This window comes from Falco biarmicus, chromosome 10, assembly GCF_023638135.1.
Source record: "Falco biarmicus isolate bFalBia1 chromosome 10, bFalBia1.pri, whole genome shotgun sequence".
Taxonomy (NCBI): domain Eukaryota; kingdom Metazoa; phylum Chordata; class Aves; order Falconiformes; family Falconidae; genus Falco; species Falco biarmicus.
In genome coordinates, this window is record NC_079297.1 from 26,760,244 (window position 1) to 27,048,601 (window position 288,358).

Below are 288,358 nucleotides of genomic sequence, written 5' to 3' on the forward strand. Positions count from 1 at the left end.
TACAATTTTCAAGTTTTCTAGTGCTCTAAAAATACCTTAAAAGACAACTATCATCCGAAATGCATTGGGGAATATTGAGAACACATGTGCGAATGCCTTCTAGCTTAGATCCCAAAGGCAACTAGGCTGAAGAAATATCTCATTTCCACTAGCTGTGCTCAGGTCTAGGTGCAGAGCCCCATGATCTTTGTGAGGATCTGTTCAGCCTTGGCAAAACTGATGCAGTATCTGAGCCTGTCAGGGGACTCAATTAAAGAACCTGTACAGGAGGCTTTAAAAAGCCCAGCCAAGCAGGCTATCTAGGAAGGCAATTGTGACTGTGGAAATATAAGCTTCCCAGAAGTTCTGTCAGGGATGAGTAAGACTTTCATTGAACTACACTACTATGAACACGCCTGTATCACTGATTTCATTATGATTACAAGAAATTCCCAGAATATCAGAACCATGTTTAGGAATTGTTAGGGGTGGATTTACATGACAGTCGCATTAAAAAACAAATCAAAAAAAAAAAACCCAACAACAACCAAACCCAACAAATCTACAAACCTCTGTACAGTGTTATCTTCCTGTCATGCTAAAATATGAGATATGTATCTTTCACGGTTTCTTACAAATGCTCTATAATATATAGTTATTCTGGACTGAAAGAAATATATTCATGTTAGGAGGGTGAAAAACAGTTTAGCTCTATGTGTTATGGGCATACAAGCAATATAAGTTCAAAAAATAATGAATTTGTCAATTTTTGCCCCCAAAGAAATGAATCGAAACCCAGGAATGTTATTTATAGTTACATTTTTTTTGTATTATGATTGCTAAGTATGTCTATATAAATATATATATATTTTTTTTTTATCGGGAGGTTTAGATTGAATATTAGGAAAAAATTCTTCACTGAAAGGGTGGTCAGGCATTGCAACAGGCTACCCAGGGAGCCGTGCTTAGTGACATGATGGACTTGGCAGTGCTGGGTTAATGGTTGGACTTAATGATGTTAAAGGTCTTTTCCAACCTAAATGATTCTATGATTCTGTGACTGTTGTTAGCATAAGAGTGACTGATATGGTACTTAATCAGTTGTCTAAGAATTAATGGATATAAATAATTATCATATCTAAGCTCCACCCACTTAACTTCTTCACTTTTTCTGTGCCTTCATACAGCCTGGGCTGTGATATATATCAGAAAGGATGATTTAATCAGCTAAAACCCACTAGTACTGCCTGCCTTTTGTTGTATTTGTCTCAAGAATTTTGGTACTTATTTCCATGAGTGACTGTGGAAATGCTACACATAATCTAAAGGTCTTTGTTAACTTGAAGTCAATATTGCAAGTAATTTTTAGCAACACTGAATAATGTGGTGGTGGTGTTTTGTTTTTTTTTTTTTAAAAAAAAGGATATTTTACTAACAGCAGGAACTTTGTTGTGTACATAGAGAAAAGGTATCAGTATAAAATCATTATTTTTGGTCAGTTGTGATCTACACTTGATTTTCATGTTGACACATGAATGATGCAGAAATCATATTGACTTAAGGGGATTGATCAAATATGGTTATTACATGATTTTTTTGTTCTGGACAGGAGAAGGTGGGACACAGGGTAGTTCAGGAATTCCATTCCACTTCACTGTTCCTGTGATTTAATTAAAAAACACACAGGCATATATTTCATAAAGGTGCTGGATTCTAGGCTTTTCGAGGGTGGGGTTAGAGTAGTGTACATATTTCTGTGTCCAGAATTTCTTTTGATAATTCTTTTGATTCATCTAGAATCAAATGAATTTCTATCAGTTTATAGAACTGAGGTTTGGAGGCTGTCAGACTTCATTGTCTGCTCAGGCAAAAAATGTGACCTGAGAAACTGGTACTAAGCCCCCTGCCCCCAACCAACTAATTTGTTGGTAAATTGCCAGCCATTGTTGTGCGTGCAGTTACTAATGCATTAAATCTCAAAGGAAGTGACATTCTCTTCCAGTACACCAAGTGAACCTCTTCAGGAAGATCTATAAAGAACAAGGCACCCGCTTGCTGTTTCCAAAGACTTCCCCTAAAACTGTCTCTGTCTCTAATATCTCTGTTCTTAAAATGAAGATAACCTTGCAAAATACTTTCCAAAGTTGAGTCTGCAAACTAAAATGCGAGCACAATAAGGAACACCAAAATCCAGGAGCTCAGTAGAGACGTTGGTTTATGGCACGCCCTGGTATTCCTCTCCCACACTAACTTCTGTTTATTCTGTAGGCTATAAAATAACTTTTTCACCTACTGATCACCCTCCTCCTCTCTTACTGACACCACCTTTCTTCGTTCCCTTTAACATTCTCTTTACTTCATCGGTACCAATTACCTTTCTTCACAGAGATAGTCTAATGAACATGTAGCTAACTAAACTCGGAAGAATTGTTTTGAACATACATTTAGTTCTTTCAGATGTACAGAAGTGCTGGTGTCTTTGAAAGTTGTCCATTATTTTTTCAGCTATACCAGCTGGTCTGGAAAAAGATATTTCCTCCGCCCGCAAACACTGTTATTGCATTACCAACTTGCAATTTTAACCTCGTAAACTGATGACAATTAAAATAAGATGACATGTCCACAGAACTCGCAATGAGGTACAGTGTTAGCATAGTACCCTTGCCTATTTGATCTTCCATCTGTTTGCCAAGCAAGAAACACTAACTTTTAACATGTGATTTTTTTTTTCCATGTGTTGAATATACAAATATGAAATTTTTTCATATATTCATATTTTTTACTCATTTGCTGTCAGATAGTTTAGGTTCTTTTCTAAATTGCAGCCACAGAACTTTCTTTGATATGAAAAAGAAATGGGTCTGTAAATCTTTGAAAGATTTCCCAAAGCTCCTTTGATATTTGAACTGGAAATCTGAGATTTAAGAAACTTTGTTGGAACATTTGGGGTTTTTCCTGATATCCCCAACTGCAGAATCTCTCTGCAGAGATTCTGTGAATAGCAATTATCTGTTCTTCATCTGTGCTCCTAGTGACCCACATGTGTATCTAGCAATACTTGGCATAACTGAATTGCACAAATACACTGAAAGAGAACTTGATAAAAATCTTTGAGTGCCCAAAACCTGCTTTGGATCCATGTTGTAATGCTTGCAAAGCTTTAACCGTTGCATGCAGTAAGAATACATAGGTATTAGCTATTCTTAGGTTATGTTTTTTATCTGTAGATCTCAGTGCTTTACAAAGATATTCTGCTACCCTGTCTGATAAGGAACCGAGCTACAGAGAGACATCATGAGCTCAGATTCAGCCCAGCTGTTCAGTGGCAGAATGAATTCTGAAATGCAAGTCTCTTAGTCCTGTACTCTAAACTTGGCCGTGCTCTCTCCTTGGTAGTGTGTTGCCAATGTCCAATGAACACACACCCCCTTAGAATTCATTGTACTTCCAAATATTTAATTTCCATTGGGTTGAAGATATAAGTAGCTGATTTAGATTTCCAGAGACAATGGGTCTTGTAATGGAAGCGTCAACAGTCTGTAAACTAGAGAAGAGCTGCAGTTGATAGTCTGTGGTTCAAGTAAACCTGCCATATAATATATGTATTTTTTCATGAAATATATGATATATGAAAATAAGATTAATAGGTCTAACATGTTATAGTAAATATTTTTTTTTAAAGGAAGAAGGGCTACTGAATCCAACAGGAGAGCATAGACAAAAGAAATTCGTAACACATAGCAGGAGGTGGTTGGAAAAAGCTTGCTTTGGGAGATGATTCTATTCTGTGAACATCAGTGTGTTTGAGTTATGCGTTGGGGAGTTCACTGGTGGCATCACCTTATATTTATGTTTTCCTCTGCCTTGATTTCATGGTCAGCACCAGAAATGCTAAAGAATTTTTCATCACCCACTTATCTGTTTGGTTGGGGCTTTTTGTTGTTGTTTTTGGGTTGGGGTGGTGGTGTGGGAATTCGTCTTTCAGGATGATGTAATTTCTGGCTTTGGATCTCTTGTGTTGATTGGATGTGTTACATCACAGGAGCATTTTCTTTCAATGTTTATGATTTTATTGCTACTGTTATCTGGGCAACTATTTATGTAATTCAATCCTTTTCTTACCAATGTTGATTGAAGTTTTAATTACTATATTGCTATAAAAATGCTTTTTTAAAAGAGGATGGAATGATTGAATAAATAATAGGTGTTTTTAAAGCTTGGTGAATGTTTTTATAAATGACTTGTCCAGATATAAACAATTTCTTTTACTTCAGAAGTTGCCTTTTGTGTTCTTCCTGGAAAAATGTCCAGCCTGGGAACCGGTAAAAAAAGGAGTTCTGCATGCAAAATTGATTTTGTATTAATGTTTGCCCTGAATTTTTATCCTGGCCATTCTTGAAAGCTCCTTACAACTTTCAGAGTTCAGCTACTGAAAACACAGGAGCTTTATCACATGTCTTAGAGGAATAAAAATGCAGGGTGAGCAAGTCGAAGCAACAGCCGATCTACAGGTGTTAAACAATTAAAGAACTAAGATAAGCTGATAAGAAAATGCTGAATAGCTAACTCTAAATAGCGAAGATGCTGAAAAGATGAATTCAGTTTGGTTATTGTTCATTAATATTTTAGCCATATTTGGTCAAGTTAGAGGCAGGTCAAGGCAGATGCAAGAGAGTCAGCAAATGTAGAATCGGTGAGAGGTGACTGAATAAATTACCAAGATGCTGAAATGTGGGTTGGGATCAAGGTTTTAAATTAAGACAAACCCTTGAAAAGAGATTGTTTTGTGAGTTTGGAAGGAGCATAGAAGAACTTGTGCAGGTTTTTTTTGGGGGGGGTTGGTGTTTGTGGTTTGGGTTTTTGTTTTTGTTTCTTTGGGGGGGGGGCAGTGTGTTGGGGGCATGTGGGCTTTTAGTTTTGGTTTGTTTTTGGTTTTTTTTTTTAGAGCTAAACTTTTACTCTGTGATAAAAGGTTACAGCCACGGTGACCATGGGCACAGTGGCGGTGGGACAACAGCAAGGCAAAGTGGTGGGTACTGGGGTAAGGTGCAACTAGTGGGGCTGGCACAAGCACTAGAGGGGAGCACCAGGGAACATGTCCCCTCCTCCCCTGCCATGGAAATTTGGAAGTTCTTGAAGGCAGGGGCTGGTGAGGGAGACAGTCAGGTGTAACTGGAGGAGATGTGACCTAGAAATTGCTGGTGCTCCCAGTTTGCAGCAGTGATTTTCCTTACGGGTAAATGAAGCCTCATGCTGGGCTTGATGAAACTGGTTCTGTTTAATCTACTCTTGGGAGTTTTCAGGGATTCCCAAGATAGCTCTTGAATCATGTGGGATAAAGGGAGAGCTTTTTTAAGAACATATTTACTCTCCAGTATTGGAAGGAATCCTGAGTTTAAATATTTCAAGAAGCTTGGGTCTTTCCTTAGCAAACCTCCTCCCCAAAATAGAGCGAGCGTGGAAGATGAGTTTCTGTCAACATTTGATCCTGAAAGATCCATTCAAGAGCAGCCTAAGTTTAAAACCTGTTCTGCCTGTGTTACCCAGGGTGCTGGCAATACTCTTCTACATTTTTTTTTTTCTTTTTGTAGCCTCTGTGCTGTTCTACACATACATCTTGTCCCATGATTTTCCAGCTTCAGTTTTTGCCTCAGTTAAGCCCCCAAGGAACCTTAACAGAGCTTCTCTCTCTCCCTCTGTTTCTCTCAGCATTGCAGTGTTTCTTTCATAATATGTATGATGATAGTCTCATCATGTCAAGAACCAAATATTTCTATGGTTCTTGAAATGTATTGGAAATGAAAACTTTCTGTACTGTCAGTGCAAAAATATGCTGAAGACATGCATGACTGAACAGGCAAATGTAATTGAGCTACTTGGAAGTTTAATATTGGAGATGCATTGTATTGACTGACAGTAGTATGAATGGTGAACAGACCTCTGCAAACATCTACTGTCATTACTCTTCACTACTTCCTAAGAGAAAGGAAGTTGAGAACAGTGCTACAGAACCATAAAAAATCATCTTAAAGTGTCTCGCAAGCTCTTTCCTTTGTCTAATAGGACAGCAATTATCTCCAGATCTTTTTCTAAACAGGCTTCAAAGACAGCATGGACCAATCTGTGTTTGAAAAGCCTTATTCTTACTGTAGGTAGAGGGGAATTATTGTTGCAATGGAATTATTCCGTTCAAATAGATAGAGAAAGTTTCTATTTTGTTTAAGAAAACCTGACTGTGACTACGGGAGGGTGGGTGGGAAAGGAGATAGATATGCAAAATTGACTAATAGCTGGATCTATAGTAAGACAAAGGTCTAAAAATGGGATAGATATATTTGAAAGTGCAACTCTCAAATTCTCTGTTTACCCTCCCAGTCACCAAAGGTTTTATTGCAGATTGTTTTGCAATGTTATTTGCTAGGCATCTGAGGGCACTCTGCCTTTGCCTGAACAGCAGTGTCCTCTGTCTTGGCAGTGAAGAACAACTAAATATTTAGCTTATGAGGAAAAGATCTTTTGGGACTTTCCTCAATCTTTTAATTGGTAGTGGTATCCAGAAGGTATTTAATGTAAACTTCCAATGTTAGGTGATCACCTGAACCTTGAAGAGCTATTGATCTCAATACAATTAATGTCTCCCTCTGAAGAAAGGGCACCCTAGATCTCTGTCTCCAGCAAACGCATTGTAATTGATAGATCACCCTCCCTTCCCTTTCTCTCTGCTTATTCTTTGTGCTTCAGCTCAACTTTAGAAGCCCAATGTTTCCAGGAGGGACTGAGGGTGCCTCCAGAAGACATAGAGCTTCCTGGTTAGAAGCTTCCTGAGAAGTGAGGGATGAGGATTTGAATACTTGCAAACCAAGCAAGGAATTGAAACCAACATCTCTCTGACATCCTAAACAAATACTTCAATTGCAAGCTCTTGTGTAAAAGGGTAGGCGTCATTCTTGCCAGTCATCTTTTGAAAGAGATGTATTCCCCTGTTACTGCATTTATATAATACATTAAAAATGGATTTAAGCTTCCAGCTCCTGTGTTTGGGAAGGTGAATCCTATAGCCCAATAAAGTTATCAAGCACCTGATGACCATGAGATTCTGGGCACGGCACCTTGATGTTTCTTATTGGCTAGTTTTGTTGGCCTCTGCTCTGTGAGCAGACTCTTCTAAGGGGTCTAATAATCTTGTAAATCAGATTAGACGCGTACTTGAGGCACCGATTTACTATGTGGGCTGGGACCTTAAAATCAGGTGTTGCATAGCCAAACATTGCATTGCACATGTCACCTTATAGATAATTCCCAAGACTTCAAATAGCTTCATAGAAGCAGAAGGAAAGAAAAATTTTAAAATGCCACCTACAATATCTTCCAGTGAGCATGAGGATATTCTGCAGTACTTAATGCAGTCTTCTAAACTGCCATTTTAAAATGAGCTCCTTATCGGAAAAGCGAAAAGAAATCTTGTGGAATTCTTTTGTTTGTTAGGAAAGCCCACTTGGGGTGGGGGGGAGTGGGAGGGAAGAGATTTTCCTCCAGCCATTACAGCTCCATCAAATGCAATATTACACCAGTAATGATTGTTATGCCTAATAGTCATGGACAGCAACTTTATTCATCCCAGAAAGTACACAAAGAAACGCAGCACTGCAGTCCTTAAGATACGAAGCTTTCTCTGTTAAATTTGCCATGGATGGTTGGATTCATCAGTCTGCATGAGTCTTTGACTGATAGATCATGCTTGATGCTTTAGGCAAACACACACTAATTAGTAGAACAAATAGAAAACCCTGAGGATGCCCATGCTTAATGACATTGTCCATATTCTAAACTGTCTCTACAACAAATTATTCATTTCACGGCTGTAGGCAGTGCAAGTTAATTTATCTGTATCAGTGCTAAGTTGAAGCATTCACTTTTAACAAGGCACACTGTATTATACCTTTTTAGGAAACTTTCCAACACTTCAGCTTTTAAACAAAAAAGAAACTGGAAGTAAGAGGCCAGGCTAATTCAAGGATAAAAAAGCAAGAGGTATAGAATCTATTATAAGTTTAAAGAGTCAATAGATGCTGATGAATTGGTTAACTTTTAATTAGTTTGGTACCAACCAAAAAATTGTGAAGATGACTTAAAATTAAATCCTTGGAGGAGCATTGAGTTAGAACCCAGAACTCTGGCTCAGAACAAAGAAAGGTTGTGCAGAAGTGCATGTGCGATTCCTGCTATGAATGCTGCAGTCAGGTAATTGCTTTTCAATCAATCTCAGCAAAAGAAATTAGAAGTCAGATATGGAGAAAGAGGCAAATTCACAGCCACCTTATACCAGTATGGTTATAGTTGTCACTTTCAGCTGAGTATTGGTTTGCTTCACTGATATATTTGACTTCAGAACCTTGATAAAGTGAACCTTATTTTCATAAAATGAATGAGGTGAACATAGTGAGTGGTCAAACGATACCCAAGAGTCTATGATGTAGCTGAACTTAGTTTTAAGTAAGCTGAACTCAGAATTAAGTAGTCATTTAATGAACATGGGTCTTCGGAAGCATGAAAGTAAATATCCAAGCCAATTCAAAGCTTCAGTAGCAAAAGCAGACAATATTATTGCCTGCATGCTGGCAGGTTGGAGGTGAGCGATGTGGATTGAGTGGAGGCAGATGACCCGGCAGATTACACTGGAAAGCTAAGGATTGCTCTTTCTGCCACGTTCAGCAGGAGAGGAATAAAAAAAAGCAACTTGTGTTGGAAAGACCATTTATACTCGCATAGCTGAACGCTTTTCTCAGCAGTGGAAGTCTCTACAGTCAGGCACGCTCTCCAGGTGGTCTGGCAGAAGCAGCATAGATGGTACCACGGCCACTGTTGCAGGTGCCTGAGCAGGCATGTACTTAAGGATTGGATGCTACTGTTCAGTGTGGTTATAAAAGCTTTGACTGCAACCTCTTCACAAGCATATGGATGGACACTGTCAATAACTCCATGTCTGCAAAAAACCTCATCCACCTGTTAATGCTATCTTTACTGAACGTATATTTTGAGGATGTGATGGTTTACATTCTTTACAAACATGTAACAGACCAAAATATAGACAAGTTTACAGTAGCAAAGCTCTTGGCAAGGAAGGCAAGGAACATTCCAGAAAGTAAAACGTTCAGCATCCTCACAGAGACCTTGAAGAAACACCTTTATTTGGCACACAACACTGCTAAATGACTTCCAAAGCTAAGTTTGGAACCCAAAAATTTGCAAATCTGATACTAGCAAATGCCTAGGTAGGTAACAGAAGAGTTTCAAGGCACTGGTTGTTTCCCATATTTCCTTGGAAGCTGTGCTTAAATGCAGTTGTATTCATCAATCTACTATTCTTGCTCCAGAAAAAATGGTTGGAAAGGATTTGTGCCGTCTTGCACACTTGGCATCTTGAAAGTGTTCAGGTCCTGATCGAGGACATACCTTTCCAACTTTTCCCTCCACTTACAAAGCAGTGGAGGGAGAGAGAGAAGAGCAGCATTTAGGGATCAAAACTGGAGTTAGGGAGCTTGTGGGTCTGGGTTCACTTTTTTCTCCCACTGCTGTAAACTTCTTTTGTGGATTTAGACAAGACATTTAGTGTTATTGTGCCTTAGCGTGCTTTATAGAACTGTGAAATAACTAGACCTGTGCTCTCCTTGCTTTCTCCTGTTTGTATCTGCTCGGAATTTTCCAAGTGTGGGAGCAGACCTCCTGTGTTCGCTCAGGTGAACTGTGCTCTCAGCTGTCGTGTGTGCAGGGTGTGCTCGCATGTGCGCGTACGTAGCCTCCATCGCTGAGACGCACAGTTGCAGGCTGATGTAGAAATGAATCTCCTGTTTCCAGCACATCCACCTCTCCGCATCTCTCTCTGTGGTACCCAAGAAGCTGCAGCCGATGCTCCTTGCTTGTCAAGTGTGCGGAGAGCAAGAGGTTGTCTTGGTCAGTTTGTGCTGATTTAGTTAATATTGTTTATTATGCGTGCTGGTTTGAAGAAAGATGGGGGGTGGGGTGGGGGTGGCGCGGCAAATTCTTTGCGCCCTGTTATCCCTACAGTAACTATAGACTTCGGCAGGAATGCGGGTGATTAATTTCAGGTCTGCGGGCTCAGCCCGAGCGGCAGCAGCCCTCCCCGCCGCTGCGCTGGATGGCTGGGAGACAGCCGCGTCCCCCCTGCTCCGCTCCGCCAAACCCTGCGAATTCAGCTCGGCTAAGTAAACACCGCCGAGCCGCTAATCACCCGCTCTGAAACAAAACAGCACTTCACTTCGGGAGCTGGGCAAGACCAGACTTCCCTCCCTCCCTCCTCCCCTCCCTCCTCTCCCGCCCCCTCCCTGCGTTTCCCCTCCCTCTCCCCGGCAGCCGCCGAGCCGGTCCCTCCGACCCGGCAGCCTCATGCTGGGGGCCGCCGCCGGCCGGGGCTGACCGAGGCCGCCCGCCCGCGCTGCCCGCCCCTGCCCGGCCCGGCCCCGCTCCGCTCCGCTCGCCGCCGGGCACCGCCGCCGCCCCGACCATAAAAAGTTGTGCGGAGCGCCGAGGATGGGAGCGCATCTGCAGCCGCTGGCCCTGCGGCTTCTGGCGTTGACTTTCCCCTTGGTGGCGAAGGGTTTTTCTGACGAAACCTTGGAGAAAGCCGCGAAATCCGAGGGATATTGCAGCCGGATCCTGCGAGCCCAAGGCACCAGGAGGGAAGGGTACAATGAATTTAGTCTCAGGGTGGAGGGCGATCCAGAATTTTACAAGCCTGGAAACAGTTACCGGGGTAAGTTGGCCATCCTAACGCATCCCATGCTAACGATAATGGTCAGGACAAGTGTCTCTGAAACTGGAACGTGTCTCTGCCTGTCATCTCCTGTATCCCTTTTGGCGTGTGTGTGTGTGTGTGACTGCGTGGGTTAAGGCAGGGTAATATACTCCCACGCATTACTTTATTGGGGATGCTTTCATGACAAGTGAGAGGGAGTTGGATTTCACAGTATCACTTTACTCCCAAACACTAACTCGGTATTAAGAGGAATTTCCTTTCTTTTATGATGCCTCTCTACCAGCTCGGCACTAGCACAAGATCACAAGTTGATGTGATACAAAACACACTCTACCCCCGTTCACCTACTTCTATAGGATTTCTTCCTATCCCTTTAAATATAACAGAGTGAATAGGAGATGCTTTAACATTCAGCAGGAAGGAGAGGAAACTCGCAGCTAATTGTTCTTGCCCTGAAATATGAATGCTAATATAATGAGTTAGCATATGGGCAAACAGTGATGCAGCACGCTGCCAACTTCCCACATTTTCCACTTACGTTTATCCCACCCCCCCTATTTTTTTCTGGGGAAATGAACAGATGGTTCAAGCAGGAAAGAGGCAGAGGTGGTGCTGGTGACCACTATAAATAAGAGATGGAGGCATTTGCTCTTCGCTGAGCATTTCACATACAACCCTTGAAATTAACTTCCAAAGCTCATTTCAGTGTATTTTTCTAATTAATAGACAAAGACAGTTTTTGGTCACTTTTCCTGCCTCACCTTATAATGCCTTTGAAAACAAATCTTCTTGGAGTATATTGTTGACTTTGTATTTTAAAAGCACTTGAAAACAATTTAGACCTTTTTGGGTACCGTAACTAATGTACTTTATAGACATCACTTTGGGAAACAAATTTTGAGTTCCTTCTGAGTGTTTCTTCTGACCTTCCTTAGATTCAGTGTAAAGAGCAATGTTTTCCCATTGTATGAACATAGGAATCTTGGTATAGATAGGGAGCAAAAAGTGTTCACATAGCATAGTCATGTTCTCTTAAAAGTTGAAAAAATACATCTACAGCAGTGATTAACCAGCTTTGAGCACCAGCCTGTAACTTTGCGTGATTTTTGATTATTTTTTTTCCCCAATAATTGATTTATTTCAATGTGATATGAGGAAAATGTTTCCCACAAATTGCTTAACTGTTCCAGACATTAGGATTAGTACCTTGAGTCTGAAAGCTTTCATGTTGCATGTCAGTTTGATGCGTCTACTAAGCAGGATAAAGATAAGTGCTACGATCTTTGAGAGGGACAAATGTGAGTGTTCTTAAAGTGTTGGAATTTACTTCTGTTAAAGCATTATTGGATGCTTCAGTCACCTGTCAAAGAAGTTTCTCTTGCATGGAAATGTAGAGGGAAAGAAACTCCCAGGTGAATTAGCAGAACTAATTTTCTGCAGATATTAGGTCTCGGCATTAGGAATTCTATTAATAAAATCAAATTAGTATATTGTAACTTCTTGGAAGTGAGAAAATTACAGCTAACAGTGAAAAGTTAAAAGGTAGACCAAAATATGTGCCCAGGTTTTTGGTACTTAAGACTGAAGTATTCAGGTGGCATGTAAGCTTGTCTAGATAGTCCCTTAAGGACGCGTCCTGAATGGTTGGAAGAACATAAGCAAATGTTGCTGTAGCATATACATTATCTATGGCAATAGTTAAAAATAACAGCATTACAGAAAGTTTCAAGAGCTCATTTTTAAGGGAACTTCTGCAGTACAACTGGAACTTTATTACTGTTTTATACAAAGGCTAGAAAATCCAACTAATGATAAATAAATGCATGATTATGACAGGTCTGTAGGGGTTTTTGTCTGTAAATTACTAGATGTAGAACACCACAGAAGATCTGCACAACCTCCATTGCATTGGAGCCAAATGTGCCTGTTTCCATGGCCCCTGCTTGATTTAATGCAATCTGGATCCTTGGCACATTCCCTGCTGGGCTCCTGGAATAAGCTAGTATTTATGCCATGTGGATAACACAGGAATTAACTGTCCATACAAATGCTGTACTCTACCAAATCGATGGTATAGGGGCATCCATTTATGTTTGTGACTCTTGATCATTGGTTGATGTGATGGCCACATAAGACCCTCAAGCTGCAATGCCTGGAGGAAACATTGCAGCACTCTAACCTTGTGGGAATTGGAAGACCACAGTTCACAGCTGCCCCTTGTGTTTGGGAAAATTTTTATGGCTTTCCTGAAGTTACCTTTGTATCAGACAGGGATCTGTTTGCCCTAAGGGCAAATCCTGGGTGAATTTGTGTGTATGGAAGCCTTGGTTTTCCACCTCTCTGGAGCTGTGATAGAGGAGAATGGCCCTGAGCACCAAATAATGTGTTTGAATTGACCTCCTCCAGTCTGCAAACACTGTCAGCAGTAAGGAAGGATGCATTTTCCTGTCTTAGACAATTAAAAATGAGGTAGCAGCAGGGCTGAGGAGCCATCCTCCTTTCCTCCCTCATGTCTAACAAAGCAACTATGGTTATGGGCTTTGTGGTGCCCCAGGGGCAGGTGACATGACTGATTTCTAGTATCTTATTTGTGAGCTCCGATCCTGTAGCCTGCAAGTGGCCTTTATCTGCCTGGTTGTTCAGGCTGCGGTATTGTCGCCTCTCCTGTTACGGAGCAGGCAGCCAAATGCATGTGGGGCAGCTCTTCCCGTAGCACCAGGTCTGTAGGCACACCATCCTGGGGTTGAGGTCCTCTCCTACCTGCTGGTTAACTTAGACCTTGATGTAGTTGCTCTTGCTTCCACTGAAGGTCAAAGTTCCCATTGCATTCAAAGGGCACAAATGAGCCTTACGTTTAGGTGGTGTTATGGGGTAATGATCCTTGAAAGTACTCAGCCTAGCTTTATTGATCTTTACAGTTAGATTAATGATTGTATTAACGAGGTAAGTTTCATCCTATTAAAAATATAAATGGAATTGCTTTAAAAAAGCAATAGTATGTCCATTTCACGTGCTAATGGACACAGTTGCCTCCATAACATCATGACATTGTTATTCTCATGAAGAAAATGAAGATTTGATTAGTATAGTCCATAGATTAACCTTCTGTGTGGATGCTTTTTCCATTTTTAATGGAACTTCTACTTGTAGGTCTGTTTACATTCTCAGTTTTCAAGGAAAAGCTCATTTAATATTACACACTCCATTGCATTGGTTTGGGGACTTGTTCTCTAAGGAATGTTGAATCTTTTGCTTTCCATTTCTTTCTTTCCCCCAACATGCAAACACTCTTTTCTATACTTCAGAAACCAACCCTCATTCTGTAAGTATTTTAGGGATTCTTATGCTTCACACTTTATGGAAAAAAGTAGATATTAAAAGTGTATTTGTTGGTACTTGTGCAGTGTACAACACAGGATGTGCTGTAGTGTAGGATGAGGAAAGTCAGATTTCCTGCCTGAAACCAAAGAAGCAATTGCTTTGATCACCCCACCTTTAGCTGGGTATACTGGGGAAGGAGGAGTGTGCTGGTGGTGTGTGCCAAAGTGCGACTTGTGAGGTAATCACAGATTTGCTGGAGGGGATGGAAACAGGCAAAAGTGACTGTTGATACATAATCTTCCTTTTAAAGTAAAATCCCTAACTTTGAGGCTTGCACTGAGACGTAAGTGATCTTTACAAGAAATTCATATTGTTCAGTGAGCATTAATTAATGTGAAGGCATTGTGCGCGATACTCAGCTGTTCTTTAAAAAGGCAGAGTTTTAACACAAGGAAGAGAACTCTCAACTCTTATTACGCAATGAGGAGCTGCTCTCTTGTGAAAACCAGATGTAGTCCCACAGCTTCCCAGTGCTGCCCGTGCAATGCTGACACACATCAGCCCAGAGCCAGTGACTGCAGAACCATTGCCATCACAGGGCTGTGCATTTAGGAGTGCTTCAAATAAAGCCTGGCACTGCAGTGTTACCGTAGCACACGGGATAGTTCAGGGAACTGACAGACAGCTTTTCGGCTCAGGTATTTGTTCTGGCCTAGCTCAGGGGTGACCAAACACGCATTCCTCTTGGTATCCTTGAGCTGAGGTTGCATGGGCACAGAAATCCCCCAAGCATGGTCTGCTCCTGTGGGTCATCACCCTCCCGGCCCCTCACTTGTATCGGGGTGTCCCTGCCACGGGCACAAGTGCTCCTGGGGCTGCACAGTGCAGCTGCTCAGAGACTGGACCCAGCTGAACTATCCGGTTGGGATTTTTTTTGTTTGTTTTGTTTTACTTTTCAGCTGGATGTGTTCCCTTGTTCAATTGAGTGCACAGCTGTGTGGATACGGCTGCTCTAGGAGCAGTGCAGGGTGGGGGAGGCCAGGATCACTCCTGTTGGAGGAAGCATGGATTTATGCTGGGTTAGAATGACTCTGCAACCACAGCATGAGTATTGCTAACCCCAGGCATTCAAAAACTATGAGTCAGGCTTTGGAATTACCATCCTCTTTATTTTTTCTTTTTCACCACCCCCCCACCCCCACCCCCCCTTCTCTGATGACTTTTTTAGCATTTCAGATGTTCTCTATTTTATAGGTAGGTGTTTGTTTATAAGTTTGAAAACTGTTTTCATCTGTAAATTTGTAGGAAAACGATGAAAACTGTTGAGTCAATTCACAGCTGAATTCTCCATTTGCTTGTATAAGTATATCTGGTGTAACCTTTTGCTCAGTGATTCAGAGTTTTGAATTAAGTACAATATATGGAAAAATTTGTTGCATGCAAAAACTTTATGGCAGTTAGTTTCTAAGAATCAGCGTTCATATAATGTGTTCACCCTGGTTGAGTCCAGCAGCATGCTGTTCTAAATTACTGCAACTGAGAGGTTGGCTATGGATTTTCATTTAGATAGAGCTGCAAGAGCTTGCAAAATTGGACTAATAATCCGAATTATTGGGCAGATAATGAGTTAATGAATTGGAACAATACTTAAAACTGTAACCAGAAATTTTAACCTTATTATGCTACTCCTCAGTTCCTGTATATAAAATGTGAACATTTTTCTCCCTCAAAATTATAAAGTTTAGCTTCACAGTAAAGTTCCATGGAATGAAGAGCATGGGAAATCTTAAAACTTGGGGGACTTGCTATTATGCCAACCCCTGCTCTAGATTTGCACCGGTGTTTGCAGGTATCTAGGTCTAAACATGGAACTTCCAATTTTAAAGTTTTTGTGTATCTCTCCCATCCTCTTTTTTCACGTACAGTCATAAAAGTTATGTATTTGCACAAACACCACAGGTTTTAGACCCAAATATGGCTGCATAATGCTAGAAGTCTTCAAATATCTTATTTTGTGGTTTTCCACTACTGAATTTCTAGATCAAAGGCCTCTCCCTATGTTCCAAATTAACTCTGGGCATATTTTGAAATCCGTATCTTTTAAGGGCCATCTGTAATTTTTAGTAATGTGATGCAACCCTTCATGGCCTGTATGGGTAAGATGGAGTCTCTTGTGAACACTCTCCATGAAGCAGCATTGATAGGTGCAGTTTGCTCAGGAAAACTCTGCGTGGTCTTCAGTTTTTATTGTGCCAGTCAGGGTTTGAGAGTGTGACAATGGTGTATTACAAGCAGTGCTGACTGCATTATGCCTAAAGTAAAAGCTACTTAACAGTATTATGCTTAAAGTAAAAGCTACTTAACAGTTTTCTGTCTCTTTTTCAATAAAAATTATTTTTCCTTTAATTAAATTTACCTCTATTACAGAAAAGGATTCCTATAAGGTGTTGAAAAGGGTTCAGCTATTTTAAACCTCCCTCAAAAGTCATGTCTCAAAGCTCTGCATCATTCCATCTTTCTGATAGTGTTCGAAAGAGCCATAGCTGGTGGAAATCAAGTGTTGCTGGGTGGTGCTTAGCTACTGATGATGGTAAATAGAAAAATCATACAAAAGTATTTTGCGCTTGCAGAAAATGAGGGATGTGATCTTGATACTGAGCATGGTAAAATCAGGTTATTCTGCAATACGTTATTTGTTCTTTGCTGGTGGATCCAACGATGCCTTCCTGGTCAGGGCTGGTGGGTGACGAAGGGTGTTTTGCTGATGTCTAGGATGCTTTGACGATCAGAGCTGGCAGCACAATCTTTAGAGGTCACCTTTAGCCATGAATTTAACTTTGTGTCCTGTTCTGCCTGAGGTTGAGGGAGAAGAAGGATAGTTTCAGAGCGATGGTCTCCACCAGCTGGAGTACTACATTGAGTGTAGCGGAGCTGAGGCAGGCAATATGGTCATCTTGCTTTATTGTTAAAGAAACCTTCCATGTACTAAAATGCCTAGATTTCTGTCTATGCTCAGAGCAGAACAAAAGCTGAACCCAAACACGTGTCCCCAACCCCAAAGCATCACCAAAATAATCCTGCTGTGGATCTGTGCAGATTAGCAATCTCCTTTAAAAACAAACAAAAGCAACCCAAAAGATATGCCAAAAAATTGTGTGTGTGTGTGTGTGTGGAGGAGCTGAGCTGAGATATTTCACATCACATCATGCCAGTGTTTTCCAGTTTATGCAGAAACTTGGACTGAACAGTTCTGGTGTTCCGGCTGGCTCTGCTGTATGTTGTTAGTGCTCTGGTTTTTGTTAATACCAACTTAAAACACACACCTTTCAAGTTGAACTGTAAAATGATAAGCAAGTGGCTGATTTCACAATTAATATTATGTTTTCATTATTTCTCTTTTCATTATATCTTAGTGACGCTTTCTGCTGCCACTCCTGCTTACTTTCGAGGGTTCACATTGATCGCTCTCAAGGAAGGAAAAGAAGGTGACAAAGAAGAAGACCATGCAGGAACTTTTCAGGTGAGAGAGCCTTCCCTGACCTGTACCTCTAGGAGTATTTCTTAATCTATGCTTGGCTCAATGGGACATTTTATATGCACACATAATGCAGACTATGCTTAAGTGTAAGCATTGTGGATGCTGACATGAGAACAACATAGCATATTTTGTATTCCATGCAACCTCTTCAAGAGGTCGAGGCTTTTGTACCTTGACTTCAGCTTGTTTTCACGTGTTCATAAAGTTAAACATGAGCATCAATTACTTGGACTAGAGCCTAGGACACCTGAATTTGTTATTCAAAGTGAATATAAAAATAGTTTTTTTCACATTTTGCTTTTTTTATTTCTTTACCTAGATAGTTTTGTCCATTCAGATGTAGATTATGACTCTGGAAAGTGTTTGCCACAGCTGCAACGACTGTTTTATCAGTCATAAATTACATTCTGCTCTTTTATTGATGCTTAGTAGTACTTTGCTTAACAAACACATTCAGTGGGCTGAAATGTTTATCGTTACTTAAAGGATCAGAATCCAGAATGGTGATTCACAAAATCATATTTCCAGCTATTTGAAGATCACATTGCAGAAAAGGAGTTCTGGAAGTTGAGAATACACATCAGATTTATGAAAGTAGGTAGAAATTACGTAGGTCTGTTGTTCGTTGATTCTCAAATGAGGTATTGTTTGCTCTTTGACTTTGCAAACTTAGAAATATTGTTGAATCATACAGATTATAATTTACAGGATGGGTAATAATATTGATGCTAATTTTAATAATGATTTAGAGATGATTTCACTTGCTTCAGAACAGCATTTATATATTTTTTTCAAGGGAAATACTCAAAAGTTCTTGTTTTGGTCATCTACAAGGAGACGGAAACAAACGTAATCCTACCATCTTTTCCTGAAGCATCTTCTGTTCTTTGTATATAGCAAGCGTGATGCACAAACTCAATACCTATTTGCCCTGTTTTCCTACGTAGTTTGCCTAGAGGCCTCTTTCTGCATTTCACACATTTTGTAAGAAAACTTTTCACGTTATTTGTAAGAATAAGTGACTTATTTGATGTTGGAGTGACTCATGTCTTCCTTAAAATGAAATGATTTTCTAATGTTTTTTGAAAGAAATCTGTTTAATATGGACAGTTGTGGTGGTGTGTTTTTTTTTTTTAAGAATAAGCTAGCATCAGCTACTGTTAAGAAGTAGAAATGATGGTGCTTCATCTATTTTAAAATAAACTTGTCAGCATTCATTTCTGTATCTCAGTAGTTAATGTCACTATAGCTGTGGGTAATGGGAAGGAAGTCTGAGTTTTGCCGTTATGGCCAGGTATATGTCTAACTGAGAATGCAGTGAGCTCACTAAGCTTTACTGAGGTAGAGAGGAAGTTTGAAGTCAGCAGAGTGGGGTGCAAATGGAAACTATATAGATAAAAAAAAAACAAACCAATGGATCTCAGTGGAAGGAAGATTGATTAATTAGCTTTATTGTATGGATTGCAGTCTGAAATCTGTACTCTAATTGTCAGATTAAAGTTTCAAATTTTATGCATAGCTAAATTTGTATTTCTGTGGCACAAACAGTACTCATTGTGCTCATCCCTCATTAGCACAATTAAAGTTCATTCAGATAGTGCTTGCCATTTCTGCCTGTGTTGATATAGATTTAAGATTCTTATTTAAGTATCCAGCAAATGCTTACAATGAGAAATATTGATGTCTCTTGTATCATGGCTAGGCACTAGTAACTAGAGAGGGGAAAAAGATGGTTAGTTCAAGGGTTTGCACTGTTTTATTATTATAATGTGAACATCCTAATGGTGTCTAAACAGCTGTGCAGAGTAAGAAAAAACTTGCGTGTACAACAACTTGCATGCCACTCATAGTTACGTATTGCCTGTGCTCAGATGGAGTTTATGTTATTCAATGAATTACCTAGTGGAACAGAACTCAGTGACAATTCCTTAATAGTGGCAAGACACTAAAATGCTACTTCTGGACTACTAGCATAAGCCTTTGCTTCCATAAGGAGACATATATACTGTTAAATAACAGTCAAAACAAAGCATGTGAATGCACTGTATGAAGCAAAGTGCTTCATGTAATGCAAGACTTTGCAGTACAGCCAGGATAGAAAGAAATGAAAGTTGATCAAATAAGACATATGCTTTCCCTCCATGCCTCAGAGATTGTAAAACATCATATTTTCAAGCCTGTGAGTGCCACTTTCAAATCGTGTAGTATGGGTTGCAATGTCTTTCATGGGGAAAACCTGAATCCACACTGCAATCGGGTCAAGATCCAATTGGGGCTGTGGCTTCTGTTTTTCACAGCTACCAAGCCTGATCAACAGGTGTAATGCCTCAAAGTACTGTAGAGGGGCATGTGCTAGGGCAGCAAGGTGTTAAATGAGGACTAACATCTTGGTGACTGATACGAAATAGTACGCTCAGGCTGGAAAAACATAGTTTTCAGCAGGTTGAGTGCTGCACCCCATTGCAAGGGATGAATGTGCAGTAAGCAGCTGCCGTTGAGTTTGCCCTGCAGGGGCTTTGCTCTGCCTTTTACAACCTCCTCATGGCTCATTTACTCTTGTCTGACTCTGCAAGTCAGCAGGTACGGTCAATCTTCATTAATCATTAAGTTTCAGGGTCTTGATCCTATAAATAGTACAGCTGTTAAAATTCTTGGTTGGACAGGTATTTTTTCTGTACTTTTTTTAGTTAACTTTATGCTTGCTATGGAGTAAGAGACCTTCAGAGAAGTGTCATTTGGACTCCACCATTCTAAACCAGTTTTCTCAGAGGGAAACAGAGACTTTTAAATCTGATTTTACTGTTTGTCTATTTAATGCAGCCAAACTTTTTTTCTTCGTCCTTGTAACACACCCAGGGCACAATTTGGCTTTACAATAAAGAAATCACACTGTCTCCCACAAACATGCAAGCATATGTTAAATAGCTAAATTAAATGTGGTTGGGGAATTAAAGATGCCAAATTCAGTCATAGAAGTTTGGGGATATAATAATAGGTCTCTTACGTATGCCAGTGGTAATTGAACAACTCAGGGGTGCAGTGCAGCACTGAAAGCTTCAGATATCATGTCCCACTGGCCTCTTTACACAAGCCATTCCCAGCCGCTGTGCAGACTGCTGATCCTTCTCTTTTGTAACGTTTAGTAAAAGTCTGCAAATTGTTTGAAGGCAAATCATACTCAAGGGCAACAATCAAGCACTGATTGACTATAGACCAGTGTCTGTACAGGCCATTTTAATCAACATAGGTATGCAATGTAATAGACTTAGTCTGGTAAATAATGTGGAATAATCGAAATTTAGTGCTGAACCTCATCTATCTTCCTTGTTCTCTGAGGAAGAAAAAAATTTTCCAAGAAAATTTTTGGTGAATGTTTTCTGAATCTGTTCTGAAGATACATACAACAATAACAAAAAAATAATCTAAGTGGCCTGTTGAAACACTTCAATAGATTATATTTTATAGAAAAATTAAGTAAAACTTCACAGATCTCTTTTGTCTAAACTGAGTCTTCATAAATAGTGGTTAAATTGTTCTCTTACCAGATTATATTCCAAAAGTAGGAATTCTCGTGATTTATTATGAGACATTTATTCTGAAGTTTCCCTTATTCTCTTTCCAATTCCACACACTCTCTGTTCCTTATTGAAATTTTCATATTTTCATTGTAGGCTGTATTATTTTAATTTTGCATTTCTGCAGCTAAATTGACTGTAGTCTTATTTACATTCCCCAGAATTGTATACAGTAGTCAGTCAGGACCCTCAGCATAAAATCATATAGAATTTGGATACAGTAATCCTTTGGAGTATCATAATTGTTTCCCTTGTCTTCATGCAGAAATCCTCTAAGCGTATGCAGCTTTTCTTTATTGTAGAAGCATCTCAGTATTTTACAAGAACTCTACAATAAACTCCTAAATCTTTTCCTGCAAATGTTGCTGCCTACATTGTGATTTCTCATTTTCTCTCTCTGCGTTTTATTCTTTCTAAGTGTAGAGCTTTGTTCAGTTCATCAAGAAAGTTCTGAACTACAATCCTATCCTTAAAAGTGCTCAGCACTCCTCCAAAAGTAAGTGTTCTTTGTGGACTTTGTAAAATACATGCTTGACAACTAAACAGCCAATATAAAATATTGTGTGCGAATGTGACCTGCTTTTCTAATCTTATACAGCGATAAACTGAGTCATAAAGTCTCAAAATTGGACTTTCTCTGTATTGTTTTGGTGTGATCAGCTGTCAGATTATGTCTGCTACCTTTGTGATAGTTTAGTGTTAAATGTATTCATTGTAGTAGTGATCTTGGAGGTGTACTTTTGACATTCTTTGCTCTAGTATGAATCAAAAAATCCTTAGTTTAGGTCACTGAATGTAACGACCCACCAGTGCAAAACCAAAGTAGGAACATAAGTAGGCAAGAATGAAGGTTTCATTAAAACTATGGCATTTATAAAAGCTAGGGATGTGTGCTGAATTTAAGGAAAATTGAAATAAGTAACTAGCTAAGTAAGGTAAGCGGTCCTTTTATTCTAAGTCCTCCTTCTCTAGGTTTACTCTGAAACAGTAGCCCCAAACACTGGCTTTGTTTTTGAAGACATGCTGACTGGTGACCAGTTCTTTTGATGTTTAGGTGACTGATGTGCTTAGCAAAGCTTTTAGATTAAAAGGTATTTTTACAAGCTCTTCGAAAAGCAGTTCCTTAGTTGCTGTATTCCAGCATTTTTTAAGAATCCTACATGTTCTTAAGCAATTGATATACTGTATTTTGAAAGAAGCAGCCTCTAAAAGGCTATTAGCCATGTCTTGTGACTTATTAGTTCTTATATTTATAAGCAAAGTTCATTTATGTTTTCTTTTTTAAAAATTGACTGCAATTCTTTATTAAGCTTTTTATATTAAAAAATTAAGCTATGCTTATGTAATCTTGATGTTGCACTCAACTGGTATGTTTTCTTTTAACCTTGTATCCCAATATAAGCACATCAAACTACCTAGTAAACAGCTTATTCTGAGATGTATGAAACGGTGTAGTTTTAACAAGTGTTCAGAACTATCAAGTATTTTGTGCATGCTTGCATGCTTTACATTCCCTTTCCCAGCATCTTATCACTGAAACTGGGTCTGTCATCTCACTACTTATAAGCATGTGGAAATAATGCATTTTTACTCTGATTTGATGTGAAATGTTCAATTACCGATGGTCCGTGAGTCAGAGGGAATGAATGTCCAGATCATCATGAAACCACATAGTTTAGGTTTTTCAGTCAAGCTTCCTCACACTAGTGAATGAAAACAATGTTTCTATCTAATTAAACTTACAAATTTTAAAAATTCTTCAGGGTTTTCATAAAGGAGGGCTGGGTCATTACAAAGTAGGAAACAATCTAGTGACATATGATGTGAGGGGAAAAAAATGAAGAATGGATACTAACTACTTGTGTCTTTAAACCTAGTAATTATGTGGCTATGACATTATATACCTACTTCACATTTATCAAAATGAAAAGAATTCAAATCTGTCTATGTTGGTTTCAAAGAGAGACAGATGCTGTACACCCCAAATCGGGGAAAATGCAGTTGCATCCAAACCCCGAAGTGAAAATTCTTTCTCTGAAGTATTGACCAGCAGTTGTATCATCAGGAGATAAATCAATGTTAAATAGCTGTACGCAGTCATTAACTTCATAATCCAAAGAAATAATTACAGAACTCTGTTAAATATGAAAGAACTGGAATATGCCAGCTATATGATTTGGAGACCAAGAGGGTAGAGATATTTCTCAGACTGTAAAATTTAAGTCTCCTGGCCTCTTGCATTTGCAAGAGTATGACTGAATTTTCTTTCTGTAAGAATCATTGCATATATTATTCTAGACAGCAAAAAGTAAAATTTTGTAATGGTTAAAACAAACTCTAGTTCACCTTTCCTGTAGGGTGGAATTGGTTGTACTTGTTGAAAATGTTCACACGTTTTTCTAGAACTCTGTGACTTCCATTATGATGATGCTCTGGGATTAAATATGAGCTTTAAAAAAAGGGAAAAGGTATCTGCCACAACCAGTTCTAGCATTGATTGCAAAATGTGACCAGATTGAATGAGATTAAATACAAAATCGCCAGTATAGTGCAGAAACCTTGACCTGAAGCACTTATTGGCAAGGTTTTGGTTAAAAATTGTCTCAGGAGGTAGTTATGTCTTGCTTCAGACAGTGAAAGATAGTAATGCAAAAGAAGAGTGATGAGCACCAGGAACTCACAGATGAGAAACAGCTCTGTGATAGTGATTATTTACTTCTGGTGAGGCTATAAAAAAGGAAACAAAACCCTGACCATATAAGGTTTTTTGCATCCTTCCTTAATGTTTATTTTGTTTGTTCTGGTTTGGACTTTTGTTATGAATGAGGCAAAAAAAAAAAGAGTATTTTAATATTGCCCACTTTTTGCACATACTAAATATTGGCTTGTTATAGCTTGGGAACTCTCTCAAGCCATTGTATGCATAGTTGCTCTGTCTTTTAGAATTGATTATTGAAATCATAAAATCACACAGCCAAAACCAGAAAATACGGGAAATTTCTGAATATTGCTTTGTTGTGTATTTTATTAAAGTGCATCTTTGAAGTACTAGCTAATACACATTTATGAAAAGGAAATAAATATGAAATTGTACTGGCTTGCAATGTAACAGTTAACTACTGAAGGAAAATGGGTTTCAGTTTCTTAGCCTAGGCTCTTGCTGCTTTTGACAGCTTGCTTATCTCAGCTCTGCAAGTTTTCATGTAGCTTCCTGGTTTATTGTGTAATAGGGAAAGAGCTATGAGGCTTTCTGTGAAAGCCCTCTGAGATTTATGTGGCCCTGAATCCTCCATCATGAACACTGGGAGGATGAGACTCAACAGGTACAAGCTGAAACAGAGCAGGGTAAGACTATATATAAGGAATTTTTTTCTATGAGGACAGTCTGGCAGTGGCAGAGATTGCCCAGAGAAGACTACGCAGTCTCCACTTTCGGAGGTTTTGAAGATGCCTGGATACAAATCTTTGTGTTTCTAGTAATGTGTTTTGATCATTAGTTATGAATAGATGCCAACACATACAATACTTCCCAGTCTGTAGTACATACACAGTCCACAACGGTTATGCTCAGTCTGTGGGGTGAGACATGTACAAACGTTCTTTTACATGGACGTTTGAATCAATATGAACAAGTTTATAACCATTGATTTCATATTGATAAAACTTGCCTATATATACCTTCCTGATAAATATTCATATCCTGAGCACTCAGACCAGAGACCTCTTTCCCCCAGCCCCCCCTTTGATAGACCATAATCACGGTTATGGAAGATGAAGATTGATTGTGCAACCCTGACTCCCTCTCAGCCAGCTTAATTTGAAATATGCTGGAGTGTCTTTTGTAAGTATTTTCTTGCTACATCACTACTATCACTTCTAAAACTTTAAATTCTTATTTTATTTTATTTATTTGGCTTTAGTTTACCTTCTGCTTTTTTTTTTTTCCCTTTGCTTTTTTCCTGTCTCTCTGCTTGGCTATGGGAAAGATTATCTAACCATGTTGTTTGTAGTCCTCTTTCTTTGTTTAATCTAATCTTGTTTTCTTCTGCTTGGTTTTTTTTTTTTTTTTTTCTTTTTTTTTTTCCTGAGGTCTTGGGGAAATGGACTTTCTGGAGAATTACTTCAAATGATTATTGTGTCACAGTAAGTGCTTATGCTTTCAGGAAAGGGTTAAGCCTAAACCTACATTTCATTTGTTGATGCTTCAAGTTCTTTTTTTTGTTAAAAAAAACAAATGCAAAACAAACAAAAAACCCCCAAACAATCAACCAATCAAACAACCCCCCCTAAAAACCCCCAAACCAAAACCAGGAAGCATGCCTCTTGAGATATGTTAGCTAAAACTCCAGGCTCCTTTCCAGATCCAAGGCTTATTAGAGTCAGATTATCTCAAGTTTAACTTCTGCCCTGCCTTGCAGTCTGCCAGTGCGTGCAGCCTACCTATGCAGTGCCTGACTACATCATGGTTAAGATATCAGAACTGCTTAATTAAATCTGTTAAAAAAGAATATCTACTGGTTTATTCTGTTCCTTAGATTAGCACTAAACTGCAAGACACTCTGATTCTAAGAGGCTTCTGAAGAGGCTCATCAGAATTTTTTTTCCTAAAATTTGGCACTGACACTTAACAGATCAGCTTTGCTCTGTGGGAAGAAGTAGAGAAATGAAGTGACGCTGGAAGCACTGTCCTTTTTTGCCTTGGAGATTCCAGTCTGCTCTTCAGACACAGCAGTGCTGGGAGTCCCCTTCTGGGCATTTTGGGACTTGGGACCATTTGACGCCTTACAAGGGTTCTCTGTTCAGGTCTTGCTTCCAGACTTGAGGCTGGATTTGCATTTGCAATTATTTCATTCAGAGCTAAAGTCAGATTCTGGAAGTGCAGATCCCACAAACTCTCTTTTATCAATCAGGCGAAGCTGCATATTGTTCCCCTGGGCAGTATTTAAGAAGACACATGTATCTCAGTGACTCCAAAGGAATATGTTTCAAATACCCCTTTTCTCCAGCCCAAGTAATCTACCCAACTCATTGTTATTCCAGTGTCAGATAGTTTTTCTTCAGATGTCGACTCACCTGGGTGGTGTGAAATTTAGCAAAGACATTTAACCCTCGGGCAACAGCCAGCTGCTTTACAGTTACCATAGGGTAACTGTCATGGGTTATAACTCTAGATGTATGTAGGCCCCAGGTTCATTGAAATATCTGTTCAGCATCTCTTTCTTCATTCATAACGTTGCCATTGGCTTTCCTTTCTAGATTTCCCTTTTGGTCTCATTATTTACTAGCTTCGTCTAAGGCACAAGGCACTCACCAGTTTGTCTAGATTCTTTGTGTGTCTACTGAGAAAGATCAGCACTCTCACCTCATTAACTCCTATTATCCTTTAATACTCCAAGAATTACCTCTGATGTAACTATTTACCATTCTGCAGAATCAGAAAACCTTCAGTGTGTCAGTTCCAATCAACAGGACATTAGCAAGTGTCTGTACTTTGCACTTCCCCTTTATATTGAGTTACAAAGCTTTTACCAGCTATCACTGCCTGCGATCCTAACTACAACAGCCATGGGTCTGCACCACCACGCTACTCCCACAACAACACAGGGCTTTAAAAGGGAGGGTTGTCCTGGGGAAACAGGCTTATTCTGCCACTTCTTTCCAAATGAGCACTGCCAGCTGCTAGGCTGCAACGGCTAGCCTGTAGAAGTGCAGAACTATGTTTGTACTTGAGTCTTTTCTCATAATGTGCTTTCTTTTCCCTTCATATTATTTGGGGAGGTGTGGGTAAAGGTGAGGATGAAGTCTGAGGCTCAACTTGACAGTTTCTCCAGCCTATATGAACTTTTCTACTACTTAAGAAAATCTTGCTGTCAATCCTCTGGACTTTTGAGGAATGTACACATATGCCAAGTAGAAAGTGTCCCAATTAAATTTAAATAGTTGTCTTTGGTTCTTTTTTCCTCCTCCTCCAGTATCTTCAGAGAGGTTCTGTTGATTTCAAAATGGCATGGATCTTTTAAATTCAGTTTACCTACTTGACTCATTCATGAATAGCTGTTGTAGGGAAAATCCTTCATCCAGGTTTTATGGTCAAGTAAGGCAAGTCCTCATCACAACTCATTGCTGAATTAATTGCTGCCAGGTTAAATGTACTGTTTGCTATGCCAGTTGTCTTGAGAACTACTTTCTGAATTCAGAAGGCAATTCTGCATTACCAAAGTGACAATATATTTAGTTTTCATTATTCTAGACCTCATGCATACCCTTCTCAGACCTAAATGCAGTCCACCCTGACAGTACTCCTCCTTTACAACTGTTCCCTTTCTAGTGATGGTAGAGACCTCTCGGTGTTTGTTAAGGGATACTATTTCAACTTCCATTGCTGTCCTGAACAGTTGTAATTGATTATTCTCTTTGCTGTGATAGCCCTTTCTCATGACCTAACAACCCAGGATCATTAGTCATCTGATCACAGTGTATTTATTCTACACCAGAATGATGCAAGACGTGTTCAGGGAAATGATGATCTTTTTATTCTGGTGTGTTCAACATTTGCTTTGTGGTGCTTTATCCTAATACACCTTCTTAGGTGTTCTTAGTCATTTAACTTCATGCAGTCATGAATAAAAATCCATAGTGATGTCTTCAGAATGATACATAAGGACTCATATAACTGAAAAATACACTGTCTCATCTTAAACACATCAGATGTTTTGCTCCAATGCTAGGTAGTGTTTACTCAAGAGACTTCGTAGACATGTTTTGGATTAGGATGTTTGATTTTCTTTAGTCTGTTTTCTCTGAAAACTGCAAGGTAAGGCTAGGCTGTAGCTTTAAGAACTCTTCTTTCGCTTATCTGGTTGAGACTTTTTGGAGTCCCAGGCCAAAAAGCTATATAATGTTGCTTTTCCTCTCACACCTGCTTTTGCAGAACTCCAAGAACTTGTTTCATTCAGCACGATGCTGGATTGCTTCAGTGTAAAGTGACCTTGTCCAACCCTGGTTTGTGAAGTCTGGGGTTATAAAATCACTAGCTGAAAGTACTTGTATAGAAGAATCTCTTCATACATAGGGACCAAATTCAGTCATCAGAATTTCTCCTGGTGTGTCACCCCACATCCTGATTTTTCTCCGGTTGCTTGCTATCCACCTTAGCCTCTACTGAACGATCACCTGAATGCTATCGATTTCTATCAACATAAAGCCCTGACAGAGACTGCTCATCTGCTACATAACTGTAATTTTTTACTGAGGCACTGCCCCAATGAAAAGTCTCACCAGTGAGACTTGCATTCAGTCCCCTCTGTTCTCCTGTGACCTTCCTGTTAACCACTTAGACTGATCCCAGTCTGCCCCCTGCATCTCAGGCTGTGTGGATTTCCTGGCTGTGGTCATCACTGCTATGAGTAATGCTTTTATGGATGATTTCTCATCTGAGAAATTATTCTTTGACAGAATTGCTCTGGTACATGTGCGGGACTGTCATCTTAATTGGCAGACAAAGCCAGGAGATCAGGTTATCTCTGCCTTCCCCTTTCCCTGACTTGCTTCTTTAGTTCTGAGACCTTCCTTAAAATAAGGACAGCCCTTGCTTTCTATGTTGGCTGAGCCAGGTCCTTTCCTCAACCTCTCATTTTTATAGGGAGACACTAGGCGACAGCCATAAATAGGTATGGTGTCACCACAGCCCACTTCTGAGTCAGGTTACTTCTCAGTAATGGATGTTTCTATCCTAGATGGCATCAGGACAGTGACTGACTTATAGGAGCTTGAATTACTAATCGAGCACTACAGATTCAAGGATATATCTAGAAATAATACACCACTTGCCGGTATAGATATGCAGTTTTGTTTTCTGAAGTGATTCTTGACTCCTGCCTCAAGTAGTTGTGCATGTAGAAGGACCTATTGCGGGGAATCACCCACAGTGGAAATCTACATATCAACAATCACTGAAAGGGGTCAGAAAAGTTACTTGTCAGTAATTACATTTCTCAGAGGTGGGTTGCCTATTTTTTTAAACTATTTGTCTCCAACCATCCCCCCTTCTGCTCTGTCTCCCTTTTCAGTTGCTGTGAGAAAAACTGAAAATCATGTGTTACACTTTGCTTTTCTCATGGCTGTGTAAGGGGCAGGTTACGAATGTACCCTACGCATACTGTGAAAACAGAATTTTCTGGCTTAGGTACTTCTGATTTCGATTGATATAGGCAAGTGAGGATATAATGAATACCTATATAGGCATGACATTTCAAGAAGCTATTGTACTGGTAACCCAATGAACCTTCGATACAGAAGAGTTTTATTTTACTACATAAATTCTCAAGCAATATTTGCTGGACAAGATTTTGTATTTTTAATGCATAGTTACTTTTGATTATTAAAACAGTAGCATATTAAATTAATTTTCACATGAAAATAAATCAAGAATAACAAAGAAATTCCTGATCCAGTTGCACAAAAGCTAGCATTTGGCTCCTGCGAATGCTTTTCATGGTACTCTGTAATTAGAAAGGGAAATTCCCTGCTGGTATAGAGCTACCATTTTGTTTCCTGTTCCCTGCATTGTCACTGTGGGTAGGGTCATTATGCAATTGCTGGCAAGCTCATCCTACCAGACTGCTTACTAATTTGTAGGCTGTAGGTGTAAATTGAAAAGCCTTCATCCTGCTTCTGTTTACTTCACAAATTGAACTGGGCTCCAATTATTCTCATCTATGTGAATCGAGGCACTGTTGTTGCTCTTGCCTCTTTTTTTTTTTTTTTTTTTTTTTCTCCTTGCGGGTGGTCATAGCTCACTTGGACCTGCATTTCTTTTCAAAAGAAACATTTAAAAGAATGAATATGTAAGAAGTAGTTTACTGTTCTATAATGATTATATATCTCAATACAGTCAGTAGTGTAGTAGACGTTCCTTAGGGCTTTACCAGTGTTTATTCATGATTTGCCAGACATATATCTCCTAGAACTTATTTAATCTTTTTTTTTTTAATTCCAACTGCATGAGTAAAGCTGACTCTGCTTTTATGGGATGCTTAATTATACCTGATGTTGCTCATTTTAGGCTGTTTGTCACAAACTTATTTTAGCTAACCTGCTTTTTAAAGAGGAGAAAAACGGAGGAGGAGGGGACGTAACGTAGCTAACATGCTGAGAATGGAGAAGTACTTTATACTACAATATCTCTTTAGCAATAGGTCATTTTGATAGGAAATTTAGCTACTTGTTTTATACTGTTAATAGAAGACTGCTTTCTGGGAGCTTCAGGGAGGTATTTCAAATGGTACCTAAGACAGTGGTTTGCCTCTTACTGGTGGCCCTTCTGCTCTTGTCTCTCTGTACATGATAGTGTGGGAATCACAGATGTAGGAATAAAGCAAGAACCTGCAACTAGTAAATTATTCTCTACACTAATCCTATCTGTTAAGAAAATGTGCCCACACATTGTGATAAGCCCCAGTATTATTAAGATAGTCATAAATGTTTTCTGTATTTGCTGCATGCATAAGAGCAGTGGATTTTTTGGCTATGTCAAGTTTCTTGGCTTTCTTTGAGATTCTTTCAGTAACCTAGTTTTATTATCCGTAACGGTTATACAGACTACTTATATGAATTAGAATTGGGTTATGATATATTTAGGCAGTGGGCTTATATAATAGCCTTGGCTTCAGTGGGTTCCAAACAATAATTTGGAAGTTTTTCTTAAGAGGTTGTGTAAGATTTTTCTAAAGGATGAAAAAGACCTATATGCTCCCTAATCGACACTCTGTATATCTTTGTATATCTGTATTTCTTTGAATTCATCTGGTCCTCATCAGCTCATCTGATTACAGTAGCTGCAAAATGTATATAACCCACATAGTAAACAACCAGCTTTGCATGTGGTGCAGATGTTACGCAACTGCCGGCTTCCACAGAAAGAACATGGCGTACACCACAAAGTGTTCTTAGGTTACTGAACCCGTTTGCCTCTTAACTGCTGACTATGAAAGAGATTTGGCCTTTCTCTTTGGGAGTAACAAATCTGATATGTTTTGGAAGGCTGGTCTTGGGATATGGCCATTTCTGTTTGGTTTTTTACATCCATACATTTCATAAGAAAAGTTTATGCCTGAGCCAAAGAAACCAGAATGACATAAATATGGGAAGGAGCGTTACAAGATTAAAAATCTGGTAAACATATAAAAGCAGGATAAAGTGTTGAATTCACTGCTGTTAAGATAGTTGACTCTTGTATACATACCTCTTGTACGAATTCAGAGAAACCATGACTAAATTATTTTTCCAATTAAATTTACTGAATCTTGTCCTAATAATTTTCTGTTGTCAGTGCTACCAGATATGCATTTACATTTATAGATAAAATACAGGTTTCAAACGTGCTCTTATATTGCCTTTCTGCTGAAGATTCTGATGTTTTTACATAAATTAAGTTCCATAAATAGTTTTGTAGAATGTGTGTTTAGTATATCCACTTTACAGAAGAATAAATGTTGAAGCAACTTACTCGAGATTACGTATCACACTAGAGCCATGATTAAACTTCAGGAGTTTTGCTCTTCACGTGCAATGTTTGCCTCCCAGGTCAGGAATGTTTAAATAGTCATCTGTCATCTTACGTGTAAATACTGTCCATGTGTAGAATAACAAATGTTCGTAAAATGTATAACATTCCAAATGTAAGTGTAAAATATAACATGGAGATTTAAAAATATGGGAACACAGTCTAGTTCTGTCTGTATTGTGGGCTCCCTAAAAACAATTCCAGTAACGGTAGCTGTTGTGCTGGCATGTATCAGAAAGATAAGAGAGTCCTTCCTTGTACAGGATTAAAATGACCAAAACCCCTCCAAATACTCTCTTAGCACTCTAGGCTTAATCACTTAAACCACTAAATGGCTTTGGATCCATACTATGCTTTAGTTCTTCCTGTTGCTGGCAGAAAAAATAGAAACAGCAGCATTAACATGTATTTTGGATTAGTAAACTGGGTGGTGTAATGGCTGCTGAGCTCTGTGTAATATTGGAAGTATTGTGTATTTTATAAAAAAGTTAAAATAATCCCAGAAGTAATAAGCATCTCATCGATTAAATAAGATTCCTGGCCTTTAACTTTAATACTTCTCTAATTACATGGTTCATGTTCTGGAGATAAGTTGTCATTTATCAAGTGTTTGTATCTCCTGAAAATTAGTTTTTCCTTTATGTGGTTGAATTTCTGACCATCAGAAGTTGTCTGTCTTTTGGGGGTTTTATTGAGCCATTTTTTTTTCATGCTTTGGTAAAGTTGTTTTACAGTTTCATACCTCATAGTATTGTTTTCTTAAGTACTTGTGCAAAATTTGTAAAATTAGTCTGCAAGAGATATAAAAGCACTGAAAAATAACTGATCTGGAGTGCTGAGCTTGAGCTTTATACAGCTTTTGATTGAAATTTATTGAGAATAATTCAGAATAGCATTGAAACTACCAAATGTAAGTCTCTGAATAAACACTGGTGTGACTGGTTGTCCATAACTACTGAGATAATTTCCTGTATCACCAAAATTCAGCTTTAGAAGTGAAAGACGGCATGAGACCTCTCACAAGTTAGAGGTGACCTGCTGGGCAATATTTAGTTTCTGCAGTGAAAATCTATCTTATTTCTAGTGCTTCCATACTCCTGTTCTGCAAATGGTTACATAGACAGGTTAGACTATTTGTGTCACTTCTGTTGAAATTACATGATTTTGGGTATATTGTGTTGTCAGATAAAAGCTTTCGAAGTGGTGTACTTCAGATTCTCACACAGGAGTCTAGAAGAAAGGGACAGCTGTTTATTCCTATATACCAACACCTCATCGGTTTGAGAAGAAGGTATTGTCTAGACTTGGATTTGGTGCTGCACTTAATTTTTTCATTATACTTAATTTTTATGGGACCCTCTCCCAAATATGTATGAAGTCACATGACTGAAAGAAGCTTTGTTCAAGGTTGGAAAAACTACCCATAACAGATTAAGTGTAGTAAACAAAGATGCGGAAGTGCAAAGAAACATTGTGCAATATATATATATATAAAATGAGAAACAGAAATTCATTGTCTGCATACTTTGTAAAATCTTGTAACAGCCTAGGTTGGAAGTGACCTTGAAAGATCATCTGGTCCAGTGTTTTGTGGGAATGGGAGCTTGGATAAGATCATCTAGCACCTTGTCCAACCCCATCTTGAAAACTTCCAGTGATGGGGACTCTACCATATCCTTGGGGAGGTTGTTCCACTGATGGGTTGTTCTCAGTGTAATTTTTTTTTTCTTTTATCAAGATGAAACCCTTCCCAGTACAGTTTTGTAGCCATTGCCTCTAGTCTTCACCGTGAGGCTCCTTGTGAAGACAGAGCTTCTGTGCTATCTGTAGCTGCTCTTTAAGTAGTGGAATACTGTGGTGAGGTATTCCCTGCACCTTCTCTTCTCCAGGGGGAAGAGTTCTCCAGCCCTTTGATCATCTTTGTGGCCTTCCTTTGGACCTTCTCTCGTCTGTCTGCTTTGTTCTTCAAGTAGGGAGCAAAATCAGATACATTATTCCAGGAGTGGCCTGAGAAACCCCGAGTGGAGTGGTGGGATCGTGTCTCTGTCAGTAATGCCCCTGCAGATGCAGTCCAGATCCAGTTAGTCTCTGCTGCTGCAGTGGTGCCCTGCTGCCTCATGTTCAGCTTGTCCACCAGGACCCCCAGGTCCCTTTCAGCAGGACTGCTCCCCAACCACACAGGTCTTGGGCTGTGCTGGGCTCTCTGGTTATGTCATCCCAGGTGCAGGATGCACTTGGCTTTGTTAATCTTCATACAGTCCTTGCTTGTCCACTATTCCAGCCTGGCCAGGTCTCTAAGGCAGGGGTCCTCAAACTTTTTAAACAGGGGGCTGGCGTGTGGATCAAGTGGTAGGCAGTCATCTGCGGCTGCTTGGTTTACCTCCCAACCCCCGGCGGGGGGGTGTGTCTGTAAATACTGGGGGCCGGACTGAGGACCCTGGGGGGCTGTATCTGGCCCGTGGGCCGTAGTTTGAGGACCCCTGCTCTAAGGTGTCTCTCCCCATGGATGGGTCTGCCTCACTGCCCAGTTTAACGTTACTAGCAGATTGGTGTGGATGCTTTCAATCCCGTCATCCAGATAATTTATAAAGGTACTGAACAGTGCATAGCTCAGTATTGATACTTGTCACTGTGTATGTTCCATACGACGTGAGTCTCAAATAATTTTGTCTGCCACTAAGAAAAAAACTGTAGAAGTGTATATTATAAAACTTGTTGGAACATCATTTTGCAATTTAACAACTCCTAATGCAAAACCTGTGAAAGTGTCTTGTTTGTCTTCATTTTCTTGTTCAAAGTCTCCAGGGAAGTATCAAAGGACCTGAGCCTGATGTCTCCCCTTAGCTAGAAGCTCTCATCATTGACATCTATTAAAATACAGCTAGGGTTGTAAAGTGAAAGTAAAGCAGGTGTAAGCCCATGTGCTATGTTCCCACCTCACGACTAGAATCACCCATGTAAATTAAGCCCTTCAGCAGGGTCATAAATAGCATATGTCATGCATAAGATGAGCACGAGAGCGCTGTGGTTCTCGTGTGCCCGTGCCTATCTGCTTCCAGTTGCGGTATGCTGCCGTTTAAACTCTCTCTAGTCCCTGTTCTTCCATGTCCATTTCCATGGAAGTATCTGAATCTCTCTTTGAAAAGCATGAAGGAGAGCATGTACAGGTGGGGTTTAGCTACTTGGGGCCTCCTTTTTGTCAGTATTTTCAGGTGGCTCTTGGAAGTGCAGTAGAAGGGCATCATCTCCTTTAGTCCGTGGAAAACTGGTTGCCAAAGGGAAAGCGAACACTGTTTGCTTCATGCGTAACACCTTTGCTGCTGCCTTTTGCCTCGTAATTATTGCATCTCTTCATATTTGAAAGACCAAGATAATGTGGGAGCTGAATGGAAACTAAGGTTTCAGGATTTCACAGACTCACGTGTAATACCTGCTATTTATAGTAATTGGTATTTATCTTGTGACTATCTGACTATCGGTAGCACACGAACAATAGTACAGTGAGTGTATTGAAGAGATGTTTTGATCAGCAGCAGGCAGTGTAGGGAGTTTTGTCTGCTTTGTAATTAATGTTACTGTTTTCTTCTGTTGCTACTATATGAAAGGCATACCCAAACAATACAGGAATATTTATTGACCCCAATTAGGGCTAGTAGTAAAAAGGACTACACAGAAGGGTCTTTTAAACAATGCAAAAAAAAAAAAAAAATTAAACTGGTTGAAATGAGAAATTTTCCCTGTCAAAATATGCTACAGTGCTAACTAGTTAAACAAATCACTTGGAAATTTTCGGTAGAAAGGTCATCAGCACTTTATATGCAGATAAAACTGAAGTATACTGTTCTTTTTATTACACTATATACAACAGAAAATGTATTGAAGCAGCAGTTGAGATGGTGACAAATCAAAACATTTAATTTCAGAATGGATTGTTTTGAATACACTTAAAGTTCTCCAAATATTTTTAAATTATTATTTCAATAAAATGGCATATTTCCAGAGGAAAAAAATATTTTGACAAAATTGTATTTTGAAACTGGAAATAGTGTAAATAACATTTTTCCTACTACTTGTAGTTAGTGGTAGGAGTTCTAAAGCCTAAATTTCAGTGTAGCAAGAAATACTACCAAATCAATTAGAAACTTAGTTTATTTTAAGATGTACCTTTGGAACAATAGAACGTCTAGGGTTGTTTTTTTGGGTTTGTTTTTCTTTTAATCTATTGCATTTGAAGTGGGTTTGCTAAGGCCATGAAGGAAAATGTTGGCAATAAAGCCAGCATAAATGTAGTTTTTGCTTGTTTAATTCACATTATAATTTATTCCGTTCTTCACATTCTTGCTTCCATAGATATTTGCCTGTTTTGCAGTGATAGAATATTACAAAAAGGTTGTTGATGCTACAGATCTGCAATTTTAAATTTTCCTTGCTTATGTGTCAAATTGATTTGGAAATGAATTTTCTGGTTTCTTAATGAATATCACAAAAAGCTGGGTTTTTTTCCTCAAAGAAAATTTACTTACCTCCCTCTTGGTCTATGACTACACATATTGAATTTCTATTTGCTATAATGAAATTTCAAATGAAACAGCTTTATAGTCTTGAAATACATATTCATTGGGATTAAATCCCTTTGAGGTTGAGATAAATTTGTGTTGTTTCTAAAGGTATTGTGTTGTCACATGTATGTATGGTAAGATGGGAGTACAAATTTTTAATTGGCAAGTCTATTTACACGCATAAAGTTGACACACATGAAGAAAGCTTATATTTCAAAACAAAACGTGCCAAACCATCAGGAGATTAAAACTTGATCTAGTGCGCATATATATATATATAATATATATATGGTTTCTCACGCATGCCTTCTTCACCTTGGTCTTAATGTGGTTTTGTCCTTCAGAAATTGGATGTCCCCTATGCAATTTTTCTTGGAAATGTACTTAGAATGTACAAATAATTTCAGAAGCAGATTTATCAAATTCAGTGCCTTTAATAATTTGGTTTGAAAAAATGTTGCATGCCAAGTACTCAACAAAATTCATGGTCCGTGCAGTAATACAGAACTAAGAGAACATTTTATTCAATACGTTGCTTGAAGCAAAATGTAATCAGTGTATCCACCAAAGATTGAAGAACCACTTCATGTGGCTCATGTCGTGGCTGGAGTAGTATTTTAGGCCCTGATGCAACAGCACAGTTAGAGCTTTTTATGTTTTACAAATGTTTTTGTAGCTTTAAAAATTAAATAAATAGTGATGTTTACCTTGGAAGATACCACTTCTTTTGTTAGCTTTATTCCTCTAATCATAATAGTGTAAAACTTCTTCAATCTCATGCATAGAAGGAAGCCTTCTCATTGAGGCATACTTAAGACTGCCACACCAGGCTTGGTGAGGGAGAGCTGCATTGAACAAACCACATCTTTACCACTGTACCTGCCTTGGAGTTAATACAAAAGCAAGATACTGCTATGTGTGTGTATAATTTCGTTTTTTAAACCTGGCAAAGTTTGTTAGTCCTTATAGTTTAATCTGTGTGCAAGTATAAATTGATGGAGTTCCATCTCAGTTTACAGCTCATTTTTTTGAGTACTTCAATTGACGGAGCTATGAAGAATTTTTTTTTATAAGCTTTTACCAAAATTCATTGTTATTCTGTTTTTTCAGAACCCCTTTCTGCATGTTTATTTCCTTTAAGAAGGTCGGACAACTCTCCAGCAAACATCTTCTACCATAATGAAATATATTGCTATGTTCGAGAGAATATAGAACTTCTCTGGAAAAAAGCAAAACAAAACACAAACAACCCTTGTACTTTTCTTTCCTGATACTCATGTCATTGTTTTGTTCCCAAAATAAACATTTTGTTCAAGGCAGTGTTCAGAAAAAGTGTCCAAACCATGCTTTAATATAGATGTAGTTTTAATAGTTGGCATGGTGAGGTTTTTGTTTAGTCACACCACTTAACCCACTTGGACTTCAGTCAGTGTTCGAAGAGAGCCTACCAAAGTCTTGAAAAGAAATCTGAAGTTTGCCTACAAGACTCTTCTTTTTGACAGACTATGGCTTTGCTATTGACTGACCACAGCGTGTCTTTCTGAAGCAGAATCCTCTCACACTGGAAGCGAGAAAGTGTAACACTTTTTGATTTCCTTGAAACTCTCAGCAAGCAGGTTTAATTTGCCAGAAGGGTACTCTAGGTAATATGAAATTAGGCTTTATAGAAAACCTGGGCACAGAGGCAGGCAGAGGAATTGCTCATGAATAGACTATATTATCTATGATGCCCTCTAAGTAAGGAAAGAATTTGAGAATCTGTGCATGAGTAGTTCATCAGCATATCAAAAGTAAGAGGAGCCGTAACCTGGATTATTATCTCTTGACTCTGCCTAACATGCAGGCACACACTCAGACACACACAAAGCACTTGGTGGCTTTATAATCACTTACAACTACTGTCAGTGCTGACAAAACCTTCCTGACTTTCTGCAGCTCTTCTGTACGAACAGTATCCCTGATCCGACAGCTGGTGCAAATTGTTAAGAAAAAGATTTGAGAGCTCTTTTAAGGAGGTAAATGCCACCTTAATTTTATCTACATAAAGCCTGTAGTTCCAGATCACCAGTATTTTTGCTCTAAATGTGGTTTTAGCAGTGGATTAATTCTCTCTGAAATATATTATGTTCTGTTCACAGTCATCTGAAGACTACGGGAATTTGTGTGGAATCTGCTTGAACTAGGTTGGGTTGTATATTTTGGCACTGAGATACTCACGAAGAACGTGAATAGCACATGTGCCAGAGCTGTTGATGCTTCAAAGCTCCAACACCAAGCAGGACAATAATGCTATTAAAAAGATGTATTTTCTGTAATCCTTAAATCCCTTCTTAATTTGAATGAGGAGCTCCAAGTGAGGTAGCTATTCTTGGCAGTATATTCATAATGCTGAATAGTGTAATATTTTTTGAAACGAAGGATAAACGAAAAGCCTGAACAAACTAAGCAACTGAGAAATGCTGATCGAGTAAAATGTGCAGACTCACATTTTACTAAGTATTTCAAATTACTTTCGTCAGTTCTGGTGTACTTAATTGCAGAACAGGCATTTCCTTTGTACTTTACCTTCAAATGTTACGTTGTATTGTAGAAAAGTGTTGCATCTATATTATCATTGATTACATTAGTATGGAAGGCCCATCTAGGTTGAAGCCCATGTTGCACTTTGTACTCCACAAAGTCGTTGTCAGAAGAGGTGGCCCTATGGCTGACAGCGCTCTGACAAATTCAAGGGAAAGGCTGAGGAGGAAGGCAGGCTGGAACTGTCACTGCAGGGAGAACCTGGGACATGGAAAGCTGCCTTCAGTAGAAGAGCTATATACGTCATTTGACCAGTCGCTATAAAATTTCTTCCTTACCTGATGTTTTATGTGTGTCAACTCAAATTTAACGTTCCTTTTCCTTTGATCGCCTGGTCTTGCAACTGTGTTCTTATCCGGGATGTTGTTCCCGAAATAGAAATGGTAGATCCTGAGTTTTAAATTGAATTGACAGTGAACCTGGAGTTCCTTGCCACAGAAATGTAAATGAGAAGTTCACCTGTGAGCAGAAGATAAGGTCTAGGTCTTCTGTGCTAGTCTACGGCATATATTTCTCTGGCATTCACATTAGTTGTGCATTGTTTATTACAGTGCTAAAGATATTGGCAATATATAGTTGTGGCAACTGTACGTGAAGGATCATAATCTTATTGAAAGATAATCATGTAATCAATTTCAAAGGGAAGAGCTACACCTCAGTCACTTCACTGAAATGAAGTAATTAGTAGGTAACGACTCTCACTCAGTCCACGTTGTCTGTTCTGATATGAAGATCAGATTTTCTTGACTGTTCTTAGTTAAGCTTTCTAGAACAGATGGTAAGAATGGTAGATTTGGGACCAGATCGTGCTTTCTCTCTCAAGTATTGTTACATTATGAACAATAGTGAGAATGTCAGGGTTTTGTTTATTTACATATCTCAACTGTTTGAGTGCTTAAAGCTTATTTTTTTTGGTGAACAGAAGTTCTGGACCACTGAATTTAAAATACATTATTGGCTGGACTTGAGTGGTGACTAGAGGTCCTTACTAATGAAATATCTATTAGCCACACTAAAGGTACAAGCTTTCAAGCATTTATAGATGGTATTTTTGTGCAAAAGCATCGGCAGGAGCTCAGGCAGGTGAATGGTTGGTTCAGAAACTAAGGAAGATCGCAGTACTAAAATGAAAAGTTTCATAGAGTTTTGAAAAATTATTAAGAATGTGCTGACAAGATATTAATTTGCATATAGCAAAAATGTAAATGTTGACTTTTAGCTGAAGAAATGTGCTCACAGCAATATATAGGCCTTCAGCTTTCCACAAGGATGTCCATAAACGTACATCTAATTTATCCTGGATTCAGTCCTGCAAGGTACTGAGCACTCTGCCTCTGAGTTGTTAATGAGCTTAAGTTGCATGATTAGCATAAGACCTGGATGTTGTTTTAGGTTCATATTTATAAATTTGTTTTGTGCTGAGACAGGATGAATTAGAATGAATTCTTTACCATATGGATTTGAATAATGTGAAGGAGGTGGGAAAAAATTTTTTTTATGCATTGTTAGTTTGGTGGTTTATGTGCATGTGCCTCTGCATGCGTGAGTGGCCCACCATGTCAACCAGGGATTAATCTTTTATTCACTAAAAATTGCCTGGATTTTCAGTGCTGCCAGATGCAGCACCATGTGCGTATATATATATATGCATGTATATATATATGTATCTGTGTATGTATATATGTAAAAGCTGCAGTAACAGGGCCAAAGTGCCCATGCTGACTTAAACATCAATTCTGGATAGTGACATGCTATACAATATTATTGATCAGCCCTATTGAAGGTGACACACAAGGCCACGTTTGGGGAGGAAGCTGGGAAGTCTCTTTGTCCCCTTTCAAGTGAGTTCATTTGTTTGTGAGAGTCAGAAATAAATGCAGTAGGAGTTTTGTTACTTGTTTTTAACTGAACATTTAAAAAAGTTCAAAGTTAGCACTCGGAACGTATGATCTCAGCCATGGGCTAGCAAACCAATGCTAGATGGGGTTCTCAATATTTTGGGGAAACTTTTCAGTCTCATGTCTCTCCTAGAAAGAAACACCAGTATATTGATCCTTTTAATGGAATATATCAGTTTTCACTATATTTTATTTGGAAAACTTTCCATTCAGACATAATTTCCAGTTAGAAGAAGAGGTCCATCACAAGTGACAAAAGGCTTTCAGTCTGGGTGGAGGGAAGGTTCAAGTGTCTGAGTCATTAGAACAGAGATTGCACTAGGGAGTTCTGCAGCCCTAAAGAGGGCTTCTCCATGCAGCAACGGTCTATTTCAGGACAGAGTTCTCACAGTCTCTTCCTCTGGGATCCCTCTGCTTTGTAAAACTAGTAAAACACTTCGCTAGGCCAGCAAGGAAGAGGCTGGCATTGCAACTTGGAAAGTCATCAAAATAAACAGAGCAGAGATCGGAACACGCATCAGTGCTTTCATTACCTGACTGTCAAACTAGTTTTTCCCCTTAATTCACCGAGCTGTGATGCAGAATGGATCAGAAAAGAGACTGGCTGAAGGTTACTCGTTTTGTAAAAGCTCACACTTGACAGTGAACTGCCTGATTCAGAATGGATACATGACTGTCTTCCATATCAGAAGTAGTCTTCAGTGGTGATCTCAGAGCATGCTCTACTAGGATCTCTCTCAGCTTTTGCAGGATAAATAACTAAATAAGGCTTGTCTTCTAATCTCAATGTGCAGCTAAATGAAAATACAAACATTTTTTGCTAAGCAAGGTTCTATCTTGTAGCAGTATTTAAATTTCCATTTTAAATTAATCTTGCTACAGTCCCCTGATAATGTTGAAAAAGCACTCCTGTGTAAAAGATGCAACTGTCAAGCTGGAGCTCTGCCAGGTTGGTTTTTGTTCTGCTTCCTGGATTCTGTGGGCAATGCACCCAGCTGGGAGATCTTTGACCGAATTTGGCTGTTCTTTTTTACAAAAGTGAGACAAAAGGTTGGTACACAGCGGGCCATCCCAACTTTATGGCTTCTATGGATTTCCCGAACTTGAATTTCTAATTGATTCTCTAAGCCACTTTTCCATCTAATTTGAGTTACTGGCATGTCACAGAGCAGGCTAAAGATCTGTCATCTCATACTTAATCTCCTCGTAAGCAACTCTTGTTTATGAAGTTAAGAGACCAATTTAAGGTGTAACAAACTGCTAAAGATAATAAGTACGTTTTTATAGAGGATTTAATATATTGTTTTGAAAAGGGAGCTGAGGAACAGATTACGCTATAGTGATTTGAGAGAGGTTGGTCAGCGTTAAGTCATGCCTTCCAATCAAGCCTTGTATCCACGCTGCCTTATTTTCTTCCACTTTCTTTTATGACACTGTGAAAACATTGCTTTGCCTTTCAACCTTTCAATACCTTTTATCTATCTAGAAAATCAGATTAAAATGGGCTCTGAAATACTAGCTAATTGCATTATATATAACTAAATAAAATGATAGCAAATATATTTAGGAGATATGGCAACAGTGGTTTTTGGTGTTTTTCTCTTTCCAAAGAAATTTATATACTATAATCTTAAATGGAAGGGTACTAACTGTGGTGACTGCATAAGAAATATACAAAATCCTTCAGCTTTTACTGCTTTCAAGGACTGTTACCTAAAAATCCTTGATTGTGAGGTTGATTTTTATATAACACTTCCTTTGGCAAGCAACATTTCTCCCAGGCTGAAAGTGCTTGAGACACCACTTATCAAAAGTTATTTTTTTCCTGTGAAAATTTCTTATCAGATTGAAATAGCAGTTATTTTTTGCCAAATAAATAATGTTCATACTGAAAAAGTTTGACAACATAAAACTGAGTATAAAATAATGCCTCTGCAGAAGTATTACACAACAAATCCTGCACATATCTTTGTTGAAGTTGATTGTGGTTATAGTCTTATCTGAATGGACTATGGCAGTTTTGTAATTTTGGAAGAACCATTTGCACTCTGATTTTGCATTTACAAGGAGGAGAGAAACAAGAAATCCATGAAAGCTAGTGAGAAGCCTAAGTGGTTGTGCTCTGTTTTTTAAATTTTTTGTTGTTGTTGGATTTGATTTGCTACAGGTGCTATTTTGGGTTGGCCTTGGCTCAGGTGAAGGGAACTGCAGCTAGAGAACTGCTCTGATTAATGCTGCCTATTCCTGGGGGGCCAGTAAAGCATGGCCACAGCATAGCCTTGCTGGGTGTCACCATCATCCTCACTGGTAATTATTCTGTTTTAGGGCTGCAGTAGGACAGTTTTGCTTCCTAATTCTTGGAACGGAGTTTTGAAAGTGATGTTTCTTCATTTTCATCTGACTAAGTGTTCATAAAATCTACCCCTTTTTCACATTTTTTTCATGCTTCCAAATATAAAGTATATTTAGACCGTAAGTGACTCCTGATTTCATTGAAAAGCACGTTCAGTCTTTTAGGTACTTCCTGAATATAATGAAAAAAAAACCCACCCCGAAACCACAAGTTAATGTGCTTGAACTGTTCAGCATGGAGTCTGCCCTCAGTAAATTTACTCTAGACTTAGGTCTAACTTGATTAAATTATATATCAAGGTGAGCCAAATGTCCTGTTTCTTTGAAACATAAGTTTTTGATTTTGCCCAGGATCCTCATACATCATTTCACATGTAAAAGGAGTTGTGTAGACTAAGCACAAGGTAGGAAGAATAAAGCTATTTGTCATGCGAGGCACAGAGTGACTCATTGCTTTTGTACAAAAACGTCACAAGAAGTTCCTTTACACAATTTACTTGTGCTGATGTGCCTGATCCTGCGACTCATTTGTTTGCTGTAATGCTTATGCCGGGGTGCGCTCTTGGGCAAGAGTTAGCTGGTGTATTTTGGATCACTGTGTGCCAAGGTGTGTAAAGCAACTTTGGTCTTCAGAATAATTTCTGATGAGGCTTGTTGGATAGTATTGGGTGTGTTAAGAAGCTAGAAACTTAGAAGAGGTTTCATAAGGTGATGCTATTTTCCTGATGGAACTTAATATTTACTTAACAGCCTTTTAAACTTGAAATGAGGATTTTTCTTAGCCAAAATAGCTACTTTTTAAAGAAAGTTATAGATATAACCCAGTGAGATCCATAGTGATGAGAACAGTGAGCTTTCAGTGCCTAATATAGTTTATCTGTTTGAGATTGTAAAAGTGTTATTTTATCTGGGAAAAGCTGGATTATCTGGCAAAAATACTAGTTGTATAGTCTGGTAAAGTAGCTTGAATTAATTTACCCAACTGTTTTCATGGAAATATTAATGTTACAGTCCACAAGAAAAAATCATGGGAAACGAAGATTAAACTTTGGACCTCGTAGTCCACTCTTAGTGACTACTTAGATGAAAACTCTATCAATTCACAACAATCGATGTTCATTCATCTCTCGGACAGCTTTTACTTAATTGCACATTTTCACTGTACAAGCATAACCCTGCGTAAGCCTTAATAATTCAACATTTTACAACATTGTTAACTATGGTTCAAACTCAAGAAAAATATACAATATAACATTTTAAATTTATAACAATAACTTAACAGCATTTAATCTGTATCTGTCAATATACAACTTTTCATATATACTGAATTAAGTATAGAAGAAATTGCAGTTTTAAGCTTTCCGTAGACAGTCTCCTAGGCAGAAAAGGCTGTTTAGTGTAAAAAGCTCCCAGTCTAGTGCTTTATCTTTAATGCCCTTCAGGTTCTCTTCACGTTGAACTACTTTCTTTCTGCTTTTGTTTGAATTGCACCTTAGAATAGACCCTGCTGTCTGTCCTACAACAGGTGTAATGTAGCTCTTAGGTCTGTTTAGCATGAAGATCAATATGAAGTACAGTATGACTGTAAGATTCTTGCTAGCAAAAATTTTTGGGACACTGTAATGCATAAGATTCTCATACAAGACTCTCTCAGTAGCTTTTTTTCCTTTTGATCATCCAACACAGCCTTTTTTGCAAGGAACACACTTTGCAAATTGTTTGTTTTAAAGAAGGAAAAGATAGTTGGACAGAATTCAAATACTTTTCTTAGAACATCTCATGCACAAATCAATTGTTTAGGGGTTTGGTGTCGTGTCCCGTGTCGTTCCCCCCCCCCCCCCCCCTTTTTTGGAAGGTGATTTAGAAATCCTTCATTGTTTTCCTCTTCTTTTGCTAATATACATTGAAGACTTGATCTGACTGTCTGGTATTACACCTTGTAGAATTGGAAGGGTCCTTTACCTGCCCCCACCCCATGATTCCAACTACCTCGTGCATGGGATGTAAAACAAGCAGGTAGATGGATGCACAGAGAGGCAGGTAGGTGGTGAGGCATGTAACTTGTGCTGATATTGCTTTCACAGAATTTACCATCATGTTATCTGATGCATTTAATCTTTAATTCATAAAATCTGTGATCAGGTAATAATTCAAGAAGTAAACTTGTTTTCCAGTTGCAACATTGTAGGACATCTATGTAAAGTTTGTGCTAGAAGTTACCAGAACATAGTGATAATCTACAAGTGCATTTTAGCAATGCCTTTGTTGAATAGATATGCTCACTTTTCTCCAGTGCTCCAAGGTATGGCTCGTTATCAGACAACTTCAGTCTTCTGGTGTGGTGTTAAAGATGACAAATCTTACTGAGAGCCCAGCAGTGCTTGGTGGTACTACACAGCTTTGAATCATAGTCTGCATCAGATTGGTTGCTGACACTGCAACCAATTCTTCTGATTCTAAGCCCAGACTCTGAAGGAACTACTGTGTCCTTTAGTCAAACAAATTGGTTACATGAAGCATATCTTTGAGGTAGTTTTTGTTTTTAAACTGACTTTGTACATCATTAGTTTTTCATTCCATATAATAAATAATCTGTTCTAGAATAATTCCTAAAGGCCAAGTATTATTGCCATTATGCAGACTCAATTTTTATAATGGAAAGTTTCCTCAAGGAGAAGATAGTTTTGCAACATTCTGGAAGTCAGACTCCATGTTACCTCTTCCAGAGAAGAAAACTGCCCACAAAATTGCTTATCTTGTGAACTTTGTGTGGGGTTTTTGTTTCATTGTTTTTTAAACTCAGTTGTTCCAGTAGAACACAGCTGTTTCAGTGGGTGGAAAGTGATAAATGACCCCATGGAAGGGGAAGTGGTGCTGAAGAACCTAGCCAGTGGTTTAAACTAAGGAAGTAGACACCAGGCAGTAGAGGATTTATGTAACTTCATCTCCTTTTGTACTTGATCCTTTCTTTGTGTTGTGTAGCATTTTTACTTTTTTTTTTTTTCCTTAAATATGTATACGAAATTAACAACAGACAGGACAATTGCCTGGTTTCCTTTATTTGACTACGTGTGTAGAAATCAGAAACAGACAGGAAGCTCTGTCACTCGGCATGAAATGTTCCAGTTCTGAGAAAAGAAAACCACTTGTTCATGTGTTTAACAACTAAGCAGTTATCCAGTCCTACTTTTCAGGAACAGACAAAAATCATCCTCAATCTCATCAGTGTCTGGAATATGCAAAGAATGCACAACTGAGCCTGGAGGTGGTAAATTCTCCCTTGTAATGTCCCTACTTCCATGTTTCTAGATTTACCCAAGTTCAGATGAGTTCTACTTTCTGTGATACTCATTCAAATCTGGGTTAACTCTTGAGTCTTGTTCAGGATTTACACTAGTTCCCCTGAAGGAATAAATTAGTCCAATAATATTACAATCATAATGGGAAAAAAACCCTAAAATAACCACAAAACCCACACAGAAACTAAACAGAACGTTAAGAATTAATGCCATTGCATTTGTGAATTCGAAAGAATTAGCCACATAGAGATCCCCTCTCTGAGATCTCAGATTCTTTGGCCAAGTGCTTATTTTAATTTTTAGGATTTTTGTCCAACATGTTGTTAATTTACTGGCCTATTCCTGAAAGTGTAAGGCTTCCCATTACAGATAACCTGGGGTTTAGAAGCTATAATTTTACAAATGCTACATTTTAATCCGTGTTTCTTTTTCTTGCCAATTATTTCCTTCATGCCTATGTGGTCTGACTTGATTCCAGAAGAAAATTCAGGATTATATTATTTTTAGAGATTATGTATTTGCGTGCATGCGCACGCCCCCCCCCCCCCCCCAGTTGGCCAGAGTACATTTGCTTTCTCCAGTGTTATGTGTGAGTGCAATAATATCGTCCAGCACTCTAAAATACCATGGAATACTATTGTATATGTAGTGAATCCATTCTGCATTGCCCATAAGAACTTTTTATAAAGACTCAAACCCCCATAGATATGGAAGAAAACCCATCTTTCCAACAAATATATTTGAGATGGGTTTATATTTATCTGAAGTCCTAGAATCTGGATAACTCCTCTGAATTTTATAAAATATCTTATAATAACTTTTTATTTAATCCTCTCAGATCAGTGGGCATTTGAGCTTTTCCAAGTAGTTTAGATGTTCTTTATTCTGTCAGCATTGGGAGTCTTTATTAAGAAAGCTTCTGTCTAATTTTTCTTCAAAGGAACTCTCTTTGAAGGACCTTATTCTTTTATGGTCAGGTTTTCCCAGGAGATACTTACTGCGTAAGTCTTCTTGCTTTGATGGTTAGTGATGCAGGAAATCATGATGTAGCCTTGAGGTTCAACCACTTCCTGTTCTTCCAGGACTATGTTCTAAAACACAACCAGAACTTTAAAATTATTTCATTAGAGACATCTGCGTATCTTGAGAACATTCATAACTTGCTAGGTTGCAGAAATTGTGTAGGCTATTTTGCAGTTTTCATCTGGGAAGAGAATATGGAACTAGTGAAACTTGTACAGTCATTTGCATTATTTCAATTTTTCTGGAAAAGCTGTCTTTTTTTAAGAACTTTCAGATGACGTTCTGAGGGCCCTTGTAATGGGAATTATCATGCTTTGATATAACGTACAATAACATTTTATTTTGTATGAGATAGTATTTTTTTTTCACTCAAAAACTTCCACCAGAATTAGGTTTTGATTGAAAATGAATTACTGAGAGATACGGATAAAAGGTCAATCAATATGGTCCTGAATATTGGGACAAGTAAACAGGTTTTTATCTTTACTTTACTGTTGCAGGAATAAGGCAGAAAGAATAAATACAGTTGATAGCCAAGATGGAATTGTAGACTAGGGATTTCTTGATTCAAATTAAATATATTATACTGCATCAAGTGAAAGGAGAAACTGTGGAGTGTGAGCTTAAGCCTACAGTAGATCCCATGCTTCCCATTAATAAAAATCTAGTGAAGTAGCAGCCGTACATATTGTGTTTAGTTACACAGATTCTACAAAGCATTAAAAAAGTTGAAAAATATTAATGGGTTTAGATTAACCTTTACCCTATTGCCCTGCTAAATATAGTTTCCCAGCACTCCTCTGGGCCAGTGTCCCTTTATTTTGCCATGGAAAACCAGAAATGTTTGTTGGCTCATCTAAAAATATTTGGGAATGCTGGCAGTATCACTGGGTGAGACAACACGTATGTCTGCTCACTAAAGTAGATCTGGTCAAACTTTAGATATTGCCACTTTTTCAGAATGTAAAATAGGGTGGGGTTTTTGTCAAAGTACTTGTTTAAAGTTCCATTTACTGCCAGAAGATTATTTTCTTAAATTGTAATCTGGTAAAACTGTGTGAGTTATTAGTACCAGAATTCTGAAAAATCTCCTTCAGAGTTGGGTCTTGTTATAAATTGATAAATACAACTTCTTTCTCAAAATGGTAAGGTTTGTAATTCATTGGCTAAATATGGACCCAATGTAGTGTGAATTGTGGCTTCATTGAATAAAAGCAGACCACTGAATAATTTTGAAGAGAAATGTAGCAATATCATAGCATTGCCTGTTTCCAAATAAAATTTGGCAGCTTCTCATGAATTTTTTTTTTTTTGAGATCTGATAAACAGAAGGTTTAAAGTATGATCCATGAAGTACATATGTAGTGAGAAAGCTATTTGGTCACAGACACTTTTGAGTAAAATCCTTAGAACACCACAGGTACCAAAGCAGCCTATCTCATTTCGTATTGACATAAACCACTTAAACCCTTCTGTTAAATATCAATCAATCAGAAAAGCAAAAATGTGTGCAGATTGGACTAAATAATGGTCTCTGAATTATAGATTATTATGATTCACGTACTACCTCTTTTGACCTGGACATTCTTTTGATACCCTAAGAGTAGTACTGTTTAAAGAAAGGTTATCTTAAAAAGCTAACAAAAAAGTAAACAGACTGACTCCCCTTTTTCTTTAACATGTTCCATCTTCCTAACCAGTTCAAATAATATATTAAAAAGTAGAATTAAGCATCTTTTATTATTTTCAGTTCATTAATATTTATAGGAAGTTCCAGTAATCAGGATCTACCAAAAAGGTTATTTGCAGACATGCTCAGAAAAGACAAACTTCTGTTCACCTAGAACTGAATTATTCTTCTGTCTTTGTTTTGTGGGCTTGATGCTTTCATTTCAGTGAGTGATCTGCATGTTACAAATACGTTTACAAAAGTAATGCTGAGCTAAGCAGAGAATATTCTAAGTAATCCCAGTGAAGGAAAACATGAGCTGACAAAACATATTTGAGAGGTATTGGCTATGTCTGTCCTTATATTGCTACATTCTTCTTTTTATGCTTCCTTAGATCATAGATGAGGAAGAAACACAGTTCATGAGTAATTGTCCTGTTGCTGTTACCGAGAGCACGCCTAGAAGAAGGACACGCATTCAAGTGTTTTGGACGGCTCCTCCTACTGGTACAGGCTGTGTAATTCTGAAGTAAGTATTTTAAGGTATATTAAACTAACCATTAAAGTTCAGTTACTAATAAATCTAGTATTTATTAGATTAGGAACTATTGGAGTTCTTAAATGCTTTTTTCTCCTTTGACACGCTTGACCAAGGATAGTTCTACTTGAACAGTTACATGTTGGGGACTTGAAAGACCAGATTTTCAAAAGTTACCCCAAGCCTTCGGTAACTGTTGGCTTGGTAACCCTAATTGGACTTGGTAGGCTATCAGGCATTTATTTCACTTAAGCATATAAAAATACTGAATCTTTAAGATCGAAATTGCATCCATCTGGTTGAGATTCAAGTAAAAAACATGCTCTTAGTTGAGGTGAATACTAAGAATGTTCTGTAGAGTCAGGATTTTCTAAATGGAGATTCATCAGTAAAACCAGATATATTTTTTTAGGGGTGAGTGCTTTCATTTTAGAGCTGGTGATCCTTTACTGATGTTGTCCTATTATTTCTACAATCTGTTTCTAAAGCGTGCGTATTCATGCTTTTTAAGCAATAGACAAAGGTACCATTATGTAGGTGCACTTCACTTTAGGGCCACTTATTTGACTGTAGAAACTTTAGGTCACTTCTTGCTATGAAGAGTATCAGAGGGAAATGCCAGAGAACCAGAAGAGTCCTGTCTCTTAAGATTTTGCTTGTCATATTTAATAGGACAGATTAGTGAAACATGCATGGACAAGTCTGATGTCTTTGCTTGCTTTGAATCTGTCTGGGATAAGCTTTTGCAATTGCTAAGATGTGCCCTGCAGTAGACCAAAGAATTTCAAAGAATCTTATCAGTACTGAGGATGCCTTTAGAGGCACAAACCACTTCTAGACTTTTAAGGAGATGCTTGTGTAAAGGTTGTGCTGAAGTTCAGACAAATGTGTTATTAAAATTGCAACTGATTTCTGAAATCAGTTAGGCTACAAATGTAGCCTATGTACTATGTAGAAATGTAGTTAGGCTACAAAATCGCTACCAGCAAAACTGGTCCATGGCTGCTCTCCTCTCACTCTGTGGTTCGCTTTCTTCTTTTGCCGATTGCCACAAAAGGTAACGACCCTTTTCTTCCAGGTCTGTGAGGCTGACCTACCCCAGCCCTGACACTGGCTGAGGAACAGTCTCAAGTCTTTGGCAGTGAGCTTCTGCTGCTGCCTCTCAGTATCAGCGAAATAATTTTGTTTAAATTATGTGTTTTAATATGTACGGAAGCAGTTCAACAATACACTTGCAGTCTTAAGCTCAGGAGAGACAAGTGTACATTGGACTGCAGGAAAACTGTGAAACCTGCTGCTTCCTGGATGGTGAGACACATTGTGTGTTGAAGTTTGAGAGTTCCTTGAGCAATCAAGAAGATTTTTTCTGGTGTTGCTGGGCTCTGTTTATCAGTAAAGCTATTTACTTTTCTCCTCTGGACTGCCTCCCTCTTAGCTGTGTTGCAAATACTACTTAAGGCACTTACTGTGTATATAGATACAGTATACAGTATAATAATAATAATGTGATGATGTTTTGCACACGCTTTTAAAGACACAAGGTTTAAACTTTAATCCAATAATGGTATGCAACAATAGAAGTTGATGGATTTTTTTTTTCCTCATTACTGTCTTAAGCAGAATTGCCATCACCCCCAAAAATGAAACAATATTTTTCTCACTGCAACTTAAACATCTGTGGCTGAAGTTGATTCAGGGGCCTGCCTGGGTCTTGTCAGCAAAGGAATGTAGTAAAGTACCACCAAATGCAGGAACCTTGATAAATGTTTCTTCTCCCTCCTCTCAGCTGATCAAGTCACGCTGGATGTTCAACACACTCTTATTTTTACACTGTGAATACTCACATTATTGCAGAAAACTCAAGAGAGTCTCTAAAAATTAAGACAGAACTGCAGTTCTTATGTTAATATGGACAAAAGTATGGAATTGTTGCTGTCTTAAAGAATGTGAAGAATAAATCAGTGGCATAAAACCTTCTCGGACTGCCGGATGACAACAAAACAATGAAGTGTCCATATAGAGTTTAGCTGACTGGCAGCAGTTCCCATAATCTGTTTGGGCAGCTAAAAGAACATCTTAGAAACTGAAGTTCATAGGGAAAAGAAAAAATTTTGGGGGTATGACCATCTATTTACACTGCATTGTGGGTATTCTAGGTGTGTATGTGCTGGTGAAAGTGAAAGTTGTAAGGTACTTTCCAGTAAAAATTATGTGAAAAATACAAACTTGCCTCTCAATGGCTGCTTTATTGACCCCAGAGGGTAACTGGTCCGCTCCCCAGGACAGTTCAAAAAAAGAATGAAACAGTGACCCTCATTAGGAATTGCTGATGCCAGAAATTAACATCATAATGTGGTGTTTGTGCTGCAGTGCAGCCCTCAATGGCAGCATACGTGGCAATCACTGGTGTGGTTCTGGCAGGAACAACATTTACATTTTTTCTTTTGTATGTAAAGCTTTGACCACATCTAAATTAATAGTTTACAGTCAGCATCCTTTATAAACCTCCCTTATGGTCAGCTCCCATAGAATAGCATAGAAATGTTGGATGCAATCTTTAAGTGTTATGTCATTTGTGAAAGCTGTAATGATATGATAAAAACAGAAGTCTAAAAGCAGTTATTATTTTAAATATTTAAGTCCAAAGTCATGGAAAAATTCTGAAACCTTGAACTTTGGAGGAAACAAAAGCCTTCTGTATTTTTCTTTTTTTTCTGTGTGTAATAGTGTGCAAATAGTTTTTTATTATCAGTATGTATCTATTTCAATCCTTGGAGACTGTCTGGTCATTTTCTTTCAGAATTTCCAAAACAGAATGGCAGTATTTTGGAGCTTGTTCTGAATCATAAGGATATACTTAATCCTTTTCATTATGTTCTTGTCTACTGACTTCAATATACAGAAAAGTTAAATGTAGTCGCAAGTTAAACATAGCTGATCTGTAAAATCTTGTTATTGTTTTAGTGCCAAATATTTGGGTTATTTTTAAACTTATAATTGTATAATTAAGTATAGAGGCTTCCAGGAAGTTTTTCCTGGACTAATGGTGAGGGGTTTTGGACATTTATTTTTTCCATGGTTTGTGAAGTCTGATACCTTTTGATATAAACACCTGATTGCACACATTTGGCTAGGAGTCTTCTCAGTGCTTTCTAGGAATAGTTCATGTGATTGATTTGGTTTTGATAAGCATAAACTGACACAGAGAAATGGTAATCTGTAGCTCTAGGGTTCAGTAAGGGATGCTAAGTAAGTCTTTTGGCATCAGCACACATGTGTAATGCTGGCTTCTTCTGTGACCGCAAAATTCAAAGTTTAGGAGAACAAATGTGAATTCAACTTATCATTCCTACTTTGCTTTCTAAAACATCTTTCTGTGTGAAAGTTTAGAATTGGGGAAGGAAAAAAAAAAAAGAGGGAAATGGATTAACATACGATGTTGCACTGTAATTGCTTAGTCGAGAATAATTCATCCATTCTCTTCATTCCCACTAAGTGATGACAGTGAAATAGCCTAAAGGTTCAGATCCTTCCAGACTCTTTATTGAAACTGCCAGCGTACAGAATGCGCTTCAGGAATGCAAGCAATTGCTGAGGCTCTGTTTGTCCAAACATTTAAGCCTATGCCCCAGTCTCACTGAAGACATAAGACGGAATACTGCTTAGATGGTACCCGCTGCTTGGGAGACCCTCAATCTTTACGCCCTCTTCCTATTTGCCTGATGTCTGCTAGGAACACTGTATAGCTAAATCCAATTATAGGAAGGTACACAGACTCCAGCGTTACCAGCTGTTAAAATGATTTCTGCAGAGGGATTAAATGGAGAAACAGCGTATCACTTTGGGGATGGCCCCAGATACTGCAAGACAATTTTAAGCACCTTGATTTTTAGAATGACCTAATGGAAATAGAATGCATTGTCAGCTGTGAGATAGCCCAGTCAGCCTCACCACAGCGTTAGGTGCTTGACTAGAAAGTTTTGCTGTGTGGAACAAAGTTATTATAACAACATAAATCAACAGAATGCACTCGGATCTTAGCAACCAGGATTCGCTTGGCTGCCTCAGCATCTGTGCTAGCTTCAGAAGCTCCCCAGATACCAGCATGAGCAGGGAAGTGCTTACAATAATATTTTTCCTGTTTGTATGGTTAGAAATACCTATTTAGACCATTCCGAGCTTTCATGCTGTGCACAGTCTACTTGTTTCTGTGTTCACAATGCAACATTTAGTCTTTCTATCCCTGTATATTTTCCCTTATTTCTTGTGATTGATTGGATGCCAAGGTGCTATGTGGAAATATGGGAGAAGCAGGTCATTTCCTTCATCTCCTGATAAAAGTTTCTGTTCTAAAACTTATTTACTAGATTTTTGGGATTTTCAGAATGTATTGGCTCTCTAGTATCTCTAAAACCTACTGTTAAAACGTTCTTGAGATATTTATAATTATTTTTGCTATGTGCAATTTCTATAAAAATAATCATATAGACAATTGAGCAGTGGCAGAGCCTAGTGGCATTTATATAATCACATGGAAGTAAAGAAATTTTCTGTAAAAAAAAAAAAAGGCTAAAAGAGATTTATCTAGTTCAACAAGGACAGTCTTAAATATGGATTTGAATTCCTGATTTGCACCATTGATAGAGAAAAGATAATAAAAGTTTATCAAAAGTTTCTTGGCAGTGATGGAGAATCACCTCTTTTAGGCTGCTTTTAGCCCCAGATTTCCAGGTTCAACTGGTTAGTTGTGTTCTTCAACATAGTGTCTCTGTTCAGTGTGCTACTGAGCAGGCAGGTAAAGGTTTGATGTGTGATGGAAAATACAGAACAAATAGTTTTCTGCAAACACTTTTAGAATTCTGTAATATAAAACAAGAGTGAAGAAAATTTTGAAAATTGTCTTAGCTTGTCACATTAAAATTTCATGGTAGGGAGAATCTTGTTAATATCCAAGTTGATTAAATCTGTCAGCTGGTGTAGATTTCATGAAGAAGCAAGTATTGCTAGATGGTAATTATCTTTTCCTCCTTTGGCATTTGGTGTTTTTTGCTGAGCCTGAGATTAGTTGTTACTGTAGTAAATGATGGCCACATACAGACAAGTTATATTCAATTTACCATTTAGAAAAGAAGCCACAGTTCTCTGGTTGGCTCATGGAATAATCGGCTTCTCAGGCAATGGACGTGACTTGTATGGGAAATGTAACAAAAGTTCTTGCTGCCAAGTTATTTATTTCTGCTATACATCTAATCCTTAAACAACCACCAAATTAAAGTCTGGTATCTGTAAACAGTGTTTATTACTACTTGCAGAAATTCACTGTACTCGTCATGATGTCTCTGCTGATTGTTTCTGAAAATGTTTTCTGAGCCATCTCCAGGGAAATATTTTATAATTCCAGGAAAAGTGTGAAACTTACTGTTTCTCTTCATATTTAATTATCTTCATGATTGTAATTACAATGGGCTTTGTTCGTATGTAGTCAGAAGGTAGAGGAATTTTAAAGAATTTGTGGTCTTCCAAATAAAAAACTATGATATATTTAGTATATCAGGTATCTATTGGCAAAATCTTTTAGGTAGTTGTATTATTGTAGCAAGGCTATCACACCTATGAGGAAAACTTCATTTCTAGTACATGCGTCTACACCTTGGATACAATAGTTTCCAGCCTCCATGCAGATACTGGAAGTACTCTTGCTCTTCAGCCTTCAGCGCTCTGAGAGCGACTGAACTCCAGCTAGAGCTTTTTGAACACGTGCTGTTTGATTCCATGTAACTTCAAGCATTATATTTATTCAAGTCACTTGGCATCTCACTCAGAGTAAACACTACACTGAAATGTGATGTTGGAAAAACTAAAAGAGGAACCAAATGTCACAAAAATCCATGAGTTCCTAACTACATTTACATACTGAAACTGTCTTGATACACAGCCAGATCTCTTCTCTCTACATTCAAACTCACGATGAGATCCAGCCAGGCAGTCCTTAGGCCAGAAACAGAGCACAAGGCGTTTGGAAAACAAAACCCCAAAACCCACAAAACACAAGGGCAGCTCCATGGTGTGTAAATTAATACATGACCAACTCAGTAACACTGTCTCAAGAAAAGTGTTTCTGACCATTTCAAATTTGGCATTTCTGATAATGAAATGTGTTTCAGAATTAATGTTTCTTACTAAAAGTGTTGATGTTATGATTCTCTATCACAAAGACAAGTTGCACAAATTTACTCCCACCAGAAAGAAGTTCCAGTTGTTAACGAGCTACAGAGTGGGCCTGCGTCTGTAGCTTCCACGCACACAAAGGAGTCTGACTGTGCTGCTTCTGAAATTATTGCCAGTCATATAAAAGGAACATCTGATAGATGATCACAGAGTTGAACTTAAAAGAAAAAAAAGGTGTATCTTAGTTACCACTGAGGTATTTGTGTGTTACTTTTCAGGCTTGTCCCAGATTTCTTGTCAGTATCGATGAGGTGGCAGAAGGAGGAGTGGGGCAAGTTTGTACGTTATTCAGGTTGCTAGGCTAAGGTGATTAAGCAGTATAAGTACATTCTTTGCTTCTTTCTCATACTCTCACTGCCAAAACATTTTCTTTTCTTTTTTAGGCTGTAATTACCCAATATGTGCATTTTTCCTTGATTTTCTGGGATAATTACCTGAGTAATATGTAGCTCAAGTCTTTTTCTATATGCTTAATTGGTTGTTTCTTTAAATGCTTTACATGGGATGTATTCTTTAAATGCATCCTATTTGTTAAAAAACATGAAATATGATGACTTTACATGCTCCTTTAGGACTCCTGAATACTCGTGCGTTCTTGAAAAAGAGATTTGTGGATTTGTGCTTATTGCAAAATACCGCTATTTTGAAGCAGATGAGCTACTAGTACATAGTGGAAGATCTATGAGGAGTTCACTGTAAAATTGTTCCTCTAAATATTCAAAGTTAAAAAACAAACACCCCCCCACTCCCCGCTTGTTTGAATTGGATATAAGCTTGTTATTCAGTCTTTTCCATTTCTCCTTTCAGTCTTGTGCAATTGTCCAGCTACTTACATCAACAACTTTACCTGGCTTTTATTAGAATACTAATACATGGTCAGAGCACAGTTATAAAGCATTTACTGAAAGATTTCCATTATGGCTAAATATAACGGCCAAGGAAAAATAGAGAACAATCTACCTTCCTTGCCTAGCAAGAGCTCTCAGTAACAATATGCTGTTTATGGAACAATAGAACATAACTGTTCTCATATTATAAATAGCTATTTTCATTTTCTTAGTAGTATTAATGTCTTCTGCATGCAGAGAAATGATCAAAATTCCTATACAAATAACTTAAAAATAAAAAAATCCTTGTCTTCCAGTTAACTACCGCATGACAAGAGCAGTAGCTTCTGAACTTCATTTTTGATAGAGATAATAGCAGTATAGCTTAATATTTCTTTGTACGCAGCTTAAAATATTTTTTGTAGACGCTTTATGCATTTCTACACAATTAAGATAGCAATCTAAGATATCTCTAGAAATCCTAACATTCCTTAGAACAAATACAACCCTTCATGTATAGAAAATGTAGTAATTTTCCATATACAGTTCTTTCAACCTGCTTTAATTTTCCCCCATTCTTCACTTTTAGGATTTGGTGTGACAGCATTGTGCAGAGCTTTAAATGGCTAGGGACATAGATTGGAAGTGAGTAGATTTGGGTTCATTCTTGTCTTTCATACTGGGTTATCATATACAGCTCAACTCATTTCTCAGTGCCTCTGTTCTCTCAAAAGCAACTAGAGGCCTGTGACTCTTCATAAAACACTGCAAGATAGAAAAGATTGTGTTAGCATTGCACTATTCTAATTCCTTAAAGACAATGTCAATGTTTTCTTTGTCCAGCTATTTTAAAATCATTTCTTACAAAATAAAAGGACAAAAAAATAAACTTTGCAATGTAACCAACAGTCCTATATTTAATTTTTAGGCTAAAAATCTACAGTTTACTTGTATTAAGAAGGAAAAACATCGTTCTGCATTTCTATACAGCTTCTATATTTATAGCAGTTCTAATATTAGATTGCAAAAATTGACATTTGCATTTTAATATATATAGTAGCAGCCCCCTGGATCTACTGATGAAACACATCTACATCTAAACCAAAAATCCATTTCACTTTCTTTTTCTCACAGATTTAATATTGTTCCTTTAACTTCACAGTGGAAGCACATGGATTTGGAGTGTTGTAAATGGATTTTCTTGTAATTTTGTGTTCTTCTAAATAATCTTTTTTACAGCACAATTAATATAGTAATCCTATAAAATCTAGCTAGATTCATTCATATGCTGTTTTGTTTGCAAAGATGTCATGTTGCAAAGCAGCTTAATCATTTTGCTACTGAGAGATGGGTCTGTTCCTTAAGGAGTGCAAAGCAATGGAAACACAATGAAAAAAAGAAAAGAGTAAGGAGAGGATGATGGTCTTTCCTCTAGTGATAGGAGGAATCTAGTTATGGCTTTATTATGAAGGATATTTTTCACTGTTTCACACTGTACCTTGAAAATGCCTACGATAATTTAATATTTGAAAAAATCAGTATTATGGCACATTTTGTGATAAATGCAAGTAACGTGCAGTTACTTTCATTGGTCCATATGGTTGGTTTTTTTGCACAAATAGTTGCATTTTTGTAAAACAAGTTGTTCTACAAAAGTAAAAATAAAAAAAAGTATCTTTATGTGCAACGTGGTAGGAATGCAGGCATTAAAAAAGTACAGCACACTCCTAAGACACTGATAAAAGTTCTTTTTTTGTTCATCATTGAATTTTCTCCACATTTTCTTGGGAAAAACTGCAACTAAGAATAATAATTAAAGTGAACAGCTGACAGAAGCTCAAACACAGAATTTACCAGAAGTCAACTGTATTCTCATTTGGTACTTAGCAAAAATATATGGAATATTTAAAGCTTTCAGATTTATTTCTTACCAATTATACATGCTGATTTTCTTTAGCATAGAGAAGCTATTGCAAATGATGTTAGAAGGGACTCTGGTGAAATACTGAAGTCTTTTACTGTCTGACAGCAGTATGACAATAGGATGAACTATGGTTGAGTTTCCCCTGTACGCCTCGATTCTTCTTAAAGGTGGAGCCTTGGCAGTCCCAGTAAGGAAGTGGTGCCGGTACTAACCTGTCGTTGCTACTGGTCTGCTAAAATGATTCCTCTGATGCCCTTTATTCTCAGGTGCTGCAACCCTCTTTTCAACCTGTGCCTTCCTCCAGTCTTCTTTTCTCTAGGCTATTCAACCCCAGCTTCTTCCATCTTTTTCTCCTTCTAGATATCTCATTGTTCTCATTTGGTCTTCTCTGAACTATATCCTTGAATTGTGGCACCCCAAACTGGGCATTGTAATCCTGCAGTAACACAACTCCCCATGGTCTTAGACAAAGCACTTCCACTGAAGTGTTTGCTGTTTTTCATAAAATAACATTTATTTGTGTCCAACTTCTGATCCACTAGACTTCCTTCATCCTGCCTATCAAAAACTTCTCTTCTTGGCTTTTCCCTTTCTGTCTTTGTGCAAGTAATTACTCTTATCTAAAACTAGAACTTTGTGTTTAACGTTATTTATTTACAGCTTGATACTCTCTGCAGTCAGTAACTTGTTCTCTATTACATTGTTCAAGTTATTAATGAAAATATTGATGCATTCATAACCACACAGAACTTGAAACTCTTTAGTGAGTTCCAGCTGAGTTCTAAACATATAAAAAAGCAAATTGATTTAAATAGATGAACTTTGCTGTCTAAAAAATCCTGCCATCTAATCATGATGTAAGTAACATGTATGCATTTAAAGTAGAATTTAAACTAGTTTGAAAAACTATGCTAGTTTGATATATCTGTGTATTTAGAAATCTAAAAAATGTATGAAAAATATCAAGAAAATTTTTTTGTTAGGTAGTATTTTATATTGACAAAATCTGTATTGGAGAAGGATAAATCCTCAAAGAGTGATTACATCTATTTACATATCCTGGAGAGAAAATGCAGAAGGATTTAAGATGTCTAAGGAGGAAAGTTCTCTGAAGTATCTTGCACTGAAATCTGATTTTGTCTGAATTTTGCTCCCAGTAAGTGGGGGAAATAAAACAGTAAAAATATGTATTTCTGACTAAGTCTCTGGTAGGGTCTGTATTTTCATAAATTTCAAGTAGTGTGATGAAAAAAAACCACCTCTATAATTTTCTTGTTGTTTGCTGTTTGTAAATGAAAATCATTGTTAATTTCGGAGCCTGACAGCTGTAGAACATTTGCCAATAGGCAGCAGCTGTCAGTAGCACTCCAGTTTATTTTGCAAACAGATGTTTAATTTGACTTCAATGCCATTGTCAATTTTTGAGGGGAAACACAGAGAGGAAAGGAATAGAAATAATCATGATAGTCATAATTTGATTTCCTTTCAAAACATAAAGAGGAGTCACTATTAATGACATCAAAAGTGTTTTCATTTTTTATTACTGAATGTTTTAAATCAGTTTTTTTTTTTTTTATAACGGCATGTACTGAAATTAAGCTTTCTCAATGCATGGTAACTCATGTTAAGGAAGTGTCAGGAACTGAAGGCATTATTTTAATGTAGTATGCTACATTTTATAATACACATTTATTTACGAATCAAAATGTAATACTCTTTGTACAGTTTACAGATAGAGTTTTTTGTCTCTGTATTAAAGCCATGGTACCAGTGAGCCCACGGTCATAAAAAAAACATAATGTTGTTTACTGGAGTATAATAGTATTCTCATTTCACATCAACGGAAGTGAAGGGCAAATTTGGTCCAGTAATGATGAAATGAGATAATGAAAAAGCTAAGTAACATAATGTAGTTCACTTTTAATTTTAAAAATTTAATTTTAAAAACCAATGATTTTATCCAGTATGTGCCCAGTGACTGGAGGCTTTAATAAAACGTGCTGTTATAATATCTTGGCAAGATCCTCCGTTATTCAGAATGTCTAGAGAACCAGATGAGAGTTGAAATTAGCAGTGTATGGTCTTAGTCCTATAAAACTTTGGCAGTTCTTACATGTTACAAGGTCTAATTTAAATTAGTCATAAAGGTGGCACATCCTACTGGTCATTTACTCCTTTGCAGTACAATCTGTTCAGGTATTTCAAGATGGTGTTTCTATGAGGCTATGTAAGCAAACCTGCAGTTAAATTTAAGAAGCTATCCTGGCTATGCCTTTTGTATGAAATTTTCTATGAAAGCAAAATTTTTCTAGCATGCTGAGTTTAGTATTTGCTGAAACGTCTGCATGTCCACAAAAAACCTAGAACGGCTCTACACAGCACAGTTTACAGTTAAAAGTTCAAGTGCAGCTATATTTCACTACGAAAGGCAAATGGCTGAATTAACAAAGTGTCTGATTCTGCCATCTTTACTTATATTGAACAGTATTTAAATTCTCATGTGGATTGAAATATATTAACTGGAGTCTGAATGATACATTATATCAATAAAGGTCTCAGAACCTGAACATGGTATTTATCTTGATTCTTTTTTTTTTTTCAGTTGAAGTACCACAAAATCAAATCTGATCTGTTTCCTTAAAGGAGCAGCTCCATGTGTTGTTACAATTCTTTAGAAATTATGAAAGAAAAAACCCCAAAAACCTAGAAAAGGAATTGTTCTTTATGTAAACTGTTGAATTGATTCTTGTCTTTCTACTTACCTGTTTGGCACTTGTTTGAAGGGATTTTTAAAAGGATTGAAATATTAGATTCAACCAATAATTGAGCAGGCCATTCCTTTCTTTTCCTTGCAGTAATTAGATACCCACTTTTTCTATCTTTTCTATGTCGTTAGACATGCATTAGGTACCTTTGCTATATGAACAGCAGTAGTCTGAATGCTTTTTGCTCCACTTTCCTGAAGAGATGGATTTGTTGCTCAGTCAGTTCACTGCTTCAGCAGAATGTGGTTTAAAGCCTTGCAATGCGTCAGAAAGCACACTTGATTTCTTTAACGGTTTCTGAGGTTTCATTTGCTGCAGAAAGGAGAGGCTTGTAGGGGCCTGTGTCTAGAGAAGGAATCGGCTCTGTTCGTTAGGATAATGAGATTGATGCTCGCTCACTGCACAGACTGTATGTAGCCTGGTGATAACCTTAATATGTACCAACAACTCATTTAAGTTCTACAGATTACCTATCATGTTTCTTCCCATAGATTTCTCTGGAAACGGCATATATGGTTGTTCTGTACGTAGAAAAAAGGGTGTGCTCTCTCGTGATACAATTACCTTGCAGTTGTTCGCTGAGGTAGATATGAGACAAGGAACTTGTATCCAAAAATAGAAAAAAGTTCCACACTGCAGAGAGGATGCCATGTATTGAGGTACCACCATTTCATGAAGGTTCATAAAGAAATTGTCTAGTTCGCCAGAGTTAATTTAGATAACAAATATTAATGAACAAGCATTTATCTAATTTCTCTGAATAAATTGTGGGCAAAACTTTGTTTTCAATTCAGTGAAGAATCACAAATAGCTTGCCAGTTTTATAGTAGTAGTAGTCTGTATTTCTGCCACACACAGTTCTACTCACAAAGTACTAAATACGTTCTGGCAAGTAAATGAAATAAACTCATAAAGAGGCGGCAAATTTCAGAGATAATCAGATGTGTGTTTTCTTCATTTTCTTTATCAGTAAGCCACTTGGCTCAGCAAGAATTAAGTTTTAAGTGCTGTCCTTATAATTTTCTAGTTTTCTAGTGGCTACTCGTGCATCAGAAGAAATTCAGGCTCTGATTCTTTTCTGATTATGTGAAACTGAAGTTGGTAATTGATTTCAGTAGGTCAGTCCTCAGTAGACTGTCATCTCACAGTCAACAGCAGCATAAGATTGCAAGGCACATCTAGATTTTCAAAATACCCTCAACATCATTGCATCTGATAATTGTATGTTTTTGATTTTCAAAGCATGTATTTTTTGTCTCATTTTCTGTGTAAATGTTTGGTGGGGGCAAACGACTGCCTTCTATAAAAGGCAAAGTCAGGTAGGTATACCTTTATAATTTTGTCTTAAAATCAGGAGATTTTTCCTTGTTGCTTCAGTTTTGAACCTAAACCAACTATTGGAAAAGTTTAAATTGCGCTGCTTGGGTGCCAATCTCAAAATCATAATCGATTCACCTATTTCCTATACACATATCGGAAGGAGCACCCCTGCTTGTCTCTACAGTGTCTGATCCCTTGCTCTGTTTCCTCCTGTATCTCTAATCGCACTTGGTGTATGTCAGTTTACCTACTTTAAAACATCTTCCCCTCAGAGTTTCTAATGAAGTATCTAATTAACTGCACTTTTTGTTCCAAATAAAACTGGTAGGGCTGGATTCCAGTTCCTAGTCTATGCCTGCTTCTCAAAGCTGCTAATAAGGAAGGGTAATTTATCATCTTAATCCTTTCCATTACTACTTACTACTGTTCACAATGTGCCTTTAAGAGTTCTATTCATGTGCTCTGCTTGCCCTGATGAGTGAGGGAGATACAGACTGTGTAGCTTTTGCTTAATCCCTGGTCCTTTAAGCATAGTTGTAATCACATCCTCCGTGAAATGATGACCTTTGTCTGGGCCAACAAGACTGCAGGAGCCCCACAGAGACAAAAGGCTTTTTGTGATAAGACATGAGGAAACGGCCTCAAGTTATGCCAGGGGAGGTTTAGGTTGGATATTGGGGAAAATGCCTTCACCAAAAGGGTTGTCAAGCACTGGCACAGGCTGCTCAGGGAAGCGCTTGAGTCACCATCCCTGGAGGTGTTTAAAAGACATGTGGTTGTGGCGCTTTAGGGACATGGTTTAGTGGTGGACTTGGCAGTGTTACGTTAATTGTTGGACTCGGTGATCTTAAAGGTCTTCTCCAACCTAAACGATTCTATGATACTGATGGGGTTTTTTTTCCCTCTCCTTGTTGCTGGATGTTGTTTTATAGAAAAGGCTTCAAACCACCTTGAGGAGGAATCGGTCACTTCCAAGTAGTTTCATTACCCCAGACTGTTCTGGAGAGCTAATGTATATAGTCTATATGAAATCACATCCACAGTCTGACAACTCACTGCTGCAGCACGGATATGACTAGACTTTTTCTTGCCCTTCCTATGCATCTCTTGGACAATTTTTTGTCCGTTTCCTAACACCTGTTTCTGTACCTTTCAACATGGCTATTTCCCTAACCCTAGGAGTGTTTTTCTTTCATGTAGCGAGCTTAGCGATTATTCTTTCTCCATTTACTTTCTTAACCCTTTTGTTTCTGCTGTGCCCTAGTAACAGCCATTACTGTTTACTTATATGTCGCAGGGCTGCTGCTGCTTCTTTAGCTGCTGAATCTCCCTTACCATCCCTTTCAGCTTCCTAATCCTTATCCCTTTGAGCCTTTAGATGCCTAATTCACAACTGATCCCTATGGCCATTCCCATGCTTATAAATCTCTTCTGCACCAACCCTTATTCAAAAATATATGTCACCCAGTCTTCACCTTCTCCTAACCTAGTCAAACCTCCAATATTTTATTCCCTTCACAGAATAATCTGAATCAGGTAAAATCACAACCTACCTAGCCTTTTGTTGTCTTTAAACTTAAAGAATTACTGTAGTCTGTTTGCGGGGCTGAGCTGCTTAGAGCGCTCCTGGTACATTACCCTGTCCGGGGTCAAGGCATGCATGCCCTGGGCACCGTTTCCATCTGTACGCTTTGAAATTTCACCAGTGAGCCAAAGGTGATTTGTGCTGTAACTTTGTCCTGAAATCATTCAAAATCTTCCTCAATCCCATGTGTAGGTGTTATTTGCGAATGACCGGGCACTGACATTCTGCTCCCATATTGATTAGGGCACAATAATAGAGAACAGGTTACTGAAAGTTTCTGAGGCTTACCTGTGGTTCGTTAATATTAATGTCCAGAGAGCAATAGAAGTATTGGAACTAGTGCTTCTTGTCAGCGATGCTGGCGGAGTATACTTTAGGAGTCATCTTACTTGCATCACGATAGGGGCAGTACCTGTGAATATTTCACTTGTGTTGTCCGAGCAGCTGCTAAGCATTCCCAGACATAGACTGAAGGGCACAGCTCTGGTATAGGTGTTTTTATCTATTGGTAGGTTACTGGGGCTGGCTTGGTTTTTTATCTGTTGTAGCAAAACTTCTACCAGTGCTACTGGTGTGGCAACTAATCTGACACAAGAAGGTTGTACGAATTTGGCATTTCTAGGGATGAAGCAGGAAGAGCAAAACCCCTGCTGTACAGATTCCCTGCTACGGCATTCTCTAAAATATCTGTGTACCAAAGCTTTGCAACAATATTTGTACAAATTCTTACTGCAACTAATTTTTGCAACCAGAACAATTCTATGAACTGTAGGCGCTACCATAACACTGTCTTCAGCCACAAACTTGTTGCCGCAGATACAGAACAAAGAGTAAGAGGAGAAGCTTGGTGAAAACCTCTCTAATGATGTAGATTTCATGGTTTAATTTGATCATTCTTTTATAATTATGTGTTGCATGAGCAGAGTGGTGTTTCAGCTATTTCTCAAATGCAATTTGAATGTACCTTCTTCCCATGATCTGTTCCTTCAGAATGAGGGAAGTAGAAAAGATACAATCCCAACCCTTTTATCTTTACTGGTCCTTTCTTTTCTTTCGTTTCTCTGCACGTGTGTCTTTCAGTGTAAACAACCAGTATCTCCTGGCATTAGCTGTCAGTAGGCTGCCATCTCAGCTGCCAGCGAAAGCTCTTAGAAAAGCCCAAGTAGAATAGGTTCAGTTGTTATAGGTGTTAATTCTTGAAAGCTGAAACGTGTGTCTTGGCTGCACTACAGAAATGGCAGATCTCTTCTTCTGATGCTTCCAGTTCCGGTGGATTTGTGGTATCAGACTTAACCTCAAATACTAAAGGTTCTGCATCAAAATTAACCTTCCCTAAGCAGGTACGTTCATAATATTAAGGTCTCTTTTAAGAAGTAGTATTAAGCATTTTAATATCAAGTTAGCTAAGTTTCAGTGAATGTTAATTTGTTTTGTTAATTGTGGTGATTTAACCTTCAGGCTTCTGTCAACTCAAGTGAGGTGAAGATTTTTTGGGGTTTGAAAACATCAAATACATTATTCCAGTTTGGTTTCCTGCTACTGAATACCCAGTAATTAGTATTTTACCAGTGGGTAGACCTGGTTAGGATGTTGCTCTTGACATACAATTTTTGTCTGTACAAGCAATAATTTACTCATTAAAACGTGACATCAGTATATTGCTAGTTGACACCTCTTCCAAAACAGTAGTTGAAGAATGACAGCTCTGATATATTTTTTTTTTAATCTACGAATTCTCTTCCTTTGTTCCCAAATCCTCTAAGACTATTAACAATTTAGAACAATTTTTCCAAAGTTTTGGGGAATATTTTCAAACTTCATTGACTGGACACTCTTGCTGATATTTAACTTTTACTTTTTTTCCTTTTTTAATACAATATACAAAAAATGTTTGTTGGTTGTGGTTGGTTTGTTGGTTTTTTTTTTCCAATCCCCTCTACCTGGAGTAGGGGAAGGTGGCTCAAGAGGGGAAGGTTACGTGCGTAGGATATAAAGATTAAAATAGGTGTTGTAAAAGGGCAAATATGTTGTGGGTTTTTTTTTACTGTGTCATGGATGTCTGCACTTTCTGTGTAATAATGGCAAAACCAAGAGAGTTCAAGTAGTGGCAGCAAGGAGTTTGGGAACTAGTGAAGAGTAGCATGTGTGGAGGGTCTGAAACATGGCCTTTGCCTGTGTGTTTTGTTTTTTGCACATCCTGGCATAGCAGGTTATGCAGACTCAGAATGAAAATGGGGGCATGGTTGCGTCTTTCTTTTCTTGTTTCTCTTAACACCTGGAGGAATCAAGTCTTTGAGTTCCCTGTGCCAGTGGGCGAGTGTAACGCAAGTTGCATAGGTCTTCTAAGTCTTCTTTTTATTTTTTCATTTTTATTTTAGGATTTCTTAGTTAATACGCAAATGATTTGTATCAGTTCTTATTGCAAGTTAGCTCAGTGAATACAGCTATCGGGTAATATGACATTGGGCTCACTAGCTTGATAAAAACTGTACTTCCACCTTTGCTAGATTGTCTCCATCTACTGTACAAAACCAGTACTTAGAACAACAAAATAAATATGTCCTCCAACCATCTAGTCCTATACCATCTTTTTAGACTTTTTTTACAGTATAACTTACAATGTATAATTTTGAAACTCAAGGAGATGGTACTTGCTACAAAAAATGGTGGCTAGCAAAATACCAGGTGAAGACACACCCCATGAATAGCAGTGGGCTTTCAGCAATGGGACATTTTCTCAGGAGTCCTAGAAAACGATTTCTTTCATCTTTTTATCTTTTGGTAGCTTTTTTTTTTTTGGGGTGGTGGTGGTGGTTTACTTTTATTTTTGGGGGGTTGTAGTCTGTGGGGTTTTTTTTTTCTCCCCTGAATAATGGGTGTAGTGTACATGTCAGAAACTATTTTGTCAGTATGAGTTTTTATCCTGAAGATTTTAGATTTAATATTTATGTGTTGTGGTTATTCAAGCAAAGAACAGAGAGATTTTCTGAGGACAAACACAAGATAGCAGCATATATAATTGTGTTTTCCCTTAGAGCTTTTTGTTGTATTATATATGATGGCCAAATCAGTCCTGAAGTCAGTGAGCTTCCATGTATGCGTGTGATGGTAGACCTGAGTGTGATATGAAGGATAATCAAAAGGATTTTCCTGTGGGCTTTCTCTCGATTATATTTTCTGACAGTATGGATGAAATGTTGAAAAACTAAACTAAAGCAGGATATTCTGGTGTATATCTATGCACTGAATACTTTAGAAGTGTGCAGTTTTTATTGTTTTCCTTCTGACTAACCTATTAGAGAAAAGGCACTTGTCCTGTGCAGAGATGTAAATGATGAAGTATGGCAACGTTGATAAACTTCATATCAATATTACTGTGTTTTGTTCAATGTCAGATATAAAGTCTGGTTGGTTTGCTCAAACAGTGTTAACAACATACTTTAAAACAAATGAATGAACAAAACCAACCAAAAGACAACAAAAAAATGCACCATCTGTGTTAGCTCCTAAGGCATCAAGAAATAAATGATTTCATGCAAGTTTTTAATAGTACTGACCGTTTTCAGTGATGGCTGATGACAGAATTAGATTCTGGTGTAGACAGAGTTTGCTCTTTGTTGAGACTGAGCATATTCTACTAGTTGAAAATTATTTTGAAGAAGGTAGTTGTCAAATACCCTACCAGTGTAAAAATTGCTGGGCATCGAATGGCTAAGGGGTTGTATATGCTTTCAGAAGAATTTTAATTGATTTTTAATAAGAGTCTCCTAAATATTAGAGAGAGAAGTAAATGTTGGTAAGCTTCTGGGAGTCTGCACATTTCCTGACCTTGTAAGTACTTGACAGAAACATAGGGTTGTTTTTTTTTTAAGGCAACACAGAAGAAAAAAAAAAGAGAACATCCTAAATGATGTGTTAGAATTACAAAATCCACTAGCATCAACAAAACTACAGAAGATATAAATAAGTGGTTTTCACCTCACTTTCTAGTGCTAAGGTAAATGATATTTTTAGAATTTTTTTCTCTCCAAAAGACAAAAAAATAAAAAAAAAAAGCAAAGAAACAACATCCTATTAAGTATATTTGTTCTCAGTACCTTTCTGGGTGGGGCAGGGGGGGAGCAATGTAAAATAATGGAGTTAATTCAGTAAGGCATGGAATAAGTACAGAAAATAATTTTGTTGGCTGGAAGGACAGGGCAAGTTTAACTCACAAATAATATAGAGCGGAAAAGGTTTCTTATCTGCAGTCCAGTAGTTTATGATTATTTCTCAATTTCCAGGGGAAACTTAGGGTATCCTCACTAGCTCTGGCAAGATCTGTTTTATTAAAATGTAACTAATATTGTACTTAATGGTTTTGATGTAAGCTTAAAAAATGTCATAGGAACAATTCTTATAGATCCTCTTCCTTACTACTTTTGTCACATCATTACACCCACAGAAGCAATTTAAAATAAGAGTATTTCTGTTGATGCTATGATTTGACAAAAAGAGTCAGGAAGATGAGCTAAAGCTGTTTCTATGGAAGAAAGAAAAAAACCCAACCAACCAACTCTGTTTCTGGTATGACTTGGAGCATTCCCAAGGCTACTCTGGATTTTTATGTTTTATGACATTTCCTGTTCGTTAATTTCACAAATGCAGTTTATGTGACTTTGGTAGAGCTCTTCACAGCAGGATGGTACAATCATTGTGCTGGAGAGGGACCTCCTCATTCCAGGGAAGTCTTTCAGGGCAGGTCTCGCTCCCATTATGCTTAGATGTGGTCTGACCAAACCGAGACAGGACAGAGACTCTGAGCTGCTTGTATCTGACATGCAACATTCTGAAGTAGCATTGCCCAAACAAATACTACAAGAACTACTAGATAGTCCTTGATTTTGTTGAGAACTACAAACAAAAATAATAAATAATGCTGTTAGGAGTTGTGTGTGTGTGGTTTGTTGTTTGTTTGGGTTTTTTTAGGTGTATATATGATGTAACATACAGTTTTGCTCCTTAGTTTGGTGATGGAAAAGCTTTAACACAAACCCAGAAGCATCACTTCGAAGAAAATGGGAAACGAGGAGATTTTTTGAGTTGTATTAATTTCCTTTTTCTTTTTTATTCCATGGTATGCTAATAGTCAAAGAGAGAAACAAGTCAATTAAAGATCCACTGATGTGTTAAAATGTAGGAGAAAGCAATCAGATCTCCCCTTCCCATTAAGTTTAGATAGCACTGGATGTTGAGAGTAGTGGGAAAGATTTATGCTGACTAAGAAAGCGTAACCTTGTGTAAATTCTTAAAAGCTTTCTTATCTTTCTGTGAAAGTTAGCCATTCCATTTTTAAGCTGTTTGTATAAGCCTCAAAACCAAAGAAAAGAATCTTTAGTTCAAATCAGAACTTCTACAGAGGAATAAAAATTATGTCCAAAAAATAAATAATAAGGGAGCAAAAGTCAGTGGTAAAACCTTGGCAAATATATTGATCAGGTGCTTTGGTCTGTGTTCAATCTAGAAGCTGATTATTAATAAAATTAATTTCTTTAAATTAATTTAATACTTTGTCTGAATATCTGTAAAGTTGTGTGCCTGCTTTCAGTATTTATGCAGCCATCTAATATATCAATCCTGTTCGACTTGGAATCAGTAACAAAACTCTCATTTAGATTATTGGCTCCATATATAATTTCAAACACAGCTGAAGAGAGAATGACTCAGAGATCTGTGCAGCTTTTGTTGTTAGAAAAGGAACTGTTCCCTTGACATTTTACACTGATGAGCTAACTGCAGCAAAAAGAATAATGTAAGTACACTTCAGGTTTCAGGCTTTCTACATTTTGTTTCTAAAATAACTGCTTCTTAAATAAATACTCACAATATCTTTGTTATCTGCAGATTTGGGAGCTCCTTTATAAACCAGCAGATTTCTTGTTTGTTTGGATTTTCTAAATTTTGTTTGGTTTTGAGTAAGCTTTGGAAAACCTGTTCTTTAAAATTATATTGAAAGCACAGGATCATAGAATAATTTAGGTCGGAAGGGACCTCTGAAAGTAATTTTGTCCACCTGCGTGCTTGGAAAGGGGTGTTGTTACAACAGGTAGATTGAGTAGGTTGCTGAGGCATGGATTTGGTCAAGTTTTGGGTATCTCTGGGGTGGAGATTGCACAAACTGTCTAGGCAGCCTGTTCAAGTGTCTGATTACTTCAACCATCCTCATGGTGGGAAAGATTTTCCTTGTATCTGCACAGCATTTCTTGTGTCCCCACTTGGCTGTTGCCCTGCATCCTACCACCATGCACTTCTGAGAAATACCTGCCTCTACTTTTTCTGTATCTTTCTGATAGGTAGTTGAAAACAACAAGCAGTAAGATACTTTGCATTTTCTTCCTTAGCCTGAGCAAACCTAGTTTTCTCAGCCTCTCCTCAGACATCAGGGGCTCCATTCCTCTGCTTATCTTGGTGGCCCTTCACTGGTCTCCTTCTAGTAATGCAATGTCTGTCTTTAACTGGGCAGCCCCAAACTGGCTGTAATACTCCAGATGTGGTCTCACAAGTACCAAATAGAGGAGAAGAAACCACGTTCCTTGATCAAATTGCTACACTTTTGCTGAAACCAGTGGCTGCCATGGTAGCAATGACATGCTGCTGGCTCATGGTCAGCTTGTCCACCAGGACCTTCAAGATGTCTTCTGCAGAGCTGCTCTCTGGCTAGCAGGTGCCCGTTACGGTACTGCTGTAACTGCATTATTCCATCCTATGTGTGCAAGATTTTGCCTTTGACTTCTCATGGGGTTTATGCCAACCCATTTCTCAAGTCTATCAGGAATCTCCCTGTGTAAATAGTAGCCTTACCCTCCAACATGTCAACTGTTTCTCCAGTTTAGTATCATCTGCAAACTTATTGAGGTTTCATTCCACCCCCTCATCCAGGACATCAATGAAGATGCTGTTAGCCTTAGTATGAATCCTGGAATACAGCTGCTGGTATCTGGCCAGCATATAAGAAATTAAAGCATCTTGATGCTATGTGAGTTGTGACAATGCATATACATTTCAGCTCCGTTTGCTGTTACTTTGCATTTTATTAACCATACTACATGATTGTTTTCCAATTTTATGGTACAGTGTTTGAAAAAACGTGATTGATGGTGTATCAAGAATTGTACATATCTCATTGAGTCTGTGTGAAAGTATTGGTTCTCAGTTGCAGCATAGCATCCAAAAGGTCTTTAAATTTGTCTTTGGTTTTCAAAGCAAAGCTGGTAAAAACTATGGTAGCATACCGCTGTCACAGGGTGGGCATTGGGCTCTCATTCTTGCTAGTAATTGTTTTGTTTGTGTGGTTTGGTTTATCTTTCCTACTTGTTTCTTGTTAGAAACCCTAAAAAGGATTTCTCTGAAAGCTTCCATTCTGCTTCTCACATACTTGGTCAGTCTCTTCTGGCACCATTTAAATTGTCCCATGACAGTTCTCATATTAATAAAAGACAGATTTAACTAACTCTGGGTTTCATTCACTTTCTATTATTTGCTACAAGCTTTTATTTATCCCTACTGTGAACACTCCCTTATTAAGATAAGGCCTGGGAGTTCCCCTTCCTCAAATACTGGCAGATAATGCCCTTGCTTTTTGTAAAAGTCAGTCTTGCTCTTCTCTGTTTCATGCTTTTTTTTCCGACAGCTTTGGTTGTATTGTCCTTTTCCACATTTTTCTTTAGAAGATGCCACCCCTATTATGAACGAGAGTGAGCTGTGGCTTCTGCAACCTTTCGAGTTTGATCTGGCTTTAAGAGGTTTACAAAACCCAGTTATTCTCCTGGGTGCTTTATAATGTGAAACGAAGGATTCCCTCCTCTCCTACTCTGACCTTCTGTCTTGGCAAAGAAAGTGCAGTAAAATTCTATCTTACTTTTGATAACTTTTGATAATTTTATGGTATGGGACATTGTCAAGGAAAGGTTTACATGACTACAACACCACTTCTAAGCATACAGTCATTTTTCTTCTCACTTCAACTGGGATGAGTGAGGAGTAATTCTAGAGACATCAAGTTATTTGACTGTAAAGTTAAGACAAGAATCTGGTCCTTGTTATTTAGAGTTTTAAATACAAGTAGTGGTACAAAATGTTGCTAGAATAATGTGCTCTCTTACTAGTAAACAAAGAAAAATGCCAACTCCCAAAGCATGTTCTCCTCAGAAAACTCTGTTCAAAGAATGTCTTTGGATTTAACAAAAATCTGTTTTCTTAAAGAAGATTAATGTTTACATGTGATTAAATTTTAATAGTTAAAAAACAGTCAAAGCAGCTAGTTAAATTTATTTAGGATTGGAAGGGGTCACCTGAGCCACTTGAACATATTTTCCATAGTAGTTGTTTTTGTTTTTGGTTTTTTTTTTTTACATTTACTACATGGTGGTTATGATAGTAATCTGCAAGAAGAAGTTGGGCTTGGTGTTTTGCTAACTTGAAGATTTTTGATGCAAAATTCAATTTATGATTTCTCAAGTGGGAGGCTAAAAATCAGCCAAATTTCAGGTGTACAATTCCAGCTGTAAAAAATGAAATTGCACAGTAATTGTTTTTTCCCAGATTGTTTCAGATTTGACCTCCCTGCCTCTGCCCAAACTGAGGCTTATAAACTTACATTTTGTTTGAACGATAAGCCTTAATAAAATATTCTAGATTTAATTAATTTAGGAGTGGCTTGTCTTTAGGAACCTTTAAATTTCTTTTGAAGACTTTAGCTTATGCTAGTTCTTTTTCTAACTTCTGCTTTACCTGATATTTTCGCTGGATTGCTGTTGTATATTGGAAGTATTTACCTCTTCAGAATGCTAGGTAGTTTCCTACAAACCTTTGCTTGCTTTAGCTGTGCTGGTTTTCTGAAACTGGATAAAATTTCAGTATTTGAGTATAAGATTTGATTTGAATATTCAGTTGACTGTCATGCATTTCAAGTGCACAGATCCTTACTATATAACTATGATCACTTCTGTAAAATTAATAATTTTCCCAGTTTCTGTAAAACATGATTAAATTCAAATGCAAGTTGAAATAAAAATACCCTGTCTGTAGTCCTAGTTTGTGTATACATATTGTCAGAAGAGGGAAATATGCAGTCTTAGCAGTCCAGTTCTGTCCTTTTGCTACTTTATCAAATATTTTCTTCTTCTTTTAAAGAATAATTATATTTAACTTTTTTTTTCTTCTCTCTATAGAGCCAGTATTGTGCAGAAGCGCATAATTTATTTTCAAGATGAGGGTTCTCTCACCAAAAAAATCTGTGAACAAGGTAAGGTAAAGTAAAACGTCTTTCTGATCTCCTTGTCATGTTCTAAACATTTAAATCATTACATCAAACTAAAATTTTGAGGCTTTGGAACAGTTTCATCCAGGTTCAAATTTGGTGTCTTCCATTCAATTATGTTGTTTCTTACCATATATACTGTTCCTCATACAATCTTCCTGGCCTTTCCTTACAAGCGATACTTGCAAATTTTACCTGGTCTTTGTGTGAAACCCATTTGTCTCCAGGGCATTTGGTCTGTTGAATCCCGGACTATTTCATCCCTTCCTAAACTGAAGCATTGCAGGTGGTTACGTGCCCCACCAGAGAATTTGTATGCTTTGGATGTCCAGAAATCTCAAGCCTATTGTGTTTTGAGATCAACTGAGGTTTCATCCATAACAGATAACCAGAAAGAAACCCATTTTGAATCTGAAGATGACTGAAATAGTGCCTTCTTATTTTAAAATGTAGTTTTAAATCATTACATTGACTTACAAGTATGGTCCAGGTATTTCAGGGCTTTAGTTTAATCTAGTGTAGTCTAACTTAAAATTAAACAAAACAAGAAAGTTTAACTTAAATTTATTTACTGGAATATTATGGCAACTTTGCTGTCACCTGTTGATTTTCAGTAAATTGAGAAACTGTTTTCAATGGGTACTTTGCTGCTTTTTCAGACTCAGCCTCAGAAGGTGTGACTGACAAACCAATTTTAGATTGTTGTGCCTGTGGAACTGCCAAGTACAGGCTCACTTTTTATGGAAACTGGTCAGAAAAAACACATCCCAAAGATTTTCCACGTGAGTATCACTCTTTTACTATTGTTGTACCATATAGGGACTGAGTAGAGGGCTGGAGCTTGTTTTATGACACAACATTACTTAAAGCTCAGCAGTGTGAATTATGACATATATGGAATACTGGTAATGTTCAGCATTGAAAATCCATGGATCTTTCTGTGAATGTTATGCATTACAAAGAAATTCTGTTGATTTGCCTGACATTTTGAACTGAGATGTGTATGAGATCACATTTTCAATTTCTTTGTGGTGAGAAAGGTTGCTTTTTTGTTGTTGTTGAAAGACTGGTTTATAATTTACAGCTAGGAAACGAAACTTTAAGAAAAAGACCACAAAGGATGGGCAACACACTTAGATTTTGGTTTTACAACAAATACAATCTAGCCAGTATGTTTTCCTTCAAAGTCTTTTGAAAGACTCCAGTCAGTTGCAAAGCCTTGAATCTTGCTGCCTGAGAACATTCATTAGGTACATAGACCTTAGAATATTCTGTCGTCTTTGTTTGTTGAATACACTGATAAAATACATATTCTGAGCTTTGCCTGTCTGGTTTTTTTAAAGTTTCTGAACTACAAGATCAGTATTCTTGTTGCAATAACCCAAGTAACTGTAAAAACCTAGTTATAAAAACGCGTGTTATGCATTTGTTCTTTCCTTCTTTACTCCACAGTCTGTGGCAATAAAGTCCAGGAAGTGATTTCATAATGTGAGTCACATTTACTGGTCTTTAAACTTCGTTATGTGGCTGATGTTTATTATATAGACTTTATATGTTGGGGTTTTTTATTATTGCTGTTGTCAGAGTGTCAGCATATCATCTAACGCAAATGTAGTTTGTATGTCAATCAGCTCATAGTTTTAAGAGCATAAGAAATATTGCTATGTTGAGTCTCTTATACATTTTAAGTTGAATGCAGCATAATACATGGGAGATAAAATAAACAAATCCAATTGCAGGAAGGCTCTTTTAGGCGATTGGATGATTTATATATCTGCTGAGGGTGACACTTTGTATGCATTATTTGTATGGATTCAGCTGATGGTTAGAAATAGGGCATGACAAAATGATTGAAAACTATGAAATTACTGTGACTTAATGATGTAGTATTGGGGATAAATGTCCTTTTCTTTCAAATCCATGTCAGTGAACATGAAGAGTATGTGTGCATGTTCTGTAGTTGCTGTAGTTCGCCATGATAGTAGACTCTGTAGACTGCTACCTCTCCCCAGTTACAAAGTGGTGAATTATATTGATTTTTTAATTAAAAAAACTTGAAAAGTGAAAAGATAACCACATAATTACTACTAGCAAGACTATGCCCAGTAATAACAGCTGATAAGATTTTACACTGAAATTTCTGAAAGTTGAGAAAAAGATCTCATCCAGGTATAGTGATGTTAAAAATGAAAACTAGTCGTTAACATTACTCTTTAAAATGTTGCACTTGTGCAGTAATTATGTTAAAATAAAATGTTGTTCATGAGGGACTGTGGTAAATCACTAATTATTTGCCAAACCATCACATAAAAAATTCTTCTGTGTTCTTACACCATTAGCATGGCTGAAGTAGAAAGATCATAGAACTTACATTTTGCATCTTTTTTTTCCACTTATTTTTTGATATGCTTTAAAAAATCTTAAATTATATGTACTCTGTTGCTTAGCTTTTACCCAAAAACTGCTTTTGCCAAAGTGTTTTCTTTTGCTATTACATACAAATGCTTCTGGAAGGTATAGTGCAAAACTTTTAATTCTGGGAAACTATTTTGAGCTTTTCACAGATTCTGTGAATTAGGAATAATTTTATATTTACTATACCAATGCAATTAAAATACCTCTGTTCTGTTAAATTTACGTGTATTGTCTGTTTAGGAGTTACCACATGTGCCTGCTCTCTGTAAAGCATTGCTTTACAGCAAAACCCCGGAGCACAATCTTGTTCCGAGTGTGCCAGCCATAGAGTGAATGGAGACAGGTGTACCACAGCTGTAGAAAGGGTTCAAAAACTAATTATTAAAACAATTTTGCTTTCGTGGATCTCAGACTGACTTAAAAAAAAAATAAATAAACTGACTTGCAAGCTAGGTTTAAAATAAGTATGTTTTTCAGGTAATTTTTGCAAGTTATCACAACTCCTGATTATAGGATTACTGGAAGCTGAGTATTTAATTTGTTATTAAATCTGGCTCAAGGGGAACTATTAAATTTCCTATCACATTTTGCCAGTCAGAAAGATTTGTATTGACCTGTGCCATGTGGCTTAAAAGCATTTTTTCTCTCTGGGTATCACCTTTATATGATAACAGAAATATGCATGTCCTCCATCATGATTTGATATGGCACATCTGTGAAACGTGTCAGAAGATACATTCTCATGTTCTGATGACACCTTGGTCTTTATGCAAAAACATACATATGAGAAACTACTCGTACAAAAAGGAATAGAAATAACACCACTGGAAAGCTGTCAGTAGTCAGTTTGCTGTCTTAAGAAATGGATAGTGACATTGGACTGGTGATGCAAAATAGCCCTGGCCTTGTACTGCTCAGATTATTTCACGCAGGGAAGTTTCTTTGAGGTTTAGAGGAAAAGGCTTAAGAATTATTGAGTTGTCTCTTCATTCTCATAAGAAATGGGAGGTTCAAGGTGAGGAGTGAAACATGCAAGCGCTGCACAGTTTTTATAAAAAGTTTGGAGTAGATGTGGTGTACTTTGAACATCTCCTTTGGGCAAGTAGGTCGGCCAGATGTTTTCTCCACAGAGCCAGTATCTTCAGGGAGAGCTGTTGGGTGGAAGGGACTGGGGTCTGGTTGGAAAGGCATCAGATGTTCTTGTGCTGTTCAGGACAGGGAGGGAGAAAAGCTCTGCAGCACAGGGAGCAATTCATTATCATTTTGCCAAAGACAGTGTGGTTCTTGTCTGTAGTGATACCTTTTTCTTTTGTAGGGACTTTGTGGAATGTTCTCTTTCAGTAACTTTAAGTGTCACTGTGTTTTTAGGGAAAGCTGCTGCCTATGACTTGAGATAGTGAGACCCATGTACTAGGGAAAAAGAATGGGCAAAACTGGTGGTCTCATCACTGCAGCTGGATGACAGCATCTCTCTGTGGTTTCACAAGGTGCCAGTGTATATTTAAGGAACAATTACTAGATCTTAGATCAAGAAGCCATTTACTGACCCTGTAGTCTGTTCAGATATTACCTAGTGGGGAGGGGAGGTTTAGTTTTGGTTTTTTTCTCCATTTGGGGCTCAATTACTCATTAGTTTTAATAGATTCTGAAAACATAAAGCCTACTACAATTCAGATCCCAGTAAGTGTATTTTGGTCCAAGTGTAGCACTAAGGAAACTATGGAGGCTCTGTTTGCTGTGTTGCTAGGTCACTTCCCTCATCTATTTATTCTGCTCACTACATTTTTCTAGCTTTTTTCCCCCACCATTGTGTTCATTTTTTATTTCTAATCTATTTTCTATTCTTCTGTGCTTAGGTTTCTGCATCTGACTTTATCTATTCAGTCTCTGCACTGTCTCTTTCAATTCCATTGTCCAGCCTTTCACTTCTTAAATTTGCATTCCTTTTATTTACTTCATTATTCATTTTTCATTCATTTATTCGTTTTCAGGTGTTTTTAATGCTACTCTCTAACTTTTGCATTGCAAAGACAAAGTTAAATATTGTCTCCTTCATCTCCTATAGTCTTTGCACTGTTGCCAGACTTCTGCTTATGTAAACAGTTAATTTTCTCGTCCTTTTTCTTTAAGCCCGTATCTTTGCTGAGTGTCATTTGATACTTAAATGAATTCATTTTTATTTCCAGTACTGTGGGACTTCTGTGACTACTTATTTCTGCTTGATTCTCTTTTCAATTCCATCAGACTTCTCTAACGTTTTTTCTTTAAACTTTTGCATATTTTTCTTTGTCTATTCAACAAGACGAGAAACCAGAACAGGAAATTTTGTGCCTAGCTCTACAACTTGTACCCTGTAAGAAATTTGAGCAAGTAAATTCAGTGAATATAGAAGTGCCAAAATTCACTTCTTCACTCCCTAAATTAAAGGGTACCTCTACTAATTTTTGGGGTGAGGATGGGGGAAGGAGACAATGTATGTTTGTAATTTAAGTATGCAGAAGCAGAAAAAGCAGCTATATCAGTGTGAATAAGAGCAGTTCTTTACTGTATTTCAAAAATGTCCTGGAGGAAGTGCTGGATGCCATTTGCCCACAGAAAGCAAATGCTTCAGCACTGTTTCAGCGGGAAGCTGCTGGAGGAGGTTTCTGTCCTTTATAGCCCTGTGTCTGATTATGTTTTTGAACAAAGCTATAAATGAAAATCTGTAACATTTGATGATAGTGTAATCACGCTTCTATCTACCTTTTGCTGGTAATTTGTTGTCACCACTCAAACTAGTGGTGACAAAAAACAAAAAATCCTAGTGGTCTGTTAGAAGCCAGTGTCTCTCAGTAAGAAAACAACTTGCTGTTAAATCTTTGAGTGACTGCTGAAGTCTCCCCTTGCAGTTTTCAGCCTCAAAAATATCTTACATAGAAGCCTAAAATTAAGGAATTCTTGAACTTGCTGAAGAAGTGAAGTCTTTGGTGAAGAAAAGTGTACTAAGTCTATCTGTTTGGAGGGGCTGCTTGATTAGGTGGAGTACAGTCTTTTCCACCATTTCTGCCTGTGTTGTTATATCCAATAATTACTGACACTTTATGCTATATTTCCATAGTTCACTGGCTGGTTTATTACCCTAAAGATACAGTGTATTGATGTAGTGAGAACTGACAGTGTGCAACACATGCAAAAGCTTGGTACTGATGAAGAACTGGGTGCTTCAAACCTCTCACTTCAATAAAAAAACAGGAATTTTGCTTTAAGACTGTCTTGATGGTTGATTTTTTTTTTTTTATTTTTTCCCCTCCCCCGAAAGGACGCACGAACCACTGGTCTGCGATCATTGGTAGTTCTCACTCAAAGAACTACATCCTTTGGGAGTATGGAGGATATGCTAGTGAAGGTGTCAAACAAGTCGCAGAGTTGGGGTCCCCAGTAAAGATGGAAGAAGAAATTCGACAGCAAGTAGGTGTAATTTAGTGCATACTTTAAAAAATGAATACTACCTTGGCCTGTGAATGATTTGTCATTGACAATGTCTGTGAATGTCATTATGCTGGCTAAGTTTCAGTTCAGCAGATTAGGAGGTCTGTCTGTCTTTTTAGACTCATTCTTGCTGTGGCAAAAGTTTTTATCTGTGAAAGGACAAGTAAGTTGCAGTATTCTGAATTTAGAAAATCTATGAGTCATGCAACACATAAATTGGAGGTAGAAAAGTAAAATTCATCTTTCTGGTTTAATCATGAAGATGTTTAGAGTTTGTTCAAGGAATACCTTGAAGACGGCAAGCGGTATGCATTATTTCTTTTTGAAATGGTGATTTTTAGTTTATAGTATATTGTAGTTTATTTTGGGTTTTTTTCTGGTAAGCACCTTAATTGCAGTTTTCTGAAGATTCATTCAGGTCAGAAATGCTCTTACAGGAGAGTGAGGTGATTTTTGTTGCTTTATACAACTGGACTAATACAATTTGATGAATTAGGATTATGGTTTAAGGGTAAAATAGCCTTTACAGTATATCCTCTTAGAGGGGATTGATTCAGCCAAACAGAAATCGATCTTTCAAACAGTTTATAGATTATTTTCATTTTGTTACATCAAGTAACAAGCAACCAAATAAAATATACCAGTACACAGTGATGGTGATTATTATTAGGAGGACTACCTCCATGAAATTTAAGGACTTGGCTGGAAACTGAGCTCAGTTATAAAACTGAAAGAATGTAAATATTATTATATATAATATTTATACGTGGTTTTATGTAGACATGTGTGTGGGTAAGTACATATATGATATATAGTTAGGATTGTTCCACATGGGAGAGAAGGCAGAAATTGCCCCTAACAGCTTATCAACTTGTGCAGGCGTGACAGGAGCAGAAGGGGAACAGCATTCAGTAAGAACAGTTAAAGGCAGAAAAGTTAGATCTGGTTTACTGAAGCTTCTGGCTGCCTAAGCTTTCCTGGCTTTCCCCCCAAATTAACAAAGTGATACAAGTGAGCAGGATGCCTAGTTGGAGGCAGGATAATCAGGGACTCTTGCAGCAGGGACATGCTGAAAGGGAGAGCAAAATGGGAGCCAAAGGGCTTGTTTGTGCATTTCATGTGTCTGCTTTGCTATTCCAACCTTTAGTGTGCTGTGAGAGGTGTGAATTGATGTTTTATTGATATGCAATATTTTTAATATGTTCCTGGGACACTTTCTGCTTCTGCCAAATGTACTGAGAATTAAAGATTTCAAAACAGCTAGAATTTTATAGAGGTATATGTATTTTAGTCATTCAATGCCCATTCTTTTTATAAGGTACAAATTTTAACCAAACAATCATATTAAATATTGTAAAAATGGAAAATAGTACTTTACACTTCAGTAATGAACAAAAATGTATATAGAAGTAATGAATATATATCATTAAGATGCATTTTGCAGAAAATCTAGCGTGCATTGCCTCTTGATGAATCCGATCTTGCTTTGCATGTTATACTTACATATAAACTGTTGTCTTTCCTTATTAATCATTATTTATGTATCACAACCATGCTTTCCTTAATAATCTGTTTTTCAGATAAGATAATTTATTCCTTAATTTTGAACACATGTACGAAACCCTATGTACCTATAATAATTTTTGGTACATTTGTGTGTGTGGATCTTTCGTGTATTTGATATTTCTGAAGAAGTAGTCAGGAAAACTAAAAGAAGTATTTAAGATCATATTATTGAATAATAATTTTCAGTTTTGGTAGCTGCTGTGTGTTAAAGAAACAGTATTTTGAGGTGTCTTATCTAAGTCAGATTATACACACAGTTATAGACAGAGATACAAAAAAGATTCAATTATATTTATATAGACAATGTAGAACAGCCTCAGACTGCTTTGCCAGCAAGGAAACTTGTATAGCAAAAGGCTTTACATACTAAAATTAATTTGCTATTTTGTGATGTTTAAGTGTATATAATCACAGTACAAGAACAGCTGGTGTGTTTGACAAGGGACTCCCAAACCCAAGAAAAATAAAATAAGAACAACTTTTTGTTGAAACGGAGGGAAGGCACAGTCACTCAATATGAGTGATCAGCAGACTTCCCTCCGTCGCAACAAATTATAATTTAATATATGAAAGTGATACGTAAGAAATATGAAAGGGAAAACCAATTTGAATGTGAGGGGTGATGTGATGATGGGTACGTTACTCTCTTTATCCGATAATAAACTTTGGAGTACCCGGAAGTAGAAACTAGGCCTTCATCCTAGTTAACTTGGCTTTGCGTCTTTACAGAGAAGTGGCTGGATTTTATCCTAGCAATACTACATAAACCCAGGTGGATTAAAATTATAGCAGAGTATTCCATATAACACATGTAATTTATCATTTTCATTACTTGGGAAGTCAAGATTTTCTCATGGTAGGTCCACATGAAGTAAAGAAGATGAGCTTCATTGGTATCTTTGCATTAAAAGAGATAATTTTTTTTCAGTGTCTTCATAAATAGTTTACAAATAAGGGCTTTGTGCATCTGAATTGTGACTATACAAAGATTAGATCTGCTCCAGAAGCAGCAGGGGTATGGGGAGAGTATGGGATGAAGCACAAGCAGAGCTGCAGTTGTGAAAGTTCGTACCAAGCCTTGGTGGAAGAGGCTGTGAATTTGATGGCAATATGGAAACAAATGAAAATCATGAGTCTTTCTGCTTTCCAAAGCCTGGGTTCTTTGTCATTGTGTGCCACGTATTTTCAAAAGGACATGTATTGATATGCTGGGTTCAGATCAGAAGTGATTGTGACTTTTGAAGTACATAAAATAGCTAACTGGCTACAATTTCAGGGGCTGCTGAAATCACACAAGATACCAATGAATGCCGCAGTTAATTTCAGCATCAGGCCTGTCTGATTGTGTCACGCCTGCAATAACTCCCCTGATACTCCGCCTCCGTCTAATCCAAGCAATGAGCTAGTGTTATAACTGTGTATTACCTGGGACAATGCAGCATATCAGCAAACACTATAACATATTTATCAAGTTTATTTGATTTATTTGATGTTTTTAAGATGCACTAATGTTTTTGAGAGATACTGAGGTAAAGTTCTACAACCAAGGCAGCAGAGCTAGTAATGCCAGGAGCTAATTTGCCAACGTTTCATTCAGGCACTTTTTAATTGCACTTTCTCCCTTGCAATATCCCTGCCTGCCTTGAAATTTGGTAGCATTGTTTCCTTCCCCACGCTTCTCAATCTGCCTCAGGTAGATAGATCTGTGCCTTTTCCATTTCTTACTCTACCTTTATTTCCCCTACCTGTTGTCCTCCCAGCCTTCTCATGTGGGGTGGTGGGAGGATGCAGTTGATTAAAATCACTCTCCCTAGCTGCTTTTGAGGTTTTTGAAAACACAGGAAAGGTAATTCCTGTGCTTAATAGCTGGTGCGTGGACCCAGACCTCTGTGGGCAGTATGGGGCTGGGGCCGTGGCCCTCGCCAGCAGTGTGCTCACCGTGGGTAACGCACTTCTCACAGGGCCAGACTTGGATTCTGAAATCTGGGGCGTCCACTGTGTTTTGTAGGCAGTTTCTTAGGTGAATACCTAGGCACACATTTGTGTAACCAGCATCTGTGTCATTGACGTTATCTAAAGTTTTATTACAAAAAAAAAATCTATCTAATGATTTTTAGGAATTATTACTACAAATCTACCATGCTTGTATGAAACAAAGAAAAGGAGGCTTTCCTTAAACAGAGCTTTTTTAGAAGTGCCCTAACAATTATGTATTAACTAAAGATTCTCAAGCATGAACATTTCTGCTGCCCATTTGACAGACTGCTGAATCATCATCAGCTTTTCTTCTTGACTGAGCACCTTCGAATGCTCTGATTTGTGTTGTTACTGTAAAGAGCCTCCGTGATATTTTTGCGTGGATGGTCCTGGGTACTGTAAACGTGCTATGTAGTTTGTTTATCTGGAAGAACTTAAAGGAACTAATCAGCCTTTTTGTTAAACTTTTCCTGGCAGCCTGGAAAGAAAGCCACAGCACATAAGTGTTTTACTAAAACAATCTGTCAAGTGGCTGATGTGTACAATAGGATAATTCATGCGTTGTACATCAGGGTTTATAAATGAACGAACAAAGAATGGAAAAGGAATTATGTGAGCAAAAGAATGCTCACTGACCTCACATATCTGAATATATTCACACTCCCACTTTGTTTTAGGAAAGTCTGATTTCTGCAGAACCTGTTACTTGATAAACTGCTTGGTCAGAAACAAATACAGAATTTGAAAGGGGGTTTCTGCATCCCTATTATGACTGCTCCATTTAAACGAACAAACAAACAAGATGGTTAAGACATGAATCAAAAAGAATGAAGTGTAATGTTAAATGTCATATTGATGTCATGATGTCATAAATTGTCAATATTTTTGTCTAGGCAGATGAAACAAGATTAAAATAAAGACGTAGTCATTCTTCTTCAATTTAAATGTCTTGCACCTTAAGAGAACTCATTTTGGTTTACCTAATTATTTTAGGATAAATACTAAGTCATTTTGTCACTGTTTTTTTAAAACCAAGATAAGTAATATTCTTTGCCTTGCTGCTGTCTCCAAGAAATTCAGTTTGTAGTCTGCTTGTTCCCTGTGGACATGTAGATGACGTTCTTACAGGTTTGGTTTCATGCTCTCTGAAATGTCAGTAAGTGGGATGACTTTTTTCTGTTGTTTTCAGTGGCCTCAGATTAGAGCTGACTATCTAGACCTTTCAGAAGAGCAAGTTCTGCTTTCCAGTAAAACGCTTGTAAATTTTTTGACACATGGTAATTTAAGTTAGGTGTATTAATTAAAGGTGAAACCAGAAATATCTGATAGTTTCTACAGAGTGAAATATGTAATTGTTATGACTCTATCCAAACACATTCACGTGTAAAAAAAAAAAACCAAACCAAAAAACCAAAGGGGGGGATTAAAAATTAATTTCATTGTTGGATTGATCCTGATTTTTTTTTTTTTCTGAGAAATGTAATTTCAGTTAAATAGTTACCATTTTATTACCTGTTTTGTAATGCAGCACTATGTTCTTCTGTAGAAAAATAGGGTCATTAGATTTTTCTGACTGAAGCTGAAGACTGAATTACAAAGAGGAATCTGCAGTATATTGATTAGTTTTTGTTACAGTGCTAGGGAAATTATTATTGTGTTTGTGGAAACAGGCTCAAAATTTTGCTTTTTGAATTATCTGTTACTGTGTACTTATAGAAGTACACAACTCTGAACACTTGCGTTTCAGAGACCGTGATACTCCTAACAATGTTTGAGAATAAGGCTACTTGGCACTTGAAAGCTGTGATTGCTCTGAAGTAGTTTGTGCTTATTTAAAGTAGCTAAGAAATCAGTGAAAACACGATGGCTTGGCCTTTGTTGCAGGGGGAGATTAAAACATATACAGGATCTTAGATTGTTTTGCCACATATTACTATTGATATTTCTGCTAATGTTGCTCGTGGGAACTAGGAGGAGCTGGCCAACCTTTGCTTAACCAAACCTTCAGTGACTGGCATCAGCGTTCCCACAGATCTCCTTCCTCCTCAGTCCCCAGGATATGAGTTCCCATCCAGTTTTCAGAAGCAACAGCATGTCTCTTGGAAAAGACAGGAATGCTTGGGAAATATTAGTGTGGCTGTAAAGCGTAATATGGGCAGCACAGTCACTATTCTAACAAATAGTCTAATAGCTTTTTAGGTTTCTGTGCAAAGCCTATAGAAATTTTCAGTAGGTTTTGGATGCGGTCTAACAGTGAAACAGTAAACCACTGTCCCAGCATGCTTTCCACTTCAGTTACAACAGTTACAGCCTGACTGCGTGTTTTTAATGTGGTATTTAATCTAATTCTGGACAGACCAAGCTGCTTGTTTGTAAATTCATATTTAAACTTTTGTTGGCTGCTTAGACTCTGTTGTTCTGTGCCTACACCTCTACTGTGAATTATGGTACTTTTTATGCCTTTTGAAAATATTAAGTCGTAGATTTTCTGTCCTTTCCTTTTGGAAGGTATACCTTAGATAATAATTTAAACTCTCTAGCATTTTGGTAATTAGGAGGTTTGAAATGCCTGTTTACTGTGCTAAATTTCATAAAGTATTTCTGGCAGCAAGAAGGTTTTGTTGATTTATGTCATAAAGGGGGGCTTTATCTAACAGTAAATAACTCGTACAACAGAGTTCAGGACAAATCTTCTAGGATGGCTTCCATCTTTTAATAAACTTCTGTTGTAAACTGTAATTAGGATGATTCACAGTTTGTGTTGCTTTCTCTAAAAACCAAACAAACCCTGTTAATCCCAATTTCATTCTTTTTTAGTACTTGATGATAATAAAGATATGCTTCTTTAATAAGAAAAAAAGCTGATTGTGAATGCTGTGCCAGTTTGCTCTTTGCAGCCATATGATTAATTGCTGTGAGCATGATACCAATGTAGGCCAAAATACAACAGTCATTTTGAAAAGACACGTTTAAAAGGTGACTTTTTTCCTGACAACAACTGAAAAAAAATATATAAAAAAACCATTTAATTTTCTTTTATATCTCACTAGTGACTTATAAGACAGATACTTAGAGGCCACTTCTTTTTAAAAGGAAAGCTAGAAAAAGAAAACCAACTTTTTTCTGACATAGCAGTAAATAAATTGTGTTTCTATGTCTCTTTATTCTTTTGAAGAAAGTGGGGAAGACCCCAGATTTGAATTTCTTCCCTCTTAAGTTTTATTCTGTAGGTTTATATAAACAAGACAGTCACTGTACATTCCCATCAGTAAGCTAGTATTTGGTTTCAGTAGTTACTGTAGTCTCTAACTGAAGTTACATTGCAAAAGTTTTAATTTATTGTGCAACTGTTAAGCAATCATGTTTTAGCTTTAAAAAAATTACTAAATTTTTAAAAAAATTACTACATATTTTGAATATTCATTCTGAGATACCAAAAAGAAAAGAATCATTCAGCTATGGAGGTAAAAAAAAAAAATAATAATTTTTAGTAAAAGCTTCATTTCCATTTCAGTCATGAAAACTATTGTTTTGTTGGTTCTAATGGTCCCCATAAGTACTGGAAAATACATATAATTTGGGCTAATCCTGAACAGAACGAAGTACCTTCTATGAGTCTAAAGCCATTGAAGTTAATCACCCTTTTACAAGATTAAACTCTGACAATTAAATATGAAATGGTGTATTATTTCATGGGCCCAAACCTGAAAGTTTCAACACACTTTAATAGTTCATGCAGTCAGCCAATAAAAATGAACCAGAAAATTTGTGCTTATCTGAGTACTCTGAAAAACATCATTGTGCTGTGGATAAGCTCTTACTCATTAGAGCACAGTGCTTACGCCAGAGTTACTCGAAGTGTGGTTCTTCTATTTGGAAGATTGTGGGAGCTGGCAGATATTGGACATATTTTGTGCAAAATGCCCATTTTATGACTGTGGTAATCTCCCTGGATTAGAACACCAGGCAAAATAGTGTTTTGAAATTTTATTTAGCCTTAGGTCAAAACTTCAGCAAGATAGTGGCTTGGTTAACAGGGTTTTGTCAAATGGCTTTTTACCAGGTTTCATAACAAGACCAGAAAATGCTGTAATATTACTGGAAACTCACTCTGATGGTAGAGCTGTAAATCTTAGGGAAACGTTCTGGTTACCATTGCTAGTTTGTATTTCTGGTACATCTTTCATCCAGCAGTATTGGTGATGTGCAGCGCTAGGCCAGGTGCCTTATTGTCACAGAGAAATGAAGGTCCTTTCTGCTGTTAAAAGATTGTGAAAATCAGAGCGAGAATTTTTGCACTCATGATCTACAAACTGTTAAACCACTGTAGTTTTGTTCCATGGTGAGTGGGTATTCCCCTTGCAAAAACAGCCTTTGTGACTTGACGTGACTGGTCGTGCCACCAGGAAGAGGGCAGGTGTGTGCACTGCTGCAGTTTCAAAAATTCTGTCTCAGTATGCAAGGGTGTGTGTTGCATTACAGGACATGTCTTCATCTACTTAGAATCAGAAAATGCTTTTGGCAATTGTTCAGCACTGAACAGACTCCTGTTGGGACATCATTTTCTTACAAACTAACCTCACGTTGATTGGTGGCATGCTGCACATAGGTGTACCGTGCAAATGGAGCATCAAAGGGACTTCTCTCTCCCTCCCTGTGCTGACACCTGGCCTGTGCTCTGTCTGCGGACCCATTTCCTGCCTGCTCAGAAGTGTGGAATTTCCTGCCAGTTAAAGTGGCCTCCAGTCCAACATTTCCATTCTAAAAGACAAATAATTTTAATAAGCGATATTCTGTCAATGGCAGGGACACTGGTGCCCTCCTCAGCACTCCCAGAGGTCAGTGGAGGCAGAAGTTACTGATAATATCCTGTCTTCCCTCATTGCTTGTCAGCTGAGGACTGCTGATTGCTCTGGTAATAAACAAGTAGAGGTGATATTTAAAAATAAAAATTTATTTCTTTGCTTTTAACAGCAGTTACTATTTGATAATAAATAAGGCAGCTTAATTTTTAAAATCCAGGTTGTGAGCTCTCATCTTGCTTAATGAATTCCAGAGGTTTCACACCTCTAACTTGTATGGGAGTCTTTGAAATTTTTCCCGCTGAATAATTAGTTATTGATGTGAAACAATTTGCATAACCAAACAGTGATTTTAGGATTTAACAGTTAGTTCAACAGTTTGTTTCCCTTTCATTTACCTCAATTTGCCTTGCTGCTTATTTTCTTGCAGTTATCACAGAACTCCATTTCTAATATAAAACAGGATGAAATACAATCTTTCAGTAAAATCGAATACTCTTTAAGACGAATAAAAAAAATCTTCAAACAAGGTAGAATCCTTTTTGAAGCAGACCCATTCAAGAAAAACAATTAAGTTTAACTCAGACTGTTCTTTTTCTTTTGAATTTTGATGCTAAACGTTGCAGAAATGGAGCCAACAAAAGTTCTTACCCTTTTTAAATGTCTGTAATAGCTGACAGACCCATCAAAGCTTATAAAGATTTTCTCTGTCTCTGATAACTGCCTGGATTGCAGTAAACCGGTGCTAGAGGAGGGAGGTCGTTGCCTCTGCTTCTGGTAGCTTCATTTCATTTGGACAGTATGCAATAATTTTAGCTCTTCAGTACACAGACATAAAAGTCACTAGGAAATGGCATCTGTTCAAGACAGTATGATTGGATTGCTAGACATTATTTGCTAATTTTAAAGTCTTTTAAAATATCTTGCCTTTTCATTTCCTGCAGTTAGATTTTATCATGCTGTTCAGCTGTCACAAAAGTATTACTATCCTGTAGCAGATTCATCCATTGGAAAGATGTGATGAAATTACTTTCAAATTATTTTCTTTCAGTCTACCACTGTAGTGTTTTTAAAACACGAGCGTTTCAGGCCCACTGATTCTTCTTGTGCTGCTAATACTGAGGGACGAACTCCACCCGGTAGAATTTCAGCACTCCTGATGCCAGACATGAGTTGGAGAAATCAGTCTTATTACTTGCAGCTACTCTGGCGTGGAATGGCAGCGCTAGATCCAAACAGGCCACAACAAATGCATTTGAGAAGCGACTCTAAGGCACTCAGGAACTCTTACAGCAACCCAAGGAGAATGTTAAGTAAGACAAACTGTAGAAGAGCTAACACCAATTGTTTGATGGCATGTCGAGCAGATGCTTAGGCTCCTCCTTCTCTGGGAGTTGTTGCCTAAACTCCTGTTGACTTTAGCCAAGTCTGTTATTTAAGAGTCAGAGTATTTAAGGGTCTAAATGCTTTCATCTGCAGCGGCTTAACTTGTGATTAAAATGCAGTGGCTGCGTAGCCACTGACATTCAGCTGCCTATTATGGAGGTGCTGCAAATGCTAAAGAAGTGCCTGAACCCTCATTAGCAGCATTTGTCAGGAACCACAGGATCTTCCCCTGTTTTCTCTCTTGTTGCATTGCAAATATCGTTCAAAGGAACAGCATGATATAACAGCTGAAGCTGAAGAGTCCTACTAACTCATTTGACTTGCAGATGCTTAATTATTCAGATAAATCTTCCACTTACACAAAAACTAAGGAAAAACCCACATTGCCACAAGTTCATCGTTCTGGCATTAGCTTTTTAGGGTTTTGTTTGTTTCTTTAGGAGTCTCAGTTCAGAACTGTTACTGGGATTATATCAAATGCTTATTTCCACCTAAATTCCAGTGGAACTCGGAAAAATCCCAATTAGAAATATCACACATATTTCCAAAACCAAACATGGATGCAAATATATGAATGTTACTTGGCCTGTATCACTTCCTAGGGCAGCTCCTCTCAGTTATCTAGATCACAGATACTGATTTAAAAAGCTATTTATTGCATTTACTGTGTAATTGATAGGCATTTTCAGATTTTGTTACATATGTATTAGTATGTAACGAATCAACTGGTCCATGACACTGAATAGGGAGGATGTTCATCAGCCTTTATTCCAACTTTTAGCTTTGTTTTCTTAGATTGCTTTTCCAGTCTGAATCTGAGTCTGATGTGTTGTATTTATGTCAGTCAAAAACAGAAGCAGCACTATTTATGTTTAGCTCTGTGTGTGTGTGTGTGTATGAAGGTTAATGCTAGTCTTGACTAGTCTTTAGATTGGGAAAGAATGCCATGCTTGCAGATTGTACGTTTCTTTGAAGTTCATCAGTCAAACATTGGCATAAAATAACATATGAATTAATTTAGGAACTGTAATGTATGCTGTGATCTGGAACAGATTCAAGAGTTAACACAGGGCTTGGATGAAAATACCTGCGTGTGTGTGTTTGTTTTAAATGACAGAAAATACTGTCATTAATTGCTGGTTACAAACTTTCTAGACTCCTTTTTAAAAAGGAGTTGTTGGATTCTCTGTCAATCAGCTCTCTTCTTTAAACATGGCTCAACTCATTATATTCTTGCTTCAGTCAGTGATTTCTTCAAATAAAACACTATTACTTATATTGTGAGCCTTACTCTGAGAATATTATGTGGAAAAAAGCTATACAGAAGTTACTGGAAAGGAGACAATCAAGAGTAGGGTGGAATATTTATTACCTGCTTTGATATGGACTAATACTTGTTTATAGTATTGTAGCAAATGATATAAAATGTATGGCTTAAAAGTAGGAATGTTGATAACTAAAAATATTTAATAGAAAATTTGTTTTCAAATAATAATCTGTAAATTTACAAATTCCTGTACCATTTTTATACGAAAACATGTAAGTCAATGCTTTGCCAAGCTAAACATCGAGTACCTCAAATGATTATTATCTACTTTACGAGTGAAGAGAATCCAGCGCTGCATCTGGAGTTGTCTGAGGTGCTTAAATACCACGTACCTTCCCTATGCAGCAAGTCATCTAATTTGAGCAAGTCAGTTAATTCCTCTTTATCATATTTTGTTTTATACAATACTAGTCAATCTTGGGAAAGGAAAGAAAAAAATAGCTAAATGACTGAATAAATTACAGTATTTACAGAAATGGAATGCTACTTAAAATTATTATCTATGCTATATTCTCTACAAATTGGTAACACTAATTTAGATGTTGAGGATACAATGATTTTTTGCTTTTCTCCCCTTCTTTTATAACTGACTTTTTGAAAGCTTTCTATATTTTTAATGCATTCTATATTTTTAAACTATCTTATTTAAGAATAAATATCAACATAGAAAACAGAACTCTTTAAAATAGCTTCTGTTTTTAAATTCTATTGAAGTATGAAAAAGAGAGTTTATTAAGCATTTTTTATTATGAACCGAGTACACTTGGATTACATAGTTCATGAAGTTATTTTGATATGCAAACCAGATAAAATATTGATATTAATTGCAGGTTTGGGGATTGGTTATTGAATATCTGACAGACAGATGTACCTATAACCAAGCAAGGATTAAATAAGTGTGAGGATTAAATAAGCCTCATGATATTTTAAATTGAATGGTGTGAGATGGAATTTATTGCTCCTATTTGGATACTAATTCCCAAATTAGTTGACGGTGGTGTGATAGTGGAAGAGGGTGGTGATCTCTTGAACACTATCATTTTCAGCATACATAAATTAGAAGTGCAACTCTTCATTTCAAATACACACTTGTTAAGCTATTAAATGTACCTAGGTTTTTTGCAGTTTGAGAGAGGAATCTTTATGTGAGGGTAAGGGGAATGAAGAGAGGGGAAATGAACAGTCTTTGGGTTTGCCCACAGAGGAAGAAGTTATAACATTGTTAATTTCATCTCTAACGAATGTAATCTTCATTTGGCTTTATAGTCATGGAGGCCGGGGTCTACAAAATGATGGTTTATTATTTATGTTCAAGTTGCTAAGAGAAGCTGTAGTTTGGGGCTGTGCAGGAGGTAAAGGACAAACCCTTATACTTCTAACATGAGCAATGTACATTCTAGGTAAAATTTTGTAAATCTATCTAATCACAAACAAACCTAACACAATACCGATTAATATCTAGGGACTGTTTTCAGGGGTTTTTTTCTTCTTCCTTACTTTCATACTCTAAAATATCAAAATGCAGCATTTGTTTTTAGTGTTCTTCCAAAACAATTAGGTCAGTTCAGATACTCGGCTGAATCATCACTGTTATTCCATCCTCACAGCCTCCGTTTCTCACAACATTCATTCCTCTTGCAGCTCAGAATGGGCCTCTAAAAGCGGCTTTCCATAACTGCGTGTAGTGCATTCTGCTGAAAACATCACTGTGACTCTTGTGCTTTTAACATAAAACCCGAAGGAATAAATAGATCTTTGTCTTCATTAGTTTTAAAGCAATATATATGAAGGGGAATGTGTGTGCGTACAAAAATGTGTATAATACACAGACGTATATGGTCATATATATAGTTTAATGTTTAGACGTGATAAGGCTGTTGATAATAATTTTCTTATCTATTGTAAACAACATCAAAAGTCTGTAGCTAGCCATACGTATGTAACAAGATCTATCCACTGTCTAAAATCTGTTTGAGCATCTCTGGCTTTTCATCTTGTGACATTTTATCAAGGAGCTGAAGTTGTCATTGACTAATATACAGCCACAAATAGTAATGTTCTGTTTCCTTAAAACACAAGATGCATGCGTGTCCCTAATCTTTAGATTAAGAAAGGCATCCAGAAGTTCTTAAAAATAATTTGCAACCAAGGTCTGTTGCTATGTTTTCATTTCTCCTTGACTTATAAAAGCTACAATACTGCAAATACTTTAAATCTCTTGCTTATTTAAACTGTATGACAAGGCTTTGTGCTGTGATACTCATGAAACAGCTTGTGTTGATGGCAAATTGAAAATGCATCATTTCTTTTTAAGCATAGGATTTTGAATCCCACACAGAAACCTTCTTAGAAATGTATTAAAGAAGCTTTTGTTTTTATTTTGCAAATGCATTTTTTCTACATCCCATATCAATTCACTTTAATAATCAACCCCTAAAATTAAGGTTTAAAGATCTGCTGTGTCATTAAGTCAAATAAAAAATGTTTTGCTTGAGTTATATAGGCAAAGAAATACCCACAGTAAACACCTATACATAACATGTAACAGCTATCAGTAAATTATCTGTCAGCTGCCACTTTGGATATGTGCAATTCTGCTGTGCTTTTTATCCCTCCCCCTCTTCTGTGCTTTTCACGTGCATTTAAGAGGAAGGAGGAAGAGAGACTCTGGAAAGAGCAGACAGCCTTCACTCTTACTACACAATTGTTAAATGTTAGAATATCATCTAGTAGTATTTATTTAAGAATCTTTAATTGATTTAATTTCCATCACTTGCAATGTATGGACTCTATGGATGTAGAACTCTGTTTCACTGCATCAGTATCTAATGTGCATTTGCCAGTCTGTTGTCACTGCCAGCCCTGTATTCTTACCTGGGTTTTAGATACAAACAGAGCTTCAGCAATGGGGTTACCCCAAAGCTCTGTATGATGTTCAGAATGGTTTTGAACAGACACAAGAAATGCAATGAGTTCAGAAAACCCCAAACCCGAGTTTTTTAAGTGTCCTTTTGAACTGGGCATTTTACAGAACACTGTCTGTTTTTGTATGTGTGGACATGAGTGTCTGTAAGCAAATATACTCAGTTCGTTCTGAATCTTACGTCAGTTCAGCATGTTAAGAATGTGAAAGGCAGGTTACTCCTTGATTATTCATATAATATCCATGATAGCCATGTTTGTTAATTCAGTCAGAAGCCTGCCTGTGTTGAAGTCACTGCATCTTTGCACACTGGGGACTCATCTGCCTGGTGCAACTTTTGAATGTGAGGGATGGTTTGAGTTCAACAGACAAAAGTTATGCTGCATTAACTGCCCAGGTGGAAACTGTTGCTCTGGAGAGGTGGCTTTCTTCTATTTTAGCTTAGTAGTGTTTCAACACACTGAAAGACAGCAAACAAAGGAAGGGCACCACAGTAAATATGATCCTAGCGCAGAGTAACAGTCCGCATAGTTGATCTGTTCTACAGTAGCTCATTGGGGCTTTTGTAGGCAAATCCAAAGTTACAAGGGCATATCTATGAGAAGGTAAGAATAGAGTGCCCTGTTCTGAGAGTTACTGAGTGGAGATATCTTTCCTTGAAATTACTGTGTATCAATGTATCAATGCTCATTAGATTCAATTGAAAGGCTCTGCAGAACTGTGGTGGGAGCTGAGTCCATCCCTCACATCTTTACCCAAGCCAGGGTACTTGGTTGCAGTCCCAGTGATTTCACTAGAAAGATTCTGTAAACTTTCTTCTTGGAGTTAGTGGGTGGGTTTGGGGCATACAGATTTTTCGGGGCATGTCATCTTGTGTCACTTCACCGGCCAGAGATCTAAATCAAAATTATTTAAAAAATAAAAAACTTTCTTAAGTCAAATTCAGATCTGCATTTCAGAGTAAAATTCCAGGGGAAACAAGGGCCCACTTTTATATGGGATAGGTAGTGCGTTTGTAGTTAAGCTGGAGCAGAGTTTGTTTATATGTCTGTCTTTACTTCTATCATTCCTTTGGCCAAGAATTACCGTATATTTTGTTTGTGGAATCGTGGTTATACTTTTGCAATACCTTCAGGAGAAATGCCACTCAGTCTTAGCACTTCTGCAACAATCTTATAGAAAGCAGATGGAAAAATTCATTTTCACTGAAAAAAACAAGGAGAAAGCCTACTGTGTTCCACAGATACACAGTTGTTTTAAATGTTCCCCTTTTCAAAAGTTAATTACGTGATTGCTGCATTACTTAAGAGCTGAGAAGAACATATCTATAATGAGCAGAATCTGCATAGATTTTTAATGCATCTTTTTTAGCTCTCCCTGTGGCTAGGAGTGCTTATTGAGATCTTCATTTACAATAGATTACTGCTATTTTTTCAAAGTACTTTCCCACTCTCCATAATTGATGTATTAGTATATCCCCTAAGCATATTTTCTTTTTCGTCTTTACTACATTAAGTTTAAACAGAATGGTCATTAGATCATAAAGAAATAAAATATTCACTTTGCTACTTACTGCAAAAAAGCTGCTATTATCTGTCAAACATAAAGATTAACTTTGCCTTCAGGTACATTTTTAATGGCCTTTTAAATATAGCCCTGAACCACTGTAAGACACTGTAATAGATGAAGAACTTTCTTCATCAGGGGGAAGTATATCTTAATTAGGTGTCAGCACCAGAATTTTTTGCTCAGCTCGTGCTCTTAGCTGTGAAAGATTTTTATCCATGGTTATCTGAATACATGATACAGTTGCAACACAGGTTAAAATGAGGCAGACAATTTGTACTTTATTACTTGCTATAGACTTTTAAATAGGTTTTAATTAAAATGTTAAAGATCATAGTCTATGTATATTTGTTGTTCAAATAACAGTGGGGAATATGAGTTGGTAAAAATAGAAAATAATCCAATTTTAAGTATGTAAGCAAAAATTGCATTTGTAAAGAGGTGTTCAGTCATGAAACAAACCCAACATTTTTTTCTTAGACATTTAGGCTTGCAGACTGGTGTGTGTTTCCTCTGTTGGCTACAGTCCCATGTTACTTTTCTTCACTGCTCTTTTCTTCTGAGGGAGAAAAAGAGAATGTTTCAATTGGTGACAGTAGTTTTCAACGGGCATCAGGGAACCCAGAGGACGCTTCTATTTTATGATTGAGTAGTAACAGATTTAAAGTACATAAAATATTTCCAGCTGCATAACTGCAGAGCTGTTCTTGCCAGTAATGGTCATGTTCACTATCCACCAAACTAGATAAACTTTGCAGAAGAAATACAGTATTAATGACTGATTAATTTTATCAGGAGCAATTGCAGTCAGGTTAGTCTGTTGGTTATTAATGCTGTCATGGCTCCACAGTCACAGTATTCCCAGACAGCCAGAGCAGTATCAATATTCAGTCATTTTGATTGTTACTGGCAGAGAGATCTCTCCATCAGTACTTTGTTCTGGGCCATTTTTCTGACTGCCCTGATATTACTGAAATCATGTAAGATTTGGCTGTCATTCAGAATTGTAATTAAAAGCTTTGTGATATTCTAGCTTATGTTTATTTTATTAGTTTTTTTTAATTATGTTGTTAATTTCTGTGATGCTTAAGGGCTTCCAAGTGAAAAGCCCTTTTCCCAAGAAGTCTGGTGTGCTATAATGGCATTCTGTGCTTTTTTAATTTATTTTTGTTTGTTTGTTTGTGGGCCATATTGGGCATAGTGACCATGAAATGAGAGGTCTTGATTCTTGGAGAAGTAAGGAGGAGGGTTAGCAGACCTTGGACATCTGGAAGGCATACTTTAGCCTGTTTAGGAGACTGGTTGACAGAGTCCCTTGGGAGGCAGTCCTAAAGGGCTGGACATTCTTCAGGGAGGAAGTACTAAAGGCACAGAAGCAGGCTGTCCCCATGTGCTGAAAGCTAAACTGGTGGGGAAGAAGACTGGTCTGGCTGAACAGAGAGCTTTGACTGGAACTCAGGAAAAGAAGAGTTTATGACCTCTGGAAGAAGGGGCAGGCAACTTGGGAAGACTGCAGGGATGCCGTGAGGTTATGCAGGGAGAAAATTAGAAGGGCCAAAGCCCAACTAGAACTTGTGGGTAATGCCGTAAAAGACTGGTGAGGCCACATCTCAAATTCTGTGTTCAGTTTTGGGCTCCTCACTCCAAGAGGGATGTAGAGGTGCTGGAGCGTGTCCAGAGAAGGGCAGTGAAACTGATGAAGGGTCTGGAGCACAAGTCTTACGAGGAGCAGCTGTGGGAACTGGGGTTGTTCAGCCTGGAGAAAAGTAGGCTTGGGGGGGACCTCATTGGCTCTCTACAACTACCTGAAAGACAGCTGTAGCGAGGTGGAGGTCAGACTCTTCTCCCAAGTAACAAGCCATAGGACAAGAGGAAATGGCCTCAAGTTGCACCAGGGGAGGTTTAGATTTGATACTAGGAAAAATATCTTCACTAAATGGGTTGGCAAGCACTGGAACAGGCTGCCCAGGGAAGTGCTTGAGTCACCATCCCTGTAAGTATCTAAAAGACGTGTAGATGTGGCACTTTAGGGACATGGTTGATGGTGGACTTGGCAGTGCGAGGTCGAACTCACTGATCTCAAAGGTTATTTCCAACCTAAACAACTCTATGATTCTATTTACAGGAAGCAGCAAAATTATATGGCATTTCATCTATTTTAAAAGAGCTAGTTTTTAGTAAAGAGGTTTTTGGAAAGAGTAAAGAAAAAAAAGTAATTTTTGTTTTATAAACTGAAATTATAAATAGGATAGTTTATTTTAATACCAGCTATCTGTTTAGGTAGTTGGATTAAGGCTTTCGATTTTTAAGTCATAAAATTAGCTTTTAAGGTAACAGTCCCCTGGCATCAAAGCCACCACTTTCTTTTAGTAGTGCTTTAGTGCTGTCAGCTGCAGATACCTTCCTGTGTGCTCCTGAATGTCCAGGGCTGGGTCACCTACCTGTACTAGCCCTTCAGTTCAGGTGCTCATCTGATTTCACTGCTGCTGCCTTCTCTCATTCTGGGAAGGAGGGTGCTCTTTTCGACTTCATGCAGTGTTTTGACTCATCTCTCTGAAGTTTGGTGTGCCTTGTCACTTGATTGGGAACACAGCTCCTGTGATGCTTATAGGAAATGTTATTTCTTCTTTTTATCAGTTTTCCTTGGGTGAAAACATTCTTACTGACACGTCCCTCATTATGTAAAGCAGGTAATTAGCTGATTACTTGTGCTCCACTTAGCAGCATGATTGGATATGTGTCAGTCTCAGCAATGTTGTAGAATAATCTTCAGAAGAGGGCAGTTTACTCAGAAGATGCTCTTCCAGTGTCACCTTCAGTGTCCTGGAAGCCTGTCTTCCCACTCTCTGCTGGACTCCCTGAGTGGGTCCCACCATCAGTGACTGGCTCTTCTCGTTATGGCATTGGACAATAACATCTGCCGGAGCTAAGGCTCTTGTCGTGTCCCTGCCTCCCCTCTACCAAAGTGGAGCTCCACTGAAAGCAAGGGCTGGAATTAAATTAACAATAAATAATGAAGGTAATTTGATCCTTTGACATTTATCTGTAGATGTTTTCTGCCAGCCTGTAGGCAGCACAATAGCAGGGCCATTTCTTATGTATTTGTTCTGCAAAGTAGAGGAAATGACTTCCTTACATGTTCAGTCTTGCTTTTACTTTTCATCTCATCTTTCCTGCTAATCTTCCTGTAATTGCACTGAAAAGCATTTTAGTAAACTTGTGTCAACTTTTCCTGAAATTGTTTTTAGGCTTCTCTTAAAAGAGCACCTCTGTTTAAACTTCTCCCGGCTTCTATGCCATTATTTGCTCAATTCTTCAGGACTTTCCAGAGTTTATGGGGTATATATTATTTTCTTTAAATAGCTGTTTAAATTAAGTGAAGGAATTCAGTTGCAGGCCATTTATTCATCCATAATGTTACATGAGAAAATTTTTCTTCCCCCCCGCCCCCCCCCCCCTTTTTTTTTCCCTGTGTAAGGTATAATAAACTAGCTTGTAAGTCCCTTGTCAGTTTTATTTCTGCATTCATGTCTTTTTAACATCTGTTTCAGGAAGACCAGGCTTTGTTTCAATTCCAGTATTGTTTTGGCCTGTGTGTGCTGGAAAAGAAGTAATGTGAAGCATTGTTAAATTTACAAGTAAATTATAGAAATTCCTATATACTCCTAATATGTTTTGACTATCCAGATGTTAACTAAAACCCACAAGCTTTCCCATGGGCTGCTGACTTTAAAGAGAAACAAAAACAGCAATACAAAACCCCCAACAAATAGCAGTTAAATGAATTGCTTCTTATATCTCTGTGTGATATAACAGATAGTTCTGTTATCTGTTTGTAGATAGCAGGAAGAATATCTTGCTCTCTGTTATCTGTTTGTAGATAGCAGGAAGAATATCTTGCTCTTTAGAGAAAACATCAGAACTTTGTGACCCTCTAAAATTTTATTTCTCAGTAGCAGAAGAGATTTGGCCTTGGCCACCTAATACAGCGCTGCCTTTGTGCTTGAAGCACCCACAGTGAGACTTCGACCTCAGAGAAAAATCTCTGGAGTAAGGATGATTGAGAGGAGTGATACCCTTCTCATCTGAATGTTTATAGCCAAAGATCTTTTTGTTTTTCTAACCTTTGGTTTCTGACATGTAATAACATAAATTCTTGTGAATATATTAGCTAGACAGCAGGCCTGATTGCTACCTTTTGTTTTTCTCTTAGATGAGCTTGCTACATTTCGATTAGTCCTGGTGTAGACCCAAGTTGTTTTAAAGGATTTAGAAGAAAGAGCTAAAACTATAGAACAATAAAGAGAGAAGAAAAATGGCCAGTTTGGGGCAAAGCAGTAGCTTTGCACCTGACTGAGTCACCAGTGCGCTTGACATTGCTCTTTCCTTGGGGTAGTTGCTTATGTCTCCTGAATCTTGGATACCTCTTGGGAAAAATAAAAGCAAGCTTATTGATACTCTTTTTTTTCTCGTTATGGTATTAGGAGGATAAATTAAAATATATTAATTTAGTACATGTTTGTAAAACATAAAAATGCAGAGGGGAGGGACTTTTGCTTAACTGATGATATAATTCCTCAATGTCATCATTAAGACAAGAATTCTTTTCCCACAGTGAAGTCCAGTAATATTTTTTTATTCACAATAGGTTCATCTAATGGTTTCAAAGCAATTTTAAAAATATTTAATAAAAGAAACTTCTTAATACTCAGAAAAATTGGACAGAGTTTTTATCAGTGTAGAGTGGTTAAGTGCCTTGCATATGTTACAGATCAGTGACTAAACCGGGAATTAAGTTTTGGACCGATTTAAAGACAAATATATTTGTGAAGCTTTTCCCGGTTGCTATGTAGAAATTCTTCATGATCTCCCTCAATAAGTATTTTTATGTTGATGTCCTTCTGTTGTGTGTTATCACTAGACTGAATTGTGAAAGAGGAAGATTGTGTTCCTGTTTAAAACAAAAGCTAAGTCAAAGTATCTTTTCTTTGGCCAGTGCCTTTGAGTATTGATTTTGGCTGTACATGATTTTCAGGGTTGCTTGATGTTGAAAGGGCTATATTCAAAGAGTAATTTGCATGGGAACTTGATGCTTAACAGTTAGTGAGAATATTAACTAGTAAAATAGAATGAGTAATGCAGAATATATTCTGTTATTTTTTTTATATTAAGACACAGAGAAGTGGCTTGATGACTCTAAGGCAGAAGTCCAGTGGTCAGGATTCATTGGTTCTGGTAGTGCTATTGCATCCCGCGATACTGGGCACGTCAGTCTGTCTTTTGGCAACTGTGACAGGCACTCAGTATGTGAATTGGCTGTAACGTTAGGCAGAATATGTGTATGTTCTGACAGTACATGCTTTTGTAAAGCACTTGTAAAATGTCGTAAAGTGCTTTTGATTTTCAAGAGAGGGAATGTTTGTGCTGTTACCCTTAATACCTCAACCCCATGCGGGAGGAGGCTGACACTGGAGGAGAGATGGGGAGTAGATCATTTGGATGTTTCTAAGACAAAAAGCAAATAATTTGATCATCATTTGAAGAGAAATAAGAGATTCTGTAGGAATTAATTAGAATCCTTTTAACAGTTTTGCCCTTCTGTGAGTGTGGATGGAAGGAATTTAACCTGTTCTTTATATAATAACTAAGACTTGATGATAATGCCTTCGTTTCTTCCAGCTTGTGAGGCATGAGCAAATAAGAGGGGTTCCAAGCAGCAGGATAATTCTGTTTTCTTCACAGTGTATGAGAAGAAAAAGGCTGCCACGTGTTGATGAGACCATCACTTTAATAGCAGCCAATTTATCTCAGAATGCTCTCTGGAGGTAAACACAATGATCACTTTTAAAATTAAAAGCATAATTCAGCTTGGCTATTCTCTTAATCCTGTTCTTATTGAGATGGCTTGGTTCAACTATCTATTTAAATAGTGAACAATGCAGCAAAGTATTTTTTTCAAGAATGCCTTTTATACTTGTTTTAGCTTGATTTAGGATTCAATAGCAAATGCAAAAAAAAAAAATATCTCTTTTTAAGAAAGAGGGCTGATCGGGCTGGGTAGAAATCAACAGGAAAAAAGCATTCTCCTTTATACTGCACTTGGGAAATGCAAAGCTGGCAAAAAGTTATTTTGAAAATGACAAAAAAAATACATAATTATAAGTTCTCATCAGGAACAACACAGATCCTTGCAATCAGTTTTGATGCTAGAAATAGTGCTGCTTTGTACACGGAATAAACTGGTTGCTAAAGGAATAGGTGGGTTGAGCCTTTTGACATTAGAGCATAAACCTGTGGGAGACTCTTATTAGAAGCTTAGTTATAGATGAATTAAACTGAATTTAGTGATAAATGTATTATAGAGGCAATATCCCCAAACTCAAGAATGCAGTGGGCTTACAAGAGCTTAATCCAATAGTCTGTCTCATAAAAGCACTGATCATAAACTTTTCTACAGCTGTTTTGGTTGCTGGTAGAAGGGAACCTTCTGCTTTTGCATCCGTATGTTGTTTTATACTTCTGAGGGTGGATGTTTCATGCTCCAGCTTTTGTTTCCCTTTCCAATGAGATTTTATACTTTCCCCTTGCATAGCAGCAAGGAGCCCATCTTGCTTCATTTTCTGCCAAGCAAAGAATAGGGCTGTTGTTCCCTTTCTTTTCCCTTTTCTGGGGACTCAGCTTATGCAAACCAAGATCTTAGAATGAGAAACATGGTGCATTGCTGTGAATTTTGCAGATGTGGGTATTTGGGTGTTGACTCGTAAGTCAATGCTTTCATTGAGTCCACAAAACCAAGAAAAAGAAGGAGTGAGTTTCTTTGGTTGTATTTGTCAAAAAATAATTGCTTTAAGAGACATTTTCTCATAAAGAAAAAACATTCACAGTGGTGTAGGATTATAATTGCTTGTCCAGAATTCAAAGAAAGTTTCTAATATGTCCATCAAAACATTCACCAGGTAGCAGTTCAGGTCTTCTTATACACATTTTCAGAAATTGTACCTGTAATTTTGGCAAACAAGACAAAGTACTTCTCAGAAAACTTTCATTGAATTAGTCATCCATTTGTAGATTATTTCCATGATTATTTATTCACTAATACCCTTCTTAACGTATAGGTCAGGAAGTTGGCACTGTTAAAAGTTTTCTCCTCTGAAATAAAATTACTAGTTAAAAAAAAAAAAAATCACTTGTACGTAATTGGCAACTTACCATAGGCATTTACTTTAAGTTTTCACATTTACTTGACTTGAGTTACTGAGTTTAATAATGGTCAGGAAGCAAGTATAGACATGGAGAAAGAAAGGAATAGTTAACATTGAGGAGAAATGTATTGATTTAATTAAATTTCTGTCATATGCCCTAGAAAGAAATGTCAAATTAAAGCCAGTTATATTGGTTAGATATTTCAGATCTGACACAAATGAAGTCTTTATTAATGCCTTGATTCCTAATTGTTTTATTTGCATCACAGCACACCATAGCTCTTCAATATGGTTCTGCTCTTGCTCCCATTGTAATTACTTAGTACTTGGGCACAGGAGAGAGGAATTCAAGCCTGTCTCCCTAATTGCTTAGGTTCTTTTAATATCCATACATTACCTGCAGGATTTATTTGATGCTCACTGCTGCTGCTGTTATTGGAAGACTCAGCTCACAATCTCTTTTATCTTACGGCACATCTTGAAGGCTAGGACATGCTCTTATCCTCAGTATGTATATGAAGAATCGGGCACAGTTAGAAGTGGTTTGTCAAAAGGGCGTGTGGGAAGTCTCTGGTGGAACAGAAAATTACTCCATTCCTTGCTATCTAAGACTGCCTCTGAGAATTTGAATGTGCTGAGGAAAAGCCAGTAAAAGCCCAGACTTCTTGGCCAGAGGCCTTAGTTTCTGCCCTGTGCAGTTGTAACTCCACTTCTGCCTTATTTATCTCTTTTCTTTCTCGTTCTTAACTCTCTTTAAAGGAGTTAATTTGCCTTTGGTTTTTATATCTTGTTGATTTGTTGGTTATTTTTTTGGTTTTATTTTCCTGTCTTCCTGGTATGCGCATGTCAATCATTTTTCTCCTTGACTTAGAATGTAATTGCTGTCTGGAAAGAAAAGATTTAAAAGAATATAGTTGAATTGAAATATTCCTGTCCTACTAGAGTTATCCAAATATGGTGCTGCTTAATTTGAAGAAATTAGAAAAGCATGCATCCTGCAGTATTGTTTTTTCACCTCTTGAATTCAGATCCACAAAGACAACATTGTTTCATAACTTCTCTCCAGTACTTTCTGTGGAGACTAGCAGTGCAAAGTGAGCAGTTTTGTTATAAGAAAAAAACCCTACATCTGTATTTTTTAATGAATTTGAGGAAAATCTTAAAATTCTGCAATTTTATGTGCAGAAGAATTCTTAAACTAATTTGTATTGGCTTATTCAGAAGATTTCATTTTGGTAAAATAGTTTGGGGGATTTTGTGGGTTTTTAAAAATAGTTTTGCTGTTACATTGTATGTTATATGGTTATCAAAGGAGCATCTGAAAATGTAGCATCACTACTATATGATGGAGTAATATATACAGTGATTTCAAACAAACAAAAACCCCCACTTCAAATCAAGAACATAAATGTTTTATTTTTAAAATTTGAATTATGATGATTTAAAAAGGTTCTTATTTTCTTCCTAATTAAATTTGTGGCTAAACCAACATTTTTATTGCAATGGGACTAGAAAATTTATTATGTACATTGAAATGACCAACAGAACGAATATGAATAAAAAATGTCATGCCTACCCTAGATGACCACCACTGGGAATCCAAACAGTTAATATGAGATAAGAGGAATCAAGAGTTTAGCTACTAGAACAAAACTTATGTTGAGGAAGATGAACTCCCTCTGACAGATGACGGAGGACACTTAAGGACGAGCCTGTTTCTGCTGAAGGAGCATACTACTGGAATCATGTCACATTAATGAAAAACAAAATTTTGCTGGCAAACTGCATATTTCCCATCTCTGCAGAGGGAACTCATTTTGAGTATTGATAGGCAGGATTCCCCCAAGCAAATATCCTGAATCAGGGAAGATCAGCCTTTGCCAACAGCATTGATGTTCTCAAATCAAAGCTAATAGAAGATCATTTTTCTCTTACTTTGGAAGCCATTCTTCCTTTCTTTTTCTAATGCACACATTCTTTCCAAATCACAGTTTGAAACCCTGGAGAAAACAGAGTGAAAAGAGTCTCATAAACACAGGAGAAACTTGTTAGTCAAATGCTTTGAGCTTCAGAAAAGAAACAACTTCTACAGTGCCAGACACAATTTTAGATTAAGATCTTTGAAAATGTTAGTAGATTTTTCTCTTAATCCCATGAGAGTGTTGCAGACCTCATGATCCCTGCCAGTTTTGAGCCAACAAAATTTTGAAAAACTTCTTCCAACATTTATATAGTTTTGGTTGTGGTGGTGCTGTTTTTTGTTTTGTTGTTTTTTTGGGTTTTTTTAATTTCTTGGATTGAAAGGATGTTACTGTGCTTAGCTGCAATTGTTGCACAGTGAAATTTTCTGTACATGTTTTCTTCCCCATCACTGGTGGGGTTTTTTCTGGCTTTTGTGTTGACCCTGTAGTTCAGCCGCTCTTGCTGCCCATTGTCAACCAAACAGGGGAGGCCAGTGCTGAGCCCTGCTTTTTTTCAGTGTCAGAGGAAAATGTGTATAGTAGTTATGCAGATATATCCTTGGCTGGCTGCTGCCTCACAGCATGTACAGCTCTGATCACTACAGGGATCTAAGCGTATGGAGCTGTAAGCACAACACGTCAGCCTGGTTTTGGACCTATATCATCTCAAGTTGCAGCCAGAAGTGTGTTTTATTTGTAGTTGGAAGAGTTTTTAGTGCATATACAGCTTCGTAGTAACACTGATTTTGACCCTCAGAACCTTTGTCTTCCTGTGAAATTAGACTTTTGTATAAATGTTAATACCATTTGAGTGGTTTAATGCCGTTGGTACCTGCTTTCAAACGCAAAATCGTGTCAATAGAGTAGAAATAAATTTAATAGGCTTAACGTCACCTTTAGAGTTAAAGTAGCTTGTCTGTGACCTTCTGAATCATTAAGGTGTTTGCTGACAATGCAGACTAACAGCAGTATGACGTTTATACTACTGCGTGAGGAATTACTTCATTTTAAAAGGCTTCAGCAAATTTTCATGCCTTTATTTGTCCCCATTCTGTCTGGCTGCTAGAACCTGTCTGTGCTCCAAATACCTTATCTTCCTCCTTGTCAGGGAATTTCTAAACATACATAAATCTGTGGACCTAATTGCTGTTGAATATTTTTCCAAGTGTGTTTCCCAGGAAACAGTCTGAACCATAAAAAGTCTGAATCGTAAAAATACCATAATGTGAAGTTAAGGTGTTTATGCTCTCTATACTGCCAGTCTTTTCTTTAGCTTTTGCTTCAGGAAAATTATTTTTGAAACAAATACTATTTTGAAAGTAAAAATAATGAGCAATTAGACTTAAGTTTAATCGCCCATTCCCTCTTATCAACTCTTGCGTTATCTCAAAGCAAAGCACAATGGAAGGTACATTGTTTATGCTGAAATGCAGTGCTTTGCATTATTCATATCCAGCATAACCTTTATTTCATGGTTAAAATAACTAAGTACAAAAGGTAGGTCTCACAGAGCCTGGGTGTGTCATGAGCATGTATGGATGAATTTGAAATACATGATACCGACATAAGGCTTTTCACACGTAAGGGCCGCACTGGTTTTCCAAATGGGACTCATTGGTGTATAGCAGCTTTTACACTGATTTAATGTATGAATGGTGGGAAATGCAGTAAATGCAATAATTTGCAAGAGAGAATTGTAAAACTGAATACAGTGAGAGTCAATAACTAGCAGGGAATTATATTCTTCTCATGTCACACTTCTAACTGTATTAACATATGATAGCATAATTGTAGCAAGATTGAAATAATTTCTTGGGTAAACCTTAATATTTATTAATTTTATGAAAAGGTGAAAAAATGGCAAACACAAAAAAACCCCAGGACAGTATAATAAACGTTTCAGTTATAAGTAGTTCTTACCAATTTAGGGGGAAAAAAAAAAAAAAAAGTAGCTATAGGAATTTGCTGCTTCATAGTTCTGGAAATTCACATATTGTAGCTTGAATAGGAGTATTATCAGTACTATTCACAGAAATGCTTGTTGCCTTATATTTTCCTCAAGAGCTGCATCTTGTATTTCAGAAGTAGTTCTCAGGGCTTTTTTTACATTATCATTTTTTTTCTTCTTTTATAGCTAGAATTGATATTTTTCTCTGTTTTTCTATCCCTGACCCTATGTTTCAGGAAATCACAACATAGCCAGTAACACTGACTATGAGTGCTTGACATCGGAGTATATCTCATAAAACCCCCTCACTTTTATTTTACAAGTGTTTTTTACAAACAACTGTAAAATAATGGTTTATTGTGAAAAGTAGAAGTAAAAAATGTCTATATCAGTTAAATAATTTATAATCGGGTGTTTCTTATATCTGTTATATTGGTTTTCTAATGGGAGTATAAAATTCATACCCAGATACTTAGCAGGCAAGTCTTAGGATTCCATGTAAAACACAAATATTTGAATGAAGGTGAGGTAGCTTCTTACATGTAGAAATTGTTTGCCGCCTAATGTGCATATATAAAAAGTGTGCAGTTTCCACACAATTTGAAAAATATATATGCGTGTCTAATCATGTTGCTTTTTCTTCAGAAAGCTTTACACTTTTTAAATTCTAAATTTAAAATATTTCTTTGGAATAATTAACACAGAAAACAACAAAAAGTCACCAGTCATGGAATTTCAGTGCACCATGCAATTTAGAAATATGGCACCTTTATTGTAACTCCTTTATTATCTTTAATCTTAGTAGATTTTTGTATCTGTTTTTATCCAAATACATATATTACAGGGCTAACGTTAATGGATTGGAATAGAATTGCTTGGAATAAATAGATTTTTCATTATGGTTGTCAAATTATGGTTGCCTTAATGCTATTTTCATTATTTAACTAACCTTCAAACCTATGTATTGCTTTATATACATCCAGACAAATTAGCACTGTCCCTAAAGTATACAGTTTTAATAGGATATTATATTTTTAGCCAGAAGAAAAAAAGGGGAGAAAAAACCTCAAAGCAATGAGATTTTCAACTTAAAAAGTTTTAGGGTAACTTCTCTGTGATGACTAGTAAATACATTTCCCTGGCCAGGTGCTATGTTACAGAAAGTGCTGAGCATGTGTTTTGGTGAGAAAAGTGCTATTTATTGTTGTTGACATTTAGTATTTACAGAGCTTTGCTGTGCTTTGAACGTAGCTAAAGACTGCAGCCACTGCCCACTTGTGCTTCTGCGAAACCAGCCTCTTGTTACTGAATTAGCATCTGACACTGATAGTTGGTGTTTAAATTCCTGATGTGGGATCAGGTAGGGTGCTAGCTAGATCACCTTTCTGCCTTGAGCAGTTCAGGCTGGGAACTCCCCAGTGGGCATTACCTGGGCATTAAAGCAGAGTTTCTTGTTGTGCCTGGCTTCTGGAGGGGCATGGAGCTGAAAGAGTCATCATGAAGCTGATTCTGCATTTTTGATAGCTCTCCCTCTAAGAGAGTCCATGTGTACCATCATAAAACAGAAAAGCCAAATGATGTACAGTGCTAGGCGCTGTGAATCCAGCTCCCATCCTGCTGAAATGTTGCTTCCCCATGTGGTCTTCCTCTAGAGTGCTCCCTGCTCACGTCAGATTTGTCCTTCCAATTTTACGAACATAGGCATGAGATGACAAGATCATTTTGAATATGATTTTACTTCTCTGTATTACCAAGTTAAGATTTTCCAATACCATGATTAAAACAGTCAGTTTTGCAAAAGTCGTTTTAAAATCCATTTATAAGAACTAGGAAAAACAAGATTTAGAAGAATTGGAATCTTCTTTCTGTAAGTGGTTTATATGCTATTTTTTTGTCTATATGGTTATATTTCCAATTACTGTGCTACGACTACCAGAACTGGAATTGTTTTAAAAAAGAAAATTTTAAAAGTCACCAGACTTCTTGAAGTTTTAAGCGAAACCTTGAATGTTGCAATAGTTTTGATAAAACTGCAAGATTTTCAACTGCATATAACCTTCCATCTGTCCATACTTTACACCCTTCTTCATTCTCTAAACTAGTCACTAAACCCAAAACTAGTCCGTGTGTTCATCACAAAGTATTTTAGGGTAAAATATGAACAGAAAGCGGCTTACCTCCTGCTGGCTCTAATATTGCATACATCTTCAGTGGTCTGTGGTTGCTTCCTTTGTTGACACTTGTATTCCCTGCAACATGTATACTACTATGTTTTGCATGTAAAAATTATAGAAGCTAGGTCATGTGAAGATAAATAAAATCTCAGCTTCTCAAAGGATTTAAATACTTGCTTTTTTTATAGACATATATATTGGTGCTTCTTTAACATGGATCTTGAACTTAACATTGTGGTTACAATACAGGAAAAGTGTAAACATTCATTTTTAGGTTAGTTTCCTAAGAAACAATTTTACATGATTGTGGTGTTTGGCTGTCAGCTGTAGAGCTGAAAACTACTGAGCAAACCTGAATAGAAGGTAGAAACTGAAAATGAATTTTTGTTAGAAGATGACAATTAGGGAAAACTGTCAGGAGGTTATAGGGGAAAGATGCAGATGAGTACCTTCCTCTGAGAGAAGGGCAGGCAGGCATGGCACTGATGCTCCCCATTGGGCTCTCTGTGCTTACTGCAGAGCAACTAAGCAAACTTGCCTTCTTGCTGTAGTCATGTTCAGACACTTACTGTGTTAATATTTCCTATCAGAACAACGTAAAAAAAAACTTTCCTGAAGCGCCACTGAAAGATTTCTGCTTTTTCACCACACGTTTCTGTGTGGAGCTTAGGCAATGTGAGCATTTTCCACTGCTCTCAGGTTTTCCTAAAAACAAAGGTGGAAGAAGCTCATTTTGATCTTTGCTGAAATGCAGAAATGGCATTCCTGCTGTCCTTCCCGAGCAGCTTTTTTTTGCCCTGAGCTGTCAACGTTGTGGGAATACAACAGTTTAAGAGTACCGTATTGCAAGACTCTCTCTGACGGTAGCTTTCACCAACATAACGGATGCAATGCTGCCCGCACAGCATGTCCTTGGTGTGCTCAGCTGTCGGAAGACAGCAGAGGTCTGTTGGCTCAGGGTGGGTCCCCAGCAATGAGTTGCTGGTTTTGGTACATGTGACTGAGCGCAGTCATCTCCCAGCTTAACTGAAGGGATCCTAGACTTTTACTTAGGTAAGAAAACTTGAAAAGTTTTAACAGAAAATACTGAAACTTCATTGAAGGGCAGACCTGGTTCAGATTATTGCCTGCTTCAGATTGTTACCATCTCACTAAACAAGTATTGTCAGGTGTATGGCAGATAGGCCGTTAGATTGACATAAGGATTTCTCAATTGCCCCAAACCCAATAAAGCAGATTAATGAGCATCTGATCTCATCAATTGTCCACACATCAGCTTGGACACCAACAAAAGTTTTTCTATTTTCCTTGCACCTTCTGAAGAACTATGGAACATTGCTGTTTATCTACAGCAATGCAGAATGGCAAAGCTAGAGACGCTGAACTTTAATGTCATAGCTCAGCATTTTAGTATGTTTCTTGGGCTTCAGGAAAGAGCTTTCAATTTCTTTAGTCAGCATGTTCAGGTCATCTGATAATTCTTAGATATATCAGTAGTATTTGTCAAGATTTAAGTTCCTCCAGTGGCCCTATTGTGGCTGTCCTCTAGGTGTTTGAGTTTAGAGACAAATTTTCAGCCAGTGCAAAATGTAAGTACAGTGAATTACTGAAGTAATGCTGATTTAAACAAGACCAGGATTTGCTTCAGTGGTGTTGATGGCAACTAAAATTATACCTGTTAATTTCTGTATGTATTATAATCTCATTTTCAGCTTTCTTAATTTTCCTTTCTTTGTCATTAAAGTTGATGTAGATCCGTAAGTTCACTACCACCTTCTATTCCATATGCTAAGTATGCCTAAAGTTATGTCACTTCTGGTATTAGGTCTTTTGCTCTTCATTTATGCTCAAAAAACCAAACAAAAATCTTGTCCTGCTATCCTTATTGCCAACATTTGAATCAGAGATTCTTTGAGAATGTGTATAAAAAAATCTATTTTCCTAGCATCATCACCTTGTACAGGCTTTAAAACTTTTAAAGTCATTTCATAGCTTAATCATGCCCTAGAGAGTCCACGACAGTGCAGGATTTAATATCCATAAGGGCTGTATCAACCCTATTTATTTTCATTTTCTGTCCTTTAACAAATATTTTCTTCTTCATTCTTTTACCTACCTCAATATTAATAACTATCTTGTTCCTGGTTTTATCTATTGTGTTTTATATTAATTGTTCTATTTTCTTTGATATCACACTGAATATTATTCTTTATGAAATAGTTATCAAAATCTCTATTACGTAGTGCTCTTCATAACTCTTCTTTTGGTGTACATCCCATTATATATCTCTCTATATATACTCATATGGCAATAATACTATGCTTAATTTTACCTAAGACTATGAATACACACCGTCTTACATACCAGAATAAATGTGTTTTTTTCTATGACTGTTTTACTGAAGGTGGGAGTCATCATGTTTCTCTAGAAGAGAGAGCACAGTCTTCATGTAATAAGATTATCAACTACTTTTAAATGCTTCTCTGCCTTGCACCTTATACGTGTATTTATACCTTTCCAAAACACTTATTTAGTATCGGTACTTTTTGTATTCTGTTCTTTTTTTATTTTATTTGAATGGCCCTAATAGGATTAACCTGAGTGCCAAAAATTACTTGTCTTTCTGTTGAGTGCTGTCGACTAAAAGACTGATATTCCATGTGCTGAGCATACTACACAGTTTTATTCATATTTCCTGCAAAACCACTTACGGAAATAAATATTTCTAGCCTGCTTTTCTTAGATTCTTTCAAACAGGTCTGAACAGCAGATCTAAAAAGGCCAGAAGAATCTGGCACACTAGAGGTATGGAAGAGCACGTGGGGAGCAGTACTAAGTTAGAAACACAAGTTTGCTTTCTCTGCTTTGTATTGTGGCCAAATAATTTAGTTCCCTGGTTTTATTTTGCTTCTGTAAGGTGGTGACCATAGAAATCATGCAGATTAATTCATTGAAGATCTTAGTGCAGTTATATATGGTATTATTGCAGCAATATGAGTTCTTATTTTCATGGCAAGAAATAGTTAAACCAGTGCAGAAGTCACAAGGTCATAAATTAGGCATAGTAGGAATCCATGGAGGATTTCTTCTTGCTTTTGGAAATGTAGTGTGAGTTGTTCTTTCTGCCCTGGTTTCTTGCTACATGTAGAATAGCATCATTTAGGTTGGAAAAGAGCTTTAAAACCAAGTCCAGCTGTGTAGTCTCGTGTTTCTTCATTTGCCATTAATCAATCTAGTTAATTAAATAATTGTAAAAAACCCTCAAAACTCTATTAAGGCTTAACCAAATTATATTTCTAAAAACATTAGTCCATAGAACTCACCAGCTGAATAAAATGTAACACTTTAATTGCAGTAAGCTGGGAGGAAAAAGCTGCTAATGATTCTTTTTTGGGGATACTTATTACGGACTGAAGAATCCACTGATCGGAAAAACCACTGTGTAAAATAGCCTTAAGCAAATATTAGGAAAATTATATAGTTGGATGCTACAGATAGATCAGGCTTTCTAATAAAAGAATTAATATATTTAGGTGGAAAAAAATTAAGATGTCATATATTTGGTGTATTAATTCATAAGAATTTAAAACCATTGAATTAACTAGAATTATGTTTTTACAATGCAGTGACTTAACTGTGCTGTTATTACCAAAAAATAAACATGGAATCAATGAAATTTTATAGCATCTCTCAGGGGATATACTAGGTAACCTAGGAATTGATTTTCTTGTAAAGAAGGAAATACTGATAAAATTTCACAAGCACAAGGCAAACCCTATGTCTAATATAATGAGCTACTGAATTTCTAATAGCAAAGCTGCTTAGTTCTGTATGTGCAATATGTTGTAAAGCTGGTGTTTTATTGCATTAGTATTAGTAAAAAATTATTTTAGGGCTGAAGCAAAAATAACTGAGGAACATATTTTCATTATTCTTCCAATTGAATATAATATTTTTAAATATCATGAAGATTTTAATAAAAAGGGTAAATGAAAATCTGAAGAGAGAGGAGAATCTTGCAGTGGTATATCTGACATTCTAGTCCATTTCATCTTGCTATGCAATTGCAATTTTAAAATTATGTAAAACACATCAAAGCAAATTTGCTTACTATAATGTATCAGGGACATGCTCATAAAGACAAAAACTTTTAATTTTATATGTTTATTCAAAGAGTTACAAGTCTTTGAATTTTAATAGATAGTTTCCTATTTTTAAAAAACAGCCCAGTGACCTATAGGTCTGTTCATAACTAGGTGAGAAGTACATTTTTGGTCGTAACAGGGAGAGTTTTATGAATTGTTCAACAACGTCTGATTCTTCATCAGCTTCCTTTCAGTCAATCATAGCTCTGATCCTTGAGGTAAAGAAGATTTTTCTTTAGCCTGAGTGCAGGAAGCTTAGTTGAAGAGCTTTATTCCATCAGAGGTATCGTAACTGAACAGTTATTTTTCTACTGCATCCTTTTGTTTTGTATTAGCACAAAGGAAGCTTCTCTGAATTTCCATGAAGAAAAATGGCACAGAGCAGCTCAAATGTGCCTAACACATTTTGACAGAACAAAGAAATATTAAACCTTGCATAATAATGAAAATATGGTATCCCTATATAGCGTTCTGGGGGCTTCTGCACTGCCTGGAGTCTGATAGCTCATTCAGCGAGATTCCCATACCTCTTCCCTAGTCCGTTCTCATCTCAGTCAATTCTGCATCCCAAAATCTCAGCAATTAATTTTCATTCCCAGTAATCCTCCTATCTACTCCTGAGCACACCACCGGTCCTCCTACAGCAGCTCAGCAAGGAGATTGCTAATGCTCTACTCAGGGTTAGGAGGGAAGCAGGTACAGCATGACTGCCTGATGAGGATTACCTTAGAGGGGATGTAAGGAAAGAGGAGAAATGGGACCAAAATGGTATAAACTAGCAATTGCTTGGGTAGACGTAACCCCCAGGTCCCTGGTGTGCACCCCCCAGGAGTAGGGGAAAATCAGTAGAGTTGACTAGAAAAGCTAATTCACCATTTACAAAAGGAGAAGGTTGTTTCACAGGGACTCTGAGCAGAGGTACGAGTGCTGGGTCACCCTGCCCACGTGTGGTTTGCCCTGCCCTGCAACTTCATGTACCCTAAAGTTACAGTCCGCTCTTCTTCACCTTTCCCTCAACAAGTAATTTTTCCTAGTGCTTGGTCTCTAAAATCAGATGATAGCCATCATTCAAATTTCCCTCTCCCTACCCAAAATAAAATAAAAAAACAAAACCCAACACTTGTGATTTGTTTTAGGAGATTTTAGGAGAGCTCTGTATGTGGCATGCAGCAGCTCTCAGAAGGAATGCCGGGGGGCTGTGGATGCACGAGTAGGTGGAGTTTCATCCGTACCTAGAGGTGCTGAAAGCCATGGAGGAGAATGGGTAGATATACAGTAAAACACGTCACCTTGAAGTCCTGTGTAGAGTGGAACTAGGGAGCATTTTCTATTGCTGCCTATATTCCTCTGCTTCTCTTGTATCAAAAAAATATAGTGTAAAGTAAAATCTTGTGGGTGGAAAAAAATATTGTGGTTTTATTCTGCTGTAACGAGCAAAGTTTCCCAACTGGGCACAAAAACCCAGATCTGAAACTCTTTGAAAGTGCTAAGTGCTGCTATAGTTTTTTCCAAATTCTTTTTTTTTTTTTTTTTTTTTTTTTAATGCTTTGTGGACTTTACCTCCAGCTGCAGAGTAGTTTATGGTCACAGAGGTTAATGCAGATTTTTGTGACCCTTCACGATTCGTTGCATGTTGTGCCATTCTTGAGATGGCAGCACATCTTCATTCCTGCGACAGCCAGCGGTGTTACAGAACAAGTGCCAGCTGAATGGGAATAGAGCTTGTGCTTATCTGGTGATACCTCGGGGGGAATGCAGCATTTGTGAAATTCTTCTTGGCTGTCAGAGGAGTCGAAGCATTTTCCTCCTCTCTTCTCAATTCACTTTTCAATCTCGATAGCTTATTGGAATGACAGGGTATCAAAACGTCTGGAAAGCTGATACCATACATCAAGCACCTGTGTATTGCAGAGGTCTGACAGTGCTAACAGAATAGATGGATTTTATATAATCTCTGTCTCCTGAAAAGAATAAAAGAAAAATATTATAGACTTGACCTGTGATCTCAGAGAAATAGTCTGAGTTTTGTCTGGGTAGCTTGGCAGAATTGGATGCACTGAATACTGTTCCACTTGGTGGTTAATAAGCAAAAACGCCCCGTGTAGAATAGTAGCTGCGGCCATCCTGTTAAACGTGGAGGAAATCCTCAGAGCATTGGTCCTGTGGCTTAGAGCTGGTGTTCATTCCAGTTGCTGATCTTGTTTCAGGAATTTGAGTTTCATTACCACATTGCCTCTGACATGCAGATAAGCTGGGCATCTGAGAGAATCAAGATAACATCCCTCACCACCCAGTTTCCACTGAGACTCAGAAGCTTCCCTTGTTCCCTGTTTTCTCTTTTCAACTGAAGAGAATTATCTGCTCTATCTCCATCCACTGACTCAACACCACCAGTCAATGTGACCAAGGGTAATACACGTGCTACCTGCCAAATGCTGGGATGCTGCCCAGAAGCTCCCAGGGAGGACAAGGAGCAGCCTGGTGCTCTGTCCCACGGACAGTGGGCTTCTGGTGAGCCAGTGGCTGCAACAGGGACAGCCAGGGCGCTGAGTGGGACACAAACTTGGGAAAAGACCAGGACTATAGAAACTAGAAGCAGAGATGGTGTTGAGACTTGGAACAGACACTGATGCCTTTCAGAGTGAGTCATAGGATATTAGTCTGTCTTGTTCCTCCACTACATACTTTTGGGGTGGGAATAAAGGGTCCCAGCAGCCACTGTCTCTGCTGCCTGCCTCTCCTCTTTCACCTCTCTGCACTGACCAGTTTCATCCAGGTGCATAGGTAATGGCAGGTTGAATTTGGTGGTTCCCCTCCAGGGACAGACGTAAGGGTGATTTTTTTAGGAGAACCAAGTTGCTCAACCAGCTCTTTCTTTCACATAACACAGCTTCTACTACTGGGGGAAGACCAGCTTGGTGCGAAGATTGTTTCAATATTGATTCAGTGTAAGGGTAGCTGGGAATTCAGAACTGTAAGCGGTAAGAGCAAATCACCTAAATACCAACATCTTAAGAAAAGTGAGTGCTGAAAATGTCTGAAAGATCTGTGTGTATGTGTAAGTTTGCAGGAGTAACACACTTGTCTATCAAAGATCCTCGTGGTGTTGAATTGAAGCAGAAACATATGTAATGTGGCTGTGAATGAGGAAGTTTGGGGAGCTGTTGAATTATGCATTTTCTGGTTAAATTGCTACTTAGTGCTAGTTGGTTTGTGAAAGATGCAAATGTGTAGATATCTATGTAAACTTTACTACGGAGGAAGCATGATGCAACGTGCATGGCGTGTGTTGGAAATGAATATTTGCTCATGCAGTGTAAAAATTAAACTGATGCATAACACTCAGTTTATCAAAATAGATTTTCTGCTTACTGCTAAGAAAGCTTGTAGCCAACTTGATTGTAGAGCCATGTTTAGCAAATATGACCATGAGAGATTCGAGGGAATTTATGTTCTTAGGGGTTTGCTCTGCAGAGTACTAGTTGCAAAGAGATGGAAGAAGTTATTAGTATAAAATGTTTCTTAATTACTTCAGCACAGAGAGTAAAAGCATTGTTTTTAAAGGAAGGAGCCTAGGAGAATTTTTCTGTCTGATCTTTTGCCCTTGGGATGCTTTGTGCAGCCTGGCTGTTTCATATCTGACTGCTGTTCCTCACCTACTCTGGCTGGTACAGCACTCAGTTCTGGTAAGCTAGTGTTAGTAGTGGTGTTTTTCTCAAGGTTGGACCGTTACCAGCATTGCTGTTGAAATGATATTTGGAAAGGCATGGATGAATTAGGGGTGTGTAGTAATATCAAAAGTAGTGATTTCTCCTCACAGACAATTAAAGCATCATAAATAATCATGTGGAGCTTTACTTAGGCTGAAAAACATTGGCACCTCTGAATAATCTGTTCCTTTGTTTCTGTTACCACCAGCATTCAAGGACTGGCATTAGTTAAAGTACTTCTAAATGGGATATTACTGCAGCGTACAGTACTAATAGGCTTATTTTTCTGCATTGCTGTTCCATTTATCCTATATGTGCTTTGCCTTTTACAAGCTAATTTTATATGTATTACGCATTTACTACATAAATTCCTTAAATGATTTGCAGAACAGCATAAACAGTTTATGCGTGTTGGGCGCATGTTGCCTAAAGTATTGTACATAAACTTATACGGAAGAAGAAAATACAGTATCTTTTATAGGAATGTATCAAGTCATAATGGGATTCCTTGAAATCTCAGAATTCATTTTGCAAGGTTGTTTACATTTATTGCTTATTAAAAAAAATAATAAAATTGTTTTCTCCAGAAGGTGCCAGGCTGATAAATACAGGTTTTACTTACGTTCCACCAAATTAATGAGTGATCTGTCCTGTGCTTGAGACTCCCCCAAGCTCTTGGTTAAACTGAGGCCTTTCCTAATACCAAACAAATGCTGTGATTCATTCCTCTGGAAGAGCAATAAAAAACAAGGAAGGGAGGGGGAGAGTATTTAGATGTCTTCTTTTGTCAGGGCCACATGCTGATTTGCTAATATTTTAAATAGTTGCTCGCTTAACTAGCTATTATTTTCAAGTACATCGCATTCTTGCTGTGCACTTGTAGTTATTTAGGTTTTGTTTCTGTCTTGGGTGGGGGTCAGGAGAGGTTCTGCATGTAAAGCCTGGAGCTGTTTCAATAAATGCATTTAACAATGCCAATATAAAATGAGCTTACTGCAACCAGACAGTACTCCTGGAGCCAGAGAATTTCTGTGGTCCCTAAATAAACAAAGTTTGTTACAACAAATAGACCATGGTAACTCCCCCACGGAGGCAGATTTCAGTATGCTGCAGGGTTTTCTTACAGCACAATAGAAACATATCTGTGTGTATAGGAACACACACATACATACATGAGAAGCAACTAACCTCTCCTTTGTTGGAATTTATAGCTTCCTAATTACAAATGCAGAGACACTGTGATTTACTGCTCTCTTTCTTTGTAGCTAAGTTGTATTTATGTAACGTTTGGATGGAGAATTCCTAGCTCTTAGCAACAAGTTTGATGGAGCAGCTGAACCGATTTACACTGTAAAGAATTAAAAACACAGTGCTTTACTGATAACTTTTCCAATATTGGAAAGATTTAAACAAGCAGGAGAAAATGAGTAATTTATTTATTTTAATTCAGAAGTATCCTCCTTTAAATTAGGCTTTTCCTACAGGTATATTTTTAGGATTAGATCTTCTAAACCAAAGTATTTTGATCTTATAAACCAAAGTATTTTTTTAACTTGAATAATTTTATTTAGGTGATAAATTTCTTATCTTTAGGGGGAAAAAGAAAGTAATACAATATTTACAAAGAAGTTATGCTCATGAATTGAAAGTCGGAATCTGCTTGTGGATCAGTTTCATTGTTTTAAGGCACAGTATCTCGTTTCTGAGCAGTGTAATGTGTCTGGCAGACTTTCTGATCCACATTTTCAGTGTAACATGTTGCAGCTGATTGAGGAAATACCAGTCTCTAGAGAGCAAACTAATAGAAATTTAGTACAGTTTTGAAAGTACTGTGGAATAAAAGAAGAAATTCCTGTGCTAGACAACAGACTGAGTTAAAGGAGTACTATTTAAGTCCTTTACAACAAGGTTTAGAGGGAAAAAAAGTATGGTGGTTTTTTTTCTCAATGATTTGTGATTGTGACTATTGTTTTGGATGCAAGATTATTTTTTTTCAGATATTTATGCAATACAATGTGTAGAAACATAATGGAAAAATATCAAAATAGATTTCTGAAATTTCATCTTTACCTTTGAAAAAATTAAATACTTGATAATGAAACTGGATGAAGTACTAAGCAGGCTGTATGGCAGACACTCTTTTATCATCAAATACATACACTTCCACTTTATAGCTGCACACACACAGTTTTCTAAACTTCTTACTTTGAAAACTTGAATGAAGACCCCAAAAAAATCAGTTGGGGCTTATTCAGACTGTTAGTATCATCATTTGGTGTCACCATGTGCAAAATGGCAGCAGTAGTGGACTTTACTAAGAGTTGTATTCATATGTGAGGTAAAGTAAAATCTGTCTCATTTTCTGGAGTAGCTTTGCAGTGCTAAGAGTAAGGAGAAGCACTAAAAAGTAGTTTATTGTGTAAATGCCTCTCCAAGCACACCCAGTAGAACTGCAAATGAAAAATGGACCTATTTTATATACATATAAAACATTTCTTATCATAGGTACAGATAAAAAAAGTTATATTGGCTCATGTAGCCCTTAGTGCTTCCTAGTAAAACCATAACTTTTTGATCATTCTTGATTCAATATGTACTGTCTTAACTGCTCTTCTTTTTCTTGACATAAAAGCTTCAAAAGAGGAAAATCAACTGCAGAAATTTCCCCCCCCCCCCCCAGATTGTTTAAATCTTTACAGTGTTCTTTGAGCCCTACCTTACTGATTCGCTATTAGTGACAAAGATTCAAATTAAGGAGTGAAGAAAAAAAACACTGGAATAGCCCATGTCTTCACAATGTTAGGGATGTTTCCTTTAACATTTATTAAGATTGGCATAATCATGCATTATTATGAATCTGTGTTACTCATCCTTTTCTTGAAATAAGCAATGAGATAATTGGTCTATATACCTATAGACCTAAACTCCATACCTAATTCTATTTTGATTCCCAAAACTGAAAATACACTTATGCTGTTTAGTTCAAAATCCTGGTTGTAGCTTTCAATTTGCATAAAAATGTTTTCAGAATTGGCATAGTTTGCTTCTGCTATATATCTTTCTTGTACTCTCAGTTTTATACGCCTACTGAGATCCTGTACTGCAATTATTGCCATATGGGAAAGCAAGTTCAGTTTTACAGTGGAAATCCAGTGTTGGGTAATCGTATTGCCTGTCTAGAAACAGATACACATTAAGAGTGAAAATCGTTCTATTTAGATCTGTCAAGCAAATCTCAGATAAGTAGCAGAGACTATGAAGTGTCTGAGATTATCTGTAGAAATACTAATGTTATCCCCGAGATTCTTTCATGCTAGATATGTCTTTTGAAGTTACCATCCTTTCTGGCTCGGGACCAAGGGATTAAAAGTGAAAGGGGAGTGGGGGAATAGGGTGGGCATTTTAGACTTTTTTGCATCTATCCAGTTTCAACTGTTCTGAAACTAAGGGAAACTAGGGTCAGGTCTGGTGCAAACAGGAGGTGGCTGGTTTTAAGCCCAGCTTTTGGTGTAGATAGGGAATAACGTCGGTGCTGGCCATGCTGGACGGGCAGCGGCTGGGGCCTGAGAGAGCAGGAACGGCTCTACCTCCATGGAGTGCGGTGAGCAGCAGCTGGTTCTCAGCAGCTGGAGCCAGGAGTGGGTCTTCTGGGAGGTGGATGGACAGCAGTCTGTTAATGTGATCTGACACACTGCGCACACGTCCTCAGTACCGTGGCAGTCACAAAATAAGCACGAGTGCTGCAGGAGAGCCCGTGAATGCTCCCTGCAGAATTCATCTGGTATCTTCTCAAAATCAACACGGCAACTTGTGACAGGTACAGTCAATCAGGCATATGTTTCTTGCCTAATTACAGGAAAAGTTGCCTGTGCGCCTAAAATTAGTCAGAGAAATAAACTCTCAACATGGGGATGCTCAGCAGCACAGAAGCACAATACTGGTGAACCAGAGCAAGCAGTTCTTTAATTAGTGTTGCGTGAAACGTGCTCGTGCCTGCAGTACCTGTCAGTGAGGCGGGACTACAAAATCGCTCTTTTGCAGAACTAAGGAATTGTCGGTATGAGTTAGTGTTCCGCAGCTCTGCTTGGGTGCAGGTTTCCTCCCCCAGGTGCCCTCGTGCCAGCTGCACGTACTCTTCCCACGTACCTGGGGTGGAAGTCAGCTTCCACTTCTGAAAGCAGCGTGAGGATCTCCGGTGGCGCATCAGCCCTTGGTACTGGCTCAAAAATACGTGCAGCAGTTCTGAGGAGATAAGCTATCGATCAAATACGAACAGCTTAAAGTAATTCTTCATAGCCAAACTGTGGAGTTTGGCTATGAAGTGGAGGCAGTCACTCATATTCTTTAAAATAGTATTTTGTCTTTTTGTTTCTCTTCTTATACATACACGTAGCATTGTGTATCTTCCCTTTTCCTGGAATTGTATACATTCAGGCAAGCAGCAAGGTCTCGCGTATGTAAATATGCTTATGTGGGAATAACTTAAACTTTTTTTTTTCCTTTTAAAGTGTTTTAATTAATTTTCTTTAAATGTTGACAGTATACGGGAGTCCAAAAGAGACCTAAAGGTCCTCTGCAGACATATGCCTTGCTTTACCATGTTAAAAAATTGAGAACTGAGCGTCTTTACATGTGAGTAGCCCCAATTGTGGTAGCTATTTGCGCAGTAAAGTATTCCTTGAACTTTTCTCTCCAAAGCCACAAGCCCAGAATCTCGGTCAAACCAGAAGTGGTCTTATCCTTGAGTAGTTTTCAAAGCAGCTGCCTTTGACCAGATGGGCAGCCCCCGTTGGAGCTGATTGTGCAAACAGCTGCAGCGGTGTGGAGCTATCCTGCATAGCAGCTAACCAGACTGTGCTCGCTTAGCATTAACCTCTGGTTTTAAGGACATTCATTGTGGTTTAAAAAAACCAAACCATATTGTAGACTACGTGAAAGAGGACATTTCATGTAACTTGAAAAATAAGCTTTAAGTACTCTCAGTGCAGCTCAGGAAAGTGGCTTCGTTTCTGTTTAATGCGTTTCTTCAGACTGTAGAGGGGAAATGTTATGGGTGAGAGGGTTTTTTTTTGAAGGCTCTCAGACTTCTGAAGGACATAATCAAAGCTAGATGATGTTTTCTGCATTACTGAAGAACAGAGATAAATTTTTCCTAATTGGGCCCATATTCCTTCTTCCTACTTTTAAGCACATCGCTAAGACACCTACCTCTGGAGAGACATTTTCAATGTCCTGGACAATACCATTAGATCACAGGCATATCCACAGGTTTAATTCATATTTTAAAGGGGAAAGGACAGACTGAGGAAATTTACAGTTAGAATGTTTTTCTTTCTTTATAAGAAAGTACAGACAGATCATGAAAAATGGAGCACTGTGGCTTCTCTGTGAGGAAAGCTCTTAAGGTATTAAATTATCTTCTGTCATCTGAAAGAAAAACGTTGTAATTTGTTTCTTAGAGCTTTTAAAGTTCTTTCTTTACTTTTGTGCATAGTGGAGGTATATAGCTGCCCAACACACATGCAAACATCTATATAAACATTTAATACTGCAGTCTGAATGAATTTAATTACTTTACTGGACAGATACCAAAGAAGCTCACCAACTAGTTTTTACTTGGTTTTAAAACAATTCTGAAATTTCCAGTGGCCAAAGATGGTGCAGTAAAGGCTTTTATTACCTGAAAATAAAAGAACAATCTAAAATCTGCTACTGTTGGGCAAACATAATTTATTTTAACAAAAATTATCTTACTAGCCAGCTCCAAGTTACCTACTAGCTATTAATTTCCACACAAAAGAAAATCAGTTCTCTTCATTCCTGTTCTGTCACCTCTTTATGATTTAAACTTTTGGATCAATGTTAACACGTACTGCCCCATTTTTTATGAAAACCATTAAAAACTATTTTAAAACTGTAAATATATCGCACTGTAGGCACAGGAAGTTGAGTAGGAGAGCTGCAAAGTACTTGCCGAGTAAAGACAATATTTCAGCAACGTCACTGAAAATTAAACAGTTTTCTGCCATTTCTCGCTACGATGTCTCCTGTTTCTAAAATATTCTGGCTTTAGGTGTGTGTGGGTTCTAATTAAAATCTGTTAGGTTTTTTTGTTTTGTGACTTTTGTTTTAAGATTACATACAAAGAGGAATTGAGATTGCAAATTTTATTTTCTGTTCAGTTCGAGCACTCATCCTTTTGCTAGATTGGAACCTATGGCAGTTTCTGATCAGGAACGTAACCTCAAAGTGTTCTGCAGCCCTCAGCATCCTCAGACAATCTGTTTCCACCTCTTGGGCTGTGGCAGCAATGCTGCCTGTGGGGCTGTGTCAATCTGCTCAGCAAGAGTGGGGCAGACAAAGGCTGTGGATGGCACAGAGGCTGTTAGGGTCTGGGATTTGGGACAAGGCGTTCCAGGTTGGAGTGCCTTCTGCATTGAGCTGGCCTTTCCTCATCTGTTGTGGATAAGGATCCCTTCGTCCAATGCAGGAATGCCCAGATGAAGTCTGCTTGATGCATGAACTGGAGTGGCAGCATTGCAGTCAAAATTGTAAGTTTAAGAGTTGAGCTGGGTGACCCCTGTGAAGTTGAAGGGCCATTTTCTTACAAGCCCAACTATATTCAGTTCTTCTACATAAAGAATTGTAACAAATGGGAAATCAAAAGCTTCAGTGTCAAATACTGTGTAATACTGCCAGGCACCATACATTTTTAAAAATACTTGTATTCATATAGTGCTCAAGTTTTCCCTGTTGCTTATTTTGGAAGTAGCTGGGTGTTACTCACATTGAAGGCAGCAGGTTAGGTACTGCTCTGTGTGATGAACAAGGGTGAAGTATGGTCTTTGAAGTTGTAGGACTCATTTTCCTGCACTGTTTTTCCTCTCTGTTGCATTTTAGCTTAGAGACCTATGCTATAGACTAAAAAGCCCTGCAGGAGACTGAATCATGCATGAGCTTTTATACAACTGTATGTTTGAACCTGATGGGGTTTTTTCACCTTTCTCATCAGAATGGTCGATGTTTTACTGACATTGGCAGATGGGGAGCAGGAAGGGGTGCCAACTGATGCTAACCTTTCAACAACAGGAGGAGGAGGGGAAAAAAAAAAAAAAAGAAAAGGAAGGAAGACTAGCTGGAGAGTGTACTGTTTTCTGGAGTAATGGTCTTTCGCAAAGCACTCAGTTCTCCTTGAGCTCTGGCTGCTTCCAGCCATTCTTTAGTATGTAAGCACCGCCAGGCTTGAAACTTTTAGGCTCTAGGTTCCAACTGTTCCATTTATCTCCAGCTTGACAAGGTAGCGTGGTAACCATTATATTAAGTCACAAAAGGAAAAGTCATGAGGTAAATTGTGGCTTTTCATCCTGTTCTTGTTTTTCTGTAACCATGTAGAGCAGACATTGTACAAAGTTTGATGGAGGCAGTAATTCTTAGCATACAAAGATGAAGAAGTGATGACAGTTACAGTTTGTTGTTACAAATATTTTATATTAGTAAAGTTTTATTATTTTTCCCAGAAGCTCATAAAAAGTAATAATACAAATATTAAGATAATGTTAATGACTTGCATTATGTTAATGGTTCGGGCCCATGCAGGACTATCTAGAGGCTGAGAAATCTGCTAGCGATGCTGTTTCACTTACCAGACCTATTTGAAGATTATACTCCCTGTATGGCTTCCCCCTTAATAAAACCTCGCTACATTTGTTCCCTTTGTTTGTCATGAAGTCTGTTACCTCCTGAGCATATTCAGAGTTACATATGTTGAATTAAGGTCTCTGCAAACAAACCCAACCTGCTGAAAAGAAGTGTAATGTGCAGGTATGTGCAAAGATAATTCCTGCCATGTTTATTGCAATAACATATCTTTAAAACGATCCTGAGTCATAGCACAGCATTTCTCCATCATTGACTTTCTGGTCTCCAGGTAGATTAAGTTTTTTTGGTTTGAGCTTGTTTGGCTTTTTTTTCTTAACTTATGTGCAATTCTGTGATATACCAAGTAAATCTTACCCATTCCTATTTAACTGTTGCAGACTAAAGCCTGAATTTGATATGGATATTGGGCTGAGTTTTATGATGGGCTTTTTTTTTTTTTTTACATTGAGTGATGTGTAACGATGTGCGAATGTGTGCATAAACATTACAGTTAGGAAATCAGGCTATAAACAATGCCTGCTTTATCTCCCTGACTCCAAATAGGGTTTGACAAAATTTGCTTCCTCTTATGTGTAAATTTGTTCAAATGTTCTGCTCTATGTTGCTCCAGTGGGGATATTTTTAATTTGTTCTTGGCTTATGTTGCTCCTTTCAAAATTAAAAATGTTAAAACTCCATCAGTTTAAATTTTGCAATCAAAATCTGGGAGACTTCCATCAGCATTGTAATCAAAAACTAACCAGGTACTTATGTAGCAAGAAACTAGCATCTGTTAAAGTATATGTTGTTTTGTTTTGTTTTTAAAAAAGGTAGGGTATTCTTTATTCCTTATTGGTTTACTCCAAGGGAGGTATATTTAAAGATTTGGTCATTTTTAGGAAGATTCAGGAAACTTACATCTTCCGTAGCAGCTGCGTACTAACAAAGAAAATATGCAAATCTTACATGAGCAGACTGCCATGTTCCATGGCAATTTTGAGGGGCAAACAGAATGAGAGTGTGTCCACCTGTAAAGAACTGACCAATAAAAAGGGGAAAATGCCTATCCACGTTCCGTAACAGATTCATGGTAGAGCTGAGTCTTGTGGGATCAATAGATCCTTCTACTGCACTCACTACATTCACCCACTTTTACCCAGAGATCAGTAACTTCTTGACTAAAACATAAACTTTTTTTGACTGAGTCCAATATTCTGGAAGGAATTCCAGGCTTAACTGTGAGGCAAAGCACTGGGAACCCACTGTGTTTCTTAGTAGGTTACTTCAGTGATTAATCGCTTGGGCAAACCTGCTCACATTTCTAAAAAAAAGTCTTAAGTCTCCTGAAAGGATTACACCTAAAAAGGCTGCAATGCTTGACACTATTAATAAATTAGATCTCATAGGTTATGAACATGTCCAGTTATTCTTTCAAGATCAGGCATAAATGATACTTTAACTTAGTGTCAGATTTTATTTAAAGCTATTTATATTATTCTCCGCTAAATTCTGCTAATGTTTCAACAGATTAAATTTGGGAAATTGGATTGTAACATCTAATGTTTTCATTTTCTATCTGAAAAGTTTTCTTCCAAAGTAATTTTGAAAACTTATATTTGAACTCTAATGCTTGCTTTCAGCAAGAAGTAAGTTTATCCTGGATAGAAAGAAAGAAAAAGGTCAGGAAGACAAGTTTGTTTAAATAATGATATGCAGTTCTTAAAAGAGTTTAAGTGAACCAAAATGAAATCTTAAAAAAATAAATAAATTGTTGTCCATGGAAACGTTAACTCGGGCAAATGTGCAACAAATTAGGGGGACTAAGAAGGGAATTTTACAAATAAGTAAAGCACATTGGGAAAAAAAGGTAAATATATGTTTCCGTAAAATAAACCTCTGGATATTACTAAACAGCTGAAGAGTGAGGGAGCCAGATTTCTTCATTGCTTTTCACTACAGGCAAGATAGCTATCTGGCATGTATTCTTTGCAAGTATTTCAAGTGAAACCTTAATATATCAAGTATTATTGTCCTGGAGAGATTAGACCGATTGATATGCTTAAATTATAATAAGTCATCATACCTGAGTATAGTCATTTATAACTGAGGAATGTTGCAAATGAAGTCACAAGGATGCTACTTAAATGGTAATGATAATCAGTTATCTTTCTGGAAGATAAACATGAAATTTGGGTATAAACACACCTTTGTTAATTGACTAGTTAATCTGTTAATATGTAATATCTGCCCCCAAATAATGTTAAAATAAATCATGGGGCTTACAAAAACATGGTATTTGTGTAGTGAAAACCCAGCTGAGATGATTACAACATGGAAGCATTCACAATTTCAGATAGACAGACCGACCGACCACTGGCAGAGGTGTTCTGTTTGAGGCAAAATGTCACAATACATACCATATAAAAATTCAAGAGGTAACTGCAAGAGAAGAAATTTGATCTACAGATTAACATTCTATTTCTCACAAGTCACAGGACACACATTAAGAAAACATTTGACTTGTATACAGCTCCATGAAATTACAGATAGTCAGAAGAGAGGGCGAAGATGTTAAAGTACACTATTTTGTAGGGTGGCTAATAGTAAAATATCAGATTGTCATGTAAAACAAAACTCACTTTCTTAATTTGGGTGGCTCTTCAAAAAAATATCTAAGGCAGTTATATGTCCACATAGTGTGGAAAAAAATAATCGGTAAAGTACAATTTTTGCAAGTCTTTCAGGAGTGAATGCGTGAGTTTGCTTTCTGTACAAACTGTAGGTAACAAGTAAAACATCTTGGTGCTTTGGTCTGAAAAAGGTAAAAAAAAAGTCAGCTTTACTATATTGCATCTCGATGTGGCTAAAAGGAAAACCATAACTCAAGCAAAACTTCCATTTTTTGTTTTAAATTTAAATGTAGCACTGAGCACTGAAGGTCTTAATTATTTTTTCACAATCTATTTTGGCAGCAGTTAGTTTCTTATAGTACTTTTTTATCCTTCAGCTACTATTAGGGTCTCTGTCTTAACTGCCTCTGGAATGTTTTTTTCTGTGGTGAAATGAAATGAGGAAGAGTATATAAATATTCAAGAGTTCCTACTTACGTTTTTCTCAGAACATATGAATAAGGGATTAAATTAAAAGGTTTAAAATAAAAAATGGATAAGAAGTAATGTTTATTCATTGTAGTTTTGTCTGTGGAATTCATTGTTATGATTCTAAGTCCTATTCTAAACAAGTATTTCAAAAGCTGTGATTAATATTTATTTTTATATACGTTTGGCACAACTAAACTGTATAGGATAAAATAAAAATACTGATATTTGAACCCTAATTGCCTGGGTTTATGAGGAAAAATTGTCTCATAGAGACTACATAATTATCCTTCAATATTTTTGTGAAGGCACAGGATTTCAGCACACAGGTCTGGATATATTGGAACCTATATTTCAGTGCTCTTGGCAGTAATTACTTAGAAACACTGAAAGACTTCATAGTTTCATAAAGTAAGGGACCATTTTGGCATTAGCACTAGTGGTAATTGGTGACAAGTCAAATGACCAAAATTTGCTTTTTTTTCTTTTGTGATTCTGAAACGTAAGCAGTTTTTTCTTTTTCTGATGCTATATCTAACACACAAGAACTGCTTATCTGTGCACACTATCTTTTTCCTTCTGCTACAATTCAGTTTTCTGGTTTATGTCCATCTTTTCCATAAGACTGACAATTTTCAACTTCATTTTGAATGTCTGTATTCAAATGCAGATTTTGTCTTTGTAGCTGGGACCAGGTAGAAGGCATCTTTGAAGAAATGCTAATAAGAGTTCTGTGATAAGGCACTGTTCCTTAGACATACCTACCTTCCAAAGAATATTTCTTTGAAATTTAGACTAAAAAAATAAACCATTTTGCTCTTATCAACATGGCTTTTAATGTGCTTAGAATAGTGCATCTACATAAAACCAGAGCAACTGATGGGTGATAGTGAGCTGTTCATTTACTGTACTGAATGTGGGAGGGTCTGCTTTATTCCAATCCATAAAGGGATTTTGAAAGAAACAGTTATTTATGTTCCTTTCCTTCTTCTTTATGATTTAGCTGATTACCATCTTGCATATACTGAAATGACACAGCAGCCCTGGGCACATGATAAACAATGGTGAAACCTGTTTTATCATCTGCAGCAAAAAGATGCAGAATACTGCAGCAAAAAAATGACAGGGATGGGAAATGCTGTAAGGGTAGCTTGAAATCTAATGTATAGAAAAATCTTTAAAAAAGAATAAAAAAAAAGGATAAAAGAACGAAAGCCTGTAAATTACACTTTTGTGTGAAATTTGAGAGAACCTGAAAAACTGCAGATCCTGAAAGATTCTGTCTCTGTAAGAGAGAAAACTTTCTTCCTTGAGATAAGATCACGGAAGAGGAAAATGTCACACAGAAGTCTACTCACAAGATACTGTGTGATTTTCTGCAGTTATCAAGTTACACAACCATGCTCAACAATTGCAAGAAAGCTTTAAGGTTAAGGAAAATTCCTGATAACTTTATTATTCTCTCTTGAAAGCAGGTAAAGTTCTTTTAACTGCATTCAGTATCGTTTTTCATATGGACCCATTAGAGTTAAAGTATTTGTAGAGATGGCTCACTCATCCCAAATTACTTTTCTGTCTGATGTACAAGCCTTTGATAGCATACTTTGTGCTTGAATTGAATTTTGGAGAGACACTAAGCATGTTAATTAGATTCTCTTTGTGTTCTAAGAGGGAGGAAAAGCAGAAGGCATAATTTTTAACATTTCAGTTGAGCACTGTTTGCAGTGCACATAGCTCTTTCCTACAATGTTACATGCAATTAAAGTAGACATTTCTAGCATCGACATGTTCACTACCTAATCTGAATTTGCTAAAGGTATACGTGACCTTTGGATAAAATGCATCTAATATAGAGTAATTCTGTAAAAATTAATATATTTTTAAAATATTGTCCTGAGTGTCTTATTTAAAAGTTAATATATCCTGTCAAAACATCAGTGTTCGTAACACTGAAACTGCAGATACTTGACTGGAACAAAAGTATAGCACACATTAGCTAAACAGGGAAAATATTTATATTAGCTGATCCTTGTTTGCATAACCATGACACTTTTTTTAAAAAAATCTTTTTTTACAAATGGAGGAACAGCATTAGGGGTCTCAGTAACGACAAGGAGAGGAGGCAAAAAACTTTTTCTGCTGTACTCATAGTCACTGGAGAGTGCTGGTAGGGCCAAGTGCCAGCAGACATCGTTGCCTGTCAGCATCCACCAATGTTTACGTTGGCACTGCTGTGATTTAGAGCAGCATTAGATGCATTAGTAGATGCACCTGTGGAGGTAAGGATGAACATTTTCTTCTACAAACGTGTTTCTGTGGCCTAGAATAAAGCAGTAAAGACCTTCCTCCATCTCCTTGTTCATGCTCCTAATTCATGCTGCCAGGAGGTGTTTGGATGTGGAGTCTGACCCAGGCACTGGCTGGAGCATCCCCATCCTCGGTGCCAGCTAAGCAGCCAGCCACTGCCCAGATCCAGAGCCCACCCTGTAAGCAACAGCTGTTTAATGCTCCCCATTTAATCTGATGTGGCGACTCTCAGCCTGAATTTTCCAAAGAAAATGGTGCAAGGAAGTTGTGGGATAGCAAAAATGTTAACTGTGTGCACAGACAAAAATAAGGAAACTGAAAAGGGAGAAAAGGAAAACCTAATGAAAGAGAGAGTGGAGCAATAAAAATAATGAAAACGGTAACTCTACCAGTGAATGAACACATGAGAAGAGAGAAGAAATGAGGTAGAACAAAACCATTTTCATCATTACCAATGTAAAGAAAATCAAAATACAGTCTATGAAATGAACAAAAGTGGCATTTATTGTCATGCTTGTAAAGGCTGACAACTTTAATTTGCAGTTCTTGGGAAAATTTTAAGGTGTTAGAAAAATATAAAAAGTGCAGGGAGAAAACAGAGAGCAAGTTAAAGCCTTTGTAACTCTCGTGGAAGTGAGGAGTTAGGTGAAGGAGGTGGCACAGCTGGGCAGGGGCTTGCTTCCTGGAGAGCTGCCTTCACCTAGCAGGCAGCACATCGAGGGAGGGAGCCTAGGCATTGCCCACCAACAGAAAGATTATGCATCTGCTAGAAAGAAGGGATCTGACAGCTGTGAGAAGCTCTGGCAGTAGGGAGACATAGAAAAATTAAGGCCCAGATGAGAGCGAATTGAGGTCAAAACAGGAACAGATGTGCACTAAAAATAGACAGGCAAGAAAAAGATAGATGCAAAGGTCCTTGCAAGTAGACAGATCCCAGGGAGGAGGGAGAGACATCTTATTAAAGGAGAGATGGAAAAGCAATGATAACACAAAGGAAGAAAAAAATTACGGTCCAAATTAAGAAGCCTCTTCCCTCTCTTTTAATTCAAGTCATTCTTATTTAGCTCTAACTAAATCACCCCTTGAATCCTCAGCCTGTGTTATTACTTAGAAATGAACCTTATGTAAAGGGCACCAGGGTAGACATTACTGAATACCTCTGCAAACTCCAGATAATGACATTAAGGGAATTAGTAGAGTTAAAGTACATTCTACATTTAGTTCTAATTAGACAAAAGATAGCAGCCAAATTACTACATAGAATTTAGATAGGGATTTCCAACAAGTTGCAGAAATTGTGGAAATATATAACTTCTGAATCTAGCCTATTCCTGGACTTCTTCCTAATGTTTCTGCTCCAATCTCCTGTTTGCTCGCAATAATTTCATACGGTCTGGGCAACCAGCCCCTTTCCTGGCGGCAGGCTGGATCCCCACCTCAGCCATGCCTGCATCTGAGCCCCCAGCAAGTACTTGGCCGACGGTTTTCGTGTGGCAATCCTGGTAGTAGGAGGTTGTTTCTGGCAGAGGGTCAGGGAATGAGAGTGAAGTTTCCTTCCAGTAGCAAGGGAAATAAAAAGAGCTATAACCAACTCTGTCAAACTTCTCCAACCTTTCTCTCCCACAAACTCAAAAGTGTGTAGGAGGAAGAGTACCAATTCAAATACCCATCCTCTTTTCCCCATTTTCCACAGCATCTGTAATGAAAATACTCCTGAGCTGTAGTAACTCCTCAGATCTGTCTTTGAAACAGAAAGGACAGTGTGAGAAAAAGATTGGAGTCAGAAATCTGATTTGCCCAAGACTGGATCCTGGGAGACTGCCAGAGCCAAACTGACAAAGTGGATGGAGAATACGGACATTTCACTTTTGTGTTACGGAGTAGCTGTACTCAACAACCTGGTTGTTTAACTCACAAGTATTGGTATGCCGTAACTAGTGAATATCACAAAATGCTTATCTTGGTATTTCTAATGAATTCCTCAGAAATAGTCTTGTGATTCCCAAATATCTGATTTTCTTGTTTCACTTAGGTTAGTATTTAAAACAGACCAGCTTGCCCCCGAGTTTCCATGCCAAGAGCAGTCCTACAGAGCTAACACAGAATGGCAGCAGGCTGACCCTGTGAACAGATTTTGGTTGCTTGTTGAAGTGCAGCAGTTTGAAATGATGCTTTGCATATGCATAGCTAAGCCTTCTGTAATAACAGGAGGAACAAATGTGGGTTTTTTCTGTCTTGATGAAAGATCGTAAAGGTTTCATTTTTTTGTTTCTGTTGCTACTATGCTTTGTGCTGTGCATGATTTTCAAAGAACCATGTGAAAGTAGTATTACATGATTTCTTATGCTCTTTTTCCATTATATTCCCATGTTTACAGCAGATTTTCTCCTGTTCTTCTCTCTAACAGTTTTATTATTATTCTGCTTTTAAACTCCTTCAAGTGATTTTCAGTAAGCTGTATTTATATCCTTTCATCAGGTAGAAAGAGGACAGTTGGCAGATTATCTATGTACATTCTCTCAAATCTCTACACGTTCTCTCAAAATGTAGAAGTAACACTTTTTTTTTTTTTCCTTTTACGGCAGTGCTATAAAATAAGTGTTACATTGGTACCAGTTAACAAAATTACATTGGTAATTAATTCACCCAATGGTTGGTCTACATATATGGTTTTCATTTTACCTGGGAAGGTTTTTCCTTATTAATTTCTCTATAGATTTGTAGTAATCCACTAGCAGCCAATCCATAAGCAGTCATCCATTTCATGGAGCTCATCTTAAGGGGAGGGGTGGACCACAAAAAAAGGCCATTTTGTGGCTTCTCTGCCCTTCTGCCAGAGTTTATAACCCCCTTTCCACTTGTCTCTGAGCCCACGTGTCTTTCCCCCTATATTTATGATTGCATAACTTCTTGTAGCAGCTACAGTACTGTTTCTATGGAAAAATATGTGTGGCTATAATTATAGGCAGTCCTCAAAACAGACTAGTGCAAAAATTTGGGATTTTTTTTTTTTTTATCTTCTGTACTTTCTCTAAGAGGCTACACCTGTCCATAAACGATGCACTGATGATAGAGAGGGAAGGCAGGAGGTAACACTTCAGCTTTGAGTCTCTGGCAGAGGGAGGATGAAGACCATTCTCTGCCAGAAAGATGCACCGTGTTTGCAGCACAGCCTTGGTGCTTCCCACTTCTACTTCATAAGGCAGCGTAATAGATGACAAACAAATATGATTTCTCTGTTGTGGCAGAGGAGGATGTAACGGAGCTAGTAAGGAGAGTCAGAGGGAAGAGCCCAGCTTCCCTCCAGCAGGTTGCATGTACAGGAAGGGTAAAAATAGTACCAAGGAGGAGGAAAAATGAAACTTTGACAGTTCTCCTCTCCAAGATTTTGGTAGCAACAGAACAGATGCCTTTGCTAAGGAGTGGTCCAAAATGAAGTAAAACGGGTGAAAGAATTTCAGACCCAAGAAACAATGGTAGAGCATTTGTGTGAAGTGGAGGGAGGGGACCAGAAAAATGGTTCATAGGTGTCAAGAGGATGCTGCTGTGCTTAGGGCCATTACAGAGCTTGGCAGTATTTTGCATGTAGACTAAAAATGCCTGTATTTGCACATTGATCAAATATGCATCGGTAGCAAAACAAAACATACACCAACGTAATATCCCTGAGCAGAAGACTGCATTATGGTCCCATTCACAGAATTGACTGTTCATTTGCAAATATTCCATTAGGGCCTGCTGACAAAACTTCCCATAACCATTTTTGTGATTTATTAATCTAGGACTTGTTATTTCTTGACAAACACGTGAGAACTACTAGAGCCACATGAGTTGCTCCCTGTCACTGTGAATTGAGAGCATGGTCTGATGATAGTGGCTCTGTAAAACAAGCTTTTCTTTGGATAGTCTGTATCATCACACCTCCCGTGCCACACGATCAGATCCACATAAGCACGTAGTCCACACTGCCATTTGCAGGCGTTTCTAGAGAGTCTGCAACTTGGCATACCTGATGCTTGAAGATGCCAATACAAAAGGCACTTTCTCTTTGCTTTCTGTATCACCTATTACACGTAAAAATAAGCTAGAACCATGTAATCTAAAAGCAGCTTTCCTCCAGGCATTTCCTGAGCTGTCCATCCTGTAGTGCTACCAAATTTTCATAGCTGTTGCAGACAAAAAAGTTATGTTTCCAATAAAGCTAGCAAGAAAAATACTTAGGAGGAAGGGCGTTGACTCTTTCTGCCTCTGTTTCCTCACCCATCCTATCCTAATTAAGCAAACTTCTGGAAGATTTGCTGGACTAAAGAGTCATTTGAAAACTGAGTAAACATGTCAAGAGTTGTTCTTTTAAGCTTTTAAAATCACAGTTAGGTATGTTTATATGATGCATAAATCCTGAGGTGGACTATGGTTTTGAGCTTTAATTTGCTTCCAGTTCAAATGGTTGAAATACTAAGGTCTCCAGGCACTCAAAGACCTCCTGATCCAGAGGAACTAATTCTCCCCCTAAGTAGAGTTTATTTACCCCATATACAAGCTGAGAGGAGGCAGAGGATAGCCGAGGGCCATCTGAAGGGGCCCTGCTCAGCACTGAAGGGGGGCATGGGGAAAAGCAGAATGCTTAACCCAAGGGATCCTGCAGCCTGCAAACCCATGGGGAGCCATATGCAGTGCCTGCCCTTGTGTCCCTGTTCCCTGAGCTGGGCAAAAAGCCACCGGCGCAGCACAAGCCAGTTGTGGGCACCACCTCTTCATGCACGATGTGTGCAGCACAGCCAGTTCTGCTCACCACCTCTTATGATGCCCCCAATCCTCCAATCCTGTTTAGGCCACTGAGCTGTGGTAGTTTTCTGCCTGATGCCTATGCTTCACTGCAGGGGCGATGGCAATCTTACATTTATTGTACGTTTTGAATGTAGCTCTGGGTGGGCTGAAGGGGAAGCATGGCCCCAAGTCCAGAAATGCAGAGCATTGAATTGCGTTTTGAAGCAAGCACCGCTGAGCAACTGGTTCACTGCTGAGCAAACAGCTAGGACTCAACCAACCTCTTCTTGAAGACAGGGACAAAAGCTACTTATCAGGAAGCGTCTGCCAAATTGACTTCACTTCTTTCCCACCCCCTCCCAGTTTTTTAGGTCCTAAACTCTGTGATATAAATGACCTAATGCTGAGCTAGTGTCAGTGCGCAGCCAAAACTGCCTCAGGGAAGGATTGATTCTCATATTATTTATATTCATTTTTCCAGGTAATTGTGCTATAATGAATATTTTCAGTAGACCTAGTCAGCAGAGTTCCTCATCTGAAGAGCGCTTGTGCTAACCTATTCCTTAAAGAAGCTGTACCAGCCTTTGGAGAAAGGGTCACTGCTCAGGATTTCCATTTTCCTTGATCACATCTCTCGGTAGTGAATTCATTCTGCACGTATTTTGAAAGCAGCCTTTGTGAAGCTCTGTATACTTCATTTGCAGGGTACGTTTTGAGAAAATTTCCATGGATTTCAGTGGAAAATGTCAATGGATTTCAGAAAACAGTCGAAAGCGTGAGGAAAGGGAGTTTAGAAATAGCATGCCATACTTAGGAACCAAAGTTTCTATGAGAGCTGTAAATATAGGGAACATATCTAGATGAGAAATCTTGTCTTAAAAGATAGAAAAGCATCAGAAATTCTTAGTTTGCATAAGATACTGCTATAGCAAGTAGTTTTCACAGGTATATTGATAGTTTTCAGTCTTCTGAGTTTGCCACCCATCCGCTATGCAAGGTTTTACAAAAGAAATTTCCTTTAAAATGCAGTTGCATTCTGAAATATGGGCTTGTGGAGTTCTGGGCTCATTCTCATTCAGTGATTTCTGTATTTAGTATGTGTTAACTGTAAACAAAAGGCTTCCCCCCCCACCTTTGCTCTACCTGCAGTTTGCATGCAGTCTCGCGTATCTTTACCTGCAGTTTGCATGTGGTCTCGCGTATGTTTAACAGCTGTATGCTCCTGTACTAAATAAGACATTCCCTGACTGAGCAATCGGGGTTTTTTTTTCTAATTATGCCCCTGATTTCATTGATCTAAACCCCTTGCTGGTTTGGCTGCACTCAGTACCTAACAAGAAATCTGTAACCATTCCTCTTAATAAGAAATAGATATACAGCAGTCGTCTCAGATCACTTTAACTGAAATAACAGAAATGATGACAAAAATGAATTCTTAATTCTTCAACCAGAAAATTGGACTATATGCACCACAGGGAACCAGACCCACTGAGTGAAGCTGTCTGATGTTTACAGTGTAGTTTGTGAGAGCAGAGGCATATATAATTGAAATCATGTTTCAAGGGGACCCATCATAGTGGTTTTGGCATATGTAATAACATTCACTTAGTGAACAATTTGAAACCACTGTCTCTTTCATCCCGTTAAACATCCAGATGCTCTACATGTTGGTGTTCTTGTTTGTGAAGTAAAGAAACACCATTGCCATGGCAGCATAAAGTATAGAAATGGAAATGAGGTGGATATTTGCTGTCTGCGTGGTGAGTATTTGCTGCCTATTTGTGGTGAGGTGGCAATACAAATATTTGTGAGGTATCATGTAGGGAGATTTACTTTCTATAACATTTTTAGATCTGTCTGTATTAAATTGTCATAATGATCTGTTTTGCCATAAAGTGTTATTTCCATACACAGTATATAAATAATGGCTGTAAAGCATACAGAAGCTACACAAAATACTACATGTGACTGCTAATTAAATTACAAATCTGTTATTAGGGTGATGGATATATCAGGAGACTGGAATAAAACAGAAAATGCCACTGATAGGCATCGTTCCAGCTGGAATTCAGCCAAGGCAGCAGTGCTGGGAAATGGTGCATCATCAAATGGGAGATGATGACTATTTGAAAAACATGTTTTGTATGCTCAAATTCCCAAGTCTTCTCCCCAGCTTTACCACTAATGCCTGTGGTAGCATCTCAGGGAAGATGCCAATGTTTGTAAAGATGCTGGTGACACACTATTCTTTCCTTTACAAAAAACAATCCTGCTACTTAAAAATTAAGATGGAAAAGCTGGATTGTGTAAGAGAAACATAAAATGCCCAGCTCAGCCGGCCATCCTCTGAGAATGAATTTAGTGGCAGAGGAACAGTCAGAATCAAATTTTAGAACTGGAAAGTCCCCATCTTTCACATGCAAAAAACTAATATAATAGCTGTTGAATTTGGTTTATATTTAGGTCTAGAGATGTCAGTAAATGGGATCTATGTAGTGAACAGTTTCTGGAGTCAAAATTCTGCCTCTGTGTCTTCCAGGCTCAGTAGAGCAAAAGGCTTAGAGCTTTTTGGCACATGGATGACAACAGAAGGTTTGATGCAAGGGAGTTCTAAATACATGGAATAAATACAGCTGAAATAATCTAACAGTGGAGTAGGAGGCTCTAGTTCCACATCTGTTATTATCTCACCAGAAGATGCCCTTCATGGCACAGTTTCTACCATATCAAATAACTTGGCTAAAAAATGTAACATTTTATACTCATTCAGAGGCTGTGACCAGAAAGGAGCAAACTATTTTCCAGTTTGATATCTGTCTGCACAGCCCATAGAATTTTACCAAACTCTTAGAGTATACATTTTTGAGCTATATATAATCATACCCTACATACTTCGAGTGCCAATAAAACTGCCACATAAGAGCTATTCTCATGTTAAATAGCCTTCCTGGGAGAAATTTGCATCTTAATTCAGAGTTGGATTTCTCCCACAACAGCTTTCAGACATTGGATATTCTTAGGGCTTTCTTTGCCAGATTGGATAAGCAACATTTTTGGACTTTTTTGCATGTCCACAAACCCACTATCTGTGCGATTCAGAAACATTAAACTGATTCATTCCACTTCTGAGGAAACCGTTCCATTTGTCAGGATCTATAAAGTATTCTTGCATAAAGAAGAGGACTCCTGCCAATCCTGTCTGTTGGCGGCAAGGGCTTATAGTTCCCAGTTCCTTCTCAGATATAATTTTTCAAATATCTTGCTTGGCAAAGAGGTAATATGTCTTGGTGGGGCCAGAGGTACAGAGGACAACACCACGCAGGTGGATGAGTCTGTTGCTGGAGGGCAGTGACTTGTTCAGGACTTGGCAGAAAACCCTGCCGGAGGGGAAAGCAGGTCTTTGCTTCTGGTGGATCCCAGCCATTCCTGAGATGCTCCAGGAGGGTCAAGGGAAGAGCTGGGATGTCTCTGGGACTGCAGCTGGCTGTAGTCATGACACTCTGCTCTGGGAAACAGCTGAGAGTGGGACCTTCTGCTCTTCCGTCACGTTTTCTGGCCAAAACTATTTAGCATGCTTGTATTTGATCTCAATTTCTTAGAGGATTAGGGCAATCAAACCATTATATCCAGCCTTATCAAGTTCGGAAGGCGATTTTTAGTTCAAGACATAGATTAATGACTTTTCTGTGTCAGGCTATCTTTCTTGAAGAATAAGGTCAATTTGAATTTTTGTAGACCTCATGTATTTAGAAAACAATGCTAATAAAAAAATAATTTTTTCTAATTGGTGCTACTGAGCAGATGTAATATAGAAAATTGACTAATATTCAGCTTGTATTAGTTGTATAAAACCAAGCATTAAGACAAAAAGTACACTTCGTAGTCCCTGCTAACTGAATCTCTTCAGTTAGAAGAGTACAGTGCGTTTTTGCTGCCTGGTAAATAGGGGTGATATATAAACTGTCAGAACTGAGTTTCAAAGAGGTATCAACTTAAGTTAGTCTAGCAAGGAGAAGTGTATTAGGTGCTTCTTTTCTTTCTTGCCAATGATTAAATAGGGCAGCAGTCTTGATTTATACTTTGAAATATCTAGGTGAAAGTGGAGGATTCTTAGAAAAATGTATATAGGACTTGTGTGTATCTAGAAAACATAAAATTATGTTAAAAATAATTTTTAGATTTCTGAGAGATACTGATGGGCACATTTAAGCTACATTAGATGTAGCACAAAAAGAAAAGTACTCATTTTGTGCAGTTCTTCTGTGCTAGAATAATCTTTACCAAGTTTCTGCAGAAGTGTTTTACTGTAGTGTCAGTTACGCCAGAAATTCTAACTTATTGGGACTCAGCTATTTAATGCTCAAGTGATTCCTGGAACAGCAGGGAGATTTTCATAAATACATGATGAGGCAGATGTACAGATATCTGCTCAGTGAAAACAGATTCCAAGTTTGGCTCCCCATGTCTGCCTGTTTGAGATAATCGCAGTGAAAGTGAGTGGTTGTGACGTGCCGTTAAGTCTGGTACTGCCACATGCTGGGGATCTTTATCTCCTGCTACATTTTTTTAATACTATAAACTCAGAATAAAATCAGGGGCGCGCTGTCTGCAACAGTTTGAAAACAGTCTATATTTCTCAGTTGCTATGGTGTACCGTAAAGAAATATGGCAGTGGTCCATGGCAAATCCTATTATCAGAATAATGATGTGATACAGTCCGTTTGGTTGTGCTTAAGTACTGATAAATAAACATATACTTTTTATTCCTTCTACTTTCCCACCCCTGCTATGAGGTTTAGTATTCAGGGCGCTCAGATGTCCAGCTTTATATATTATGAGTCAAAACAGGTTTACATAAAGTTAAACCAAAGCGAATGTAGAAAACCAGCAAAGGAGTAAGCTTATCAGAAAAAAGCACCTGAAAATAAGAAATCTGTTACTAGAAAGAAATACTTCTACAGAGAACATAACAGGATTCATAACCATTTTGGCTTTGTTGAACAAGTTCATCTATGTAACTTAGAGCAAGGTCACGTCTGACGTGTACAGTGAAGTCCAGATCTGCTGTGTAAAGGCCACTCACAACATCTGCGTTAGGTTGTTTTGCAGAGGCAATCTCCTCTGGAATGGTGCCTTCTGCTCCCCAGGGACATGCCTGAGAAGCAGAGGAGCCAGGGAAGTCCTGCCACACATGCATGCCTGCAGCTCTGTGCTTAGATCAAGCCATGTGGTTCTGGATCTCTGGATCTTTGAAGGCAGCAGCTGATGTTTTACTTCTACCTATGTTAAGGCAGAAGCTTTGGATTTTTGTTCTTCCTTTGCTTCTGTTAGACAAGGAAAAAATATGTTAACCAAGCCATGTGAGTGCAAGTGTTCATTTGGGTCTTAATCTTATTTTTTTCACTGCTCTGGGGACCTAGAAATGAAGAACACCTTTCTCGTTGAGACACTTTCTGCAAGGCAGCTTACCTTTCCTCCTCTCCTTCCATTCCTTCCTTTTCTCTCTTCAGCTCTCTCTTTCTTTTGAAGAGATAGAAAAAGCAAAAGCCCCTTTGGAGACTTAAAAATACTTGGGGTGATAAAACAGTGCTTGGAAGGAAAATTTGGAGCAGAAAAAATTTCTTTCTTAGCCCTTTAATAACTGGAAAAAGAAACAAACTTATGTGCCAGCATCTTACCCTGTTACTGGCTGGGCATCTGTCTGTAAAACTCAAATACAGGTCTTCATGTCAGACAACGTTCTGGGGATTTGAAAGATGATATGCATAAAGGCATATTTGCCCATCCTCAGATTCTTAATGTGCAAATAATAAGCTTGCTTAAAAGGCACATGAAGATGGGCTTGTGATAAGGTTTCAAATTAAGAATTGAGGAGATGAGAAGGGATGTATTGCAACCAGCACACTGGGCCACTGTCTTTAAAAGCTGATTAAAACTTTCAGGTCAAACTTAGATCCAAAGATGAGTTTGAAATTTAGGAATTTGTATTCTGGTGACTTAGATTTGCATAGTCCAGAATTATTTCTCTAAAGATTTGATTCTATGAGAAATGCAGGACTAGATCACAAGTTCAAAAGTACAGTGATAATGACAAAAAAATAAATCTTATTTTTTGTTGATGTCAGTGGCAACCAGAGAATGTGCCTGGCTTTTTATGTAGACTTAAGCTTCTTGAATCACAGAAATAATGTTCGGTGAGACAAGGGCAGAAATAAGGAACGTGAGGTCAAAAAGATTATATTTCGGTCTTTCAGAAGGCTAAAATGAAGTAATTGGTATAATTTATAAACCCTGTAAACAATAGTTTGTTCATTTAGATCATGAACTTAAAGGAAAACTGCTGATGAAAACCCTGAAAACATGGCTGCTGAACATGATTAATATTTTCCTGGTACTAGCAGAAAAGACGGGAAGTTCCAAATGTTGCTTTGAACGTAGTTTCTGATCAGTCTGTTTTCCCCAGTTGATGTAGTATTTATTGTTAGCTCTTCTTTTTCTTTTGTGTAATTCTTTAAATGGTGGGTGCACAGACAGGCTGAATAAATTAGTATTTATTTTCCACATATATTTCCACACGGGAACTTAATGAAAGAAAAACTATCTTGCTCTTTTTGCAAACTTTCAAAATACTCTCTTAAAAGAAAGGTGAGTTTTTAGTGCCCTTGACTATGAACTTACAACTCTCAGAAAGTATTTCTTTCTTTACAAATGCACTGGGAAAAGTCAAGCATTAAAAACCGCTTTATGAGCTTTTATCAAGCTTTTGTTATCAACTCTTACCCGTTTCATAATCTTTTAGCTGGTATATTTAGTCCTGAATACTGACTAGTATTGGCCTAAACCTGTTGATTTTCCTCTTGTAAATCACGCTGTTATTAAATAACAAAACTTGATACTAATAAAACTGAGTCTTCACTTTTAAAACAACAAAGCAAAATATTAGACAGTATCAAGGAGCCCAGAAAGAGATGACAACAATCAAGATTTGTCTTCATTAATAACTCATGCTATAAAAATGGTTCCTGGAAAAACAGCAAAGAAGTTGCAAAAATGGGGAATTACGAGGCCAATGAAAAAAATATATTTTCTTAATATCTTTTTGGGCTCATTTTCAGGCAATTAGGCTGCAGGTACATTTATTTGGTTGGTGAACATTTTAATTTAAGATTCTGAAATTGATGGGCTATTTTTTGAAGTCATTCTTTCTAACTGGCAGTATAATTATGCAAGGGATTATTGTCTCTTCATTTATTTTTCTGGAGTGATTGGCTTAGATGCTATAGAACTCATTTATGAGACTGACTTATATTTATAATGTTTTAATTAAAATTGGATTGGGAAGTAAATGGGAAAATTTACATTCAACATACATGATTGTGTCAAACATATTTGATGGCAGTTACCTTTTTATTAGCTTAGGATAATTAATTGGGGTATTTATGTACTAATATTACCTAATTAACTCAGAAGCGAGGTAATAAATTCCATTAATGGCTGTCCAAGAAAAAAAATAGTGTAGTGGTATAGCCAGCTGTTTTCATTTCACTGTATTCTTCTTGCTTAAATGATTTTTTTCAAATAGATATTGTCTTTTTGAAAGGATTCAGAAAATATAAGTATATTATTGGAGAGAGAAATGTTTGCATTTCACCCATGGAAAAACAAGGTACAGTATAGAGCAGGGAGAGCGCAGAGCAGTTGGGTGGTCTTCACTTTCAAAGATGCTGTTGGATAAGGTACTGCATCAACAGCAACTGCAGTTATTCCTCTGCTTTTAAATTCAAAATGCGTATTTCTTTTAAAACATGCCTTATTGTAACATTGCTGAATATCTGATGTATGTAAGAGTCAGACATAAATGTTGGAGACTGAGCAGAAATATAACTAAAACAACAAAAAAAAGACACAAGTTCTCCTCTTATTCATGGGTATACAAGTCCTTGGGTGAAAGAAAAGTTTAGTTCAACCTTTCCAAGAGATAGTTTTAGGATGAGGCATGGAGAGTTATGTGCAAAACATTCTGTCTTGCTTTCCACATGCAGAGTAGAGTTTGCTGACGTTTCAGTGATGCACAAGGTATCTGGGAAGTTTCTGTGTTTGTATTTTGGCCCATGTAGTGTGTGTGCCTTAAAGTTTGTGCTAAAGCTGCCCCAGAAAAAAAAACCCCAACCAACCAGAACCAAAAAACCCGTATTTTTTTTGCAAAATATGCATGCTTCATCACATTATTTCTACTGAAAAGAGTGAGGTTAACAATGCTTGGTGAAGGACTATTCTTGGAGTCTCATCATCCAGAAGACTTACTAGTGGAAAAGTCACGCTGAGTAGTGACAGTGACACACCACAGCTGGGAGGGTTCAGAGCACAGCAAGGCAGCTGCAGTGGGTGAAACCAAAGCTCTGCCTGTGGCAGTGGCCCCGTCACCCCTCTCCAGCACAAGGCTTGGCCTGTGTGGCCAGGAACAGTCACTGATAGCTCCCAGTGCTGCGGGAGGACTGGGCACGGTTGTGATTCCTCCCTCGGATACTCTCTCAGCTCCCAAGTATTTTCAGCTTGACGACTTCCCAAGCTCTGTATTGTTTCTCATTAGGCATCCCCTATTAATTCCTTTGTAAACTTGTCCTGTCTTCCCTCGAATGATTTAGCAAGTCCTGTGATGTCCTGTGACACCAGCCATGCATTTAAAGTCCTTCAGGTGTCATATCATGTCTTTGTCAGGTTTGAACTTTAATTCCATGAGCTTTGTTTTATCCCCTTTAATTCTTAGAGAAGGTGATTGCCATCCACTGACCAGACTTAAAGGGTTTAATATATGGTTGCTGCACTGATCTGCTCCTGCAAAACTGTATCTCTGTGTTTCCTGCAAGCCTTGCGGGATGGTGGTTTGGAGTGGGGTTCTCCTAGTTTACTTGCTTCTATTTAAAGAGTATTAGATTATTTTCCTTTGCTAACAAGCTTGCCTAAATTCATGTCACATCAGTTCTTAACAATTCTGTTCTTTAAGCTTTCCTCACATTAATCAAGTGAGTAGACCCAGTGGGACATAAAAATGGAGTGAATTGGAAAAGCACCATACTCAAATGCCTAAGGTGCTTAAAGTAACAAGTCATTGAACTCTGAGAAGTGGTTCTGTGAAAAGGATACAGGCATCTCTCCCTCAGAAGGACATCTGGTGAGTTTTGGGGAAAGAATAAATATCCAGTCAAATAGTTTATTGACTGTACAGACCAAACGGTCATGTCAGAAACCTGCAGACTGCCCACTTAGACTGAAGCAGCTCCTTTACAGAACACTGCAGAAGCTTTAAAAGACTATTTTCCTGTGTCCTTTCTACCTTCTACCATTCAGTTCCTGTACATGTGTGTTTCATTGCTCCTGTTCTTGAAAAATTTGCTTTACCGTTGAGTATAATATAAATCCTGTTGATCGAATGAGCCTACTTTTCTGTCAAAAGGCAGTGCCACAAGCTGAACCGGTGTCAGCTTTAGTAGCCAGTTCTTTGGAAAAGTTACTGTCTTGGAGCTCTCAACCTCCATGCTTTTAAGCATTTACATGACCTCTCTCACACCTTTCCTCACAGATTTTTTTTTTATTTATTCTGCTGAGTGATACACAGCAGAGACCATCTCAGTCTTTGCAGCTGTTTTAAATATCATCCTGTAAGCAAACCACGCGCTAATATTTATCTTTCATGGTTTATAATCAAAAAACATTTCATCATGCTTTTTTATTTGTAGATAGCTAGCTCCAAATGAGATGTATGTCATAATAACTTATATGCCATCATATCTCAGTACCTAATTAAAAAAAATGATGACTTAAATTCATCAATGTTTTGGCATTCCCTGAAATATCCTCTTACTTTTTGTCATAACTTAACTGAGAAGTGCCTTGGTTTATTCATAAGCCGACTCGTAATCTAAAGGAGTGCAAGTGAGAAAGTTATATTTCTAATTTATTTACAAAGGGTAGAGGTGGGGAGATAGTTTCAGAATGGCAAGGATAATGCTTCAGTCTTCTAACTTGACCCATTTGGATCTTGGGTTTTTTTGCCTACCAGATTTGAGAACTAGCTACTATCTCAAGTATTTTTACAGTTAAGGTGTAAAAGACAGGAATCAAGACATTCCTTAACATTCCTGTAAAGAAGCTTAATAAATCACATGTCCTGCGTCGCTCATTTAAAGTCTAGTTTTCCATATCTGGCTATTTTTGCATTTTTAGAAAACCTTTTCTCCCTCTCCCACCTGTATTTTTGGGGGTTTTAATTCTTTTTTCTGTGTGTGTAAGCCAGTACTAGTGTTCGTCCACATAATATGGTGAAAAATGCTGTAATTTTCCTTCTCCTACTTGTTATTTACCTGATTATACACAAAAATCTGAATTAGTATTCTTCATGGTTCATCTTACTTGATTAGCCACAGTTTCCTAAGCCATTTCCAGAATTAGTTTTTTAGGATCCTGTTCCTTTGATTATATATTCTGTATGCTTTGTTCCTAAACTTCAGGTATTATAATTAAATGTTTTTATAAACCTCTGCAGTGAATGGGCCCAGCTTGCAAAGTGATCTGTGCAGTACAATTGATCTGTTCTTTACTTTCTGCAACATGTTGCCAGATTTTGCATTATATGAAAATTTATTAGCAAGGGTTCTATATATTTCTTCCCAAATTACTGCTAGGGTTATACATAGCTGTGTGCTGAGGACACATTCTTATGGTACCCTCTAAATATGACTCCATGATTGATGATTTTGTGTTATGTTTAAAAATTTCTGGGAGAAGGAGAAAATCTGCAGAACAGAGTATGCTGTCTGGGTCAGCAGACAACATTCTTTTGTAGTATTGAGTTTGAGAAGACATCATTTATATTTATTAATTTTAATAAGTGTGATCAAAGACACTATGTATTATTTATAACCATCTAAAGTGATTATCATTATAGTATTCAAGTATCCCTCATACCAAATTTTTAAAAAATTGCCATATTCTCTTGTTATTAGGAAAGTACCATTATTCCTACTTTATTAGCTAGATAAACATTTCAGTGATGACAGACAGCATATGTTTTGTACTGCCAGTGAAGCAGAGGTTGTAGGATGTGATCCTCAATAAGTGGTAGCATCAGGCGTGAGTGGTATCTCAAAACTTTTTTTATTTTTCCATACATTTTTCAGAAGTGTCATCATCACTGAGATCACGGGGTGTTTAAAGAGGAATACTATACCTTAGAAATAAATTATCCAGTATCAGAAAGGCTAGAAAATAAGAATTATCTGAAAAATATTTTAGATAACCTCCTACAAAATAAGGCATATATTCCTGTGTAGCCTTTAAACGATGCTTTTATTCGGTATCCCCATCTCCAATGTGTATCTAATCATGCCAGAGGAGCATCTTTCTGCATGTCTGTCACAAAAGAGAACCTGAGCAGTCTCCTTCCTAACCCTGCTTGACAGCCACAGGACAAAAGTTCAAATAGATTTAAAGTCATGTTGTGGTTGGGGTGGGCTGGGAGTGGGTAGAGCACGGGTTTTATTTTTAAATAGCAGTGGTTGACACCTCCTTTAAATGCTTCCAGTAGCACTAGCATATGAACACAGTGACTAACAGTGCCTGACAATTTCAGTTTTACTGCAGTTATTGCTTTGACAGGTCTTGACTTTCTGCCAATTCAGTTGGAACGAGGCTTTATATCCCTTTTGCCCCACTGGCTTTCCAGATTCTCTCGCTCTCTTTTTTTTAATAAGCACACATTTCTTTCTCTTACAACTGATTTCTCTGGAGTAATGGCCACAGTCACCTCTCTCCCCACCCCATGGCCACCTGTGGTGTCCCTGCTGTTAAATCATTAAGACACACACATTCTGAGAAAACAGGAGAGAGATAATTACAACATTAATTGATCTTTTGCCTCATTAATTTTTTAATAAAAATGTCTGTCTTTGACTTGATCGGGAGCTGCAACTGCTTGGTACTTCTCAACATGAAGTGTAGAGTCAACGTGTCCATTAAGAGCCTTCACCCTGTCCGTGACCTGCTGACCTGTCCCACCAATGTGGGACAGTATATTTCTGTAGTATGTCGGTCTCTTTAGACTACATATGAGCGCACAGCGAACAGCTGGAGATGCTGGGTGATGAACAGTTGAGATCTACCTTTTTACCAGTTCTGGCATGGTGTCAGTATAAAGCAGATAAAGCTGTCTTGAACTTATACTTATTGAAAGAGCACGCTTTATCAAGAAAATAAAGGGAAAGTCAAGGACCAAGACTAGTTTCATACTAGTTCATCGTATCTTTTTTTTTTTTTTTTTTTTTAAAAAAAAAATGTTTAAGCTTATTACTCTCTATAAATCTTTATAATTAGTTACTGGGAGGAAGTAAGGTTACTGAATTATCCTCAGAGTACTTAAGCTGATGGCTCCCAATTCAACCTAACCCAAATGGGTAAATATCAGGAATTGTAACTATTCACAAGTTGGACTAAAATGAGCTGCTGATGTCAATTTTAAAATAGTCAAGTATGCGCAACGTGAAATCTCATTGTCTTTTCTGTTTGGCTTTATGAGACTACAAAGACTACCTTGGCACTGGGGAATGAAGTGTTTCTTTGCTCTGAATAGTGCTGCCAGGTGCAGGCTGATGATGTACTGGGCATTAGAAAAATGATGCCACCTTTTTGTGTTCTCCAGCTTGTTGATGGCTTAGAAAAATTCAGTGTCTGCCACAATGAATATATAGTGGAGATGAAGTTCCCTACCAAAACAAAAGCTTAAAAAAAGATCTGTCTTTCTTCTGTTATCTCCTTACTGTCGTCTTATAGTCACCTGCTGGCAGAACATTTGTGAGAAATATATTTTGTCTGCAGGTGGATTGATAGCCAGGATTTATTATTATTTTTTTTGACCACATGCATCAATACTTCATTATTACAGAGTAGCTAGTTTGAACATAGAATACTAGGATAAAACAAAGAAACCAACACAAAAAACCCTACAGATGGTACTGATTTCTGAGCTTTCGTAGTTTCTTTTAAGTTAACAGAATGATTTTTAATTATGTCAGAGGTATAGTTGTCAATATGAATATTTTCTAGAGGAAGTTTTTATACCGTGGGCAGAATCCACAACAGCTAATCATAGCATGAGTGGTCAGTTGTAAAAATTTCTCATTTTCCTTTGACAACCAAATATCTGCTGTAGAGTTCTCAGATCTTCTGTAATGCAAGAATGGATAATGAGTAGGTACCTTATATGAGGAAACATTGTAAAGCCTGTAGAGAAAATGACTGTGTATTGGGGAAAAAAGGAGTTTTAGAGTAAAAAACTGTATTAAATATTGATACTCTATAATCATTATGCTGTGCAATAACCTAAAAACTACCATCTGGCACAAAGAATAATGAATACAAATGGTATGCTCATACTTAGGAAGTTTATTAGTATCATTCTGGTGAAATGGCTGGAAGTGGCTTCTCATTTGCTATATTTTTTTAAATTGCCTACTTTCTAGTAACAATGATAAAAGTACATGAAAACAAACAAATAGGAATTTTAACAAGATAATTATCTTTTCTCAGAAGAAATCTGCTAGGTGTGCTAAGATATTTTGGGCAACATACTCAAAACAACTGTTGATTTTCTTTTAGGATTTCCCATCGCTGAGGGACACTTAAATCATGTCTTTGCTCAGTGCCTCACTACTGTCAGTAGATTTTGCATCCATACAGGACAGTCTCCAAAGGATGGATGCAATACCAAAGTTTTTTTGGATTCAAGTAAGATTCAAATAATGTTCTGTTATCTGGAGATTCACAATCTGAGCTAATCTTTAAGCGTGTGTTGCCTTGACCACCTCCACTCTATTAACAGACACTTGAATTTACAGGACATTCTGATGGTGGCCTTTAAACACACCTGGCTACATGAAATGTACCTGTATGTCTCATTCACAGAGCTACAAAATGACAGATTTCTACATAATTTACTTTAATTGGCTAGAAATATTTTGTCTTTTATTTTTCCCGATGTAAATAAGATCAGATAAAAGCCAGCTGACAGTAGTCATTCATGGATATTCTGGAATTCATTCCAGTAAGGGCCACTGTGGGTTTGAAGTATTCAGTGTTAAAAAGGCATAGATTTTTCTGTGCAAACCTCTACCTGTAGTTAGAACAACACTTAATTCTGGTTAAAGATATTCAAGAAAAGAGTTACACTTGACTGATTTTTCCAGGCAGTTGTTATATTTGGGTAATCTGAAGAGCCAGGGGGACAACGTTCATTCACAGATCTTCAGTATATTGAAAAGATTCTGAACTTGTAAACTGAGTTAAAATAGATTGTTGTGTGCAAGTTCCTCAATGCATAGTTACTGAGATCAAATGAAGATCTCTGTGTACAGTCACAGAAACTTTAAGACGCTTTGTTGTAACTGTACTGTAAATAATGATACTCAGGCTACTTGTGCCTCATTCCATGTGGTGTGGGGAAAAAACCAGAAACATTATCATGAAAAAATAGCAGGACAATTATTTTCAGTCATATATGAAGCAAAATATTATCTTCAATAGAATGATGATAGATTTTTTCAATGAAATTTTTTTCATACTAAATGGAATCGTACAGAGGGCTGACAGACACATACTCTAGTTGACATTTGATAGTAACTGTATATAAAATATTTAATTATGACAACAACTCTGTCTATAACCTTTTTTCAGCTGGGTTGATATCACTATTTCTGTCTTTGATAAGAAAATTGTGTTGCTGAAGTGTGAATTTAAAGCCTTTGAAAGTGTCCTCTAGTTTTCATCTGCACAAGTTTATAGTCAACTCTTGAATATAACTGTGTGAGATTTGCTAGGCTTCTGAGGAACGTATTCCATTATTTCTTTCTGTGTCCGTATACAGGAACAGGTCACCTGCGGGATGTGAAGAACAGAGAGGGCTCCGCAGTGAGAGCCATGGGCCCAGACCCCGGCAGGGTCAATCAAAAAAAGTTCAGGGATGTCAACAGTCAGGGTTTGAGAGTCTCCAAAGAGAGAGATCCCACAGCCTTTCTGGGCAAGTGGTGCCAGTGTTTGACCATCCTTGTAGGGAACCAAAACAAACAAGCAACCCTCCCCACACTGATAAAAAAACTACACCACCCCCCACCCCCCCATTCTTTCATATTTTTAAATTAAATTCCGTTTGTGTCCATTATCTCTTCTTCTGTCACTGGGCACCACTGAGAAGAGCCTGACTCCATCTTTGACCCCCTTGAGCCTTCTTTTCTCCAGGCTGAACAGTCTCAGCTCTCTCAGCCTCTCCCCACCTGACAAATGCTTCAGTTCCTTAGTCACCTTGGTGCCTTTCACTGGACCCACCCAAGAGTGTCCATATCTGTCTTGTACTGGGGAGTCCAGAACTGGACCCCCAACCCCAGAAGTGTCTCACCAGTGCTGAGGAGAGGGGAAGGATCATCTCCCTTGACCTGCTGGCAATGCTGTGCCTAATGCAGCCCAGGAGGCTGTTGGCTGTCTTTGCCACAAGGGCATGTTTCCACACCATGGTGATCTTGGTGCCCACTAGCACCCCCAGGGCCCTTTCTGCAAGACAGCGTTACACCAGTCTGCCCGCCCAGTCTGTACTGGTGCCTGGCGTTGCTAGTCCCCATGTGCAGGACTTTGCATTTCCTTTTGTCTTGTTCATTTCCCTTCATAAGGTTCTCGTTGGCTCAGCCTGTCAAGGTCATTCTGAACAGCAGCACAGCCGTGGTGCTGCCCAGCCCCGCCAACTGTGTGAGCAGGAATGTGCCACTCACTCACTTGCCTCTCAGGACTATATTTTCGAAGCATGCAATATCCTTAGAGTATTTGCATAGAAAAGATTTCTATGAGATAGAAGAGGTTTATGCTTACTTTTTAGAAACTAGTTGCGATGGGAGTAAAGCATAAATACCTTTATGAATACTGCTGTACTTTGAGCAGGGTAATGTTCTGATGTGGAACTGAATTCTATAACTTGGTTTCAGACTTAACTCTCAGATACATCTTCCTTCACTAAAATGCCATAGTTTTGGTCTTGAGTGCCCTAATTTTCATAATATCTTAGGTTGCTAGTACATCAGAACTCAAAAGCTGTGAAAAATAGGAGTATTTACACACATGAAAGCAGTTAACAGACTGAAAGCATATCAGGTGTGAGACTGATTTCCTTGTAGAAGACTTTTGGAGGGATTCTTTTGATTGTTTCTATTCTTTCACTTCAATCTCACACTGTCCAGAGTATCCGCAAGAGAATATTCTGGTTTATGGCTCATTCCAAGGAAAAGAGACGTTTAACGTGAACATGGTTGCAGTTTATAGAGGAAAGTACTCCTTAGTTCCCAGAAAGAGAGAGGGTGGTCGTACATGAGAACGGTTTACATTTAAAAGAGAGCTATTTCAACTATTTCAAAGTGGCTCGTGTCCTTCTCTGGCTTAAAGAACCAGAGAGGTCACTTTCAAAAGTATGCTGTAGAGAAGATACGTATTTTTCTTTGAATGTACTTTATAGATATATACAGTAGATGATTTTAGAAAAGATCCATTAAAAAATTCCTCCACCTGCAAATACCTATGTTACATCCAAAAGCACAAAAAAAGCTTTGTGCTCCACTGGTATGTCATCATACGAGATAAAAACAAGCCTTAACCCATCTGCTCCTTGAAAATATTGTGCTCGTCTCATTGTAGCTAGAAGATACTGTGTAGGGCAGAAAATAAATAAATAGCAGCCATCAAAATCCCCAAAGCCCTATTCCCATCTATTCAGTATCTCTGAGGTGAATTAATGGAAGTGTTTGTTACTGACAAAGACCTGAGAGATAAGCAATAACTTCAGGCAAAAACTGTTGAACTTGTTCCCTTCTTAAAGATGCTTAAAGAGCTCTGGCATCTTTAGAATGGAAAGAACCATGTGAGGGCTTATAAGAATATAACAGCCCCTAGATTTCAACAAATAACTTGGTGACACCTGCAGAACAGAATAAAGGAGAAACTTCTCACACCAGTCAGCTTTTCTGCAAAGACTACAAAAATTTTGCAATTACTTTGATTTATGTGTATTTCACAAAGTGTTGTCTCTAATTGGTATCTCATATAGTATAGCCTCATATTAACGCACAGCATCTTCCTTCACTGCTTTTATGGTTGAAAAGGAACCTTAGCTCATTGTGGTGTTTTGTACATGCTGTAACAAACAATAAGGGACTGTAATATAACAACCTACATAACAAAATCTTAACAATATAAGAAACCCTCTAACAATCATCATTATGGCTAAGTGGCTAATGCACTGAAACCTAGCAATAACCAAATTTTGGGGTCACTGGTAATTATGAAGAAAAATATTCAGAAATGAAGACATTACTAAAACAATTAAAAAAATCTCAAAACCTATTGCAGGTTGAATAAAATTCAAATCAACCTCAAAACCTTTGTGCTCTTTCAGTGTTTTGTGTTAGGGCTTGTTCTGAATGTGCAGGCAAAGCACACTCAACACAAAAATGAGAATAAAAGTGGGAAAGTGGACTTCGGGGGATATGCACTCTCGCAGTCTCAGATCTGCCAGGGCTCAGGCTGGTGGCTGAAATGCCCCTCTACTGGGTCAGATGACTTGTGTGAAGTCACAGAAGCTACCAATGAATCTGATATATTCTAAGTCAGCATATGGTTTATTTTCCCCCTCCATTGTTTTTGTTATGTTTGTTTTTCTACTCCTCTTTTTTTTTTTAATTGTGAGTTTTATTTTGTTTATATGTATGGCTCATCACTAATGTATTTTAATGTTGGCTGCATCATCAGGGAAAAATAGAATTTTAAAAGCTGTTTATAAGCATATTACTGAGTATAGCTCTTTGCCAAGGGAAAAGCATCCAAGATGCTTCAATTGACAGTTCGGTTCAAGCGCATGCATCTCATTTGTGAACATCTCCATGTATGAACAGCACTCACATTTACTCAGTTACAGTCACATCTTCACTGAATCCATTTGCAGCATTATAAATTAGTATACACATGGATGATAGGTACAGTAAGCTTAGCGGTGAAAGCATGCCCAATGAGCAAAGTGCACAGCAATAATCAATGTTCATTTTCATGAGCGGTGCACAATCTAATAAGTCACAGTGCAGAACAAAGAAGAGGTTGTGTTATGTTACTCAGTGAATGACCAGCTATGAAAAATGTAATTTTCAGTGGTTTTACAGAAGTTCAAAGTAGGGGAGTATTGAGTTGGAGTGTTCAATTTTTTTTCCTTAGACTCAAAGAGTTGCAAGCCAAGATTTTTCATTTTCTTCAGAAAGCAGAATGATTTTGACTCGAATGAGGGAATTAAATATTTAAAGACTGTCAACAAAACACATCTGTAAGCATGCACACATTTGTTAGAATTTGTAAATGTAACTCATTCTCTATTCAGCATTAACCCTGACTTTTACTCTTGAGAGAGTTTTGCACCCAGATGTGATAAGCCAGTATTTGGGCCGACAGGGTATAAATGCCTTTTTATTTCATAGCAGAATGATGCATTACAATCTTTACCAAAACTAATATTGTGAAATATTGTTTTCGTTAAGATTTTAACTCATAAGAAATCTACGTTCCCAAGTGCAGCACACACATCTTTCTGTTTAACTAGTACATACTCTTAGGGCCAGATTTTCAGCTAAACCTCCATATGCATACATATAAGCTGACCGTACAAATAATTTTATTTAGATGTACATACTCCCCATTACTGCAAACTTATATTAAGAAAACTAAATATGTGGGTTTAAGTACTGAAAGTCTTATTTTACACCAGCCAAAGACAAGAACAATTGTACTTCTTTCTGCCTCCCATATCTCTTTTGCATCCTCTTTAAATGAGACTATTGCCTACTTTTTTGACATTTTAAACCAAATTATCTAGTGGCTTAATAACAGCTGCTGTTCGTTAAAACATACTTAGAAATCTGTTTTAGGATACTAATTTGCCTAAGGGTGGAACAGAACTACTTCATGATAAAAGCTCTTTCTGCATTAATCAACAGTAATAGGCTATGGAAATATAGAGGCATGGTAGTGTTTTTAAAGAGGGACATTCCTAAGCATTTGTCATGATTTTATAAAATGCTTTAAGCATTTTAAGATGCTCTTCCAGCATCTCAAGTATTTTGGTCATTTGGTTTAAAAGTCCAACTCACTCTGACATCCATGGACAATGGGAATGGTGGCTGAACTCAGAGACTGGCCTAAAATAAACATGCAGGTCTGTAACTGTTCATAGCTGTTCAGTAGCACAATATTTGCTTTTTCAGTGAACTGGGATATTTTTTCTAGTTCTGTTCAGCTGTTTTGTATTGGGGGGTTTTGTTTGCATGTTTGTTTTCCAGAAGTGAGACAGTACTGGCTGTCTTCAACTCCCAGAAAATTGGCCAGGGTAATGGAAGAGCCTTAAATTCAGGCAAGGCTCCCAGTGTTGTAAGAACCTTATGATTCCCCTTGCAAGAAGCCTACGATTCCCCAGCTTGCTCATCTGGGCAGCTGCTGCAGCCAACAGGCAGCACACATCGCAGGCAGCTTGGAAACCCTGAGCTGCAGCGGGGACTATCAGCCTCATTTCAGCTCTGTGGCAGGGAGCAAAAAAAATCCTAAAAGTCATGGCTGGAGCAAAAATCTGAGTCTTCTTTAGAAACATCTGCAGTGCGCCTCTGGAGTTGTCAGACCCTGAAGTACCAGTCATGAGCCAATTAAATGAGATCCCAGGCTCCTAAACAGTTTGCTAGATGGGAAACCAAGTGCGTTTCCAGCAGAAAGCTGCCCAGACTTTGATGGAATTCATCAAAACAAATATGTATTTCTACAGTCTTTTTCTACCTCAGCAAATTAGTATTGTTTCACTGAAAAATTGTCATCCAGCTGTAAGGTGATTAACCCTTCTTTTACAGTGTCTGGCACATTTCAGAACAGACTTCCTGTTCTGCAGTTAATACCACTGACGAAGGTATGACAGGTTGCCCTAAGAAAAGGGTAACATGTAACATATTGCCTTAACATTGTGCTTCAACATGTTGTGTTAATCAAAATACCGTCTCTTCTTCCCTCTCCTCCCTTTCTCCTCGTGTTTCTCTCCACGTTCATCATTCTGGGGTAAGAACTTGTTACCTCCTGACAAGCAGCATGTGGTTGGCGTTTTAGATGAAATGGAAAAATCTTGTGTCTGTCATGCAGATGACTGTCTCTGGTATTTAACAGCACGATAGCTGCTTTGATATATTAGATAGACTTTCCGTCCTAACCACTTACCGTACCGCTGACCGGTAACTGAAAGGAACGTGTGGGAATAGGGCACATAGCAGTGCTCCCTCTGAAACAGCAGTGGCTCTGGGCACAGTGTGCAACATGCAATGGCCCAAGATGACTCCAGACCCCCGGGAGGTAGGTGGGGACCAGGTACCCCCCAAAGTCAAGTACTGTGAAGTGACACTGACCCCTGTGTGTCTACCTCATGGTTCGGTGATTGTAGCATAGCACAGAAATACCCAAACTAGCTTTAAACTAGCTAGCTATGGCAACAAGGGGATCTGCACGAACTAATTTATCCTAGAGGGAGAAACCATCGCCTGTCCCTCCATGTGAATCCTTTTGGACAATCAGAAAGGACAAGGGAAGGGAATTGGGAAGGAACTTCGTTGCCATACCTACCAAGCTATTAATTCCTAAATGGTTTCACATATAACAACCTTCTTTCATTTCCGCTATACCAAGTCTTATTGATTTTTGCTGCTGCAGCAGTGCCTTAAAAAGACCTGACCGGTGCCTCTAGGCATAGATGTGTTATATTTTTATAGGCATGTAAGGCAGAGATAATCCATGCCCTAGGGAGCTATCAAGTCGGAAGACAACAGGATGTTAAAAATATATGGGGAGAAAAGGGGAGCAGCAAAACAGTAAAAATTGCATGTGAACCAGTAGGCAAGAAGAAGTAATACTGAAACAGGAAGATGAAGTTGCATTATTATCTCTCCCATACCGTGTGTGAAAATTAACTAATGTTAATTACCGCAGCACTTATAGGATAAAGCAGTGATTTTACTTCTTGCGATGTGAATGTGTTCATTAACAAAAGACTTGCTTGTTCTTGCAACAGGCATACAGCAGGTCACTACAGACCCACCCAAAACCATCTTGTTAGTGAATCAACACTGGTGTGCTTTCATCGTGTTTTCTGATATTAATTAGCTGAGACAAGGTAGCAGACATAGCATTTTTAATGCTATTGAAAGTATCTAAAACAAAAAACAAGAAGTCACATTTTATTCTGCACCACAGCACATATTCAAAGCTGAAAGGGCTTCTACTATGACTGCTTGAAATGAGGCTCCACAGATCAAGGTAGTGTAATTTAGCAGGTTAATTGCAGCTAGTGATCATTGTTTTGATAACCACTGCATGTCTCATGCTTATACAAGCCTCCGAGGTCAAATCCACTTCTAGAAATCCATGTTTCAGTCGTCTTGCTCAGTAATAGAGAGAAATCTGCACCCTTTAAACTTCTCACTCTGCCTTAGAGCACTGGAATATTGATTTTAATCTTTGCTTTTCATTTATTCAATTAGAGTAATTTCATATGAATTTTCTTCTTTGTCTTCCTTTTTCTTCTTGTAACATTCTCACAGCTCAGTCAATAACATTGGCCTTCACTGGGAGTACTGGGGAGGTATCTGAGCCTGAACATCATGACAGTACAATCACAGATGGGTCAAGACAGTCAGTGAGTGAATGTTCCTGCTGAAGCAGGCATTCCCTGGTCTTAGACTGTCATCCCTGGAAAATGCTATCTGGAGAGATAAAAGTCTATTTTTAAGCATCAGTTATCAGTCCTGTGCCTAGTTTGTATATATCTTTGCACTTCTATTTCCTGCACAGATTATCTGTGGATTACAGGATATGTTAGAAACTAGATTAGGATTTGTAGATTTTAAGTGTATATACACAAGCTGCAGCTTTAGTTTATAGTAGCAAATAATTTTGATGTTCGCTTATTTAATGTGCTCATTGAATTAATATATTCTTTTTATTTCTGTAAAAATCATACCTATTATGGTCTAACAGTTTTCATGCCTGCTGTGTCCAAACCTTTATTTTCCGTGTTCCCATGGCAAAAGGAAGAATCGTTTACTGAAGTTCAACTTGTACCAAAAGCTTAGTACATTAAATAAGAAAGGCAAATACTTGAATGAAGACATTTATGCTACTCTTCTGTGAGGTACAGTAGAAAAGGAACCAGTCGTTTTCTATTATTATTTAAAATACCACCATTTATGTGTAATCAGAAGGTTTTAGAATCCTATTTGTACAAACAAAATAACAAAAGCATGCACACATGCTATAATTGCTGTGTGATAAAATTACGTATTTAAGCTACATAGTATATTGGCTGAATGCATGTGAGAAACCACAACACTTCAACTGCAGGTTGAAGTGTATTATTGAAAAAGCTGATGTATTTTATGTATAAATTAGCAGAATTAAAATAGTAATGCTAGCTTTTAAATATTATTAACAGCTAACACTATTATTTCAATAAATAGATGTCTGGTTCTTCTAAAATAATTTCTTAAGCTATTGGCATGATTATTTTCTTTTTAAGGCAATGTGTTACAAGTAGTATATTCTACATTAGTCTGTACAAGTTTAGCCGTAACTCAAGTGTCAGTTCTTCATTCATCAGACAATAAGAACTTTATATACGCAGATGTGTGTGTAAAATTAATTAATGAATAATTTTTGCCAGATAACAACATTATATTCTTTATTGTGCTAGGACCCCCACATACAAAACAGCCTAGAAATGTCAAACATTTTGATACATAAGTTCTTACTGAATTTTAGTTCTCTCAAATCCTACATACATTTAGAGATACATACATGAGAGAAAATATGGAGCACCGCTCAGGCAAGTGTTAAAGAAAAATTGCGTGGGTAAGAAGATAGGACTGGAAAAGGTGTTAACCACTTTCATGCTAATTGATGAGTTGACAGTGTTGAGAAGAGATTGTTCTCCAGACACCAAGACACCAGCTGCCTGCTGATCTAGATGGAAATCAGTATAATGAATGTGGTAGGGGAATTGTTTCAGGCATTTTGTTTAACAATAAGTCCTTAAGTTATAATGTGTTCCAGAAGAAATAATGCTTCAAAGAGGAATAAGCAACTGATTATTTTCACTTCAGTTATTCTAAGAAAAGCTATCTCCTACTAAAATGGAATGTCCCATCTTCTAGCATTACAAGCTAATAACTTTCTTGGACTTTCTTCAATCACACCTTATTAATAACAACAGCTTGTGGTGATTTTAAGAACTAGATTTTCCAAGGCCAAATTCCTTGTAAAGCATTTCAATTTCACAGCTTGGGACAAAAGCCCAAAAAAATTTTTTGAAAGACAAACTAAGTACTAGGGCCTCCACAAGTAAGATATAGGCCTCTTGCTTCTCAAGAGAGTGCCGATTCATCTAAGGGGCTTTATATTAAAATACGAACATAAATTACTAAATGGATACAGCAGTGTGCTCCAAGTGATTCCTATCAGACACCTTTTCTAGGAATTTACTTTTCTTCTGTGAGATCTGGAAGGTAGACTAATGGATTTCTCCATCTCTGGTAGAAACCAACAGCATGTCCTACTGCCACCGGCTCGCCAGTGGTGAGGCTGAACGTTATTATGGCTTTTTCCCAGTTGCTTTCTAGAATGGTCCTTTTTGACTCAAGGAAATCCTTAGCAATGTATTTCACGGGTTTCACTTTGAGATAAATGGATCAACTGTTTCCCTCCCTTTAGAATTTTCTGAAACAGATGTCAGCAATAACCTTAATGCTTCTCTGAATCTTGTTTCCTTTTTCTTCTTTTTGTCGTAAAATGAATCAAGGTCAAATAGTTTTAGAAGCTGTTCAGAACATCCAGATGTAGCATAATAAAAGGGAGAAGAGGGTACAAGCTTGAGGAATCTGTTGTAGTTCTTTTAACCATGATGATTGCAGATAGAACTAAATTTCATGCATGTAGCCAGGTGGTTTGTTGCACTTGCAGTACCTGAGTGACTATCATGTAGTATCTGACCATCTAAAGACCTGAAAGCTGCAACATCCTGAGCTGCTGAATAGCCCTGTTTTATTAGGCTTGAAGCCCCAGATACTCCAGGTACTTTTCAAACACAGAGACAGTTCCTGTCTTTGACTTTGTGTCATTACTAACAAAAAATCCATGACATTTTGTCAGTTTTTCTCACTTCGTAGAACCAAGTATTATGGTGCTGAACATAAATCAATGTGACTGAAATTCTGCATTCACTGAAGTCTGCACAGAGCTCTTTTTTCACCTTCGATGCATTGTTCTGGCATAATTTTTTGCACTTGCTGAATGTCCTTTTTCCCCTAGCATGTTAATGAAGTAGAATGTGAAATTGTGATGTTTACATTTATTTTCTTAATGATGATGCTTCAGGTAATTAATTCATAAGCCATTTCTAGGCCCTAGAGATTTCTGTGACCCATCAGAGCTAATGTTGTTGTAAAGATAATGGAATTAAATGGTACATAGATGGTATAGATTCTGAAATGCTGGCACTGCGCATTCATGAAGCCTTCTGTGGGCTGCAGAGTGATGGAACTTCTAAATATATCTTCCTTTCTTTGCCTAGGTAAGCAAACAGATGAAAATCCAAAACATGCCGAGCTAATGAGTACTGTGAGAGCTCCTTGCTCTAATGCTAGCAAGAGACCGCAGCAGCAATGAATGCTTAACCTTTTGTTTTTAATAACAAAAGTTAGATTCTATCCTCAGAAATGCATGTATATCTTTCAGTTTCAGCAGATAAATATTTACATCTGAAAGGGAGAGTTTAGACCCAAAATTGGACTGACTACATGTTTAGCATTTATCTGTGGCTACTTTCTACTTTCAGTCCATAGCTGAAGAGTGTAAGTGTGCCCTTTGAAAGAGGTCAGAAAACATGTAAAACCAGATCATCACTGTTCTGAACGTGGCTGCAGGGGGAGTGGGAGGTTGCCTACAGTTTGAACATCTCCAGAAAAGTAAGGAGATGACTGTCACAACTTGGTTCCCACTGCAGTTGTGTCTGGTTAATGGGTAAATGGAAGAACTGGTTGTTAATGCTTTCTCGGGGTAGTCTGGCAGGGCTTCCCACTTTGGTTTCTTCCTGGACCTGCTCCTTCGGAGTTCAGTGGCTTAGGGGGACAAGGGTTGCAAACTGCTCCTTGAAAAATTATCTCAACCGATATTTTTTGGCAAGCTCACACATTTCTGTTATTGAATGAACAAGGCCCAGATTCAAATTAAGACCTCCACAGCAACTACTTTGCTGTTATTTGGTCATTAACCTAGAATATCTGCTCCTTCCCTTTCTCCCCTTCTGTCTGTTGTTTTGAAGATTACTGCTGCAAGGAACAGAAACTTCAGAAAGATAAAGGTAACTAGGAAAAAAATAGAAAAAAATCACACCCTACTATGAAGTTTTGCACTGCACTGAGGTTTTTTGGCAGATACATAGAATCAGAAGGAATCGTGGGTCACAGATGTAATTGTGGCTACTTTTCAGTTCTGCATATCATGTACAAAAATAATGATACAAAAATGTGCAATCCCCTGTCCTTCGTTCAGCCAGACTAATAGTGGCAAGTAGTATAGAAATTGAAAGCAATTGCCTGCTCTGAAATCAGTGGACATGTTTATCATTCGTGGTTATAATGTTTCAGTGTAAGGAAAGAGCATCAAATATTTGATAAGATTACATAAATATTTTTAATATCTCATACTTCATGCTTGTGTCAAAGAAACAATATACAGTGCATTCCCAGGACATTTTTTCAAGAAATATTGGTTAAAATCAACCCAACAGAACATGGATAAACTTGTATCTTCTGCATTCACAAATGTTTTCTTGCTTCACATTTCCATTGCAGAGAGTACATTTTTGCAATGGATTGTGATGGTTTTGTTTTTACTGATTATAATCTGTCTCTGGAGAAATACCAGCTTACCAATGCGCTCATTTTTGCCCCAGATACCACATAAATCTGCTCCTGCAGACAAGAGAAATTACATACACATAGCAAAGGACAAAGTGGACCCTCAGCTAGATCAAATCCCTAGTCTTTAATTTTGGTGAGCATTGGATTCAGAACTTGTCTTTGCAGCTGAAATAGAAAACCGGTAAAACAGTCTCTCAGGCTTTTGGAAGAGAGACAGAAATAATCTTATCTTTGTGCTGTCCCTGATGGTCTTTTTAGCAAGAATCTCCCAAGAATGCTCAGCTAGAACATACTTCAAGGAAATCATCACACTGAAATGTAAAAGATTTGGGAAGTGTGACAATGTTTTAATCAAGAATGTTATTGTAGGAAATTCTTTTGTTAAGGAGTTGTGAATTAACTTGTTTTCCTTGCTCAGATGCTGAGGTTTCATTTATTTGAGCACTGGCTTTAAAGAAGCTGTTAAGAAAAACAATAGGACCACTCTTCTAAAATAAAATAATGTAATTAAAAAGTAAATCACTGCTGACACCAAAGTGTATTTAAAAGCAGCTGCAGTCAAGAAGATGGTTAGATTTTAGTTCACAAAAATGAAAGGCATGCAGCCACATGGGACCAATAATGCTGGATGATTTATTGTAGAAAAAATGTGCAGAACAAATCAGTAGAAATGTGGACCTGAAAGCAGAAAAAAGCAGCTGTGAATGTTTAAAGCTTTTTGTAAATTCTTGAGGAGCCCTAGGAAGTAGTGATTAAAAGAACAGTCTTTGAGAAGGGCTGGTATAATCAGGACTGTATTCCTGATCAAGAGGAGGGAGGTATTCAGAGCAGTTTAAAAGTCCCTGTATCTGGGAAAAGTACAAAGAACTATATATAAAACAGGTGGAAAGAAAAACCCAATAATCCTAATTACTCAGTAGTCTTATCATCTCATATGAAATGTTAAATCCAGATTGATCTGGCCATACTTATAGTAAGTAGTACCTTCCTTCAGAAAGAGTTGTAACTTTTGTATAATTCAGTTATTTGAGAGGTAAACTAACTAAAAGGTTATATATGAATAGTATTTGTACTTGCAAATGTTCTTGCCTGTTGTATAGAGCAACTCTGACTCAGAAAATGAATAATTGGTGAGGTGCAAGCCTATGAGCAAATCTGGGATCTTTTCAGTTCTTTGTGTGAGGAAGAGGTTTGCTTTCATCTATAAAATGATCAGAACATTTTGGAGAAACTGAAACTGGGTGGTCAAAAGCATTAAACCTTGGCTCAGTACTACTGGGTTTTGTTCCCAGAGTTTTCACAAATGTTCATCTGACAGGAGGAAAGTTTACAGGAAGAGGTAATGCTCAAAATTTAAAGTAATTCTAAAGTCTGACCATTGCCTGTGTTGAATTAATCAGACAGCTGGGTGGTGGGGAGGAGAAAGACCACGTAAGACAGCGGGAACTGTTCATAAGCAGAGAGTACTGGATGTTCATTCCTAGGCTTTGAAAAATGTTGTAGTTTTCCTGACCATCAGAATGTGTCTTACTGGAGACTGGATTTCCCTCTTTCTTGACTGTGTGATTTCTTTCTAGGCCATAATGCATTTTCTTTTTTATTTCACTTGCATAGTTCCTGCAAAATGTTATGACTTCTGTTTGGCTTGTGGCATGGTACGAAGTCTGTTGGTGCACAGAAAACTTAGTTTTGACGTTACAGTTGTTAAGACTGGATGGTGTGGCAAAAAACTTGTTTGCATTCTGATGGGGTAGAAACGGATGAAACTGAATTAGTAGTTTGAGATACATTTTTTTTGGAGAGTTCATTTGTTTTTTTTCAAGCATAGATTATAATGCAACGATTCCAGAACAGGATGAGACATAAAAAACTTCCAGCTTTGTAGATGGTATTGGGGGAAAATTCTCATCTATCATCCTTAGACAAGTCCTCATTTATAAGCCTGTTATAATCAGGTGCATATTGGGAAGGCATACATTTGTTCTTCAAAGCCAGCTGCATGCCTGCTTGGGTTGGACCATGCCTTTTAGGTTGCTTTCACATAGGTTTTGGTATTGTGAAAGATGTGGTTTGAGCCATAGATTATCTGTTTGTTAGTCAATACAAAGTTAATATAGTTAATGTATTTCACAGACAGCTTGATCATGCTTGCTGGATTAATCAATGTTTTAACCATGAATTCAGACTGACAGTCCAGATTGTAGATGGTGCCATGTCTGTAGGTAATTACTCAGATTATCAGCAGGTGGACCATCAAGTCATTCAGTACTGTAGGGAAAGCTTGGGTGGCCCCACCTTTGCTTGTGGATTAGCAGGTGTCACTTCAGAGTTACAGATAAGACCAGTGGCAGTACAATTGTCAGTCTTCATTCTTGCAGGCATCTTGTGCTGGAAGTCAATGAACATACTTGGAAAAAAACTTTCTGAACTGTAAGTGGTTTATTTGGTCTGCTAACCTTGCCATAGTGTTTGTGTCTGTACGTCGGTGCGAATGATTTACAGGAGAGCTCTAGAACTTAATTATTGTTTAAAAGCATTTTTAAATTCCTTGAGGCAAAGTGCCATGAAAATACAAAGTGCTATCTATTAATTGCCTCATCAGACTTTAGAGAATGCCACAGTAATTGCATATTTAATAGTCTTTCAGTAGTTACTGTGGTGCAACAACTCAGCAATTCCATTGTAAGTGAACACTTCCATCAGTTTCTTTCAGTGTACAGTTGCAGCATCAGGAGAAGACAAGGTGGAACAACCCTGTGAATTTTGCATGCTTTTGTATTAGAAACATGAACGCTAAACATTCATCCTGATGAGCCAAAGGATGACGTATCTTTAAAGTTATTCCAGGAACAGAGTCCCAGCACTGGCTTTGTAATGAAACGTGGCATTTACCATGCTTTGCTGCTCTGATTATCAGCCACTTGGGAAATCTGCCCTGCAATGATGGAGCAGTTCTAATCTCTTTAGAAATCAGGAAAAAGAAAACAACCTAATTTTATTTTAAGGGATAGTAAATTATTTTAATAAAGCAGCTTAACACCTGGAATTAGGATTTAAGTGGGGATTGGTCTGGCCTGCTCCTTTTGTGCAAATAAAGAAGGGAGTGATGTTTGTGTTCAGTATTCTTCTAGAAATCCCCCAGCAGAAGTCTGGTATGAGAGGGGACTCGAGAGAAAAAAAGGATGAAAGAAAATAAATGTCTGTAAACACTATCCCTGATTTAAAAGGGCTGATCACGATTCTAATACTGTACAATTCTGACTGCAGAGTTACTAGAAAAGAAAGAGTTTATTAGATGCCTAGAGGAGTACAGACAAGATGATCACTACAGGAATATGTGCTTTACTACTGGAATGAGAAGGGTGCTTTTTTTGGCTCTGAACATGTCATGGAATATTCAAAACGCCTGTTTCATGCATAATAATGCATTGTGTCATTTCATGATAACATGACTAACAGCTAAACTCAAATATTTAAAACTAACTTCAGCACATAAGCTTAAGAGATAAGCATATAAATAGGTCAGTGTACACATAATTTCAGAACATCCATGGGAAATAGCAAGGGACGTACATCACAATAAGAATTTTTAGAAGTACACTTGGGTACACAGCTTTAAGGTGTGTCCCTACCAGTTAGCGGTATTTTACAGCTAAACTGAAAATACTTACATTTACCCCAACCTCACTGCAGTGATTGTTTCTCACTGTTTTTTTACTTTTAGAATTAATATTGCAGCATGTGAGTACGTTGCAATATGATCAATACCTTCTTTTAGAGTGCAAGCCTTTGTTTATGTTCCTTGATTTAGATCTATTCTGATCCTAAAATAACTACAAGTGCTACACTCGGCAATTTGATGCCCTAGGGATTTTCCAGAGTACTTTAGAGACATTCCCTAAGACAAACACATTTCTTCATTTCTGGCTTACAGAGACAACATCACCTGTTTATCTCTGAATATTGTAGGATGGCATACAGCATTGTGGCTACAGGGTTTAATTCTTATTTCTGTGTTCTGTGTTTGCTGTTCTAAGTAAGCAACTAAAAACTAAAATGGTACTTTGTACAGTGGAATTAATAGCTCTTCCATGGTACGTTAATTACACCAATTGCAGATGTCACTCTAATAGCAGCTCCTACTGGTTTTAAAGCTGTAAGTCTTATATAATTCCTCTTCTAATATTAATTCTGCTCAATGGCACATGTAAAGTATAGCCATATTAACTGATCTAAAGATCAGTTTAATCTCTTTAAGCTCTTTAAGCAACAAGTAGTGTGGACACCAAGTAGAGATAACCTTCATCTGACCTTCCACACCATTCTCAGGGAACAGGTAGTGCTAAATAGCTTACAAAAAAAGAAATAAATAAATCATGCCATTTCCCAGCTTTCAAACTGCTGGAGAGCCAGAGCAAACCACCAGAGATGGGACATGATGTTACCTAGCTCAGGCCCTGAAGTTTCTAAAAAGTAGCAAGAAAACTTTTCTAGGTCAGTCTCAGTTTCTGGATTTACTGCTGTTGTCACGGATGGAGTGATGAACTTCACTCGCAAGAGAGAAGCGACAGTATGTTTTATTGATAGAAGAGTGTGAGTTAACAAAGTTCAATGGTAAATGCGCCAGTGGTGTAATAAGATTCGACGGCAAGGTACACTTGAGTATTTACTGCAGAGTAAATTGGCAGACAGAACGGTCAGGGAGACCCTCCCGCTGAGGCACGAGGTTCAGAAAGGGACTCACTTGTGTTCTAAACTCCTCAGAGGGGATTTTATGTGCCGCTGGATCTAGACTTAGTCCTGGACTTGGTCAGCAGTTTATGTCTAGAGGATTATATATGCGCAACCAATCCTTTATGTCACTTAGCTAAGGTTTCAAAATTCCAGCTCTCTTATTCCCGATTCACTTACTGAATATCTGACATGATAAGGATCCTCTCAGCCTCAAGGAGTAACCTTGAGAGGCATCCCTGCTCCAGGGGAGATCCTGGTGTGCAGCCTGCTGCCGTGCAGGAGAGCTCAGCGGGCTCTGGGCTGTCCACGGTTTATGGAGCGAGATGACTGACTTGTATTTGCACACTAGCTGTGTTTCAGCTGGCACATGCTCAGCTAGCACTCAGGGGTTGAGCAAGATTCTCAGCCCTTAGCTGTTGTGTTGTTACCCGTCTCCCCAGAGCCCAGCTGAAGCGGGGTCAGCAGTCAGGACTGCCGCGGGAAGCTCGTGCTGCCCTCGGGGTGGGTAGTGCAGTCAGATCCCTGCTCTGTCCCTACAGGGCTGCAGAGGCAAAGATGAGGCAAAATTAAAGTACGGAAGCAGAATCAGGGGTATCAGACTGGAGCCACTGTCCGTGCAGGACTATGTAGTCACAGAGTGAAGGCTGAGTTATTTTCTCCAAGGGAAGGGATTTGCAAGGAAAGGAGGTGGTAAAGGCAGCCCCTGATGAGAAAAATAGCAATGTCTGCACTCCTTGGAGAAATCTCTGACATTCCTTTTAAAACCCTGCTCTCCTAAATCCTGTCAGAGATTGGGATGACTTTATTCAGAATCTGAGACAAGTGTGTTTTGGTCATTACATTCAGAGACAGGTTAATGTCAAAGCATAAACCGTGAGACTGCACAGTGCCGGGGCAGCAACCTCTTTGTCATGGCCATGGCTGAAAGTGTAGGTGGGAGGAAGAGATGTGAAACTGGTTTCTCTAAAAGAATACTCCTTTCCAGACTACAGAAAATATAATCCATGATAGGAACCTCAGTGCCTTAACTTGTTTAAAGGCTACATTTTTGGTTGGGTTTTTTGGTGGATTTTTGGTTGGGGTTTTTTGGGGGAAGGAAAGGTAAAGGATGGCTTAGATATGACATCTTTTCTGCAGGGGAATTGAGCTGTTGTGATTGCCTCTGTACAGCAGCTAAAGCACTTTCAGTATATTTGTGTTGTACATTCTGAATGGGGAAAAAACCCCAACATTGATTTGTCAAAACACTATCAAGGGTCAGGAAAGTTCATGTCCTGAGCTATTTTACTGGTCTTATTTAAAATCACTTGCTATTATCCAAATAATTATTTCTCCTCTGTTCAAGCTACTACATTTACCTAATGTCTGAGAGAAGCAGCATGATGAATAATTGTGATACCTGGAGTCTCACTGCCAGCACTTACCAGAAGACAGAATTGTTCTCTGTCCCTGCTCTCTGTGCTGTTTCCCAGAGCAGACCCAGCCTTCTCCTGAGGTTTCCTGCTGATACTGAAGCAGTGGAAACTCACTTATTCATAAAATGCCCCAAACCTGTCTCAGTGCTTTCATCCCTGGCTGTTTTGAAACTATCTGAAGGAGTCTGAGCAAAAAATGCTGTAGTTATGTGAATATGAATCTGCTGAGTGAACCTAGTGCTTAAACACTTTTATCATTTTCTCCAGTGAATGCAGTCTTTGTATTGGTGCTTGCAGGTTGCCATTCAGTTGCATACATCTTCTTTATCGTACACAGAATCAGAATGCCTTGTTATGTTGGATTGGGGGTTTTAATGTGTGTTGTCCATCCCATCCCTTCCCATCCCTGTTTCTTTCCTGGTGTGCTCGCTGTTTCTAAATGATTAAAATAGCAGTAGCTTTACAACACTTAGATAGAGGTTTAGAGGCTAGTTTAGTCTAAAGGATTGATGAAATTGGGAAAATTAAGACAGAAGGAGAGCAAAGAGATATGTATTGGTTAAAGCTATTAAGCAGAGGGTGGGTGGAAGTTATACCACTTACGGTCAGCTTCAAAATCTAGTTTCATCCCCTACTTTTAAACAGTAGCCATTCCTTTGTGTAGTAAAAAGATCTTCCCTTGGTTTTGGCAAAGTAATTTAGGATCCCAAGATGTTTCTGTAGTCCTACAGCAAAGCATTTTATGTAGAATGTAGAATGAAAAATGTGCAGTAGAAAAATCAACATGCAATCAAGATGTAGATTCACAAGGGAGACCCTTTTCCTACAGATTCTTCTCAGCCACAGAAAATGAGAGCTCCAATACTCAGAAAGTACCTAGGGCTCATTAACACACACTGCTAAGCTTTATACTATGCAAAAATAAATTATTGCTTTATTGACACACCCTAGATTATGCAACTGCACCTTAATGGAAATAAAATAGAGCATATGATTTTCAGTGTTGCCATTAGCAACAGTTCTGTTATTAATTTCAGCCTACATTCACCTCCTGGAACAACTGCTTCATTGGAAGAAAACCCTATGGGACAGGTAATGCACAAGGTTGTTAATGCAAAGTGGATCGGTGCTTTTGGCATACATAACTTCTTTTTGCATCCCATCCTAGTAATTTTTAACAGAATCAGGAATTACAATTCCTGTAATTCCCTTAACATGCTTTTCAGCTAGCATCTGTGCAGTCACCAACCTGAAATTGTAGCTTTAACATGTATTTCCATATTATCTGGGAAATACGAACAATATCCACATTTTGGGAAAATTCTCAGCCTGATTATCTAACAGACAGTTTTTTCTTTGCAAAAATGAATACAAAATTGCTAAGTATCCAATTCTCAAAAACTTCCCTGTGCAGCACAGCAGTTAATCCAGGACTGTCTGAAGTGCTGGGTTACTTGCTATCCTGAAATGGGACCTGTTCAGACAGTAACAGTTCAGGATTCGATTTAAATACTCATCTTCCCTTCCATTTTTTTCAATTGCACCCCAACAATATTTTTCTATCTATCTTAGCCCTGAAACTGTGCTTTTGTAATTGAGTGGATATTAAAAGCCTGGAAAATTCCACAAGACTTTCATATTTGGTCACCTGAGAAACACAGATTTTATATTCCCTGAAATGTCATTAATGATTTTTTTTTTGAAGAAAAGAAATAAGGCTTTTTAATTAAAGGCATGGCTATTTGTACAGGGAAATGGTGAATTTGTATGTACTGTGATTAAATAATGAATTCTATTCAGGCATGTTTTGTATATTTTACAATATGTGTGGTTTTCTCAGCTGTCATAAACATAGAGAAGTCAAAGTAAAATGGGCAAACACAATCCTGGTATAATTCCACTGACTGAGATGTTTTTTTGCTATTGCTTAAAGTAACCCCAAATCTGTGCTACTGGCTTTTAGTGTAATCTGCCAGAATCTAAGTCAGTCATGGAATTAAACAGAATTTAGTTGTCAAATGGTAGAAATAAGTCTTTGTCTTTAATTATGGGCTTTTTTTTCTTCCAAAGTAATTTGTGACTTAACTGTTTCAAGAATACCCTTTTAAGTGGAAAAGACAGCTTCTACATGTTCTTTCATAAAAAAAAAATATCTCTGTGTGTTAAAAAGAACTGCATCTCAGCACTGAGGCTTAGGGCGACTTCAACTCCTTTAGCTGCACTCACAGGAAAGTAAATGTGTTGCATGATGTATTACCAGCTCACGACAGCAGCCTAGCAAGGAAGGTTTTGTAATGGCCATGTTAATAGCTATGGGAAAATTCTGACATGCTCCACACAAACAAGAAATCCTCAGAATTAAAGCAGGCTGATTCTCACGGAGTTACTAAAATATACCCATTTAGTATGCATTGCAGGGGATCACATTCAGTTACTATAAAACAAATGTGTATATTTATGTGAGGATGAACTCCAGAGCAAATAAAGCTGTATGTAGCTGCTCTTATCCCGGAAATACCACCACAGAGCAGACAACACCTTCCCTTTTCTTTTAAAGTTTTTTACAAACTTCAGTAATGTGCCTATGTCAGTGTCCCCTTGTTATTCAGATACATCTGTAAAACTGAGGTAGGCAAGATAGCTACTGATTCTATTAACTTGGAGAAAACATGCCATATTTCAACTAATACCCATGGAAGTCTGTAATGTGTTAAGCATTAATTAACTAGGTATTTTGTGTTAGTTAATACTTTAAAGACAAGATTGGTCTTTATTTATCTCTCAACCTGGACAGAAAGTGTGCATTTGTATTGGGGTAAAATTCTACTTTTTTCTTTTTCTCTGGTTTTGTAATGTACCCTCTGGCATATCTATTGCTGCAGTGGAATTCTTCATAAATTAATATCATGCAATTCAGCTTCTATTGAAAGCTATGCTATTGAGTCATAAAAATCCTAGAACATCAAAGGAGGTACATTCACTCATAACTTAAGTAGAATTTTACATACGCTTAAAATTACAGTCACTTCCCCTTTACATGATAACATCTTTCTAGCATGAAGTGCTTGTTAGATAAAAAAAATCATAGTCCAGAGCTCAGAACTCCTCCAGCAAGTAGCCTAATCATGAGTCTTGCATTCTGGCCACAGGATTGAAGCCTTTTTCCAGGCTGTGGTAGTTTCATCAGTAGACTAGATCGCAGTGTCACCTAGCTAGTCTTTTGCTCATCAGCAAAGACAGTTGCAAGATAGTTGTAAACGTTAACCCCTTGATAGAAAATCGTATCTATATAAATGTATAAATACTAGTAGAGCATTATAGCGAATGCTGCCACCGTCCCTAGTTTTCAAGGAAGATGTCTGCTTTCGGAAGGGATCCTCATGCTGTCAGTCCCAAGTAAACGTGTCCTTTTAGCAGTGAGAGAGGTACCTAAGCCCACGAGAGGAATAGCTATAGCATCTTCTTGACTTTGGTGCCAAGTCCTCAGTCTTCCCTGTAGACTACCTGGCTGCTACAAGCGTGCAAGCAGGTGTTTATATCTTCTCTTAAATGCTTCCTCCTAATACTGCTCTGTAACAAGACATCTAACTATACAGCATATGTAGCAACAAGGAGCCAAAATTTGAGGGTTTGACTTCTGTTAGCCTGAAACTATTTTCAAGAACGGAAGAAGTCTTAGGGATACTGAACACATGCTTTTCACATCCTGAATTGATCTTTGTGTGTCTGCATAGGGTGGAAGTGGAGTACGGTCTATTTATACTAATCATAGAAGAGAGATTGTCTTTTAAGAGCACCCAACAATCCCTCCAAAGCACTACATCGTTCTCACCTTCATAGCATTTGATTCCCCACAGAAGACATACTGTGTATCATTCTTACCTTACCTCGTTTTCCTTTAATAACAAATTATTTTTTGAGGGAAAGCATGGCCCTGCAGTGGAGGTGATGTCCTAAAACTCAGATATGTAGGTTTGTTTCCAGAAGACATTGGATTCGTCATCTGTGAATTGAGGATAATGTTGCTTTTTCTGCTTTCTAAGAATCTTGTGAAAATGAGTCCACTGTGGATAGAAAAGCATTCAGATACTATGGGGATGAGTGTTGTGGAAGGAATTAAATGTTCTCTGTTCTAAAACAATTGAGTGAATGCCAAGCAGCGGTAGTGTGAAATGAGTGAAATTAAGCTCTGGCTCAAAACAGGTGTTTTCCATTCCCACAGTTCATTGAATCCGACTCTGATTTTGATGTCAGTTAATACACTGTCAATTGTTTAGCTGAACCGAATCAAATCATTATTTCGAAGTGCTAAGTGATCTGCACAGTAACATTTTCTAATATTATTTGGCACATGTGAGGTAAAAATAGTAATAAAAATTACTCATAAAAATAACTTCCAGTACAGAAAAGATACTAATCACATCGGTTACCAGAAAGCAGCAGGAGCACGTGAAGTAGTTTGCATGGCTTTCCAGATCCTACTGATTTCTCTTTCATTCATAAGGTATTCAGATGATACTTAAACTTTTTGCTGAAAGCTTTCATTTCTTTTTAATGGATGTTACCGTTCAAACAAGTGGTTTTAAATCCCCTTGGCTGAGAGAGAAGTTGAATCAAATTCTATCTTTGGTGCTGCTTTTCTGAGCTGTGTCCCACTTTCTGTTCCTGAAGATGAGGAAATGTTTTAAATCTTTTGTAAAGTGCACAGCTGTACGATCTAATTTAGCAGTGGTTTCATACCACGGGGTTCTATTTGTTGCCATTTAATGACTTTATTCTGCATGCGCATTCATTTGTACATTGCAGGAACATATGGATGTAAAGTAAATCTTTAATTGTTACCAACTTCAGAATGTCAGTGAGGCTGTCTGTATCAGAATGATATTATCAACTGTTTAAAATCATACTATTAGGAATTTTTGGAGAACAGTACTTTCACAGGGAACTGCTCTTGATTCAACCACCCCACCCCACCCCAGCTTGAAAAGCAAATGTAGAAAGTGGTTCTGGAGAGAAGGATAATTGTTTGCTGTTTTTGCATGTTTTAATTTAGGCTGCGATCCAAGAATTACTGAAGTCAATCTAGAGATTGCCTATCTGTACTGCATTGCCATGGTAGTGATGTGCCCAAAAGAAGCTGAGCAAAAACTCAATTGCAAATTCCCCAAGTATCAGTTCTGAGGTTTGTACTCAAGAAGGAAACTCCCTTAAATGCGAAAAGGAAAGAGGGTAGCAACTTCTGTAGAACTGTAGAACGGTTTGGGTTGGAAGGGACCTTAAAGATCATGTTTCTCCAATCCCCCTGCCATGGGCAGGGACACCTTTCCTCCTGTATATCTCTGCCTCTCTAACAACTGACAGGTAGTACCAAATTCTCTCCTTCACAACTTCCACATGTACAGAGGCATAGCATGGGCTTGATAATTTTCTTCCCTTATATTATTATTTTTTTTCCTCTGGTTGTTGGAAGAGGTGCATTTCAGACTTTACCTAAAGGATTTTCAGCATTTTCAAGCAAGAGCATTGGTGCCCTTCCCTTCAACTTGCTCGACATTGTTAATGTTTTGGCACTCCACCATTCTGCAAATGATCTAGTTTTGTTTTTCAAACTCTTAACAGTTTCATTACTTGGGAATGATTTCTTCCCAGCCAAATACATACATGATGACAAGGCAACTTGAAACATACACCAGTGAAACATCCTAGCTCTTTTTTGCCATAGTTTGATGTTTGTTTACTTGAAAAATCAAAGCAAAACTCTGGCAATATGAGAGGAGAGGAAGATGGGTACAAATGTAATACAGCAAGCCCTAAGAAAATGTTAACTAAAATTCATAAAAATTATATGATGTTTTATGCCTCTACTGTAAAGTCTGTGCAATTGGGTTATTCAAGGCAGTTGGGTTATATCAACTAGTTACATATTATTAATTTGTGGGTTTCTCTTCAGGCATTTCATATCCTCTCAGTTTCCTCCATCTGCCAATAAATTATTGCTAAAGAGATTGCCCAGCAAATCCAAGCACTGTATCTTTTCTGCAGATTGCTTTCTACCTACAAATTGTTCACAAGGCTGTGAACTTGTGTGGTGGACAACTACTGTTTGCCTGCCTGTTTCAGTTTATCAGGTTCCCCTAGAAATGGGAAGGTCGGCTGGAGAGGCTGGAGGCAGGGGAAGGTCACGGCTTTCCTGGAGGAGCGCCCTGAGCCTGCTCCCGGCTGGAGAGCTGCAGGCTGGTGGCACCAGGAGTGGAGCTGGGTTCCCTGGGCTGGTGCAAAGCCTAGCAGCCAGACCTCACGTGGCAACAGCCTCACAGCCCCGGGAGGCGGCAGGCAGGATGTCCTCTGTTGTTTTCCAGGAGTTCATCTTCTTGGCATAAGCACATGTCCAAGGAATACTCTTTAGCATACAAAACACCTGCTCAGGTATCTGTCTATCAGTGCGTATAGAAGTAAATATGCACTGGCATTAATAACAGTGTAGGTGTTACATTTTTTGATATTTTTTTTAAATCAGAAATATTACAAATCTGCATGATAGAGATGACTGCATAATTACGATATCAGTCTGGAATAACAGTGATTTAATTCAATTTGCGATGTAATTTTCAAGGAGATCGTGGTACCAAAAATGTGTATTTTCATTCCAGGCCCAACAGAACGCTGAATTCTGAATATTTTGATTTTTTTTTTTACTGTTTAGGAAGTGGCTGTGAATTCTGCTCTTGCATCTGAATTTTCATCTCCCTTAAAAATTCAGGGATTTCTGAATGCACCATGCTGTGTTCCTCGTTTCCTTCCCTCTGCACCTACTACTAAGCTATTAATCATAGTTCATCCACTGTTAGTATGCATTTTTAATTTGAATAGCATGTTAAAATGCTTTCAGACATGAGTGATTTGGGTGTTACTGACATAATTACTGTCTTCTATTAGATAAGCAGTGTATTGTTTTAATAAATGTAATGATCTATGCTTATAACAGACTTTCCTTGGGATGTACAATACACAGTTAATTTTGAATGCAAATGTGTTCTCAAGGCAAGTAAATGAAGATATGCCTGGCTGGAAAGTCTTGGGATTTTGAAACAAGGAAAATTAAAAAATAAGGCAAATTTCACTGATAGAGAAAGACAAGTAATGTCTTTTAGCTTCAGACTTTTTAACTTCATTCATTTAGTCTGTTTCCTTTTAAATCACTTTGAGGGGAAGGCTGTCTCTTCCTCTTTAGAAGGCATGGAGGTAAGAAGGTGGTTGCTGTAGGTGACCCTGGCAGTGATGCATCGCTCCTGCATGGAGTGTCTCTCCGCTGGGTTCCCCAGCCCAGCAGGGAGGCTGGGAGAGGGTTGTGCCGGTGGCTGCGCTCCCAAGGCCTGCCCCGGTGCACCCACCTGCTGGCATAGCTCTGCTGCGTGCTGTTTGATTGCTCCCTTTCATCATCACATTCTCTTTATTCCAACTATATTAGTAGTATGGGATTTTGATTAAATCCTTTCATACTTACTTGCCTTTATAGAGTCAGACTTTCAGCTATCTTAGCTCAGGGCATTTAATGTATTACAGGCTTTGGCCAAGTATCTGTATTTATAAAAAGGATTTTCAAGAAATGGCTTATCCATCCACTCAGGTTGAGGGAGAGGTCATGTCACATACGTATTCCTCCTGTGTTACAGAGAGGGCCCATCAGCTCTGTAATGACCTTGCTTTGGTAAAAAGAGGGAGTCAGAAAATATTAAGAGTGGTAGAAAAAAAAACAGTGAAAGTTGTTTTCTTTAAACTGGGCTCTGTATGGTCTAGAGCTAGTCTGGGGTATCAGAGCTGTTGCCATCAAGCAGGAAATGGCACTATTATCACTAAACTGAAAGGTCAGCTCTGTTGGAAGTGCCAATTACTGGTAATGTATGAGGTGGGTTTCTTAGTCTAATTGGGAAATATTTTAAAAGACTGTAGAAATCATGTGAGTTGTGGACTTTGTGTTCCTCTAGGTGAATTACTGGGGTGGATTCCTAAGGGAGATGGGGAAAATGCTTCTAAAAAAAACTGTGATAGACGTCTTTTGGTCTTCAGAGCCTTGTTAACAGTCTCCTGCCTTTGTCCGGGGTTTATTGTACCAACATAAAGTTCAAAAGTGCTGATGCAGGAATTCCTACAGACTTTAGGAAATAATCACTGTACAATGCTTTGCCACACTGTGGGCTTCCACAGGTGACTGCTATGTTTCACCCTGTCATTTTCAGGTGTGTAAAAGGAGAGCAAAGAGAAAGTGCTATCAATGGCTCTACCTGGAGGAGATTGCAGTGCATCCACCATGGACTCTTTGCATCCTTACATATATAAGGATAATAAATAATATATTACACATGCTCTCAGGGTGTGTTAGATTGCATAGAGCAGCAGCCTCTAGTTTCGGTCTGCCTCTTGACCGATAGATCTGTAGCATATTAAGAGCAATTTTTCTGTCCTTGCATTTTTTAACCTGGTATATTCCTCTGACCACAAGGATTGTCAGAAAGTCACAAAATTGACAGCCCAAGATACACTTTTTGCCAATAAACTACTATGTATGGACTAACAGCCCAGGATAAAGCACAGTTATCTTTCTGTGATAGTGTTACCAGAACAAACTCAGTTTGTTCATGTTGTTTTGGGATATTTCCCCGATGCAAAAGTCCTCCTTATTTATACAGGTCATCACTGCACCACTCTGAAAGCTTTCCTTTCAGCTCATGATGCAAAAACACCATGGTCTGCGAACTGCTGTTGGTGTTTTAAGCTCACTTCAGTTCCTGCAGAAGACAAAGCAACAGTGCCTAATGTCTGGCTGCCTTTGCTTGCTGCTTTTGCCTCCTGCATTCATAGAGGCTTCTTGATGAACCCTGTGCAGCTGAGGACACAAGGTGCCCAGATAAAAGGGACAAAGCATATTTCTCATAGTCAGAATTTTGAGGCATAGTTTGGTCTAGTGCCTCTTACTTTTTTGCTATAAATCATATCAGTCTCACTGTAAAATTGTCCCAATCACTTTCTTGTTTTGTCTCTTTCCACAGAGCGATGAGGTTTTAACAGTCATCAAGGCAAAAGCACAGTGGCCTGCCTGGCAACCTCTGAATGTGTAAGTAAGTAGGGAACAGTATGTCTTAGTAGCCTTGTGTGGAGGGTTGGCTAATAGACCGCTCTAAACTAGTCTCATATAAACATTCACTCTTGTAAAGATATAATCTAAAAATATTTCAGTAGATGACTTTTTCATCTTCTTTTTTGTGGTTCCCCACCCAACAACAACTGGTTCTCTCTTTCTTTCCACTTTAGCACCTCTTCATTTTTTACCTGCTTTGGTTCACTAACTGTTACAAGGGAAGGATTATCCCATGGAGTTTGTGCCTTCATTGAACAGTGATGTTTATTCAATGCTTGCTCAAATACGTGTTGTACTATTCTATATGTAGTATTTTTTATATCCTGTGTCACACACCATAACAACACACTGTGTCAATACAGCAAATCCTCAATCCACCAACAAAAAACTCTTAAAAGACTAATTCTTTAAAATATTTATTTGAAACACTCTGTGATAGCATCATGATCCTGATGGTAGTATAACCACGGTTGTTTTACCGAGTGAGACATCAAACTAGCATCCCAGGGCCCTAACTCTGGGTTCTCTGGCATTCAGCAGAAAAAGGACAAAACTTTCTTTCAGGATACTCTTTAAATATACTGGTTGCCTTTTGAAGGGGGTGGGAGGGTGTTGGGGTGTGGTTCCTGCATAACTTAGCTGTGCTTGGCCCAAAGTTCATACTGAGTGTCCAAGCCCAAATGACAGACTTACAAGAAGTGAGCAGAGATGAGAACCTAGTATAAGGGGTCATCCCATTAACTGGCAATTAGTTTCCTGCAAGATTTTAGGCACCAGGTAGTTGCTTCCTCTGTAAAACTATCAGGGAAGCAGCTAGGGGAACATGGTGTCTGTTTTTGTCATCTGTATGTCAGAAAGTATGTGAAAATTTGGAGGTTTAGTCAGAAAAAAGCTGCAAAAGAGTTCAGTTTTCAGAAAACATCCCCTACCGTAAGAGGCTTAGAAACTCTTAAGCAGCTTAGGACTTAAGCTATTCAGTTTATCCCCTCCCCCCTGGAAAAAAAAAAAAAAAAAGGTTAGGAGGTGAGCAGAGCTTAAATAGTGAAAAGATTTCTGATAGCTGATCCCTCTTTAATCTAGAAAAAAAACACCACCTATGAAATCCTTCGTGGCATGGAAGCTAAGGAAATTAGTGACAAGGAAATTCTCACTAAAGGTATGGGAAAAGGCTTTTAACAGTGTGACTAACCTTCAGAGCAGCTTATCTGAACATAAGATGGATTTTCCATCACTTCAATATATTTTAACCCCAAGGCAGAGTTGTAGGCTGTGCACAGGAACTGTGGCTTAGGCTTTTTTTGGCTGGTGTTATGCAAGTGGTCAGTCAAGGTGACAGTAATGGCATTCTTTATTTATGGCCTTATTCTCCTGAAGTTTTCAGTATTTGGATTTGGTAGTGTTTGGCATGTAGTGGCTGTGGAGAGCATTTTTTCCTTGCTGCCTTCTTACATTCACTGCAAATTAACACTTTAAAATGGAAACGTTTGTCCACTTCTTTGTTCTAATAATGGGGAGGTCTCTGACTGAAACAAACCATTTATTTTTTCATTCCAACTTTGGTTACTTTCCTAAAAAAACATTTATGTATGATGTTTCTATAGCAAAGAGAACAAAACTACTAGGAATTGACTGCTCTGGGTGCTTGGAACGTTTAGGTATTGACAGGAGAGAAGGTTTGTACTTTGTTCACAGAAAGATGGAGAGAGGATCTCCTGCTCCAGAGTCTTAATCAGTCATCTTTCAAATAAACTGAATGTATTATATAACAAAAATCAAAGCTAATTAAAGTATGTTGCCCCTGGTCATACTAGCTAGTTTAACATAGCACTGAGAAACTCCACAAAAAAAGTTGAGTGAACAATTTCACATATTTTTTAGGCATAATCCTTCACAGACGTGCCAGCAAATACTTCTGCAATATCCTCCAGGTGTTCTTCCAGTCAGTTCTTACCTTTCCTATATGGCAATTCTCACCTTTCAGCAACATCAAAAGGATTAAATCTTAGGATTTGTGTTTTTAAATGTTGTGCAAGAGTTCCCTAAAAAACGTTACTTCACTTTACAAGTAGCATTAGCATTTTGGCTTTTTAAATAATTTTTTATCATATTTTGCCATGATGCTCTTCCTTTTGATTCCATTTAAAAATATGATCTAAGCTTCCAAAGGAGACACAGTTTTCAATAGCCATTAACTTCTGGTGTTAATTTCCCATTTGCTGCTATGGATGGTCCTTCCTGGAATTTAGATGAGAGTTGTGCAAGTATTGTATGACTCCTTCAGGATAAATATTTGGTCTCTTATTATGCATAACACAGCAATCAAGAATTGACTAGAAGTCATGAATAACCTTCTTTTGCGTAACTTAGGTATCTGACATATAATATGGTGTGATAGTGGTGCCAAAGTGGCATTACAATGTGTTGTGATAAGCACAGCTAAAAAAACCTTCCTGAATGTGTTTTACAGCAATGGCATAATACTAGTCAAGCAATTTACAGAGACCTGAAGTGTCACAAGTCGGCAAATGCAGCCTGCTCGCACTTCAGAGATTACCTCCCAACTCCATACAGTGATTTTTACTGCTAACCCTATCCAAGTTACAGCAACTGCACTTAAAATCAGCAGGAGGAGAACAGCTACCTCCAAAACTTGTGAGGGGGCTGTAAGGGTATTGATCTGTGTACCTGCTGGTGTGGAGAATGCAGGATGAGACCCCACGGACACCAGGCTGCCAGCCCAGGGGAACGAGGTACCTGAGAGTAATGACCCGTGGCTCATGGGGCTGGAGTGCAGGGACGTTCACAGAGGTGGTGGCAGACACCACCATGGAGGGGAGACTTACGGGTTTGCATCTTGCTCATTGCAGGCATCAGCTTCCCTTTAAGGGAAACCTGTACCTTTTAGGGGAAACCTGGGAGAAAAGAAAGCAGATGGGAGCAGCTGCTGAGGCTCAGCACAGCGCTGGGCATCAGCCCCGCTGCCCACTCCAGGTAATCACCAGCCAGCCAGGATGGGCACCGTGCCCACCCTGGGGCTGCTGGGTCGTCTCCCATCTTTCCAAAACAGCAAGGGAGACTGCGGCATCTCCTCTCCTTACAGAGGCTGTAGCGAGGCAAGCCGCTCATTCTTACCCACATCTTGAGCAGCTGGGGAGTCCTTGCATTGCCACTCTGCTCACCTGTCATAACACGTGGGAGGGTGGTCTTGGCTGGGCACCTCTCACAGATTCATCACGGAGTTAAATGGCTTTTCTTCTACTCTGTCGATGCTGGTCAATGAGGCTGTGACTCCTGAGGCCAGTCGTACCTCATTAAGTAATGTCTCAAGCACTGTATAGGCTGAGGGCACGAAGTGTCTAAATCTGGCGGTGATGCTGAAAGCCTTTGGTTCATGACACCAGAGGTAAGAAGGGAAATATAACCGGGAGCTTCTCTTCTGCTCAGGGAGAAGAAAATAGAGGCTTCTCAGTGCAGATCCAGTGGGTACAAAGTGCCTCCCCAGGGAAAGTTCTTTGGCTTCAGACATGAGTTCAAACACAAGAAGTTACAGAAGGGACCGAGACAAATTGCCAGCCCTAAGCGTGGAAGGGTGCAATGACACTGAATAATTTTCTGAAATGCTTCCTGTTAATTACAATGAAGGCTAATAAACTTGTCATCTCCCAGTACAATATAATGCTGTGGAAGGTATATCCTGCCACACTTCACTCTTTGCTTTTCATCATTCGCATCATTCCTCTCCTCAGTTCCTGTATGTACCTGCTCTTTGTCAACTTTTTTTGGGGGGTTTGTGCTGTTGGCGTTTTGGGTTGGGTTTTTTTTTCTTCCTTTTAGTCATTTTCATTATCCTCCATTCAGTTTCTTATCCAGGGCATCAGCACACAAAAAAACTCTCCTGAGTTGTTGCATGCAGGAGACAGTTTTGGGTGATCTTTGTGAACTAGTTTTATGGTTGGCCAACTGAGAAAGCAATATTGGTAGCTTGAGAAGGGGTGCCTGCAAAGGAGTGCCAGACCAGGTAATAAAACGTTTTGCTGTTGCTTATGTTTGTCTTACCAAGTTGTGTGTCTGCAGTTCTGACTTTAAAGTACTCACAGGGAATGCATTCTTCCTTGAACGTAATGGTATCTGAACAGATATGGTATTCTGTCAAATGAAAGTAGTTTTTCTTATCTTACTTGTATAAACAAGAGCACAGCTCATTGCTCCCTTCCTCTCAGCTGTGTTTCAGGCAGAATCAAATTTTACTTTCATACTCGGCTGCAAATCATTGGCCTTTGGCAGTATGGACGGTAAAATACAGCACATACAGATAGTACAGCTGGTATCCAAATCTGCATATCCAGCACCTGTAAAATAGTCAAGCCATGACAGAAAAATCTGAGGATAAAGAAGGCAAGACTTTTAAAGATAGTATGCATCAAATTCCACATGAGCTAATACCTTTAAAACTCTTGCCTTGAATTCCCTTCCCCCAAATATACATTTTTTGTTTAGCTTTTTTTTTTTCCTTTCTTTTTTTTTCTGTATGCATTATGCCTTTGTTTCAAATCCATACATCTCTATTGTGACACCCACCTTTTTCATTCAGCAAGCACTTTTATCTAAACCAGAGCTTCTCAGGATAATCCACCAAAAGAAAATAAGCACAAATCCTGACCAATTATTCCCACTCTATATTGCGAGTTACAGAGCCAGTTACAAGAAGAAAAATGGGACCCTTTGGGGAGGCGTGGGGGAGAGCCAGCTTTCAGGAACAGAAAAAAACTGTCAATTCCATATCTTGGCATGAGCTGGATTCTTGTTAACACGGTGAAATCCAAGCCTCGTAGTGTTGTCAGGGCACTTGGTGTTTATACAGCTGCCTGGTTTTTTATGGTCACTATGTCCGATGTGATCCCTCACCATCAGGGAAAGGCGTTATCATACGTGCATCTTTCTTCTATATAACAGCATGTTTGTCATGATGGTTGGGGAGTAGGATAAAGCAGATTCTTCAGGCTTATGTCTGATTTTCCCAAACAGCAGGACCTCCAAACCAAGATTCCATATCAGAACAAGGAATATTGTTTCACCATATAGTTCTCAGCTCTCAAAAAAGAGTGGAATTGAAAATGGATAGTTAGGCAGGAGTCACATGTTAATAGACATTTCTCTGGGTAGTTTCTGATATTTCAAAAATATGTCCAGTATAAATATATGGGCCTTTCTTAATACAGGCAAAGGAGAAGTATATGAATGGTAATTCTTGTGTCTGATCACTTTTTTGTAGTTCCTGTAAACCCAGAAAGCATTTAGTCCTAGGCAACACTGTCTAATAGGAACTTACATGTCCATATAGCCTAAGACTGATAAATACAAACACAGATGAGACATAGGATGGAAATTATTCTCCAGTGTGTCCTGTATTCCGTTATTAAACATTCAGACCTTATAAATTATTAAATATGTACATAAAATGTATAAATAAGTACAGATAGCGTGTCTTTCCAAGTATTGCCATGTATTCATTCTGGATTTTCCCAATACATAAAAAGGCAATATTGATATGAAAAAAATAATAAATTAATTGAAAAAGTAGCTTTAGCTTTCCATCCTAAAAACTTTCAGATTCTAAAAAACTGGCAAGAAGAACTCACTTCCCTGCATAAAGTAACTATTTCCTATTCCTTTCCTGCCAGAGTTTCAGTCTACAGCCCTAGCTAGGGGAAAGAATGGATAAGGGTCTCCAGCAGTAGGATTACAATTATTACTAAAGCACATCATATGCTTTCTAATTATTAAATTTTTCAGTTTGCTTCATTATTTTAGATTTAGTAAATCAACAATATATTTCAATGCAAAAATTCAAGATTATTTTATCCAGGAAAGTAACAGGGAGAGTACCTGACACAAGCATTACTTTTCATACTTCTCTCTCATTTATGTTTACTTTTATGCAAAACCACCACCGCTTTCCAACCTTTTAACCTCCTCAGTCCATTCTTAGTTGCAACCAATGCACATCAAAATGAGAGGCATTTTTCTTTATTAGAATTCTGTACTATCTGACGTTTGGAAAATGAGCCACTCCTTCCTGATGTCTCTCCTGTTTCCATTTCATCTCTCTGTGTTGTTTGTGTGTGTAGTCATGGTCCTGTGGTTTTTCTGTGCCTCCTGCCTGTGTGCAGAGCTTACTCTTTTTCTTGTCCATTTAAGCAGCACTTCCCCATTTATTTGGAGATTACCTGAAAACACTCCAGTAAGCACTCCGAAGTGAAGCTTAGCAGAAGAGGAGGCCTATTCCTTTACACTTCAGATGGGTAGAACTGTTTATTCCTAACAGTTTGTCAGTTAGTATGGTTGCCTCATCATCCCCTACAAATTTTCCCATCAACCCTCTTCCATTTCAAGTTTTACATACCTTTGATACGCTTTCTGCCTACAAAGATATTAGGGCTGTTTTTCCTGGCTTGCAAGGTGGGCATGGGAAAATGCGACAGGAAATTCCCAGGTAGGGTTTTCAGCATTGATATAGACAGTATGACTAATCTGGACAACAACGTAAACTGTTCCAGAAATCAAAGAGTATTCTATAGCAAGGTGATGGGAAGCGCAAAAATGCTCTTGCTCCAAAATATGTTTAAGTTGATGGATCATACTAACTGGAGAAAAAAATGCTGACCACCTTCTGCATTTTCCTTCCTTTATTCTTCAGTGAAAGCTCCTTCAATCTTTGCTTTCTTCCAGAATTATTTTACCACAATTTGTGCAAAAAAATGTTTTTTGTATGTTTTTATCCTGCAGTGAATTTGCTGTGATCAATGAGTCTTCATTACAGCATTTGGAAATTGAAAGCCAAGCCACAGAGAATTTCATCTGTTTGGGGTTTCAGTGTTTGTTTCCTGGTTTTACATCTATTTTACTTAAATTTTTTACTGTTTGCCTTTTTTACTTTACTGTAATCTTCTGCTATTCTTGTGCCCACAACACTTCTCTTCCTTAAAGTAGCCTCCATATTTAGGTCATTGAATGATTACTTTTTAGATGGAGAACCACTTAAGTCAGAAATTGAACTCCTTAGTGTCTTCTGAAATGTAATAAAATAACTCCCGCTCCTCATCTTATGCTTTATTGTTAAAGATGTCTATTGAGTTTGATATTCTACTCTCTACAATTCACACAGCCTTAATGTGATGGTGTCTCACTGATAAATATCCTTCTGTAAAACTACCCAAGGTTATGTATACAGTTGCATACTTAAAAGAAGTCTTCAGCAGGGAAAACAGCTTTAATAACAATTTGTGACTACATTAATGTTACTGATATTATCTAATTGGTTCCATCAGATGGCAGAAAGCTGAAACATAAACATTACCTACATAAACATTACCCACGTAAACGTGATGTCTTGCTGAACCTCTCTGTTGATCTTCTCACATGTTGCAACTTTTGTGAGCTTCACAAAGAGAGGCTAATTTACAAAAAGACACTGGAAGACATTTAGACAATCATTTGCTGTAAATACCTAATTCTCAAACTTCCAGTTCCTGAACTTTTTGCATACTGAAATAGCTATTAATATATTACTAAATGCATAAAAATACAATCAGCTTTGAGTATTCCCAAAGCTCACTACATTTTCACAAGGTAACAGATCACAACCAAACCATATTAACTTCCATAATGTAGTTTTTGCCCTGCTGTTTGATCAGTGAGGGCCTGACCTTCAAGCAACTTTTCACTCAAATGCACACCCATATGGTCAGCCAAATAAAGGGAATCCCCCAATGTGGAGATGACTGTCCTGGTATTTGGAAGGTCTGGGTTTAGTTCTCTTTCCTTCCTGATGAGATTTGAATGGTAACACATACCTCTGTAAAATTCAAACCAGCCACCTACGCAGTGGGAGCTTTTACTATCACATATCATGTTCTTCTAGCTCAAGCCTTGCTATTTTGCATGGAATAATTAAATATTTATTAGCCAGAGAAAGCAAGCAATGGCTTTAGAAAAGTGGTGAGAGACAGAAGAGTTCTCGAAGGACATTAATCTCTAAAATGTTTGGTAAACAGTGAGTTAGCCGGCTTTCTAAGATGGGGAAGGGGTATGTTGGTATGTTCAGTTTTATGTTCTCATTAATTAGAAATCACTGTATCTTTATTTTTGTGGCACTTATGCAATGATGATAGCTTTTCAGTTCCCTGGCTGCCCTGAAAGAGAGACTGTTCTTGGCTAACAATAATATTTTGTTCTATTTCCATGTTTTTAGCCTTTTTTTAAAAAAAATCTTCACATTATAATCGAATGCATGAATTAAGTAATTTTTGAATACACTTAGCTTTCTTTTTTTTATGGATATTTACTGAATTCAATTTAAGAAACAATGTTTCTGTTCATCCAAAAATGCACTTTTAACATAAATTATAATTTCCGTAGATTTAGTTGAAATTGATTTTCCATTACTTGCTTAATTTTTATGTGCTGGAAATAGGACAGAATTACATAGATTCTCATTACATTAATGATAAATGGAGTAGTTTTTTAGAATGAAGATTTCAAGTAGACATTTCCTTTTGTATTGTCTTATAAAATAATTATATTATTTGAGGAATCTTTTTAAGCTTTTCTGAAAATCTTTCAGAAGTAATCTTTTTCAGGATTTATGTAATTGATCTTTATACATACCTATTTGGAGAATTGAGAAATTAATTTACCTATTCATCTGTGTGAATTAGCTACTTCTTTCTAAACTGCCTATGTGGATAAAACGTACGTTCGCATGTGCCACAACTAAAGCTGGCATTTTTCCTTTAATAAAACCTATATTAAAAATATTTATAGGCTGTATTCAAAATCGGTACCTTGTTGTGCTTACCTACATTTGGAGCAACTTGTTTTGGAGAGCTTAATGCGGAGACTGATGGAGGAAAAAGAAGCAGATGTACAGAGTAGTTCCATAGCCTTGATTTGTGATCTTACTGGAGAAAAATGAACCAAAAAAATATTTTTGTTTCTCCCTGTTTACTTGTTGCCTCTGATTTTGGTAAACCCAAGCTAGTGTCAACAACTTGTTTATTCCCTTGTAATCATGTTTTAATTTTGAGAGGGTTCACTGTTGTTAATTGTTATAAATAATGATAAAATAACGAAGCAGTTTATGCCAGTTACATTTTTTTAAAGACATTTCAGATAGCGTTGGTATGTGCTGAAATGACGTGTGACAGCAGCACAGGGCTGAGCCAGCTGGCACACGAAGAGCAGAGAAGGTGCAGTTGTGCACCCTCAGACAAGGTTAGCCCCCAACAGTGCTCAGGGTCCCTGGCACAGACTCAACCAACACCTTAGCTGCCAAGCCTTGCATCAGCTGCTGCTTGGATGCACCAAAATAAAATCACCTTAGCTGCCTATATGCTATAGTTGCACCTTAAATGACCTTCCTACAGAAATGCTGTCACTTTCTGTAGGGAGTGCTTCCCTTTCCGTAGGGCCAGGAAGTACATGAATTGTTTGGAGCCGATGGTGTTTAACTGGTTAGGAAGTCCACAGAACTCAAATGTGGTCCGTTTAGCCATGTGGTTAGGAAGTTAACCCACCTGTTTGCACAGCCGTTACCCCAGGGGTGCTGGGTGCCAGCGGGAGAAGGTGAGCACGTCTCATTAACTTGCTGCCACCCCCTGGGTCCGCACAGACACATGGATGCACCCAGCCCTACAGAAATCCTCTTTCTGTCTTCCTCTGGAGCCAGACGCTTGCTACATCTAACTCAGAATCCCCATGGCAGTGCCAAACGCTGTTCCCCACTAATTCTATATTAATCAGCATTGAGAGGGGAAGATGCAAATCAATGCACCTTTCAGCTTTGATAACAGAGAGGCTTTAGATAAAAAATAATGAAATGCCCAGAGCCCTAGGGACTAGAGATCTGACAATGCCTGTAAGTTAATTCTGTGAATTAGTCTTCCTAAAGCATCTTATTAAGGGTTCATAGAATTATTCTCAAGTACCACACCAAACTCCTCATAGCATACAAACTAAAATTAATTGAAAAGTACCTACTAATCTTCTTCAATCAGCTTCAGCAGGGAAGATGGGGTGCTGAATTTTGCAGTCATTCCATTTTCTATCCATCCACTTAAAATATTTCATAGGATATGAAATTGTACCTTTAGCTCTTTTAAAATATTATGTAGTCTCCAAAGTTTTGGTTTGTGTGTTGTCTAGGTGAGTAAATTCTGAGGTTAGTTGCTCATTTTCAGTTGATGTAACACTTCTGCTGTCCCACTAAGAATGCTGAAATTATTTCCTGTCCTGCCATGCAATACACTGCCCATAAATAGTTGATACTGGTATTGGAATGTAATTTATAACAAATATACATTAGAAATGAGTAAATTATTCCATTGCTTAATTAGCCAAGTCCTCATACTAGCCAGCTGAGATTTGAAAAAAAAGACGTTTGAACATGCATGCTTGTATTTGGGTTTAACTGTCATTCTGAATGGCTAAATACAGACTGAATTGCAATTAACCAGCTGTAATGGGTATAGTTTAAATTTTATTTGTTGTTTTCTCCAAAGTGATAAGAAAATCTCATATCATAGTTCTTTAATCATCTATCCGCTGTATGTCATTAACATTTGATTATACAAATTGCTTATAAACAACGTTCCATCTAATGGTTTGAAAAATAAATTGTGCATGTATAATTTAACCTAGCGTGACTAAGAGTCAGCAGAGGGTTATATAGAAATAAGGAAGCCTATTATTTATTGCTACTTCTTATATTCCTTATAGTGCTCATTCTTCTTGCATACTTGTTAGATATTTTTTCCTAACTGAATGCTGCACTTACCTTCCCTTTCCTCCATGCTGTTAAGAAAGTAAGGTTCAGGTATTTTCTTGCTTTACAAGTTTATATATCCTTCCATAGCTGCATATAAACCCATTGAACACCTTATGGTGTAACCTTTAAGTTTCTTTTAATAGAGAAAAGTGAGTGTAGTTAACTCCCGTGTTATAAGACAAAAGTGTACTATAAAGCCAAGCAGCTGTTAAAACTTGGTGAAGGAAGGGTGAAGACATATGAAGCACTGGGACATTATTTTAATTAAAAGAAAATAATGTAGGTCATGTAGGCAGCTATTTGTTATACTGTGGGTGCAACCCAGTGACTTCAGAGTGTTTGTGACACAGTGGAACTTTTGGTGGCTCTGAGTTTAGGGAGCTAGGGTGTGAAAGGTGCAGGCAGAGGTACCTAGTCGTCTTCTAAAAAACACATTCCAAGTTGGACGACCAATAATGTTTTCATGTCACAGTAGATTTGTGAAAGACATTTTCTTTCCTTTAATATGGTAGCAGAACTGTGAATAGTATGGTCCTTTGCAGAATATGTTACTGGTTGTATCATTATATAGAATGCATTATAAAATTAAGAGCAGTACTACTGTAGAAGCAGCAAAACAGTACTGTAAGGTTCCACGGAGACAGTGTCTTTATTCACAACCTTCAGTACTCCTTCCATTTTAGATCATTTTCTTTAAAAAGATCACTTAACATCTATACTACAGATAAATTCTTCTGTCAGTGCGCGTTGCCACTAATGCATGCCATCGATGTTAGTTGATTTACTCCAGAGCTACAGTGCAAATAATTTCAACGGCGTGTAAGTATTCATTTAGCCTATGGGAGAACTTCCTACATTTGACTTTCATGTAAATGTGATTTGTGAGAGTACTGTCTCTCTCCACACAGTAAAGTGGAGAGAACAAACAGTTCAAAAAGAATAACTGATTAAAAACAAAAATTAAATAACTATAATGCTAAGATAGTGTCAAATTGTTGCCTGAAGCAAACCTTAATGACCATTTTAGAGATTCTTAGGGAGAAAAATAGCTTATGTTATTAACTGCAGCTGTAAGCTAATTGCTTACAGTATCATCAGATCTTTGACCATGGTAGTGTGAGCATTACTTGGCTAACACATGGTTGGGAAGTCCGCCATAAAACCCGAACTAGTCATTGCCATTAGAACAGCAACATTACCGTAACTGAAGGATACTGAATTCACAACAACAGGATTTCAATCAGTAACAGCTGCATCCAGGGAAATAAAACTTCCAGCAAAGAAATAACTAAATTTGTAAAAGGCTGTCTCATTGATAACAAGTCATCATGAACTGAAGATAAAAGGATATAAAATTGCTAAAAGCTAAAGCATGAGGAATTGAGGGAATATACTGATGAACGGTTAGAGTTACAAATTCATTCTCAGTGACTTGCCATTGTAATCATAGGAATCATGGAATGGTTTGGGTTGGAAGGGACCTTAAAGACCATCTCATTCCAACCCCGTGCCATGGGCAGGGACACCTTCCACCAGCCCAGACTGCTCCCAGCCCCGTCCCAGCCTGGCCCTGAGCACTGCCAGGGACAGGGCAGCCACAGCTGCTCTGGGCAGCCTGTGCCAGCGCCTCACTGCCCTCACAGGGAAGGGTTTCTTATATCTAACCTAAACCTGCCCCCTTTCAGCTTAAATCCATTCCCCCTTGTCCTATCACTACATGCCCTTGTAGAAAGTCCACCAAGCTGTCCACCCATCAAATCTGCACCTCTCCCATTTAGAGACAAGGATGTTGTGCGAGACAGCATCACGTGCTCTGCGCAAGTCCAGGTAGATGACATCGGTTACTTAATGAAGTGGGATGAGTGAAATGTGGTTGTATTTGGCATCTCGCTGGATCTGCGTTACCTTAAAAGAAGATATATGAGTTGTTTGCTGAGGAATTAATGATGTGCTTTTCTCTTGACAGATGAGTTGATTTAAGTTTTGAGATGCTTGAAAGTATTTTTTAAATCCCTAAGTGTCTCTCTCCAAGTACAGATATGCTTTTATAAGAATGAAAGTTGTAATATTGTATGGCCCATATTTTGCCTTAAATAGGTGCTCTGGGAATATTTTAAAAAGGTTTTGTGTGAGGTATGTCTTGTCTAAACTTAAACCCCTACTTTAATTCTATGGTGAAAGCATTACGGTCTCTATAGTGTATGTATTTATAACCATGAACAGCCTTCATAATTAATAGCTATACCTAAGCTATCTACATCTGTGAGAAATATGCTGCAACAGGAGCAGACCTATAGAGTGAGACAGTGCTGAGGAAGTGACAAATTTTGGGGATGGGCGATTGCTCTGGGTGGCCGCCACGCTGGCTGCATAGAGCGTGGCTGCCCACTGGCAGTGGGAGCACAGGGGAAAAGCTCCAGGCTAGATCAATTGGAAAGAAATCAGGTCTGCACTCCGGGATTGCTCCAGAATATGAACAAAGCACAATGGGAAATTCACCTCAGAAGTGCACCTCCGATCTCAGCACCCATATATACGTGTCCCTCTGTGCTCATATGGGATGCTGCGCAGTATCATTATACATGTTACAATTCATTGCTGGCACAGAATAGTAGAAAGTGATTTCAGGATTTGCCCAAACAGAGCTAAGTAGCATGCTCAATCATTGTCTTGCCTGAATGAATTTGACCAATGGATTCATTTCTTTAACACGTGCAAAATGTGGGAAACGTTATATATCAATTATAGTTCACCTTGTAGGATGCTGATTACAATAACTTGTTTTCACTTGATTTCATTTCACTGCATGTTACAAGTATTCGGATTGAAATTTTCATGCCAAGTTAGAGGAAGACACAATATTTTACTTATCTTTAGAATAATAGCTGTTTAACTATGAAGGTCCTGTATTGCCATCTTTTGGAAAAATGACTTTATAATCAGCGAGTTGAAAAACTCGTCCACATCTGACCAAGTTTAATGAATGTGGAGGGATCTCAGTATTCCTGTGATCACTTGTTCTGGTAGCTCATTATTTCTTCAAAAACTGACCTTATTTGCAATGCCACATAAAGGGTAAACAGATGAACAAAAATTTTGAAAAAGCCATAGTGGAAGCCAGTGAAATGCAGCAAGAACAAAATCAGAATGCAGAGTTCAGACTGATGGGGGAAACATTTTTGGACTGAAGTCTTTTGGAATGCAAAACAATTTGTAATATTTAAAAGTGACATATTTTGGTGAAACTGCAGGAAGAAGTGGAATAATGCAGCACATACAAATTGGCATTTGCACACTATATCATTGGCCAATAATATTACTCTTGCAAGAAGTAATGAGGACTTGAATTTATATCACACAGAAGTAAATGTGAAACGCTCATTCTTTAGTGATTCCACAGTAAGTGATATTTTCCTTACATTAATTACAAGTAAAAAAAATTATCTTGAAGACCTAAAATGAAGAAATGGTCAAATTCCAACCTATTTACTTAGAAACTAACTTCTTTGAAGTAAAATATTTCATAGAAAATACAACAAAAGCAAAAAGAAGCCAGTTATCAGAGGAAAAATGTATTATCTGTAGGAGACATGCAAGCATGTCAATTAAATATCTTTCAGATTTGCTCACTCAATTTTTTGGGTGAGCTCACTTGTCATAGTCCTATACCGAAAAAAATGCTTTCTCAGAGAGTATTTCTTATGTGGTGATGGTGAAAATGAGTTGCCTTTAAAAAACCTCAGTTTTCATGGCCAAATGCTTACAAGGCAGCAGGAGTGTAATTTTAATAATTATTTCTGGGTTTAGAGTTTTAAAAAATCTAGTTGGTCATAAGCATATTATGGTAGTAATGATAAATTCTTGCAGAACCTTCTAGCCATTCTACAGTATCTGCTACTGCAAATAGATATAGCCATTAAAAAAAAAAAAAAAAAGCAACAACAACCCAAAACCAAACACAAAACCAACCCAAAACACCATGTTCTGGTAGCTCTGTGCTTTTTAAGTGTACTTTTATATTAGTGTGCAGGTACTATTTGAGCCTTATAGTTAAAAGTCCTATTAACTTAAGTAGTTTGATGACATGCATTCCAAAAATAGAATATGATGAGGCATGCAAAGATTTCCATTGCTTCTCCCCACTCCGGAAGAGAGTGTTCTATAAAGTATACATTTTTATTCTTGTATGGCAACATTTTATTTCAGTAGTGCCACTCTAGCATGTGTGTGTCTTTCTTTACTTTTTATTTCTGTAAATCACTGGAGGGTGTTTTCCCCCCACAGATCGTTATCTCCCACTGCCGCATTGTGCTGTCTATCCTAAAAAGGGGGTAAAAGCCAGTATCTGTCAGTCCAGATGTAAATGAGGTTTCCTTCCACAAAATGACAGTATAGTACTAGGAAACATTTTCAAAGTTTGGAGATTTTCTGTACAAAATGAGCGGAATGAGAAGGCCAGACAGAGTCACTTGTTTCTATGGCAACATGATGGTGTGTCTAACTCAGCTATTTTCTCCTTTCATGATTTTACAGATAGCTGGGATTAATCCAGTGAAGTTTAATATTGTCAAAAATAAAAGCTTTCTAACCTCTGGTCTAATCAGAAATAGTAATGCATAAAGGACAATCTGATATACAAAAAAATATGTAGGGAAAAAGTCAGTTGTGACTTTTGATAACATGAAGACAAATATATAAATCTCTCTGGAGCTGCAAAACAATTCTGAGTGCTCCAGCTTTGCATTTGGCTAATAGTTAAACTATATTTTAGGTCAGAAAACTTCCTGTGGTATATCCTTCCTTCCCGTGGTTTATCACTCCTCCATGCTGTTGATGTGCTGTCTTAAGGAACACCATTTTCCCTAAACCTCGAGGTGATACCCACTTGTATGACTTGAAATATTTTGGGCTTTCATGGAAGTGTCAGTAAACACCTGACAGCTGTACGCAGGAGTAATTTACATTGAACGAGTAGTTTATGCGTCAGCAGAGATAATCAAAACACTTTTGTTAAAAGCTTTGACTTCAAAATGAAAGTTTTCACATATGAATTGGATCTAAATGGTAACTCCATGGTTTCACACTGAAAACAGAATATCTTCCTACTCTGTTTAGATTTTTTTAAATATTAATTCTAAATTTTATGCAAACAGCAGAAGTATTTGTTTTGCTAAACCCAAAAAAACCTACTTGAAGTAAACCTCAGACAAAACACATTTTAAAAATCCATACAAAATAATTGGCATTTTTACCAGTTTTTATAATACATCTAAGTTTCAGGTTGGGTGTGATTGAGCTCAAAATTCATGTATATATTTGGATAATTAATATAAGCTAAAAGCTTTAGTCATATGAGTTACCATTCTATTAATATTTTAGGAACTTAATGAGAATGAGTAAACCCAACAACGTATGCTGCCTTTGCAACTTGGTTACTCTATGTTAATGGCTCTACAGAGCTCCATTTAAATAAGAAAAGAACATAGCCTCTTATTTGTCACAGAAAACAGGCTAAAAAATGCTGGGTTGTATACTAGCAGCACAAGGCTGCAAATTTCTACTTCTGCTAGCATGAAGTCACGTGTTATTTTAAAGTACAGTTTACTTGATTCTTTGCATTTGTAGTTATATACATTTATTAAGTGTTGATGATAAAAAAACTGATCAGAAAACTACATCATGCTTATAAAAAGAATTAGTATCTTAAGTGTTATGTGCATTATTGAGACTTAGGAAAACTTCATTGTTTGACAGATGGTCTGACACCCACATTAAGAAATTCATAATTCAATTTAAAAAAAAAAAGTAAGGAAGAACATATGTGTTTGTTGGAAAAGAAAAAAAATTGTATCGATCTTCTTTTTTGTCAGAGCAAGCACATATGGTAGTTCCATTTTCTATCACTTACCATTTACTTTCTATTTAAAATCCAAATGTCACTAGGCAAGATAAGAAGTTGGGTTTTAAAATATAGAAAAGATCTAACTAAGAACAATCACTGCAAGAACTTAATACTAATTGTTCATGGAAATTAACAGCCCTCCAGTTAAATCAAACTTAGTCATCCCATTCTACTCTTGCTTTTGTTTTCTTTACATGTTCCTCCCATTGGCAGTTACTGTTTTATGATTATTTCCCAACCATCTGTTGTCTTTCCTGGAGCCAAAATAATTTCCCTTTATAATTTCATGAGTAATCATGTATGCATTATTTTCATGCAATTATATGTCTACTTCCTAATTCTAACTCCTCATTCTTGTGTAAATACTCACCGAGTAACTGAAACGATTTGCCATTGAAATGTCTAGTGAGCAGAAGTCTATATGCAAAATTTCAAACTTCCAATTGTTATCTCTTTGCATTGCTATGAATGTAATGATAAGTAAACTTCTACTCTTATTCACATCTCCGGACACCAAAAGGCATACGAAGGTTAGATGGATATAGGTGCTGAGTGAAATGGAAGGTGTATCTTTTTAATAAAGGTGGTGAGATGTGGGACATCTTCAGGGATTACGCTGGGACCGGGGAAATGTAAAACGTGATTCCAAGCTTTTGACACTTGCAGAATAAATAGTTTTGAAATGCTTTGCAGTATTTTTTAAAAATCCTAGAAAGGAATTTGAAGGAATATCTACATTTTGTAGATTGTCCAAAAAATAGCCTCATAGTAATTTTTGTTTAAAAGGATATATTTGCTGTAATCTAATATTCAGAATAAATTAAACTGATAGCAAACCAGAGTTTGTTGCTAATACAGTTTCATGAATAACTCTCTACTGTTTATTTGATATTGTTAATATGAGAAGAAAGGGCCAGAAGTCTGGCTGTGATGGTTCTTATGCCGGGTTGAAGAACTGATCTCACATCACTGTTTGTCAGGACAAACAGGGCAGGGTCAGGGCTTTGTAGATTAGCCAGGCGAAAAGTACATACAAAGCAATAGTGCTCTTACAGCATCCTATATGGTTTCCTTTGTAAATACAGCTGTGATTACTCTGGGCAGACAACTTGTAGCCCCAAAGCTCCTGAATTTGTACAGTTGTACAAAAAGTCCTTTGGCTTTGTAGTCAGCCTGGCCTGGGTAAAATGCAGTAATGCCATATATTGCAAAAGGATACCTGAACCATGGTTTGATTGAATGCACAGTAAGTGATCTAAGCAATGACGTGAAGTTATTCTGAACAGGAGCAAATGTTGCCAGCACCATGTGGGATAGCCACACCTAACTGGTTTGTGACAACCTGCAAAGAACACGCATAAAAAGCAGCAATTTTCAAAAACTGCAATCCTAACTTGGAATATCTGAAATTTTTTTTCAGGAAGGACAGCTTGTTCACATTTGTGAATCATATCATTAAGGTATACCCATTCTGAAGGTATTAAGTCAAATAGCTGGTATATTAATGAACAACACATCATTATCTAAAGTAGCAATCCAGATATGTTTAGATGACAATATGAAAATGCCTGAAAGATGCCCTGCACAAAGTCCCTTCCTTTTGTACTGCTTTTTAAAAATACTGAGATTAGTATTTCAGAACGGCATTTGTTCTGATTAGTGGTTTTAATGTCAGTGGTAATGACATTGGCCATTAGTTCTATATGAAATTACATATCTGTCTCTTTTAGCTGGTTATAGGCAACATTCTCATTTTAAGAGCCTACATACAGCAAAGTAAGAGGTTATGCAGGCCTTTTTGTAGTCAAAACAGTAAGTATATAAGAATTTTTTGTGGCTTGCTTTATTTTTTCATTATGAAATAAAGTAGCCAAACCCTTACTGTCACCTCCTCTGATCTGGTGCTCAGAGACAAAAACATCTTGGCGTTATAGTGCTTATCAGCTTTTTATATGGATGTCAATCAAATTTCATTGACTCAGTGGTTGTTTTATTGTAGTTTTCTTTTCCCTGGCTCTTCTGGGACATGCACACATTTAAATTATTCATTGGGTTAAACGCTTACCTGCCCTGCATTTGAGCAGAGCTTCAGAAGGATTCTCCCCCTCCTCCTGTGGAAATCTGAAACTCTGTTTTTATGTTCAGCTGTTGATACCTGCATATAAAACTTCGTTGTCCATGTAATGGTCCTAAATTCTTTTGCATCATTTCATAAATGGTTTTCTTAATATGTCATCTAAATATGCTATCTAATTTGTTCTGTTAGTTGTGGAGTTCTAGGAGAGTATTATTTTCCACTCAGTTTTAGATCTTTATTTTCTTAATATCTTTCCTTCAAAGCACTTTTCAGGATGTTATGGTCTCAACATGTATTCAATAGAACAGATGTTGTGTAGGTGCCGCTGGTAGGCAGGAGGTGCAGAGTTGGAAGTTCAAGGATGTGAAATGTGTTTCCATGTTCATAATGTTATTTGTATCAATAGCAAAAAGTTCTAAAGATGAATAAATAAGTTTTCGTCCCAGAAAGTGTATGTGATGCAGTGTAAGCCTATAAAAAAAGAAGGATGTAACTTTTGCTGACTAGAGGTATAATGGGCAGTAAATTAATTATTTGTCTAAAATACGCAGTTTTCATGGTCTATGTAATCAGCTAAACTCTCAACTTCAAAAAAAATAGTGTTTTCACATCATCAGCACACCCAGGACTGACACTGAATCAGTGGAAATGTAGTCCACAAACTCTCAACTACCTACCACTTCTGACGGTCATCAGACCCCTGGTTTCTCTTGGTTTTACACTTCTTTCTTCCTATCTGAAAATGCTACTACTGTATCCTTAGCACAAGCAAGATCAGATAGATTCATAGAATCATTTAGGTTGGAAAAGACCATTGAGATCATTGAGTTCAACCGTTAACCCAGCACTGCCAAGTCCACCACTAAACCACGTCCCTAAGCACTGCATCTACAAGTTTTTTAAACACCTCCAGGGATGGTGATTCCACCACCTCCCTGGGCAGCCTGTTCCAGTGCTTGACCATCCTTTCAGCAAAGACACTTTTCCCAATACCCAATCTAAACCTCCCCTGGTGCGACTTGAGGCCTTTTCCCTCTGTCACTTGTTATCTGGGAGAAAAGACCAACCCCCACCTCACTACAACCTCCTTCCAGGTAGTTGTAGTGAGCAGTAAGGTCCCCCTGGGTCTCCTCCAAACTGAACAACCTCAGTTCCATCAGCTGCTCCTCATAAGACATATTATATACTCAAATGAATCTACTGTCCAGGCTTAGCTCTGCTAAGGAACTTGGAGAAGTATAAGCCGTTTCAAACTACCATATGCTCCATATAGTTACTAAATCCATGGAATCAATCAGATTTCCTAGCATAAAACATATATGACTATCTTAATCAAAATTCTATTTCAAACAGCTATCATAACACTACTTTCTGGTCTCCTTTTCTCTCTAATATGCCCACTTAATCACAACAATAATTTTTACCCACAAGCAAAGTCAGAGCTTGGCTGACTGTGAAGCACCACACAAACTCGGTATTTCTGAAGCTGTTTCAGGCTGTTGGCTTTTCCTCCACTACTGCACAACAAGCATCTAATACATTGCTTTAATTTATCTGAAAAAATATTTGCATTTGTGCTGCCACAGCTAGAATAGCTTCCAGTAGCCAGACTGGTGAGTTTAACAACTAGCAAGAGATTCTCTGCACTCCACTCTGCAGTAGAAATCCCGATGTTCGTCCTGTTCAGATCTGTCCTTACATAATAACAAAGTATTGCTGGAAAATTCTTTATGCATGGGTGAGGCAAACGGCTTTCTTCTACAAATATAGTACACATAGCATCCAGTAATAAAATTCACATTGATTCCAATGGTACAAGCTCAACCCTATAAACGGTGTTACTGGTTGAACTAGCTAGTATCACAGAGACAGAATATATGCTCAGACTGCCTTTTTCTACTTCTTTTACTTGTGTGCTAATCAAATGTTAAACCAAAAGTAACCTCAAAGTTTTATTCTGCAAAATACTATTTTCACCATTTCTCTCCAGTTCATCTCCACAACCACCTTCCTTTTATATATATTTATATTTATACTTTTCAGGGGTATCAGTAGAACACAACAGTGTTGATTCAACACTCAAAAATACATCTTGCAGCAAGTTGAGTTGTCTGTTGGTTTGCCAAAGGCCTTCTTAACCCCTGCCCACAGCAGTGATAGCAACTAGATTGTCACTTAGGAAAAAAACTTGTAAAGCAAAATCATGTTTGTGCTCTTTTAGCCTTAAAAAAAAACAACCCCAAACAACAAACCACACACACCCCCCAAACAAGGGAAAAAAAGAGCATTTTCTTATGCTGCTAAGTATATGGCATCTCTATAGCTGGAGATCCAAATCATGCTGACAAAAAGAAAACAGAATAAAAATAAAGAAAATGGAAAACATTAGGATGCAGGAGACTATTTAGTACTTTGCTTCACTCTATGCTATGTGACAGGAATTGCCAGCAAGCTGATCAGGCTCACAGTGGAAAAGTACTGCCCGCTTCAGCCAGCGAAAGCAGGATTCCCCAGCCCTGTGGGGCTCTCAGGATTGTCACCTAGAACTTAATGTTCCGGATTTACTTTGCAACTGGTATTTGCCACTGGTTTTATGCATATGCACGTGTAGGGGAAGGAAAAGGGACATACTGGTCTCTTACAGCAAATTCACATCATTTACAAACTTTAGGCTTTTCCTGTGGGCACTGTCAAACTTGTTCAACCTGTCACAGAACACCGTCTTAAAATTTTAAAGCCTTTAAATGGTAACGTATACTTGTATTGGAAGCAGAAGTAAAGATGATGATATATATTCCTATTTTACCGGGTGTGTTGACAACACAGAAATGAAAAAGGTCAGTTTTAGGATGCACCTGGGTACATTTTTACACTAGCTTCCTTCAGGGAAATCCATAGGCCATTCTTGGGACACTTGAGCCAGATGTGTTGAGGTATGCATGGAAAGGTTTAGGTTCCTGCCAGTTTCGTAAATCTGTCATTCATGTGGATACTGGAAACATTTGAAATTTGTCATTTTACTAAAAAATGAACTAACAAGCAAGCAAAAAACCAAAACCCACCAAAGATCTGTAATGTATAAAGCCAGCCAGTGCCTATCCTTATGCCCCGGCAGCAGTTACTGACTGTGCCTTAGATCAGCCTGTTTCTCCTCTGAACGTTGGGCAATATTACACAACCGTGGCTCAAATTTGTGTTCACACTGCTTACAAGTATCCATACAGAAATTAACAGAATGAAGTAGGAAGTGCAAAAATTGATTTTATGATACTTATATTATTATAATTTATTATTATTGTATTTTTAAATATTTGTTTTAAATACTGTATTCCTAAACACTGCATATAATTTTTTTAAGATGTTCAGCCTTGCATGTTGTGCTGCACGCAAAGCGTGTGAGCATTGTGTACCTGTCTGCAGAAGAGTGGAGGAAGGAAGAGGAGAAAACATGCCTCCATTTGTCCTCTAATAATCTTTGCATTTATGTGTTGAACAGTTACACGATAAAATATAGTAAAATGGGCATAAAACTATTTGTCTTAAAGAAGGGGCAGAAGATAGGTAATTTTTTGCCAAGTGCTCTGAAATTGTAAAATTACAGGAGGGTCAGGTTTACAGCTATAATTTAACACATACAAAGACTTGTAGGCAAGGAGTCTTTGTAGGCAAATATCTCCTACTGAAGTGTTCCATTACAGTTTCAATATTAATATAATGTAAACACACAATTATTTTTTTTATGTTAATAACATCATTGATACTTCCTTTCCTAACAAAGCATTCAAAGCCTTAACTGGGCATGCCTCTCACAAGAATCACTTGTGACGGAAGTTTTCCATTCCTATGTGTCTAAAGTAGTCAAGTCATTTCCAACCCTCTGCCTTTAAATGGTGCGATCGTTGCTGCCTCTCTTGTGGTTTCTGAGAGCAGGTGGGCACAGAGCACTGAAATGTCATGTCACACATGTCACACACGTACCAACGCACTCAGCATCAGCTCAGGTGCCGGACACAGCAGTGAGCGGCTTCGCACCGCCCTTGCCCTTCCCTGCAAGAGCTGACCTCTGTCTATCCTGCAATGTCCATATTAGACATACTCTTAATCTAAAGGTCAGGTATACAAACACATGTGTCTGACATTTTTACTATGTACTGTTTAGACTTCTGCTATGTACTGTTTAAAATATTAAATTCCTATAGGGAATTCTTAGAAACCTTTATAATGCAGTAAATCCTTTAGTTAATTGAAGTCAGTTAGCACGCTTTTTCAGACTAATCACTGCTACGTACTTGACAAATATATCAGGATATTGTATTCGCAGAGTGAAGTTGATGCCATCATTCATTATTTTATTACTTTACATTAGACAAATTGTTCTATTGAAACCAGAGTTTTATCTGTCATAAAAAAAAAAGGCATTTGCATCCTTTTTCTGGGGAAGGCAGGATTATTGTCATCAAACACTTAGAAACTCTTCTACTCAGAGTCTAATTCAATGTAACTTAATTTACACAGTAAGAAACAGCTTGTAAAGACTCTGGAACAAAAGTCGCCAGAACATTTTGCCCATGAACAAATGCCTACTTCTGCAACTTGGCTCTTGAAAGGAAAATAGATATGGTAACTTTCAGATATCTTACATTTAAAACTGTGTGATAACTACTCAAAAATCATTGTCTTTGGCCTGTTCTGTTTTTTCTAATGTGCCAAGAGTGCTATGAGCCAGAAAAAATACACAAATTAAAGACCACATTTTTTACAGAGACGCAAGCATTTATAGGAAGAATAAACTAGAAGAATGACTAGAGAAGTATAGTATATGTGCATTATATATACATACAGCTGCCTAACTCGAAAATGGAAGATAAATAACACTAAAAAAACCTTACATTAAAAATAAACATAGTTTTTAGATGCTCATAAAGCAGTGTGTTTTGGCATAAAATTGAAAAAAGTCCCAAGTCCTGTAATTGAAGAAAACTTGGGTTTACATCAGATCAGTACTTGGTAGAGCAGAATTGCCAAAATTGTATTTGTTGTTTCTCATGAGAAAGATCCCATGAAGAGGTCCAGCTTTTCATCTGTGAACAGAAACTCCAATTCAGGCCTGATTTTCTTTTCCATTTGCATAGGAATGTGATAGTTGCTCATCAGAATCACAGAGCACTGCATGATTCAGCACGATTTCTTCCTAAGGGAATGGCTGACAAAGGCTGGATGAATAGAGGCATTTTCACATACACTGGCAGAAACCTGCAAAAGTCTTGGCTGAACTCTCTAGTGCTGGCAGCAGCCATTAATCTCTTACTTAAACGAGCACTAAAACTCTATTAATGAGTGCTTTTTCGCACACATACACACAGTAGCACTTCCAAGCACTTTAGGCATTGAAATTTGTATTATCTTTTAGGGCGTAAAAAGTACCCAGCAATCAAAATCTCAGGGTATTTCTCTGCTATTTCATTTGCAATTTTTGTCTCATGAAAGATTTTTTGATTATTATCATACGACTAAGACATAAGCGTGCTGTTGCAGCTCACGTATTAAACTGTAAATCTCCTTGAATGATGTCCAAGCTGTTTCTCACATGGTAAATGGAGACTGAAATGGGACAGCCCTCTCCCTGTCCTACAGAATTCCCCATCTCTGCATACAGCCACAGTGGCATGCCAGTGTCGGGCATTTCCCAGTTTGAAGCACCAGTTCCACTGCTCTCTAGCAGCAAACTCGAGTCCGCGATTTCATGTCCAATTTGCAGGAGAGCTGCTCCCTCTGCTGAGTTTTCTGTCGATCGCCACCGGCACCTGATGTCCTTCCTGACCATGCTGGGCCCCAGTCCGGACTGGAACGTGGGGCTCTCTGCCGAAGACCTCTGTACCAAGGACTGCGGCTGGGTTCAGAAAGTCGTTCAGGATTTAATACCCTGGGATGCTGGCACAGACAGCGGCGTTACCTATGAGGTACGCAGACTATTTGGAATATATTCCAAAGACAAAGTTTACCTTAAAGCAGTGAGGAATGAAAGCTATTTGATCCACAGTAATACCATATATGCCTTTATATGAGTAAAAATTTTGCTTGTAATGAATTAAAAGCCATTTAGGTAGATGCTGGCTACAGTTGCTGTTGGTCGTTGTGTCTGAATTCCCTCAGCATTATTATTAATGGGATAATACTACGTTCACCTGAGATATTATAAACCTATTGAATAAATGGAGGACTTAGTATGCTGAAAACTAAGCATTAAGGTCTCCAGCCCCTTTGATACAGATGCGAGCGCCATTAGCAGCCACATCAACTTGAATTCTTCTACCGTTTCAACCCAATACCAACTATTCTGTTTGGCACAGAAAATGTAACTATTCCTTACAGGACAGACTGAAACTCTAGACTTCTCATCACTGAGACTAAAACCATCAATTTTCTCTGTCTCCATCACACTCCCAGTCTAGGAAAAGATTCACATCATCCTCAGGTAAAGTCCTGGTTTTGACCGAATGTGTTGGGTCAGGTTAATGAACTGATTAGGTCTCCATAGGTGACAAGCATACCTACGCCGTGTGTCTATACAAACAGCACAGTACAGACCGCTGAAGTTAGACAAGATTAGTCACATCCTCAAGGACCACAGATATTCCCTTTTCAGATGACAGAATACGTTTGGCTTTTTCTTTCAGACCTGGTCTCTTTAGAACCTAAGGAATTTCTCCAGTTATAACGCACCTCTGGAGGCATACTGAATATATATTTTTTAAAATGTATGTAGTTAGCTAACCACACAACAAGGCATACATCTTATTGTGAACCCAGCTTCAGGGTTTAATCCCGAAGTGTTAGAGAAGTGGTGGCTCCTGACAAAAAAACCCACAGACCACCTTACCATTAAGTATGAACGTACTGAGTTCATCTTCTATTAGAATTTCCCAATTTAGCATTTTGGAGAAGTTTTAATTTATGCAGATGAATTGTATTATTAATAATAATAATTAGGTTCTTTTAAAACTTTTTTTCCCATTTTGATTGCAGTCTCCTAACAAACCTACAGTGCCTCAAGAGAAGATCAGACCCCTTACAAGCTTAGATCATCCTCAAAGTCCATTTTATGACCCAGAAGGAGGATCTATCAAGCTTGTAGCCAGAGTTGTCATTGAAAGAATTGCACGCAAGGTATAGTATATATACAAAAAATTCTGAAGCAAGCAAAAAACCCCACTTCATAACCCAAAAAAACCAATTTTTCCTCTCCCTTCCCTCCAAATCTACACTCCTTAACCTACCCACAACAAAGATAATGGTAGAAAAGAACTAGAACTGTCTTAGGGTGTTACTTCTCCAGGATTTTTTTAAAGTGTGCATAGGAATTAGAAGAGAAAAAAGCACTGCAGATGCAGTAGTGCCCCACAGTACCCTTTTTTAGCCTCTCTCACTGTGTACAACTATGAGTTTCCTATATCAAATCTCCACAATACTTTTTTTTGCAGGGGGAGCAATGCAATATCGTGCCTGATAACATAGATGATATTGTGGCAGATCTAGCACCAGAGGAAAAAGAAGAAGGTACATTTTACATTCGTTTGTGCTTACTAATTTATGTGTTGTTCCACTCTCCACTGTCATTTCTAGATAAAGTACAAAACTGTCTTAGGAGCAAAAGTCCCACACAATGCCAAACAGTGATTTAGGTTTTCATCTTTTCTGGTATCTACTATTAGCCTTCCCTTATACAGCAAAGAAATTGCATGTATACCTGGAAGATGGCAATAACAAGAAAAGCGATAAAGGAGAGAAGTCTTTTGGGTTTTGGGTTGTTTTTTTTTTTTTTGTTAATTAAAGTTGGCAATTGTTCTCTTGGGCTAAAATGGAGAAGACAGAATGCAGGAGGAAAGAATGCATCTATCCCATTAGCATCTAAAGTAATCACTAGCCAAGCAAAGAGAAGCAAATGGAAGACCGCATTTTAACATTCACTGCCTTTTCTTACTTTTTAGATGATACCCCTGAGACCTGCATATATTCAAACTGGTCCCCATGGTCAGCATGCAGCTCTTCTACCTGTGAAAAGGGCAAGAGGATGAGGCAGAGAATGCTTAAAGCCCAGCTGGACCTGAGTGTGCCCTGCCCCGATACCCAAGATTTTCAGCCATGCATGGGTCCGGGCTGCAGTGATGAAGGTAATCAGGAGGAAAGAGGAGAGGAGAAAAACACCTTGTAGGGTTTACACTTGCTTTGAAGTTTTTAAAGCTGTTGGTTGCCGTAGTATGACTTGGGTTATGCCAAACAGAGGACTAACTGCTGAAGAATAAAAACTGAAACTGTCTCTGGTCAATTCTGTAGTTCATCTGAGTCAGTGCATGAAGCACACAGAAGCATAAAGGAGTAAAGTAAGCAATAGAGGAGAGGACAGAATGCGAAGGGCAGCCTAAAAGTGAATCTGCACACGAATGGGCAGCTACAGATTTATGAGCAATTCTGCTAATATTAGCAATTAAAATGGTTCTTTGTATTTTAGATGGTTCCACTTGCATGATGTCTGACTGGATTACATGGTCCCCCTGTAGTGTTTCCTGCGGGATGGGAACGCGATCTAGAGAGAGATATGTAAAACAATTCCCTGAAGATGGCTCTATGTGCAAAGTGCCTACTGAAGAGACTGAGAAATGTATTGTAAATGAGGAATGTTGTAAGTATTTTACGTGGCTGTGTAAAATCCAGCCAATAGCAGGAGCACTGCCCAAACCATTTTTTCATATGAGCTCTACTAGTGAATGATTTTCTCTGTCCATTTTGAACAGCCCCTAGCAGCTGCCTTGTCACTGAATGGGGAGAGTGGGACGAATGCAGTGCTAGCTGTGGCATGGGGATGAAGAGACGACACAGAATGATCAAGATGACTCCTGCTGATGGATCTATGTGCAAGGCAGAAACTATGGAAGCAGAGAAATGCATGATGCCTGAATGCCGTAAGTGTCCATGATTTTATCTCCACTGTTACAGAGAGAGGCATCATTTCTGACACATTGCTCCATCACGCAAAGAATATAGCTAAATCCAAGCAATGTTGCTTTTTCTTGTTCTTAAAACCAGATCCCCTAGGGAACATGCATTAAGTATTATATATCAGGATGACAGTATCAGTAAAAAAAGTAAAAATTGGTATCCTATCACTGTATCACCCATACAGTGATGTATATATTAGCAAGCCATAACTAAGCAACTCTGATTTAAGGAATATGAGGTATTTTAATCATAAGGCTAGAATAAAACAGTGCCTTATCCTTTTAGTCCATGAACAGTTCAGAGATTGAGGTGCTCCTTTTACACAGCCATCTCGCCCTTAATATGACTATTAATATTGTTTTTAATTTCCTAAGAAATGTAAAGATTTTCATCAAAGACAGAAAGAACAAAGTTTTAGAAGATTTTTGGTAGATAAAAAGAGGAATTTTCACATTTTAGACTATATCGATTTGACTTCCAGTTCTGTTCACTACAACAATCCAGGGTTTTTTGCAGGAGTTATGATTGAAATATACCTTAAACAATATATTCCCTGGAAGCACCGGGACTGTGCAGATATGAATAAGCTATAGAAAAAGACAGCAAAGAAAAGGTATTAAAACCAAGAAAATCTTTCAGTGTAATGTAGTGTTTTTTGAGCTTCTCCAGCAAAATCATTCAACTTGTGATTCGTTTTGTCCAAAGTAACAACAAAATATAATTGATTGATGACAGATAAAACATAGTACATTTCCCACCTATATTATTTTCAAAATGTATGCCTTCATGATTTATGTATAGCAAGAACTCATTACCTTTTTATTTTCATATTAGATACCATCCCCTGCCTACTCTCTCCTTGGTCTGAATGGAGTGACTGCAGTGTAACATGTGGGAAGGGGATGCGAACCCGGCAAAGGATGCTGAAATCTGCTGCTGAGCTTGGAGACTGCAATGAGGAGCTGGAACAAGCAGAAAAATGCATGCTGCCGGAATGCCGTAAGCATGGGAACCTCACTGCAAAGAGGGAAAAGGGGGTGAATTCTGAGTGTCACAGTCTATGGGTCAAAACTCTCTCAGCATCACTTCTAAGACAGGAGTGATATCAAATGTGGACTTTTCAGGTTTTGTTGGTTGTTTTTTTTATTGTTTTTGTATTATTATCATGCACTTTCAGCTATTGAGAGCTGGAATATGACCACATCCTAATTTCAGCTTGCCTTACTTAACCCTACACTGATTACCAATATTGCTTTGGTTATATGGTTTCTGCATATTTCACACACTACAACTTCAGGCAGCAGTTTGTGCACTTCCTGACTCTAAATTAGTCAAAATTATAAAGCCTATTTTTTACTCATATGCAGAGTATGTGCTAGGAAGGAAGGAAGGAAGGAAGGAAGGAAGGAAAGAAGGATTAAAATCACCTGTGATTCTTTTAGCTCACAGAAAGAGCACAGAAGAGGCTTACTCTTTGATATGTCTGAACTGTATCATAGCCTTTTCACTGACCCTCAGCTCTTTGCAATCTGGACTGTCATATGAGCCAGTGGCTAGCATGGTCACCAGCGCATCGATTTTTTACCTTATTCCACTAAAATCCCCCACTTATTGGGTGGTGCAAATATCTAGTTGCTTTGCAGTCTTTGTGAAGCAGGATAGCCTGAGGCACTGCTGAATGAATAAGATATGATTGCTTTTAGCATCCTGTTGCCAGCTGGTTTATGAGGCTGTATAAATAATTACATTATTTTTTCACAGAAAGTAAGGCTTTTACATTGTAATTTGCTAATTCAGCTTTTCTTAAATAATGTGAAATATCATTTTGATTATTACTCATTGTGGCTGTACATTTTAAGCAGAGGTGAAAGATGAAAACCTTTAAGACATAATGGTATTAGTGAATCTTTCTCATTGCACAATGCTACCAGTAAAGCAGGGCTTAGATCTGAGAGGTATCAGATTCTTTATAAATATAATTCAATTTCTAACAGCTTTTCATTATAAAACAGACATATGGGTGAGAAAATTCAGGGCGGCACAAGAGAATTATTTATATGTTCTTTGTAATTTTAGCAATCTGCCAGCACCACTCTTGAAAAAGCAATTGAGGAAGATGTAAAACAATCGTTCTGCTAGAAATGGACTCAGAAAATTTTGGCCTGTAGCCTCACAACACTGGCTGAAAAGACTGGAGCCCTAAATTGCATTCACGTATTCAGCATGTAAAAACTCATTAGGCACATCTGTGTTTCTTCTTCACCGTATGTTTAGGTCTCACAGCTTTCATGCAATATTTTTTATTCTTTGCAGCCATCGACTGTGAACTAACAGAGTGGTCCCAGTGGTCTGAATGCAATACCTCATGTGGAAAGGGCCATATGATTAGGACAAGAATGATCAAAATAGAACCACAGTTTGGAGGAACAGCATGCCCAGAAACTGTCCAACGTACAAAATGTCGAGTAAGGAAATGCCTGAGAGGCCCAGGTATGGAGAAAAGGCGCTGGAAAGAGGCCCGAGAAAAAAGGAGAAGTGAACAAGCAAAAAAAAATATTGATAGTGAGCAATATCCAGGTGAGTGTGAAACCATTTCTCATTATGCTCGTGTCTGTTTGTCTTTTCTGCATCACAGGAGTTTGTGAGCAGCTCTACTTCATGCTTTGAGAACATTTTCAGCATTTCAGTCTAGGGAGAGTTTTAGCAATAAAGCATAGCCACTCCTGGTGTTTTCCCATCATGAAACATGTGCGAAGAAGTTTAGAGCACAATGGAGGACACACCTGTCCATGTGCTATCACAGAAAATATTTTAGCTTCTTCACTACAAAGTGTGGAGTGTGAAAAAATCTAGAATTTAGACCTGGCAAAGGACAGATTGCAATTTCTGCAGACCTGGGTGATAGCCTTTGCATCCAGTTACATTTGAACTTTGAAAGTATTTGTTCCCAGATCCAATGCTGAGTTTCAAAACTGAAGTGATTTCCATCGGGGTACTCTGATTCAGACTCAGACTGCTCCGAGAGATCTGCTTGGACTGCTTTTTCAATAAGGGACAGTATTATCAAGCATTGATGACTCAAACCAATAAACGTAACATCTTGTGATACAGTTTACATTATATAGATATTAATTACTACTAAGTTTTGGTTCATGCTTGCCCAACATTTTACAGTTTTTTTAATTTGTCTGTCTTTGATAATGTAGACAATAAATTTCTTTTTAAATACATTTTTTTCAGTGCTTGACAAATGCACCTTTGTTATACTTAACTGGGGTTTTGTAATTCCTACTGTAATGAACTAAGCAATATCTGTTTAGATTCAAAAGATGTAAATGTGCACACTTGCATAGTGGAACACATACTGAGATATGTAGGTTAGACTGCAATATTTAATTACTTGATTACTTTAATTAGTACTTAATTAAAAACTTATTCAAATTTCTTATTTTTCCAGTTTGTAGGCTGAAACCATGGACTGCTTGGACAGAATGTTCTACACTCTGTGGAGGTGGAATTCAGGAACGCTACATGATGGTAAAGAAGAGGTCCAAAAGTACTCAGTTTACTAGTTGCAAAGACAAAAAGGAGCTAAGAGCATGTAATGTTCATCCTTGTTAACAAAACACAAGGCTTCCAAGTGATGCACTCTGAGCTAAATGGAAAGTCAACCTTGGTTTGGTTTTTAAAACAAAAGATATAAAGTGTATATTAGTTTTCATTTTTGCAGTGTGGTTTGCTTTTTAGTCTTGCTGGTGCAAGAAACATATTTTATATTTCCTCACAGATTATGCTGAGAGTAAAACTTTGATACTCCAGCCAGCCCTTAATGCATAAAAATACTAAGTCATTTAACTAAAATACAGACATATCTGTGGACATGGAATAGCCATATAGAAATACGACTTGTAAAGACATGGGATGCATGCATATTAACATAACTAAGTGACATGTTTCATATGTGGGAGGATTTCTCTCTCGATTTGATTTTGAAAATCCAAAGCAGTGCCTATGTGATTACACAACTATGCCAAGGAGTAGTTTCAGTAATGCTGGTTCAATAATATTAACAGTGCATGTTTATCTTTTTACACTACCAGGTTAAGCTGATAGTTACGATAGTTATCCTATATACTTTTCTTCACATGGATGCTATGGTCCATGCAAAATGGTCTTTGTTTCTTTAAAACTTAAAAAGGAAATAATTTGTGCAGCTCAATAGTGGTGTCTGCCCACTACACAGTCACAGTCAAAACTACACACAAAGAAAACACAAGTGTCATAATATATTTAGATGCCGTATTCTTATATGGGTCTGTCCTCTGCCTCTCGAGGTAGTTATGGAACTAATAGAAATTGGTCTAAACAGAGAGCTGCAACAGCTGTCGTGGAAAGACTTCCACATGAGAAAGAGTAAAAAAATTAGATTCAGTTTTGAAAGGATGTTAATCACAGGCAAAGAGAGAAAGAGGTTTATAATATAATAAAAATGGTAGAGAAAAGGCGAGCCAGGTTCTTATGCATCCCTTATAACAAACAAAGGGAAGGGAGCCTCTGAAATGAAATGATGGCAGCATCTTAACATATTAATTAGAGCTTGACATAGGAATATATTTATAGCAGTGCCATTTATGGTTTTTTACTCAAGAGTATAGAAGGATCTAAAAATTACTAAATTTGTGAGAAATTCTCATTGGTAGATATAGTAGACTGGATAAATGTCTTTCCTGACCACTTGAGTGATCAACAAACTGCCTGAGATTAGAAAACAGCTCCTTACCATTCTACTTGCTATTTCACACCATCTCCTGTAGAGTTTAGCTCTCATCCCTACACGCAATCAGGTGTAGGACCAGTGAGACCTTGGGCTTCACTTGCTATTGGAATATAATACTGTCCTGTAAGTTTAACAAGATAACATTAAAGATGAGAGGTGAAGGTGATGGGTTACCTTTTGGTCCAGGAAAGGCAGCATACACCTGTGTCTCTACATAAAGTAACAGCAATGCACTGAAAATAAAGACTGTTGATGCTGAGTCTTAAAACAAGCTTGAGAGAAATGAATGGAGAAAAATTGATTTTATAGTCTCTTTAAACCAGCCTTAAGTAATTTACTCCCTTCCTTAACAACTGGTCAGAATCCTGAGAACCTGGCACCCAGGTTTTAAGTGTCTGCATTTGATGTGAACCACAATCCACTGAGACTGTTCAACTTCACCATCACCACCCTGGAATCCTCTCATTGCCTCTCTGTGCCTGCACGGGCTAGGCGGGCTGGCTGCATTACACTGTGGGGCTTTTCATCATCAGTTCTCCACTGAACACTGCAAGGGCTGCTCAGAACTTCCACAGCTGTCACATCCCATCCCCTCAAGGTATTTTACTGCTTCTTTTAAGATCTGGAATGAAGGGAGGGCCAGGGAAATAATGGAATCAACTACAGTGTTAAGCCTCTCCCACCGCTGCTAAATGGAGTGGGTGCAAGCCCACAGAGAACCAAACCACAAGAAAAAAAAAAAAAATACAACAAGGTTTAATGCTAAAACCAAACATTCTATGTTTTGCACAGCTTGGCTCATTTAATAATATTAATTCAGATAGTTTTCCTCCTTGTGTCTGGTGAAAAGTTCTGCAGTTTATGCCTCTCTCTGTCCCTAATTAACGTATGTATGATATTACCTTGCACATTACCCTTTTATGACCAAAAACAACCTAAAAGCCAACAAAAAAACCCAGTGGAATGATACTGATACTGGAGGAGTGACCAGCTGAGCATATTTCAGGTGAGGAAACTGATGGCTGCAGAGAAGGGCTACAGCAATTATTGCCAGGTGCTCAGCCAGGGCAGAGCTACACGTGCAGTCAGGACCCACAGAGCACCCACCTCTGTGAGATGCTGTTGCTGAGTCTGACAGAGGCTATCCCAGCTGAGGCTAACAATTCATAAAAATAATCTAGAACTATGAAATGTGTGACAGTGGTTTTTGTAGGTTTGGATATGTGAAATTGGATATTGGGGCAGAAGGAGCAGAAGAAGAAAGTTTCTCCTGAATGGAAAATTAAAAAAAAAAATGCTGTGAGTTTATGGACTATATTTTATGTCATCAACTCTTACCACTTGTTCAAGCTAATCTTGCAAAGCTGTGCCTGTTTCTGCAAATAATCAGTTGAAACCAATGTTGTATTTCCATTTTCATGTTTGTTCCAGTTCATCAAGCTGTTTTGTCTTTTAATGACTCCCTTTGCCAAAGGCTACATAGTCCAAATACACCTTTAGGTATGCAGGAAATATACAACACCTTTCTGAACATGCCCACAAAACTGTCCATTAAAGCAATCTTGGCATTCCTTTCACTGTGGTTCTTACTAATTTGATCGTCCATATACTCTTTTTTTTTTTTTTTTTTTTTTTAACCTTAGGAGGCTGTTCAGTGTAATTTCCAGTCATTTCTCTTAGGCTCATTAAAGTTATGATTGTTGGAAAATTATTTTTTCCCCACCTTGTTAATACATGCAATGACAACGTAGATTGCACTGGATCAGAAATCATTCCTGCTTAGGTTCAGCCTTTCACACTGTTCTTCTGTTGACACATTTTACAAATCACTGGTCTTTCTTCTAATTTGATACAAAATGAATATTTAAGCTTGTTACATTTTGTAAAAAAAGACACAAACAAAAACAACTGAAGAAAAAATAAGAGGTTGATTTTCTATTCAGAAAAAATAAAAAAGCTCTGATAGACAATATGTAGAAGTATTGCATTGTTACTGTAAACTTTCTAGTAGTGTAATAGCCACTGATTATCAATCAATAAAGATGAGAACTGTTCTTTCTCTTATCTCCTGAATAATATTGCTGAACTGAAAGCACAGATGTCACTCCGGTTTTGTAGACCTCAACTATCAGATCTTAGCATTGTGTGTATGGGTTTTTTTCTAACATACAAACTGTAGAAGCTTTACATGTAACAAAAAAAGAAAAGTTAGGGGCTTAACAAATGTACAGTAGGACTCTGTGTGTGCAGCATACAATTTAAACAAATTTTTGTTTGATTGCATTTTTAGATTTCCTTCATTGTTTTTGTTTGCTGTGGAATTATGAAAAAGCTACCATGAACATTTCTTACCAAAGTCTTGTGTAGATGTTTTGTAGCTGTCTGGCTAACACATTATTATTATTTTGGAATAAAGACATCTTTACTATGAATTTTGCACTTGTATGAAGTTCTGTTCAACTGATACGATTGTGTACACCAAAATCCCCATGCATTTACTAATGTACGGAGTCAAGTCATGATCCTAGGTAAATTTTACTCCTGTTCAAGCTAATGGGATATCTGGATCGGGCTGGATTTTGTTAGAGCCAGTCATTCTTTTTACTTGGAAGTTATTTTTTTTTTGTCAAAGAAACCTCCTCAGGAGGATGGGGCAAGGCTCTTCTCAGCAGTGGCAGGACAAGGGGCAACGGGCACAAACTGCAACAGAGGAAGTTCCAGCTGAATATGAGGGAAAATATCTGTACCCTGAGGGTGACCGAGCCCTGGCACAGGCTGTCCCTGGAGGCTGTGCAGTCTCCTTCTCTGGAGATGTTCAAAACCCACCTGGACATGGCTCTGTGCAGCCTGCCCTAGGTGACCCTGCTTTAGCAGGGGGTTGGACCAGATGATCCCCAGAGGTCCCTTTCAACCTTGACCATTCTGTGAAATAGCCTGTTCTTTAGAAATCACAGGATAGCTTCGGACCATTATTCAAATTACTTTATATTACTCTCGTGTGGGTTTTGCTGTGCTGCTGTTGGTTTTTAGTAAGAGCACCCATCTAAAAACACATTTTGAAGCCTGGCGATACATGAATGGAAAACATTTAAAATGAGCTTTCAAAAAGTCTGAGACTTTTGTGAAACTTTCAACTGATATTTTGTGCTACTAGAAAGCTATTTATGTATGTTGTGAGTGTGAGTACATTACTGATAATTACACAGAAAAGTACAGCAGTTGGGTGGTTATTTTGGGGGAGCCCCTGAGCAAAGCTGCTGCTGTAGAAACGCAACTATAAGTAACATCTTGCAGCCAGACAGAGGTGACCAGCCCATTCGCAAAGTACCTCTATTCTACAACTAAAGCGTAACAAAGCTAGGTGGACCTGGAGGTTGTTGCCTGGAAATGCCAAGCTAGGAGCTGCTTGCCGATAATTGAAGGTGGACTCTGGTCCAATGAAACTCCATTGGCATTTAGCTGTTTGTACTCACTAGAAAAATGCTGGGCATTTCCAAGCAGCTGTTTCGAGGAAGGTTTGTCAGCATGCACAATGGCAGCATGAAGTACCCTGGCAGCACTGCTCACTTGCAAGGAGCTGCCTACTGACTGAGCATCCCTGCTGTGGTGGCACTGGGTGACTTGGGAGGGGACAGTGCCTACTGCCGGGGCCCCGCACCCTGCAGATCCTCCACCATAGCATTGTTCAGTCTACATAGCCACTTTGGGAAGCACAAAGACACCTTTCTGTAACCCCTGCTTTAGTTTATCGGTGAATAGTGGAATTTCAGCAAAAAATTCTAATCATTTTGTCTTCAGGTAAGACCAAGAGCCCTGAACATGCCTAGCTGGAGCACAACAGTCACCGCAATGCCAGTAACAGTGGTCTGGCTTAGCAGGACAATTTGGCTGGGCACCTTCATGCCATGTATAATCTATGGACAGAGACAGGCTTTTCAGAAGGACAATTTACAGTATCCAAGCGAACCAACTAACTCTTTCTCCGCTAAAAATGCGAAGCTAAGTCAGTTTATTATGGAGCAATTTAGTGTTCTGGCATACCAAGTGGCAAGACATCTGGAAAAGCAATCGTGACCTTATGGCCCATCAAGTTGTATCAGACCAGTTTTTCCTCAGAAGGGATCACAGAATGCCTAAGTCAGCACAGTGAACAAATGGCCTCTTCAGATGCTGGTTATCCAAGTGACTGCTAGGGACCTGCTTGACAGCATGCCTGCCCTAACTTTAAGATGCGCTTTGCATGGCTAACCCCTCTAAACCCTATCCAGCATGGCAGAAAGGTGATGGGTAAAGCAGGTCCTCAACTCCGATTTGTAATATGGGTAAACCAATTAACTCTCCTTCTAGAGGTATCACCTGTCATTCTCATGGCCACAGATACTGAGTTTCTGGGGTAGAAGAATGGAAGAAAAAAACCAACCAAACTCCTGAAATTACGCACAGCTCTTTGCTAAACTCTGAAGCCTATCACTCCAGACTATTTGGCAACTATCATTTCCATTTCTTATGTAGTTAATGCCACAACATACTGTCACGTGTCCATGTTCTTAACTGCAAAGAAAACTATAGAGTGTGTGTGTGTGTGTGTGTATAAATGCATATATATGGTATACAGTGCATACATACATAATTTTTTCATGTCCTTCCCACTTAGAAAGCAGCATACTAACCACTAGGGGGGAAAAAACCTTTACCAGTAAATTGAAATGTGCTTAAAAATCTCTTGTTACCAAGCTTCAGGCACTTGGCGTTCTTTGCTCCACATGATAACCCATTTAGGATCTGTACTGCAATGCTTTCAACTTTGGGACTCACTCACTTCATGCAGTGTTGTGCAAAACAAAGCAATTACAGGCCACCTGAATTATATTGAGTTCTGTCTCCTCTGGTTTCCAAAAGACAGAACAGTTTGTGCCATAACTGATGGGCACATTAACTGCTCAGTAGGCAATGACATTTTTCACATGTGGTCTAGATAGCTTAATGCACCTAAAATGCTAACACTTGGAGATCTGTTTTCTTCTTCTTTATAAAAGGCCTAGGGAACGTGGTTTACTCTGCCATCAGTAATAAACCTACAAACACTGAGACAGGGAAGTCCTCCCTTTCTACTTCCTTATCACATTTGCACAAATGGAGAAACTGAAGCCCCATAACTCCCAATTTGCTTCCTTTTCATTAGTAAATGGCAGGGTATTTAAAGTAGGTCTTTTAAAGTACACATTTGATTTAAGTTTCAAAGAAAGATCAAAGGTTGTTTCCAAACACAATAAGCATCCCTCAGCACCCCTCTCACTGCACCCTTTGAAACAGCGGCAGCATTGCAGGCACAGCCAAAGAGCAGCTCAGACAGATGTCCCTTAGGGACCCTATTAGGAGTACATGGCAGCGTTTGGAAAAGCACCCACTGCCTTTGAAAGGCCCAAACCCCCTGCATGTCCCCTCCGTTGTGCCAGCTATCGCCTTAGCGCAGTTCACAGGCTCAGCCCCAAGGCCATTCCAATCACCACAGTCATGACAGTGCCAACTCAACAGCCTCCCCGTGGAGCCTGGACATGCCATGAGATGATGCTCTAGAGGGAAAGGCCAAGGGCGCAGTGCAACACCTGCCTCTTAGGGCATATCAGAAGTTCTGGGTTAGACACAATGGGTGGGACTGTGAATCCCCAGACAAGGTGAACAATCCCACTGTTGGTACCCACCCATTTGCACTGGAAGTAACCAAGGACCGTCAATACTCCACCCACCCAAGGCCCAAATGCAGAATGGACTCCGTAGCAGCATGGTGTGTACCAAACCAGCTTTACCTAAGCTGCCTTTTGTCTGAAAAAAGAGAGCAAGCACACTTGTATAAAGAAAAAGAGAGCAAACAGGACATGTAACTAAATCACAGAATCTTTCCAAGCAGTGTTTTCTCTGCCAGCTTTTAGCTGGATGCTGCTTCAAGAAAGCCATCCTCTCCCTGTACCTGTAGTGTCTGGGGCTAGCACAGAGAAGGTGCTACGATTGAGACTATACAGAAAGCACCAGTACCTCAGCAAATGTTGCTCTGCCAATACTGCCTGCAAAACCAGACTGTACAGGAGTAGTGCCAGGGTTAGGTTTAGCAGAACAAACAAGTCCCAGAGCTCACTGTCCTGCGGCACAGTCCAGCCTTGGGGAGGCGGTGAGCATCACCTGTGGAAAGCCAGTGGCTCATCCCTGCATCTGAGCAGCTTAGGGCTCAGGTCAGCAGAATGAGGGGTCACAAAAGCATCAAATAGCTCCTGGGAAGACAGAGTGAGGACAACATACAGAAGTAGCAGTGGTACATCCACAAAGCCTCCTTAAGTAACTCCTCCGGATAGTACTAATGAGGTTAGAATTTATATTTTTATTGTATCAATATAAGCACTAAGCCAAGGGAGCTGGGCCAACAGCTGAAAAAATGTAAATAACAGATCCCACACTTAACCTATAAACCTTGAGGTATTACATTGAAAAAGTATTGTGGGAAAATAATATGTAAGTCAGAAGTTAAACCCAAAAGTTTTTTACTTATAGAATCCTTAAGCCCACTTGACTAGTGAGGGAACCAAACCAGAGTCTAGAAAATAAAAGGGGTGTAGATTACAGTTCAAAAATGTGAAAATTATCTACACCATGAGTTCAAAATGCACAAAGTATGAATAGCATAATAAAATTTGTATACCACTTACATAAAAAGATATATGGAGAACAAGATGCACAAGTATAAGAACAGTACTTCCAACTGCAAACAAGCATCTATACTATTTCAAAAGGTTAAAACATTTATGCTTTCTGTCAGAAGTCTCCATTAAAGGAAAAGATGAACATTCGTCATACGATCTACTTGCAAACATATAGTTCCGTTTACTTTTCTGTTACGTTTCAATTTTTAGTTTAGATGTACCTTAAATGTTGGAAATGAGAAAAAATATCTATAAGTGGATCACTCCTGAAGGACGCAGCAGTGTACAGAAAGGAATATTGATATCGATATATGCACATATACAGAGTTGAAACCCCTTTGCTGGACCCCTACCCACTCGACTAAAAGCAGAGCCCACTAGATGGCACTGGAAGCCCACAGACAGCGGCGCGTTTAACACCCGCGGTACCCCCCGCTGAGCGGGCGGTCCGTATGCGGGTATCACCGGTGGCGCAGGGTGTAAATCAGCATTTTCCTCTCTGCCAGCTCACTGCTGCTGGCACCGAGAGCCTTACCCTCGCAGACATGCCAGATACCTCCCAGGGAGGCATGAATCTTGTCCCAACTTTCCTTAATTAGCTGCAGAAATGCTAGAGGATGCAAATTGGTTGGAAACAGGGGTGGGGAGAGGGAGGTGGTGCAATGAGCTAACAATCTGTTTTCTGCCCATGAAGCCACAAGCCCCTGTGGACTGCTTTTCCAGAGAGGCATCCTCACCTTCCCCAAGAGAAAAAGCATTTTTATGAATCTTCAGAAGCTGCTACACTGCAGAAATCCTACAGCCCAGGCAAAAAAAAACCCTGGCCAGGCAGCAGGAGGCCTAGGGCATCAAACACCCCTGCAGGGCAGGGCAAAGGAGCTGAGGTTCAAAGCCAGCCTCCCCAGGGACGGTGCTGGGGCTGGTGACCGGGCTGAGCCCGGGACTGCAGGCGGCTTCCCCAGCCACCCACAGGGCTGGCACCGAAGGAACACATCTGGCCAAAGCCAGGGTGAGACCCACACGTGGGGTTTGAGGCTGCTTTGACACAAAAGTCATTTAGGTGCCTAGTTTCTCCTGGGGTAAGGTTTTCTGTACTCAACTCAAGCGCCAGTAAAGCACCTATTATAATTGGGGTGGCATTAATTTATTCACCGCTATTACATAAAGATAAGCACTTTTTGGGTGAAAATGGTTTAGAACTGTTAAGAGATTTGAAATACTCACTACAGCCCATGCACAGAAAAGCAGCCTCAGCCTTCACCTAGTTGATTTGAGGGCAGCTACACCACACAATAGTCCTGCCTACATAGAATCTCACCTGTGCTCATAGCTTGCAGGACTGGAAAGCTTTTATCTTCTTGAAAGGTTTGTCTTTGTGAAAAGCCATCCAAGAATAACTGCGTCATATGAAATGATCCACACACCATTAACAAACAGCAAAGTACTCTCTACCATTTAACATAAATAATGAAAAAAGATAAATCAGTAATACTTATTTCGTACAAGTTTAGTCATGTCCAAAGCCATGTCCAGCTTGATGCTGCCAAGTAGCATCACTTCCCTGTCCTCCTGTAAGCAGGATATGCAGCGTGCGCCATGCTACACATTTCATCAGACACATTCCAGCCACTAACAACCTGTACTAGACCAAATCCAGCACCGTGCCCCAGCAGGAATTTCAAGCTTAGGACAGATGCTCCTGCAGTGAAGCTCATTCAGTGCCCCCTGAATACCACTGCTGCACAGACAGCAAAACCAGCGGTCAGGAGAGTGACGGGCACAGCGCACACTCGCCAGGATGCTGAGAAACTGCTTTGCTCTGGGAACCCTTGGTCCGCAGTTGGACAGCTTGCTTAATAACATGTTTGTATTGCCCAGTACACAACCCCCAGACCTTTAAGGTACCACACTGCTCTCCCTGTGGGAAACTCTGAACTCGTGAAGGGCAGGGACCAGAAAAGGCATTTTGCGTGCTGGCCACGACATCAGCTGCAGCAGAGCACCAAAGGCAGAGGGCTGGACAGCTCGGGCAGGAACACGCACCAATGTAGGGACAGCTGTACGTTTGCCCTTCTTTCAGATTCAGATCACATAAAGCCATTTGCTGTGTAATCTAAAAGAGATCGATGACAGAAATACACCTTTAAGGTTTTGGGTTTGATGGATTTCAAGAACGGGGAGGGCCCATGTTCAAAATGCTTATGTCTGTCTTAGAAAAACAAACAAAAACATCAACTTACGCCACCAGTCGGGTACAATACATAGATTTTTCACTCAGATTCAGAAAAGGGAAAACAGATCTGAAAATTGAACCTTTTGAGGGTTAAACAGAACTTCAAAAACTTCATATGCAAGTACTATTTAGTAACATTATCACTGCAGTTGAAATTAGATATTTTAAACGTGTTTAATTTCACATGAGCTAACCAATTCAAAACAGCTTTTTCTCCTTTTTTACATTAAAGTACATTCTAAAATTGAGTCTTACAAGTCAAGAAAACAGTGGCCTTGTCTATTTTGATATATTTTGGAAAATGTTTTTAGTGTGAGTCAGCTAACAAAGCGGAACATTCCAAATTCTTTATCAAAAAAGATAAATCGTTAACTATTATTGTTTTCTAATTTTGCCAATTAGAGGGAAAAATTCTCAAAAATTCAATTATCAATAAGAACAACAGGTATGTATGTGATACCAAATAACAGTTGCCAAACTAGTTCTCATTTACAGCAGGCACTGCTCTGCTGATCGAGGTACAAAAATTTTACACCGGTGATTAGAATACACAATACACAAAGAATACTCCTAACAAATTTTTATTTTATGAATTGTAAAAAAAGCTCATTTACTCAGATTATAGTTTAAAATGTAAAATATAACTGCCAGACAACTTAGTAATCCTTTAAAATATTAGATATCTTGCCGAGGTTTCTCTTTTCAGTTTATACTCTGACCATTAGATGAAAATTTGTGGTGTGCACTGACTTACAGAGCATCCTGTCTGCATCGTTTCAAGAAGGGAAAACTTGCTGAAGGAGTAATTTGTGAGCAGAACTGTACTTCCAGACAGCCTCCTCTAACCACAGGGCTAACAGGACACGTGGGGAAAAGGTTTACCCTTTTCTGTACTGCTAGAAGAAGCTGAAGTGCAGCATTTATTCTAAAGTATAAAAAAACCACGTCTGGAGCTTGGTACGACTAACTTCTATGTGTCTGTTTAATATGTCTAAATACACTCGCAATTGATAGTTTGCCTTCCTGGAATAATTTGCTCTCAGATGCAGTTTTAAAGCTTTTCATTTCTATGGTGACCAAACCCAGATTGGCCTCTCTGAATGGGGACAGCTTTGTTATTTCTGTCCTGCTGCAGTGATCAATTTTGTTTTCTATTTACAATTAAAAAGAAATATTACAGGAAAAAAAAATGGAGCTGTTCACACAGAACACACCTCTAACAGACACAGAGTGTTGATTCTTGTGTTTCACTAATTCCAGGAAAATTAACTGCAGTTAGTTTCTTGTGTTCTTTCATTTAATTGCTTGAAGCTATTTTCAAAAGAAGGAAACATGGAGAAAGAAACCTGTAACCTCTGCATCCGGACCAGGCTGGAATCCCTGTCCCAGCCTCCGCCGGGTCTGCAGGCGGCAGCATGAGAGCAGGTTTCAGACACAGGAGCTGTGCTCTGCCAAGCCACCCGAGCTCCAGCGAGCGGCTCAGCCACAGAGCTGGTGAGGAACAGGAACAAGCAGAGCTCCTCCTGAATCAGCAGACTGCCTTTGGCTTTAAGAGAGGTATGAAGCTAGACCTGCTGTGAGATGCTATCAGGCTCACCCGCACGAATCCAGACCTGCCAAGCACCAACAGACAACAGCAAGCGTGTCAGATGGTGCCGGTGGAAGACGATGGGCAGCTGCAGCCCGACGGGGCTCTGGGAGGTCAGATCAGTTCTTCAGGCACCTACTGAACATAGCTCCACTCAGAACAGACTCCTTACGCTCTCTAAAGTATCACCATCTCCACAGAATGTGATTTCTCTTTTAATTAAGACAGTACTTCAGAGCAAAATCACTTTGGTGTAGATCCTGAAAAGAACTGCTAAGATCATCAGCATCTCCATGCTTAAGCTTTTGGTACGTGGCTCACAGAACATACCTGCAACAACAATTCAGGCACCTGAAATCTCTCGTTGAATGTTTTGGAAAAGCCAGCCCCCTCAGAACTGATCCCATCAATAACAGCAGGGAACCGACTGCTCAGCCCCCAGTTTTCAAGCTGCTCCTTTAGGCCTGTTGCCTTCCCGAGCCGCTCTGGGTGGCAGGAAGCACTTCTGTTAAACTGCCTGAAACGGCTACAGAAAAGCCAGAACAAAGCACATTCTGGGCAGAGCAAACTTTGCTTGTGATACAACAAAAACCTGTTCTCTCTTCCCTCCCCTCAAATCCCAAAAGACCAGAATGTTACAAAAGCGAGAACTAGGTTGCTATGACTACTACAAATTAACATCAACAACTTATTCTTAACGCTTTCCTTAAAAATCTAGGTTTTAATCACATTTTTGAGTCTTAATCTAAAATTTTCCATATCATGTTTCTGATTTAAAGTATGCTAATACTGTTCAGAAATTTTAATAATTCATTTAAGAGAACATGTACTGCTTTGCCCATGGTTAATTTTTACAACCCACCGTGCATTGTAGCAGGGGCTTACGTTTTGGCAGGGAGGATGTCCTCTTACTGATAGTGAGAGGAGACTCATCTTTCTGTCTTCACAAAGAACTACATATGGATAAACAAGACAGCTTTATAAGGAATCAGTATACACCAACAGGCTCTAATTATTGTGCTGATGAAGCTCCCCTGGGGCTCCCGGGTGTACCCCCACCCACAGGTAGCAGAGGGTTTGCTGGCCAGGGAGCTGCACGCAGGCTCAGCCCTTGCTCTGGTCCTTGCCAGAGCTTTGCTGTGGCAGCCCTTGCACCACGCTGGCCTTGAGTTCCTTGTGGTGACGGGCTTGTCTAGTGATCTGGGCTCACAGCTGACCCTGGCTACTGTCACTGGACCTGCTCTGCCCTTCTTGTTTGGGCAGCTCCGTTGTAACTCAGAAAACATTATGCCCTGAGCACAGGACAGCTACAAAGCAGCACAGCCGTGAAAAGCCATGCAGCTGCAGGTGAGCTGGGGTGATACACAGCGGGCAGCACAGCAGAGCAGCACAATGCCACCGCACAGCTGCTGCTGGCATGGTGGGTCCCATAGGGTGGGTCACTTCCAGCTACAGTGCTTTGATGCCCAGCTCTCCCTACATGTTCTGGGAGGACAGACAAGAAAGTTGGGCTGCAGAGCCAAAATTACTTTGTGGGACCGGCTCTATATACCTCCATGCTTCATTTGTAAAGAAGGATCAATAACAATTTCTCCTCCCAACTTTTTAACTGTTTAGACTGGGGACTGGGTTGGATCAGGCATTGTAGCGTAATGGGTCTTTACACCTTTCTTGTTCACTGTGTATTTCCTCAGTGTAGTAATAATAATGTCTGAAAATCTGATCTCTGCAAAAATGCCACTTTCCTGTAGAAAAGAGGGCTGACAAAGCAAATTGATCATACTTTCTTCCCAAAATAAGTTTAAGGTCGTGCATGTTTTGAATCTTATTAGTAAATTACATTACACAAGCCAACATCTCTATTTGCCACAGTGAAATTACAAATTAACCCCCCTTAAAAGTAGGTCAGCACTGTGTGATCAATCTTAATATTGTTATCAAGTAATCAGTAGAAAACTGTTTGGCAGACAATGCACTTTGACTCCATGCCCAGGGCTTCTGCTTTGTGATTAATGATTGTGCTATTCCCCATTTGTTCCCTGATAAGTTACACCTGTCCACCACTTATGCAGACTTCATCTAAAATTCATGGAAGCATAAAAAAATCACCAAAGAGGAAAGATGAACAAAAGAAGGAAAATGTTCTGTAATTCACTCTTTGACAAACATCTACCTTCAGAGTGCTTCTGATTTAATGCTTTCCAGATATATACAATACTTTATATATACACGACTCTGAATGCATGCTTGCCATCAAAGGAGATTTTCCCCATTATTATCCAACCCACTACAAGAAGAAAACCTGTGGTCTGCAGGTAGGACTAAATTAGGCTACACTCCTCCAAGTACTAGATGATAAACCCGTGTTACGTATGGATAGTGGATATTTGTGTGATGCCATTTACTGAAGGTATGTATTTTCATCCCATAATATTTTCTCAAAAGGTTATTGACTGAATCATTGTTGATTAACTGCTGTATGTGAACCATGTCTTTTGGCTGCTGCCAGTGCTGCAGATCCTTTAGACACAGGAGGCCAGCAGAAGTCTCTTGGCTGCTCAAGATCTGTGTCTGCCCTTCAAGTGGGGTTTATACATGACGTGGACTCCACTTTGGACTAAATGCAACTGTGAATATCATTAATGACTAATGTAATTATGAGATAGTTCACTCACATTGCTGTTTCATACAACGTAATGCCAGGTAGCTTGAAAGGCCTAATGGCCTAAAAAAAATGTGCTTCTTTTCAACTAACTACAGGTCCACACCACCAGTTGAGCTGGTGCAACCATTTGTGGGATCAAACTGTGCTCAGGGTACCACTGGCTTAAAATAAAAGCAAAAACTGAGGGGCTGCAAGCTACTGCATGAGGACAGAGACAAATAGTTTTAAACTGAGATTGTCTCAAAACTCTTTGTTATGACTTCAACAGACATGTGGTAGAGAACACCCAACATGCAGAAGAAGAGTTATATAAATGCCAAATATAATTTAACAATTAAAGAACACCCATAGCTGTTTGCTTCATCTACTCCAGCATCTGTAATAACAATAGCATTTGAACAATGTAAGGACAGGAACAGAGAGGATTTTTATCTCATACTTGAGTTCTGAGACATTGCAATGTTATGCACAGCTGGATTTTGCTTCGTTTATTTTTCCTGACAGAGAATATTTCCTATTAATTTTTTCCAAACAGTTTACTGGCAAAAGATGGTGCCACGTATTGGCATTGTAACTGTGGCCAAGTCAGCCACGCAGTGAACAGAAGAGCCTACACCTATGCTGCCCTCCAAAAGTCCTTTTTAAAACTAAGAACTTGACTGTTCAGAACTGGAAAAATGTTTCTTCCAAAATCCTCCCAAGAAAAATAATGAGTGGGTGCTTTTAAGGTAATTTGGTGTTTTCTCAGGCAAAAGCTGGGAATAGGCTCATCACCTAATTCAGCACATTTCCTGCATGAGTCTAGGGAAGTCAAACCGCCCTGTAGCTGGTGCAGTGCTGCGTTTTGGATTTAGTGTGAGAATAATGTGGATGACACACTGATGTTTTCAGTTGTTGCTAAGTGATGCTTGTACTAAGCCAAGGCACTTTTCAGTGTCTCAGGCCCTGCCAGCGAGGAAGCTGGAGGGACACAAGACATGGGGAGGGGACACAGCCAGGGCAGCTGACCTGAACTGGCCAAAGGGATATTCCACACTGCCAAGGGGCATGCTCAATACATAAACTGGGGGGATTTGGCCCATCGCTGCTCTTGGACTGGCCGGGCGTCAGCCAGTGGGTGGTGAGCAATTGTATCATGCATCACTTGGGGTTTTTCCCTTCCACTTGGATTTTATTCGTCTCCCCTTCCCTCTCTTTTTCATTATTATTGTTATTGTTATTATTACATTTCAATTATTAAACTATTCTTATCTCAACCCTCAAGTTTTACCTGTTTTTCCCAATTCTTCCCCATCCCACTGGGCGTGTGAGGTAAGTGAACAGCTGCATGGTGCTTCCCTGCCAGCTGGGGTTAAACCATGACACCCAGTGGTTTCAACAAGATTTCAGTGTGTCAAAGAGCAAATAAATTTGAAGGGAATTTCTTGGAGCTTCTTTGCTCTTTTACAAACTCCTCAGTACCCTCTTGCATTCTTTGTTTTTAATATTTAAAAGAAATTTTAATCTATCTCTCTGGAAGCCCTATAAAACTGAATGCATCTCTGGCTGCAATGTAGTCAGTAGAAATTGTATAAACATAGCATTCACATGGCTGATACTTAATTCTTCAACAAATTCATAACTCTATATCTCCTAGTTACACATTCCTGCAGCCAAGAGGTGACTAAAATGATTTAGCTGAATTTCACAACTTTGCAGATAATAACTGAGAACAGCAGGCAAAATTGCAGCAGAAAAGCAAACATCTTTCCTCCCCTTCTCAACAGGACTCTATCTCAGAGGCTTGCTTCACAAAGTAAACAACCTTCACAGTACAAAAAGCAGTATGAATCTTGTGATTTTACATTCAAGTATGTGAGGGTTTTGTTTTGGTTATTTTAAATCCACATCATAAAACATAATATTTTTAAATGAAACAAGTGTCCCATGTAAAGTTCTCTCTGCAGCCTTGACTGACCTTGTCTTGTACGTGCTAGAAAAGGGGGTATCTAAATGCACAGGTACCTTCCTCTGCCAGAGGGAAGGAGGGCTGCAAGCTTTATTTACAAGCTAGTGATATATGAGATATATATATATGATAGTAACACATAGAGAAATACAGACCCCATTCCCTTCACCCCACATTAAAAGGCTGGCATCTGAACCAAGCAAGTTCTCTTGCAGAAGGATGGGAAAGACTCTGTACATTGTCCTGGCATAAGCAAACAGGCGGCATATCCAAAAAGGGAAAAAAACAGCTGAGGAGGTTCGGCTTTGCATCTTGCTCTCCCCAGGACTGAGGAAAAGGGCTGGGACTACATACAGCCAGATGGAGAAAGAAGCTTCCATGGAGCAGCTTAGCAAATGGCTCTGTCACCCAAGAGCGAGACTTCCTCAGCTCAGCCCTCTCTGCATGCCTTCCAGCCATGTGCTGAGCCCAGGATTTGAACCATCTGTGCTACATCTTTGCAGTAATAATCTAATGTTTTAGTTGGCCATGAAGTTGAAAAGAAACAACAAAACAGATAAAATTTAACAAAAGCTAAAGTAGTGACAAAACAAATTAAACGTCTGGAGAAAACAGAGCAAATGCATAATAATCTTAACATCTCCATGTGCTTGTAATTTGACAGGCAAAACCAAGGATGACTCAGATATTTTCAACAGTTTTAAAAACTGAGCTGTTGTTCACAAATCTGACCTGATTTTATTTTTCTAGAGATCCTTTGCTTTGTTATGTTGGGTACACACTTCATACAGTGATGGTTTTATTTTACACACAAACAGAAAACCAAAGGTGCCAAGCCCTGCTGATCCCACAGCAGACTAACAGTTTTAAAGGCAACAATATGAGTTCCCATAATCTGCTGCTATACCATGAGAAGTTTTAGTGACTACAAAAAAGAAACAGGGAAAAACTGAGATCCCATTCAAGTTTTAGTTTAAAAGCCACTTCTTAGTTACTGTCAAAATACCGTCAATATGCATTTGGAAACCCCTTCAACAAACAGCAGCTGGAGGACATGAACACCAGTAACATTCCATGCAAATACAAAAAGGATTAGTCTATTCCTCTTTCTGCGCCAAGGGGTTATTATTATTTTTGAATGTATTATCAATGCTACCTGTCTTTCCTAGGCCCATTATTTTACGTAACAACTGAAAAATGAACAGGCTTGTATGAAGCTTATTAGCACCAGCTCTGTGTTTCTGCAGTAGGCAGGTTCACAGGAGCACCCTCCAATCAATAAGCATGATACTAGTAAATATTAGTTAAATAAGCTCTCTTCTTTTTTCTGTATGAGATACAGACCCAGCTGCCTCTATACAGTATTTTACTATTACACTGTCAGTGCCCTCAGGAATGATGAATACCTTGAAACGCTACTCTTCGATGGCTTTTCACCTCAGAACTGTCTACTTTTAGGATGCATTGAACAATGCCTTTTGTATGTATTTAACTTCGTGTAGGCCACCCACTTTAAGAAGTCACAGTCCACGTCCACCACCCATGAAGAGCAGACTCGTATCCTCCTGTAGCTACCAGTGGTAGATTGCTTTTGTTGACATCAATCACCTGCTTTTCCAAACCAGATTCACGTGCCTCCGCTGCTATTCATGCAAGTATGTCATGCCAAAAATCCCAGCCTATTGCTCTTCTCCCCCTTCCACCTGTTTGCCCCTGGATACAGAAGAAGATTCCAGAATTAAACCTGGCCCTAGAAGGGTTGCCGATAAAGTTTAAGAGGTTTGCAATTAAGTCTTTAAACTGATATTCAGATTCTAATCCAGTTAATTGAATAAACAGCTAATAGTAAGACAAACGTTCATAATATACTGTTTAATTTGTAGATACTGGTTTGGTTGTTTGGGTTTTTGTTGGTTTGGGGTTTTTTTTTGTATTTTTTTTTTTGGGGGGGGGTGGGTGGGGGGCGGCAAAGGGTTTATTTCTTTGGATGTTTTTTCCAGAGAGAAGGTAGGCGATGAGGGCATATTGCTCTTCTCTCACATTTTTTTCCTCCCCACAGGACGTTTTATTGTTGATGTTGCACACGATGTTTTTGTTTGATACATTAAAGGCTCCCAACCTTCAACATCCCAACGAGTTAAAACAAAGTTTTGGCCTCACTTTATCCATAGCATAACTCCACTGACTCCAGTGGAAAACCAGCAAGGATCAATTTGTTCTACAGCATTCTTTAAAAAAAAAATAAAATTAAAATATCACATACCTTTTTCATGAGTTGTAAATCCAAACATGTAACCAGATTGTAAAAGGAGAAATCATGTAAAACCTTATAAATCCTGATATAGACTCTAATTCGTAGGTGGATCAAGTACAGCTTTTTTGCCAGCAGTTTAGAAATCCCGTTTCCATTCAGATCACTCTGAGGCAACAGAAATACTTTTTTTCTTCTATGGTTAAACTGTTTATCCTTGTCTCGCTTCCCAGAGCCACAAAGCGCAGGGCAAAAACTGCATCCTCTTCATTAAAAATAAACAGAAAATCTCTGCAACAATATTCTGCTTTTCCCTCAGAATAAAAAACAGAAAAGGGTTGCTACTAAGGCCAGATACTAAGAATTGTATAACTGATGCACCCCATCCATCTTTGCCTTTTGCCAGCTCTGTTCAATCTACGTTTTGGCCCTGCATGTGTTACAATCCTGTTAAACTGTGAGGAAACATGAATGGTAAAATGCTACAAAATCAGTCATTCCAAAGAAAATGGGAGGTGGAAAGAAGAAATTACTTCCTTGCAGGAAGCACCCGAGAGGCGAGAGTCTGTGGAAGGAGGTGGTGGAGATGTTTACTTCCAGTCAACAGAAGCACAACAAACAGGCAGTGTCTCAGACATGTCGCCCACTCCGCGGACCTGCCTCCCACGTCTAACAACAACCTAATTCTACATCAGGATAAACTTTTCAGAGTAATGCCATGCAATAGACCACTGTAAATATGGTGCTTATTGTCAATGAAACAAAAACGGGTTTTATACAAGACAAGAGCTTGAGCTTTCCCCCCACTCAGTGATGTGATCAGAGGGGAAAGGGCTTCAAATGAGGAGAGAATAATTTTGTATTCTTCAAATGCAAAACAGGTCTGAGTGCAAAACTTAAGTGTCTTAAAAACAGAACCATAACTTATGCTTCTCTAGAAAAAGAGTTGGCAGAAGAGAGAACTGTTTTCACAGAACAGTATCAGCATGGAGACAGTATAATCCTAAAAAAGAGGGTGGGAAAGAACTGAAGAAAAATCTCATAGTTCTCACTAATAAAAGGCCACAACCAGGTATGGCAAGTTAGATATTCTTTTCATGCCTTTAAATCCTAGCTAAAACCTGGTTCTATACATATGATTCTGGCATATTCAGGTAGAAGTGAGTCTGTCTGCTTTACCTTCCACTGCTTACAGCAAAATTGTTTACTACTGCAAAGAAATCAGATGCTGCAAAGGCAGGGGAAGAAAAGGAAAGGATTATGCTAAAAGGAATATATGAACCTATAAAGATTTTATTTTCATATCAATATAAGAACGTACCAAAAAGGTTTGAAAATAACAGAAACTAATTTATATAAATTTTGGTGATGTTTCTCCTATAAGAGTGGTCCCGATGTATTCCTTATCCTGCTCTACAGATATTTTTAATCTATCAAAGCATTAATAGATTTCAGACTGTCAAAGCCATAGTACCCATATAAAGCTTCTGTCAAAGTACATATCTTCACATACATTCCCATAGTTTTTGTTCAGTCTGTTATTAAATTAATCAAACATAGTAGCTAGTACTAATGGCTTGCTTTAATAAACTGCATCCATCAGCAAGCAGGCAGGGTTTGTGTACACTGCCACAGTTACATATGCTGAGTTCAGCTGTGGGCATGTTCATACTGCCCTCCTATACAGCTCACATTTATTCTCTCTTGCCACTAGTCAACATCTCGTATTTATCACTGACAGGAGATACAGATGCAGGCAGTGCTAGACTGAGGCACTGACTTGCCAGATTTGGTGCAAAAATAATGGCAGAAATTTCACATTTGGTAAACTGAAAAAATAGATTTTGTAGCTTTCAGAAACACCCAAGAAATGCCATCATACTTTCCCAACTGTTTGAAGTTATGTTTTCCAACACTGAAATGGTTCTTACAGTGCTATAGAAAAGCATGCTTATAAGATTATTTTTGTGTTTTCAAGCACACAGTAATTCTCACATTCTACACATTCCCCCTGTTTCTAGTGCAATTTGATTTTGGTAGGTAATTCGTGTAGCTGTGGCTTCAGCTTAACCCTTTTGAACGCATCCATCATTCTGGTCAGGATGACAAGTAACAGTACCCTCTCAAAAACTAAATAACACACTTGATCGAAATATTAATCTGTTATGTATATATTTTCCACTCAAATGGCTTCAGCTAATAACTCATAAAAGCCTTCAGTACATGAAAATGATGAGATTAAACAAGATGCCTTTCGATATACTTGTTCCCTTCCATTTCAGAATAGTATTAGCTAAAGCCATTCATTTTATCTAAAAGGGATCTCTCCAATGCTTCATCTGCTAAACAATTTCATTAAATTCTCCCTAGTAGAAATAAGGTGTGATTGCAAAGAGCCAGGGATTTTTAGCTGCTTTTATCACTACTGAGATGCAGTAAATCCATATTTACTCAGTCTAATATAAATCAGATTATCTATACATTAAAAGACCTCCCAGGATGTGACTAGCTTCTCAGGAGGTTGGATTCATGAAGAACTAAATGGCCTTCCCTCATCATTGCCATTTGTCACAACATTTGTGAAACACTGGGTACCAGAGAAATACCGACCAGTACAACAATAGATGTAGTTGCATAAATGGAAAATAATTTTCTAAAGCAGACCCATATCATCATCAAATCCCAAGACCCATAACATACTTTGCTCTTTCACAGACATTGGTTTCAGACGACTGAAGAAGAGATGAGGCAGCTTTCATCGCACCAAGCAAATTAGGGAATACTTCTCCTACCAAACTAAGAAAACAGGAGGTAGAAAACTCTCTGCTGAGGTACAAACATCCATAATTCTGGCATTACCTAAATTTTCAGAGATTGATTGGCTTTAAAAATGCATGCTGTAATGTTGTGTAAGGAAGGCTCAAGGGGAACTAGCTGATGGTTTTGAAGATAGACAGTGTTAACAGAGAGAAAACACAGGAGGCAGAAACAACTATCTGCTCTCCAACATTTTAAAATCATGATATGCTGTGCATTCACGAGAAGTAGATTTTTACTTGACTATGAAGATACTGCATCCTTCAGCTCACAACCAGCAGGAAATAATATGTTCTGGCAAAAATATTTGTTAGAAATCCAACTGTCTGTTTTTCATAAAATGGGTTCAGCATTCATACATACATATTGGCCTTATGAGTACCACAGGCAAGATTACATATAACAGAGGCATTTTTGGAATCAAGATAGACAGTCCACACTCTATGGCCCTTGTAGCACACAGCCACTCACCCAGCCCTTTTATTCAGGTTATTCTCGTGGTGCGCTGCATGCATGACCTTGGGAGGCAGAGTGGGGCTGAAAAGTGAGCTCCGGCTTTCCACAGAGGATGTTATACGACAAGGAGACCCAATGCATGCAGAGCAGCTATTGATCAGAGGAGAAAAAAAAAGGACTATGCCCCCTACTCATAATCCCCTGTGGGGTTCTAAGGCTGTTAAAATATTCTCATCTCATTGACACAGGGCCTGTTTGGTGGTTTGTTGGTTTTTTTAACTTTTCTTGGGTTTTGCTCTTTCTTTCTGTAAATCAAACACTTGACTTTGTTTCTGTTACCAGTCTGATGTACACAGAAAGTTTTCATGATGCCCACACAAATATTTTCATATTGAATATTTAAATGCAGTAACAGTATTCACATCAGTTATTCCAGCAAATCATGTCCTCATAAGAGCACACAACACTTTCTTGGGATCTAGCAAACAGTTTCAGTCAAGTGAAGTTTTACAAAGAATGTAAATACCACCCTTAGAATGAGTTGCAACTTTAGTCTAACAAGTGCTCTTAGCAGTAGGATTTAAGAAACTTCTATATCAGTCAGACTGTCTTCAAGGAAAGCCCCCACATCTTCAGCAGCACGCTGGCTGAAGCAGTTTTCCATCCACCCATAGACAAAAACCACATTGATGTGAAATGCAATGTGGCTACACCATTGAGCATTAATGACCCCTGGAAAGCTTTTGAAGGGGCTTCAAATAAATGATGTTAAACAGAGATTAGCAATGGAAGCTTCTATACTCCACTGAGAAGCTGAGTACAGCTGACAAAAAATAGGGTTTTTTTCCTGAAATGAGAGAAAGAGAGTCTTTAGAAAAGCTAGTTAGCTGGAGATACAAAGACTGAAAAATACTTACAATAACTGGGTTCAAGGAAATGAGAACCGCAAGAAAAGTGCTATTCATTTGCACGCACACACTTGTTTTTTGAAACATTTAATCTGGAGAAAAAAAACCAGCTTACAAAGAATAGTGTTCTCCTGGGCCAATTTTTAAGATGCTGGCTGAAGGTCAACATGATGCATGGCACCCTAGCAACCCAAGCTCCAGCCAAAAGACATTCCCACTACAACATGGAGGAATCAAAGTTTCTAGTCTTATGCAACTTGTGTAATATGCTATCCTTTAATTTTCCATCTAAAATGATATATTATTTGACATAACACTCCTGTATTTATTATGTGTCTAGGATCACTTTTTGCTCATAAATATAATTTTGCATAATGAGTTTAAGAATCAAATTGTGACCTCAGTATGGGTATATTATTACTCTGCGTAGGACAGAGATGTCTGAGAATAGAAAAGATAGGCTTATACAGTAGTTGTACAAGGTCTTTCATATCTGTGCCTTTCAGTCAGAAAAAAACCTTTTTTTTCCCCCCAGATGCTTTTCAGCTGCTGATATCCTGACAAGCATGGGAACAGGACATTTATTGCTCTCAGAGCCCATATGCTGGAAGCGAGCCTATATCTGAGGTGATACACTGGAAACGCAGACCTTTGACACAGAGACTGACCCACCACCCACACGGTATCTCAAGCCCAGCGTAACCATTCCTGATTCTGCGCTAGGGAACAAGGGCCACACAAAGCTCTTCCACTCAGCAGTGTTTTATCTCTTGGTGCTGAAAGTACCAAGTTTTCAGACTCACATGCAGCCCACCTAGCCCCAGGCACCAAAAGTTACCTACTTTGGAAGTCATAGGCTGTATGAACAGTCAACTGGGAAAGACAGGACCCTCCAGGGCATGAGTCATATCTGCCTGTTCACTGTGCAGAGCTCTGTAAAAGGCATCTAAGTCAGCTCTTCTTAACTGGGTATGTTAAGTTTGCTGGGATAAATCCAGGCCTTGGTCCTAAGATAACAGGAGAGGAACAGACTTGCACCACACCAGTTAAATCAGGTTCTGAAATCCTCAGCTGTAGGTGAAGCTGCTCAAGAACAAGAAATCATCTGCCGAAGGTCACAGAGCCACTGGGGATGCCTTTTTGCACCAGCCTGTTGCCCTGTCTGCATCCCTCTACCCAGCTCCTCACTCAGTCTCGTCTTCTGCTCTTCTTACATTTAACCCATCCTTGCCTTCCACCATTTTCTACTTGATTCTATTAGCCATCCTTTTGCATTCCCCGTGTTTTTTGTAGCTAACCAGTCTCAGTTGAAGGGTAAAAGCACCTCAAACAGATCAGGATCTTACACTGTAAATCAGGACATCCTTTGTGTTCTTCTGCCTTCCAACCTGTCTGGTATATTTTTCTGTGCCAGGTTTAGTTACATATACAATAATGTATCATTACATATGTTTAATGTAATGCAGTAATAAAACTCCTGCCTCTTACATCAGTGTCCCTTTCACTCATTCCTTCTGCTTTGCTTCCTACTCCGCATTCCCTCTAGGTGGGGGAAGGAAACTATTTTAGTTTTTCCCCCCCTACCTTAAGAAACACTGATTCCACCTGTAAAATGATGTTAACCTGCCATGTTTTGACAGATATTTAAGATAGCAGAGTTTAGCTCAGTCAAAATTCCATTGTAATTCAAACTTTTGTATGTGAAAGCATGCCGTATAAATAGAAACCTAGCATGTAAGTCTTTGGTGCAGCAGGATTTCCACATTTTAAAGTCTAAATATTTTCTGAAGGGGAAAAAGCTTTCCTCTTCATGATCAGAACTCAAGAGTAGCTGTTGAACCTACACCAATGAAGCACAGAGCCATTAAAACACTTAATTATGCCTTCTGAGCACTGCTCAAATACCAGTATTTACCTCTGAGGCTGCAGCAAAATTGCATTTCTGATCTGGCAGAAAGAGCTTTCCAGAGTCAATATTCATATTGCTGTGTGGAAACACATCTAATCTCTACATAATCTCTGCAAAATTTTTGTTATTATTATAAGACAATAGAGTGGGTAAATAACAGCAGCTCCATCTGCATGTGGCATGAATGAGAAGCTGATATCAGAGAGCAGCAATTCATAAATCAGCCTCCTTAAAACAAAAGAATGAACACAACAGCCTCCCACCACACTAAGCAGACCAAGATCCGTGGAGCCTGTGAAAAGTGTTCTTTAAACATCTTCCCCAGGTTAAACACATGCCTGTGGGCATAGCACCAAGTAGTTCCCTCTCTTCAGTTCATATACATAATTTTTACCCAATAAAATACTATCCCCAAGCAAGATCAGGAAGTTTTTTTACTTTAAGCACTGGACAAACACAGCTGGAAGGAAATTGCACTCCTGCAAATCCTCTGTGTAGACCAACAAGCTAGGGAAAGAATTGTAGGGAAAAGCAGTGCAATGCAATACTTTTGCACAAATGTACAAATGAAAAGTATGTTAAAAACTTTAGACTTCTTAACAGAAAACAAAAATTAATCTTTCTGTAGCTGTAGTAACGTTAAAATATTATGGTGAGTTTTCATTAAAGAAAAATTTGAACCTGAATGAACACACTGATCGAAAATATTTAATGAAGAATATTAAGATGACAAAGTGTCTACAGAAGTATTTATAATTCCAATCCAAACAGTTTTAACAAAATTTTGAACGTTTTCTAGCAATCATTCTGAAAAAAACACACCTTAAGCAGTTGCGTCAATTCCAGTGAGATCAGTCTCATCGTTAAAAGTACACACTGACATGGAGATGGCTTTGGCAACCATGCATGCCCTGAACAAAGAAAATAATGCCATTTAAGCTACGCGCTCACACGTGTGTGTGTGTGGTGTTGTTTTGTTTTTGTGGCATTTATTTTTTAATGAGTTAACCTATCTCTGAGGAGTCTGATTGCTCTGAGACCATTAGCAAAACAAAGCTCACACCCCAGCTAATGAAGATAAACACTAAAGCAGACCTTTCCTGCTTTGCTGATGGGGGACCCGAGAGAAAGAAATATGAAGGTTATAACCCTACAAAAAATTAAATTCCTGTGCAATGACCTAGAAACTGCCCTTTGACTATTATCAGAACAGCCAGATGAATGACGTGCATACGTGTCTGTCTTTATAAGGGCAGGACCTCCATATAACGCTAGCAAGGGGTCATGCAGTTTGTGCAACGAAGAACCTGCTTTCAGTGATGTTTTTAAAACATCACTAGGTTCTTTTTAATAAAAGCATGATTACACCTCAGATATGCCTCCTAGCCCTGATCTGATGAATAGTCCTGATGGCAAAATTATACTAATAATATTCTTTTTCTCCAATTAAACATTTCATATTTCATTAACATTATAATCATAATAATTTAAAAAAAGATGGATAGAAAATTCAGGCCAGCTAGCCTGGAATGTAAAGGAAGGTAAACAGTCATTATAGCAATTTTATATAATGGGAATTATTAATTTGGCAATACAATTGCTCAGTGGCAGTGTCATTAATAATCAGGTGATTACAATAAATCATATACTCCCATCGCAATTGAGAAGAGTGAGAATGAAAGAGCCCTACAGTGAAAAAAACAGAAATATGGTGTTTGTACATTCCTCAAATTTCTGTTACAAAGTCAGTTTATAGCCTAAATTTTGGTAGTAATTTCTTTTATATCTGTATCATATGTGCCTGTGTTCTCTTTTTATTATTACTCTTAAAAGTACATTATAAAAAGGACAGAGGAGATGTGAAGCTGGCAAATTTGATGCCAATGCAAATTACATATTGAAAACAATAATATCTTATCTTTAAAATTATAACTTCCACATTAAACTAGTGGTGGTGTGTCACTGCTTTGCCTTAGAATAATAAAACCATGGAACAAACACGCATCTGTTTAATCATCACAGTTTCTAAAAACATACACACACTTAATTGAAAGACTAGTAAAACTTCAGCAGCGCTATCCTTCATACTTAGAGGAAACACCAGGGATTTTTTTCAGGTGCAGGGTCTCACACCATTGTTCTTCTATCGTGAGGTTGTTATTTTGCTTACACATAAGCACACGCACACGTGTGCACAGAAACTGTATAGTGCACAGGCTGAATGCGTGCACCTGCAATAGCTAAAGCCCCCTACTCCTTTACAGGTATTAGCCTATTTGTTTGAGAAACTGTTCTTTCTTAGATACGACAAAGATGGAAAACCCCACAGTTTCAATACATCTTCCAGCTATACCAGATGGTATAATAAAACAAACTACCTATCCCTACAGGGCTCCCTGTTCCTGGATCCTTATATGATAGCTGCAACAGAAAATTACTCATTTCAGATATTCCAGAGCTTTATTCTCTACAGATACACTGAAGGAACAGGAAATACACTTTTAAATTGCAGTTAACGTACCAGGCACAGTGGGTTCTTTTGGGATGACTGCTTACAGAACACTAAGGCACCCCATTAAAGTAAAAATGAAAGAAATCTGAAACCAACAGCTGTTTTTCTCATATACGCAATGAGTTTCAAAAGTTCCCAAACCCAAGAAGCTGAAAGAGCAGGTGCTCTGAGCAAAAGGCAGTGACTGGATGTGGAAGATTGACAGAGAAAGACATAGCTTGCCGGGCATGGGTATTGATTGTTTCATGGTCCTCTCCTTTCCACCTCAGCCACATTAAATGGTTACAGGGACTTTAAGAAGTTGTCTGCTGGATACAAAAATTCATTTTTCTATCAATAGACCAGCAGATCATTATTTAGATTCACTATGTCATTCTGCTCCCATATGCCAGGCAACAGAGAATATGCTGTAATTACAAAAAAAAAAAGGAGCTTCCTATGGAAATGTGAAGTGTTGTCTCATTAGTCTATGAAAACAACAGAACACATAATGAATGAATGTCACAAATTATTTTATTAACATTATCTATATTGTTATAAAAACTACATCCTTAGCCTAGCTAAGATTTGGAACAAAACTAGGTATAAAAGAAAATACACTTATGATCATTTAAGATCACTACTGTCTGCTCCTTTTCTTATCAAATAGGAAAATATTAATCCAATTTTACAAAGCCAGACTTCAAGGAAAAGTCCTTCATGACCAAAGAGTAGAAGCCCTGAGTTCTTGACTCTTAATTGAGCCCACATCTACTGGGGTAGGGGAGAACGAGGAAGTCCCTTTGGTAAAATGGCAATACTACTGTAAAGCAGCAGCCATCTCTTTTGGGTTGATACTTTTCCTTATGAATAAATTCAGTATAAGTGGTCTTGCAATTGAATAGCTCAGCAGAAATAAAAATTTTGTATGAATAAAAAGGATTTGGATCATACCTCCAGACATTTGCTGAATGATAAATGAACCAGTTTCTGTCTGCTGGAACGAGCTGAGAGCATATATGCTGAGAAGCATACATTCCTCATCACTGACGAAATGGAAGCTAAACTCGGATTGTGTCAAACAATTTTCTGAAAGGTTTCAGCAAAGGTTACACAAGATTTCAAACACAGAAAGTAAACAGGACAAGGACTGGCATTATTGCTGGCATTTCCAGCGTTTACTAATTTGAGTGCCTAAATACTGAGAAATGTCTGCATAATTTCACTATTTTAAGTCCATTGATGGAAAGTGCCTTGACATTTTAGGTCAGTCAATATGCTTCAGAAATAAATTTTCTTCAAATTCTGCTAAGAGAACTGCGCGAAAAAAATAATAAGGAAGAACAGATGATTTGTGATTTTGCCTTCTGTTCAAACAGTTTTGTTTGGGTTTTTTTTCTCTTTTCATAGTCAAGGAAAGAGAAGATTATAATGATTAGAACACACAGCAATGACATGCTGCCTAGGTGGTGGGTTTCTGGTTGGTTGCGGGGGGGTGGCTGACCTCAAGCAGGTCACCATTTCAGTATAGCTCAGATACTCTTCCCATTTCAGGATTGTGATGACTTAAGTAGGGCACCCAAGTATAAGAGAACCCTTGAGAATGAAAGCTCCAAAAACCAGAAGTCTCTCCATTATCTGTAAAGGCTCACAATAAATGAAAACAAAGCTCATCTAAAATCTCCTGGATGGTAAGGAAAAAAGGCAACATTCTACTCATTTATTAAAAAAAAAACCAAAAAACCCCAAAAAACCAAAAAACAAAAACCACAAACAAAAAACACAAAACCAAAAAGCTAAAACAAACCCACAAATAAAAAAACCTAACAAACCCACAAAAAACTATTACTCTTACAGCATGAGGCAAATTTTGTAAAACTTGGAGATCAGCTCTGTCAGTAACGCAGAGCTTATACTTTTTTCAGCGAATAGTTTTTAAAGGCCATTTACATGATTTTCTTTGATCTATGTAGATTGTCAGTCTTTCATCAAAGCCTATTGGAAATTTTTCTGATGAGATAATTGTAAAATTAATAGATTCAACATGAAACTTGATTAAGAACATCCCATTTGATTTCAAGAACAGAGACACAATAAATACTTAATTGCCTTGCTGGAATTCATGCAATTTGGGGGGGAATACTTTGTATAAACACAGTATTAACTGGACCCAAAAAATTCTGTTAGGTTTACAGAGTGAAATTTCCTTGTAACGAACCCATGAGGGACTGGACTGGGGGAAAAGCACCAAAGAGACAGGGCATCTGAGAAAACACCATTAGCAGCCTCTTTGTTACCACCCAGACCACCCTGTATATGTGCATTTACAAAGCACAGAGCAGACAAGATGTATTTTTGTTTCTGAGAGGGAAAAGAAAAAAATAATCAGAGAATTGAAGTAATCTCCAACACTTTCAGTTCTAATTTGTAAGATTATCTTGGCTCAAAGTAGATAATAAGTCATGGCCCAAAAATTCTTTTTGTCTTAAGAACCCTCTTTCAAAAGTTCTTTCTTTCTGATTAAAGATTTGAATCTTTAAATCGCCCCGATTACAAACTGCCACTCAACTTACAGAACCTAACCAAAGCATTATCAAGAACTTCATTAGCACAGCATCCAGCATGAATACAAACCCTGCAGTAGACTGAAAGACTTGACAAACGCAGCAGGGCAGGGGAGGCTGCCAGTAAAACAGGTATTTGGGCTGAGACAGTGCCCGTTTATCCTGCCAACGGCAACAACTTCAGCTAAGAGAGGATTTGTAGTTGTGGAGTGAGCTCACTTTTAGCTTTAAATCATACGACCTTTTCTTTTACGAGGTGAACTCATCCCTATGCCATCGCTCATGTGCGTTGTGCAGGCTGTATTTTGCAAGACACGTGTCTGACACCAATGCCAGCAAAGACAATAAATCCATCTTTCTTCAAACAGCATTTTTTAAAATAAATTAAGAGAGGCTGTTTCTTCTGGCTGAAGATTCCTGTCCTAATGCACCACCTAAGCTTTTCACTTCAACTGGCTGTTTAGCAGTAGGAGCCTTAATTCAAGTGGGAATCATGTCGTGAACAGTCTGGCTGCTGTAAATCTACTGTACATGTTTATATTAAAAATACAAATGTGATTCTTCTATATATAATAGAAGCCAATTGCCTGGAAGAAATCCTGCAGTTACCCACTTTACAATTTACTTAAGCATTTATTTCCAGTGAGAAACAACACAGTAATTTTATGACAAAGGTGACTGTGGAAGTGCTTAAGTCTGTATGAGGAAAGGTTGTTCTGCTGGGTACCAATGAAAATAAACAAGAGTTTACAGAAGGGAGTCTGGTGCATGAGGTGTATTTTACTGTTATATAAATTACTGAGTCTCAGTATCTGAGGTTTAGCTATTATAATGCTTTTGACATTCACCACTGTAACACTTGAAAACAACCTCTTTTATTAAAAGCTAAAATATTTCTTAGTCTTGGAAACAAAAAAAAATTAAATTCTGATCCCAAGCAAAGCTTACTTTGAACAAGAAGGAGAACAAAAGATTCCATAACCTCCCTCAAAGATTCTGCCTTTGCCAGTCCGATTTATATGAAAAGCCCTCAGACGCACACAGGGTGCAAGCAGAACAAAGGCTAAGACGACACTGGTGAGCATGCTTCCAGACCTGCAGCAGGAAAACCACAACATGGGACATTGCATACGTGCACACATGCAACACTCACCCTTGCGCATCATTTTGATCAACTAAATTTACTCTGAGTTTAAACCATTTGAGCCACGCATATAAAAATAAGCAGAAAATAAGAAAAATAAAAAAATAAGTAAAATAAAAATAAGCTGTAAAAGTCTATTCCATATCTTGAAATAGGACAATCTTACCAATAAATAAATTTTTAATGGGACAATTGAAGTAAATACTACCAACCTTCAGCTCTCTATATAGCGATTCATACACCCATTTTTTGCAGTTATTTTCAGTGTAGAGTTATAAGGGAAAATTAGCAGTAACCGTGATTTATGATACAGAAATGAAGAGGGAAAAAGGACTATAGTTTACTGTCACATTGGCAATCACGTGAGCACAAGCACATTAGAATAACTATACTCTGTTAGATCCTAAATCCATCTACTCCTACCTTCTGCCTCCAGCAATGGCCAGCAGTGGGTAACAGGAGTAGGAATAATGTTCAAGCAAGCAGGCAGCACTGCTTTCTCCAGCATACTCCGCCAGCCTCGCCTATGTAATGAATAAAATCATGAGATAACTGGGTTTTCTCCACGCTGTAAAGTGGCATCTTTGGTTTTAAGATGCTGCAGAATATTATCCCCAAGCTATGACACTCAATGATTTTTGCATTTCACACATCTAACTTCCCATACATATGCTTAGAGCAGGAACCCAAAGAGATGTGAACTGTGTGTTGTTAAAACAGAATCCAAACAGCATCCAAACTAGAATCAAATTTTTGGATGAGGGTCAACATCTACTTGCAGGTTGTGTCTTAGCTAAAGATACAAAGACACTTAAAATAATGAGCTGATCAGCATATCAGGCTAGGCTTGTATGCATCTCAGGGCTGATCTACATAAAGTTTGGTATGTTAACAGGGGCCAACGATATCACAGTAAAGCTGAAATCCCTGCACTGCCATGGCTTTGAACAGAACTGAGACCTTTGCACAGACCTTGAAAGGGTTTATAACATTTCTGCCTGCTGAATGAACCAGCTGAATGAATCCAGGGTTGCTGCTGACAATTCTCAGCAGTAAAAGTAGCTGTTAAAACTTGAATTAATTTGAAGCCAGGCTCATTGAATTTGGAAATGAGCTACAAAGATGTTTTTGAAAAGTATGAATGAGTCCATTTTTAATTACTCATCAAGGAGGGGGTTTCAGGAGATGTCTTCATAGCTATGCAAAACAATAAATATAACACATTTACATCTGTTTTCATTTTCATGAGAATTTGAAGAGAGTACAGAGATCAAAAAAGGCTCGCTCTGACCAATATTTATGTAATAGTCTGTCTTCCAGCATAGAGATCGAAAAAACCCACAGACATAACATTCTGTTCTTCTTAGAGGAAATTCATGTATTTACATTCAAGCAAAAATAACAAGACCTTCTGTTCAAGTCATCTTAAAACTTCCTTACATTCCAATCATACAAAGACAGGCTTTGGTCAAATTCTGGCACTTGTACAGCAAGTTCAGCTGCTGGAAGATTCTGCAGGTCATATTACTTGTAACTCGTTGTTCATTCCCACATTAAGTCTGGCTGCATTGATCCAATGAAAGTAAATCAATAGCAACAAATCAATAGTGATCTACTGAAATTATCATTCATGCCAGTACGTTTTAGGGTACGAGTGCATTAGGTTTTGGCTTGCTTCAGATCTGGAATTTTCCCTGGGTGGCTGCTGACACCCTGCAGCAACTGCTCTTGCTGACCTGCTGCGGTTTCCAACCACAGGGCATTGCTGCCTGATGAGGCCGTAGGAGCAGCGGCAACAGACAGAGCAGATGCCTACACCTCCGTCACCGAATTTTGGGAGATGACTTCCTTCCCCCCACACCTTTCAGCAATCCCTCCTTTTCTGCCATTGGTAACCCAGAAATCCTTTACCCAGTGCCTAGCACCAATTTTAACATCAGCAGAAGCTGCAGCCTTTTTTTGGGGTTTTTTTTTTTGGTTTTGGTTTTTTTTTTTTAAAAGTAAACATCTGTCAAAATATTGTGCCATAAGCAAAGTACTGCCTTATGCCCCATCTCATCATGGGGGCATGCTCCCTCATCCCACCTGCCCCTGTGATCAGGAAACCTTAATACATGCTGAAATGTAAATAAGCCACATCACACAAACCCTTCAATATCCAAAACTTGGGGTTTTGGCTTTATCAAGGGTTCCCCCTACACTATGGATTGCTTACTGCATTTTAATCTGACCAAAGGACATCCTTGAACTCACTAAAATCCTTTACACAGTCATAATCACAGTACTGGGTGGCTCTCGAGCTCCATCCCACCGCCACCAACACCACACCTATAGTACCATGAGCCACTAGCACCAGAGTGCTCTGTGCAAGGCAGCAGAATAATCACGCCCACCATGGAGTAGCACTGAATTGTTGTTTTCAACAGAAGTCAGGGGATTTTTATTTCCAGAGCAACAGAAAGTGGAGATTTCAAGCCTCAGCAAAAGCATGTTAAAATGAGAACCTTTTGTTTCAGTATAATTATTTTGTCTAAAGTTAGATTAGCTTCAAAAACAAATTACTGGGGACAAAAAGACTTCCAATAAACCTAGGAAAGATGTGACACGACACTTTAGCACAGAGAAAGAAGTAATCTGTGAGAGAATGGAGAAGGGAACATTAAACATTATTACATGTTATTACACATTCTATTATATGTTATTATACTGACATAGCTGAGCTCCCCAATTACACCTAACTCTGCAGTCTAACCCTGACTTTCACAGGACAGATACTGTCCTTCACTCGCCTTCTCTTTTTTGAACACACAAACAATTGGTGTCCTTCTAGATCAGGAAATCTGGATGTATGTGCTAGCACTCAGCAAAGACATTACAGAGCCTACTGGTACCTACAGTGCTGTACACCATATTTGTGAAACCCCTACGTATTCTGAAATGCATTTCAATGACAGGCTGGCTTAGCAAGGTCAAAACCAGTTTAGTTGATTATTTTCAGTACATATTCCCCCAGTACTTGAAAGATTTCAAATTCTGACAACCTATTACTGAGAATGAGATTCTTTCAGATAAGAAGATTTAGGACTTTGAATCTGGAGCATTTTTCATATTACTAAGTTTCCATATTACTAAAACTAAAAGAATTGAGAAGTTCCATTAATTCAGTCCCCAGTTTAAGGTTTCACATTTTTTTTTAAATTTTTTTTTAACCCTATCAGTAACGCAGCAAAATCAGTTTAAAGAAAATGAGAAATAGTTAACTAGCAGAACTTCAGCTTTAGACATAGTGCCGGATTTCACAATCTGCAACACTATTGTGGTTTGGTACGTGGGAATCTATCGATAAAGTTCTCTCTTATGAAGTTGCCCGTCTGGAAAAAAATATATCATAGAATGATTCATTAAAAACATATCAATAAATAATTCAAAAGGTAGTCCAATGTCAAAACTAAGTACTGACCATATTGCTGCCTCCTACTAGAAATTCTGAAGAAGCTGTCAGAAATCAAATAACTCTTAAGGATGAGCTCTGCTACAAAGAAAAGTCATCAGGAGCAATAATTTTGAGTTTTGCTCTAGTTAAGTATCAAGGCATTTTTATTATAAAGCCTTAAACTTGAAGACTTTAACATTTCATTCTAAAGGCTTACCAGGAGTTTGAGATTTTTAGGTTCAACTTCAAAGACCAACATCAGGTCTTATGAAGAAGAGTGGACTCTGGCCACTTCTTTAAAAGACAGACCAAAGGTACCCACCTTCGGCAGACAGCACAGAAATATGCCCTCCAGGTGCACAGAGGCGAGCTCCTGTGGGTCTGATTTAAGGATAGGAGTTAATTTTCATTCCTGCCCTCTCTCAGCTCATTCAAAGTAGGTGCTCGTAGACCAGTCTGTACTCTTGCTATCTCAAAATGCTCTTCAGATGTGACCAACCTTATTCTGCAGTGTCTTTTCCACTGAGATTTAAGTTCATGCAGTAACTGTCTCTGTCCTAAATCGGAGTTCTGGATTCTGTGCTTGTACAACTAATGTTGAAAAGGTGAGTGTCATAACACTTACATTCAAGGTAACCTGGATTTTCATTTTACCTCATTTTGCAACCATTGACTAATCTATGTCATTCTTTACATTTTAATATAAAATTCTTAATTCAAATTACAAAAAAACCCCAAACCACCATAGTTTAAAAAATAATATAATATTTAATATATATATTTAGACCTAATGTTGATGTATTCTTTCAAGACATATCCAGGAATCTGGCAATTCTATTTCTAATCCCAAATCCACCAAGATATTTAGGTCCCCAACTCTTTAGACACCTCATTTAAACCCAGATCAGTGGCACTCAATGGTATCTGTATGTTCACCAAACAGACCCTTTATTATGATTAAGTTCCTTCACTTCACATGAATATTCAGTACCTGTCACACACAGAGATTGCTGCATATCTCATTATAGCAGGGAGTTGCGTATATGGAATATTTCTGACTTAAAATTCATTCAGAGCAACTGGTTACATTCACTAAATTCTTAACGTGCCTATACACAGCTTATGTGTACTCCTTAAGTATGTAGGTCCGCACACATTGCACGCACTTTACAACCAGTGTATTCCAGTGAAAGAGAGCACTTTGGATATAATAGCATCTGTGCACAATCTATTTATTAAGTTTTGGCTCGGAAGCCTTACTACAGGGAAAAGCAAAGTCATGCCAGGATGTGGTTGGTTTGATAAATAATGGAAGGAGATTTCACAACACAGAACCCTATTATCCCTTCAGCATAAAACGCAAGAGAGGAGAAAAGCTACGGACAAAGCAGTGTAAATGTCTCCTAATGGAGAGACAGGTGAATCCTTCCCTCAAGGAAGCAGGATTAGGGTTTGTACAAAATGAGGCAGGAGTAACAGCTATTAGTTATTCCAAGTTTATCAGTCGGTGGAAAACTGAGCACAGCCTGCCTTCACTTCTCACTCAGCGTGATGGTGGAAGTAGCAGGCAGAAGGGGTAGCATGCAGCCGGCCAAGCTCCCAGTCACCAGAAATTCTCTAGCCAAGCTGCCTGACAATCCCCTGGGCCAGCTACACACCGCTAACAAGGGATGACATAGCGCACAAATTGTCATGATTTCATTTAAAAACCAATCAATACATGGAATTACATTATTCTTTTTGAGCACTGAGACCCCCCCAAGTTTTTGCTGTTTCCAGAACACCACGCTGCTAGGCAAAGAGCTGTAACAAATACAGGAATCTGTGATGAGAATTAAACTCATGTAAGATTTTTAAGAACCCTACTTCATTCAGCCTGTACTTCTGTTTTCTTAACACCCCCGTTAAGCCACTGTATATTTTGTCAGTTCTACCTCTTCAATCATATATCCACTGCCATCAACTTCATTTCTGACCGGGGAACATGGGGGTGTGATGCAATCGTGTGGCATAGTTGTTTGAACAATTCAGTGTTACCTGTGTATCCCTTTGCCATCTATCATCTAGAATTTTATACTGCTTTCCAGAACACCCAAGGAGTTAAAGCTCCTCAGGACATAATTTCTTTCCCTGGCAAAACCAGAAAGAGAAGTTCAATCTGTTTTCATTGAAAATCCAAAAAGTATTAGACTACACAATCGCGCTCAGACAGCTATACATATGGGTGTCTGACTCCATATATCTTAATTTTCTTTTCCTGAAATCAAAAGCAATCATTGCGTGGGTGCTGTATATAAGCACATTGAAACAACCTCACTCAACTGAAGCAGAGATCATTTCCTTTTGATGCAATACAATACAATCAACATCTGTGGGAAACAAAAGCTTCACAGCAAGGCTTACACAGCACACACAAAAGAGTGACCCGAGGGGCAAATAATCAGTTTATGCAGAACTTACTGTACCCGTGTTATCAAGATGGAAAACAGCAGCAGAAATTAGTCTGAAATGAAATTCCATTCTAGTATTGCTCAGTATGTGACCAAGGAGACCACACTGCATTGCGAATCACTACCCTTAGAAGGCTGCTGTTGAACACCGTTGATGCTTCTCATCTCAGAACGTAAAGGGAGGTTAAACTGAGAAGGTATTTTCAGGTTCAGTTTTACAGTTCTTCCTGTCACTGGAGGCAAACAAAGCCCTTGAACTGCTACTGCTCTTACAAAATCTCCCAGGAGAATCTAGTAGCAAATAAAAGGACCTAGAGGATTAGGCACGTTGGAAATAATCTACGTACTGTAATTTGAAACGCTGACTGCCATCACCTCTGCGGCAGCGGCCGCTCACACTGCTGCCACCGCTGAGCCTGCATTCGTCACCATCCTGCCCCCATGACACGGTGGCAGCAGTGGCAGCAGCAGTGGAAAGCCCAGTGGTCCGCGAGCAGAGCGGCAGCAGGGAAGGTGTTGGGAGCACGAGGCAGCGGTGGGCTGGGGGTGAGGGGCAGTCGGGTCAGTCGTTCATAGCAAGGGCTCCTCAGCCCGCACCAGCTGAACGGCCAGGGGTGGGGAGGCTGGCCTAGTGCTTCGATTTTACAGAAATGCTGCTTTGCAGTTCTTTGGCCACAGACAAAATGTGGAAAAATGGCAGCCTAGAACAAAAAGTAACCCTGTTTTCTCCAAAGAGAAAACACTTTTCATCTGAAATTTAGTATTTGACTCCAAAATTACATTCCATTTAATTAATCCTTCTTCTCACATTTAAAACTTAATTTTGGCAGTTTAAAAATGAAGCAAATCTCAAAAGTGAAGGACTTTGTCTATTTGACCCACATCAGTGAATCATTTTGGTTCAATAAAAAAGGCCTTTGGTTAGTGACTTAAGCATCCTTCGGTTAATTAAATATTTGTCCCAAATAACTTCCCTGGGTCTAACCACGGTTCCAGGGGATGACCGCTTCCATGCTATGAAAAGCTCTAAAGTACTGTTCTCTGCCTGTCCCAGTAGCATCACATTATAAAATAAAAAACTTTCTACTAAGCTTTCAGGACTGTCTAAGGTAGCCCATTATTTTTTTTTAATATAACTGTATGATGACATGAAGCATCTATTGTTGCATTAGTCGTAAAAATGCTCAAACATTTGTAATAGATCAAATGTTACTAATCTAGTCTGACATAAGAAGACTGAGGTCTAAATGTTTTCTCAGAGGAATAAATGCCTGTAATTAACTGTATTGTGTTAAAAGATCTAAGAGTAGCCATTTTATCTCTATGACCTGTCCAGTGCCTGCCTTGAAAGTACTCCCCTGTAAAGAGGCTTCAACAGCATTTTCTTTATTCAGCAGCTAGTATGGAAAGAGATTTTTTTTATCCCACATTAACTACCGTCTGGAGACATTTGCTTGGAATGAATACATCTAATTTAAAAAAAGAAAAGCCTTAAAAGAAGTAACACTGTCATATTTAAAAAACAATTAGTTCAGGAATAATTCTGCTGATATCTTATGGGTATTCTGTTACTCTTTGCTTAATACAGAAATTGGACTTCCATTGCATTCAGGAGGTGTCATGGGCCAGCAGGTGTTATTCTTAGCAAGGACTGACAAAACACACGTTGCCATTTCACATTACAGCATCCTCACTGCCCTTGCTCTATATTCTCTATTGCTATCACCAAAGTAATAAAGAATCTGAGATGAAAGGTGGTAAAAAATTCAGTATCGTTGCTATGAAATCTTCTGTTCCAGCTGCTTGCTCCTCACTTTAAATTACAATCCTCTACATAGCCACAATATCATAAGTGTTTGCATCAGAGGTGATTAAGATGGTACACGAAAATGAAGGATTATCAAACTGCGGGAATCCTGGCTGGAGTACAGAGATGAACAGATGAGTAACTCTGATCCTGTATGTAAAATAAAGAATTAAAATACATGTTCAACAAAATAAACCACCAGCTGTAACACAAAATTAGTATTCTTCCCTTGACTTTCCTGAAGCTATGCTGATTTACATCAGGTGAGGATCTGCTCCACAGTTTAGCCTTGTCATGTATCATCAGTAATTTCTTTGCAGATTAGTCATTACAACGGTCTCTTCACTGTAGCAGCAGCACTCTTCAACATATATGCAGCCTCCTCCCTGATGCTTTCAATTTCAGCCTCATACTGTAGTGACTCTCACATAAGAAAGTCCTTCCTGAAAAATGAAATACTTCTAAAACAGAAGTTATTTAGATCTCCACCAGTTATTCATGAAGGATCTGACATGTTTGCTTTAAATAACTGTTCTTCCTCTTCTAAACAGTTTTCTTGTTTTTCCACACTTACCAGGCAACTCATTTTCCAGATTCTTAGATGCCAGTTGCAGCTCTTTTACTTTCCTGTGTCTACTGTTTAATGCTTCCATATACTGAGTGTTTTCTCACAGGCAACGCTCTGAACAGCAAACAAGGCCTTTTCAGCTCTTTCATATGGCTAGCAGTCTTCAGTTTGCTAGCAAAAAAATGACTGCACATCTCATTTACCACTAGTGTTGAGCCTACATCTTAGTATTTTTCTCTACAGGTTGACTGGAGAAACAGTGAGCCAGGCAAAGACAGAGGACACAAGCAACTGCATGTACTCACGTACACCGCAGTGCAACAGCAACTACACTGCAAACTAGCATCCCTCAAGTTTAATTCCCCACGACCCAGCAAACATGAAGACTTCCACTCTAAAGTTTTAGGCAAATTTCTTATATCAAAGTCCAATCTCTCAGTACTAAGTCAATACCCTCCAGGAAGTGTCCATCCTTTATTTTAAAACAGAGCTGTTCAAACAATGCAATCCCTGAAAAAGAAAACCGCTAGGCAAAAAGGAAATGACTGAAGTCAAAATGTGTAGCACCTAACATGGTCCTTTTTGCCAACAGAAAGTGACAGTAAGTGGGTATTTCTTACATGCTTTCAGCATCACGACTAGTAACGTTACTCGAACACAGACATCAACTGGGTCAAGTCCAAATCTCTGCTATTCTCAGACAATCACATTGTATAAACCAGTTCATACAGCCTCCTTATATGCTTCCCCACCCCAACTAATAACCCCTAAATAATATTTAGCTTTATATAACGCATAAAACCGAGTATAAAAAAAATATCAGTTGTGACAGTTGGTGCTTTAATAAGTTGCCTACTGACATTTGTGAAACTGCTGTACATGTATAGCACTACATCACACCAGTAGAGATACTACAAGGTAATAAACCAGAAGGATTTAGTTAAATCTTTGAGACCAACACTACCCTGTTTAATTCATGCTCAATATTCTAATTTGCTGAAGTAGCTGCTTGTGTACATGCTCTTCTCAGATCACATTGCTGAACGTTAGCTTAACTGCACATGCTAGCAATACGCACAGCTACCTTCCCAGTTGTACACACAATTGCCATGAATGGCACTAAAAAAATATTTGACACCTGCCAGCCAGAATTATTCCACGTAAGTTCCTGAAAACATTCTTTTTCCTGCACATCTTAGGCCAAATTGGTGCCAGAATCATACAAATGAAAGAAACTCTCCTCCCCCCTCTTATGGATCTCTATTTGAAAGGTATGTAACAGGATGAGAAGGCATACAAAAGTGTCACTATAGTTACACTGGACTCTGTTCCAATAGATGCAATGAAAAAAGTATGAGACAGCGCTTGGATCGGTTTTGCACACTGACATACACTTGAATTTATTGCTTCTGAAAGCATCCTTCCAGCCATTCAATAAGATTCAGAAATTTTCCAGTGATGCAATCCTTATTGCACATTAGATGTTATTGCAGTCTGTTACGCATACTTGAGCCTAGCTTGCACAATGTTAAATATATCTCAAAAACGCTACTATGCTGATGGCAATATTATTCACACTACAACTGTACCAAGAGACCCTCCCTCAGGGCTAAAGCCACACTGACTAGATGCTGTATATCCCAATAGCAAGGAGTTAGGCCTGGCCCTAGGAGCATACCATACCAACCGACTGTGCGGAAGAAACAGAAGGGGAAAATGAAGTTACAAAGACTCACTTGATGTTCATAGCCAAGCCAGGATTAGAAATCACATCTTTGGAGTCACGAGCTGGTACCCTTTGACAAAACCTGGTCCTTCACCCCTGCACATGCACCTAGCAATGAGACACAACACAGACTGCAAAGCTTCATAAATCACATCTCAAAGATTTCTCCAGTGTCTGATGACTCTCAGAGCACAGACTTTGTGGTGCATCTGCTACTTTCAGCCCTCACTAGTGACAGGTTCTTCAGATGGGAAAAACCTAAGGTGCAATTCATCTCATAGTCCCTCTGCTAACAGAAGTATGGAGCCCGCCAAATTCTCCCTGCTCTCCTCTGCTGCCAGTGATTTTTCAGATACAAAATGTAAAGTGGGAGAAACTGAAAGTCCACTCTTGCTCTCTTTCTCAAAAAACTAGGACCTGAAGAAGTTAAACTATTTCCAATAGGGTGAAACCATTCACTCAGTTGTATCATATGACATTTCATCCACATTTCTAAGGGCAACAAAATCCCATGATGGAAAAAAATGAATGGGTACCCCCATCCTGTCTATCCCACTGGACACAGGGATTGACTGAAACAAATGCAAAGCACATTGCCTATATAACATCGGAGAAAGCTGAATCCCACAACAAACTAGCATTAAAAATCTGTTTACTCACTACCTAAACCCCAGAACCTCCTAGAAAAAAATAAAAACATTTAAAGGCATGCTGAATTACAGCGTATTAATAGCCTACTGTGCAAGGGACTACCACACCAATAAATAGGATGAACCCTACCCTGGAAATACTTTTTTTCCTCTTTTCCAAATGGATTGAGGTAAATGAGGCTATTTTAAGTCATTCAGAGCTAAAGGGGCCTGTCTCAACGTTCCTTCAGAAATACCTTTCTTTTCTCTATTAATTTCACCTGTAAGCATAGCTGCCCTTCTACTCATGTAGGTTTGCAACGGAGACTAGGCATGTTACTGTGGTTCACAAATGTCAATTCTACAGCAATCCCATCACCCCTACTTCCACCCAGGCTTTGAAGAATTGCTAGTTTCCTCACCACTGAGCACACTGCTCATATCGTGTATGGCATGTGCATTTCAATGCTACCTCCTCAAACAGAGTATTCATTTTGCTTTTATTTCCCATTTCAAATGTGTCTTCAACCCTCTACTCATTCATTTCTCAGCATCTGAATAAGCAAACACATCACAGTACAACTGGATCGTCACTTAAGTCTTCAATTCACAAACCAGCTCCTCCTGCTGATTCACAGGCTTAAAGCTCAATAACAACCACTGGTTTTATAGTCTCTAAAACAATCTAATGGGAAAGGGAGTCATTACATGAAAAAAACCTGTACTTCCTACAAATAATAAACAAGGTTATTCCAAGGCACATACATACAAACTCACACCTGGAAGAGGAAAAAAATTAATTTCTGATATATGCATAGTTGATCTAAACTGCAGGGTGACAATTTCCACTTGTACAAGTTTGGACATTAACTCATTATTTCTGTTGCATCCACTGTCTGACAATTTGCTCTGCAGCCTGTGTTGCTGGTATCCATGGCAGCCGTGCATCCTGCCAGGGGCCTGCTGGAAACATCCTCTAAGTGGGCACACAAAGAAAGAAAGTACAGTGGGTACAGGGGGAAAAAACCCCCACAGTTACAGGGTTTTGAAGTCAAAAGGGTTGCACATCGATATTTAATTAGAAAAAGCAGGATAATTAGTGATTTTCAAAAGTGAAATAGTTCAGAAGATTAAGTGATAATTAACATACCACTAAAATAAATGCTAAAAGCCAAAACCAAAACAACCTCCCAAACAGTAATTCTCTCAATAATGAGCAAGTAGTGAATCATGTGCACTTTTTATGCCTTTTCCCTATGTTCTCCTCACGTACAGGCAATTGCATTTTGAAGAGCCAGTAGTAGTTCAGCACAGTAGTAGTATTTCAACACAGGTACCCAGAGGGCAGGGGAGAAGGGAGGGTCTCCAGGGGGCTTTTTTTCCAGGAACTCCTTCCTTAATTCCAGCCACTATCAGCTTCCCCTGAATATAATCCAGTCAGTCATACAGAGGGAACAACATAATTTGTAAAATGTCACATTAAGAATTCTGCCGGTAAAGAAAATGATTTAAAATTCAATGTTTCAGCTAGCAGCATCTAAGTGATGGAGGGGTCAGAGGTGGCTGGTGGCACAGGAGCGAAACCCAGGCTTGCCGCCGCAGAAAGCTGCCAGACTGAACATCAAAAGTCTGAGGATTTGTTTGGGCTGGGAGACTGCTAGTATGTGCAACCAAAGCATTTACAAATCGCATCTTTCCTCCCTGAACAGGGAATACCGCAGTACATGCCGAGCCTGTAAATATCTCAGTGGCATTTCCAGTACAAATCAGAGCAAGGCAACCCATCCCTCATTACAGCACCACCTGAATGCTCACACTCTTTATGCTCAGTAATAATAATCATCTTTCCCCAAGGCTTGGTCACTAAACCAAAATATGTTCTCCTGAACCTCCTGTTGCAGTAAAATCTAGTGGAAGATGTGAAAACAAATGTCTGACAATATAGACATATAATAAATGGCCATTTTAAACCCTGACTAGTTAATAGAAAGACATATTGATTTCAATATATGACGGATCAAGGCCTAAAACAATCCCTTATAGGGCTATTTCTATGAGACATTTTTATTTTTAAAAGGTTCTGCTAAACTACAACAGGAAAATTCAAGTTCTGTATTTCATATATGAAGTAATTGAAGAGTATCATATTCAATTAACAAAATCCTTGAGGATCGCCAAAAACTTGTCACTAACCACAGACTTTTGAGATAATAAAACTGGGTAGAGCAATTACTGTTAGCACTACAAAGAGATAAAGCAGGAATTTCACCGAGAGGATTAGTAACAAAACTAAAACATAAGCATGTTATCAGAACGTTTGAGGAGGTGAATTTCTCTCCGCTATTATTTCTATTAATACACAAAACCAGAGAGAAAAATACAGTGTTAGAAATTATCTTGACGTGCTAGCTACTTTCAAAATACGAAGAAAAATACCACTGCAGCGCTTCACACGAACACCAATTAAATTTCTGCAGCAAATCTGGAAGGATCCAGGAGCAATTTGAACCTTGTGAGCCGAGGCAGACTGTAAACCCTTGTCAAATCCCTTCCTTCCTTCCTTCCGCGGAAAGGACGCCTGGTACCTGTACATCCTACAGGCTCACACAGCACCGCACCTACCCAGAGAGGAGATCCAGTGCAGACCCAAGGACCGTGAGCCCTTGAGTCACGATCTTCCCTCCAAGGTGCTCATTAGAAAATGCTAATCGTTTTTATGGGTAGGTGACAAAGTAAAAGTGGAGCCATTACTTAGCTGCTTTCATCAGCTTTACTAGTAATATTTGCATTCCTTTTTCTCCTGTTATTTTTATCTGTTTTGAATTGTCCATGATTAAATCAGGAAAAATAATAAAAAAAAACCAAACAAACCAACTTAGGTGAGTTAGACTACAAAAAAATGACAGAACCTTCTCCAGGGATGAAGCTGCACAGAACATTTTACTACCACTGGTAACTCATGAGGCACAGTAGTGATCAACTGTTAATTACCCATTAGTAACAGAACTTTTTTTATCATCTTAAATGGGCTGGGTGCTCAAACTTGGGAAAAAATCTTTTGGGAACAGCACTTTATTGACAGGAAGTTCGGGTTTGGTTTTCTTTGAGGACTCGCTTTGTAATTGGCAATCTATTACATTAAGGTCAGTATTTTCTGCTCACAAAGTATGAGAAAAATATTTTTTTTCATTATTTCTGAATCTGAAATTGTCTAACATCTCTTTTATCTAAAGCTCCCCCTTCAACATTTGATGGGTAGGGCTTTGGCCTGGCTGGAGTGTAAACCATTCAAGAGTAGGGTTTCTGCACCTTATCCAGAAAAGAAGAAATTCCACAGTACTAAGTCTCTAACGTAAATGTCACTGTAAAGCAAGTTCAAAAATCACCACCATCAGATCTGAACGTACAAGCTAAAAAAATATTTTTTATGAGCTTTCAGTGTCACTGAAATATTCAATAAACCTGGAACACCAACAGATAAGAAAACTGGGGCTTGAACTCAAATCTCCCCTTCATTCAAATGGAAAAAATGATAAAAGCCCAAGCCTCACGTTTTACATCTCCTAGCCTTCCTCTCGAAACTGGAGGGCAGCTAATATCACCTTCTAAGCCTTAAAAGGAGGAAAACCACTTCAGGCTGAGAGGGCGTTTGGGAAGCTGTTCCTAACTCCTCACACTGTTCCCCCATCCTTTCTGTCACGTGCTTGTGGTGCATGAGCTCTCTGCTAACCCTTCTTCAACTGCATCACTAGTCTAATAAAAGATACTGCCAACAGCCTCCCTTCCCCTCATTATAACAAAACACAAGGTCCTTGTGACATTCTCCATGGTCTTGCTCGTCTCCTGGAAAATTTTGAAAATTCATGATCTATGGTTGTAACATACCCTGAATGCTGTGGTTGAATTTGAGGATCTTTCCCATTTCATTTCCTAAGCCTGAACTTCCATTGTGCTTTTTCTTGCCTGCAGAAAAAGTACGATACTTCCTACTTCTGTAGGAAGCTTAATCAATTAAGCTTGAGTAATTCATGTCTTTAAACCATCTCAAGATTATTATACAACAAGCAGCATAGAGCTGCACTGGTAGGTTAAGTTACTTGAATTAAATTTGCCTGAGACTAACTAAAGGACATAAGAATCTGAACACAAAATGGATGAAAGCATTAAATAAACAAGCCTGCATTTAAATACTAAAAGGCAGGGCAGTTACGGTCTGAGGTTACTGATAAGCAATTGGTACTTCACCTGAACATATATTCTCTGATAGAATTATCAACATTACAATACCCAATATTATACTTTAGAGAGAAGTTAAATGCTAGGGAAAGATCTCTTTCATAAGTACTGTTCTGCCTATAAAGTTAGCACAAACACCCTACTCAAATACATAACCAATTATTTTAATGAGATGCTCATGCAAAACCCCCACAGCCACGTACACTGTATCTAGTGACGGCACTGATAAATGCTCATCACAAAACGTTAATTGCATTCCATTTAAAAATACTCAGACAGCCTGTATGATTCAAAATATTGTGTGCCATTTCTCTCTAATTGCTCCAAAGAAATATTTTCCTTTACCTTTCATTTCTATGTGAAGTTTAAAATTGTTCTGGAACTCGATGAAGACAAACACTTTGATGTTTCTTTGCGTAAGGAAAATCTTTACCCAATAAATTACAATTATGTAAATATTAGCCCCCCTGGGGTATAAGTGCCTCTTTGAGGCATAAGATGATTAGAGCAGAAAAATTATTAGATTTGCCCATGACCATGCTATACTTTCCTTCCTCAGGAAATTCTGTTATCAAAGAGTTTAATCCTATTCCCACTGAAGCAAGTAAATTTGGCCACTGAGTTAAATGGAAATAGAATTCATTTCATCCATTCAGGCAGTACCCCTAAAAGCCCCAATGATAGTAACATCCCTGGCATGAATATTTAGTTACAGTTTTTAACACTGTCTTTTCACAATTGTGAACGTTTTTACTACTAACATTCCCTTTCTAATGACATGAAATCTCAAGCATTTCTGAAAACCTGCAAAATGTTACTAAACGCAGATAACAGCTGGGCAGCAAGCACGCATGCCCGTAATCCCATATTGTGGTTAGTGTGGTGGGAATGCCTGGTGACGGGGCAGCGCACAATTACGTTGCTTTTGACATTAATCCTTAGTGGATGATGCCTTGATCTGATGCTTGCAAGGCTATGACAATGATTACAGGGTTTGCGGGAGATGAGCAACTGCAGCTGTGTAAGAAGAAGAATGCATATGAAGAAAAGCATGTTGGTTTTTGTAACCCTGATTACATCACCAAGCCCTTTCTGTCCCTCCCGCAGAAGGCACAGTTTGTACTCTGCTTGTGCAGGCTTTATATTAGGCTTCAAAATCTGTTTGAGGTAGTAAGTAGCAAGTAGTTTCCTCTGCTCTATCCTTTGCTTGTATGATTATAAAAAGGCTCCAACAGAGCTTAACCTGCTTTCCCTAGGAGCAGAGCAGCTGGCTGGAGATTTTCTGTATCCGTTTCCTTACAGCTTTTCTCACTACTGAAGACCATGAGACAGACTGAATTCCCAAGGAATGCAAACGAAGACAGCAATGGCACAGTACTCAGATTTGAGCCTGTTTGTAGACATACAAGGTTTTGATGGCGAAAGGATGAAGCAAACATTATCTGAAGATTAAGGCTTTATCTTTAAAGACCGAGGCCAAAGAGAGTATAGTCTCCTGAATAATTTACACATGCACGTTCTGAAACACATGTAGATGAGTGTAGAATTTTTAAGAAAGTTTTTTCTTTCATGCATAGAAATGCAAAGTGAATAGTCTTACATGCTCATATTATAATACACAGCATATTCCTGCTTTGCCAAAGGGTTATGGTAACTTAGGCATCTAGAAGTAGGACAATGTGCCAGATTCCAAATATGTTGTCAAGCTTAGCAAGCTTGAGCCATTTTCCAGAAGGGAGATTACAATTCCACAGGTTTGAAGTTTTGTCACATGTTATCAGTCCATGACACCTGCTCACAACATTTGTTATACATGCATGCCTCCATGAAACTCGCATCCTTCTTTGGAAGCACAACAATAATTACCAAGGACATTGGGCAGCGTCCGTGTATTCTTAAAGACCTGACCCTGCATGTGGTTCAGTGGTTGAAAATTAATATGTAGTAGCAGATTCTGAACTTCAGGAAACTTCTGGGCAGGGCTCATGGAAGCACTCAGCAGATGCTTTAGTAGCTTTATTGTCCTAAGATTAAATTGTGCCAGATAGGCTTGATGAGTCATATGCTGAATCCTCAAGGTAGTGCATCTACATTGAAGGTGTAGAGGGGCAAAACCTAGACCCTGCAGTGAGGACTCTGCTCCAGGTTCTGATATGACACTGGCTCCCCCTTGCTGAAGGGTCTATAAAGTGATAACAAGAAATTATTTTTTAAGCAGCAGTGAACCAGATACTGTGGCTCAGCAGCTTCTTGCTGAGATACTTTATTACTGTAATTCAGGTTAGGGCCCAAGATCACGCACACTCCTCTGTTGGACCATCAATGTCAGCAATGCCCCTGATACTCCTGGACTGATGCCAACATGAATGGACCAGAAAAAATATGGAGTATTATGGGGTATTTGAGGTTTGTACCATCAGGCAGGGACTCTTGCCAGCTTATCCGAGGAGCACAAGTTTACTTATTTCTATTACGCTTGTATTACGTTACACATGCACACTTACATGTATACACGTGTGCTTATTGTACTATACACAGATGAATCTTGTTGTTCATCCCCCACCCCGATATTCTTATTTTATAGAGGATTGGTACTTATGAAAGTAACTTTCTAAAGTTCACCAGTACTCAGATGAAGACATTAAACCAGTGGTGTCTGCTGATTTTAAGCACAACTCCTAGTCACCTGAACCTAGAATTTACTATTTCTGGAAGTATTACTTAAGTATCTGCAGAAAGATACAGATTTTCCCCATTTTTCTGGGGGGAAATCACTTGCAGCAGAGAGAGATACTTGAACTCCTGAATGCTGCAGAAGAAGAAAAACACTGATGAGAACTCTGGGAACCAGGCTATTCCCCTGCTGCCAGTGACCAGTGGGTATGGCTTTACCCCGGCCCCCAAGCCTACTGAAGTACCTATTGTAACAGATCCATGTGTTTGAGTGCAAAGGAGATTAAATTATCTTTCCAGTACACTGAATGTGACTCAGTCACTCAGCTTTTATTTTTTTTTTAAAAAAGGGTTTTGTAGAGAAAGAGCACAAAAGCTCTGCCGATCATGTTTGCTTTATCTTCTCCATAGCCTCCCTCATACAAGAGAAGCTGCAAAATACTCTTTTCAGTTTGTTTACCTGAAGTTCCATAAACTCCATGCTGTTTTGAAAGTCTAAAAGTATTTAATGAGAATGTCTTTGGAAAGCATCATTAAAGAATGAAAATACATTTTTGCAGTGGCCTGCAAGCACCTTCATTTAATAGGTAATTTTAAGATGACAAATGTTTAAATAAAATGTCTTGACAGTCTTCCTCGGATAGCTCACCTCTACACCGCTGACAGCCCTGCGACTGCAAAGTAAAGCACTATCCAACGTAACACTTCTAACTGGACCTTGAAAACATGGCTGTCCATTCTTAGGAAAGGAATTACCCTCCTTTATAGAGATGACTGCAGGTAAAGTCACATAGCTGTACACCATTCAAATAGAGAATCTGTTCAATATTTAGTTATTATTTAGTGATAATAGTTGACTAAGATTAAAGCTATAGACTTTGGCCCAATCAGTCTACCATAGCAGATGTTTCAGAGATATACATTACATGCAGTAAAATAAACTCCACACTGCTATTACGTCTGCTAATAAGCTGCTTCTTAACCCCATTCTTACAATGCTTCCTGAGAGTACTGTACTATTCTGTAAGTGATTTCACATAATTTCAATGTGACCATTGTAGGGTAAGGCATGATTCAACAGGGGCAGGGAAAGGAAAATCAGGATCTGCTACTTATTTCATGTTCTTTGTTAGTATCTCAAAGAGCAACAAAACAACACAAAAAAACAGCTTTAGCAAAATAAAATACTTGAAAGTATGCTTTCATTTTTCCCAAACCTTCAGCTTGATGTGGATCTGCCAGCACTTTACACGATAACTACTTGCACATGGCCTTTATTAACAAACTGCTATTAATTTAAACTTTCTCAGCAATAGGATTACATATTTTAATTGCTTTGGAGATGCTCTAACCAGTCTGAACACTATCTGTTCTTAATCAAGATTTCACAGCCTTTTTCAAAGAGTTGATATCACACACCAGTGTCCAAGTCTGCAAATTTTGTGGCAGCTGTTTGGACCGTTACAAAAAAGGAAGGAAAAAACAAAAAACATTTTTCCAGTACATATTTCTAATTTGTGGTCTTCATCAAAGCAGCATCAAAAGAAATGTTAGTACAAAAATAATAATAATAAAAAAAAAATAAAGATCTCCTTTATAGCTATTCATCACTCCTGAGATGTTACCTCCACAGTTACCACTCATAAGGTTTGGAACCTACTCTCCAAATGTCAAGGCAATTTCTCTGTACCTTTCCTTTCAGCACTGCAGTGTTTTGTCCACTGGTCATTTTCAGATAAAGCAAAATTTCAGAATTACAAAAATTAGAAGAGGTGGCTTGGACTCCATTCTCCCTTTTTCTCTTTACAGTCAGGAGGAGAAGTTAGACTTACAGACAATTTTATCTATGCTCATATACCTGGTAGGTTTCTGCAAATAAACAGATATTATGCAATCTTTGTTACTTTAATTACCACACATAGAAAACTGAAAAGACAACAGATCAGTGTAGGGTGATGGAGGAAATAATACAAGGTCCTGCTGCGAGCAGACTAAAACTAGATTCCCCATTGTAGGCAGGTAGATAAAAACAGAAATTACTACTGTGTGATGTATATTTCTTAAAATTGGAAGAGAAGGGACCAAAACCAACACTAAGAGGGCTGTTGCGATGCATGAGTTGGAAGGAGAAATAACTACATTAGAAATGTTCCAGATCCCTTTCAGCAGTGGAAATTAATGGAACATTGTCAATTAGCCTGAAACACTTAGCATAATGTATTTGGTATTTGCATGATGGATGATTTATGTAACTCCATCACAAAGGTCAGCACAAGAAAATTCATTTCAATTTCTGTAACTACATTCCTCAGAAAGGTAAAACAAAGGAAAAATTAAACCCACAACACAACATTTCCCAGGGATGAAGTTGGGCATTTCCTCCTGCACTTAGGCTTTCAAACACTGCCCAGAAATAAAGCCCTTGCTAAAAAGCCAAAACAACCAACTGAGCTTAGGCACAGTACACATGTCTAGAAGTTTCACAGCGGTCCGTGAGACTCCTCACAACCTTAACTTAAATCTGGGTGAAAAAGGGGTTTCTAGATTTTGGATCTCTGTAAGCACGTACCCTGCTATCACACCTGTGCTGATCCCTTAAGTTCTGTCAGCCTTTGGACTCCGCACTGCAAAGCACTCCAAACACACAGCTAATTTCTATAGGGCTTTTCATACATGAGATGGACACACACCAGAGTGCCTGAATGAACTGGAGCCAGGCAGCAGGAGTGTTCTCCGTTCATTACCGTTCATTACTGTCCTCTCCAGGTAACATCACCAGATCAGGAACAGATCAGTGATAAAGCAACACAGAAAGCTGCACTGAGATTGTAGCTGCTCAGCAAAGTCTGAATATCTGTCTCAAGAACTGGTCCTTGGTAGACAAGTAAAGAAGAAAACTCCCCTTGCAAAAAACCACTTCTTCCTACAACACCGCAATAAGAGCATACATGGTAGTGCTTCTCCAGGGCTACAGACTGGTTTATGCAATCAGAAAAATTACTTGCAACTTTATGAATAACATCTTGTGACCCAAACACAAACATCTCAAATAGCAGAATGTTTTTCTTGAACTTAAGATACAGGCAAATTTAAAGAAATCCCAAGTCATTGTACTGTATTTAGACTAATTTAATACCAGCGTATTCCCCCGATGCAAACACAGCCATCTGTCAAACTCCTTATGGAGCAAGAAGTCAAATACATAATACATTTTAAAAGTATAAAATATTCAGCAACAGGCAAGACCTCCCTCTGGTTGCTTGTTAATAAGCCACAGTTATATAGTTGTAACTGCATGTCTTGCCTTCACTTTTTCATGATTTACTTTAGCAAAAGAAGGAATAAAAACAAAATTTTAAGTTCTTCCACTTACACCTTCTTTCAATTAAAAAAAAAAAAAAGTATTCTTCTCTGGCCTAAACTTTGTCAGATAAAACTTCTCATTGAACATGAGCTGTTTGGTATTTGTTACCAGTATAGCTCCTCCTTACTTCATGAAATCAGTGTTAAGTGTAAAATGAATGCTGTGCAGTTTCTTCAGTATAGAACTCCTCCAACAAAAATGATCTGTAGTCTGGAAAGTATTAGAAAACCTAGATGGAGTCACAGATGGTTCTTCTGTGGCAGTCCAAGATGTTTAAGATTACCCTTCTCCCATTAGAAAAGCCAAACAAAACCAAAGTATCAGGTGCCATTGCACATATCAGAACTGTATGATTAGAAGTTTGTCACTTCTAATCATACGATTAAATCACAATCAGGTTACACGGAGCAAGACACGCCATCTTCCAGGGTTCCAACTGTTCCATCGGAGATGAAGTTGCAGCTAGGGGTTGTACAGTCATCCTGGAGTTTACAGGAGGCTTGTTAGCACTAACTTCTCCCTGCTTTCCCCACAACAAGGAGATTCCTGCAGTGGGTGCAGAACCTTCCCAGAAACTTCTCTCACACCTGCCCAGCACTGAAGCAGACCTCTGCAAAGAGAGGCAAGAGGAAGGGTGGGTGGGAGCAGCCCAACTAATATGCAAAGGCAAGGGATAAAACCAAGCTGAGGCTGGGACTGAGAGAGCATGGGGGATAAATCACCAAGGGAAGCGAGGAGACAGGTAGAGAGAAGACAGGGTGGTCCAAGGAGAAGGCAGGTCACCCGAGGTAGCACACGTTGACAAGGTGTGCTTGTCCTTGACAAGGACTCTGCAGTGGTGTGGAAGGAGCAGCTAGAGGAGAGAAGGTAAACACAGACTGGATTTGAAGCTAGACAGATTTGAAACAGATAAAATAAGTAGAGGATTATTTGGTTATCTGTATATAATTATAAACAGAAATAATCTCACTTCCAGGCAGGGAACTTCAAAATGATAAATTACTCCGGACAGGGGGCCTGCTTAAGGTACACAGACCTACATACATTTAGTATCAAGGCTATGGGTGGTGAAAAAATTATTTTGTTAAGAAATTCCATTCCGTAGCAAACATTCATAAAGTACTCCCTTCAAAGAGACATTAAGATGATGAAATGACTTTTTTTTTAGCTATGGTTTTGAAGTTCATAATTAATAGTGGCATTTATTAAACATTAATTTGAAAATACATAATTTATGCCCATGGTTAGCATAGGTGAACAGTTCTGTCACTCAGGACCTCCATCTTGAGCATTTATCACCATGCATTCCAACATAGTCAAGTGAAGGTTTAATCTTGTAAGTCTTCTTTATGCCCAAGTTTGCCAACCAGTTTGGTATCCATCCACATTAGTAATCGATAGGGTGCCCCTCTGACCATGCCTGGAAGCCACCAAGTGCCTTCAGCAGTGCAAAGCCAGCCTCCTGATGCTCAGGCTCCCTCCTGTTCACATCTTTGGAGACTGAATAGTATGGTAGAAAGACCTGCAAAAATTCATGCCTGAAAGGCAACAAGAACAATTCCTATAACTGCATTAACCAGACCTGATTTCATGAATGCCCCTTTCTGTGCCGAGACAGGCTAGGCTGAACCACCTTTGGCAGTGATTCATATTAATCCTTTTGATACTGTATGAAACAAACCATCAATGATCACTCAGACAGTAACCAGAGCTCAAATAAGATAGTAAATAACAGCCGAGTTAAAAGAATAGTTTTAGTCGAGACAACTTTTTCTTATCAGTTTGCAGTTACTGAGGTGTAGAAGACCGTATGAGACAAGGATTTTATAAAGAAATTACCAGTAGGTGAATACATAAGAATTGACTGGTGTCAAGGCACTTCTCGACCTGCAGACGTGCATCAGTGAACCTCCAGTATTAACTTGAACAAAACAAGAAGAATATCTACAGGCTCCCTGGTCAGTGGCTCTAGCTCAAACCTACCTGGCCAACATGACCTGTACAATGCAGGAAATTTCCTGCCCCGCACAGATATCTAAAATAACTTTGAATGTTTGTGCCTCAGGTACTTCTGCACTTCAATACGCTATTTGTGACATGGACATAATATTATTTCCTTGCATTGCCAGGGGATGCAGGACACTCATATTGGATTAAGTATTGCAGTCACTCAGAATTGAGTATTTCCACTACACATTTCATACAGTTAGGTACCCTGAACAAATTAAATAGGTATTCAAACCTCATCTTTAGTCTTGGGAACGTACAAACATAACTATAAAACCTTTCCAAGTAATTTCCTTAAAACTGTTGTCTCCTGCTTACGCAGCATAAATATCAAAGGGCAACTATCAAATGAATAGATTTAAATTGTATGATTTCCTCATTTAGTCCCTTTCCTACAACAATCAAGGAAAACACTAGGAAAAAGCCCAACAGCAGTTTCACTTACAGTTCCCAGCCTTCTACCTGTGATAGTATAGACACAAAACAAACTTCAGAAAAGGCCTGCCTAATAAAAAATTGATTAGTATTAACATTTCAAGTATTGCCATCTCCCAATTGCAAGGCAATTATAAAAAGACAATTGAGAATATCTTTGAAAATGTGTTTTAGAATTTGTAAGTAGTTAACATTGACAGAAGATTGATGCAGTGCTGCTGAAATCATTTTAGTTGGATCGGCACAAAGTTGGGGAAGAATTACAATCTCATCAGCCAAAAGGTAGCAAGAGGGTACGTTTCATTCAACAAATATCATGTGTTACCTTAAACCTTTTTCATTCCCATTTTTCAAAATGTTAAAAATATTCTGTGATGAGTGGTCAGCTACAAACGCATCATGCCCAAGAAGCCACAGAGTTCAATTCCATAACCTGCTTGCTTCAAAATTAATAATCAAACAAAATTAATCACCAGTTTTTAGTTTAAACCTTCAAAGAAAAATCCCTGTAACACCCACATCAAATCAAGGGCCTGGGGTTGGCAAGATTTGCTGGTGACTTAAGAGTCACCTTCTGCATGTTGAAATTGGACAACCACCAAGAGTACCAATCTTTCTTCTTTTATTTCTGCCTAGAAGAGATTTTCATCAGTACTAGATCAAGACAACAACTTAAGCATATCCATAATTAACTGTAAACTAGCTGAAAAATGCAAATGAATACACAAGATAAAAAATAGTTCTTTTAAAACACTTTATATTTTTCTTGCCCTAGAGGAAATTTTTAAAGTATCCAAGTGTATTCATTTAGTTTCTATTCAGCCCTCTAGAACGTCACAAACCCCACCTGCCCCATAGATTTTGGTCTGAATGTTGTACATCTCTTCCAGGCCAACCCTTGCATCCTATCCATCTTCCAGGGACATAACACCCAACACAAAGTTTCTATTCCTGAAACTAAAATCCAGGTTAAGTCGGCCCCAGTCCCATGACTGCTGACCATACAGTGCTCTTGGATCCCTGACATGAGAGGTTTCCCTGCCTAAAAGACAAGGAAATATGCTCTCCAAACCCTGGCCCAGTTATTTCTGTTATTCATCTCTTCCTTCTTGTAAGAGAGTGCTACCAGCCCACTGGTGAAAAGCACCTCTGCTGCCCAGGCACAGTCTCTCTCTCTACACTGGTGTTATCTACGCCTGTAATCATGAAGCTGAAGTCTCCTGGTCCCAAGGAAAGTGCTCACAGTATCTCACCCGCTGATAAGCAAATTAGGTCACAGAGCAGCCTGAGTGATGCTACAGGGCCACAAAATGAGACAAGCAACCACCTGGAGTGTTTAGAACTGAAAGCAGAAAGTGATAGTAAGAGTTCAATAGCCTCTCCACTTCTGCACTGTACATTACCAAGATACAAATAGGAAAACTAAATGTTTTGCTGTATAATATGTAAAAAGCAGAAAAGGGTCCACCATCTCTGACATGCTCTGGTCCCTATCTTCTACAAACCTTGTAATCTAAGACACAAGAGATGTAATAAGCAAATGTAATGAGTAACAGAGAGTAAGGGAATAGGTATCACATTTTAAGTTTAGATTATCTATATACAAAATTCCCAAGAAGAATAACCCTAGCATTGAGCAGTACAACATTTATTTGGAAATAAAGGCAGTATTATTTCAGTCATATATAGAAGCAGTTTACTCAGTCTTTGTAACGTCTTCTACAGTAGCCTAAGATGACTAACGCACAGGTAAATTCTGGGAAACAGCAATCAGATAGCTGTTATGCAGTCTGTCCTGAAAAGAGTGAAGCACGCGAACTTCTTTGCAGTCTGATAGACAAAGTAACAGGAAATACTGTGGGAAAAGGTGAATAAAGTTTTATACCAGATTTGACTAATTTATCAATAAGCTAGACCAATGTCACTTTTCTAGCTCCATTAGGCCATATACAGCACTGCCATAACCCAATTCGGAGCAAAGATGATTGCAGGAGAAACTGCAGCTTTTCCATACACGGCTGGTGACGTGTGACCCAGCCCGTGGCAGCCAGCAAGCCCTCTCTTCCCACTGGTAACGAGCAGAAGCTACCTGTGAAAGGTTGGTAGGAAAGGCACAACATTTACAAGTACAGAAGATAACCATGGGCAGACCAGCCTGGAGTCTATACCCAACCCAATGTTTTTTTTTCAGTTTTTTTAGAAAACTGACTGAGAACTGAACATTGTACATTTGCTTTGGGGGCTGACAGAGAGTCTGAAAACAACCCCCCTTTTCTGAACTGCTGCATTTCCGGTGTTGCTACTACCTTTCTGTTGCACCCCTCTGTCCCACAGCGCGGGCTGCCACGTTGGCAGTACTGTAGCAGCTGCGTAAGACATGCTTGTGAGAAGAGTACGCAGTATCCTGTTTCATGCTATCACTGACACTTCAAATCCTGACCCTGTTCCAGTATTCTGAGATGTTGCCGTAGCAGAGTCACTTAGTATAGCTTTGCAGCACTCAGGAAAGGGAGAGGAGAGCAAGGCAGCAAGAGGATGCTTAGGGAAATATGTAAGAAATGTGCATAATATACTGTGATGCACTCCCAGCATCTCGTGATGTGTAGCTCAGGTAACTTTTGAAACAGAGGACAGCTTTGTATTTAGCCCTCAGTAAGTTCCTTTTCCATTAATTCCTTTGATCTTCTTGAGAGCTGTGTAAGCTTTCAGAATTTATGTCATCTTACTGCAAAGGCTTCCACAGCCTGATTGCACTGGGTGAAAAGCACACAAGTAAAAACGAAGATTAAGTTTCTGCTGTGGGCTTATTTTCTCTGAGTGCTCCTTCTACATCTGATCATCTATCAGCCTTACTCTCTAGCTTCCTGATTCTGAGGTATATGAAAAAAAAAAAAAAAAAAAAAAAGCAGCTTTATTATTCATCTTCATTCTGTCTGCAAGATGTTCCTCTTTTTAACCCACCATCCACCTCCACTTCTTGTGCTTTTACACTTAACCTGCCACAGTCAATCAGTCATTGTGTATTTCCCACCTGAACACAGAATCACCTCTTGGGGGGATGTTTTCCTGCTTCTTACAGTTGTCTTATTCTGCTCTGTAACAATGCCACTTTCTTTCTGGTTTTGTTTCCCAAAACATTTTTATAAGTACATTAGTTCTGTTTTTCTGGTACAGTGTCCTTGAACAGTCCCCATTCTGCCAGTAAGAAATTTGCTTTGGTTTAAAACCAATTCTATACCCTTTTAAATGTTAAGTGCCAGCATTTTAATTATTTTTTTGTTCAAATAAGCCTATCCCTCATGTGTAGGCATCCACTCCACCACTCCAGATATTTTCCTAACCCTGAAAAAGTTGTTCCCCTTGTTCTTGTGGGCTTTCCCCCCCATACTCTGTGCTGCACATGGAGCCTCTCCATCTCCTGACCTGTGCTAACTTGCAAGTGGAACCAGTGGCTGGAGATTGCAGAAAAGAGCCAAGTACAGTATGAACCTCTTATTTCAACTCTCAAGTGGCCTGTGATTGTACTGAATATTGCCATCATTATCACAGGTTAAACTACCGGTGTGCAGAATCAGCATAACTTCATGAATAATGATTGTGAATAACATACGTTTTTACCTGCTTTACACTGTTCCAGTGGAGCACTTGTTCTAAGTGAAGTGCTCAGTAGGCTGATCTAGGAAGTGCAGCAGGTTGTATTTCTTGTTCTCAGTAGTCAAGCTGGCAATGTTTTTGCACTTGCTGACTTCAATTCAGAGAGCACAATTGCTGTCACTGTTACTTTGGGGGGCAGAACCAAACAGTCCAGGGAAATATCGTAAGAGCTGACAACTGCAGAAGTAGGACCCTTCCCACAATGTGAAGAAGCGTCCAAGCCATAACACCAAGAAACATATAGCCCTGTTTGTGCTATTTTTTGTATGCCATCTGATTTTGGAAGCAAACAATCTTTTCTCCAACCATCAAGCCACAATAGCCTTTGAAGATTTATACGGAATGATGGCTAGTAAGTTGTAGTCAGTTAACTACAACACTACTGACATCTCGACCCACCAGCCATGTGGGGAAAAAAGGAGATAAAACAGGTGTGCAAAAGCAAAGAGTAGTTTGATGCTTATTAGAAACAAAACACAAACCGATTAAAGCCCATGCAACAGCTTAATCAGCAGGGAACACAATGGCAAATGAGGGTAAAATTTGTCCCCAGCGTTAAATCATCCTAACATAAACATTCAGAAATCTTTCATTTGTTTCAAAACAGTGGTTTTCCCATCACCTTCATGGACCCAACTTATTAGTAAAAATATTGCTAAGTATTTGTTAAAAGCTGCAAGTAGTATATAGTACTACAGGAAGGATGTAAAGAATGCAGGCACTTTCCCACCATCACACGTATGAATTTGAGACAATTTTATCCCTGTGTGCTGATTCAACTGCTCCTAAACAAGCTAACCCAAATTCACTTTGCTGCTTTAAACTGAGCTATTTTTCACACTTGTTTCAAATGTGCTTTCCCTAAACAGTCATTACAACTTCAAGTTGAGCAAAGGAAAGAATATAAGTTCAAACTCTCATCCATTTTGATTTAATACAGTAGAAAAATCTCTCATGATACTTGGAATGCAAGAGCAGCGACTGGATTAGAAGGTAGTAAATTATCCCAACTAAAATGTGGCATTCGATAGACACTGAAGTGGCATTCGTTAGGTAGTACTATCAGAACACAAAACACACAAAGGAAAAAATTAGGGAAACTACGTTAGTCTGTACAAAGTAATTCACTATTTTCTCCTCCTCATCTGCTTTATTATGGCAAGGAGTAGCGAACAGACAGAACTGTGCTTTGTTACTTTTACCCTATTGTATCCTTCATTTATTTTACTGTTTTAAAGTTCGGAGCTTGTGAATACCAGTAACAGCCATGCCAGTAACACTTACTATGTAAGTTTTAGTCCTGTCAAACACGAACAAATGATTATAGTTGGTGGCCCAGACTTCTAAAGCATTATTGAATTACACCGAGTCCATGCATAATAGTGCCTTTCCTTCCATCCTCTTACTAGTTTCACAACACAGCTTTTTTTTCTACTATCAATTGACATTATTTTCTCAAACGCAAGTGCTGCAGCCACCCTTACTCCCACCGTAGGTATCTCAGTGGCCTACAAGGTATGACTGGGGATCTGTGGGGTCCTCTCCCACCCGGGCTGGCAGCCGGGCACCTGGCAGTCAGCTAAAACTGCCTCCTCTTCGTCAGATGAATTCCTCCCCTTCCTGACTTTGTTTTACAGATAATGTCCAGAACGGTGCCAATAATGTAGAAATAATTTCAAGCATTTGTAACTTAAAAGAACATTTCCAGTGATCAAAATAATTTCACTTTCTAAAATTCACTTAGTTCTCCAAGTTAAAATGATATTAATGGAAACAAATGTAGATCTTTCAATAGAGCCAAAGGGCTCCTCCCAAGCTTACACTGCATTGTTTCCTGGGATTCTTCACCAAATACAAATTAAAATACTGGAAAAGCAAAGATTAGGGGATCCTTCCTTTACAGCAAAGTATACTAGAGAGATGGAAATAATGAAATTGGTATCACATACCAGATTAGAACAAAATACTAATCTTTGTTCTATTGACCCAGTTGCCTTGATGACAAGACTTGAGGAAAAAAAACAAACCAAGAAAGTAAAAAAGTCCTAACCCTCCAATAAATAAGTCAAAGACTTTTGAGTCTGCTTTAATTCAGCACAGGCTTGTTTTCATGATGTGTGCTAACAGCAGTGCCCATTAACATAGTCTTTTACAAGCAAAATACAACTATCTGCTCTCATTCAGTATTACTTATTCATTTTACCTCTATGAATAATGAATATACCTTACCAAATGTTGAAGAACTTTAAAAAACTTTATTATTCTTAAGAATTTTGCAATCCACTTAAGAAAAATCAGAGCTTTTTTAAAATATAAAAATATAATTCTCCTTTATATTTAACAATGTTACTATTTTTCCTTAATTCATTCTTCTAGCAACAGATGTCCATGAGTATTTAATTACTGATAACTCACAAAAGCAAAGCATGGTTATATGACAATATATACCTATGTTACGCTAAGAAGATGGTGAAGAAAGGGTGCCTCTTACTCACCATAATGGTTTCCATTGGCTATTCAGTCATATCAGTAAGTATTTGTTATTTATTTTTAGAAAATGCCTAGTGGCATTTCCAATCAAACATAGGTACAGGAGGGTGAGATTAGATAGATTTTAAAAAAGTAGTTCTAAGGATGATGCAAAGGAAAGAACAGCCTTTTATACATATGCCAAGCTAAGCGAAGGCAACTGGTTTAGTGCAGGGCTACTTGACAGCTTGTTTTCATTTACAGGTGGGCCTCCAGTGGAAAAATCCCAATTTCATTTTTGGAGCCTAAACTCAAGTTTGCAAGGATCGGCAGACAAGAGATCTGGCATGCATTCACGCTCTTTAATTTTGGTAGTTAATCCTTTCACACAGAACACACATTCAGCTGGCCTGACCTTTCCCCAGGCTTGAAACGGTCATGCAAGGTGGTGCTTCATTCAAGGAGATAACTATAAGCAATCACGGGGTTAAAACTTTCCCAACCTGAAAGACTCATGAAAGCACAAACCCTTTAGAAATCCTTAAAATTATACTAGAAGCCATAATGAAAAGACTGTTTGGGTTTCACACAATATTTAAATAGTCTTGCAACATTCTTTTTGCCATGTTCAAAGCAACTCTGGAGTCCAGCTATTTCTCCCAGAAGAAACTGATGAGGTTTCTCTCTTTCTACCTTACAAAAAGATCAATAATAAGATTCCTCCTGGATCTTTACCTTCTGCCACTTTAGCTCTCCAACTCAGTGTTATTTTAATATCAGGTTATTTTCACAGTTTATACCAGAAACACAGGTTTAAATGTTTTTTTCCCCAAACATTAAGAAAGCTAAGCAGCATGCAAACAGAAAGTTTAACCATTCCTATAGGACATAACTAATACTTTTGAAGACTGAAAATATATGAGACATAGCTATGCTAAAATATATTGGCTTCAAGTTAATAAACTGAAGGAATCAGATGCCTTTCAGGTTATTACAGATATTCACTGCCAGTAACAAGCCACAACGGGGAACATATGGGGAAGGAGAAACTGAATTTAAATTTCAAGTGCATACAAACTAGTCATACATGTAAAGTATATTCTACCAATATAATTTTGTAGTAATTGTTCTGCCATATAAATAAATTTTTTAAGGAGGTACGCATATCTGATGAAGAGATTTTCAATTTAAAAATCTTGGTAAGACACCAGTGCTTAGTCTTTCAAAAGAGTATTCTTTAAAAGCTCAATCCCAGGCCAAAAATGTCACTGCAGAAGCAAAAGAGACAAGCATGCAAAGCTCTATAAACATTTTAGGGAGATTCAGATAACATATGGGCAAAACTAAGGGGATTTTTTAAAAGCCCAAAGAAAAGATATAGTATTTACAAAAGAGAAGCAGTCAGCAGTTTTCAGGTTCAGAGCCCATTCAACTATTCTAAGTTTAGAGATTGGTCTTCACTTTGAAAAATCAATGCAAATGGCCAGAGATTCAGTAATCTAATAACAAAGCACACAGCCACTGTCTAGCAAAATCACACAGGCACTTTCCGCCTGGCATGTGTCCTGCTCTGCATTCACAGCCAGAGATGTGGAGTTAAAAGCAGCACCATTAGTGGCTCTTTACTAACATTTCCCAGCTGCTCTAGATCCCTGTTCCCAGTTATCAAAGTTAACTGGACTTCCATATGTGACTCAATAGAAACGTGTTGTCCTTAGATAGTTTCATCTCTTTTGTCAGAGACTGGGACTGTTGTTAAAGACAGGTTTCTTCTATTATAATGGTCTTTCATCAACAGAATTGTGCTGCTTGTTACCATTCAAGAGGAAAAAAAAAAAAAAAAGTCATATTGATGGTCACAACAGTCTTCTAGAAACCCAGTATTTTAAGGATCAGCACTTCCATCAGAAATCTGCAGAAATTCTTAGAAAAGGGATAATTTGGCTACAGTCTTTACGGGTACAGGAATTGGAATAATCATATTTCACTTTAACTTTCCATTTTGGGTGTCATTATCAGGGGGAAAATTTTCTTAGAAGTAATCCTTAATCATATTTAAAATAAAAATTCACCAAATGAGCCTTACTGATATTCCTAAAATCATTTCTGGACTGCCTAAAAGAAATCTCCCAATGACTATTATCATCTAATATACAAAGCCCAATGAATGAGGTGTCCTTTCTTGGATTAAAGTCCAGTACCCCAATACAGAACTATACAGCTCTTTCCAATTGTTCTTTGGCTTATTCCCCTGTGTACCTGCACAATACGTTGAATAATATGGTGGAGTTTTTATATTTCTGAATAAAGCAATTTGTGCTTCTGAATTTGTACAAACCTTTGGATAGCTTTAAACAAATGAGGCTTTACATGAGAAACAGTATTTGTTGCAGCAACCGTAATTTCTACTGTCATTTAAATTAATCAGGCTTGCTTGGTACTTTCTATTAAACTGTTACAAAAGGGAATCTTTTTCTCATTTAACTTTTTCCTCTTAAGGTATAAGCAAATTTATTTCTTAGCTAGATCTCCTAAGGAAATGAGATTTGTGCATTGAAACTGCATAACTTCAATGACTTGTAAATCCATTTGCAAATTTCAGTTAAATGCAATGGGGAAGTAAAAATCCTGAGGTATTGAAAATGCTTATAATCTTCACAACATGTTCAGGGAGGGAGATATGCCCTTGCAGACTTCTGGTCCTAATTGAATGTGAAATCTCAAAAATTTCCTTATAAACACTACCTGCTGACTGAGCACAAAGGTGAATCCAAATGAACTATCACTTTTACTGAGCTCTCCAGATCAAAATTGTATATGGACCATCAGATGCTTAGACTGCTTCCACTGTGAGCTCTCTGGATAAGCAGAGGATTTCTGCCTCCAAAGCTCCTTATCCAACCCCATCCACGAGAACTAAATGTGTTTCAATGCTATTTCAGAGGAAGGCTCACCCCCTGCATCTTTGCCAATAGCCCTAGCTAATACTTGAACAGAAGAATAGCACTGACATTTGATGTAATTTCATCACAAAGAAGAATATACATGATTAGTTGAATGAGGCATCTAGGGACCTACCCAATTCCAGAGTCATTCACGGGGAAAAAATGCCAGCATGTTTCACAAACATCTGGATATCCTGTTCAAAGTATTTCTTTGCTATTTTTTAAAAAAGAACATAACTGAAATAATGTGTTTTCTTCAAATTTCTCTTTGAGAAGATTGAATAAATTCTGTCTCAGACTTTCATGAACAAAAATCCCTCCAATTTATCCTCAAACTCTCAAAAGTCAGAAATACACCCTCACATACAGGCACACACTAACACAATCACAAATTGGGAAAATGAAGCCAAAACTTCATCAGAACTGATGGAAGCAGCTTCTTAAATTTACTTCAATTAGAGAGCATGCTGATTCATGGATGGTTACTAGAGGAGATACACAGTTCACATTAGCCTCTCAGGCTCTAGATATCCGAATGTAAATGTGATGCTTCTAATTCTGATGGCTGTTATCAAACCTTCTCTACTGCACACAGCAGCCCTAATTTAAAGAAGGCAGCGAAGTGACATTTGGCATGATTCTTTTTCACAAAAGGTTGTCCCAAGCTGAAATGTCTTTGTAAACTTAATTTATTAACATCCTTCTTGAGATTTTTCAAAGTGTTGTTTCCATTTCAACCAGTAAAGAACTGACTTCAGAGAAAACAGTTCTACCTGCGAGCTTAATTAGACCTCTGAGAATCACACTTTTTATAACATTCCCATAGAACATCTTACACTCTGATATGGAATAAAACTATATTACCACTTAGTTTCAGGAGACCTCTATCTCACTTCAAAGCTGCCTTCTAGACCTATCAGTATCAACATTCAAATGATTAACAATGTTCAGAAACATCTGCTGACATTATTAATTGTCAAAAAGCATTCATGGTGTCAGGTCTTCATCTGCAGTTTTTAGTTAAGGTATATTCAGCCTTACACTGAGCAGATACACCTCTAGTGCAAACCGCATCCTGGGGTAAAGTTGTCCAGACTACTCTGTGTACTTAAGTAGTCTAGCATAGCAATAGAGAAAGACTGAGGCATTGACTTCAAACACTTAACAGGTTTGCCCGTGCAAGCAGTTGTTCTAATAGCTAACAAATAATCCATTAATAAAGTTTAGGTATCATCTCTAAAATAGGGCTACAAATGAGAAAGTGAAAATATATTTGATTGGTGAACTTTTAATATGGATTGATTAAATTCAAAGAAATCACATTAGTTGTGCAAAGAAGGCTTATTAAATAACACAAGAATGTTCACCAGCAGCAAAAAATCAATGGCTTAATACAGAAAAATAAAAGGACGCTGTATCTGAAGCCAAGAACATTTACTGCAGGGTTATTCAGAATACAAAGAAAAAATGGATTCCTAAAAATATTCCTTTAGACTAGCTACTATATTTTGCTCGCGCTCTCTCACACACAATTAACCTGGGAAACATTAGTGGTTTTCTAAGTCTTGATGTTTTCTTTATGTACCAATATATTTCTTACTATTGACAGTATGTCAGGCCAGTAACGTATGTTCAAGGGAATAAAAGCTATATTTAGAAGACAAAAAGAACAAACTGACAAGGGGAAAAAACTGCAGCTACACAGAACTTAGAAGAATATATGCAATATATAACAAAAGAGGTCATCCTTCTTGGAATGAATTGTAAACATGATAGCATTAAGCAAAGAGCTTACAGGAAATCATAAGCCATGAGGTCACTGGTTCAAGAAAACATGATTATGTTTTATAACTAGTTCAAGAAAACAGGCAAACTGAACTGTGTGCTGTTTTTCATTTTTCAGAGTGTTATGCGCAGTACATTCAGGTTTTTAAGTAGTTTAATTCCTTTATTTTAAAGGATAAATTTATTTACCTAGGTTTCTACAGCTCATTTTGATGCCTAACATGGTACCACCTTCCTTTAGCTTCCTTCTCCCAGTTTTCAGGTGATTTCTTTAAACACCCTTCATCTGATTTAATTTGGTCTAATTTAATTTCTGTTTTATATTATCATCATTTTCACCCTAATATCACATCTCTGTATTTACTCTTCTCCCAGATGCCTCCATTATCTCCTTTATCATGGAATTTAGCTTTTCATCCTTAAATCTACTGATTTGCTCTCTATTCTAATTCCGTTTTTGCTTTCTGTGATGCAGCCTGACCCTTTTATCAGCTATCCCATCACTTTTCAGTCTGTCTTCTTTCTCTAAAATGACTCCTGAGAGACTCCACAGACCTGCAGAGCTGAAGCAGAGATCCCCTGAAGATCATCAGTGTCTGGAAGAGAGCAATTTCACTTCCTGACATCTGAAAAGATGCCTGTTTCAAGGCTTTTCACTTGTACAGAACCAAAATTTTTACAGTACCAGAGTACTCTGTAGTAGTTGTTGCATTTGACATTCTTTTGGGGAGTCTCAGAAATTTAAAAATCCTTTGTGACTTGAAAAAATCTAAGTGATGAAAGGTGAGTTATTAATGTCTCACAGCACAAAAGAGAATCGCAGGAGGCCGGAAGAATGAGGAATATTGAAAAGAAACAACGCTTGTCTACCAGTCCTTAAAAAAACAGACTATATGCACCTATGTGAAAGCCTGCCAGTCAACTAGGTGTGAAGATTTTTGATAAATTAACCGAAGGATAGAATTTCAATGTACAGTCACGTGAAAAGTGTTCCCAGCTATAATAAAGCCAAAGTTCAATAATAAGCCTCAGAAGTATCTTTAAATATAATATATATTTGAGATTGCACTGACTTATGGCTATATTCAAAGTACAAAGAGAATCTCCTCTGATGACATAAGATACACATTAAATTATAAATTTACAGATGTCAATGAATATTTTCAGAAAATACATTTAATATCCATCAAATCAGTGCTGCAATTCTGAAGAAACACAATTTTTCACTACTAAGAACAAAATCACCCTTAATCCTTGCTATAGCGTAAATAACTCAGCTGTTAATCACAGTGCTGTGACATATATTTCTCTATATAAAAGGCTGAAGAAAGAAAGGCAAACAAAAAAATAAAATTCATAGTCAAACACAAACAAAGCTGATCAGAGGTCCAATGGTTTTAAATATCCCCACTTAAGGTCTAAATATGACTTCACTAGTCAGTTAATTTTCTTCACACAACTTCATGGCATGTAACAGCTAAGAATCAAATCCTTTCATTTTATCATCTGGCCATTCACTCTATAATCTATACACAACAGTAATCTTTTTAGAAGACATACATAATAAACTGAAGGTACCAAGATAACATTTATTACAGGACCCAAAATACCATTTGACTATCTTCTATTCCAACAAGAAAAAAGCAGACCCATCTTGGACACCATGAACTCTTGCCAAAAAGTTACATACCATCGTTACCTTTTATAAAACCAAGTAACCTAAACCTACTAAAAATGTTCACCCTGCCAATACCAGCTGACGTGTTGGGAGGGAACGGGGCTCTTTCAGCGTGCCCCAAAGCCACAGCTTACTAAGCAGCCTGTTTACCTCTCATCAAAGCAAAATGATGTAATAGAAGATTTCACCGGTACAATCTTGCCCTTGGTTTTACATCACGCACTCCGATACATCAAAAAGAAAAAAGTCAGTTCCTCAGAGTCACTCAATGCCACTTACATTTCCACAGCCAAACACATTAAGTCTACCCCAAAAACGATAGCAAGAGCATGAATTTTAATAATGCTCACACACACTCACCTTTTATTCACCATATTAAACAGCCTTAAAATAAAGCACCATTAAAACTGCTTTCTGTAATCCACTTGTAAAGATAAACAATTACTAATACTTCCTTTAGCTTTTAAACATCATCCTTAGTCTCTTCATCCTTCAAAGGCTGACACAGAGCTTTCAGCTTGTATCCCAATGGAGTAAGGAAAACCATATATACCATATTATGTTAAAATAATAAAGTTGTCAATGTTAAATACTGACTACTGACATCATGCTGCTGATCATAAAAATGTAATTATTAAATTAGAGGACACATGGATTTAATAATGTATAGTAAATCTTTACTTTGAATAAACATATTAGAATCAAGTGATTCAGAAAATGAAAACATGTAATACCAAGCTGACGTAATGAGGAGTATTTTAGGATATTGGATCAACAACTTACCAAGAAAAAACACAAGGCTTATTTCAGGACTTTTTGCAGTAACTTCTGTTCCTGGGATCCACAACATGATTCTGATTTTGCCTCTCCTTTCAGGCTGCAGTACATTTTTAAATATTCTGTGAATTGAGAGAAATGTTATTCTTTGAATGTGTTCTCAAAAAGATAAAAATAGTTCATGCTATAAGATCATTTTGATCCATGAAAAATTATCCACAATATTCGCAAGGGGTGAAGTCTTGTATACTAACAAAAAAAAATAAATCTGCTTACTAATATTGATTAAGAACATATGTTGATTTTCCTCTTGATTAACCAAAATTATATAGTAAAGTGTTGGGTTATAGAAATAAATAGAATAATGTAGAGAAAAACATACCATCTCCACAGTATTAACTACTCCATCTTCTTTATTTTAATATTATTATTTACTTGTAAGAATATTCTACATACTGTAGCTATTTTTCTACAAAAATTTCTTCCAGATGAGCAATTACAATCCCTTAACTTTCATATTTAAGTTTTTTAGGTATTAAGACAAATTATCTTGTGACATCTTGACACAATTTCCCCATAGTGCAAACAAACTTAGCATGCTTTCAGCTAAGCATCACTTCCAAAGTGGACTTCCACTTTACCACTTGTATTACAAGTAAACGAGGAAAGTCGTTATTGATGTAATAATTTTCCTTGAAGCTTAATGATTAATAAAAGGAAAAAATCACACTTTTTTTTTTCTGTTTACATTCAAACTCCAGTAAGTATTATGTTTTCAAGAAGCTTTTAACCTTCAGCTGGAGTTCATTTGTAACTGCTGTCAGCTGGATTTTTCAATTCTTTAACTACAATTCTTTCAGCTTTTTCAACACTAATTCTTTGATTTTTTCAACTACAATCATTGCATTATCGCCTATAACACTGCCTAACCTCTGTGCACACAAGATTTGTGAAGTATTTCTAGTTATAAGTGGCTTAGGGTGCCAATTGTTCCACTGTCAGCACTTTACCCCCTACCAGGTAACTGTGGGCTCCTGCACTGACAGTAAGCACCCCAGTCGTGTACATGCAGCACCCCTAAATGGCAGACCTCCCCCCTGGAGGGACACGTCCAAATATGACATTGTGTTGACTATTATAAACTGTTAATGATAGAAGTCATTCAGGGTGCAGGATTTTTAAAACGTCATTAAAAACCCAAACATCTTTCTACCACAACAAATATGAAACTGAAAACAATAAAGGTAGATAGTATTAATCAATACAGAAATGATCAACGGTTTGTTAATTCATACCACGTTGCCTCCTTGAGTGAAGGGAGTTGGCAGAGAGGAGCCCTGAGACCAAATGACTCAGCAAGGTAAGTGGGACTTTTTTCCAAGTGCCAGAAGGAGAAAAAAAAGTTTCCTACTCTTTACTATTTGCTGCTCCTCGTCACCATTAATCTGTTTAGTCTCTCTTAGTTTGGTTTTTTTAATTTTTCATGTAAAGTAAATATGAACTGTAACTGATCACCAACTATAACTTCCAGGACATGCCTGTAGCAGAACTACTGGGGCCTTCAAAACCAGCAGATTCCAAGCAATCTTAAGGGAAGTCACAGAGGAGATATTCCTCCAAGGAAAAATTTAGGATTAAGCTCAGCTGTTTTACTGAATGTGTTTAGTTACATAGTGTAGCCACAAGAGGGAATCTCAACCCACTTGTTAACTCTTTTTTAACTAGTTTATCAAAGTCCAAGCCACTCACAAGCTAGGTTCTTCAATTTACAACAAAATCTCAGATTCACGACTTAAAATTCAAAATGTTAGTCTAAACTGGTGCTGAAACTTACAGTATAAAGACACTGGAAGAAAGGGAAAATATGCAAGACTACATGTAAACTGCTTAACAGACGTGCTTGACCCTAGCCTACTTTGGTTTGGGCTGGCTATGGAGCAACAGGTCTTGCCCCACAGTGAACCTGTGAGCTGGAAAGCTCCTGGCTGATGTACAAGGAGGTGAAAGTGCCTCAAAGATATTTTGAAAGGTGGTTTCGAAGCACCAAAAAATGCAAGATAACCTGAGTACAGAACAGGATATCAGAGCTAAACCCAAGATGTCTATCTCATCTATACTATTAACTAGCAGCCAGCTACTTCGCTCTATCAATGTTACTGTCAGGATGAGCCCAGTCTGAGCCCTCCCTGGACTGCAGCTGGGTGGCACACCAGGTCACTCCCCCCTTGAGCAGGGGTGCCTCTCAAGGTTTAAGTTTTATTGCCCAAGACTGAGATCCTTCCTTGCCCAAGGCAGAGAGATCCCTTTACCTATGACACCTCTTCAGCAAGCGATTGATAGCATGCTGAATTACTACTAATGAAACATTATTAATCCATGTAGCTACTCAATATCTTATAAACATTGTACAGATAATTTCATTAGGCATAAACCATTGTCCAAGTCTGAGAAGAAGATTGGACCTAGCTGCACCTAGGCTGCATAAAGAGTTTGGAAAGCAAGGGGGTTTGCTCTGAACCTCATGACTCAATGGGAGGGTCTTCCTATCCTTTGCATCTCTGGCCTCTGTGTGAAGCATTCTAACTCAATTCTAACTTAATTTTCCTTTATATGTTTTTTCCATGCAGTAATTAATAAGGTGGCTCTTGCTGTCAAACTTATTGAACCTTGGTAAACCACTATTAAACTTTGTTAAATCCCATCAAAATAATTTGACAGAGTTCAATAAATCTTTTACCTCATTAAAATATATTGCTGCTTCTCTCTTTTGAGTGAGGTGCATTCCACTCATCTGTGACAGCTGCACAACCATAAAAATGAAGATACCAAACCAAACAAAGAGTCCTTTTGTAAAGAACTCAAATCACATCCAACCAATCTGCAAAGCAGACAGTTTCTGGGATTTAAGGCAAGCAATGCAGCCAGGGAAGGACCTGGCTGAGGCAGAGGAGAAGCCACAGTTATTTAGCTAAGAACACAGCAACTGCCTTTTTCTTGAGCAAGAGGAACCATGGCAGGTGTGGGACAGAGCCAGCAGCTCTCATGCCTGCATCAACAGCTAATTCAACAACCAGCTGCAATACAAGATATACAAGCTATGGTGTGAACATACGGTTCCCACAGACCAAGCTCCACCTCCTGAGATGGGTGAAGTGGAGGGTTTACAAGTTCATTGTTGGTCATTTCCACCTCTAAAATACCAGCAACAGTCCTGCAGAGGAATAGGTATGTTCAACAATCCCATACAGCAAATCCATTTTGCTCCCCTCCCGTGGGATGAGGGCTCAATGCTGCTTTGGGAAATTACACTTGTGGTAGGTACTGCCCACTGGAAAACAAGCCTCTGTCCTCCTGCACCAGAAATATACCCCTGAGAACAGGGATGCTTGCCAAAAGAAAAAAAAAAAAAAAAAATAAATGTGAGTTTGACTGACTGTATCAGACAAGAAGATAACTAAGTTTATGCAACTGGAAAGGACTGTGTATCTGGTTGATTTTGATACACTCTTTTCCACATTATAATGCTTCTCAAATATGGAGATGAACACAAGTAAACTGAATTTATTGATGCTAAAATAAATGTAATTTTCCTTGAAAGATGATGAAAAAATAAAAAAGTATTTGTCATTTACAGTCAAAACATTTTTTATTTGTCTGCAACTGGCCACTTTTTTTATAAGGTAGGGCACAGGGATTTCACAACCAGAAACACGTCATCAGGTAATGTTAAACTTCATTCACAAATTATTTCTTTTTCCAGAATAAGTACACACATTCAGAAGTGAACCACAGCTTTATATAAATTTGATCACATATCTGGATAACCTTTATGAAAACCTGGACACCTCAAACTGCTATGTGGTAAGGACATACACAGTCACCATTTCACCACTGCTAATTTCTTTCTTCCTTTTGGAACAAGGCCAGGTACCAGTTAGATCTCTTTCTCTGAGACAGGAGCTGCTTCCCATAGTTCATACCTGAAAGGTTTACCTTGAATCTCAGGGCAGCCTGGCAGAAGTGACAGAAAATAAGAAACCATGAAAACATAAGTTCTTTACCTGCATTCTTTCTTGCCCATAGCACTAAACTGCTTATCTAGCACAAAACCATGATGCAGCTTAAAATATTTTTCTGTCTGTGTATATCAATCTCCAAAAAAAGAGAAGCATAACTTTAAAAAAACCCCATAAAACACAAAAGTACAGTCTATGTACTATTATAAATACAGAAAGGAGCACTTGCTACCCCTGGGAAAGCCAAGAGATTTCAAACGTGGTATTACTTTCACTCCACCTAACCAAAGTATTCTATAGCATTATTTGTTTTTACAGTGTATCCTAAATATTAAGTTTGAGTATGCTTTACAACTGCCAAATGATAGCTTAGCAGATGATTACCTGTTCTCTCTGTTGGTTATTTCTTGCTCTTAGACGAAGGAATACCACTTTCAGAGTGCTGATAACATTGTGTAAACATTATGATTACTTCATACCAATGCAGCATCATATAGGAGCTCCAGCTCTGGGAATCGCAACCATACGCTCCTACTGAAGGATTCCCCAAGGGCTGGCCACAGCAGCCTCACTCAGACAGTCATTAGGATGAGGCATTAGACAAAACGCACACTCTTCTGCACAGCATGGAAAGGGAGCTAGCTTCACAGTACATTTCTTACCAGGGAATCTCAGTACGCAGTGTCTTTGCATCATGGAGCAGCTTAATTAAAAAAGGACTATCTTCCACAACGCAACTGCTGACAACCCTCCCGGACTGAACCAACAGAGAAATTAGAACAGTGCAGTGGAGACTAACGCAAAAAGCTGCATGCCTGTTTCTATCCCTAAACAAAAGACAATCATTTCTAAAAGGCCCTTTTCCAAACCCATCTGGCTGCTGGATGGATGATCACTCACGAGTAGCTTCATCTGGACACTCACAGGTAATGCAAATGTATTCGAGATGGAGCTGCAGAATTCTGTGGAGAAGCCTATGATTTGGTAAGCTAATGATCTGAGAAGATGATCGCTGGCAGAACTGGTTTGATTTTATTTTAAACTGGCTTTGGAATTCTCAAATAAGTGTTTCGCATTAGTGGGTAAAAGGCCCCAGTGAGTAATTTTTACTTGCTGATAAATGTTAGATGCCTCTCAGAAAGCATGTAAGAAGTCCCTGAAATGCTACAGAAAGCCTGTGGACACACCGCACACATGACTACAGCCAGCATTTCTTTCAGTTAATGTATCCAACCAAAAGCAAAAATCACAGAACAATTTTAAGGTTGAAAGGGACCTTTGGAGTTCCTGTGATATAATCCCTTACTTTAAACAAAATTAACTTACACACATTTTCTGCCTTTTTTTACTCAGCATATAACAAGAAAATATTCAGTATATTGAGTGGTACTGGTACAAGTGCTCACAGCAAGGGCTGAAGATCTTAACAGATGACAGAATTATTACAGTCACAAACTTTGCTGGAATTTAATGCTTTTTTAATTATTATTTTTATTTCTTAGAAGAATTAGCTTACACATTCCTCATTTCTGTACAAGCCAGTGGCTTCCTTCTCTCATGTAAGCACTAACCCGCTCCCCCAGGAGACATCACGCTCCACAGGGCCAGCAGGAACAGAGAACAAAGATTCTGTGGAGATGCAAAATTAAGTGGAGATTTCAGAAATACTGCAATGGTTTCCTTACCATGGGGGGGTCAGGGGGGACAGGGACAACCCAACAAAAAGAAAACCAGTAATCTGAAGCATCCTTGATTTTAAATCTCCATGTTGCAACAGGTACCACATGGGTAAAACAAAGGGATTCAAACAAAGATGTTTCAGTCAGGACCCTAGCACCAAATAGCAGTATTTTCAATCCAACTATGTCTCCTGCAGGACTGAAAATGATGTACACAACAAAGTGATGGGTTTAAAGTCATGAGATTCTTAAAGTCCCAAATGGGTTCATTTTATATCGCATTAGTCACAGCAGTTCCAGCCCTCACAACATTGCAAAATGGGATATAGAAAACAACTGATATTTTACTCACACAGAATATATCATTTGGGAGTTTTAAGTATCTAAAATACCACTAATTTGAAATGCCCCAACAGTACCTTATGGCAGCAAGGGTTCAGCTCCCCTAGGCATCCCTTTTCCTCAGCCACCTCAGAGGGGTCACAGTTCCCACGGTTCCCTCCCCCTCGATGAGCATGCTGTGCGCGACAGGAATTGCATGACTGTGCATCAGTTGATGGGCTCTGACCCAGAAAGAAAGAAGTGGCTGTTAAGATGAACTCTACCTGTCCCAAGTGAAATACCAAGTTCACTGTAGCTGTCTTGTAGCATACCCAGCAAAAACATTATCTGCTTTTTTTCCCCCAATGATTTATTTTTGTAAAGGATTTCCACAGTAAACAAACAATCTTGATGGACACTGTGTCAACAGTACTGTTGAAAAACGCTGGCCCAGATATCCTGATCACATTTTCAGATTTTTTTATATTGATTTTTACAAAAAAATGTGACAGGACTTGTTTGCCATCTGATTATTACCTCCATGTTAATTCTTGCTTATTATTTCACCCGGTTTAAAATTCTTTACTGAAACTTATTCTATATGAAAACATTGTCCTTTGAATAATTATAATAATGAGACAGCGTATAAAATCTTCTTTCTTACAACATCTATCTTTCCCACCCATATGTTCATAAGCAGACTACTTGCATTGGAATATTCATGAGGTATAAATAATAAAAAAAAAGCATGAAAGCCACTAGAGTGTAGGTAGAAAATTTACTCTCCTTGCTAGTTCTTAACTTTCTTACAAGTGTACAACAACTTGAAGCAAAATCTCTCCTTTGTTAACTGGAAATGTTGCTTAGTAGTTTCTCTCAATGTACTCCATCTTTTAAATACACATACTGCCACAGGATATCAATGCAACAGTCCCAACCTCTGATAACGTAACACTGTTGACTATTAAGAGCAGGGGTAGCTAGAATCAAGGACTGGAACAAAATGTTCTGTGCATTATTCTCTCATCTCCCCCATTGAAATTGCTGCCTGTAATAGTGTTGGTAGCTGGTTTATGTTCTTACTAGCATCACTGATTCAAAGTGGTTTTAAATATAGTTATAGTTTTCATAATAGTTCTCCAGCCTAAGTGGGAATTCGCACACTCCTCAGGGGATGTTTTACTACCTTAAGACAGAAACAGCTTAGAACATGGTTTAGCATCACTTAGTATTTTCTGACCATAACGTTTTGGGTTTTTTTCCTGCAAACTGACATTTTAGAGACACGTGGTCCCAGTGCCTTCATCAGTTCCAGTGCTAGAAGTAGGTGAAGAAAAGGAAAGATCTACAGAAAACATGGATTACTAAATTATTCCTAGCCTGATGGCATAGTAATGCTCACCAGGAAGAATTTTTTTTTAATAGTCCAGCAGATATCCGATTCAAAAATCTCTGACCTCTAAAGATGGACACTGAAGATTCCTGTGCAAGTCAGCCTCAAAGGCAGAGATTTCCTAAATCCTTCTTGCACATGCAGCGCAGGAAGAGAAAGTCATTTCAGATGTGTGGGGTAAGAAGAGAAAGAAGCTGATGATGTAGAATAGGAGAAGAAAAGCAACAGGGATTTTTCCTATCAAGGTTTTGTTACATCTAATTATATTTGCTCAGAAATAATACAGGTGTTTATATTCAGGGTGATAATAAAAATAAGAAGGCAGTACACATTGCAAGAAGTGTTTCCATAGTTATTTCAGTGTTCTTTCATAAGTTGAATTATTAACAGTAATACCACATTTTTGAAGGCGGAGGTACAGAACGCTGACAATACAGAAACACATTATTTGCAAGCAACAGTCTTAAAATGGTAGCAAACAAGCAACACTACCTCATGTTTGCAGTTGTTAAGAGTTACACATTATCCTATCAAGGAGGAACAACACATGATTTTACTTCTAACCCAGATAGTTCAAATGCTCAACAAGATGTACTGTCATGAGTTATTTACAAGCAGGTCATACAGAATTTCCCTTGCCAAAATTATTCAGCAAATATTCTGTAAATAATTTCAAAAAGCATCTGGCTCAGAGCTACCAAGTTTTGTACATGGATGCCATTTTATGCAAATTGTCTCAAACACATCAGTATGTTTCAAAATAAGACATAATCAATGGACAAACTGTTCTAACTTTACCAGTTGTAGCAGATGGCAGGATGCAGAATGTCTGGAGCCTGCCAGATAGATGGCTTTGTCTAGAGAGGACAGCCTTGGAAAGTGTGGCATAAATGCCACTACAATGCCGATGACTTTTATTTCCTCCCCCTCACTGTCCTTTTCTGGTTATACCTTCCACTTTCAAATCCAGTAGATTCAGGTCTCAAATTTGCTTCTGGAAAGAGGACATTCACACCTACCCTGGCAGCCCAGCTGGGACCGGACATAGGAACAGATAAATGCCTCAGAACAGAAGTATACCTATTTTCATCAGTTACTTTCTGACAAAGACCAAGAACGTCTTTGGGGGGTGGGAGTACAAAACCCCAAGGTTGTTCTACTCACATATTCTACTTGTTTCTAGAAATCCACTGTTTAGAAGCCTCTTGAACCTTAGATGACCAGGCTACTACACACTCTGGCTCTGTTTTTTTCTCCATAATTATACCAAATTATTTTCTGAACTCTTAGTTTGCCCTCTATTGCATCCTGCAATAGTAAATACCACAATGTAATTAACTAGCCTAAAGGAAAGCCAAAACAAAACAACCTCAAAAGCTCCAAACCTTTGTTGTAACAGTATTGCCCCGGAACTTCATATCAAAGCCCCAGGAAAAGCAGCATTGCCAAATAGAAAAAAAAAAATACTAGAAACTGACGTTATCATAGAATATCTCAATTTTGAAGGGACCTATAAGGATCATCAAGTCCAACCCCTTGCTAGACTACCTAAAACAGAACCACATGACTAAGGTCATCATCCAGATGCTCCTAGAACTCTGAAAGGCTTGGTTGCATTCCACAATAACAACTGCACCTCTATACATTTCAATTTTAGTACAGCCTCATGCAGAAGACAAACAGCACTGGAGGTATTAAGTCTGGTCAAAACAGCTATCAGAAGATAAATTCAGTTACCAAACCATCCTGCTCTCAATAGGCTTCACCCGGTGTACAGAGACCCAAGTGTGAAAGTCTTAGCCACTTCTCCCACCCAGATGCAAGGGGAGAGCAATCTTTGTACCAGCTGTGCCCAGAGCAGAGCTGACCAGTTGAGCAGCACCCTTCTACTCCCACAGCTTAACGGAACTCTACTTCTCTCCCAGATCATCTTAACCACAAAATCAGAAACACATTTGTGCTACTTCTCAATTTAAAGCCTTCAGTTCAATTACTGGTAGCATCATCTCTTCAACATCATAACTCTGACTCGTGCTGGATCTCACTATTAGGCTTGAACAAAGAAAAAGCATGCAGAGGGCACTTTTTACTACTCTCAAACCTTAAGATGAGCATTTTGAGAAATGTAATGTATTGACTGTGCCCACTCAGGACATGCTTGGCTCTGAGTTCACATGTGAGGAGCAGGGGCTACGTGACTAGCTTTGCTGAGGAATAGGAGAAAACACAGCTACGCACGCAGGATAAATTTTGCAACACTTTGGAAGTTACCCCTTTTATCTTACAGCAAAGACACTCTTAACAGAGGAGCTCTAGAGGGCAAAGAAAGAAGAGTTTGTGTCCTGAGGAGCAACTTCCTCTCAGACCTCTTGGAGGGGGAAAACATTTCAAGTTGCAATGGAGTCAAAGGACTCCACCTAGCCCTTAAAAAATTACTTTATATAAAGATAGCAAGTTTGCAGCTAGGGCTCAAAAGTTCTGCTCTTTTTTTAATGTCAATACAATTTCTTGCTCACGTGCACTCAAATTATGTATGCTTTTAAAACATAACAGTAGTGTCCAGCACGGCAGTGCTTTATTAAAAAAATAACAAACCTGGCACGTTCGGAAACTATTAAAAACCCTCACCTTTCTTCTTATTCTGTGATTCAATAAGCTGCCATACAAATTGGTGGAATTGACAATAATATAAACAGAAAACTCAGGAAAAATTCTAGCATCTAAGTATTTATGTCCCAGTAGATTTCTACAACTTGTATCCCACACAGCTGCTGCCAACGGCTCCGAAGCGAATTAGGTAAGAAGAAATTTTTCCAAGGACTTCATGTACTTTTAAGCCAACATAGCTATCATATGCTATTTCTTAAATTCTGCTTTCTGAATGTCTAAGAGCAGTCATTAATGTTTGGCTCTGATATTGCCTTAAAAGAAAAAAAAAGACTAATTTCCTTGTAATGGATGGAGAGCAGCATTTAATCTGATAACTCTCAGCTCTTACTACCAATTTACTGCATATTGCATCCAACTGCCTGTATAGGAAGGTTTCATTTTTATACACAACACACTTTAATGAAGGTCCTTTTTTATTCATCATAAAAAAAGAAATTACAGGAAATTATCCTAGTCTTTAAGATCTTTTCCCTGACTCTACAGCAAAAGCTCTAATATTTGATTACTTTTCATATCCATGTTTGTCAGATGTTGGATGTCTTTATCATATTCCAGGAAAGCACTACTTAGATTTAGTCTAAGTAAAATCCAAACATTTCTTATCTAATGATTTCTGACTTATCACAATAAATTATAGGAGGTCACAAGCATACTTACGCCAGGAGGCTGGAGTTACATGGCAAAAATAATAGCAATTGTTGCCACATTTGTTTGTATGTGGCAAGGCAAAAGCCACTGGATGATATCTTAACACACTGACTGTTTCCCAGCATCCTCTTGAACATGTCTTTTTTCTCTCTTCCCCACAAAAATACTTAAATAGAAGTAGAAGCAGTACTTCTATTGCTTCTTACATTGCATCTTAGTCTAGCACTTTTTTTACTACCCCAAAACAGATCCTAGCAAATAGCCTCAATAACCTAATGCAGCAATCATACCAGTCTTTCCTTTTTAAGCCAACAAGCAAGGTCAGCCTAATGTTTCTAAGAAACTGCAAAACTTCAGCATTCTTCTTTAGCCTTAGTGCACTGCGCTAAATATGCTTGACAAATTGTCTGCTTCGGTTTCTGTAAAACCAGCATAGGTCAATAGGATATATATAACAGATGGTAAATTATCTTCTCCTGGCACTATTAGCAGCAGCAACAAGTAAACTGCAAAAAATATTAAATGAGTGACCTAACAATATATTATTTATATAAACACTGTTTTAAAAACAAAAAGTTACAGATCTGGTCGGTTTAGAATGTAACAGACGTTGCAGCATCAAATGATGCAAATTAAATAACAGGCGATGGCTGAAATAATACAAATGTACCCATTTCAGACACCATTAACACTCCATACATATCCCCTAGGACCAGATTAAAAATACCCATATGCTCAGGAGCCCTTTGGACTATGAATAGTTTGTCAAAGTCACCAACTTTTATACACAGTAAAAACCTTTCCACAGAACAAGGGCTTCCCAAACTACCTTTCCTACACATTTACATTGATTACACAGGAAACAGGAAATTCTGCATCAATTTTTACATTTTAATTTACTCAAGCATTTTGAAAGTGAGATCACTTGCAGTTTCCTGGGAAAGCTTTTTGAAAGAGGTTTTGCAAATACTAAGTGTTAGGCTAACAAAATATTTAAAAAATCCTAATAAAAAAAAAAGTTTTATATTGAAAATGCCACCTTGCTAATAAGAAGCTTCATACAGCCTTGACTCATGTAAATAACTTCCAGTATTTAGTGCATATAGTATTTAGAACAACCCAGTTCCAGAGTTTTTATGAATTCTTCAGAAAACTAAGCATTGTTATTAGAACAAAATATTTGGGTTTGATTTTATTTTCCAGCTTCTTTTCCCAGTTTCCTCTGGGTGTGATAAAAATATTTTAAACCATGCTGCAGTTAGTTGCTAATATAACTATGCATACCAAAGAACAACATATTTATTAAGACACATCTAGCTGCAGAGATCCTCCACAAGCCAAAGATCTATCACAAGTAATAAAATGCTAACTTCAAATAAATACCTTAACAAAAGTAGAGCTGCATTATATAAACTTTACCTTCAACTGAAAAATCAAGCTATCATTTCAGTACCTTTTATTATGTAACTTTAAAAAAATCCATTACTAATTCTGCTTGCTTTCTGCTCTTAAATACTCATACCAGTGCCATAGACACAAAGTGAAAGTGGGTAAAAATCCGAGATGCATATAGGTAAAGTAAGGTTTTATCTGGAAATGAAGGAACATCAGACCACCTATAGCCAGCAAAGTTTTGTTATGCAACATTAGCTCCCCTTAGTACACCCATTCAGCTTTTTTTTTAGACCTAATAGGTCTAAAAACCTGACAGTATTAATCAGAAAAATTAAAACAGTCTTTACCTAACCACTTTGGTATTAGTTATTCCAGGAAGGGTTTGTTAGAGCAATCCTGAAGCATTAATTTTTTTTAGTAGTGACTGGGAAAGGGTGAGACAATTCACAACTTATTTCCATGAAAGCTGAGTTAAATCACATGGAGTGATATAGCTGACTCAGAAAGGGCAACAAGTCAATGTTGTGGTTTTTTTGAAGAACGAAAAAAAATTCTCTCATGTTCACTTCCTACAGCAGTCTCCTCCAATTTCCACAGAGAAAAATCTAATTGATACAGGCATTTAAGTGCCTTTATAGTAGTTTGCACAAAATACTTGGGGAAAACAAAACCAAAACGGTTTTGAGCTTTTGATATTACTTTCCAGACAGTCCAAAAAAGATAAGACTCTACCCTGGGCCCTGTAAATTCTGCACATAAGACTTCATCTATGGCTACTCCAGCTTTATTTGGACTATACAATATTTACATGCAGACTTCTGCTTATTATTGCATTGTCTTGATAAGCTTCCTCAGCCTCTTTCTTCAGTTGTGCAACTGGCTGCCTTTGGATTTGTTACTTTCACAAATATCTCCATGACATTTCCTCAGATGTGAGTGCCAATATATAATCTCTCATTTTACAATCACCGCTAGTTTCCTAAGCACTAGAAGATATAAGCTAAAGTCACCACTACAAACCAGTTCTGCTAGGTTTCAATATCATTGCCACTGACACTATATATCCAAATTAAGGGTTTCCATTCTGTTACTCTTTGGGGAAAAAAATAAGCATCAAAGCACTCAAGTTTTGTCATGTCTGCAGGTAATATGGATATATTTGCCCAGCAAATCACTCTATCAAATTCAAAGGCTTGTTTTTGAGACTAGCAAAACCCCACACAGGTTAACTGCCAGCATCATTCACCAAGCTATATAGACCCTTAACACCACATTGGCTACAAGGACACAAAAGTAAGCATCTCTGGACAACTTGACACTTAGGCACTTGCTCCTAACTTTTTCCATTTACCGATGACTCTGTTACTAAAATTAAGCTTTTCAAATTTTGTTAGTTTTCATCCAAATGCATGACAATGTATTTTCTGGTAGTAATTCAAGTGTCTTTTGGAAAGTAGCTTTGACTTTCAAATGTATGTCCTATTCTTCTGCTTCTAGATAGTTTCATTTGCTTGTTAGAGTGTTGTGCTGCATGTCAAAGTTCTAGTGGAGTTTTCCTAAAAAATACTTACAGTAGCTAAATACAGACCACCTTACAGAATAAATAAGCAAAGCTTACAGATAGTACCGGTAAGGTATGGAATAAGCTAAGGTATGATGATCATCTACCTATTAATTTGCATCCAAGTTTACACATACATAAATAGGCTTTATATTAACACATTAAACAAATTAGCCAATGGAAGATGCTTATCAAAGCTTCACCAAAAGTGTACACTATGATTAGTTATCCAAAAAAGAATTCTCATCTGGGTAATTCTGTTCATTATTTCAATTTTGCTCATCCAATATGCTACTACACTAGTCACTCATTCACTGAAAGTCAGAGCCGTGTTTCAAACAGAGATTTAGATAGCAACGTACTTGAGATTTTCTTCATACCACAGCAGCCATGCATTTAATAGAACAGAACTCTCTGAAAAAAAAAAAAAAAGGCAAACCAATTCACCATT

At 38.2% G+C, this 288,358-nt stretch overlaps 1 protein-coding gene across 1 annotated transcript; it reads left to right on the plus strand.

The window, feature by feature from the left end:
• The first annotated feature begins 10,338 nt into the window (after positions 1–10,338).
• On the plus strand, positions 10,339–210,354 carry SPON1 (spondin 1). The gene is made up of 16 exons (XM_056354813.1): positions 10,339–10,750; positions 17,488–17,594; positions 49,527–49,660; positions 73,528–73,601; positions 74,276–74,398; positions 79,330–79,478; positions 175,256–175,320; positions 199,907–200,108; positions 201,175–201,315; positions 201,630–201,705; positions 202,137–202,319; positions 202,658–202,828; positions 202,941–203,108; positions 203,980–204,144; positions 205,459–205,722; positions 206,603–210,354. The coding sequence occupies exons 1-16, from the start codon at positions 10,528–10,530 to the stop codon at positions 206,764–206,766; spliced, it is 2,409 nt and encodes an 802-aa protein (XP_056210788.1). The 5' UTR covers positions 10,339–10,527; the 3' UTR covers positions 206,767–210,354.
• The last annotated feature ends 78,004 nt before the right edge of the window (positions 210,355–288,358 follow it).

Bases quoted from the DNA above. Each gene is read 5' to 3' on its own strand.
- SPON1 (XM_056354813.1), top strand. From the start codon at position 10,528: ATGGGAGCGCATCTGCAGCCGCTGGCCCTGCGGCTTCTGGCGTTGACT. The intron at 17,595-49,526 runs GTGAGAGAGCCT...ATGCTTCCTTAG, and splicing joins ACCATGCAGGAACTTTTCAG to ATCATAGATGAGGAAGAAAC. The intron at 74,399-79,329 runs GTGAGTATCACT...CTCCCCCGAAAG, and splicing joins ACATCCCAAAGATTTTCCAC to GACGCACGAACCACTGGTCT.